At 39.6% G+C, this 251894-nt stretch overlaps 6 protein-coding genes and 1 pseudogene across 20 annotated transcripts; 6 read left to right on the top strand and 1 right to left on the bottom strand.

Annotated features, from left to right (window-relative positions):
- Positions 1–24383: 24383 nt before the first annotated feature.
- On the top strand, positions 24384–57403 carry SLC25A16 (solute carrier family 25 member 16). 3 transcript variants are annotated; one of them, XM_082855145.1, is made up of 9 exons: positions 24384–24601; positions 29370–29462; positions 34187–34320; positions 35036–35099; positions 44982–45103; positions 45351–45417; positions 49652–49814; positions 54274–54342; positions 55673–57403. In XM_082855145.1, exons 1-9 carry the CDS (start codon positions 24481–24483, stop codon positions 55776–55778), a joined length of 939 nt encoding a protein of 312 aa, XP_082711271.1. In that variant the 5' UTR covers positions 24384–24480; the 3' UTR covers positions 55779–57403. The 3 variants fall into 3 exon arrangements, with proteins under 3 accessions (XP_082711271.1, XP_082711269.1, XP_082711270.1); XM_082855143.1 differs by having other exon boundaries at positions 55701–57403; XM_082855144.1 differs by having other exon boundaries at positions 55033–55685.
- LOC309971432 (large ribosomal subunit protein eL31-like) lies at positions 41509–42615 on the top strand (annotated as a pseudogene). The gene has a single exon. The product of its transcript is annotated as a large ribosomal subunit protein eL31-like (transcript).
- A 10804-nt stretch (positions 57404–68207) lies between the features above and the next one.
- DNA2 (DNA replication helicase/nuclease 2) lies at positions 68208–115804 on the top strand (the record flags this gene model as incomplete). The annotated part of the gene is made up of 21 exons (XM_082855150.1): positions 68208–68296; positions 69744–69929; positions 71098–71281; positions 73782–73927; positions 82426–82557; positions 89542–89761; positions 93706–93823; positions 95301–95466; positions 96909–97103; positions 98639–98869; positions 101875–101991; positions 102075–102184; positions 102921–103030; positions 103694–103918; positions 109789–109982; positions 110075–110164; positions 110247–110451; positions 111964–112053; positions 112656–112838; positions 114948–115094; positions 115736–115804. Exons 1-21 carry the CDS (start codon positions 68223–68225, stop codon positions 115802–115804), a joined length of 3192 nt encoding a protein of 1063 aa, XP_082711276.1. The 5' UTR covers positions 68208–68222.
- A 32-nt stretch (positions 115805–115836) lies between these two features.
- Positions 115837–199292, top strand: RUFY2 (RUN and FYVE domain containing 2; the record flags this gene model as incomplete). 5 transcript variants are annotated; one of them, XM_082855130.1, is made up of 17 exons in its annotated part: positions 115837–115927; positions 125631–125804; positions 129662–129779; positions 134820–134921; positions 136856–136979; positions 137173–137234; positions 138291–138356; positions 141264–141333; positions 143325–143426; positions 143530–143646; positions 144492–144659; positions 146635–146732; positions 149161–149280; positions 157457–157586; positions 157893–157987; positions 162855–162903; positions 168929–169790. In XM_082855130.1, 17 exons carry the CDS (start codon positions 115837–115839, stop codon positions 169208–169210), a joined length of 1968 nt encoding a protein of 655 aa, XP_082711256.1. The 5 variants fall into 5 exon arrangements, with proteins under 5 accessions (XP_082711256.1, XP_082711254.1, XP_082711253.1 ...); XM_082855128.1 differs by lacking the exon at positions 115837–115927 and having other exon boundaries at positions 125353–125804; positions 168929–169006; positions 169096–169790; XM_082855129.1 differs by lacking the exon at positions 115837–115927 and adding an exon at positions 199205–199292 and having other exon boundaries at positions 125524–125804; positions 168929–169006.
- On the bottom strand, positions 171909–183103 carry HNRNPH3 (heterogeneous nuclear ribonucleoprotein H3). Of its 7 annotated transcripts, none has more exons than XM_082855140.1 (10): positions 182750–182967; positions 177596–177730; positions 176927–177065; positions 176230–176414; positions 175686–175772; positions 175283–175398; positions 174116–174251; positions 173285–173380; positions 173118–173210; positions 171909–172736 (listed from the first exon to the last, which is right to left on the bottom strand). In XM_082855140.1, the coding sequence occupies exons 2-10, from the start codon at positions 177705–177707 to the stop codon at positions 172660–172662; spliced, it is 1041 nt and encodes a 346-aa protein (XP_082711266.1). In that variant the 5' UTR covers positions 177708–177730; positions 182750–182967; the 3' UTR covers positions 171909–172659. The 7 variants fall into 7 exon arrangements, with proteins under 7 accessions (XP_082711266.1, XP_082711267.1, XP_082711264.1 ...); XM_082855141.1 differs by having other exon boundaries at positions 176275–176414; positions 182750–182966; XM_082855138.1 differs by having other exon boundaries at positions 171909–173210; positions 182769–182969.
- On the top strand, positions 199243–219375 carry PBLD (phenazine biosynthesis like protein domain containing). Of its 2 annotated transcripts, XR_014326764.1 has the most exons (10): positions 199243–199351; positions 206880–206979; positions 207345–207443; positions 209230–209339; positions 209554–209583; positions 212207–212295; positions 212533–212711; positions 215261–215323; positions 216973–217142; positions 219299–219375. XR_014326764.1 is itself a non-coding variant. In XM_082855146.1 (9 exons), the coding sequence occupies exons 1-9, from the start codon at positions 199268–199270 to the stop codon at positions 217083–217085; spliced, it is 867 nt and encodes a 288-aa protein (XP_082711272.1). In that variant the 5' UTR covers positions 199243–199267; the 3' UTR covers positions 217086–217251. The 2 variants fall into 2 exon arrangements, 1 of the variants encoding a protein (XP_082711272.1); XM_082855146.1 differs by lacking the exon at positions 219299–219375 and having other exon boundaries at positions 216973–217251.
- Positions 219376–240997: 21622 nt separating this feature from the next.
- Positions 240998–242671, top strand: ATOH7 (atonal bHLH transcription factor 7; the record flags this gene model as incomplete). Its single annotated transcript, XM_082853854.1, has 1 exon — positions 240998–242671. The coding sequence occupies exon 1, from the start codon at positions 242213–242215 to the stop codon at positions 242669–242671; it is 459 nt and encodes a 152-aa protein (XP_082709980.1). The 5' UTR covers positions 240998–242212.
- Positions 242672–251894: the final 9223 nt, after the last annotated feature.

Here is a 251894-nt window from a genome sequence, read left to right on the forward strand (position 1 = left end):
TGCTCTGCAACAAGAGAAGCCACCGCAAAGAGAAGCCCACGCACAGCAACAAAGAGTAGCCCCTGCTCGCCATAAGTAGAGAAAGCCCGCACGCAGCAGGGAAGACCCAATGCAACCAAAAAAAAGAGAAACCACAACTACTGCAGTTACGTGTAGTTTAAAGCTCAAATTCTAATCTTTACAAATATGGATACTTAAAAAGTTATCTCTTAAGCTCTTTCCTCAGCACATCACCATACAGACAGAGGTATCATCTGTTGGACAGTAAAGGTGGTAAAGCCAGAGGAAGAAGAGGCCTGTATTATCCAAGAAACTCTACTCTTTGGAGATCCAGTAACATTAATACCATATTCCAATTAACCATACACAAATTTTGAGTTTTATACATACACACAAAAGTAGCGTAAACTCTTGGGAGTTAGTATTTACAGATTAGGTTACAAATAAGACTCACAGGTCCAACAAATAACTGTTGAGTACCTCCTCTGTATAAGGAAAGCATTGTGGCGGGCACTGCCCACACCCAGAAATGATGTCCCTCCTTCCTCTTTCACCCAACTTAATCCAAAGACTGATGGTTCTAAACTCCCTTCTACCAAGGGTCCCAAGAGTTTCATGATCAATGCCTAGGCAAAGAAATTGGAAATAAAGAGAAAATGAGATAATTAGAACAGTAAAGCATACTAGATAAGCAACTATTATTTGAAAAGTAAGAAAAGAGGAGAAAACGAAAGGGGACTGACTAAGAGTCATCATCAGTTGCATTTTTGTCTCCTCAGATTGCCTCCCTGACCCCAAATAAGACCAAGCTATGAGGAAGAGTGAAGCTCACCATACAAAACATACCAGTAGACTTCCTAAAGATCATGGAATCAAGAGTGTGACAACAAACTGGGTGAGGATTCTTTAACAGTTGACAGGTTGCTGGATTTGTAAGAAAATCTGGTGTAGGAGAATGGTTACCAAAAACTGGTCTGCAACCAAGTGATCACCAGTCTGTGGCGAAATGAGAAAAAAAAAAGAGGCTGAGTACACCTGAAACTAACACAACACTGTAAATCAACTACACTTCTATTAAAAAAAAAATGAGGGCTTCCCTGGTGGCGCAGTGGTTGAGAGTCCGCCTGCCGATGCAGGGGACACAGGTTCGTGCCCGGATCCGGGAAGAACCCACATGCCGCGGAGCGGCTGGGCCGGTGAGCCGTGGCCGCTGAGCCTGCGCGTCCGGAGCCTGTGCTCCGCAGCGGGAGAGGCCACGGCAGTGAGAGGCCCGCGTACCGCAAAAAAAAAAAAAAAAAAAATGAGGCCATATAAAGTTTTTCATAAGGTTGAATTTATTATTATTTAATCATGCTTTCCTGTTTTCTCTCATTAAAATGTCCTTTCTAAAAAACGTGGAGAATTCCCTGGCAGTCCAGTGGTTAGGATTCCGCACTTCCACAGCAAAGGGCACAGGTTCGATCCCTGGTTGGGGGACTAAGATTCCGCAAGCTGCGAGGCTCGGCCAAATAAATAAATAAAGTAATAAAAGTCCTTTTTTTTGTGAAAGGGTGGAGATAGGCTTATTTTTTTAATGTTATTACTTGGCAAAGTAAAAATTTGACGGCCCTCTACCGATTCTCAAATTTTGGTTTTGGTTTTGTTGTACTCATCTGATCCTGGTAATCCTGGGATGCACTAGTTGGTTTAGTGGCTAGAGATGGTGTCACATCAGAAAACCCTGAATCTGAATCTGTGATCACCAGCTGTGTCCTTCAGCAAACTACTTAACAGGAGTCAAGGTTTCTGCATCTGAAATGAGGTTGTTTTGAGATATCAATGGGTTCCTCTGAGGAAAACCTAGTGGTAGTGGTTTCATCCTTGTGATATCTGAGGTAAGAAGGAGGACTTTGGAATTAGGTAGACATGGGTTCAATTTCCAGATCAGAAACATTACTAGCCATAAGCTTAATGGTAGTTATCATTATCGTAGAACAAGTTTAATCCTCAGTCTGCCGTATCCTGCAAAACAAAATCTAGTTCTTTTGTTTCTGTTCTCATCTAACACGTTGTAGGCCACACACTATAATAAAAGATCTCAGAGAACAACATTTAGAGTCAAGGCATTGAGCCTTTAAGAAAGACTTTTAAAACAGACATTAGTGATAACATTAACCACAAGAAAAATAACATTTTGATAAACCTGTGCTGAATACAAATACTAGGCCAGAGAATACTCCACTTGAGTTCTTGGCATCTAAGCTTATGGCTTTCCCCCTTTTCCTAAAAAAAAAAAAAAAAAAAGTTTGGCTGCACTACCTCTTTGGCTGTGAAAAGCTGTAGGATATTTTCTCCAAAGACCACTGCTTTTTGTAACTAGCATTTTTAGAAAACAAAAGACATTCCAATTCTAATCTCCAGAAAGTCAGCAATCTTTATAAGGATGTTTTTTCGGATAACAAAAAACAATCCATTCCATTCTCTAGAAATTCAACAATATCTGTCTAAACATGCTTTATCTCTTATATCAGGATTACCTTGCTAAAAAATTATTAAGAGCCTATAATCTAAATATTGCAATCAGCCATGAAAATTAAAATTCATATATGTTGCAAGTAATCTGAATATGCCAGAGGGTGTCATGGGATCCGCTTTTGAAAGTAGTTTATAAATTGATCTGTCTCATATATTCTTTTATATTTTTAAATGGAAGTGCTTTAGAAATCCAGACTTGTAATTAAGATAATGTTTACTATTCAAACCTTATCTCTTGAAAAAGCCTGTCAAGGAAATGGAAAAGGTATGAGCAACATGGATTGGAAAGATGTGGCCTCTTTGAATGGTAACAGCCTTTTTATGAGATTGTGAAAGAGGCCAATGACCCCTGAAAAACCCAAATGCAGGGAAGAAACCACTGGGTACCACCCAGCCAAAGAAACAATCAGAAACAAAATAAGGACTCCCACAAGATCTTAATTTTACTTGGCTCCACTGATGAAATGTAACCCCCTTTTGTAAACAAACTAAGTTATCCCCAGGGCTGGAGGGAGGGGAGGAGTCCATTCTATTATATAGATCCACATTTAAATATGGAATTATCTGCACAGATCTTCTGAAATTTATTTTCCTTATTAATTTGGAAACATTATTAAATGTTTTATTTCCTTTTTTTGTGCTTTTATTTACTACAGAGTGTTTAAGTCATAGAAAAATACATTTACAATTAAATACTAATTCCACTTCTGTTTTTCATTTTTGATGAAAACTGACATTTCAATATTTCTCAGAATCAGTTTTATTCTACTCTAGAGTATATTCAAGAGTCTGAGTGCTACTGAGGTTGCTACAGGATAACATGATTGGAGAGAAAATAAGAGAATAATGTCCCTGTTATCAAACATGTATAGCAGGCCCCGGAGGGGGAACCACATGCAGTTAATTGACACTATCCTGTGAGTTTTTGTTTTCCTAGAAGAGAAAACAAAGTGAAACAAACAAACAAACAAAATTCCCTACAACTGTGGGATGCAAAACATTACTTAACTAGTCTTTTCACCAGAGGGCACCAAGACCCCTAACCCACAATAAAAAAAATTTTTTTTTTCTTTTCCTAAGATGTCCTTGTGACATAGGGGACTGGAGTAGTGTTTGAGATCCAAATATTACTGTCCAGGAGATAAGGGCCAACTCATAATTTGAAACATGAAAAGAGATGCCAGCCCAAGGAAGAAAATATAAGATTACAGAGAAAGAGGAGAAGTGGCAAGATCAGGCCCCAGGGCTTATGTAAGGATCTGCTAATTATTCACACATAATTTAAACATACCTAACCAAATTGGTCAACAAACAGGATCAGACTTTTGCCTCAATATTATCTGAGCTTACTAAGTAGTCAGCCTTTCCCTAAAGAGTCTTAAAAAAAAAAAAAAAAGCAATTATTTGATGTGATCACCTTGCCTAGAAACTGAAAAGCTGACTTCCTAAACTACTGTATCAGTTGTCTGTAAAGGACAATATCGACAGTACCGTGTCAGAAAAATTCTCTCCCACTTACATCCCCCCTCCTCCTTCTGGATCTCCCAAAGTCCCCTGGGCAGGAAGTGGCTGTACTGATGTAACCATCCTGCCCACATGTCAATTTAAAATTATACTGCAATCCTTCCCACCACCAGCAGTGGCCAAAAAAGTGGTATTTGCATACATAGAGCTAGTTGCAAAAGAAACTCTGATTTAATAGTCACTCCATTCAGCTCCTTAGAATTTAAAGGCTACTGCACTTGACTGAGAAATACAAGACTTAAAACATTTCTTTTTAAAAGGCACCACCTGGCTTAGTTTCCTCCAGCAACTTAGTTCTAAAGGAAGAGGAGGTGGGCGGGCTGCTTGCTGTTCCTAGATAGTTTTGTACCACAGGAAGTGTGAGAGCCTTCGGCACATGGAAAGGCTGTGGAGGCAAACTCACTAGAATGCCAGCAGATTTAGTCAAAGCCTCCTTCCATATGTAAAACACCCCTGCTGCCCTGCAGAGAGCGAAGAAAAAAAGGCCAAAAAGGGCCACAGAAAAGGGAAGGGACAAGTTAAATGGAGATGGAATGACCATTCCAAAAACAAGAAAAGCATAAAACACGTTAGGAAGAAGAGGAAAAAGCAGAAGGAAGAAAATGTCTAAAATGGAAAAAAAAAAAAAAGCCAAAAAGTAGAGGAAGGGGAAGGACTATATAGTAATAAAGCTAGAATATAAAAAGACAACTGGGATCAAAATGCTGAAGACTAAAGCTAGAAAGGTGGAGGGGGTGGAAAAAGAGAAACTTAAGTGTACAGAGAAGGAAAAATACAGAGGCAAAGAAGAGGGTGGGGGAGGGGAGGGACGAACAAGATAAAGAAGATTGGAGGAGGAAGAGAAACAAAGGGCAGGGACAGAGGTGATCCAAACCTCCAACCAATCAATTCTGGAAGACCAGAGCTGGGAGCCATAGTTAACCCTCATTAAAATGGTAAGCAGTGATCCAGGAGTTCTTAATCTGAGCTACCAATCTTTGCAAAGAGATACAGACAGTGTATACTAATAACTCTCGTACTTGATTCGGTTTAATTGAAATCATAACATTGTTTTAAACACTGTCATACATTGACAACCAACCTAATTAAGATCTCTTAATTGGGGAGGCAAGGGACTTGGGCTTTAACCTGTGTAACTAATACAAACCAATAAAACCAATAAAATCAGGAGGCGCACCCAACATCACGTTACCTGAGGCTTTTAGTTCTTAGAAACAACGCTGACCAATCCCCAAACACATCCTTATCTACACACCCGCCTTGTTTAATTGTAGACAAAATTCCTAATATGCCTTAAAAAGCTCTCGCCCTAACTGGTTCACAAACACCTTTCCCATATTCATTTTGGCATCCTGAGTGAGGACTGAGGAAGCCAACGTTTTTATTTCACTCTTTAACGTTGAGATGGGGAAGAGAGCAGGATGGTCCCTTTTCGGTTCAGGGCGGACCTGGGGTTGCTACCCTGTAGCGCCGCCCTTCAACTCATGTGGGTGCAAGCGCTCAGCGCACCCTGCCGACACTAGGCTGTGCACCTAATCTTTTCCTCGCTCAGGGTCTTGAAACACTTTTCAAACATGTCTTTATAAACTGACCCTTACTATGATATATCATGCAGCTCATTTGTGTGCCCGAGAGTGTTACGGGGGAGGAGAGAAAGAGGCACTGGAGCGACCTGGTTATTTTGGGAGGAGGACGAGTTGCCGGCGGGGGAAAAGACTCCTAGTTCAAGCAATATCTGTTCTCTTGTTGATACATTAATTTTTATTGGGTCAGAAAAGCTCAATCTGTGTTCCCCATTACCGTGGAAAGCCTACTGGGGCAGGCCAGCAACTTCCCGACCACTTTCTGTAGAAATTTATGGACTGCACACAGCCCTCAGTAGCCGAATCGTTTGGGAGTGTGGGTGAGACGGAGGGAGGGAGGGAGGAAGAGGAGAGAGGGGTGAGGGGGAGACGGCGAGAGACCTAGCCCAGCCCCGGCCCCTCACTTGCCGCCCGGCCGGTCCCCGGCACCCGGCTCTGCGGACCTCTCATCCTTGGGGCCCGCTCCGGGATTCCGCCCTAGTGGGACCGATGCGACGGCAAGCCAGCGCGTTCGGCGAACGAGTGGCGCTCTTAAGAGTTTTTAGAAGGCCATTTTGACAGAACACTGTTCTATTCCTCCACTCCCTTCTTCCCAGATCAGCGTAACTCCAGGTCAGCCTCTGGCAAGACTCTCCTACTACCTCCACTCCAAAAGCTACGTCCCTGAAGCTCCCTCCCGGAAAAGCTCAAGGAGGCAAGTGCCAAATGTTTTCTCAAGGAACCGGCCCCTATATTAGCACAGGGGAGGGAGAAAAACTTGTTTGGGGGTACGCTTGAGCGTGGGACAGCCAGGGTTCCCTACCCGCAACTTGCCCTAACTCTTCCCTCTCCTCAGCCCGAGCCGCATCAATCGCCGGCCCAGTCAGGCATCCCCACCTCAGGCCGCACTTGCCCTCCCCGCCCAATCCGGTTTCCAGCGGAGCCCGGGGTCCTACCTCGAGGCGCTCCAGCTCTCCTCACCCGGCGCCGCAGCCGAGTCCTCCGGCCGGGGAGCATTGTTTATCACCCGCAACAAAAGCGCCCCAAGCAGCCCTGGGTATGGGGTCGTCGCGGGGAGCGGGCCCACCCCCGCGGCCCCGGCGGCCGCGCGGCCGCCGAGCCCCGGCCCATGTCCAGCGCCAGCGGTGCACTGCCCCCTCAACGCCTTCCGGCCTCCGCGTGTGGCTCCCCGGACCCCTGCCCTCTGCCCCAACCCCAACTCACCACTGGCCCCCTCAGGCTCCGAGGGCTGCGCGCGTCCCCCCGGCTCCAAGCCTGCACCAGCCCTCGAGCAAACTTTCCAACTTGCGCTCGTCCCCACAACTTCGGAGTCCGGGGCCCCGGGGGGCGCGAGGGGCGCGGGCGGGCCCCGGACAAACACCTACCGGCTCCTGGCAGGGTCAGGGCCCGAGCCCCCGGGGTGGGCGACTGCTTCCCAAAGGTCCACAGCGGAAAGGCAGGTAGAGTTGCATGACTGGGGCGGGGCAGGGGGGCGTCCCGGGGGGCAGACCCGGGAGCGGAGGGCCCAGCGGCTGCGCGCACAAAGCGGCGCGGGAGCGGACTGCGCTGCCACTCCCCGCCAGGTCAGCCCCCCGGAGCAGCAGTGTCTCCCCAGGACAGACCTCAGGGAGCGAAGCTGGGGCTCTGCCTTCCCTGGACCCTGCACTACTGAGCGAGAGGCAAAACGCGAGCTGGATTTCCCCAAACTGGAGCTGGACTCATCTCTCGACCCTTCCCCTTCCCCTTGGCCCTCGTCTCTCTTGACATTTTTTTTTCTTTTTTTTTTTTTGTTAAGGTCAAAGGAGAGTATTGAAGAGGGAGAGCGTTGTCAACGTTTTCTTGTCATTATCTTTTTTCCGAGGGACTCTCGGGCTGAGGGAAAAGTTTTAGGGTCTCTCAATTGAATGTTTATAGATGCATTAATGGGACGCCAGGTCAGAGATGACACCACTGAGGCATATCTGCATCGCGAGCAATGGAAAACTGGCCTCAACACCTTAGAGAGAAGCCAGAGGAGGGTTGTGTTCCCTTGACTCAGAGCTTGATGTCTGCAAAGGTCGTCATAACATTTTTTGTTAGTTATTTGCCCCCGTGCTTTGGCAGTATTCACTTTATGGATGAAGAAATGAAGGCACAGGAAGAAGTAAGTTTTTATCATTAGGAGGAATAACCAGTAGCATTATGCCAAAATTAAGACTGACTGGGGCATCTGAATTTCTCCCTAAGTGTTTGATGGCTGTTGCTTCTTCCAGCAGTCAGTTATTAAACAGACATGGAAATCCAGATCTTCAGTGGAGTCACAGTGGGAAGGAAAATGCTGTTCATGGAACAATCATTCCTCCCAGGTCAAACTTCAACGGAAGGTAAAGACTCCTTCTATCATTGCCTTCCACACCATTCTATCCCCATTCTGCACATAATTTTTATTCTTTGTTATACCTGCATTAATAAGCATAACCAGATTGTTCTTTTGAGAAAGATTCCTAAACTTTCAACCTTTCTCACTGATTGATTCATTCAAACATTATTGAGTTAGAAGCTTGGCCTACAGAGTTGAATGCAATTTGCTTCCCACCCAGGAGGAACACATTCTGGGTTTGCAAGCAGAACAAACCAATGGCTGCACTACAGTGTTTTCAGTGCTACAGTCAGATAAATACAGTGATTGGAGAAAGACATGTGGTGTTTAAAATAAATCTTATCTGAAAAATGGGACTCTTCTCAGTCAATGTTTCCAAAAGCCTAATTGTTAATATCTTGTCAGAGTTTGACTCAAAACTTGATTTTCTTAAAGAACAAAAGGAGAAAGACTATCATGTAATAGCCATATCCTGGCTTTTGTCAATTAATTGAAATGATTAACTTTAAAAAGAATTGAAATGGGAAAATCACACAAAGATGTAGAAAAATGACCATGGTGGGGCTTCCCTGGTGGTCCAGTGGTAAAGAATCCGCCTTACAATGCAGGGGACTCGGTGAGATCCCTGGTCAAGGAACTAAGATCCCACATGCCCCCGGGGCAAGTAAGCCCTTGCACCATGACTACTAAGCTCGTGGGCCTCAACTATAGAGACCGCAGGCCGCAAACTATAGAGCCCACATGCCCTGGAGCCTGTGCGCCACAACTAGAGAAGAGAAAACCTGCACACCACGACTGGAGAGAAGCCTGTGTGCCGCAATGAAAGATCCCACATGCCTCAATGAGGATCCCATGTGCCACAACTAAGACCAGGCACAGCCAAAAATAAATAAAATAAATTTTAAAAAAATGACCATGGCAATGCTTATTCTCTTCATTCCATAAATATTAGTTGAGTCTATACCATGTGCCAGGCACAGTCCCATACTTTGGGGAAACAGCAGTGAGCAAAATGAAACCTCTGCTCTTGTGGTGCTTGCATTCAATCATGGAATGGGGCCAGGAGAATAAAAAAGGCTAGAAAGCAGAATACATACAGTGTGTCAGACGGTGATGGTCAGAGGGAGGGGAAAAAAAGCAGAGAAGGGGACAGGGAGTGCTGGAGAAGGCTGCAATTTTAAATACAATGATCAGCTCATGGAATAGATCTGAAAGAGATTAAGGAGGGAAACCGGGAAGATTTTATGCTTAGGAAGGAGCAAGTGCAAAGGCCCTGAAGGTAGGTTTGTGTCTGCGGCAACACAATTTCACTGTATTACACAATGGTAAAAAAAATTGGAAACTGTAGGTGCCCATCAAAAAAAAAAATATATATATATATATATATATATAACTCCCACTGACCAAGTCTGAGACAATTTTTAGTTTGGAAAAGAAGTTTAGCTTGGAAAAACAAATTTGGAAGTCATCAGCACGTAGATGACATTGAAAGCCACCTTGGCATCTGAAACTCAAACATAGCATCTAGCAACGTCATGTCCATCTGAACCTGTTAGAAAAGGGGTCTGATAATTATAACAGAAACTAAAAGGTTGAACAAGCCATGGGAAGCTAAACAATAACATGAGGTGTCTACCCAAGGAGAAAAAAAGAAAATGTAATTATTTCCAGTCCTCAATATCAAAGAATAAACGTTTAAGCAATTTCCCACTATCCTTATCTATTCTTTCTTAATAACAAAACAAGAATTCCTGTCTTATTTCCAAATATACCTTATGTGTATTTCGAAATACACATAAGGTGAGTATTGGAATTGTGCTTATATAGCTTCCTAAATACATAACCGGACTTTCATCTTAGCTGCCCTGCTTACTAATTACCTTAGGCAGTGTCCTAGGGAAATATATATACTCCCCTCACACACACACACACACACACACACACACACACACATGCTTTCTTTCCTAAGAAATATAATCTCCATTGACAAAAAAAAAATTTTTTATTCCATTGGAAAAATTTCTTAAATTGGCAATACTAAGTGCTGATGAGGAACTCTTACACATTTCTAGTAGTATAAATGGTACAAACAAATAAGAAAGGCAAACTTATGATTCTCTATAAAGATAGCAGGGGGCTTCCCTGGTGGCGCAGTGGTGGCGCAGTGGTTGAGAGTCCGCCTGCCGATGCAGGGGACACGGGTTTGTGCCCCGGTCCGGGAAGACCGCGGAGCGGCTGGGCCCGTGAGCCGTGGCCGCTGAGCCTGCGCGTCCGGAGCCTGCGCTCCGCAACGGGAGAGGTCGCAACGGTGAGAGGCCCGCGTATCGCAAAAAAAAAAAAAAAAAAAAAAAAAAAAGACATCAGGGATAGATAGATAATATAATAGTAGGTAGGAAAAAGTTAATAGTCCCTTGGTGATCTGGGACACTACAATCTACAAGGTCCTGGAAGAGCAGGGAAGGCTGGGCAAGATTAACCTGCAATAATAGCTCCACATTGAAAAAGCTATAACGCAGTCAATTCTGCTAGGAGTCCAAGAGAGCAAGGAAAACTTAAAGTAGAAAAGACCCAAGGGAATTCTCAGAGAATTTGCATGGAGCAGGTTTGCAGGAATTGGTATTTACTGGTCAGTTTACTGGCAGACCCAGACTTAAGGTCTTTTTCTCACTCAAGCTTCTACATTGAATCCAGAGATTGTCAAGAATACATACAATACATGGTAGGTACAAACCAAAAGACACCTCAGTAGAGAAGGTGGAAGAAAGAGGAAATCAAATTGATACTGTGAGGGAGAAAAAAAAATTGGAATTGCCAGAATTGGTTTTGGAAGGAATTGGAAAAATTAGCATACCTTCATAGTAACTGCAGAGCATGAAGATATAGTCTAGTTATGATAATGAAACAGGGTCTTTTATAATATAGTCAGCTTCCAAAAGGACCGTATATCAAATCAAGAACTTGAGTGTGATCAAGTATGATTTTGGTGAAAACTCCTTCCCTACTTCCTATGACAAGATTAGGCCATTTTCTCCATTTATGCCTTGTCCAGCAACTTTAATGGTAAGCTTTCCAACCCACTAATTCATTTGTCCGCTTAGCCTCTCCCAAACTCAACTTGGAAGCACCCTGACTTGACTTCTATATCCCCATCATTCATTTTCTCTGCTGCTTGCAAGCGGCAGAATTCTGTGGGAGCCTTAGCCAACTTTGAAATCTTAAGACCTAAATCTGCCTGAGGTCTTTATTTCTCCTTAGCAATCTCTATTTTGGAAGATTTTGAGTATCCTCCTGCCATGGGACCTGTTCTAAGCCTTCCTATGCCTCACCTCCAAAGCTGCCCATAGCCCAGGCTGTCAAGAGAGGCCCTCAAGGGACTTTCCTGGCGGTCCACTGGCTAAGACTCTGCCCTTCCACTGCAGGGGTCAGGGAACTAAGAAACTAAGATCTCACATGCCAAGTGCTGTGGGCAAAAAAAAAAAAAAAAAAAAAAAGAGGCCCTCAAGCAATAGGTTTCTTTTTTTCTTCTTCAGTTTTATTGAAATATAAATGACATACAGCGCTGTGTAAGTTTAAGGTGTACAGCAGAATGATTTGATTTACATACATCATGAAATGATGACCACAGTAAGTTTAGTGAACAACCTTTATCTCATATAGATACAAAATAAGAGAAAAAATATTTTTTCCTTGTGATGAAAACTCTTAGGATATACTCTCCTAACAACTTTCATATTCGGTGTACAGCAGTGTTATATTTATCATGGTGTACATTATATCTCCAGTACTTATTTACCTTATAACTGGAAGTTTGTACCTTTTGACCACCTTCACCCAATTCCCCCTCCCCCCTCCCCCCACTCCCCACTTCTGGTAACCACAAATCGGATCTCCTTTTCTATGAGTTTCTTTGTTTGTTTGTTTTTGAAGTGTAATTGACCTACAACACTATGTTAGTTTCTGGTGCACAGTATTTCTATACATTACAAAATGATCACCATAGATTCCTTATTAATCTTTTCCTCCCTTGCTCAACAGTACAATTTCCTTCCTTACCTGAAGTTTCTTCCCTGTTATGGGGCTGTCCATTATCTTGTGCCCTTTAGCTTAGTCTCCATGCTACTTTTTTTTTTTTTTTCTTTTTAGGCTGTGCTGGGTCTTCACTGCAATGTGCGGGTCTCTCTAGTTGCAGCGCCCGGGCTCAGTAGTTGTGGCATGCAGGCTTAGTTGCGGTAGGTGGGATCTTGATTCCCCAACAAGGGATCAAACCCGGGCCCCTTGCATTGAGAGTGCAGAGTTTTAACCACTGGACTACCAGGGAGGTCTCTCCATGCTACTTTATTTAAGCAGTTTTTACTACATTAATGAGCCCTTCCTTCTAGCATCTTCAGTCTCTTCTTCATTAGCGGCTTCTTCTCTGCTGTCTAGGGGTTGTCCATGTTTATCATGCCCAGGTCATGCCTTTGCTTGATCTTGCTCTCTCATCTACCTTTAGCCCTATTTCTCTCCATGACAAATTCTGTTTCTTGCTGTTTCTTGTTCCTGTAACATCTGTTTATTTCTGAGTCCACTGACCTACTCTCCTGAAGTTACATTCACAACACAGCTTCATTCTCTTTTTTTTCCCCCTACATTTTGAAATTCCTCAGTCCTGGAATTCTGCGACACCTATAGGCCATCCTGGTTCTCCTCCTATAAGTCCAACCAAAATGCCTTCACCATCTTCTTTCTCTGGATGTTTCCTTCTTCAGACCCCTCTTGGCACTGCAAGCACTTCGAGACTCCTGGTCCAGCCAGAGACTTCCAAAGCTGACTCTCCACCATGAGTGAATACGGTATTTTTTGGCTTTGTTTTGTTTTAACTTTTTGGCCTCACCCTGTGGCATGTGGGATCTTAGTGTCCCGACCAGGGATCGAACTTGTGCCCCCTGCATTGGAAGCACGGAGTCTTAACCACTGGACCACCAGGGAAGTCCCCGGCCCTGAAGGTTTTGCTCTGTAACTGCAGCCCATTATCTCTAACCCCTGAAGAACTGTGCTGTGTTCCTGACCTCTTTCATTGCATTTTTCACCTGAGACATTCTGGGACCTGCTCCGTTCTAATTCTTCCTTCTTGTTGCCTCACACATCATGACCTCTACATAGTAAGCACATTGAAAACAACTGACTGAATTATTTCTGAATGTTTTCTTCCTCCCCTCTGAGAATTCATTTAAAGCTGTCTTGATTATTTGGTGAGTCTGTTCTAACAAACATACTTTCTCCAGCTCTGTGAATAGAGGGGACGAAAAAGTTGGGACAGATACAGGTCTGCCTGGAATGTCCTTCTCCCTCTGGTTCCGTCCTCTCCTTCCTCTACATTATTCTCATCCCTGCCAACCTGGCAAACTTATCTTCATCCCTAAAAACCCAGCTCACAAAACTCCTTGTCTGTGAAGCCTCATGTAATAACCCAGGCAGAATTGGGAGCTTCATAACTCTCTCCACACTGCTTCTGCAGCAGCCCCAGATCTCTGTCATAGCACTTCTCACACACTCCACTCCAGTTACCAAACTGTATGTCTCTCAAAGGACTTACCTTCCTTTTTTTATATTCCCAGTGCTAGCTCAGGACTAAGCACAAAGCAGATACCCAATAGCTCAAGAAACTTTGTTAAACACCTCTCAGAGGACTTCCCTGGTGGCACAGCTGTTGAGAATCCACCTGTCAATGCAGGGGACACGGGTTCGAGCCCTGGTTCTGGAAGATCCCACATGTCGCGGAGCAACGAAGCCTGTGCACCACAACTACTGAGCCTGAGCGCCACAATGAAGAATAGCCTCCGCTCGCCACAGCTAGAGAAAGCCCACGCGCAGCAACGAAGACCCAACGCAGCCAAAAATTTAAAAAATAAATAAATAAACGCCTCTCAGAGGTCCTTTTTAAACTCTGTGACTGCGATTATGTAATTCTATATATTTGCACAAATGAGGCTAATTTCTTTTTTTTTTTTTTTTTTTTTTTTGCGGTACAAGGGCCTCTCACTGTCGTGGCCTCTCCTGTTGCAGAGCACAGGCTCCGGATGCGCAGGCTCAGCGGCCATGGCTCACGGGCCTAGCCGCTCCGCGGCATGTGGGATCTTCCCGGACCGGGGCACGAACCCGTGTCCCCTGCATCGGCAGGCGGACTCTCAATCACTGCGCCACCAGGGAAGCCCGAACTTTATTAATTTGTATCACTGATTATGTAATTTTGACTCTGTTCATTAGTATTGCATGTGTCAACTTTTTTTTTTTTTGCGGTACTTGGGCCTCTCACTGTTGTGGCCCCTCCCGTTGCGGAGCACAGGCTCCGGACGCGCAGGCTCCGCGGCATGTGGGATCTTCCCGGACTGGAGCACGAACCCGTATACCCTGCATCGGCAGGCGGACTCTCAACCACTGCGCCACCAGGGAAGCCCGCATATGTCAACATTTTGTTCCCCCAACTACGTGAAAGCTTAAGGGTAAGACTCATATCTTCTATTTCTTTTGTGTCTTATCTTTTTATAGGACCTAATACTATAATACCCTCAATAAATATTGCTGACAGGTCAAATACCGAATGACAGAAGCAATTGGATAATATCTCCAAAGTGTTTTTATCTTCTCAGAGAAAAACACTAAGTAAATCCATCAGTGTTATTATTGCTCAAGTGTGTGAATAACAATTGCTACCGTTGATTGAGTAATGTCTTTACACATTATACTATGCTTTCTAAATAAACATGGCTTTAAGTTGTAATGTAAATGCCCCAAACTTCCAAATTTATCTCTCTAGACTGAATCCCATTGCTCCAGACTTTTCTTTTTTTTGGACACGCCTGTGGGATTTTAGTTCCCTGACCAGGGACTGAACCCGTGCCCCTTGCAGTGGAAGTGCGGAGTCCTAACCACTGGACAGCCAGGGAATTCCCAGAATATTTCAGCTTAGATTCTTCATAGACATCTTAAACTCAACGTTTCCAATACTACATTATTCTTAAAACACTCCATTCCATTGGCTTCTATCCTACACCCTCGCCCCCTCACCCACACACATCTCTAGCTACTCCTCTATCTCCTTTACCGCCTCATCATTCTCCAACTGGCCATTAGGTGTTGCAGCTACTCAAGGCTGAGTTCTAGGTTCTCACTCTCTCTTTAGGCTTGACTTACTAATATTATATCTTCAGCCCGGGCTGCTCCTTATATATTCTACTCTTTAATATCTCCTCTTAGATGTCTCTGAGGCCTCCGCATACTCAGTGTGTCCCAACCATGCAACTCATCTTCTCCCCTGTCCTTCCACTTTGCCCTAAAGCAACAACAAACTGACCCTCTTCCAGTGATTCCTGCCTCAGTGAGTCCGTCCAGTCATGTTTTTTGTGGGTTTCTTTTTGGCCATGCCACGTGGCTTGTGGGATCTTAGTTTCCTGACCAGGGATCGAACCCATGCCCCTTGCAGTGGAAGCACAGAGTCCTAACCACTGGACTGCCAGGGAATTCCCCATCCAGTAATGTAAACCAGGAACCTAGGAATTATCTTTATCTCCCCTTCCTCACACCCTAATTGAATCGATCACCAAGTTCTGTCCATTTCATCACTTCAGTGTGTCTCGAATCCATCTACTTCCCTCCACTCCCATGGCCTTTACTCTAGACCAATTGCCACGTCTCGCAATAGTGTACTCACGTCCACTTTTGTCCTTATTCCATTGTCCAAGCCATGAGCAGAATGATCATTTTGAAATACACACCTCACCATGTCAGCCACAGCTTAATACTGGCTTCATATTGCTTTAGGATAATGTCAAGACTCTTACACGGGCTATAAGTCTGCTAGTGGCTGTAAGACTTGACCTATTTCTCTATCTCATCTTATATCACAAACATCCTAGTTCTTCTCACTCCAGCCTCAGTGGCTTTCTTCTGTAATTACAAACCAATAATTCCACTCTTGTAAACCAGTAAGTTTCATTTGCAGAAAAGTTTCATTTTAGGCAAAGCAAGCACTTTACAGTTCTTCAGTCTAGCAGCTCCCTCTATTGTCTTACACATTTGTCAATGTGAGTGACCTGCCTGAAGCCTGGAAGGACATAGCATGGTAATGCATTCGAAGTTGTGATTGGACCCTTGAAGACACCAAACTCTTCCACCATAAGCTCTGTTTCTTTTTTCTGGAATGCTTTTTCTTTTTCCTTTCCTCAGTTAAGCCCTAGGCATTCTTCACCTTTGGGTTCAAGCATCATTTCCTTAAGGAAGGCTTCTCTAAACTGGTTTAGGTCAATCCCTGTTTTATGGTCTTTTTTTGGCCGCGCTGTGCAGCATGTGGGAACTTAGTTCCCCGAAGTACTTATTCTAGTTTAAATTTTACATAAATTTCTGTGGTTACTTGATTAAGATCTCTTTCCCACTAGAATATAAGCTCCCTGAAGTGCAGGGACCAAGTTTTTATTTACTATTGTATCTTTGATGCCTAGCACGTGTACAAGAAATACGTGATGAACAACAACAAAAATAAATTAGATCAGTTCTCTAAATAATTTCCAGTTCATTGCTATATCTAATTGTAACTACACTGAGATGATGTAGTTCCTCTTCTGAAATATTCAGAAAACTCTTACTCATTTTTCAAGGCTCAGCTCAACTCTCTAGGTTTTCTTAATTCCATCCCCCAACCCCACCCCAATAGAATTGGTCTCTTCCCTCTTTGTTCCTTGTAGTACTCTATGCATACCCCTAATACTAGATAAATACTGGCAAATTATACTTACTTTTTTGTAACTGCTTGCTCTCTTACAAAAGTCTTTGTAGAAATTTTATCTTATTTTCATAGCTTGACCATCTAACATAACACCTGGCGCACAGCAGGTGGATAGTAAATATGTATGGATTGAATGAATAATGATCTGTTCTGCAGGTCTAGGGGTGCACATACTGAGGAAGTGAAAGGAATATAGCACATATTATGTGTTGTGCACTGTGGTAGGTCCTTTGTCTAAATGATTTTATTTGATATCCATATCATATCTGGGGGATCAGCCATATTTTACAGGTTAGAAACTGTATATCAGGTATGTATTGTCTTTAAGATCACTTACGGGACTTTCCTGGTGGAGCAGTGGTTAAGAATCCGCCTGCCAATGCAGGGGACACGGGTTCGAGCCCTGGTCCGGGAAGATCCCACATACTGCGGAGCAACTAAGCCTGTGCTGCGCCACAACTGCTGAGCTCGTGCTCTAGAGCCCACGAGCCACAACTACTGAGCCTGTGTGCTGCAACCACTGAAGCCCGTGCACCTAGAGCCTGTGCTCCACAACAAGAGAAGCCACCGCAATGAGAAGCCGGTGCACCGCAATGAAGAGTAGCCCCCGCTCACTGCAACTAGAGAAAGCCCAGGCGCAGCAACGCAGGTCCAAGGCAGCCAAAAAATAAATAAAATTTAGAAAAAAAGATCACTTACCTACTAAGTAGAGAAACAGACATCAAATGTTTCTGTTCTTTTTCGCTATACTCTGTTAGAAATTTAATGTACGGCTTTGGAGGACTGTAGAAAAAGATTTGACTAAAAAATGTCACTTTTCATTTTTTGAATACCAGATTACTAATGCCGTAGTAAAAAAGAAACCTGAAGCTGTTTCCTAAAATCCCTGCTTTCCTGATTAAACTTCACCTCATGTTCACAAACTTTTTCAACTGTACACTAGTCATGGAAAGCTGATGTCACAACTTAAGCATATCTAATATTATTTCTAGAGTCAAAAATAATAAGAATCATCTTTATCTTATGCAATTTCTTAAGATCTAATTACCTAAGGTCAAAATATAACCAAAGTGTGCTTTAAAAAAAAAATCAGGGGGCTTCCCTGGTGGCTCAGTGGTTAACAATCCGCCTGCCAATGCAGGGGACACGGGTTTGAGCCCTGGTCCGGGAAGATCCCATATGCCATGGAGCAACTAAGCCCGTGTGCCACAACTACTGAGCCTGCATTCTAGAGCCTGCGAGCCACAACTACGGAAAACCGCGCACCTAGAGCCAGTGCTCTGCAACAAGAGAAGCCACCGCAATGAGAAGCTCGCGCACGCAATGAAGAGTAGCCCCCGCTCGCTGTATCTAGAGAAGGCCCACGCACAGCAATGAAGACCCAATGCAGCCAAAAAATAAATAAATAAGTAAATTAAAAGAAAAAAAAGAGTAGTTAAAAAAAAAATCAGGGAATTTCCTGGTGGCCTACGGGTTAGGATTCCAGGCTTTCACTGCCGTGGCCCAGGTTCAATCCCTGGTTGGGAAACTGAGATCCCGCAAGCTGTGCAGCTCCGCCAAAAAAAAAAAAAAAAAAAAAAAATCTAACCATATAAAAGAGTGTACAAATGCTACTAAAGGAGCAAAGATCATGTGTTATATATCAGATAAATTACATATGACTCCAAAATTATTTAAATTATAAGGCATCTGTGATATATGATGCTTATTCCTGGTAAATATAAGTAAATAAACATTAATGATCTGTGGTCTAAAAGAGACTACCTAGCCTAACTTAAAGATAGCTAAGGAAATTCCCTGATGGTCCAGTGGTTAGGACTCTGGGCTTCCATTACAGGGGGCACGGGCTAGATCCCTGGTCAGGAAACTAAGATCCTGCAAGCCTCACAGTGTGGCCAAAACTAAATAAGTAAGTAAGTAAGTAAAATAAAGATAGCTAAGGTCCATGACAATGTTTATTAAAATGGGGCCTCCCCTGGATTTTGGGAGGCCCAGGTCAGAGTGGGGGGGTTGGGGGGAAGGTGTAATGCCCCCCAGGCAGGGACAGCCCCTTGTCCCCGGCTGGCCTAGCCTACTCAACTCTGCGGTGATTCCAGAGTTGGGGGCCAGTGTGGCCACATTTGCCATCACCACTCTGTGGCTTGGGCCTTGTGATAATGTCTACCTGTGGTCATGTCTTAACTGCTTTGGCCTCACCTTTGAGCTCTGGGTACAGAAACTGGAAGAGTGGGGGTCCCTAGCGCAAACTGAGGCCTCTGTGTGGGAGCAGATATCCCGCAGGGTCTCAGCCATCTTTGGGGCCATGAACTTCTGGGCCATCATCATGTACAACCTTGTAAGCCTGAGCAGCCTTGAGTTCACAGAGCTGGTCGCCCAGTGCCTGCTACTCACAGGGTTCCCCCAGACCACACTGGCCATCCTGTTTCTCACCTACTGTGGTGTCCAGCTGGTGAAAGAGCGAGAACGAACCCTGGTGCTGGAGGAGGAGAAGCAGCAGGACAAAGAGAAGCTTGAGTAGTAGGGAGGGGGACAGGCTCTTCTCAGCTATTCCTGGGCCCAGGTCTAGGCCAGGCCAGATGGGGCCTGACTAATATAATAAAAGACTTTTCTACCTCGAAAACCAATAGTAATAATAATAATAAAAGGCACATTGATTTATCCCTGTTTCATGAAACGTCGGGGTATGTGTGGGGTTGGGTGAAGCTTTCAAAGAAGGCTTTTTACATTTATTTATTTATTTAAGCTGCGCCCTACGGCATAAGGGATCTTAGTTCCCCTACCAGGGATAGAACCTGTGCCCTCTGCATCAGGAGTGTGGAGTCTTAACCACTGGATTGCCAGGGAAGACCCCAAAGAAGGCTTTTTAGGTAGTTATTGCTATATCCAGTCTATATGGTATTCATGTATTGCCCATATTTAAAGAAAAACTGCCTGGGACATCCCTGGTGGTCCAGTGGTTAAGACTTCGCCTTCCACTGCAGGGGGTGCGGGTTCAATCCCTGGTCAGAGAGCCAAGATCCCACATGCCTCATGGCCAAAAAGCCAAAACATAAAACAGAAGCAGGGGCTTCCCTGGTGGCACAGTGGTTAAGAATCTGCTTGCCAATGCAGGAGACATGGGTTCGAGCCCTGGTCTGGCAAGATCCCACATGCCGCAGAGCAACTAAGGCGTGCGCCACAACCACTGAGCCTGCGCTCTAGAGCCTGTGAACCTGTGTCCCCTGCACTGGCAGGTGGATTTTTAACCACTGTGCCACCAGGGAAGTCCCTTCAATACGGACTTTAAAAATGATCCACAAGGGCTTCTCTGGTGGCGCAGTGGTTGAGAGTCCGCCTGCCAATGCAGGGGACATGGGTTCGTGCCCTGGTCCGGGAAGATCCCACATGCCGCAGAGCGGTTGGCCCCGTAAACCATGGTTGCTGGGCCTGCGCGTCTGGAACCTGTGCTCCGCAAGGGGAGAGGCCACAACAGTGAGAGGCCTGCATACCACAAAAAAAAAAAAAAAAAGATCCACAAAAAACAAAAACAAAAACCTTTGCCAAACCTTTGTCCTTTGGTATTCTGTATATTTTCATCTTTACAGTTTGTGCCAACATTTCCATCCCCTTTCTATGCCTTAAACCAGTCTCTCTTTCTAAATCTATCTATCTATCTATCTATCTATCTATTTATTTATTTATGGCTGTGTTGGGTCTTCGTTACTGCGCGCAGGCTTTCTCTGGTTGCGGTGAGCAGGGGCTACTCTTCGTTGTGGTGCGTGGGCTTCTCTTGTTGCAGAGCTCAGGCTCTAGGTGCACAGGCTTCAGTAATTGTGGCGCACGGGCTTAGTTGCTCCATGGCATGTGGGATCGTCCTGGACCAGGGCTCAAACCCGTGTCCCCTGCATTTGCAGGCAGATTCTCAACCACTGTGCCACCAGGGAAGTCCCAAACCAGTCCCTCTTTCTGTTTTCCCTCTTCTGTTAATGGTCCATCAAGTCTTTTAACCACCCTAGCAAAAAACTTTGCATTAGTTTTGACTTATCCTATTCCTTGCCTTCCATATTTAATTCCTTAGCAAGCCCAGAGGTGCTATCTCCTCCATCCATTTTCTTTCTGATTATATTTTCATGCTCTCATCAACTCTCTTGCCTAGATTATTGCAAAAGCTTCCTAACTGGCTTCTTTACTGTCAGATCTGTCAGTGACTGTCTTCCCAATTATTGTATTCATCTCTCCCAGATTAATTCTTCTAAAACATAGCTGTCACCAGTTTCTTATTAGCCACTAAATTAAGTCTAAACTCTTTAGCCCAAGATTGAAACTGTTCATGATATAACCTTGACCTATTTCTCTAATGCTATTGGTCAGTGGTCTGCCATACAAGTGTTGGGGAGTCAAGGAGAGGGTGTCAAGCATCTTAAGACAGGCAAACTGGACAATTCTTTGTTCTTTGACCAAGCTGAGTTTCCTTATTTGTGTGTGTGTGTGTGTGTGTGTGTGTGTGCATATGTGCATGCATGTGTATACATGTATGTGTGTTTGCCCTGGCCCATGCTTGGCTGTGTCAAAAGCCTGTTCAATTACCTCCTTCCCTGATGATCTCTGACAAACATGGTCTGTTTTCTGCATCCCTACTTTTTATTTGTGTATGTTATTTATTTAACTATTAGGTTCACATTCATTCCATGAAATAGTACATTCATTGAGGAAAGGGATTCATTTTTCTCCATTTCTTTAGCCTCTGGCCACTAGCTGCTAGATATTCTAGCAGTGAAAGACACACATAGAAAGACTTGGTCTTTAAGTAGAGGCACCATTGTATATCATCTATTCAGTGTCAAATCAAATGAACAAAACAGATAATTCCTACCTTCATGGAGCTTACATTCTAGTGGGGGAAAACTAATAATAAAAACATTTTATATATATTATAAGAACTGGTAAATTCTGTGGAAAAAATTAAAGGAGAGAAAAGAGATAGTGAGTTTTGGTAGGGGTGAGGGTGGAGTGGGTAGTAATTTTAAATATTACAGCCAGAAAAGGCCTCCTTGAGAAGCTTACATTTGTGTAAAACCTGAAGAAGGATATAGAAAGAGGAAGTTACATGGAATATCTAGGGGAAAAGTAGTACAGGTGGAAAGAAGAGCATGTGCAGAGGCCCTGAGGGAATCATGCCAGGTATTTATGAGGAACAAAGAAGCCAGTGTGACTGAAGGAAGTTCTAGGAGTTGAGGCCAGAGATATAACAGGAAACCAGTAGACCATTTTAAGAATTCCCCCAAGTGATATGGGAAGCCAGTGAAGGGTTTGGGGATAAGGTGTGACAAGATTTGTTTTAGGTTTTAAAGAATTGCTTTGGCTGCCATATTAGGAACAGCAAGTAGGAAGCAAGAGAAAGCAGGGAGATTAATTAGGAAATTACTCAATGTTTATGGACTGAGGTTGGAGTTGTGATTTAATGAAATGAGGAAAGGTTGCAGGAGTAGCATGTTTGGGAAAGAAGATGAGGAATTTAGTTTTGGATATGATAAATAGATGCCAGTTAGGTATACAGGTGGAGATGTGGGAAATATGGATCAATAGATTTGGAGAGTGGGTGGGAAGGGCTGGAGATTAGCAGTCATCCCAATGACTACATATAAATGTATTTAAAACTCTGAGGTTGGGTAAGATCTCTGAGAGTGAGTGTAATAACATCTGTAGGTTGAGTAGCTTAGTTGTAACCAGCTGAGTAGAGAAGAAATAATTGGATGTTTAAGTCACTAGACTTGTTAGTTATCATGTATATAAACTTTCCATCCTAGGTCTGGATTGAGTTTTGCAGTTGAGGGCCATTACGTGATAAATTAAATCTGTAAGGTGCATCTCATTTGAAACGGAAATGGATTAGAAGAGATACTAGTACAGCTTACAGGACGGGGAAAAATACACATGAGCACTAGATGCTGGGACAGCTTTGCTAGTTATGTAATATGAAAGCATAGACCTTTGTCTTTTTTTTGTTACATAAAAAAAAACCTGGGGACTTCACTGGTGTCACAGTGGTTAAGAATCTGCCTGCCAATGCAGGGGACACAGGTTCGAGCCCTGGTCTGGTAAGATCCCACATGCCGCGGAGCAACTAAGCCCGTGTGCCACAATTATGAGCCTGTGCTCTAGAGCCTGCGAGCCACAACTACTGAGTCCACGAGCCACAACTACTGAAGCCCGTGCGCCTAGAACCTGAGCTCTGCAACAAGAGAAGCCACCGCAACAAGAAGTCCGTGCACCACAGCAAAGAGTAGCCCCTGCTCGCCACAACTAGATAAAGCCCGTGGGCAGCAATGAAGACCCAACTCAGCCCAAAATAAACAAACAAACAAACAAACAAACAAAAACCTTAGGGAGGTTTTTCTTGTACTTTTTTGTTGTAATAAAACATACTTCAGGGATTCCCTGGCGGTCCAGTGGTTAGGACTCTGCACTTCCACTGCAGGGGGCACGGGTTCAATCCCTGGTCACTCCGTAAGCCGCACGGCCAAAAAAAAAAAAAAAAATTACTCTTTTAACCATTTTAAAGTGTACAGTTCAGTAGTATTAATTACATTCACAATGTTGTGCAACCATCCCCACTTTTGGGAGCTTTCAATTCTTCACATTAGACATGCAAATGATAAATAATGATATTATTATATGGGTCTGTATTTTCTGGTAGAAATTGAATATTGGGAGCATGGGAAAAAATAAATTTGAAATCTGGACTCACCATTAATGATAAATGTTGGCTAGAAACATCTTGCAGAGGCATATCCATAGAAAGAGAAAGTGGGGACCAGTGTCAATAATAGGGAAGATTGGAGTAAGTATTAATGAAAATTATAATAGGTAATTTCTGAAAAAGAGGATAAAAGTTCAGAACAACTTTGGTCACAAAGAATAGGTATGAATTTTGCTCAAGTTGGAGGTGATGAGGGACGCACAGTAAGAGAATAGTGCTGGGTAAGGGGTGGTTTGAAAAAAATAGTCTTGTAATACAGCGGGGTCAGGGAGAAGAAACTGGGAGGTTCCTGTGAGTTTAGGAGTTGGTGGGGAGTAGAGCTCTGGAATTTCAGAGCTAAGCACAAAGCACAGATTCAGAAAGTCCTGGCAAGGCAGAAGTATTTGTGTAATTCGTAGCACCCCAAAGAGAGAAGAACTTGCTTTAGCAATTATTTCTTTGGCAGAGGGGTTGGGGGTGGAATAGCTTAGTTGGGGGGTGGTTAGGGAGGCAGAATGTGAGGTTCAGCGAGAAGATCTGAGAAGGTATAGCTGATCAGGTGGGAGAGAGTGCAATTTCAGAAGTTCCTGGAAATAGTGAGGAACCAAAGGTTGGTTCTGGAAAGGGTTCATTTTGGGAAGGTCAGAAGGCAGCCCGATGGACGGTTACATGTCGAACAATGATCAATATGGGTTGATGGGCGGGGGAGTGCTTTCTGAGGTGGTGGGTTTTGGAAGGACCTTCGCGCTGGCCGTTCTTCCCTTCTTCCGCGTGTAACAGAAGACGCCTGCACAGCAAGGCCAGAAGTAGAGATGTGGTGCGAGGCTGGTGAGAGTGGGAGGTGTCCAGCCCCGGCGACTCCCGCTTCGGGCCTTGACCCAGGCCCCGCCCCTGGCCTACGCCATCAGCCAGCGCCGCGCTGCCCGTGGTGTTCCGTCCCGCCGTGCGGCGGTCGGTGCCCTGTCACTGCCTGCTCTGGCCATGGCTAGGGCGCTTGGGTTATAAATTAGCGACCAAAGCTCCCGACGCGGCCCTGGTCCTGATGGCGGCGGCGGCGGCCCTGGCAGCAGCCGAGCCACCTCCCGCGATGCCGCAGGCGGCAGGAGCCGGAGGGCCAGCCGCCCGCAGAGATTTCTACTGGCTGCGCTCCTTCCTGGCCGGAGGTGGGTTTCCGCCGGGAGAACCTGGCCGCGCACTGAGTGGCTGGGGCGGGATCCGGGGCAGGTCGGGTGTATGCGGCCGCGATAACATTCTTGGACTCTGGCTGCTCCAATGACCTGCCAGGTGTTTGCCCGGACCCGCTGTAACCTCTAAGAATCCCTTGACTAATGACAGCAGGATCCTGGGGAGGAAGGGTCTCGAGCTGTCGAGGAGCGGCTGGAGCCGTGGAAGGGCTGAACCAGGCACCAGTTCTTCAGGGTTGGATAGTAGGAAAAAGAGGGGAGTCCCTTAAAGGACGTCAGGGTTTCAGTGCAACATGCTGGGCACTCCTTTCTTTTATAAAGACTGTGCACGACCGAGAGTAGAATTGGATTTTGATGTTTGCTTAAAAGAAAACAAACATGGGAGGTCAGCTTTTTAAGGATGACTGGGAAATTGTGCAAAACTGTCTACAAGCAAAGCTGGTGCCGGTGATTCTAGAAAACTGTGCCACAGGTACTTGACAGGTAGCTGGTACAAACCTACTATTTTTTTTTTTTTTTTTTTTTGCGGGCCTCTCACTGTTGTGGCCTCTCCTGTTGCAGAGCACAGGCTCCGGACGCGTAGGCTCAGCGGCCACGGCTCACGGGCCCAGCCGCTCCGCGGCATGTGGGATCTTCCCGGACCGGGGCACGAACCCGTGTCCCCTGCATCGGCAGGCAGACTCTCAACCACTGCGCCACCAGGGAAGCCCCAGCCCTGCTATTGTTGTGACCGTCGGGCCAGAAGTTTCATGTTGTCTCTCAGAAATTTCTTCTGCTTTCCCATAAAGAGGTGTTTCAGTCTCTACCCTCTCGTAGTTGACTGTCTGGGTTGTCATCATTTAATTATTTGTAAAGGCTGGGAATTTTTAAAATTCCACATTATGAGGACTTGTAGAAAGATATCTGTATGCTGCAATAGTATTAAGAATTATTTTGTTCTTCTGATAAAAAGGTCATTCATTTATTTATACAAGGAATATTTCAGTGTCTGCTACATGCTCAGTGTACATAAGGGAATAAAACGAAGATCCTAGAGTTTACATTGGTTGGGGACTTGTTGTGAGAAAGGCGATAAGCAAAATGAAAAAATAAGTTATATAGTATATTAGAACATGACGAATGGAATGGGAAGAAGTAAAAAGGAGAATGGGGCAAGGAAATGTAGAGGCTACGTGGGTACAGTATTAAATAGGATAATTCGTGATAAGTCTCATTGGGAGGATGACACTTGAGCAAACTTGAAAACATGAGGGAGTTTAGCAAGTTGATGTCTAAGAAGGAGCCTTCCAGGTGGGAAGAAAAGCTAAAGCAAAGTCTTCAAAGTCAGGGAGGACCTTATCGGTTCAAAGAACAGCAGTGAGACCTGCGTGGCTGGAGCCAGGTGGTGCTGATGGGGGAAGGAGGTTAGAAAGTTAAAGGGGACAGGAAATGAAGGGTCTTGTAAACCACTGTAAAGATTCTAACTTTTACTTGGAGTGAAGTAGGGAGCCATTGCAAGTCTTTAGTAGAGAAGTGACATGATATGACATGTTTCCAAAGGATTACTTGGGCTGCTCTGTGGAGAATAACTGCAGGCATGTAAATGTGGAAGCAGGGAGACCCATTTGGTGGTTCTTGCAGTAATTCAGATGATAGATGATGGTGGCTTGGATCAGGTTAGTAGCAGGGGAGGTGGTGAAAAATTGTGATAATCTGGATATAGATAGAATAAATGATTTTCTGACAGATTAGATATGGGTAAAGAAGAGAAGTCAATGGGGACTTATTTTGGTTTGAGCAGCTGAAAGGATGAAGTTGTCATTGAAATGGGAAGGAAAAAAAAAAGTTGCTCACAGATTTTTATAACCATTATAGGCGCTCCTGGTCCAAGTGATATGAGAAAATACCATTGGGCAAGTTACTGAACCTCCCTTTGCCTCAGTTTCCCCATCCTTTAAATGGGAAAATAGAGTACCTACCTCAGAATGTAATTGTAATGATTAAATGAGAAAGGACCTGTAAAAGCCTTGGCATAGTGCCTGCAGTTGACTCTCTTAGCCTAGTACCGGGTACAAAGGAAACCATACGTGTTTTTTCTTGTTTTTTTTGTTGTTTTTTTATTAATTAATTAATTAATTTTTGCTGTGTTGGGTCTTCGTTTCTGTGCGAGGGCTCTCTCTAGTTGTGTCAAGCGGGGGCCACTCTTCATCGCAGTGCACGGGCCTCTCACTATCACGGCCTCTCTTGTTGCGGAGCACAGGCTCCAGTCGCGCAGGCTCAGTAGTTGTGGCGCACGGGCTTAGTCGCTCCGCGGCATGTGGGATCCTCCCAGACCAGGGCTCGAACCCGTGTCCCCTGCATTAGCAGGCAGACCACTGCGCCACCAGGGAAGCCACACCATATATGTTTTTAACCTGATTCTTCCCCCCCCCCCCCCCCCCCCCCCCCCCCCGCGGTACGTGGGCCTCTCACTGCCACGGCCTCTACCGTTGCGGAGCACAGGCTCTGGACGCGCAGGCTCAGTGGCCATGGCTCACGGGCCCAGCCGCTCCGCGGCATGTGGGATCTTCCCGGACCAGGACACGAACCCGTGACCCCTGCATCGGCAGGCGGACTTTAAGCCACTGTGCCACCAGGGAAGACCCATACGTGTTTTTTATTGGTGATTAGCAGTGGTCTTTGGCAAATCTTTTTTTAAAAAATAAATTAATTAATTTATTTTTGGCTGTATTGGGTCTTCATTGCCGCACGCAGGCTTTCTCTAGTTGCCGTGAGCGGGGGGCTACTCTTCGTTGTGGTACGCAGTCTTCTCATTGCCGTGGCTTCTCTTGTTGAGGAGCACTGGCTCTAGGCGTACGGGCTTCAGTAGTTGCGGCATGCAGGTTCAGTAGTTGTGGCTTGTGGGCTCCAGAGCGCAGGCTCAGTAGTTGTGGCACACGGTCTTAGCTGCTCCGCAGCATGCAGGATATTCCCGGACCAGGGCTTGAACCCGTGTCTCGTGCATTGGCAGGCGGATTCTTAACCACTGTGCCGCCAGGGACATCGTCTTTGGCAAATATCTTAAGTTCAGCTGTTCAAAATGAAGATAAAGGCTACTTGACCTTACTCAGTGGACTTTTGTGATGATTAATTGAGCTATAAAGTGGTGTGATAAGCAAGTAAAGATATTGTTAAAAGAAACTACTTATTCAACAGTTTCTAAATAATTTTTATGTGGTTATTTCATAATGAATGGGAAGATAATTATATAAAAACCTATTCTGAAACCAAATATACCGAATGAAAATTATTTTTAGCTTATTCTCAATTTTGAGTAGCCATGACTGTTATTTCCATTAGTTCAGATAAGAGAAGCTTGATATAGAAACTTATATGTGGATTTAATATTTGAGTACAAATAGGCATTTTATTTTTGGGTATTTCAGAATATGCATTTTAGCATCAGTTACATGCTGAGCTATTAAGTAAATGTGTATGGATTTTGAGTGATTTTGTCTTATATTTTTAAAAGTTTGTAAAGTAAGACTCTTCATTCATTCAGTAAACAGGTATTGAGTACCTGTTAGGTGCCAGGCCCTGAACTGGTCTCTGGGGATGCAGTAGTAAAGAGACTGACAATATCCCAGTCCTCTTGTACCTTCCTTAACAAATATGCAATGATGAAGAGCTTAACATAACCATAAAAAAGACACCAAGGACTTTTTTGTCCACCTTTTTATAATAGTAACAACTCATTTGGTTGAGTGCTTACTACATGTAAGGTACCTTACAGAAGTGTCTTAGATGGTTCAGGCTACTATAACAAAAATACTGTAATCTGGGTGACTTATAAACAACAAACTTCTTTCTCATAGTTCTGGAAACTGGGAAGTCCAAGGTCATGGTGCCAGCAAATATCTGGGGAGGACCTGCTTTCTCATAGCTGGTGTTTCTACATGGTGGAAGGGGCCAGGGATCTCTCTGGGGCCTCTTTTTTTTCTTGGCCGTACAGCCTGCGGAATCCTAGTTCCCCGACCAGGGATTGAACCTGTGCCCCCCTGCAGTGGAAGCACAGAGCCTTAACCACTGGACCTCCAGGGAAGTCCCTCTGGGGCCTCTTTTATAAGGGCATTAATTCCGTTCATGAGGGTCCTAATCACCTCCTCTAATACCACCTCCACCTCTAAATACCATCACTAGGAATTAGTTTTCAACGTATGAATTTTGGGGGGACACAAACAGTCTGTAGCAAAAAATCTTTATATACTGTCACCTTAGAAGCATGCCAAGCTATTAGGGCTCACCTGGATTCTGATTTATGCTAAAGCCCATGTATGCACTTCACCATCATCCACATGTCTGCACAGTGGCATGTGGTAGGGACCAAATACATAATTGCTGAGTGGATAAATGAATGACTGAATTTTACGGGTGAAATTTGATTATTTCAATGAGAAGTCATCCAGAAGACGAAGATGTTATTTCAAACAGAGGCTTATAGGTGGGTAAATCCCTCCAAGTGTCTGTCTGCATAACCACATTTAGCAAGATTCCAATGTTCATCAGGAATTAGGGGGCAGATTTACACTCTTCAAACTTATTAAGTCTGACATGCTCAATAATTAAATTGTAGAGAATGGGGGCCCATCATCTACATATCCCTGCTACTGGGCAGTTCTACCCATGGAGATCAAATTAGAGATTAGAGGGTATGCTAGCCTCTAAATAATGATTTCCATCTGGAAAGAAATGATATGGAATTTCTTCCTGATCTTTTCAAATTTTTTAGGTATTGCTGGATGCTGTGCCAAAACAACAGTTGCTCCTTTGGATCGAGTGAAAGTTTTATTACAAGCTCACAATCACCATTACAAACACTTGGGTGAGTTAATTGATGCTAAAGAGAAAAATGAAAATGTTATCCATCTGCTGTCTTCGTTTCTAGTTGTGAATTATAGTGGAAAGAGGACACAAAAGGGAGTTCGAGTTTGGAGGCAGATTTTACAAGGGATGTATCTCTTAGCTATTTTAATCGTTTCATTTGCAATAGTGGTTATATATGTTTATCATTTTAGGGTACTAATGTACTCTAAAATCTTTGAATCATTGAAGTAAGTACTACATATTTGTTTATTGAGATTAACAAATCACATCCTTAATGGACACACATAATAGCTCAGCTTGATTTAAAAAAAACTAGTGATAGAGATAAGGTTTATTCCTTTAAACACTTAAGCATGTGTTATAGATATCTTAGGGCAAGCAGAATCCAATGCAATTAGTATAAACTTGCATTGTTAAAAAAATATCGAGCCCTTAGTTGTTCCTTGTAAACATAAAAACCAGCTATTATAATTAACATGGACACTCTGATATATCATTGGTGGGAGTAAGGATTTTTTATAGCCTTTTTGGAGGGCATTTTGGTGATATGCATCAAAAGTCTTGAAAAGATACATATTCTTTGGCCTTGCAATTCTAGTTCTAGGAGGTTGTTTCAAGCAAGTAATCAGAAATGTGCTCAAATATGTATATACAAGAATGAAAGCATTATTTATGTTGGTTAAAAAAAAAAAGAGCCAACCAAAATGTTTAATAGGGAATTGGCTAAGTTAAATAAAAAAGTCCATATTATAGACTATTTTGCAATCATAAAAAATTGTAAAAGAATATTAATTGACTGGAAGAATGTTCATAATATATTAGTTAAATGAAAAAATGTTGCAAATGGTTTAATCATATTGCATTTTATCTAAGTAAATGTGTTTAGACAAAAGGCTAGAAGAAGAAATATGAACATTAAGTGGTTAATTTTCAGTGGTGAGATTATAGGTAATTTTTTTCCTCTAAGCTAATTTATAATACATGTTAAACATATATTAAATTTTCAATTAGAGGGAAGAAGATTTAAAAGAATAAATTTAATGTGAATAGAGACCAAGAAAGAAGTTAGGTCAAGGCAACTAACTCATACTACTCCATTGCTTTACAGTTTCATGCTTCAGTAATGGGAATGATGTGTGCTCTGCATGATCTATGCATCATTTTTAAGAAAGATATTTAACAGAGTGAATAAGAGTCAATTATTTTAACAATTGGGTTTTTAAAATGTGATTTTATATTTATCGTGTCTCATTTTCCTGTCAATATTTTTAATACAAAGTCTGTTCTGTAAATTGAAAGAAAAATTTTGCTAATATCTTTGTATCTAGAAATGAATTCTATATCTTCTCAGTGTACTGCTCATGTATAGAAAGAATCAGACCTTTGAACTTATTGAGAGATTATATAAAACTGGAAAGGAAGGAAATGATTTTCTTTTGTAGTCTAAATTGAGGGTGAAAAGGAGATGAATTATATTACCCAATATCTCGTGGTGTTTGACAGTGACCCAGCATATGAATGTCTGAGCAGTATTGTTTTATTCTTTTAAACTTCTCCCCATGCTGATGTATGTTGTTTTGTTTCCTGATTTGTAATCATTAGTTTACATATTCACATTAGATTTCACGCTCTACAGGGCTGCATGCCACGGGTTACAGTGTACCCTACAAGGCATGCAGAATTTGAAACAGAATTCCTGTAGTGCAGCAATGAACTATTGGTGTAGTGTATGGAGTTTCATGTATCTTTAAAATATACAAGCCAAAAGAAAAGTATTAGTGGCTTATTAATTTATTTTAAAAATATTGTTGGGCATTTTATTCTAGGTGCCTCCCTTTTTACATGCATAAGATAGTTTTTCAGTTTTGCTTAAATTTAAAAACATGATTTTTCACAGTCAAATTAAAGATGATAAAGGTATGCTATTGAATAAAATTTGTACTTTAGCTTCTTTTAAAAAGTGTATGGCGTTATTTCCAAGGCATCAAAAACTACTTTTTATTTTGAATCAAAATTATTGTGGCCAAATGAAAAGGAAGGGGTATAATTAGAATTTCTTCTTCCGCAATTTGCACCGAGTGTAAAGAATTTTTTCCTGTAGTATATTAAAAATCTTCGACCTCCATTTAACTTTTTACAGTCAATGTGATATAAAAATAGGTAGCTGAATCATAATAAGATTCTTTAAAAATCCTTTAAATTTTGTTATTTTTACATTTTATTTTTTGAATGTGTAATATTTTCACAAGTTCATAATTCAAAAAGTGCAAAAGCAAACGTCTTTCTCCTTGTCCCCTCGTTAGAATCAAGCATTTACAGTTTTCTTCCCTTTTCCTTCAGAGCTTATGTATATATACACAAGCATATGCTTATATTTTACCAACTGTTAATTCCTTGTAATCCTATCTTGACAAAATAAAGATACAGAAAAGGATCTAAATAACACACAAGCTTGATATAACATAGACAAGAGGACTTTGCACCCTGCAGAGAATACATATTCTTTCCAAATATGCTTGTAACACATGCAAAACTTGGTTCAGTGTTACGCCATAAAGAAAATCTCAATTTCCCAAAGTAAAAATAGTAGACTATAGGTTGAAGGAGAAAAATAACGTGATTATCTCAATGGATATTTAAATGCCATTTGAAAACATTCAACATTCAGTCTTCCTCTGTCTTTCTGTGTTATTGTTTTAGGTGAGATTTTTGTGAAAAGCATTTGGTTAGGCATTGCCTTTTAACAGAATTTGAGAGTTTGGCTTTTAATGGAAGGATTTATATCTTTTTTTAAAAAATATTTTTAAATTTTATTTATTTACTTTTCGCTGTGTCAGGTCTTAGTTGCGACATACGGGATCTTCGTTGTGGGTTCTTTTGTTGTAGCACACGGGCATAGTTGCCCCGCAGCATGTGGGATCTTAGTTCCCCAACCAGGTATCGAACCCGTGTCCCCTCACTGGAAGGCAGATTCTTTACCACTGGACCACCAAGGAAGTCCCGGATTTATATCTTTTAGTTTTTTTTTCAATCATAGATTTATGTTTTCTGTTCATTGTGCTTTTCTTGTATCCTCCCCAGCCACCCTCCCCTGCTCCTTGTTTCCTGGATTTCCTTTTTTTTAAAAAAAAATTTCATTTATTTATTGGCCCCACGGCATGTGGGATCCTAGTTCCCGCCCCCCCGCCCAGGGATTGAACCTGTGCTCCCCTGCACTGGAAGCGCAGGCTTAACCACTGGACCACCACGGAAGTCCCTGGATTTCCTTATTTTGAAATAACTTTATTTCACTTCTACTAATGATTTCTCTTTAAATATTTGTAACAATCAAAGAGTTTTAGAGAATAATATAATAAACATATGGGGAGCTGCACAGAACTTCAGAAATAAACATCATCAGTACAGTTGAAACCTCCTCTGTACTCTCTCTCATCATTAGCCTTCCTGTTCCTGCTAGGTGGCCACTGTTCTAAGTTTGATTACCCTTAAATTATTACAAACACATTTAAATAAAATTAAACTGAGCTTATCATTACTCTTCTCTTCCAGCAAGAGGATGTCTTTGATAGAATTTTTTTTAGGGAGGGGTGAATATATTTAGTTGTATTATTCATGTATTTTGGAAGAACTTTATATTATACATATAGCTGTACATGTGTGTGTGTGTGTGTGTGTATATATATATATATATATATATATAGTAGAATTCTACTTTTTTTTCCCCCTGGCCACGCTACGTGGCTTGCGACATCTCAGTTCCCTGACCAGGGATTGACCCCGGACCACAGCAGTGAAAGCCTGGAATCCTAACTACTAGGCCAGCAGGGAACAACCCAAATAGAATTCTTTTTAATACATTATTAGTCCACTTAGATATCTGCTTATTAAAAATGCTTTTAGAGTATATCTTTTCTTGGATGTTAGTAAGTACCTACAGTTTTGATTTCTGCGAAGGGATCAAAAGGTTACTTGAATTCTAAAATTCGAAATGAGCCCAGTGATTTACCTTCATATTTGATCTGATTTTTGTTTGAAAAATTTGGAAAGGAACCTGAATTTAAATAGTTTAATATTGGAATTTAAATAGTTTAATAATGGAATGTAGAAGTCTGTACTGCAAATAGGATTAGTGATTGACATTATTAGAATAATAAACATATCAGTATATCGGATCAGAACTCAGGCCTTTGTTTATCTCTATTCCTAATTAAAGTGTACTACTAATGAAAATTTGCCCCCCAATTTAAATAGTTTTTTAATTGGTAGGTTTTTTATTTGTTTCTTTTATTTAGCAGATTCTTTCGTAAACAAACCACACAGGTGTCTGGGTCAGTCTGGGAAACCTTCCTTCGTCCTACCAGATAGTCATCCACAGTGTATTATCTGGATGTTGAATATATTTCTATTAATATTCTTTTAGGTTGCTAGAGGTTAATTAATTTACAATAATTATAAATATAATTTACTATAATTTGTAGCTGTTCTTGCTATAGTATGTTTTATATTTTTACATGAGGAATATTTACATAATTTGGACATATGATGTATTTTAAGTAGCTTTAACTGTTATACAGAAATTACTATTCATGTAATTCCTCAAGCAAAATTATATCATGAATGATGGCATAGTAATCTTTATCTGTGATTGTCATGAAAATTTGAATTTAGGTAGTTTTCTCTGTTTTAATAGTATTTTTCTTCTAAAAATCTTTCTAAAAATAGGAGTATTTTCTACATTGCGTGCTGTTCCCCAAAAGGAGGGATACCTTGGATTGTATAAAGGGAATGGTGCAATGATGATTCGAATTTTTCCTTATGGTGCAATCCAGTTTATGGCATTTGAGCATTATAAAACGGTACCTGAAACTTTATCTTGTTTTCCTCTTTTGTGTCTTTGAATATCGTACTTAATTGACAAGACATTTGCTTTGACCTTTAAAGTTACTTTGGATGAATGGATAAAGTAATGCCTTTTGAAGGACTAAGGCTTGTGATAGTTTAAGTTTTTAAATATAACTTGGTTTTGGAGTTATCTGTTCCAGGATTGTTAGTCATTTTTTAGTAAATTGTTTATGTTTATACTTACGAAGAAGAGCCAAAGTATCCTTCAAGTAGCTAATAATAAATCCATAAAATATTAATAGCTTTTTGATATGCTTTTTGTTTCTCAGTTGTAGGAGAGGAACACTGGATTTTCTTATTAAATAAACTAGTGAGACCATATTGTGAAAGTCTGTTTTTGAGTAATGCTGTAAGTTAACAGCTTTTCCCATCATACTAAGTTTCTCTTTTCTGGCTGACTGAAAGTTTATTCTCTCAAATATCTTAACACAGAAAGGAGTTTAATGAATTAAATTTCATAGGGTATCCTAAGAATAATTTTTAAAAAATTATCATAGGGTATCTTAAAATGAAAAGTAAGCAGTATCAAGACTTCACTGTCTATAGTAGCATTTTATTCCTACTACTCCCATTCACACTTTGAGTATTTGTGGTCATCAATGTGTAATATAGTACATTTGGCAAGATTGCTTCTGTAAAAGTGCATAATTTGATGTTTTTGGTTTCTAGTTAATTACTACAAAACTGGGAGTTTCTGGTCATGTACACAGATTAATGGCTGGGTCCATGGCAGGTAAGAGGAGTGGGTAATTTTTTGTTTTTAATTGAAGTAGAGTTGATTCACAATGTTGTGCCATCTCTGTTGTACAGCAAAGTGCCTCAGTTATACACATAGAGACATTCTTTTTTTTTAATATTCTTTTCCATTATGGTTTATCACAGGATATTGAATATAGTTCCCTGTGCTATACAAGAGTGGGTATATTTTATTTCTGCAAATTAATTTTCTATTAAAATACTTAATTTGCTTTAGGTAATATGTGTGACATTGATTAAGTAGCACACATTTGTTATCTTCCTATGCTCAATTATGCAAGAAATCATTAATATCCCAACTCAGAGTGTTTTACAGTAGGAGATATAAGGAGTAGTCTAAACTTACAGCTATGTGAAAATCATACGTTCCCTTTGACAGTTCTCCTTCTGGAAATGTTTATTTTTTTCTTTCAAAAAATTTAAAAAATTATAATGACTACAGTAATACATATTCCTATACAATGAAAATAGTTCTGCTCCCTAGAAGCAATCACTGTTAGCAGTTTCTTATGTGTGCTTTTTTCCAATACTATTCTATAGGATTAGAACTTTTATAGTTATCTTAGGACTCTCTTCTGTATCAGTACATAGATCTTTCTTAATTTTGTGAAGAACTGTGTTATATTCTACGGTAAAAATAGCCCATTATTTATTTACTCAGTCCCCTATTGATTGACGTTTGGGATACTTAAAATTTTTGTTTTGCAAATAACACATTGTACTTGTGTGAATATATCTGTAGAATAATTTTCAGAAGGGAAATTACTTTATCAGAGGATATGTGTATTTAATTTTTTTTTTTTTTTGCGGTACGCGGGTCTCTCACTGTTGTGGCCTCTCCCATTGCGGAGCACAGGCTCCGGACGCGCAGGCTCAGCGGCCATGGCTCACAGGCCCAGCCGCTCCGCGGCATGTGGGATCTTCCCGGACCGGGGCACGAACCCGTGTCCCCTGCATCAGCAGGCGGACTCTCAACCACTGCGCCACCAGGGAAGCCCTGTATTTAATTTTTGATAGACCTTTGCAAACAACTGATCTCCTTAATGCTTTCAGTAGCCCTTTCCCCTACATACCATATCAACACTGGGCCTTATTAAATTTTTAGTATTTGGCAATTAATTATGAGTAAGCTTGGTCAGCTTTTCAAATGTTTATTGACCATTTGTATTTCTTACTTTCAGCCTTGAATTGTTTCTATTCTTTAAATATTCATTTTTATGAGTTTGGGAATTAGGACATTATTTATTTTTTCTGTCAAATATTGCTATTATTTTATTTCCCAGTTCTAGATTTGTCTTTTAACCTTATTTGTGATTTTTTTGGAAAAATCATCCAAAAGTTCCCCCCCATATAGAAATATTACATAGCCAAATGGGTTAGTCTTTTCCTCTATGGCTTCAAAATTTTTTGAATTGTGTTGAGAAATGCCTTCCCGATTCTAAGATAAAAACATTTATTCATGTTTTCCACTAAAACTTTTTTTTATATTGATTTTTTTTAAAATGTTAGATTTTCATTGTTTTTTTGTTTCTCACACCAAAAGGTAATTTAAGTATGTAGCAATAGAAGAGTGGTAAAAAAAAAAAATCCATGTCAGAATTCTATACTTCCAGTACTAGATTTTTTTGTACATTTGTAGAATTGTATTTATTGACAGAGAAGGATGTTTACATCATATGTAGAAAGAAAGGAAGTTACAGAAGAGAATGTTTAATATGCTATATCATATTTTGGTTTTTAAAAAGTAAATACATATGTAAATATTCATTAAAGAAACATCTGCAAGGTTATAAACCAACACGTTAACAGTTTTTATTTCTGCTAATGGAAATAAGACCATTGGAAGGTGGTATATCAAAATCTTAACTATGTGGTTATCACAAAGTTTGTAGGATTTCAGTTGAGTTTTTTGGACCTAGATTTATAATGTCCAACTTGACCTACCTTATCCATGGTTTTGCCTTACGCAATGTTTATTTAACTCTTTTTGACTTCTGGCAGACTGACCCAAGATCAATAAGTATTAAAAGTAACCAGGAATATTATCTAAAATATTTAGCAAACCAACCGTAGAGGTACTAACAAATAGGACAGGCTCTGAAAGCCTCCAACTAACTTTTTCATGGCTGGATCAGGACACAGTATGTGGTGGTGGTGGGAGCTCTGGTTGGGGAAGAGACTACCAGAGTCATGATGTGGGAGATCTTGGAAGCTGGAGCAACAGCTATTTGTCAACTGCTATAGAAATATTTTAGTATTTTACCCTGGCATGGCAGTGCTGGTGAGTAACGTTAGCTAGCATGTATTGTTCACTTGCTTTGTACCCTTCACAGACCTGAGCACTTGCCATGTAATCTTTGAGTACTTGACATGTAGTTCACAGAAAGATACTGTGAGGAAAGTGCTATGATTATCTCTCATTTTACTGAAGGAAAATTTTAGTAAGGTTTCCAAATCTTAAAATTTATGATTTCTTACATCACTTAAAAATTTTTTTGTCTCTTAAATTTGATTTTATAAGTGACAGGTCAAATTCTTTCTTTTAGGGTTGTAGGAAAGATGAAGTAGGATTATGAATGTGAGTAAAATCCTAAAGACTTTGTATTATTTCCTTTTCGTGGCACTTGATTATTTCTTGACTAGCGTGTTCATATTTCTGAAATGAAAGACGTGTTAACATCAAGGTTTCAATATACACTAGAAAATAATAATAAACCAAAGGAACTTCAAGTATAAATTTTAATTTTTAAAGAAAAGGTTAAAAAAATTCTAGCTATTATAGATAAGACTAGTGCTTCCATTAACCAATATTTCTCTTTTTATTACCATGTTTAAGTAATTATAATTTACATTTTGCTTTTATGATTTTAAACAGTTGAAATAAATGTTCTGGTTAATTTTATTTATATCTGGTATCTTTGCTTCTGTACTTTTGGTGGTCTTTGAACATAAGTTTGGAAATTTTATATTTGCCAAAATTAAAAATGGTATGTTTTTCATGATCATTTCAACAGAGCTTATTTTAAAGCTTTTTTGAACTTCAGCCTTTTCCCTCATCCTACAACTACAATTCAGTACATGTTGAATCTCAGTCATTCAAAAAGGAAAAACTAGAGACTGAGAATCAAGGTTTGTATATTTAAGGAAGGCCTTCTCCTTTCTTTCTGTATGTTTCACTTGTTTGAAATAAATCTTGATCTGCCAGTTCCTATGAAACTAAGAGTGACAGGATAGAGAAGAGGAAAAAGAAGGAAGTTGTCAGAAACCAGAAGCAACGAGCTGAGTTCTGCTTGTGGCCATTTCTGGTCTGCTCTAGTTTAGTGCTTGGCGTAAGGCTGGGAGGTCAAATGGACAGAACACTTACTGCCTGGGATTGTGGCTGGCCTCCATTACATACATGTCCTTTGACTATGGGCAGGTCATCTGAGCCTGCCATAATTCATTTATCCATTTGTTAAAGTAGAACTTATGATTGTTCAACTCCCTTTCTTTCTTAGTTGTTCTAAGGGTCAGAGTAAAGAATTCTGTGAAAACATTCTGAAAGATCTGAGGTCCTCCATAAGTATGGGGGAATGTTATTAAACTTTCCATGCCAGCGGCTTGTTACATTTCTTGAGCCAGCCACTTGAATTCCTTATTCCTCAGAAAATGAACAGCGCAGTCAAAAAATGGGCAGAAGACCTAAATAGACATTTCTCCAAAGAAGACATCCAGATGGCCAACAGGCAAATGAAAAGATGCTGAACATCGCTAATTATTAGAGAAGCGCAAATCAAAACCACAATGAGGTATCACCTCACACCAGTCAGAATGGCTATTATCAAAAAGTCTATAAATAATAAATTCTGGAGAGAGTGTGGAGAAAAAGGAACTTAATGGTGTGGTATTTTTAAAAAGCATTGACATAGTCATCATGAAGTGAATCAGAACTTAGTTGGAGGGACTTTACTGGTGGTCCAGTGGCTAAGACTCTGCACTCCCAATGCAGGGGGCCCAGGTTTGATTCCTGGTCAGAGAACTAGATCCCACATGCTGCAACTAAAGAACCCGCATGCCGCAACTAAAAGATCCCGCGTGCTGCAACTAAGACCCAGCGCAGCCAAATAAATAAATAAATAAATGTTTAAAAAAAGAACTTAGTTGGATATCCTCAAACTTACTTTACAGTGCATTATTGTTTTTCGTTTGAACAATATAAGATGTCACAATCTTTTCTGTATTTAGGGCTTTTAGACTTTTACAGCTTTTGAAAGTCTAAATCCAGCCTGTAGAGGGCTTCATAATTTTATACTTAGAGTGAAGGGTAAAATATGACTATCAGAAGAATAGTTCTCACCTCCCACTTATTCCAAGGATAAATAAACATTTAAAATCTTTTTTTTAAAAAAAAACATTTAAAATCTTAAGGAGTTTTCAAGATTTATCGGAGTACAAAATTATTAAAAATCTTCTTGCTAAATTCTAAATTTTAAAATTACATTTAAATCACTGAGTTGTTTTTAGAAATAGTGAACAACAGCAACAAAAAACTTTGTAAGCTGTTTTTTTTTGTTTGTTTGTTTGTTTTTTTTTTGCGGTACGCGGGCCTCTCCCTGTTGTGGCCTCTCCCGTTGCGGAGCACAGGCTCCGGACGTGCAGGCCCAGAGGCCATGGCTCACGGGCCCAGCCGCTCCGTGGCATGTGGGATCCTCCCAGACCGGGGCACGAACCCGTGTCCCCTGCATCGGCAGGCGGACTCTCAACCACTGCACCACCAGGGAAGCCCAAACTTTGAAAGTTTTAAACATCCTGGTTAAAAGGTTTTGTTTTTCTTTAGGAAGATTTGATTGCTCAAATTCAAAAGAAATATACCATATAAAAACATAGTGAAGTAAACTGGCCGAAAAATTGTAAAACTAGATCATCAGTTTAGCATTATAGTAATCATTGGCATTATTTTTACCATTCTCTGATGTACAATTAGGTTATGCCAGTTCCTCAGCCTGACTCATGGTCTTACAGCTTTTAAACTAATGCCTCCTTTACCTTTAGAAATTTCTGGATGTCCAGAAATTTCCATTTTCCATTTCCATTTTCTACCAATTTACCGTTTTGATCACTTTGTTAATTCAGTTATTTCATGTTAAGCCACCTGAAACCAGTAAGAAGACAATGAGAAGGCTTGGAGCATGTGAGAAGGAAAGAAGAAATAAATGGAGTCGGGAGAACAAATAGGAGAGGCAAGACGAAAGTGATCCAGATAGGGAGTAGAAAAAAAATATGGGAGTTGTAAAAATGTACAGAAGCATAAAAAAAAAAAATGAATAGTGATGATCTGGGCAAATCCTAGCAAAATCTGATGTTCAAATTGTGTCAGGATGATCAAGCCTTAAAATGGTCAGCCTTTTGATTCTTTTCTATATTTGTTAAACTCCTTAATATGAACCATTTTCAATAAACATGGAACTAGTTTATAGATAATCTCTCCTCATTTTATTTTGTAAAATTTTCCCTTGCAAAATATTTAGCACAAGCTGCAAAAAATTAAACCAAGCTGCGAAATATGTAGTTTTATAAATATCTGGATAATAAGGTATTTGCTGTGACTTAAATGTGATATTATTGCCAAACCTTGTCTTAGGAACATCACATTTGTACTGTATTAGTTTAGATTCAGCTTCAAAGAGGCCATTTAGAAGAGTCACTGCCTTGGCTGCCAGACATGGCTGGTTTGAATACCAATAGATAAAAAACAAGTTAAATAAAAAACAAGTTTGAAAATGAATAGCTTGAAAACAAATGGCTCAGATGTACAGCTCAAAATCAAATCGGCTGAAATGAGGGACTGACATTTCTAATCACTGAACTGATGGAATTTCTGAACTAAAAATTTAAGTTTAGAAAGTACTAAGTAAATGTTTGAGAAAAGAAAATTACAGGGAAGGCAATATATGTTGTGATATGAGTCAGAAAATTTAGTCTCAAATTCTACTCTGTGATACAGAAACTGTGAATTTGGTCAACTCACTTAACTACTTTGAGCCTCAATTTTCTACCTTGTAGGATTGTTGGTGGTACTTGGTATTTGAGGATTAGAGGTGGTATTTGTAAAGTGCCTGGTATGGTGTGCTTGGCACATAGTAGACAGTCTTTATTATTATGTGCAAACTAAAAAAAGGAAGGTTTAAAATATCACTTACAGCTAAATCACAGATAAGTGAATCATAAATCAGCCTTTCTTCTATGAGTCTAACCTGTTCGGAGTACCATTAGGCTAATCTTGATACAAAGTATTCCTTGCTTTTAAAATTAAACATATTCAAACTGACTTTCGGCTCATTGTCTAAAGTAATTGAGGTCATTCTCAAGAGAAAACTAAGCGGGGGGGGGGGGGGGGGGGGAGAGAATGAAGGGTTGCATTTGTTTGCATTAAAGTATTAACAGTATATTAACTGTGTAGATTTTTAGCTCAGAGATAATGTTATAATCACCCAGGTAGAGATGCCATGAGAGATACCTAGATAATAACATAAAGAACATTGTTTTCTAATCCATGTATAAGGAGTGGTGAACTGATTTAGATTTTTGGGAGAGTGGCCGAAGCTCTGAAAATTAGTGTAGATTTAAGTTTGGGCTAATAAAAATGGATGCAAGTTACAGCAGCATTTGCTAAGTGAGTGGGGTAAGGTATCTCAGGTCTATTTAAATAATATTAAACAAATATTAAAAATTTAACACTGGGACTTCCTTGGCAGTCCAGTGGTTAGGACTCTGTGCTTCCACTGCAGGGGGCACAGGTTCGATCCCTGGAGAGGGAACTAAGATCCCGCAAGCCATGTGGTACAGCCAAAATAATAATAATAATAATGATAGTAATAATAATAAAATGTCAAAAAAATTAAAACTAAAAAGTTAAATTAGGTTAAGAATACAGAAATCACTTAAATTGCCACTTTTATGCCTAGTATGCTATTGTAGGCCGAAGTTGTGGCAAAAAAATTATATTTTCATTTGGTAAGACTAATAAAAAGATGAAATTATCATGTTAAAAGCCTACAGAGAAAAAGAAAGTCTTGACAATACCTCAAGCTCTTCCTTTCCAACTGGGCCTGGCAGGATGGTTCCTGCAAAGAAGGGTGGTGAGACGAAGCGTCGATCTGCTCACCAACCAGGTCGTGACCAGGGAGTACACCATAACATTCACAAGCACATCCCTGGAGTGGACTTCAAGTGTGTGCCCTTCAGGTACTCAAAGAGATCCAGAAATTGGCCAGCAAGGAGATGGGAACTCCCGATGTGCTCATTGACACTATGCTTAACAAAGCTGTCTGGGCCAAAGATAGGAGGAATATCCCCTACCATATCTGTGTGCAGTTGTCCAGAAAACATAATGATGATGAAGATTCACCAAACAAGCTCTATATGTTGGTTACCTATGTACCAAGGAGGTAACCACTTTCAAAAATTTGTCACCACTCTCAGAAATCTACACAGGTGATGTGGAAGGGAACTGACCACTGATTGTCAAAGAAAGTTATAAAACTGCCCGCGCCCCCCCCCCCCCCAAAAAGAAAAAGAATGTCATATGAGAAACAAACCAAAATAACAGAGTGTTTTTTTGCCCACCCAATGTTGGAAAAATTATCTAATAATTGAATATTCTGCTTGTCTAATAATTATCTAATACTTCTGATAAGTTAGAGAAATAGGACTTATATTCTAACGGATGACATTATAAATCAGCACAATCATTCTGGAAGGCAGTTTCTGTTAAAAGCCTTATGCATTGTCCTAATAATTTTATTTTAGGAATTTAGTCCACAATGCAATATTTAGTTATAAGGATATTCATCCAAGCACTGTTTACTATTACAATATCATGTAGCAAATAATGGAGACAACCTAAATGTCTAAGAGGATTGTTTAAATAAATTATAGTACATCCAGGTAATGTTTTTCTCATGTGGAAAGATGTTCACAATATAATGTGAAGTAGGAAAAATTTACTATAAAATAGAATTACACCATTATCATGTTTTTTTTTTAATAAATTTATTTTATTTATTTTATTTTTGGCTGCGTTGTGTCTTCGTTGCTGCACGCGGGCTTTTCTCTGGTTGCGGTGAGTGGGTGCTACTCTTCATTGTGGTGTGTAGGCTTCTCTTTGTGGTGGCTTCTGTTGTTGGCAGAGCATGGACTCTAGGCATGTGGACTTCAGTAGTTGTGGCACACAGGCTCAACAGTTGCGGTTCACGGGCTCAAGAGCGCAGGCTCAGTAGTTGTCGCGCACGGGCTTAGTTGCTCTGCAGCATGTGGGATCTTACCGGACCAGGGCTCAAACCCATGACCCCTGCGTTGGCAGGTGGATTCTTAACCACAGCGCCACCAGCGAAACCCATTGTCATGTTTTAAATGTGTGTATGTGTTTAGATGTGTGTAAATGCCCCTGTATAAAAGGTTTGTAATATTATATATTTAGGTGGTTATTTCTGGAGGATGAATATGTATATTTAAAAATTATTTTCTGATTTTTTTACCTTGAGCATATATTTCTTTGGTACTTTACAAAAATAGAAGATTATTTTTAATTTTAAAAATAACTGATACATAACTATACCTCAGTAAAAAAGATGCAAATAAAAACTCAGCTGGGGGACTTCCCTGGTGGCGCAGTGGTTGAGAATCCGCCTGCCGATGCAGGGGACACGGGTTCGTGCCCCAGTCTGGAAAGATCCCACATGCTGCGGAGCGGCTAGGCCCATGAGCCATGGCCGCCGAGCCTGCGCGTCCGGAGCCTGTGCTCCGCAACGGGAGAGACCACAACAGTGAGAGGCCCGCGTACTGCAAAAAAAAAAAAAAAAAAGAAGCCAGCGCAATGAGAAGCCCGTGCACCGCCACGAAGAGTAGCCCCCGCTCACCGCAACTGGAGAAAGCCCCGCGCAGCAAGAAATACCCAACGCAGCCATAAATAAATAAATAAGTAAACAAATAAGCAAATAAATAAATACATATTAAAAAAATTCATCTGGATATTTTATGGAATTTCAAATCATATATTGATGAAAATCTAGAACTTAATACTAAATTTGTTTATCAGGAGATTTTATTCCTAAAATAAATTGTTTCTATGACCTTGGACATTTATATTTTTATTATGTTTAGTCAGTAACAAATTTATGTAAATTTTATTTATTTATTTATTTATTTATTTATTTATCGAATTCCTGTATGTTTTGTTTTTTTATTTTGGTCTAGCTGCTCTGCTGGCAGGATCTTTGTTCCCTGACCAGGGATTGAACCCAGGCCCTTGACAGTGAGAGCATGGAGTCCTAACCACTGGACCACCAGGGAATTACCCTTACCTAAATTTTAGAAAGAAAATGGTGACCATGATTTGAATTTTTAAAAAAAATGCCTTTATTTTATTTTTAAAAGAATTCCTTAGGTAGGTTAAGCATCTCTCCATTTTAGGATTAGAGAAAATAAGGAAAAAGTCAAATATCCTGCCTAGTGCTTTGGAGATAGTCAGTTTTTCTTTTCTGATGTCTTACCTGTGAATAGACAAGTAATAGAATTTAAAAAATACTAACATGATCCACTAATACTGTACTATTTTGGTGCTAACATTATAACTTCACAGTGGGAAGAACTTGAAAAGATTTTACAAACTGACCCTTTTACTTACAAGTTTTTCAGCTGATAATATCATGATATAATTCTGTCAGTAATATTACTTTGATTTCATTGGGTTTTCGTCGTTACTATATAATTTGAGAGCATTACTAATGATAGGAAAGGTGTATATATATATATATATATATATACACACACACACATAATATATGATTCTTATACATTTAAGTTTCTGCTTTCTTTTCAGGTATGACAGCAGTTATCTGTACTTACCCTCTTGATATGGTTAGAGTACGCCTAGCATTCCAGGTGAAAGGGGAACATACTTATACGGGAATTATTCATGCATTCAAAACAATTTATGCAAAGGTATTTCATTTTTACTTTTCTTGTCTATAACATGTCCTTTTATATTTAGGCAAATGTTTTGAATGTCATTGTTTTGAATAGTTATTGTTTTACTTATAATTACTGATACTAATCATAATTGTGAAAACACATGTGTTTCAGTGTGGGTCCAGAATAATTTTTCCTATATAATGTATGCTTTTGTTCTTTTGCATTTATCATAATAAGCCCAGTGTAATTTCACTTCTAATTTTTCTTCACTCAAAAGGAAGGTGGTTTCCTTGGATTTTACAGAGGCTTGATGCCTACTATATTAGGAATGGCTCCATATGCAGGTATGTTTTAAATTTGGCAAAATCTTCGTTTTTCATTTTCTTGTAGGAATAATTTTAAAGTTTAGCATGTTATATTTAAGCCCCTAATCTGTCCAGAATTACTTTTTTCCTCCCTAAGGATAGTCACTGATTAATTTCTCCTTTCCCCAGTGATCTGTAGTGCTACTTCTTAAAACAATAATAGAATGCAGTTTTATAGTAAGTCGTTTTTCTTTTTTTTTTTTTTTGCGGTACGCGGGCCTCTCACTGTTGTGGCCTCTTCCGTTGTGGAGCACGGGCTCCGGACGCGCAGGCTCAGCGGCCATGGCTCACAGGCCCAGCCGCTCCGCGGCATGTGGGATCTTCCCGGACCAGGGCACGAACCCGTGTCCCCTGCATCGGCAGGTGGACTCTCAACCACTGTGCCACCAGGGAAGCCCCCATGTGCATTTTAGAATCATTTTTTGATGTTGCACAAAAATCCTTGCTGGAATTCTGAATGAAATTGCATACAGATCTTGGACGTTTTTGTTAGATATATTCATAGACATCTTATAAGTTTTGTTGTGTCTTTTAGAAAATTACATTTTCAGTTTATTGCTTGATTTAATTTTTATATGATTTTATAGCTAGCCATTATTCTACTTGTTGATATGATAGCCAGCTACCATGCTACTTGTAAATGCTTTGGATTTTCTGTGTGGACCATCACATCCTGTGCAAATAACATCATTTTTCTTACTTCTGTTCAAATCCTTATTTCTTTGTCTATTTATGTTTATCTTATCTTAGTGTAGCAGCTAAGGACCTACAGTGCAGTAGTCAATAAAAGTGATGATACTTGGCATTTTGGCTCGTTACTGATTTTATAAATTTATTTATTTTATTTATTTATTTTTGGCTGCATTGGGTCTTCATTGCTACGTGCGGGCTTTCTCTAGTTGCGGTGAGCAGGGGCTACTCTTCGTTGCGGTGTGTGGGCTTCTCATTGCGATGGCTTCTCTTGTTACAGAGCATGGGATTTAGGCGCGCGGGCTTCAGTAGTTGTGGCACGTGGGCTTCAGTAGTTGAGGCTCGCGGGCTCTAGAGCGCAGGCTCAGTAGTTGTGGCACATGGGCTTAGTTGCTCCGCAGCATGTGGGATCTTCCCAGACCAGAGCTCGAACCTGTGTCCCCTGCATTGGCAAGTGGACCCTTAACCACTGCGCCACTAGGGAAACCCAACATTCTTTTTTTTTATATATATATTCTTTTCCATTGTGGTTTATCATAGGATATTGAATACAGTTCTCTGTGCTAGACAGTAGGACCTTGTTGTTTATCCATTCTATATATAAAAGCTTACATCTGCTCACCCCAACCTCCCATTCCATCCCTCCCCCAGCCCCCTCTTCCTTGGCAACCACGAGTCTGTTCTCTATGTTCATGATTCTGTTCCTGTTTCATAGATAGGTTCATTTGTGTCATATTTTAGATTCCACATATAAGTGATATCTTATGGTATTTGTCTTACCATTATGAAACTTCCTTAATATCATCTAGTATATTGTCATTGTTCAAATTCCCCCCATTCATAATTTTTTTTGCCCAGATCCAAGTTAATATTTGCCTGGGATATCTTTTTTCATCCTTTCATTTTCTACTTTGTCATGTTTTTGTTTTAGATATTTATTTTGTAATCATTATATATATATAGCTGGGTATTTCTTTAATCTGGTCAGTAAAATCTTTTAATTGACAGTATACTTAATGGTTATTGTGGTTATTGATATATTTGGACTTGTTTCTTTACCTTGCTATTGATTTCCACTCGTTTTTCTTTTTTTATTCTTTTTAATAAATTTATTTGTTTTATTTATTTATTTTTGGCTGCATTGGGCCTTCGTTGCTGCACACAGGCTTTCTCTAGTTGCGGCAAGCGGGGGCTACTCTTCCTTGCGGTGTGCGGGTTTCTCATTGTGGTGGCTTCTGTTGTTGCGGAGCTCGGGCTCTAGGCGCACGGGCTTCAGTAGTTGTGGCACGCACGCTCAGTAGTTGTGGTTCATGGGCTCAAGAGTGCAGGCTCAGTAGTTGTGGCGCACGGGCTTAGCTGCTCCGCAGCATGTGAGATTTTCCAGGACCAGGGCTCGAACCCGTGTCCCCTGCATTGGCAGGCGGATTCTTAACCACTGCACCATCAGGGAAGCCCTGTTTTTCTTTATACGTTTCTTTTTATTCCTTTCTTATCTTGTTTGCTTATTTTTCTGAATCCTTAGCCCCCCCCAATATTTTATGAATATATAAGTTTATTTGCTTCCTCCTATGCTTGATGGTCTTTATTTAGTTAGTTTGTTTGTTTTATTTCTTGTGACGTCTTTTGAGCGGTCTTTAATTATGAGTCCATTACTTGATCTTAACCTCTGAGTTTCTGACCCAATGATTCCATCTTCTGTAGCCCTGTGGCAGGATCTGTCTCAATGGCTTGGCTGCTATTGCCATCAAAATGTAGAGTCACTCCAACTCTCTCATGGGCCACAATTCCCAAGTGGGCCCCATATCATATTTTTGGAAGGTGGTGCTGCTAGGGATTCTTGGAAACCTTCTCTTCCTTTTTGTAAGCCCAGCAATGGATATAGTTGTTCTGCAATGACAAAGTCCCTCAGAATACCTAGACTGCCATTATGCTGGAATCAGAACTCTTTAGTTTTTTTACTATATTTTTTTCTCTTTCTAATTTTTTTTGTTTGTTTTCAGTTTTGTTTTTGAAATACATTTTTTACATAGTTATAGTATGTATATAATTTTGTTTCTTAATTTTTTCCCATTTCCCAAATGTTTTTCATATTTCTGAATAGTATTCACATTTTTATTAATTGTGTCATATTTCAGTGAATACCATTCTGCATAATTAAGGTATTTCTATTTTTTTTCTACTTGTGTTTAATTTGCTATGAATTTCCTTGTTGTGAGCTTTTCCTGTGGTTAAAATTTCTGTATTTAAGTCTATAGAATAGATTTCCCATATATAAAAGTGTATGGGGACTTCCCTGGTGGCGCAGTGGTTGGGAATCCGCCTGCGAATGCAAGGGACATGGGTTTGAGCCCTGCTCTGGGAGGATCTCACACCGTGGAGCAGCTAAGCCCGTGCACCACAACTACTGAGCCTGTGCTCTAGAGCTTGCGAGCCACAACTACTTAGCCCATGTGCCACAACTGCTGGGGCCCGCGTGCCTAGAGCCCGTGCTCTGCAACAGGAGAAGCCACTGCAATGAGAAGCCTGTGCACCGCAACAAAGAGTAGCCCCCACTCGCTGCATCTAGAGAAGGCCCATGTGCAGCAACGAAAACCCAATGCAACCAAAAATAAATAAAATTAAAATTAAAAATTAAAAACCACTTCTTTAAAAAAAAGTATATGAATATTCTAAAGTTGTATAGCATCGTTATAAAATACTATAAGATCGTAAGAATTTTATACAAAGAATAAATGCATATATTGAGGTGTTATCCTAGACTGAATTTTTGTTAGTGCTTATTTGTTCTTAAGAATCAAGTATCTTTTACAGTATGTTTTTAAAATTCAGTAGATATCAAGATATCTTGAGTAATATTTAGTTGATAAGTATACTTGAGTTCTGCTAATTTTTTTAATGTATGACTTTAATCCTTTTATTATAAAATCGTGTAAATATTCAGCCAGCACCAACTGCACATTATCAATAACTTAATTCAATATTCATTAGATTCCATGTGTCTGGTGAGTCTCTCATTGTCATAACTCTTCCTGGAAGACAACATTAGACATTGAATTGAAATAACAATGCTTTATCACTTTTGAATTTCTTGCCTCTACCTTACATTATCACCATCATTGTTATTGTAAATATGTCATGTTTACATAAGGTTATTAATCATTATTAACTTTTACTTATGTAAAACCTTGGAAAACTGTTCAATTCTATTCATGTATAAGATGGCATTATACTCAACTACTACCTTTATTCAGTGAACTGAACATTATATTAGTGTGTGAAAAACCAATGTATAATTTTTTATAGGTGGTAATTTTGTTATCTTTAGGTTATTTGTAAACATTAATTAAATCTTTTTGTCTTAGATTAAGCCTAACATTGGAAATCAGGAAATGCATAGTTAGTCCCTTGAGTTAATTGGTTGATAATAACCAATTGAGTTAATTGGTTATTATGTAAGAATGGTGTCTTCTCACAGCTCACATCTCTGTTAAGCATTGTGGTGAATTTATATTTTGTTTTTCAGGTGTTTCATTTTTTACTTTTGGTACCTTAAAGAGTGTTGGGCTTTCCCATGCTCCTACCCTTCTTGGCAGACCTTCATCAGACAATCCTAATGTCTTAGTTTTGAAAACTCACATAAACTTACTTTGTGGTGGTGTTGCTGGAGCAATAGCACAGACAATATCGTAAGTTTGTTCATCAACTTAATTAAGTTACATTACATTTATCCAATACTGATTTTTAGCGTTGGTTAGTTGTCTTATTTTTTCTAATAGATTATTAAAACACAGGATCCCTTGCAAAATATAAATATTAATTTAATACATTTTTCCAGTGTGCCTGCACTTTAAGCATATTATAAATAACTTCGTGCCAAATTGACCAAATTAGTTTGAACCTACTCAATTTCTGTGGATTTTAAAAGAAAGGAAAAAGAAAGCTAGAAAGAAACACTATAGTTTTCATCCATATTTCCTCATGAATTGCCTGTATGAGTTTTCTGAAATTTGAGCTATTTATTGTGTGTGTGTGTGTGTGTGTGTGTGTGTGTGTGTGTGTGTATGTGTGTAGGTACAACTTCTCTTGCACTAAATCTTGAAGGCCTACTTTGTGCCAGTCAGTATGCTAGGCATTGGGAGTTTCACTGAAGGAAAAACAAAAGTATTGCCTCAAGAAGCCTATACTCTTTTCTTTTTTTTTTTTTTTGGCTGCCTTGGGTCTTTGTTGCTGCATGCAGGCTTTCTCTAGTTGCAGCGAGTCGGGGCTACTCTTTGTTGCAGTGCGGGGGCTTCTCATTGTGGTGGCTTCTCTTGTTGCGGAGCACAGGCACTAGGCTCGCAGGCTTCAGTAGTTGTGGCTCACGGGCTTAGTTGCTCTGCGGCATGTGGGATCTTCCCGGACCAGGGTTTGAACCCGTGTCCCTGCATTGGCAGGAGGATTCTCAATCACTGTGCCACCAGGGAAGTCCCAAGAAACCTATACTCTTATTAAGACAGTAGCAATGCAAGGGAGTTTTATATTAATATAAGTGTATTAGGGACATAGATAAATTAGGTGGAAAGTGTAATTGGAAAGTTGGCTGTAGAGAATTTCTGTAGACCAAGAGAGATTGGATAGATGAGATTAAAAAAGGGCTGGAATACTAAGAAGCAGGAACTTTTCAGGAACAGGAAGAAGGGAAGCTCTCTGTGACTGAGGAGTATCCTGAAAAACAGGAAGACAACAGGAAATCGTAGTGTCACAAAGGCTCAAAAAAGAGTATCCAATGGAAAAAGAAAACTCAAAGTAAGATAAGTGCTGAAAAGTAAGGTATTCATCGGATTTCACAATGAAGGTTACTTTGGTGAAGGCAGATTCAGTATGCTTGTGTGTGGGAGCAGATCATACTAGACTGAAAGTAAAGGAAAAAAGGTGTAGGGACTTCCCTGGCGGTCCAGTGCGTAAGACTCCGTGCTCCCAATGCAGGGGGCCCGGGTTCAATCCCTGGTCAGGGAACTAGATCCCACATGCCGCAACTAAGAGTTTGCATGCCGCAACTAAAGATCCCGAAGGCCACATCTAAAAGATCCCGCACGTGGCAAGAGTGATCCCGCATGCCACAACTAAGACCTGACACAACCAAATAAATAACTAAATATTAAAAAAAAAAAAAAAAGGTGTGTAGTTTACTTTTAGAAACATGGCTGCGGAACCTTGTTCATTTGCGGAGACATGATCACCTCTAGCTATTCTGATTCTCTTCTTGGTTTTACTGCCCCTTTTCTTTATTATTTACTTCCAGTTTAGATCTTTAAAATCTGTCTTCTCTTTTCCACTTACTTCATAAGCTATATTCTACACCCACTGACTCTTTTTTTTAAAAATATTTATTTATTTATTTGGCTGCACTGGGTCTTAGTTGCGGCACACGGGATCTTTGGTGCTGCATGCGGGATCTTTAGTTGTGACATGCGAACTCTTAGTTGCGGCAACTTTCCCTTTTCAGGTATCTTGCTGATTCATGTCTTCCTCCTCCTACCTATCTGTGCTGATTTTTTTAAGGCCTAGCCAGACTTTGGTCCTCTGCTCTTCCCGTAAACATCCAGAATAGCTCATCTATCTTTATTGTTTCAATGGTCACCTCTGTACAGATAATTAATTCTATTTAAATCTTCATTGCTGACTCATTACTTCTCTAGCAAGCTCTTGGATGTTTATACCTGGACTTCTGTCCTCAGTTCAAGCTCTGTAATTCATATACTGCTTTCTTGTCTTCTTTTTCATGTCTGTCCTCGGCCCCCAACTTTCCTATTTGTTATCGATCACCATTAATCTTCTAGTCCTGATAATACCTTGAGATCATTTTTCACATTGTACATATCCAAATATTTTTGTCGTTTTTTTGCTTAAAAACATTACCTAGAATGTTATTTTCTTTCTTTCCCATTGTTATTTCCCTAGTTCTGATCCATGTACTTTGTCTTCTTACTTTCTCTTTATTAATCAATTCCTTCTACCCAGACACATCTTTTCCTGCTTGGAAACTGAATCCTTCAGGTTGAGGTTTTGGTCCCTTTATTCCCCATAAAGTTTTTTCCTCTCTCCACCTCCCATTAAAAGATAATTCAGGACTTAACTGGCGGTGCAGTGGTTAAGAATCCGCCTGCCAAGGCAGGGGACACGGGTTCGAGCCCTGGTCCGGAAAGATCCCACATGCCGCAGAGCAACTAAGCCCGTGTGCCACAACTACTGAGCCCACGTGCCACAATCACTGAAGCCCGCACGCCTAGAGCCCATGCTCCACAACAAGAGAAGCCACCACAATGAGAAGCACGCATACCACAATGAAGAGTAGCCCCCACTCGTTGCAACAGAGAAAGCCTGCGTGCAGCAACGAAGACCCAACACAGCCAAAAATAAATAAATATTTTAAAAATTTTAAAAAAGATAATTCATGGAGGGGAATTCCCTGGTGATCCAGTGGTTAGGACCCCGCCCTTTCACTGCGGTGGGCATGTGTTGGATCCCTGGTTGGGGAGATAAGATCCTGCAAGCCGTGAAGCAGGGCCAAAAAAAAAAAGATAATTCATGGAGATGCTGCTTAGATGCATAGAGCTCTTCATCTATTAGTAATGTTATTTCTTAAGCTGTTTGGTTGGTACATGGGTGGTTTTTTTATTACAATTATTTCATAGTAAATTTAAATGTATATAAAAGTATATAATTATTTTTGTCATATATCACTTACGTATATATTATATGTATGTATGTATGTATGTATACATATGTGTGTATATATGTGTGTGTATGAACGAGAGCTTTGAATAGGGAAGTAGAAAGCAGCTTTATGACATGGCAAATGTCTCTAAGACTCAATTTTCTTTTTTTTAAATAAATTTATTTATTTATTTATTTTAGTCTGTGTTGGGTCTTCGTTTCTATGCGAGGGCTTTCTCTAGTTGCGGCGAGCGGGGGCCACTCTTCATCGCGGTGCGCGGGCCTCTCACTATCTCGGCCTCTCTTGTTGCGGAGCACAGGCTCCAGATGCGGAGGCTCAGTAGTTGTGGCTCACAAGCCCAGTTGCTCTGCGGCATGTGGGATCTTCCCAGACCAGGGTTCGAACCCGTGTCCCTTGGCAGGCAGATTCTCAACCACTGCGTCACCAGGGAAGCCCTAAGACTCAATTTTCTTATCTTAATATTGAGATAACAGTACCTACTTAACACAGTTGTAAAGATGGAATGAGATAATGTACATAAATTGCTTAGCACAGGACCTAACATAAGCAGTCAACATTAGCCCCAAAAAAGTAATTAAAAAAAAAAAATCACCTAGGGTCCCACTCCTAAGAGATTACTTTTGTATATTTCATTTTAGGCAATCTTTAAAATTTTTTTTAAATTGAGGTATAATTAATATACAATATTAGTTTCTGGTATGTAACATAATGATTTGATATTAAGTCTGGTTAACATTCATCACCATACATAGTTGCAGAATCAGGCAATCTTTTCACATAGAATTTTCTCTATCCTCTATATGCAATTGTCTGTATTGTTAATTTTAGCCCTTAAGGAGAATTTTTTGTTGGCCTACTGTATACAGGGGCACTTGCTGAATACTCTTAGGGTAGTGGTTCTTAACTGGGGTGGTTTCGTCTCTAGTGGACATTTATTAATGTCTGGAGACATTTTTCGTTGTTACAACTGGGGTTGTGCTACTGGCATCTAGTGGGTAGAAGCCAGGGATTTACCTAAACACCCTACAATGCCCAGGACAGCTCCCACAACTAAGAATTTTCCAACCCAAAATGGCAATAGTGCCAAAGTTAAGAAACCCTGTCTTAGGGTTACAACAATGGAAAGCACCCAGTCTATTTCCTCAGGAAACGGCATTTAATTTGGTTTGGGGGAATAAATAGAACTTGATAATGGGTTATGAAATAGAAGAATCATTTAACCCAAGGGAACCACTTAGGCAAAGGCAAGGAGACCTCTGTATTGTTATTTGATTTTATTCATATGCCTATATCCTGACTCCCAGATTAGACAAAACAGTAAGAAAATAGGAACACATTATTTCCTAGCATACATAGGGCTTTGTATTCAATAATTGCTGAGTAGAAAATTAAAAATCATTTTTAAGTCCTTCTTTTTCTTCTTTTAGCTACCCATTTGATGTAACACGTCGGCGAATGCAGTTAGGAACTGTTCTTCCAGAATTTGAAAAGTGCCTGTAAGTTCTTCATTTGTCATTGTTCAATTTCTTTAGGAAATGTAATGTGTATAGTAAGTAGGGAGATAGGACTGTGATCTCACTAGTAGTCTAGAGCTTTCATTTTATATCCCATAATATTATTTGGTAAACTGAATTTAATCAGGTCCTAATCCTCCTGTTAAAATGTTCATTTTAGGTAATTCCCTGGTGGTCCAGTGGTTAGGACTCGGTGCTTTCACTGTGGGGGCCAGGGTTCGGTCCCTGATCAGGGAACTAAGATCCTACAAGCCTTGCAGCCAAAAAAAAAAACAAAAACAAATTTAATTTTAGAGCAGCTCTGTTAAATAGAAATATGATGTGAGCCACATATGTAATTTAAAATTTTCTGGTAACCTAACCACATTAAAAAAGTATAAAAAGAAACATGAAATTGTTTTAAAATATTTTATTTAAACCAATATATTTAAAATTTATCACTTCAACATTTCAGTATTTTACATCCTTTTAAAAAAAAACACTAAGTGTTTGAAATCCAGCGTGTATTTTACACTCACAGCACATCTCAGTTTAGGACTTGCCACATTTCATGTACTCAGTAGCCACATGTGGCTAGTGGCTACCACTATTGCATAGCACAGCTCTAGAGTTTTCTATAATCTGTAGAGATTTCGAATCATTCTGTTTGATTGGTGATGTGTTGTTCCTCAGGGGAAGAGCAGAATGTTTATTCAGGACCATGAATTGCCTTCATTCACCCAAAAGATTTTTTGAATATTTCAGTCTACATTGCATATTGAAAGAGAAAGACAAAGCCCAAAATGTTGGTTTGAAAGGAAAGAACACTCAGACAAGAAAGTCTTTATTGATGAAATCTGGAAGATAGTCCTTCAAGCTTTAGTAGCATAGAACTTGAGCAGAAACTTGAGAGTTTAAAGGGCAACTGCTCATATATCCTTTAAAAAGACTACATCAATATTTCAAATATTATTATGAAATAGTGTTGCTAGTAAATGTCACAGACATAATGCAAACAAAATATATTGTATTAATGAGCCCTGGAATTCTATGCATAATGCTTGTACTTGTTTGGAATGAATTGCTCTTTTATTATGAATTTTTAGCTTGGTTTTTTTAAAAAAATTAATTAATTTATTTTTGGCTGCGTTGGCTCTTTGTTACTGTGCACGGGCTTTCTCTAGTTGTGGCGAGCAGGGACTACTCTTCGTTGCAGTGCGCCGGCTTCGTTTTAACACTTGCCTTCCAAAAGCTACTCAAGATGGCATTTTTAGCTTCTTTTAAAAATGCTATTATGGATCCTGAAATTGTCTCTTCATGACTGGGCATAAAGGTGTCATCATTTAACCATTCTCTTTCAGTACCATGCGGGAGACTATGAAGTATGTCTATGGACATCATGGAATTCGAAAAGGATTATATCGTGGTTTATCTCTTAATTACATTCGCTGCGTTCCTTCTCAGGCAGTGGCTTTTACAACATATGAACTTATGAAGCAGTTTTTTCACCTCAATTAAAAAATATCGTTATTTCTTTTCCTTAATAAACTCTCAGAGGGAAAAATAAAATGTTAATTTAATTTGGGGAGAACATTACTTGAAGGGGGATATTTACCCTGTCACAGGAACCACTGGTATTTTAGTACTTGATTTTTCTATTCATCACAAATCAAAAGTGCTTACTATACTTTTATGCCAAAAGTTATATCTTAGAACATTGCAAAAAAATCCTAAGCTGATGCTGGCTAATCAGTAAGGTTATTTGAAACCATTTTAAAGTATTATTTGGATAGAACTAACTTAAAATGGGATTCAAAAGGTTGCCATTAGTTTTATCATGCTATTCCAAGCTTTTAATTGTAATCATGATTTTCAAAGACTCTAATGTTGGTTGCTGTTATTGTTATTATTAACAGTCTTGGTTATATTGCAGCAGAATGATGAGAGCTGAAATTTTAAGTTATATAAAACATAGGTTAGAAGCCAGTATTGAAGTATTATTCTTAATATTTCTCTTCTCATAATTCTGCTCCACTGGATAAAAGGACAAACACTTTTTCTCTTCATTTTTTGATAAATGTTGTATTCAAAAAGTAACCATGTAGAGACTCATCAGTAAGTCAAGAATTTTCAGGTATTGCTCAAATGTTATTCCCAGTTTCTGAGTGATTTAAATGTGTTTTTAAAAGTCAGTGTATTTCCCAAAGGCAGTAATAGTAAATACTGAATATCTTTGCTCTCAAAACAAGTTAGCATTATAGATTTGTTTTTGTTAGATGATTTGATGTATACTAGAAAATTTATTTAAGTGGACTGTGAAATATCCATTAATATAGATGTGAATGTCAAAGAATGTTTCCAAGTATTATGTTATGACACAGCAACTAGTTCTTCCACGTAAAATAATTTTAGTGCAATATAAACTTAAGTAGAAATGTAAAACATGATCTGAATTGCTATCATTTATATTAAAATGGTTTAAAATGTAAGAATTCCAGTTATTATGTTTAGAGTAGTTTTTATGTTTTATTATAAGCATGACAAAAATGGGAGGGGAACAGTTATAGTTCTGTCCTCAGAAACAGCAATTTGTAGAATTGATGTGATTTTTAAGACATTAGGAAACTAAATTGAAAGTGTTATTTCTGCTTCAATTTTTATTTTTTTTGCATAAAAGATTTCTTGTCATAACTTGGTAAAAATTTTATGAGCTGGTTTCATTTTCAAAGTCTTTATTTTAAAATAAATGTGTATCTTTGTATGATTTATAAGTGTACCCACAGGTAAAAATACATGTGTTCCTAAAACTATTTTGTATATTTTCATTTCTCGGCTACACTGTAGCTAAATACTGCTATCAAATCTCAAGATAATTTAAATTTATAAAATAAGTATCTCAGTTATGTTAACAATAAAAGAGGACTGCAAATATTTTTTTAAATAAAAATTTGCATTCTATGTCTGTTACAGAATACATAGGTTATTAAAAATAAATTTTCATATTTCAACAGTTATTCCTCTCTTTTAACTATTTACATTATTGAAGCACAAATATTAAACATAATGGAAGAATACTTAAAATAATGACTGTATTTTTATCTGATTTATTTCAGATTGATAACGCAAAGTGAATCTTGACAGATTATCTTCAATTTGAATATTGACTGTTTCTGTTTTGATCTCCATTGTAATACTTTCCTTGCCTTTTACTGGGTACAGCCCTCTGATCTATAGAATGGGGCAGTGATTTTGTTTAGGGACTGATGAGTGAGGTACCATTCCTAGCTCTTAATGGTGGTCTGTATGGAGATGAAAAGGTTAGTGGGTATATATAATAATATCTTACAACATTTTCCTCCAGATTACTCAACATCCATTTATGCAGCACCCATTGTGTGCCACGGATTATATCAGCATTATGGGGGCATACCTTGAGAGGTCTGTTAACTGTACTTGCAGTCTGATTTGGATTCCCAATAGCATCTATCACTGGGTATTTCTCTAACAGGGTATGTACCATACTTTTTGGTTACTGCATGTTTACGTGTCCTCCCATTGGTTCCTTCATGGGCAGAGTCATACCTTCATCCCCTTTAAGGAGCACAGGATATGGCATCATAATAGTTGCTCAGTGATGTTTACTGATGGGTAGAAGGAAGGTTTGGTTCCTGTTTTTGGAGAAAATGTTCTAGTAGAGAGAAATGAGGCACAAATAGTTTAGGGAAAGAGCAATTTAGAAAGAAAGTTATTTGTTTTTTCTTCACAGAAATGTCTTGTTGCTAATTTGAGCCAGGATGAATGGCAAATAATGATACCTATATTATATGAGTATGCATTGCCTTGCAGAGTTGGGCCAATGATATCTGACATACTTGTATAGCAACTGTATACTTAAACACTTACATCAATTCTTTGAATATTAGACATTGTTACAAACTAGAAATCAATGACAAATAATAAGTCATGTATATTTCCTGAGTATTTACTATGTTCCATTCCTTATTTTAAGCACTTTTGATGCCTTTACTCTATAACAGTACTATAAGATAGGCACTATTAAATATTCCTTTTTTACAGTTGGGATAATTGAGACCCAGGGATATCAAGTAACTTGCCCAGGTTCACACAATAAGTGGTGGATCTAAGATTCAGCCTACAGCGTAGTCTACTAGCCATGATGCTATACTTCAACACAGTAGTATCCTTCCTATTCACATAAAGCTCTAATATGTAATAAATACAAACCAATTAATAGAATGATTATAGATTTTGGAAAGTGCTTTAGAAAATTTTTTTGCCCCCCCCCGGCCCCCCTCCCCGCAGCAAGTGGCTTGCGGGATCTTAGTTCCCTGAATAGGGATTGAATGCAGGGCCCTCGACAGTGAAAGCACAGAGTCCTAACCCTGAGACTACCAGGAAATTACTGGAAAGTGCTTATTAAGGAAGTAAATAGATTACATGATAGAGAATAATTGATGGGTGTAAGGATCAGAGTGCTACTTTAGAATGGTCAGGGAAAAGTTTCTTTGATGTGCTAAACTTTAAGCCTACACATGAAAAGGAAGTAGTCATGCAGAGAGCTGTGGGGGAAGAATGGCCCAGATGAAGGGAACAGCACAGTACAAAAACTCTGAAACAGGAAAAAGTTTAGTTTGATACAGGAATTGTCAGAAGCCCAGTGTCAATGAAGCTCCCTGAGAGAGGGAGTAGCAATAAATAGGTTGGAGAAGTAGACAAAGGCATCAAAAGTGCTTAAAATAAGGAATGGAACAGGAAATATATATGACTTATTACTGCCAGGAAATATACATGACTTATTATTTGTCATTCATTTCTAGTTTGTAACACTGTCTGATATTCAAAGAATTGACATAAGTGTTTAAGTATACAGTTGCTATATAAGTATGTCAGATATAGTTATTGGATGCCTTAACTCTATAACAGTACTATAAGATAGGCACTATTAAATATTCCTTTTTTACAGTTGGGATAATTGAGACCCAGGGATCTCAAGTAACTTGCCCAGGTTCACACAATAAGTGGTGGATCTAAGCCCTGTGTGAATGAAGCTCCCTGAGTGAGGGAGTAGCAATAAATAGGTTGGAGAAGTAGACAAAGGGCAGATCAATGTATTTAGGGCTCTATAGGATGTAGTAATGATTTTGTGTTTTATTGTAAATGCAATGGGAAGCCTTGAAGGTTTTCAGTAGGGGAATAAAATTGCCTGATTATATTTTTACAAAGATTACTGCTTTATCAACAATTATATGCACTTAAAACAGAAATCAGGGAATTCCCTGGTGGTCCAGTGGTTGACTCTGTGCTTCCAATGCAGGGGGTGTGGGTTTGATCCCCGGTTGGGGAATTAAGATCCCACATGCTGGCACAGCCAAAACAAACAAACAAACAAAACAACAGAATAAAAAACAACAGAAATCAACAAAATTAAAAACAGATAGTAGAGAAAATAACAAACCCCAAAATTGGTTTTTTGAAGAGATCAACAAAATTGGTAAGCCCCTTAGCTAGACTGATAACTAAAAAGGAATGTAAATTACCAATATCAAGAATGGGGAATTCCCTGGTGGTTCAGTGGTTACGACTCCACGCTTTCATTGCCAAAGGCCCGGGTTCAATCCCTGGCTGGGGAGCTAAGATCCCACAAGCCATGTGGTGTGGCCAAAAAAAAAATAATGAAAAAGATGACATTACTATGGATCCTATGGATGTTAAAAAGATAATACGGGATTTCTAAATAACTCTTTGCTAAGGAATTTGATGACTTAGATGAAATGGACAGAGGCTTTGAAAATCACAACCAAAACTGATGTAGGTGAAACAAAATCTGCATAACCAATTAAAGAAACTGAATTTATCAAAAATCCTTCCACAAAGAAAACTCCAGGCTCAGATTGTGAATTCTGTTGGACATCTAAGAAAGAAATAATTTTATACAAACTTTCAGAAATTAGAAGACAGCACTTTTATGATGCCACTATAACCTTGATGCCCAAACCTGACCAAGTTGTTACAGAAAAATAAAATTACCAACCAGTATCCTTCAGGAACAAAGATGGAAAAATCTTTAACAGCATATTAGCAAATCAAATCCAGCAACAAATAAAAAGTTTATTGTATCGTGACGAAATTGGGTTTATCCTAGGAGTGCCAAGTTGTTTCACAATCTTAAGTCAATAGTGTAATTTCCTGTAATCACAGAATAAAGGAGAAAAACACATGATTCTTCAATTTCTGCACTTCAAAAGTGCAGAAAAACCACTTGGCAAAATTCAAAATTGATACATTATAAAAATTAATCACATTAGGGTAGACCTTCCTCAATCTGATAGAGCATTTTATCAGATTAATTTTCCAACCGTACATCTCATCCCACATGTTCTTCTCGTGTCATTGACACTCATCCCATCAAGAGGTAGAGACCATTCCCTCCCCTTACATCTGGTTGAGTGGGCTTGTGTCTACAGTGGAAGTGATGCTGTGTTACTTCTGAAGTTACGTCATAAAGCTGAAACAACTTCCATCTGGTCTTTTGGAATGCTTGCTCTTGGAATCCTCACGACATGCTCTGAGGAAGCCAGGCAGCCCCTGTAGAGAAACTGTCAGCCAGCCTCAACTTGCCAGCCATTTGAGTAAGCCATCTTCAAAGTGGATCCTCCAGCTTCCAGCTGATGCTTCATGGACAGAGAAAAGCTTTCCTCACAGAGCCCTGCCCAAAATGAAAATTCATAAGCTAAAAAAATGATTGTTGGGGACTTCCCTGGCAGTCCAGTGGTTAGGGCTCCTTGCTTCCACTGCAGGGGGCACAGGTTTGATCACTGGTTCGGGAACTAAGATCCCACATGCCACAAAAATAAATAAATTAATTTAAAAGAAGATTGTTGTTTAAAGACACTAAGTTTTGGAGGTTTGCTTTTTACATAGATTAGATAACCATAGGAAATATTCATGAAAAACCTACAGCTAAGCATCATATTTAATAGTGAAATATTGAATGCTTTCCCCCTGAGATCAGTAGAAGGCAAGGATGCCCAGTGTCAGAACTTCTATTTAACCAGTGAACTTAAGAAAGTGAAATAAAAAGCATAAAGATCAGAAAGGAAGAAGTAAAACTGCCTCTATTTGTAGATGACATGATTATTTACATAGAAAGTCTTAATGAATCTACAAAACAACTACTGGCAAAGTCTCAGGATATAAGGTAAATTTTATCTATCTTATTTTTTTGGCCGCACCATGCGCCATGTGGGATCTTAGTTCCCTGACTAGGGATCAAACCTGTGCCCCCTGCATTGGAAGCGTGGAATCTTAACCACTGGACCACCAGGAAAGTCCTAAGGTAAACTTTAAGGATTGTATTTTTATATACTAGCAGGAAGCAATTAAAAAACAATTTCATTTAAAATAGCATCAAAAAATATACTTAGGGCTTCCCTGGTGCTGCAGTGGTTAAGAATCCGCCTGCCAATGCAGGGGACACAGGTTCGAGCCCTAGTCCGGGAAGATCCCACATGCCGCGGAGCAACTAAGCCTGTCTGCCACAACTACTGAGCCTGTGCTCTAGAGCCTGTGAGCCACAACTACTGAAGCCCGCGTGCCTAGAGCCTGTGCTCCGCAACAAGAGAAGCCACCACGATGAGAAGCCTGTGCACCGCAACGAAGACCCAACACAGCCAAAAAAAAAGTAAATAAATAAATTTTTAAAAAACTTATAAAAAATGTATATATACTTAAATTTAACAAAATATATGCAATAGCTTTACACTGACAATTACAAAATGTTGCTGAGAGACATTAAAGAAAATCTATATAAATGGAGAGATAAACCAGGTTAATATATTAGAAGTCTCTCTATTTTAAAGAAATCAGTACTTCTCAAATTGATTTTTAGGTCTAATGTAATCTCAATCATAATTTCAACAGGCTCTTTGTAGAAATTCACAACCTGATTCTAAAATTTATATAGAAATGTGAAGGACCTAAAATACCCAAAGCAATCTTTAAAAAGAACAAATACATATAGCATCTGTCTGTATGACTTACTATAAAGCTGTAGTAATCATGACAATGTGATACTGGCATAAGGAGTCACAAACATCAAAAGAACAGAATAGGGGCTTCTCTGGTGGCTCAGTGGTTGAGAGTCCACCTGCCGATGCAGGGGACACGGGTTCGTGCACCGGTCCGGGAAGATCCCACATGCCGCGGAGCGGCTGGGCCCGTGAGCCATGGCCGCTGAGCCTGCGCGTCCGGAGCCTGTGCTCCGCAACGGGAGAGGCCACAACAGTGAGAGGCCCGCGTACCGCAAAAAAAAAAAAACCAAAAGAAACAACAACAAAAAAACAGAATAGAGAGCCGAAATGGACCTATACTTATATAGTCATTTGATTTTTTTTAACAAGGTGCCAAAGCAATACCATGGGGGAAGGGTAGTCTTTTGTACAGGTGCTACTGGAAAAACTGGATATGCACATGGTTGGGGGAACGGGGAGGGGGGAACACGACTCATTCTCTACCTCATACCACACAGAAAAATTAATTTTAGATGGATCATAAACCTAAATGAAAAATAAAACAATAAACTTCAAGAAGAAAACAAAGGAGAATATCTCTACTTCCTAGGGGTTGGCAAGGATTCCACAGGTCACAGAAAGCGAAAAGCATAGAAGAAAAATGGATAAATTAGACTTCATAAATATTACAATTTACTCATATCTAAAGATCTTGTTACCGAACCAAACTTGGGTCTGCTCACCACTGCAGTAAAGCTACTGACACTGGGTTGTGGTGAAGGAAAGTGCAGCATTTACTATAAGGCGCCAGTACAAGAAGGATGGAGGGCTCGTGCTCTAAAAACCCCAAACTCCCCAAAGGGTTTCAGCAAAGGTTTTTTTTTTTTTTTTTACATCTTTATTGAAGTATAATTGCTTTACAATTGTGTGTTAGTTTCTGCTTTATAACAAAGTGAATCAGTTATACATATGTTCCCATATTTCTTCCCTCTTGCGTCTCCCTGCCTCACCAGGTGAGGGGGTGGGGTCGCAAGGTATGTGATCAGCTTGTGAGGTAACAGGGTGTGTCACAGGGGTTAACATCATCAATCAGGCTCCCTCAGGCCTGGGGGCTATGTGTTCATGATCATCAAGTAGTTAGCACCTTCCAGGGAGTTCCCTGGTGGTCTAGTGGTTAGGATGCCCGGCTTTCCCTACTGTGGCCCAGGTTCAATCCCTGGTTCGGGGAACTGAGATCCCACAAGCTGCATGGTGTGGCCAAAAAAAAAAACAAACATCTTCCATTTGGTGGGGGGTTTTCACGTCTATAGAACTACTCAGGAAATGTGTATCAGATACTATTATCTAGGGACTTCAGAGAGGAGCTAAAGCAGAGGATTTGGGGAAGGCCCATAGGGTCCTGCTGGGTTACAATCTTGTTAAGAAAATGAATAGGCAAGCGACAGATGGGGAGAAAATACTCACAAAACCTATCTGACAAGTCTTTTATTAAGAATTATATAAAAGATTCCCGGGGAATTCCCTGTGGTCCAGTGGTTAGGACTTCGAGCCCTCACTGCCGAGGTCCTGAGTTCAATCCCTGGTCGGGGACCTAAGATCCCACGCTGTTTGGCACAGCCAAAAAAGAAAAAAAAATTTTTTTGTAACTCAATGATAAAAGGACAATGCAGTTAAGAAAAAAATGGGCAAAGGATTTTTAAAAAAGATTTATTTATTATTATTATTTTAAAATTTATTTTATTTATTTATTTTTGGCTGCGTTAGGTCTTTGTTGCTGTGCTCGGGCTTTCTGTAGTTGCTGCGAGCAGGGGCTACTGTTCATTGCGGTGCGCGGGCTTCTCACTGTGGTGGCTTCTCTTGCGGAGCATGGGCTCCAGGCGCGTGGGCTTCAGCAGTTGTGGCTCACGGGCTGTAGAGCGCAGGCTCAGTAGTTGTGGCGCACGGGCTTAGTTGCTCTGCGGCATGTGGGATCTTCCCGGACCAGGGCTCGAATCCGTGTCCCCTGCATTGGCAGGTGGATTCTCAACCACTGCGCCACCAGGGAAGCCCTATTTATTATTTATTTATTTTATTTATTTTTGGCTGTGTCGGGTCTTAGTTGGGGCACGCAGGATCTTCGTGGAGGTACGCGGGATCTTTCCTTGTGGCATGTGGACTCTTCGTTGTGGTGCTCTGGCTTCTCTTTAGTTGTGGCGTGTGGGTTTTCTCTCTCTAGTTGTGGTGCGGGCTCCAGGGCCTGTGGGCTCTGTAGTTTGCGGCACGTGGGCTCTAGTTGAGGTGTGCGAGCTCAGTAGTTGCAGCGCGTGGGCTTAGTTGCCCTGCGGCATGTGGGATCTTAGTTCCCTAACCGGGAATCAAACCCGCATCCCCTGCATTGCAAGGCGGATTCTTCACCACTGGACCACCAGGGAAGTCCCTGGGCAAAGGATCTGAACACACATTTTCAAAGGAGGGTATACAAATGACTGAGCACATGATAAAATAATTTCATTAGTGATGGGGATGTGCAAATTAAGACTGAAAAGACTGATAGCATCAAATATTGTCAAGTATATGCAGAAACTGGAATTCTGAAACATCGTCAGCTGTAGTGTAAAATGTTACAACCACTTGCATAAAGGTCTGTCAGTTTCTTATGTTAAACCTAAATATAAACCTACCCATGGCCCAGAAATATCACACCAAGGTATTTACTCAAGAGAAACAGAAGGACACATCCATGGAAAAATGTATACAAGAATATTTGTAGCCACTTTATTCAAGATAGCAAAATACTGTAAATAATCTAGGTGTTTGTCAACTGGAGACTGACGAAGTAGACTACTATTCAGCAATAAAAAGGAACAAACTGCTGGTTTATGTAACAAAATGGATGAATCTCAAAAACATTATACTGAGTAAAAGAAGCCAGATACAAAATAGTACATACCATGTGATTTTCATTATATGAACTTGTAGAATAGACAAATCAGATCTCTGGTGAAAAAAAATCAGTTTAGTGGTTGGGTTTCCAGTAGGGATGGATGTGGGAATTGCCTGGGAAGAGGTATGAGAGAACTTTCTGGGGGTGATGATAACATTCTGTATCTTAATAAGCATTGGTGTCAAATACATTTGTCAAAATTCATCAAATGGTACACAGAAGATTTGTGCATTTCATTTTATGTAAATTCTACAATTCACATATGAAATTTACATAAAACATTTAAAGTACCACAGACAAAATATTGAACTCTAGCTAATGACGTGCATGCTAAAGTGTTCAGGGGTGAAATGCACTGATGTCTGCTATTCTGAAATGCATTTAAAAAGAAACACTTGAATTCATGGATGGATAGATAGATATACATTGTGATAATGAATGATAACATTTGCTAAAGATAGCAAATGTTAATTGTAAAATTTAGGTGATAGGTATATGCTGTTCATGATATAATTCTTTTTTTTTTTTTGCGGTACGCGGCCCTCTCACTGTTGTGGCCTCTCCCGTTGCGGAGCACAGGCTCCGGACGCGCAGGCTCAGCGGCCGCGGCTCACGGGCCCAGCCGCTCCGCGGCATGTGGGATCTTCCTGGACCGGGGCATGAACCCGCATCCCCTGCATCGGCAGGCGGACTCTCAACCACTGCGCCACCAGGGAAGCCCCATGATATAATTCTTTTAACTTTTCTGTACATTTGAAAGTTTTTATGATAAAATATTAGGAAAGGGAAAAGAATAAATTGCAGGGAGAGAAGAATGGAAGCACATGTGAGAGATAATGATTAGGTAGTGACAGTGGAAATGGAAAGGAATGAAGAGATTTAAGATAGTTTTAGAGGCAGAATCTATGGGTCTGCCTATGGATTGGATGTGGGTAGTAACAGAAAGGAATCAAGGATGATTTCTGGGTTTCTGGCCTTATCTGCTGGGCGGTTAGTGCTATTACTGAGAAGAATAATGGGTTTGTTGGGGAAATATAAAGTTCTATTTTAGGGAATTCCCTGGAAGTCCAGTGTTTAGGCCTCTGCACTTCCACTGCAGGAGGCCTGGGTTTGGGGAACTAAGATCCCTGCAAGCCTCGCGGCCAAAGAAAAAAATTTATTTTTCCATTTTGGCCACGTTAAAGAAGTTTCCCCCTTCCCTCCAAGTGTAGATGTCAAGCAGGCAGTTGGACTCTTGAATTTGGAGGAGAAGCTTTGCCTGTAAATATGAATTTGAGAATTGGCAGGATAGAGATGGTATTTAAAGCGATGACAATGGGGCTTCCCTGGTGGCGCAGTGGTGGAGAATTCGCCTGCCAGTGCAGGGGACACGGGTTCGAGCTCTGGTCCGGGAAGATCCCACATGCTGCGGAGCAACTAAGCCCGTGTGCCACAACTACTGAGCCTGCGCTCTAGAGTCCGTGAGCCACAACTACTGAGCTCACACGCCTAGAGCCCGTGCTCCGCAACAGGAGAAGCCACCGCAATGAGAAGCCCGTGCACCGCAACAAAGAGTAGCCCCCGCTCACCGCAACTAGAGAAAGCCCGCGCACAGCAACGAAGACCCAACACAGCCAAAAATAAATAAGTTTATAAAAATAAATAAAGCCATGAAAATGGTTGAAATAACCTAGGGAGCTAATAGACAAAATTTTCAGAACTGAATTCTGAGGACTTTCAACATTTAGAGATTGGGCAGAAAAATGAAGAGACAGTAAAGGAGATTGAGGAGGGCCTGCGATGTTGGAGGAAAACCAGTTGATTGTGGCATCACAGGTACAAAATCTGTAACTACTACGGGCAAGGATTTTCCATTCTTGTTTTTCCAGGAAGTTGATCATAACTTCTTCATAATTTTATATGAATAAACATGAATGTGAAAGATAACTTTTGATAAAGATTATTTTAAGTTGGGTGAAACCCTTAGGAAGTGATTTTACACATTTCTGTATTTTAAAAAATATTTATTTATTTATTTATTTTGCCTGCTCCGGGTCTTAGTTGCCACATGCGGGATCTTCGTTGCTGCATGTTTAGTTGCGGCATGTTTAGTTGCGGCAGTGAATAGGAGTTGAAATTGGACATAGCCTTGAAAAAAATTCTTTAAAGTTTTCCTCAGGAGGGTGGCCAAGAGAGAAAAGGTTCCATCAAGGTAACATCATTTCAAGATGAGAGATACTGGGAAGCATTACAAACCAGGGAGTGATCCAATAATGAGGGCCAGATTGAGGAGAGTAGAGAATGAGGGAATAACAGAAGAAGTAATGCCCTTGAGAATGTAAGAGGCCTTGGGATCCCAAGTAGAAGTAGAGGGATTGCCCATTGATAGGAGGAACGCTCTGTCCACTGCTGAAAAAAAGTGGAAAGAGGTTATAAAATGGGGAGGAGATATTAGTGGTTTTGTAGATTTAGTCATGGCATGATGAGGAAGTTCTTTCCTGACAGCTTCCATTTTCTCAGTTGAGCCAGAAAAAAAGGAGGAGAGGTTGTTTGCCAAAGAGTGAAAAATTCCGTAAGCTAACAAGGGACGCCTTGGTTTGGGCAACTGCAGTTTTGTTCATACTAAGTGCGTGTGTCGAACATGGGTCGGCGTGTCGAGAGAGAGGGAGGCAGGGGAAGGGGGGAGGGAGAGACAGAGAGACACAGAGGAGCCGGAGCTTTTAGTCTGGGCCAGATTACGAAGACTCGCTGTTTTCCAAACTCTAAGGCAAAGGAGCAAAAGCGCCTCACGCGCAGGGCGCCGTAGGAATTGCCCGCGCAGGTCACTTGGGACCTCCGCTGGTCGGCGCATGCGCGCGGCTCCACGCGGTCTCGCGGTCCTTTTCCCTCCGTGTGTTGCTCCGGGTTCCCCTGAATTCACCTGGCGGCAGTTTGAGGTCTCTGCGGTCGGGATGGAACAGGTGGACGAACTGGAGCTGCTAATGGAGAAGAGTTTCGGAGATAACGCTGCGCAGCCGGCGGAGCTGTGAGCGGAGCGGGGGGAGGGTCTGGGAACAAAGCGGGAGATTTGAAAAGCAGGGAGCGGGAGAGGCCGCACCCGCGCCTCCGCGGACCGGGGCTGGGGCAGAGTAACCAGGCTCAAGTCCCGGGGCGCCCGACGAGCCTCCGGAACTGGGGTCTGTTTCCCAGGGTTCTCTTTGGGGCCAAGCCCGGGCCAGGGCTTGAATATTCTCCCTCACCCAGCAGTTCATTCTTAATCTTGATATCACCACTTTCCTGAATTCGGGGAGTCCTAGCCAACTTAAATGTCTTCATAAAACGAAATTGCAACTGCTAGACGCTTTTCTTCATGTTTAATTGGAGAAAGTTATCCCGGGGAGAAATCTGTACCCTCAGAGCGGCTTAAATGGTCGGGGAAATTGACCCGCAAGCATAGTGTAGAATTGTCAGTAGTAATGATATTGAGGCTAATTATTGTTGACGGAGCTTTGCGCTTTGAGTTGTGATCAGCAGTACCTTTTGGGAGATCCTTAAAGCGTCCCAGCTGACCTTGGGAAATTCATGGTCTGAGGCTACGTGGGTAGGTGAATGAGGAATATAACCTAGGTGGGTTACAAAGGTTGGGTGACAAAGACAGTTTTAGGGTAAAGTTTTAGGGTAATAACTGGAGAGATAATGACTTTGGACTGTCACTGATAAAGACTGCAGTCAAACTGGAAAGATTTAAGAGGGAATTAATGTTTTCTAGAGGAGAGATTAGAGTATTTTGCAGTTTTCAGGCGGCTAGGATCAGTGGATAAAAGAATTGTGAAATCGACTTGCCCATTATAAATAAGAAATTTCTGAGTTACTCTATGAAGGAATGGTTAAGATGACAGGTATTAATCTTGCTTTCTCTACAAAACATAGGCTAGTTGATCCCCAATGAGGTTTTATAGAATGATTTCCTGCATTAAATAGTAGGTTGGACTAGGTGATTTCTAAGTACTCTCCTAATTGAAAGATTAATATAATAATGAAGCTCACAGTAGGACTTCCAGCAAACCACCCACACTATATTTTTCCATAACAAACATCTTTTATTTACAAAAAGATAGTGTCCTAGACATTTCCTTTCACTTGTACTTTGGGAAGGTTTGCACCAGTGGTAGGAATTTGTGTCTAATATTTGTCAATTTACCATTCGTCCTCATAATCATAGATGTCCCAAAGAGCTCCTCATAGAGCTTATATTTGGAAAAATCCATATCGTAAGTATGTTTTAAATGGCATTGCTTCTGGGAAGTTTTTATAATAGGAATTCTGCTATGCCCTTGCTCTCTCTCTTTACCTCTTTTAGCCAATGGTCTTGTGATAAGCTTACCGGAAGAAACAAACCTAGAAAACTAGAAGGTTGGTTTGTAGATAAAAGAGATTGGATGGCTTCTTATTTAATGCTTGTGCTACAGTAGTTTTGTATGTGTATGCTTTAGATTTCAGAAGAAGAAGGTGGAGGCTTCCTTTTCTAAAGCAGTTCTGAGCCGAGGAATGGATAACCGGTACCTGGTATTAGCAGTCAATATTGTACAGAATGAAGAAGGAAACCATGAAAAGCACCTAATCATCACTGCTTCGCAGTCGCTAGAATGTAAAGAACTGTGTATCCTTAGGAATGACTGGTAATTTTTGTGTGACTTTGGGCGTTCATCTGGCAGAGTCTTAAGGGTGCCGTCTTACAAACTATCACATGGGCTTGTGTGGCTGTTGCAATAATTTAATTGTTAATAAAGAGAGTAGATATGAACCTGAATTAATTTTGCATAAGGATTGTGCCTATTACACTAGCATCTCAAGTCCCTTATTCCAAAACTTTTATTGTCATTTGAAAATCAAGTACAAGGGGATTTATTAAATCACTACTTCCTATTTCCCAGTGCTTTCTGGGACTGCAGCTTAAACCTCATTTAGTTCTCACTAAGAGGAAAACTAATCACAGCATAAGAACATCCTTAGGGCTTCCCTGGTGGCGCAGTGGTTGAGAGTCTGCCTGCCGATGCAGGGGACACAGGTTCGTGCCCCGGTCCGGGAAGATCCCACATGCCGCGGAGCGGCTGGGCCCGTGAGCCATGACCGCTGAGCCTGCGTGTCCGGAGCCTGTGCTCTGCAACAGGAGAGGCCACGACAGTGAGAGGCCTGTGTACCGCAAAGAACATCCTTAGACTCTAGCTGTTGCTTCTCAAGCAGTGTGTGGTATGTGAGGGGTGAAGGGGAGATGCAGAGAAGGTGGAGGTCTAACTCTGTCTAGGCTGCAAGTTGGATGGTTTGAACTCGATAAATATGATTTTGTTCTTGGTACATTGTGTTTGGCTTCATGCCTCAAGGCTTATAGAAGCTGTAGGTATAAGTCTTAAGAATGAGAGAACTATTATTAGAACAGCCTCATCCATAATTGAAGCTATACACTGTTAATAATTTGATAGCTTTTGCAGTAGATAATGCAAGACCCAGAAATTTAGAAATACTTATTTCTTTACATAAGATATCCAGTTGTTTATTTTTTAAAAATATTTATTTATTTGGCTGCGCTGGGTCTTAGCTGCGGCACATGGGATGTTCGTTGCTGTGTGCGGGCTCTTAGTTGCGGTATGCGGGATCTAGTTCCCTGACCAGGAATCGAACCCGGGCCCCCTGCATTGGGAGCACGGAGTCTTAACCACTGGTCCACCAGAGAGGTCCCTCCAGTTATTATTTATTTATTTTTTTCCTCCAGTTATTTTTGAAGCCTCCTTAATATGTTTAAATGTAGGAATCTAAACTATGTATACTTTAATTTTGCTTTATTTTTAGGTGCTCTGTACCAGTAGAGCCAGGGGACATCATTCATTTAGAGGGAGACTGCATATCCGATACTTGGATAATAGATGAAGATTTTGGATATTTGATTCTGTATCCAGACATGCTGATTTCTGGCACAAGCATAGCCAGTAGTATTCGATGCATGAGAAGAGCTGTCCTGAGTGAAACATTTAAGGTGAACAATATTAACAGCCAGTGTTTCCACAGGGTCTTAAGAGTTCACAGACCACTTTTACACTCTTACTTAATCCTCCCAACAATCCTGTGAAGTAGATGGTATTAATCAGCTGCATTTTACTGATTGGGAAGATCAGGAAGTTAAGTGACTTGCCCAAAGTTACTGTAGCTAGTAAGTGGCAGTGTTGGGATTCAAGGCCAGGTGCCCTAAGATCCTTTGAATCTTATTCAACATTTTGTCAAATAATTAATTCTAATAATAATATAAATTTCAGTGATAAAAATTTTAATTTAATATATCTGGGCATTTCCAAACTTGGCTTCATGTGATTCCCAGTGAACTAAAAGTAAATGTGAGAGTCTCTTTTAAAAACATTATTATGGAAAGTTTCAAACATATGCAAAGAGATGATTATAATAAACTCCCATGTACCCATTTTGCTGTTCCCAGACATTGTATTATTTTGCAACTAAATGAAAGCTGAGGATTTAAAAATATATATAAACACAGTATCTTTATCATACACAATAAAATGAACAGTAATTCCTTAAATTAATCTAATAGTTTTATCTCTAATGTCTTTTATCAAATTTTTTTTTATTCAGTTCGTTTGTTAGCATCAATATCCAAACAATATTATGTTTGGTTGATATGTCTCATAGTTTCTTTTAATCTAAATTCTGCCTTACACCCACTCCCTTTGTTTCAATGCCATTTCTTTTTTATTTTTTGGTTGCACTGCATGGCTTATGGGATCTTAGTTCTCTGACAAGGGATTGAACCCAGGCCCTCAGCAGTGAGAGCACGGAGTCCTAACCACTGGACCGCCAGGGAATTCCCAATGCCATTTATTTTTGAAGAACGTGAGTTTTATTTAAGTTTCCTCTTCCTCCCAGGGTATTCTTTTAATTATACAATTAGTCTCTGTGCCTGTAGAAAACCAAAAAACAGCTAAGGGCTTCCCTGGTGGCGCACTGATTAGGAATCTGCCTGCCAATGCAGGGGACAGGGGTCTAGAGCCCGTGCTCCACAACAAGAGAAGCCACCACAATGAGAAGCCTGCTCACCACAATGAAGAGTAGCCCCCTCTCACTGCAACTAGAGAAATCCCATGCATAGCAATGAAGACCCAATGCAGCCAAAAAAAAAAAAAAAAAACAAACAAACAAATGCAGCTAAGCAAGAAGAATAAAAGAAGGAAAAATACCCAAGTAGATTTTCTAATCGTCTGTAGTTATCACTTATTTATAGTTTTTTTAAAAAAATCAGCTTTTTTCTTCAATTGTGGGGATACTATTAACTTCTCTTTTAACCACATATTATAAAGCAGACCTGAATATTAATATTTTAAAAACCTTATTTTGAAATAATTTTAGACTCACATAGAACTTACAAAAATAGTACAGAGAGTTCCCTGTAAATTAATTTTTAAAATTCCTGATGGGTGTCTTGTGGACTTTTTCTTTTTTTTTTGAGGGGATGGTCCAGGCTAATAAAAGTTTTTTTGAGGGGATGGTCCAGGCTAATAAAAGTTAATTGAAAACTACTGTTTCTTTTTGAGTGGTGAGAGTTTGTCAAAAATCTCTGCTGGGGACTTCCCTCGTTGCACAGTGGTTAAGAGTCCACCTGCCAATGCAAGGGACACGGGTTCGAGCCCTCGTCCGAGCGGATCCCACATGCTGCGGAGCAACTAAGCCCGTGAGTCACAACTACTGAGCCTGCGCTCTAGAGCCCGCGAGCCACAGCTTCTGAAGCCTATGCACCTGGAGCCCGTGCTCTGCAACAAGAGAAGCCTCCGCAATGAGGAGCGCGTGTACCACAACGAAGAGTAGCCCCCGCTCGCCTCAACTAGGGAAAGCCCACGCGCAGCAACGAAGACCCGACACAGCCAAAAATAGATAAATAAATTAAAAAAAATAAGTTTTCAAATAAATTTGAAAAAAAAAAAAATCTCTGTAGAGAGTTCCCTGGCGGTCCAGTGGTTAGGGCTCAGTGCTTTAACTGCTGGGGCCTGGGTTCAGTCCCTGTTTGGGGAACTAAGATCCCACAGGTGTGTGGGGCAGCCAAAAAAAAAAAAATCTCTGCTTTAAGTTTGTTTCATGTTTTGAGTATTTTACTCACATGACTTTATGATCTATGCGTTTATTGACTTTTGTATGTGGGTTCATTATAAAGTGAAATTAGAGATGAATATGTTAAATATTTGAGACCACATTGAACTTTTTCATATAAGTTATTTTAATTTTTTTCAAAATGGAAATATACTGATTTGAAAATAATAACTTGTAAAATAATTCAGGTAATTCTAAATTGAAGAAAGTGAAAGTCACCTATAATTTCACTCACCAGAAAAATAAATTGTTTCATATTTTGGCATTTGTCTCACCAGTGTACTTTGGTTATGGTGGTTCAATAGGTTAGGTAATAAATGTACGATCACATCTGTTGATACGTTGTGAAATAAGATATTTGTATGATTTTTGTGTTTTTTTGGTAGAGCTCTGATCCAGCCACACGCCAAATGCTGATTGGTACCATTCTCCATGAAGTATTTCAAAAAGCAATAAGTGATAGTTTTGCCCCAGGAAAGCTACAAGAACTTGCTTTTCAAACTGTTCAAGAAATAAGGCATCTGAAGGAAATGTAAGTAGTTACGAGAGGAACTATAGATACAGTTTTGTTATATAACTTCTTTCCTAGCATCTATAAGGTTTTTGGCTATTAGACTATTAAATATAAATCAGTATAATACTAGAATGCAGATTTCAGGGCTGTAGTATCCCACTGCAATTCTGCGAAGAGCTTCTGAAATTGCAGAACAGGAATTCTTTGGCTAAAAATACCTAAATATTCTCTATATGCATAATAGACTCCACAGCTGCACTCAGAGAGTGTGAACTTTTTGTTTTACTTCTAGAAACAGTGTGACATCTTGAAAATTGTATGGGGCTGGGAGTCAGATGAACCTCCTTTCAAATTCTAGCTTTGCCAATTTTATGATTGAACTAGTTACTGAAAGATTCTGGAAAGGGTGATAATACCTGTTTTGCAGACTTTTTGTGACAATGGAGATAATGTATGTAAACCCACAAATGGCTAGTCATTGGCGTTTTATGAGTGGCTACCTGCAGAGGGATTGGCATATTCTCTATTTCTTTCTTGACTCCTACTGCAGTCCATCTTTTTTTCACAGAAATTTTTTTATTAGTGGTGATTTTGCTTTCCAGACTAGTTGATACAAACCTACTTTTCCCAGATATAATTCTACATTTCACTGTGTAAATGAGAAAAATGTGTTCCATAATTCTACACTTATTTACTAATGACGTACAATCTATTGTCTTAAAAACATTTTAGAACCCTGCCCTATGTCAGGCACTGTGTTAAGTGCTTTTTAGCTATCTTATATAATCTGATAGCAACCTGTTATAAAGGAAGAAATGGAAGCACAGAGAAGTTGTCACTTGGTTACAACCACACACAGCATGGCTTTCAGAATATGACTAGATATAATAAAGTTTTTGCTTAAGAGTTCTACTTATTGCTTTAGTTGCCACTTTGGTTTTCAAATTAAAAAAATTTTTTGTCACACCCTAACCAGGATCTGTTGTGTACTGTATGGATCATTGCCCTGAAACAAAACACATCAAAACTTAGTGCCTTAAAATGACAAACATCTGGCCTTCCCTGGTGGCCCAGTGGTTGACAGTCTGCCTGCCGATGCAGGGGACACGGGTTCGTGCCCGGGTCCGGGAAGATCCCACATGCTGCGGAGTGGCTGGGCCCGTGAGCCATGGCCATTGGGCCTGCGCGTCCGGAGCCTGTGCTCCGCAACGGGAGGGGCCACAACAGTGAGAGGCCCGCGTACCGCAAAAAAAAAAAAAAAAAAATGACAAACATCTAACTTGTTATCTCATAGTTTTTGTCAGTCAGGAATTTGGAAGTAGTTCAGCTGGGTGGCTCAGGCTCAGGGTCTCCCATGTGAGCTGCATCTGAAGGCATGACCGGGCAGGAGCATCTGCTTCCGTGATGACTCACTCACACGTCTGTTGTGGGGAGGACTCATTTCCTAGCTGGCTGTTGGCAGGAGGCCTCAGTTTCTTGCCCCATGGGCTTCTCTAGGGGGCTGGCTGATGTGTCCTGGGACCCAATCTGCTTCCTTCAGATTGAAGGGTCCAAGAAAGAGAGCAGGAAGCCACAGTGCCTTTTATAACCTAGTCTCTGATTGCTATGATGTCACTTCTGCTTTTTTTATTCATTAAGTACTCATTACTAAGTCTAGCTCTCCCTTAACGGTAGGGGAATTAGGTGCCATCTTTTGAACGGGGTGTCAAAGGATTTGTGGACATATTTTAAACCACGACAGGTATTCAGGTATCAGGTAACCTGATCAGTCCAGAACCCAACATGAATATAAGTATGAAAGAAAACAAGGATTTTGAGCAGCCTTGCTCAGAATTCATGTCCTTGTATTAAACCTTGTGCATGTTACGTAATAGAATGTCTCATGCCCTCAGCATCTGTTATTTTTCATTAATATCTAACAGTCTTATCTGGTTTCTAAGATGCAGGAGAAAGGTACCTTCATAGTCATTAGGAGAGCTGATAGCTTCATTACTGTATAGGAAAGGAGAAACTTTTTTTTTTTTTTTGTGGTACGCGGGCCTTTCATCGCTGCGGCCTCTTCCGTCGTGGAGCACAGGGCCATGGCCCACGGGCCCAGCCGCTCCGCAGCACACGGGATCCTCCCGGACCGGGGCATGAACCCGCGCCCCCTGCATTGGCAGGCGGACTCCCAACCACTGCTCCACCAGGGAAGCCCAGGAAAGGAGAAACTTTTAAAAAATATAAGAACTATGAAGATCAGAATTTTGGTTTTTTTGGTTTTGGTTTTTTTGGCCACACAGCGCGGCTTGAGGAAACTTAGTTCCCTGACCAGGGATCGAACCCATGCCCCCTGCAGTGGAAGCACAGAGTCTTAACCACTGGACCACCAGGGAAGTCCCTTTAATTAATTTTTATTGGAGTATAGTTGCTTTACAGTGTTGTGTCAGGAATGTATTCTTAGCAGATCCTTGGGTATCACTGAATTATATATATATGTTTTTTGAAGTATAGTTGATTTACAACGTTGTGTTAGTTTCTGGTGTATAGCAAAGTGATTCAGTTATTTATACATATACATACATATATACTCTTTTTTTTTTTTTTTTTCGGTATACGGGCCTCTCACTGTTGTGGCCTCTCCCGTTGCGGAGCACAGGCTCCGGACGCGCAGGCTCAGCGGCCATGGCTCACGGGCCCAGCCGCTCTGCGGCATGTGGGATCTTCCCGGACCGGGGCACGAACCTGTGTCCCCTGCATCGGCAGGCGGACTCTCAACCACTGTGCCACCAGGGAAGCCCCCATATATATTCTTTTTTAAAAAAAATTAATTAACTAATTAATTTTTATTTTTGGCTGCGTTGGGTCTTCCTTGCTGCACGTGGGCTTTCTCTAGTTGCAGCGAGCGGGGGCTCTAGGCATGCAGGCTTCAGTAGTTGTGGCACATGGGCTCAGTAGTTGTGGCTCGCGGGCTCTAGAGTACAGGCTCAGTAGTTGTGGCACACGGGCTTAGTTGCTCTGTGGCATGTGGGATCTTCCCAGACCAGGGCCGGAACCTGTGTCCCCTGCATTGGCAGGCGGATTCTTAACCACTGAGCCACCAGGGAAGTCCCTATATATTCTTTTTCATATTCTTTTCCATTATGGTTTATTACAGGATATTGAATAGAGTTCCCTGTGCTGTACAGTAGGACCTTGTTTATCTATTTTATATATAGTAGTTTGTATCTGCTAAATCCAAACTTCTAATTTATCCCTGCCCCCCCTGCCCCCCCTTCCCCTTTGGTAGTCATAAGTTTGTTTTCTATGTTTGTGAGTCTCTGTTTTCTAAATAAGTTCATTTCTATCATATTTAGATTCCACATATAAGTGATATCATATGATAGTTGTCTCTCTCTGACTTCACTTAGTATGGTAATCTCTCTCCACCCATTTTGCTGCATTATTATTTTTTTTATCATTATATCCTAAGTCATTAAGGGGAAATATGTTTCATTTCAGTTATGAAAATACTAATTCTCTCATGAATCTTGCCCAACCCTGTTCAAAAGGATACTTTTTAAAATTCCCAGAGCCTAAAAATAACAGATCCAGAGTTCTTTCCTGCCCTCTCTCGTAGGCCCTTCTACTTTATTACCAATCTTAAAACAGATTTTTACCTGTTCATGCTCTGTCCTCTCATTATATCTATAAAAGTCTAGGCTTGAAGATGCCAAACCTTAAGTATCTCTATAGTCTCAGGAAAGAACAGGTGGTTACATGTCATTTTGCGGTGATTTGGCTCGAAATTAAAAAGGTAGAATTCAAATGCAGAAGACTTTAAATAACCAGTGTGGACTGGTTTGGAAACTTAGAAGAGTCCTGGTCTGTAAAAAGTAAAACACTAGGAAGAATCTGCCAAAGGAGATGGTGACAGTGAAGAATGGTTCCAGGATGGTTTGCGAAGGTTATTTACGAAAAAGATTACCCAGTTGTGCAGGTTTTTTTTTTTTAATAGTAAATTATTATTTCTAAATAGCTTATAAATTCACATACAGCATGTGTTGTTGTAATAGTACAAGAGGGTATACAATGATAGTAAGTCCTTTCTACCCCTGCATCCCTGGTCAGTCACTACCTAGCTCCAGAGGCAACTTCTGTTATCAGTTTCTTGTATGTCCTTCCACAGAGATTTCAAATATTTACATGTGATTGTGTGTGTGATTATTTATGTTTATATATTATTTGTTATATAAATGGTAGCATACCATACACATTATTGTATATAAATATTAAATCTTGGGAGTTCCCTGGCGGTCCAGTGGTTAGGATTCAGTGCTTTCACTGCTATGGACTCGGGTTCAATCCCTGGTCAATGAATTAAGATTCTACAAGTCGGGCAGCGTGGCCAAAAAAAAAACTTGGTGATTATTCCATATTAGTACTGATTGAGCTATCTCATTTTTAATTAAGAGTGGCAAAATGTTTCATTGTATGGATGTACAGTAATTTATTTAAGAGCCCCTGGCATTTCAGTCTTTGCTTTTATTAGCAACACTATAATAAATACCTTTGTACATTTTAATTTTAATAGCTGTGCAGGCATATATCTGGGCTCAATACTTAGAAGTGGAATTGTTGGACCAGAGGATATTTACATTTAAACATTTAAAAAATCTTTTTTAAAAAAATTTTTATTGAAGCATAGTTGATTTACAGTGTTGTATTATTTTCTGCTGTACAGCAGAGTGACTCAGTTATACATATATATATATATATTTATATTTATATCCTTTTCCATTATGGTTTATCACAGGATATCGAATATACGGTTTATCACAGTTGGACCTTGTTGTTTATCCTTTTTTTTTTTTTTTTTTTTTGCGGTACGCGGGCCTCTCACTGTTGTGGCCTCTCCCGTTGTGGAGCACAGGCTCTGGATGCGCAGGCTCAGCGGCCATGGCTCGCGGGCCCAGCCGCTCGGCGGCATGTGGGATCCTCCCGGTCTGGGGCATGAATCAGTGTCCCCTGCATCGGCAGGCGGACTCTCAACCACTGCGCCACCAGGGAAGCCCTGTTTATCCATTTTATAAGAGCTTACGTCAACCTCCCACTCCATCCTTCCCCCAACCCACTCCCCTTGGCAACCACAAGTCTATTCTCTATGTCTGTGAGTTTGTTCCTGTTTCGTAGATAGGTTCATTTATGTCATGATTTAGATTCCACATATAAGCGATATCATATGGCATTTTTCTTTCTCGTTCTCATTTACCTCTCTTAGAATGATAATCTCTAGTTGCATCCATGTTGCCGCAAATGGCATTATTTCATTTTTTTATGGCTGAGTAGTATTCCATTGTATATATGTACCACGTCTTTATCCATTCATCTGTCGATGGACATTTAGGTTGTTTTCATGTCTTGGCTATTGTGAGTAGTGCTGCTATGAACATAGGGGTGTATCTTTTTGTTAACAAATCTTTTTATTTGAAAATAATTTTAAATTTAGAGAAAAGTTGCAAGAGTAGTACAAAGAACATCCATACACTGTTTACTCAGATTTACCTGCTGTGTGTGTTTTTCTAAACCACTTGAGATTAAGCTGTATATGTGTTATTTTGACCTTTAAATACTTAAATGTGTATTTCCTAAGAATAAGGATTTTCTCTTATGTAACCACAGAACAGTTATCAACTTCAGGAAATTTAACATTGTTATAATACTTGTGTCTGATCTACTGTGCACATTTCAGTTTTGTCCAGTAATGTTCTTCATAGCATTTTTTTCCCTCCAGGACAGGATCCGGTCTGGGTACATTTAAAGTTTTGATATATATTGTCAAATTGCTCTATGTAGACATTGTCCTGTTTCTTTCTTCCATTCATTGTTTTCCAGTTTTGTTGATATATCATTGACATATAACATTGTATTAGTTTAAGGTATACAACTTAATGATTTAATATGTGTGTATATTGCAGAATTCATTTTGCATTTCTATAGGCAATATATGGGTCCTTGTTTCCCCCACGTCCTCACCTATATCATCTTTCATCCACTCTTAAGTTTCCCAGATTTCAAACAGCCTTTTTCAGACAAACACCCTTTGCCTTATGTGGACTGATTGTGTTTCTGTAGGTCATTCGGGGCACTTTGGTGTCAGTAATTGCTCCCTGGTTTGAGATTCTTCAGCTTTGCCTTCAACCTGAAGTTGCTTTTGTGGTCAGGACAAGCAATCTTGGCAGAGCTAGGATTGCTAATTTTGTCTTCCCTGCTGAACTGGCTCTCCCAGAGGACTGGTAGGGCTCTGCTTTCTTAGTTCTGGTAAGCCAGAGGTAGCAGAAACCTAGGAAAGTAGGAGCTTTGGTATTTGAAATTTGGTATTAGAAATGTTACAGAGTTATTATATGGTAAATTTGTAGCGTTTTGGAGCCTCAGATTTTGATGAATATGTTATTGAATATTGTGCTGTCTTCAGAAGGAGAGAAAAATGGTAAGTTGTGTTTTTTGAAAGGAGTTTGCAGACTGTTGGAGGCTATACCAGTACTCAGGTGAACTCAGGCCTGCAGGGAGAAAATTATGGCAGTAAATTATTAAAACACAGTGTAGAAGGGAGCATAGCGGTTAAGAACTTAGGTTCCCAAGCTAGAGCTGTGTGTCCTTTGGAAGTAACTTCTGAGCTTCAGTTTCCTTAGCTCTAAAGTGGGGTGACAATAATAGTATCTCGTAGAGATATAATGAGGGTTGAAAGTGTTCATGTTAAGCACCTAGAATAGTACCTGGCCTAGAGTCAGCATTATATGAGTATTCACTGTTATTATCTTCATACCTTATTGAGTTCTTATCATAAGCCAAGTATTAATACTTTACGTAGGCTGTTTTATTTAATCATCAAACTAACTGTGTGGTAGTTATCAACTCACCTTACAGATGAGGAAACTGAGGCTCAGCTAACAGTGAATCGCCCAAAGTTACACATCTAATAAAGAGTTAGGATTCAAACCTAGGTGTGATCTGACAGAAACACGTGTGCTCTTAACACCCCAGAGTAGTTATTAAGATTGTGAGGCTTAAACATGCAGAAGGAGCTGGGAGAACTATCCTGGGAAGGAGACAGCAGGTTTCAAAATTTTTTGGTCTCAGGACCATGTTACACTAAAAAAATTATTGAGGACCCTGAGGAGCTTTTGTTTATGTGGGTTATATCTATAGATAATTACTGTACTAGAAATGAAAACTGAGACAGTTTTAAAATGTTTATTGGTTAATTTGAAAATAACAATAACAATCCATTCCATGTTAATATAAATAACAGTCTAATGAAAAATAACTGTTTCTGAAAAAAAATGTAATGATACAAGTGGCATTGTTTTACATTTTTGCAGATGTTTTAATTTTATGACTTAATACATATTGACACCTGTATATATAAAATAGATAACTAATAAGGACCTACTATACAGCACGTGGAACTCTCCTCAATACTCTGTAATGGCCTATATGGGAAAAGAATCTAGAAAGAGTGGATATATGTAAATGTGTAACTGATTCACTTTGCTGTACACCTGAAACTAACACAACATTGTAAATCAACTATACTCCAATTAAAAAAAAAAGACATCTAGTTTCTTATATCTGCTTCTTTATTCTCTATATTGCTATATTGTATGTGTGTATGTGGACTCAGAAATCTCTACTTTGTACTCATGAGAAAACAAGAGCAAAAAAGGCAAATAATGTTGTAGTATTATTATGACATAGTTTTGACCTTATGGGCACCCTGAAAAACTGAGACTAGATTCTGGTAGTCTTTGCTGACTTCTGACTTAAGAAGTTAACATTCCTATAAATTGTCCTTTGATTCGGTAAGGCTGATGTGACTTTTCTGTTCCTACAGTCTTTTTTCCTCTTTTACTTTTCTACTTTCCATTGCTGGGTTTCAGGAGCAACATCTTCTACGGTTTCTTTTTTATCCCAAAAGTGTAACTGGGACCTATTAGACCTGAGATGATAGGAGTTGGAGCAGATCTGAAATTTGATGTCATGTCACTGTTATTTGGATTTTTTGTGTGTGATAAAATACACATAGCATTAAAAATCACAATCTTAACCACTTTTAAGGGTACAGTTAAGTGACATTAAGTACATTGACATTGTTGTGCAAACATTACCATCATCCACCTCCAGAACTTTTTTTATCTTCCCAGACTGAAACTTTATATCCATTAAACAACTCCCCCCTTCCCTCGGTCCCTGGCAGTCACCATTCTTTCTGTCTCTATGAATTTGACTATTCTAGGTACCTCACGTAAGCGGTCATGCAATATTTGTCCTTTTGTTGTTGGCTTATTTAGTCTAATGTCCTCAAGGTTCATCTATGTTGTAGCAAGTATCAGAATTTCCTTCCTTTCCAAGGCTGAATAATATTCCATTGTATATACCAAATTTTATTTATCCGTTCATTAGTTGATGGGCACTTGGGTTGCTTATTTGAATGTTTTTTTCCTTGTTTACTTTTTTCATATTTAAGCTTTCATACTTAATATCTCTTACTTTGGTAGGTACCGCCTAAATCTGAATCAAGATGAAATAAAACAAGAAGTAGAGGAGTATCTTCCTTCATTTTCTAAATGGGCTGGAGATTTCATGCATAAACATACTTCAACTGACTTCCCTCAGATGCAGCTCTCTCTGTAAGAAACCCATTTTGTTTATATGGTGTTCATATCTTTAGACCAGAATCTTATTCAAGATGTTGAATTAAAGCTTTTTAGAGGTCAAGTTATGACTAGCCTTTTTGTTTGCTTACTTTATAAGTTACAGTCCTGAGTATAATTCTTGGACAAAAAAAATAATCTAGTGAATAGAAAATTCTATTTTCACTATAGTAAAATTTATAATTTTTGGATATAGGTATAGTTTTTTAATAAAATCTTCAGTTTATAAATATATGGGAGGGCTGTCCTAATTTCATATATATTTCTCTGTGTTACTATCATATATGGACTGTCTCATGTGTTGATTACCATGGATTTGTGCTGTATGTTTATTTTTATTTATTTTTAATAAATTTATTTATTTATTTATTTTTGGCTGTGTTGGGTCTTCGTTGCTGTGCGTGGGTTTTCTCACATGGGTTTTGCAGTGAGCGGGGACTACTCTTTGTTGTGGTGTGTGGGCTTCTCGTTGTTGTGGCTTCTCTTGTTGCAGAGCATGGCCTCTAGGCACACAGGCTTCAGTAGTTGTGGCACGTGGGATCAGTAGTTGTGGCGCATGGGCTTAGTTGCTCCGCAGCATATGGGATCTTCCAGGGCCAGGGCTCGAATTCGTGTCTCCTGCATTGGCAGGTGTATTCTTAACCACTGCACCACCAGGGAAGCCCTGTGCTGTATGTTTAAATAGTGTGTTTAGGCATTCAATGCTGTTTGGCATTTGGTTTGTTTTTTACCTTTTTTCCCCTTAAAGTAGCATTGATACAAATTTGTAGGTCATCCTTTTTTTTTCCCCCATTATTTGCCCATTCAGCAAATATTTATTAAGTACCTAATATGTGCCAAGTAATGTTCTAGGTGCTGGGATCACAGTAGCAAAAAATAAAAAAAAAAAGCAACTGACTTTATGGTGCTTCTGTACTACTGAACAAGTAAACAGCAGGGTGCCAGATTGTGATAAGTGCAGTGTAGAACAATGGGGAGGATAAGAAAGAGGAGTTGGAGGGACATATTATTTCCCAAGAGTGGTCATGAAAGGCTTCTGTATATAAGGTGACATTGAGCAGGAGCCTGAAGGAAGTGAAGGAGGCAGCCATGCAGCTGTTTCCAGGAAGAGCACTCAGGTAAAAGCCCTGTGGCTAACGCACTCCTACGGTGTGGCTGGAGCAGAGTGAGGTGGAACAGGAGAAGCAGCTGTCCTGGGGCCTCATAAGCCTTACAGGATATTGGCTGCCATTCTGAGTCCATGAGCACGTGTAATGTGGCTACCATGGGAAGCCATTGCAGGGTTTGTACAGAGGGTTTTGATCTGATTTCTTTCTTTCTTTTTTTTTTAAACAGGCAACATTTTCTTTTTCTTTAAGTAGTCATAACTTCCTTTTATATCAATATTCTTATCTTTTTCTCAATATTCTCAATATTTTATCTTGTGACATTTTGTGATCTGAACTTGTTTTAAGATTTGTGAATCAGAAATCTTGGGAACAGTCAGGTCTTTGCGCCAGTGTGTTTTCTCAAGTTCAAAGGACACACTGAGCCTGGATGTGAATCCCAGTTTTGCCACAATTTGTCTGTGCAACTTTAGTCAAGTTCCTTATTCTCTCTGTGCTACTTTCTATATTGATCTGATTTACTTTTGAAAGAATCAATCTTTTAAGACTATGTTATATGGTAAGGGCAGAGGTAGAGACACCAATTTGGAGGTTCTTGCAGGAATCCAGGCAAGAGTTGGTGGTGGCTTAGACCAGAGTGAGGGTTGTGGAAGTGATGAGAATCAGTTGGATTACGGTCAGATTTTCAACGTAGTGCTGATAGGTTTTGGTGCAGGGTCTGAGGGAAAAAAAAGTCAGTGGTGATTCCAGGGGAGAAATTGTGATGAGAATGGAGTCAAGAGAGAATGGTAGAGGAGGATTTGGAGGCAGGGAATGTAGACTACTATATTGACAGGTTGTTCTATGAAAGGGTATGTAGAAATGGAATGGCTTATGTGGGGTTAAGAGAGCTTTGTTGTTGTTTTGAAGATGGGAGGTATAACATGTTTATATGCCAGTGAGAAGAATTCCATAGAGACGGTAACATTAACACTTAGAAGAGATGGGAGGAGTCTTAGAGCTGTGTCACTGAGTAAAAGAGAGGGATTAGAGTACACAAGTGGAGGGGTGGACCTTACGGGGACAGTTATTTCTGTGCATTGAAACCTCATAACTGGCCTACTTCAAGGTACTTGGAAAATTTACAACCTTTTGCATATTGCTAGAATTCTTAGAGAATTTTTTAAGTCATTTTAGAAAGTTGCTAGCAATGTTTAAATGTCCTGTGTCTGCTGGTAAGATTTTATTTATTTTATTATTATAATTATTTATAATTGAGTATATTCATAGAGTTGTACAACCATCACCACAATCAGTTTGCCAATAGGACTCTGATATATCTATTTTTAAAATACTTAGTGGTTGTGCTCGTTGTGGCAGCACATACAGTAAAATTGGAACGATACAGAGAAGATTAGCATGGCCCCTGCACAAAGATGACACACAAATTCGTGAAGCGTTCCATATTTTTAAAAAGAATACATATATATCTATAAGTATATCACTTTGCTGTACACCTGAAACTTACACAACACTGTAAATCAACTATACTTCAATAAAAAAAAAACTTAGTGGTTAAAAAAAACCAAAGCTTATCTTGCTGTTAGAATTGGGTTTATTTATCATATTTTTTACTTCTGTTGTGGTCATAAATTTACCACCAGGTCCTCACCCTAAAAAAAAAGCTAGAGTAAACTGGTTAAAGTTTCTCGTAGTGTTTTTTAAATAAATTTATAAATGCTTTGTTCTTTGTTATTTCTTTGGAGCAGATTGCTATGTCTGGTATGGGGGTGGATCTTGGTGCATTAGTTGTCATTGTGATAATCTGCTAACTGTTTATTAAGTAGTCATTCTTTTCCTGGTTCCTTGCTTTGTTTTATAATATTTCTGTCATTCTGGTCTCTTGATTTTCTGTAATAATAACAAACTTAATTTTGTTTTCCATTGTTCCTAATTCTTTCTTTCTTTTTTTTAACATTTTGCTTAGCAATATTCTTTATATATATATTTTTTTTAGTTAATTAATTTATTTGTTTTTGGCTGTGTTGGGTCTTTGTTCTTGAGTGCAGGCTTTCTCTAGTTGCGGTGAGCAGGGGCTACTCTTCATTGCGGCGCGTGGACTTCTCATTGTCATGGCTTCTTTTGTTGTGGAGCACGGGCTCTAGGCGCACAGGTTACTGTAGTTGTGGCACGTGGGCTCAGTAGTTGTGGCTTGTGGGCTCTAGAGCTCAGGCTCAGTAGTTGTGGCTCACGGGCTTAGTTGCTCCGCGGCATGTGGGATCCTCCCGGACCAGGGCTCGACCGTGTCCCCTGCATTGGCAGGTGGATTCTAACCACTGCGCCACCAGGGAAGTCCCCCTAATTATTTCTTTATCCTTGTTTACCTTCCCTCCCTACCTTTCTTTCCTCCCTTATTATTTCTTTTGGTCATTTAAATTTGCTTGAGATTTAAAATTGTGGTGGATATCCATTTCTGTGGTTGTTTTATCTTTTTTTTTTTTTTTTGTCTTGCCCATGGCTTGTGGGATCTTAGTTCCCCAACCAGGGATTGAACCCGGGGCCATAGCAATGAATGCGCCAAGTCCTTACCACTGGACCGCCAGGGAATTCCTTATGGTTGTTTTAGATACTAGCTTTTCTTTCACTGTTGTTTTAGCATTTTGTTTGCATGTTTTTTTCTTTTGGCTAAAATTTACTTATTGTTTTTGCAGAGTTAATAAGCTGCCATATTCTCACAGACTTATGGACTTATCTATTCAGCAAACATGTATTACATGCTGCATCTGTGCCCAGGATTGTTCTAGGTGTTACAGGGAGACTAAAACCCTCCAGGAACTCGGTGTATTGGTGGTAGTTGAAAATGTAGAAGTGGAGGGGATTGCTGAGAGAGAACAGCAATCTGCTGAGGGCAGCAGAAGAGGCATAGAACCCTGGGAGGTTACCTTGTATAAGGACAGAGGGAGAGAGTGGAATCCGTCGAAGGAGGCTTGGAGTGGACCAGCAAGGGATTTGGTAGCTTGGAAGAAGTTATCATGGAAGCCTAGGAGAGTTTGGGATTCAGAATCATCTTTGACCTGAAGGGGATTTTTGAGATTTCAGTCTTAGATTTCCAGGAAGGAAATTGAGGTCCAGTGAGGTGGTGTGACTTGTCCAGGTTTTATGTGAAAAACCGGTGGTCGAGCAGAGTCTAGAACAAGGAATTTCTTGATTCCCAGCTTGGTGTTCTCACCTCCGTAGCTTGGTGTAAGACTCTTCTTTGTTTCAGTTATTTCTGATGGGGTTTTATGTGTCTGTCTGTGAAGGAGGTGCTTCTCTGTACTTTACTTTGCATCATTTCCCCAGCAGTCTATAGCTAGTCTTTAAAAGAAACAACAAAACTTTAGACTTTAGAGGAGAGAATGAGACCTTTAAAAGCCATTTCAAGACAGAACCTTTCTCACCCATAAGTAGTAAACGTGTATTTTCTTAATCTTCATGACCTCTTATATTCTCTATCAGGTGACTCTCAAAGGAGTTTTATAGCATTATGTTGATGAAAAGCATAGAAGTTAAATTGAAGTACCTGTCATTTGTTCTACAGATCTAAGACTAAAACCACATTACTTCTTTTTCTAGGGGAAAGAATAGTAATAGTAATAGTAAAAGTTTCATTACCTATCTTCTAAGTATACATGTGACATATTTAATAAAGTTTGCTTTATTTCATATACGTATATTTAAATACATGTCATGATCAGATAACGCCCATCAGAGAAAACAGATTAATATTTAAGAAATTTCTGATAAGTTGTGGCTTCCCTGAATTCCTCTATTGTCCTCTTCAAAGATTGCAGAAAGGGCTTCCCTGGTGGCGCAGTGGTTGAGAGTCCGCCTGCCGATGCAGGGGACACGGGTTCGTGCCCCAGTCCGGGAGGATCCCGCATGCCGCGGAGCGGCTGGGCCCGTGGGCCGTGGCCGCTGGGCCTGCGCGTCTGGAGCCTGTGCTCCGCGGCGGGAGAGGCCGCAGTGGTGAGAGACCCGCGTACCGCAAAAAAACTAAAACAAGATTGCAGAAGTATACGTATATTCCTGGAGATTATATTTGAAGCATCCTGGAAAGGTTTTTTAAAAATTACCAAAGATAGCATTCTTCCTCTTAGAAAATATTCTCATTTGTTAAGAAATAGATGCTGATCTAAATAACATGAAATTAGCAAAACAAGTCAACTAAATCATGTATTCTGACAGCCAGAATTCTTATACTTTTTGAATCTTGATTTTTAAATGATATAAAATGTTTTATTACTAGAAAATTTATCCTTTTCATTTAAGATTTACATTACATTTAGTATTTTATATGGCTTTGAGTATAAAATAGGATTAATAAATAAAAGACTGTTCCTATCTGACCTTTCTTCTGCAGAATAACTTACTGCTTTGAAAATGAGTAAATCTTAGATAAGAGAAGTGCAAGAGGCTTTAAAAGTTATTTTCATCTCTTCTAATTCCTTTGACATTCATAAATTCCTTTTTTCCTCCTTCCTGTGCTCTTGGCTTATTTGACAGGTAAGATACTAAAATCAGAACCTCTTTTGTAATATAAAACAACAATGTTGAGTACTTAGTGTCAAATATTGTTAGTGGCAGAGCTGGATTCATTTAATGATTAAGTAAAGGATATAATGAGTAAGTGCAGGAGCACCTGAGCTTCTCTGAGGGCTGTCGTGGGGTTGGGGGTAGGGATGAAGCGCTGGGTGATCAGGGCCCACACAGCATAAATAGTGGGGAGAGACAGCTCGTTCTTACTCAGGTTAATATGGTGTTACATGGAAAAACACATTCCTTGTTACCGAGGGTGCAACCACGTGCAAGCCATTATATGTTAATCTGTGTAATAATTGTACATCAGAATATTCAGACTGTCATAGTGGCTCCAGCAGTCCAAGGAGTGAGACTTTTGCATTGTAATATAGATAGACTTGAGGAAATAAAGGCCTGAGTTAGGAAGATTATTGTGGGAATGAACTGAAAGGGACAGACGATAAATATTAAGAAAATTTAAATTATATGAGTTAGCAGCCACAAAAAGGAATGAAATTGGGTCATTTGTAGAGACGTGGATGGACCTAGAAAGTGTCATACAGAGTGAAGTAAGTCAGAGAAAAACAAATGTCGTATAGTAACGCATATATGTGGAATCTAGAAAAATGGTACAGATGATCTTATATACAAAGCATAAATAGAGACACAGACGTAGAGAACAAATGTATGGACACCAAGGGGGAAAGGGGTGGGGTGGGAGGAATTGGGAGACTGGGATTAACACATATACAGTATTGTTACTATGTATAAAATAGACAACTGATGGGAACATACTGTATAGCACAGGGAACTCCACCTAATGCACTGTGGTAGCCTAAATGGGAAGGAAGTCCAAAAGGGAGGGGCTATCTCTCTGTATGTATATGGCTGATTCATTTTGTTGTACAGTGGAGGCTAACACAGAATTGTAAAGCAACGATACTCCAATAAAAATAATAAATAAATAAATGATGAGTTAGAACTGATAGGATTCAAACTTGACTGTGCATCAGAATCACTTGGAGAGTTTGTTAAACAAATTCTGGGCCTCATCTGTTGGTCTGGAATGGGGCCTGAGAATTTGCATTTATGACAGATTCCCTGGGCGGTGCTGATGCTACTCATCCAGGAAGCATACTTTGAGAATCACTGCCATAAATGTCTGTAGACTCCTTCCCATCCCCACATTCCGTGCATGCAGTAGAGAGTCAATGCCAGCATATAAGAAATGAGCTAAGTGTTCTAATTCAATTCAATTAAATATTTTAGTTAAATATTTCTAATTAATTAAATATTTTTGTGTTTTGTTTTTTAGGCCAAGTGATGGTAGTAACGGTAATTCAACATGTAATATCGAAGTTACAAACTCACTGGATATTGAAGAAAGCATTTGGTCTCCTAGGTTTGGATTGAAGGGCAAAATAGATGTTACAGTTGGCGTGAAGATACATAGAGGATGTAAAACGAAATATAAGATAATGCCACTGGAACTTAAAACTGGCAAAGAATCAAATTCTATTGAACACCGTAGTCAGGTATAAATATTAATAAGAAAATTATGAGTGTGTAATATATTTAAATTTTTTTAATATGTTTGAAAAGTAGTCGCTTTATATATTTTGATTCAATTCAGGTGATTTTTAATTTAACCCAGCATTTCCTAAACCTAATTTACCACAGAGCTACTGTTTTCATGTAACATATACATAGGATACTCTTTAGGAAACAGCAGTGTAAATTTATTCTTTTACTTCTGACCTTTAATCCAATGATGTTGATTTTTTTTTTAAAAAATGTCCCATTGTTCTTTTACAATTTTATTTTATTTTATTTTTTATTTTTTTGCGGTACGCAGGCCTCTCACTGTTTTGGCCTCTCCCGTTGCAGAGCACAGGCTCCGGACGCACAGGGTCAGTGGCCATGGCTCACGGGCCCAGCCGCTCTATGGCATGTGGGATCTTCCCCGACCGGGGCACGAATCCGTGTCCCCTGCATCAGCAGGTGGACTCTCAACCACTGTGCCACCAGGGAAGCCCCATTGTTCTTTTTTAAAAAAAAAAATTTATTTATTTATTTTGGCTGCGCCGGGTCTTAGTTGCGGCAGGTGGGATCTTCGTTACAGCATGTTTAGTTGCGGCATGAGGGCTTCCTAGTTGTGGCATATATGTGGCATCTAGTTCCCCGACCAGGGATTGAACCTGGGCCCCCTTTGTTGGGAGCGCGGAGTCTTGCCCATTGGACCACCAGGGAAGTCCCAATATATTGATTTTTATTTAAAATGAAATATAGAACTGTATCTTACCATTAAGTTAAATTCAAGTTTTCTTAATCATCTTCTCCTTGGTAAATATGTCTTCTGTTGTCCTTCAAAATGACCTGAAATTTATATTAATTATAGTGAGTTAACAAATCAAAGTAACTAACATAAAGTTCTATTTTTTCTAATTATTTCCATTCCCTCTGCCAGCCTCCACATTGGCAGTCTATGGTATGTTCTAGACACTTTTTTAAAAAAAATTTAATTTATTTTATTTTGGCTGCACTCGTGGCACATGGGATCTTAGTTCCCCCACCAGGGATCGAACCCGAGCCCCCTGCAGTGGAAGCATGGAGTCTCAACCACTGGACCACGAGGGAAGTCCCCTAGACACTTTTAAATAAGCAAAGATAAAACTAAAAGTAGTAACATTATTGTATTTTTGTGGTATAATAAGTATTAAAGGAACAAATAATATAACAAATAACATAGCATTTGTAATATGACTTAAACTTCCTTTTGCCCATGGAATTTTCACATTTTATTTCAGCAGATTTTATGTAAAATAGGTTCAGATTCAAAGTACTGAATTGTATAATCAGGGATTAACAAGATCTTCCCTTATTAAATCTTTCTTGCTATTCTTAATTGTGTACCAAGCACCAAAGGTTCTCACAAAAGCTTTTCCATTTGGGAATGAAAAATAGGGTAACCTTGTTGTTTCACCTATCATTGGGTTTTACAGATACTGGAGGTAGAGGAAAAATTAGGCTTCCCCTATCAGAAGACTTGAATTTTTCACTTTGGTAAAACAGAAATGGCTGAAATTATGAACAAAGACTTGGCTAGGTTAAAGCCTTCTTGTGAAAGGAAAATCATGTCTAGATAGAAGAAAAGCTATTTTTAAAAAATTTTTATTTATTTTTTAAATTTATTTATTTTTGGCTGCGTTGGGTCTTCGTTGCTGCACGTGGGCTTTCTCTAGTTGCGTCGACGGGCTTCTCATTGTGGTGGCTTCTCTTGTTGTGGAGCACGGGCTCTAGGCACGCAGGCTTCAGTAATTGTGGTGCATGGGCTCAATAGCTGTGGCTCGCGGGCCCTAGAGTGCAGGCTCAGTAGTTGTAGCACCCGGGCTTAGTTGCTCTGCAGCATGTGGGATCTTCCCGGACCAGGGCTCGAACCTGTGTCGCTTGCATTGGCAGGTGGATTCTTAACCTCTGCACCACCAGGGAAGCCCAAGAAAAGCTATTTTGAAGTCAAAGATTTGAAGAAATGTGTTTTGTGTACGTGAGGCTGAAAATTTTTACTTGTGTTTTTAAGGACAAGTTTGTTTGAAATCACTTCTGAATGCTAAAAGGAAGAGAAATACAAAAGCATTTCAGCATCTAAAGTGGCCTAGATTTAAAGACCTTTCTTCTAAGGCCACTGCTCTAAATTGTAGTGCCTTCAAGGCAAAGAATATTACTGTATTTAATTTTGTTCAGTTGGAACTTTTATCTTTGCAAGAATAGAAGCTGGAAGAAGAACTTTTAAGAATACAATGGTGTTTATCATATTTAAAAACAGGAAAAATGATTTGGACAAGGCTCAAACAAATATATTGGAGTGTATATTGCATATTCATTGAGTAAGAAACAAGGAGACATTGAAAGAATAATTATAGTAATTTATTGAGATATATACATAGATAGATAGGTAAATAGATAGATATTGTGGATGAGGAAAGACATAGATCTCCCCTTTTAGGAATTTTTTTTTCTTCAAATTAAAACTTTAATGAATATAATTACTAGTGCATAAGCAAAAGAATATTAAATCCAGGTATAATTTTTCATTAAAGGTTTTAAATCACTTCCTTTTTTGTTATGTATATATGTATTTTTTAACATCTTTATTGGAGTATAATTGCTTTACATTGTTGTGTTAGTTTCTGCTGTATAACAAAGTGAATCAGCTATATGTATACATATACCTTTTAGGAGATTTGACTTCTCACTTTGGTAATACAGAAAAAGTTTATGTTATAAACTAACTTTAGTTAAGGAAGATCTTTATTTTATAAATGAATTGTATTCTAAAAATTCATTTCTAAGTCAGTAATGTGACATTAGAAACATTTTCTTGTTTTTTTTTTTGGCCGTGCTGCACGGCATGTGGGATCTCTGTTCCCTGATCAGGGATCAAACCGGTGCCCCTTGCATTGGGAGTGTGGAGTCTTAACCAGTGGACCACCAGGGAAGTCTCCCTGAAACACATTTTCTAAAGGAAAAATATTATATGGAGCTGTGATCTCTAAACCAGCTCACAGAAACCTATTTCACTTGTGATATAGTTGGATTATAACAGTGTTGTAAAATTGCAGTCCGGCTTCCTTTTATCATAATATGAAGGGAATTTCATGTCAGATATTTTTTCCTTTTAATAAGTCCCAGAAGCAGAATCCTCTTCCTTCTGCCTCAGTTCCCGTGAAGGGAAAAACTTAACATAGATGGACCATTAGTTTGGGTTGACTCCCTTGGTCCACAGCCCCAAGGCTTCACCCTGTCATTTATGAGTTCATTTTAATTTTTAAAAGTTTTATTTGGTTACTTATGCTGTATCAGGCAACACAAATGGAGTGCTTATAAGAAGACATCCCAAAACATGCTACATAGGCTCAAATGTTGCTGCTAAGGTGTTTCCATGAACTAAAGGAGCTATTTCTAACTTGTCTTAGATGGTTTCTCTGAAGAGCGCCACATAAACTTAAAGCACTTAATGCTCCCTCCTGCTCTGGAAAAAAACCCAGTAAACTGTTAGTAGAGTTAGTCTCATTTAGTTGTCACAGTAACTATGACATAAATAATATGCATTTTAGTGTTTAATCCACTCATTTTAAACAGGGAAAATACTGTCTGAAGACAACTTCAAAATGGAAAACATAGCTTGATTAATTTCCCTCTTTAACTTATTGGAGATTATTTACCATCTAAGAAAAATTCTAAATATTTCTTTTTTGTCTGTGTAAAACTGAGAAGCATATACTATATTTTGTGGAAATTAAATATTTGACTTTGAATTTATTGTATTACCTTTACTAAATTTGGATCATGTTATTTTCAAAATGGAAATAGCTTGACTCACCTTTTGATTTTAAGATTACAATATGTATTGATTGCAAAACATGTATGTAAATATAGAAAGTTAAAGTTTTATTTGATGAAATATACCATGTTTTCACAGCTTGTTCTGTACACACTGCTAAGCCAAGAGAGGAGAGCTGATCCAGAGGCTGGCCTGCTCCTCTACCTGAAGACCGGCCAGATGTACCCTGTACCTGCCAACCACCTCGATAAAAGAGGTTGAGTTGTTTTCTCTCAATTTTACTTCTCTGGGTTTTATTGGTTGGTTTTTTCCTTCAATTTTTGGTGACACACATTTATACCTGACAATCACTCACTGCTATCGCTAGGCCTAAAACAGGTTGTAATTGGTAAGTTGTGGTGCTTTTTTAAAAAAAAAGAATTTTAGGGAACTCCCTGGTTATCTAGTGGTTAGAACTCCCCGCTTGCACTGCTGAGGGCCTGGATTCCATCCCTCGTCGGGGAACTGGGATCCTGCAAGCCGTGCGGCGTGGCCAAAAAAAAAAAACAAAAAAGAATTTGAACAATATACTGTATAGTTGAAAACACTATTAACCTTTTTACTATATAAGTTCATTTAGGTCATATTTTAGATTCCACAATAAGTGATATCATACGGTATTGGTCTTTCTTTGTCTGACTCACTTCACTTAGTATGATAACTTCTAGGTCCATCCATGTTGCTGCAAATGGCATTATTTCATTCTTTTTTTACGGCTGAGTAATATTCGATGGATGTGTGTGTGTGTGTGTGTGTGTGTGTGTGTCTTCTTTAATTTTATTTATTTTTGGCTGTGTTGGGTCTCCGTTGCTATGTGCGGGCTTTCTCTAGTTGCGGCGAGCGGGGGCTACTGTTTGTTGTGGTGCGCGGGCTTCTCATTGCGGTGGCTTCTCTTGTTGTGGAGCATGGGCTCTAGGCACGCGGGCTTCAGTAGTTGTGGCACACAGGCTCAGTAGTTGTTGCTTGTGGGCTCTAGAGTGCAGGCTCAGTAGTTGTGGTGCACGGGCTTAGTTGCTCCGCAGCATGTGGGATCTTCCCGGACCAGGGTGTCCCGTGTATTGGCAGGCGGATTCTTAACCACTGCGCCACCAGGGAAGCCCTGCATCTTCTTTATGTAGTCATCTGTCAATGGACGTTTAGTTTGGGATTAGCAGATGCAAAGTATTATATATAGAATGGATAAACAATAAGGTCCTACTGTATGGCACATGGAACTATATTCAGTATCCTGTGGTAAACCATAATGGAAAAGAATATGAAAAAGAATGTATATATATGTATAACTGAATCATTTTGCTGTACAGTGGAAATTAACACAACATTGTAAATCAACTATACATTAAAAAATAAATTAAAAATATTTTACTATATAAAACTTTATTTTAAACTTGCTGTCTTACATTCAAGACACTCTAGATAGCTGTATTTGTCCTTAGCATTCAGCCAATAAAACACCAGCTTCACAATATTTACTACTTATGAGATTCATGGTTATTCAAAGAACTTATCAAGTGAACAAAAATTGAAGGAAATATACCAAAATGTTATCAGTGGTTATTTTAGTATAGTGGGAAATATGAATGTTGTTCTTTCCTTTTTTATGTTTTTGAATCTGAAAGTTATATATAATGGAAAAGATGTATAATAAACTTTACTTAATTCTTAAAAAACACCCATCCTTTTTTCCCTCATAGAATTATTAAGGCTAAGAAACCAGATGGCATTCTCTTTGTTTCATCGTATTAACAAATCTGCTACTGGAGAGGAGAAGACAAAGCTTGCTCCTTTGCCACAAATAATTGAGGAACAGCAAACCTGTAAATATTGCTCACAGATGGGCAACTGTGCTCTTTATAGCAGGTAAACACACTGTCTTCCAAAAGTATTAATTCCAGTTAAGTAAGTATTCAACTCAGGATGATTTTACATTGTTGTCTGGTCTGGCATTGATGGTTTCATTTTGGTTATTTAAAACAAAGGGAATAGAAAAAAAAAAAAACCAAGCACAGCTAGTTCATATTATATAACAAGCCTCTTTCCTTGGAGAGATAGAATGCTTTTAAAACTTTTTCCAAAAGTGAATATTTTAATCTTGCTGCATATAGTTCCTGGGGAAATGAAATAATTGTAGAACTTATGGAACCTATTTAAGAAAGATGTAGTATAGGCATTGTTAATACAGCTTTTCTTAAATGATATGTCAAGAAATCTTCCCTTTCTTAGTTGATATTTTAATTTCAAACCTTTTGTAGCTCAAAATACGGAAATTTGTTCTTCCAGACACTTTGATATGATTCAGTAGACTTGTCTTACTTATATATGTCTATTTTTCTACATATGGGAAGTTTATTAGCTGTCTTGTGAGCAATCATATGTATTTACACCTTCATAGCCAGTGAGAGTTTTGGAGGAAACAAGAAGGTAGTTAGATGTAAATTCAGACTAGGAAACAAGATCAAATCAGAACCAAAGTTCTAAATCAGCCTGAAAATTCACATAAAGGAGTTTTAAAAGTACAGTTGACCCTTGAACAACACTGGGGTTGGGGGTGGCAACCCTCCCTGCAGTTGAAAATCTTAGTATAACTTATAGATGGCCCTCCATATACGAGATTCCTCCACATTCCTGTATTTAGCCAACCTCAGATCATTTAGTACTGTAGTATTTACTATTGAAAAAAGTCCACGTATAAGTGGACCCATAGAGTTCAGTCCCATGTTATTCAAGGGTCAACTGTATTGTATCAAAAGATCTCTTAATGGCAGAGACTGTGAACAATGGGAAATCTGGGCCTATAGTACAAGCACATATTTTTGAACTCTTAAGTTTTACTCTCCATGTTTTGTATGCTATCCTATAATGTATTTGTTTCTATATAAAAATTCAAAATTAATATTGAGCAAAATTGATACTCCACATGGTTCTCCATGTTTTTATGTTGACTTTCTTAATGGCACAGAGCTGGATGTACAAATACTGTGATTTTGAGAAATGCAGTCCTACAAAAAGCCGAAACTTGCTACATATAGGAATGAAGACTGGGCTATAATGAAACTTCAGCACTTGTTAGGGGAACAGTCATTCAAGGCAAAATAATGCAGTATTGAGTTTCTAGGGCATTTTGTTTTGTAAAAAGCCATTTGGCTTATGAAATGTTGAAATGACTTTAAAAGAAAATTAGGGGCTGTGGTTATAAGTTATGACGATTATCATATATGTGTATTTATTTTAGAAATGCCTCATTTCATAACCAGCCAGTGAAATGTTTCATATGCATCTCTGACTTGGAGCTTTATCTTTAGAGCGGTTGAACAACAGATGGATGACAGTTCAGTCCCGACCAGCATGCAGCCCAAAATAAAAGAAGAAACCCAGCATCTAAAACTTACACACTTAGAGTATTTCAGCCTTTGGTGTCTTATGTTAACCCTGGAGTCACAGTCAAAGCATAATAAAAAAAATTACCAAACCATATGGTTAACGCCTGCTTCAGATATGTAAGTGGTCCATTTAATACAGTAAAACTTCAGTAATTTCGATTAGCCAGTGGTATGAAATTTGTAATTCATGACAAATACAGGTTATGTAGCATGTTAAAGCCATGCAGTTTCGTATATTCATGCCAACTCCAGATGGCTGTCAGTGAATTGTTTCTAAGTAGAGCACCATTGTTATTTTCAGTAGATTAAATATACCTTGGGACTTCTCTGGCAGTCCAGTGGTTAAGACTCCTCGCTTCCACTCCTTAGGGTGTGGGGCGGGCGGACAACTAAGATCCCGCATGCCATATGGCATGGCCAAAATAGATAAATATACAAATACGTAAATAAATAAACCTCAAGAAACCTTACTTAAAAAATTACTAGTGAAATTAAATCCTTTTTCATCAGTGAGAAGCTTATAAACTTGAGTATATCATAAGGTGAATTTTAGCATATTGGTACAGTGGAAATTAATGAAGTTTTACTTAATATTTTAAATACTAGCATTTTGAAAGTCTTTATTTTTGTAAGTTTTGATAGAGATTCACATTTTCTAAAGTGGGTCAATATTGTATTTTGTGAGATCCGTTCTTTTACAAGTTACTTGTAAAGTTATAACTTTCTATGTCTTTGCATAGTATATTTCTTTATGTCATATTTAGTTGCTTTTGATCCATTTCTTTCTTTCCAGAATGAATATTGATAATAATGTGACTTTAGACCTTAGATTTTTATTTCCTTAATACTAGACTTTAACACAAGGCACCATTACAGTGGACAAAGTTTAAGTCATTTTCAACAGACTACATAAGTACAGTAAATACGTCCAGTGTACGCGCCAGCAAGCTTCTCTAGTATAATAGTAATGCCTGAGAGTTTGTAAATGCTTAATGCTTACTTCTAAGAGGCAGTGGACTTATCACTTTGCTTGCCATTGTTTTAGTAACAATAATTATAAATTCTCTTATAAACAGTAAAGAAATAACGTTACTACTTTCTTCACTTCAGGTTCAGAGTCAGGTTACTACGATTTGTCTTCTGTAGTGTTATATGTGTATCAGCACAGGAGGTGGGGTGTCAGTCAAGAATCAAAGTGCTGATATGCAAGTTGTTCAGAAATCTCAGGGACTTCCCTGGTGGTCCAGTGGTTAAGAATTCGCCTTCCAATGCAGGGGATTTGGGTTCAATCCCTGGTCTGGGAACTAAGATCCCACATGCCTCAGGAAAACTAAGCCCGAGCACTCTAGAGCCCACGTGCCACAACTAAGACCTGATGCAGCCAAATAAATAAATAAATATTTAACAAAAACAAATCCCATACTGTGGGTGCAACAAGGGAGGTGCTCCCTAGCACCTTTCTAGAGATCTGGTGATGAGGGATTTTCTTTTTTTTTTTGGCCTTGTCGCATGCATGCAGGATCTTAGTTCCCCAACCAGGGATCAAACCTGTGCCCCCTGCAGTGGAAGCATGAGTCTTAACCACTGGACTGCCAGGGAAGTCCTGAGAGATTATTTTAAAACTAATTTCTCTTTTTCTTTCTCTCTCATAGGGAGGAGAGTGGCAGCTGCATTGGGAACCTGATTAGAACAGAACATGTAAAGACAGTTTGTGATGGACAATATTTACATAATTTCCAACATAAAAATGGTGTCATGCCTGTCACAAATCTAATGGCAGGTGACAGAATTATTTTAAGTGGAGAAGAGAGAACATTGTTTGCTTTGTCTAGGGGGTACGTGAAGGAGATTAACATGACAACTGTAACCTGTTTATTAGACAGGTAATGAAATGTTCCCTTTTTGGGTGGGGGGGGATAAAGCTTTATTGATATGTAAACATATACCATATGGTTCATCCATTTAAAGTGTATAATTCAGTGATGTTTAGTATATTCACAGAGCTGTGCAGTCAGCACTAAAATCAATTTTAGACCATATTCATCACCCGCAAAAGACTCCCTGTATCCTGTAGTCACTCCCCCTGCCCTAGGCAACCACCAGTTCCCTTTCTATCTTTATAGATTTGCCTCTTCTGAACATTTCACATAAATGGGATCATACAATATGTAGTCTTTTGCGACTGGCTTTTTTCACTTAGCGTACTGTTTTTGAGGATCATCTTCATGTAGTGGCATGTACCAGTACTCCATGCCTTTTAAAAAAAATTTAGATAAAATTCACATAACATAAAATTAACCATTAACCACTTTAAATGTAGAGTTCAGTGGCATTTAGCAATTATCCAACTGCTAAACTTTTGTTTAATACATCCCATTCCATAGTGCTAATGTGGATGTAATCTTATCAGATTCTCACAACCATGTGCACAGCAGGAGGACAGATGCCCTGTGTTGACTGTAAAGCTTATTTCTCCTTCTTAGCACTCTGGGCACTCACCGTTTCATTCTCTCCTTTTTTTAAAATATTTTATTTTTATAATTTTATTATTATTATTTTTTGTCTGCGTTGGGTCTTTGTTGCTGCGTGTGGGCTTTCTCTAGTTGCGGCGTGTGGGCTTCTCATTGCGGTAGCTTCCCTTGTGGCGAAGCACGGGCTCTAGGTGCATGGGCTTCAGTAGTTGTGGCACGCGGGCTCTAGAGCGCAGGCTCAGTAATTGTGGAGCCTGGGCTTAGTTGCTTCGTGGCATGTGGGATCTTCCCAGATCAGGGATTGAACCCGTGTCGCCTGCGTTGGCAGGTGGATTCTTAACCACTGTACCACCAGGGAAGCCCTCATTTTTTTAAAGATGATGCTTTTTTCCATTTAGAGTTGTAAATACTTTATATTTATAAAGTATAAGTTAAAACAAAGTGAGTTAATTTAATCATATTAATTAAATAGAAAAGTCGGTATGAAAATTTGTGGTAGAAACTAATATCCATATTTGTTAATATCCATATTCCCGGCTTCCCTGGTGGCGCAGTGGTTGAGAGTCCGCCTGCCGATGCAGGGGACACAGGTTCGTGCCTCGGTCTGGTAAGATCCCACATGCCGCGGAATGGCTGGGCCCGTGAGCCATGGCCGCCAAGCCTGCGCGTCCGGAGCCTGTGCTCCGCAACAGGAGAGGCCACAACAGTGAGAGGCCCGCGTACCGCAAAAAAAAAAAAAAAAAAAAATCCATATTCCCTTCTTCCTGGACCCCCAGCCTTTCTTGCATTTAAGTGCCGGCATGCGTCACATTTCTTAGTGGATGGAGATCAGTAATTGGGATGCAGTGGAAATGTCCAGGCTTGCTCTCTGCTAATCAGTAATCCTAGTTAAGCCATAACCAGTCCTAGCCTAGCTTTCATGATATCAGAGTATCAGCTGTGATATTTCTGTTGTTTCTTAGGAATCCCTGCAGTCAGTCCTTTGAGGTATTTATTTGGCACCTAACATGTATTACGTGCTTTGTAAACCCTTGAGGAACTCATAGTCTTGTGGGTAACAAATAAATAAATATGTTTTTGGTCTAATATGACAAGTGTTTGGATTGATGGGAACACAGAGGAGAGGCATTTAACCCAGTTTTAGGAGGCTCAGGGAAGGCTTTGTGAAAAAGGTCATTCCAGATCTTCACCCTGTGGGTGAATAAATTAGCCTGATGAAGCAGTGTGAGAGGAGTATATCAAACAGAGGGAACAGGGTGTGGAAAGACCTGATGGTATGAAGTGGAGTGTTCAGGAAAGTACAGGTAATAATTAGTTTCTGGAATGTAAAAGATAAAGAAGAGAATGATTGGAGAGGTCAGGTCATAGAAGGTCTTATATACCATATTAAGAAGTTCTGACTTTACTTTTTCAGATGTACTGAAGAGTTTTAAACAGAAGAATGATAATAATCAGATTTGCATTTTTCTTTGGATGCACTGTGGAGAATAGAGTTAATTAACGGAGGCAAAACTGAAAGCCGAAAAGTCAGGCATCTGTTGTAGTGGCCCAGGCTTGAGGTGATTGAGGGCAGGGTAGTTTTGACAGAGAAGGTGGAATGACTTTGAGAGGTATTTAGAAAGTAAAACTGTCTGACATGGGATCCTGATCGAGTGTGCAGGGTTGGAAGAGAGTGAGGAAGAGGGAAGGATCAAGACAGCTGTGTGGATGCAAGAGCCATTAATTGAGGTCAGGACCACAGAAGAAGGATCGGGTTCAGCTGGAATAAAGAGTTGTTCAGTTTTGAAAAATTGAACTTTCATAGCCTGGGTTTTAACTAAGTGGAAATAAATATCTTGCTGTTTGCTGGATATCCAAACCTGAAGCTTGGGTGAGAAACAGGGTGGGAGAGGAATGTGAGGTCAGGCCTGAAGATGTAGAGTTGGGATTTAGACCCACATAGGGGCATGGGACCAGAGGAAAAATGACAAGAAAGAAGAGTACACAGGACCAGGGAGGGGACCTAGGGAACATCATGGTTTAGGGGCTGATAGAGGAGCGGGAGAAGCTGTCGGGAAAGAGACCTGTACTCCAGGCTGGAGGAGGGAGGAGCCGTATGCTTAGGATCCTTCTGGGGTGGTGAGCCCAGGCTGAATTGCCCAGGTCGAACTTGCCCAGGTCCAAGTGAGTTGTTAGCAAATGTTGTAGGTTCCCGATTATTAACTGCTTTGACTTTGGTGCCTTCCCCTTCTCCCTTTTCCCACCAATCCAGGGCCTCATCCTGTCTCTGGTTGGCAAGTATGTATTAGGGGCTGGTAGCCATTTTAATAGCAATTCTGGCTCATTTACTCTTTTAGCAGACAGCAGCATATTTCTTATACAGACCCACTGACTATGTTAAATGAAAAACATTCATGTACATCTGTTTTCTGTTTTAGGAACTTGTCAGGACTCCCAGAATCAACTTTGTTCAGATTGGACCAGGAAGAAAAACATTGTAATATAGATGCCCCATTAGGAAATCTTTCTAAACTGATGGAAAATACTTCTGTCAGGTTTGTAACAATTAATGAATCTGAATTTTGCTCCACTTTCCTAAGGAACGTGGAGTAAAAAAAAGCTTTTTTTCTCTTTTCAGTCAAAAACTTCGAGATTTAATCATTGACTTTCGCAAACCGCAGTTTATATCCTACCTCAGTTCTGTTCTTCCACATGATGCAAAGGACACAGTTGCCTGCATTCTAAAAGGTACGTTATAATCAGTGTGTCTGCATCCATTAATTTTTCTTGGTTCTATTTATAATTTAATCTATATTATAGTCTAGCATTTTAAAAACTTAAAAAAAATAAATTTATTTATTTATTTTTGGCTGAGTTGGGTCTATTGTTGCTGCGCACGGGCTTTCTCTAGCTGCGGCTAGCTGGGGGCTACTCTTTGTTGCGGTGCGTGGGCTTCTAATTGCTGTGTCTTCTCTTGTTGCGGAGCACGGGCTGTAGGCGCCCGGGCTTCAGTAGTTGTGGCACACGGGCTCAGTAGTTGTGGCTCGTGAGCTCTAGAGCACAGGCTCAGTAGCTGTGGCGCATGGGCTTAGTTGCTCCGTGTCATGTGGGATCTTCCCGGACCAGGGCTTGAACCTGTGTCCCCTGCATTGGCAGGCGGATTCTTAATCACTGCGCCACCAGGGAAGTCCTTTAATAATTTATAAACTTGTATAAATAATAAATAAATAAACTTGTATAAATAATAAATAAATAAATAAATAAATAAATAAATAAATAAATAATGTATAAACTTGTAAACTTTAGACAGCATCTCTTTGGAATTAGTTTACCTGTGACCTTTACTGTCACCATGATATTTCCTTACTTTGAAAAGATGTATTGAAGAACAGACTAGAATAGAGTCAGCTTTTCTTGTAAAATAGTTAAGGTGCTCAGTGAAATTCAACACTCTTTTTCCTGTTATTTTTAAATTTAAATGTAGGTTTGAATAAGCCTCAAAGGCAAGCCATGAAAAAGGTACTTCTTTCAAAAGACTACACCCTCATCGTGGGTATGCCTGGAACAGGAAAAACAACTACAATATGTACTCTTGTAAGGTTATTATTCTTTTGCTTAGAAACTGAATATTTAAATCAGCTTCTCCTTGGTTCAGAGAATGTGATATTGGATATAAAAAGGGCTGAATTTTAAGTCAAAATGCCTTTATTTCAAACTAAAAGTGACATGAGAAATAGAAAACCTAAATTACCAATAGTTGTGATCACCTTGTAGATATCTTGCATGTCAGATTGTCTAAAATCTCTTTCTGTTGTTGTTATATGTATGTTTTCCTTCCCTTTAAAAAATGATAAGTTGTACAGAGGTGGTTGAAATAGAGTTTTCTTGAATTTTTTTTTCATGTCAGTAAATTACTGAGCAGTCTTAGAATAATCATAATGACGGCAGCAAATATTTATTGACTGATACTGTGTGCCAGGCACTAGTCAAAGTGTATATTATGTGTATATTATGTGTATATTAGTCAAAGTGTATATTATGACATAATATATTATTAACATATCATTAATAACATGATAATAATGCTGTGTTTTTTTCATAAAACATTTTGGCTATATAGTTTTTTAAAAAGTTACTTGGCTTAGCTCTTAGATATGCTTCCTATTAAGTTTTCTAATTCTATTCAAAAAATATAAATGTTAAAAATTACCAGGAGTTAAAAGTAATGCTGTTTTCCTTTCTTTTATTCATTATTAGGTAAGAATTCTCTATGCCTGTGGTTTTAGTGTTTTGTTGACCAGCTATACACACTCGGCTGTTGACAATATTCTTTTGAAGTTAGCAAAGTTTAAAATTGGATTTTTGCGCTTGGGTCAGACTCAGAAGATACATCCAGATATCCGGAAATTTACAGAGGAGGATATTTGCAGATCAAAATCCATTAGATCCTTAGCTCTTCTAGAAGAACTCTACAATAGTCAAGTAAGTACAATTATTGTATAATAATACTGACAGTAATTTTTGGAGCCAGAATGAGGGGAGAAATGGTACGTTGGGAAATTTAATTGCATTGACCAAATTTGCACGTGATTAATTTATATAAACCACAGGACCAGTTTATGAGTTTATAGTTTGTTCTTTGCTTCTGAACTGAAATTCGGTTTCTGGTTTATTATTCAGGGCTCCCATCTTCTAGTTTAAAATATCCTAGTAAAAGAAAACTCTGTTTCTGTCTACTCACACTTCTGACACTGACTACGTGGAGTTAGTGCAGACTCCACAGGTTAAGGACTCAGTCCCACAAGACTGCCCCCTACTGCAGTTCTCAATTGCGAGTTCAAGCCTCCTGTGCCCAGCTTGAGGGTTCCTGTGTCCTCCTCCTTGGATTCTATAATTTGCTAGAATGGCTCACAGAACTGAAGAAAGTCAGCTCATTAGCATAAACTCAGGTATGATTAAAAGGGACTTATGAATAACGAAAGATGTTCCCCTCACCCCAGCAATCAGGGAATTCCAAGGGTTTTAGGAGCTCTGGGTCAAGAACCAGAAGGAAGACCAAATGTGTATTTCTTACTATATTATAGTGTCACACCTAGAAAACTAATAATCAGGATTTTTTAGTGAGTTTGAATTAGAAGTAATGGTATATGAATGGTCTTGTGATAGGTATTTTTAGGCTTTGATATAGAACCTAATTTTTATTTAATGTCTGTATGTATTTTTACTGGGAAGTCTTAACTGATATTTTTGTCTTAAAAATTATCTAAAATAGATTTTAATAGACTCTTCTTAACAACTCTTTTGTCTAATATCTATCCCAATTATTGAAAAATTTTGAAGTGGCTAAGATGTATGTCTGATTTACTTTTTTAAATTAAAAGTTTTTATTTTGAGATAATTATAGATTCACATACAGTAGACAGAAATAATACAGGGAGATTATGTATACCCTTTGCCCAGTAGTAACATTTTGCAAAACTAAAGTAAAATATCACAAGGATATTGACAGTGATACAGTCTACATACAGAATAGTTCCATTACCATAAGGATCACTCTCGTTGTACTTTTATAACTATGCCCACTTCTTTCCTGCCTACTCATTCCTTGACCCCTGATAACCACTTTTCTGTTTTCCATTTCTACAGTTTTGTCGTTTCAAGAATGTTATATAAGTGGAAATATATGTTATCAAACAAAAGTTCGTGTGCCGGACACACAGTGAGGCCAAACAAACTGAAACGTCAGAGTTTGGAGCAGAGAAATGTTTATTGCAGGGCCAAGCAAGGAGACCAGGCAGCTCGTGCTCAAAAACCTCAAACTCTTTTCAGGGAGAAGTTTTTATAGGCAAAATTTGGGGTGAGGGCTGCAGGGTGTGTATCTTTCTTCTGGTTGGTTGGTGGTGAGGTAACAGGGTGGTGCTCCAGGAATCTTGTGCTCAGCCTGAAGTTACTATCCTCCACCTGGGTGCCGGCCTTATTTCCTGCAGAAGACCTCAAGGGAGTGGGGGAGGGATAAATTGGGAGATGGGATTGACATATACATACTACTATATATAAAATAGGTGACTAATAAGGACCTACTGTATAGCATAGGGAACCCAATACTCTGTAATGGCCTATATGGGAAAAGAATCTAAAAAACAGTGGATATATGTATAACTGATTCACTTTGCTGTACAGCAGAAACGAACACAACATTGTAAATCAACTATACTGCAGTAAAAATTTAAAAAAAAAAAAGGAACTCAAAGATATTTGTAACCTATATTCCTTGAGGAAGAACCAGGATCCTTCTTTAATCCCTGCACTATAGTTTCTTGATTGTTCCTCCTTTGTTTCTGCATCCCCTATTTCCCTGATTAGTAACTGTTTGAATATGCCCTTTGGAACTCTGGGAAGATCGAGGAGGCTGAAGCCTTTATCCTTCAAATAAGAAATGGGGGACCCGGAAAGGCTTTTGTTCCTAGGAGGGCCCCACAAGGTCCTGCTTGGTTTCACATACAGTATGTAATCTTTGGGGATTGGTGTTTTTCACTTAGCCTAATGCTCTGTATATTCAGATTGTTACATGTATCAATCAGTAGTTTGCTCCTTTTTATTGGTGAGTATTGTTCCATAGTATGGATGCGCCACAATTTGTTTAACCATTCACCCATTGGAAAACATCTGGATTGTTTGCAGTTTTGGGCTATTACGAATAAAGCTGCTATAGACATTCATGTATAGGGTTTTGTGTGAATGTAAGTCTTCATATCTCTGGGATCAATGCTCAGGGGTCCAGTGTCTGAGTCATTTGGTAGTTGCATGTTTAGTTTTAAAAAAATCTACCAAACTGTTTTCTAAAGAAGCTATAACATTTTACATTCCCACCGGCAAAGTGTGAGTGATCCTTGTCAGCATTTGGTGGTGTTAACTATTTTTCATCTTGGCCATTCTGATAGGTGGATAGTGATATACAAAGTGAGAATGTCTCAACTTCCCCTTCATTCCTGAAGGGTAGTTTTGCTAGTTATAGGATTCTGGGTAAATATGTAATTCTTTTCTTTTATACTGGGAAAATATTCTGCCGTTTTCTTCTGGCTTCCGTGGTTTCTGATGAGAAATATGCTGACCTTTGAATTGGAATATCTTTCCTTATAGCAAGGTGGTGTTTACCTGGGCTCCTTTTCAGAATTTTTTCTTTTCTTTAGTTTTTAGAATTTTAATTATGATATGTCTTGTAGTGGATTTTTTTCTATCATGTTTGGAGTTTTCCCAGCTTATTGAATCTATAGATTTAATGTCTCTTGCCAAACTTAGGACATTTTTAGCCATGATTTCTTCTAGTGCTTTTTCAGCCTCTCCCTCTTTCTGCTAGGACTGTGAAGACATGAATGGTGGATCCTTTATGTCCTGCAGGTCCATGAGGCTCTGTGTAGTTTTTGTTTTTTCAGTCTATTTCTGTCTGTTATTCAGACTATATAATTTCTACTTTTCTCTGTCTTTGTTCACTGATTCTTTTCTCTGTCCCTTGCTGTTGAGCCTATTCCATGATTTTAAAATTCTAATTATTCTAGTTTCAGTTCTAAAATTTCCATTTGGTTCTTCTTTTTACCTTCTGTTTCTTTGCCAAGACTTTTATTTTCTTGAGATTTTATATCTTTTTCTTTTCATTCAAGTGTGTTCATAATTGTTCATTGAAACATTCTTATCATGGCTGCTTTAAAATCTTTGTCATGTAATTCTAACATCACTGTCATCTATTGATTGTCTTATATTCATTCAGTTTGAAATATTTCTGGTTCTATATATAACGAGTGATTTTTGATGAAATCTGAACATTTTTGTATTGTGTTATTTAAAACTGCTGTTTTAGCTTGCTTCTCTAACACTACCCTGGTAGGGCAAGAGTGTATGCCACCTCATTATTGCCAGCTGGGAGCTGAAGTCCAGGATCCCTACTTGGCCTCTTTTAATGCAGAAGGTGACAGGCTTCTCATTACTATTGGATAGGGGTGGAAGGAAGTCTAGGCTCCCCACGCAGTCTCCACTACATTGCCGGGTGAGGGTTACTACCAGCCAAGAGGGATGAAAATCCTGACTTGACCTCTCTGACACCACCCTGGCAAGTTATTGGGGTGCCTTATTCCAGCCTCAGGCAGGTGGAAGTCTAGGATCCCCCCTTGACCTCTGCTGGCATTGGTAGGGGGGCAAGGCCATCATTTTTTGTTTTTTTAGAGTTTCTAAAATCTTTATTAGATTGAACATGTGTTTTTTTTTTTCTTTTCCTTTATGGTTTATTACAGGATGTTGTATATAGTTCCCTGTGCATACAGTAGGACCTTGTTATTTCTCTGTTTTATATATAGTAGTGCGTATCTGTTAATCCTACGCTCCTAATTTATCCCTCCAGCCACCCTTTCCCCTTTGGTAACCGTAAGTTTGTTTTCTATGTCTGTGAGTCTGTTTCTGTTTTGTAAATAATTTCATTTGTATCTTTTTTTTAGATTCCACGTGTAAATGATATCATATGATATTTGTCTTTCTCTCTTTCTGGCTTACTTCACTTAGTATGAAATCTAGATCCATCCATGTTGCTGCAGATGGCATTATTTCATTTTTTATGGCTGAGTAATATTCCATTGTATACATATACCACATCTTTATCCATTCATCTGTCGATGGATATTTAGGTTGTTTCCATGTCTTGGTTATTGTAAATAGCGCTGTGATGAACATAGGGGTACATGTATGTTTTCAAATTAGAGTTTTCTCCAGATATATGCCCAGGAGTGGGATTGCTGGATCATATGGTGACTCTATTTTTAGTTTTTAAAGGAACCTCCATACTATTCTCCACAGTGGCTGCACCAATTTACATTCCTACCAACAGTGTGTGTGGGGGGTTCCTTTTCTCCACACCCTCGCTAGCATTTATTATTTATTATTTGTAGACTTTTTAATGATGTCTATTCTGATCTGTGTGAGGTGGTACTTCGTTGTAGTTTTGATTTGTGTTTCTCTAATAATTAGCGATGTTGAGCATCTTTTCATGTGCCTATTGGCCATCTGTATGTCTTCTTTAGAGAAATGTCTATTTAGGTCTTCTACCCACTTTTTTTTTTTTTAATAAAGGAGATGTAGTTCTTTTTTTAAAAAAATTAAATTAATTAGTTTATTTATTTATTTTTAGCTGTGTCAGGTCTTAGTTGTGACATGCAGGATCTTCGTTGCAGTGTGCGGGATCTTTCGTTGTGGCGCACAGGCTCTTCGTTGTGGTGTGCGGGCTTCTCTCTAGTTGCCGCACTCGGTCTTCTTTCTAGTTGTGGCACGCAGGCTCTCAAGTTGAGGCACGTGGGCTCAGTAGTTGTAGCATGTGGGCTTAGTTGCCCCTCAGCATGTGGGATCTTAGTTCCCTGACCCGGGATCAATGCGGTGTCCCCTGCATTGTAAGGCAGATTCTTTACCACTGGACCACCAGGGAAGTCCCTTCTGCCCAGTTTTTGATTGGGTTGTTTGTTTTTTTGTTATTGAGTTGTATAAGCTGTTTGTATATTTTGGAAATTAAGCCCTTGTTGTTTGCATCATTTGCAGATATTTTCTCCCCGTCTGTAGGTTGTCTTTTTGTTTTATTTATGGTTTTCTGTGCTGTGAAAAAGCTTATAAATTTGATTAGGTCCCATTTATTTTTGTTTTTTTATTTCTATTGAGGCCATAGTTTTTTATGTGGTGTTTGACTAGAGTTGAGTGATTATTGTATAAGTTTTCTGTCTGCTAGGCTATCCCTTTCCTGTTCTTTTGGCTTTCGTTGGAACTTCTTTTGGTCTGTATACATTGGCATTCCTGTGTTCCTAGTCTTATCACCTCCAAATCTGGGATATGTGAGGCAAAAGGAAAACTCAGGGAACTGTGGTGTTCCTCATGTCGCAAGGTTCCTAGCTGGTCTACCTTTTCTCCGCCTTTCAGTCTTTATGTTTATAGTTTTATATTTATATAATGTCTAGGGTTTTTCATTGTAGTTTGTGGGAGGAGTAGGGAAAAGTACTCCATCTTCCCAGAAGTAAAGTCCTGGTTGACGTTAAAAAAATAAATTCATTAACTTACTGCCTCTTGAATGTTTCTGATTTCCATTTTGAAATCTCGAAATTTGAGCATTGTTATAGTGTCTGGAAAATTAACTTGATTTTTAAAAATTTATAGTAAAAAATTAAAATTTTTTGTATGCTATATGTGTTTCTGCAATCATGTTGGGGGATTCCTGTTTTGGGGGACAAAGAGTTCTTTTTTGATCTTTTAATTTCAAAACTGGGAAAAACAAGGTATATTTCTTGGACATATTAAATAACTGATCTATTTTCCCTATTTTTTTTTAGCTTATAGTTGCAACAACATGTATGGGAGTAAACCATCCCATATTTTCTCGTAAAACTTTTGATTTTTGTATAGTGGATGAAGCCTCTCAAATTAGCCAACCAGTTTGCCTAGGGCCACTTTTTTTTTCACGGAGATTTGTGTTGGTGGGGGATCATCAGCAGCTTCCTCCTCTGGTACTAAACTGCGAAGCAAGGTAAGCAGACGTTGAGGTTTCAATTTTAAACTAGATTCTTTTTAAGGGACAGTTTCAGTACACTGATAAGCCTGAACTGGATTTGTTGACAGAGCTCTTGGCATGAGTGAAAGTTTATTCAAGAGGCTGGAACAGAATAAGAATGCTGTCGTACAGTTAACCGTGCAGTACAGAATGAACAGGTATTTGTAACAGTGTCAGCTACGAGTGATTTTTGTATTTGTGTTCATCACTAAAACTAAAATTATTTTGTAATTCCCTTAGTAAAATTATGTCCTTAAGTAATAAACTGACATACGAAGGAAAGCTGGAGTGTGGATCAGACAAAGTGGCCAATGCAGTGATAAACTTACCTAACTTTAAAGATGTAAAGCTGGAACTGGAGTTTTATGCTGATTATTCTGAAAATCCTTGGCTGGTTGAAGTTTTCGAGCCAAAAAGTCCTGTTTGTTTCCTTAACACAGACAAGGTAAAGAACAAACATTTTCTTTAGTTTTTCTCCTTTTGCTCTGTTATTTGTATTCCTCAGTTTTCAGTAGCGATTGCTTCCTTAGAGCTTATCAGTTAAAACTAGTGTACTTCTTGTACTTGAACACAAAAGAATCTTTTCTTTCTATAGACTCACTGTCTTTGGGAGGTTTATTCTGGTGATTGATAGATGTCAAAATTGACTTTTGAAGTCAGAAAGGTAGAAAGTGAACTCAACTGTATAATTACATTTCCGATAAAAGAAATTGGCATTGATATTGTCAAAGGTCTGGGTTTACAAATGGACAGCAGATAACAATAAATTGATGTCCTTTTGATGACCTTTTTTAAAAAAACAGACTTTATTTTCTAGAGCAGTTTTAGGTCCACAGCAAAACTGAGCTAAAAGTACAGAGATTTCCCATATATCTCCTCCCCCCACCGTATGCATCTAAAGATCTCTTTGCAAATCTGTCATTAAACAAAAAATCTGCACAAGGACTTTAAATGACTTGAGTCTTATTTCTGAGAACTAAGAACAAAGTTTTGACCCTATGTTCCTACAGTTTGTTTTATATAGTGCTTCTCATTATTGATTTGGAAGTCTATGTAAGTTCAAATAAAAATGTAATGACCAATTATATGTATGCATGTTATTCTAAAATAGGTGTATCTCTTGTTATTAAGATGGGTGGAGCCAGCTGGTTGTTAAAAATAGGGCCTTACCATGTGTGTACCATGGTGGGATTTTCATTCTCTTGGACATTGCCTTAGTGTTTCAGGATGAAGAATTAACACCTAGGGGCAGGCAGGCTCTGGGATATTTAGTCACATAAACTGATCTCACAAATGACTGCTTTTATAAACCACAACTCTAATTTATTAGTTATAATTTACCATTTTTTAACCTCACCAGTGATATTTCAGAGTCTTTTTTGCTACTCACATTTCCTCTTTCTTGGCATCAGGATTCCAAATAAGTTGTATTAAAATTAATCAAGGTTACTAAGGAATGATGTAGGAGCAAAACAATCCTTTGAAAGTTCTACTAGGTATGGTAGAAACTGGGGAACCTTATCGCTCCATTATCTGTATGAAAATCAACAAGAAAATGGAAAGGGCACAGATATTAGAGCCAGATCTAAGTTTGAATCCTAGTGCCATGATTTATTGTGAGGCTTGGGCAGGCTACTCATCTCTTCTGACCTTTGATTCCTATAAAATGGGGGATAACACAGTAAAGTTTGTGAAGCCCAGTGTATGGTCGGCTTTCATAGAGATTTTAGTCTGAACTCTATGTAGCATGTTTAAGATGGGTTGCCTCTGGGTGGCTTTCTGAAAGTGACTAATATTATTCATTTTTGTTAATTCTTTTACCTTCAACTTTAAGATGAAGATATTTTTCATCTGTTTCCACATGTGGTAGTACCGTCTCTATGGCCACCTGTGTACTGACAGTACTCTTAACTTCAGAGATTGTTTTGCAAGCAGGATGCGTATTTTTTCTATTTAGGTTCCAGCACCAGAACAAGTTGAAAAGGGAGGTGTCAGTAATATAACAGAAGCCAAACTCGTTGTTTTCCTGACCTCAATTTTTATTAAGGTAACATAGAATTTAATTTTGAGGGTTAATTAATATTAAGGTGCAGAGTAATAGAATATTAGAATGCCAGGAACTTTAGATCTAAAGTTAACTTTTGTTTATTAAGATACAGGGGAATGAAGCCTGATTGTTTTTATTTTGAGAACATTTATCTAAGACATGTAATTTTTTATACAGTAATGGCATTTTGAGTTTCCATTTCGGATAACTTTGTAACATCAGATAATTCTGATTGTTTCAATTTAGTGCTGAAGTCAGTATGATTGGCAATTGGAAACCTCTGGTGTAAGGGATAGCAGAAAGTAAAATGTATTTCTTTGTACTTTTTTTGGTATGGCAACACTGTTTTGGTGGCATACAAACCATTATACCGCCATGAACTTCTAAATAACAAGGGAACAATGTTTGAGGAAATTATTTCATTTCAGGAAATGTGGATATAGCCTTAGAGTGAACTCAATAATTGTATTTACTCCTTGTGATAGGAACATGTATTATAAACATCAATTGGACACATTATGTAAACATTTAATAAATTTAGTAAAGCTTAAATAACAAAAGTCAGGATTTTTTCACTTTAAATTGTGTTCTTTTCTGTTTAGGCTGGTTGTAATCCCTCTGATATTGGTATCATTGCACCATACCGGCAACAGTTAAAAGTCATCAATGATTTATTGACACATTCTTCTCTTGGGATGGTCGAAGTTAATACAGTAGACAAATACCAAGGAAGAGACAAAAGTATCATTCTAGTATCTTTTGTTAGAAGTAATGAAGATGGAACTGTGAGTTAATTGTATTTTCTGCTTTGTTGTCTGGTTTGTATTTTATATTTGTTTGGGACATTATTTACCTCTCTTTTTTTATTTTCCTCTCTCTTTTTTAATTGTGGTAAAAACATAACATAAAAATCACCTTAACTATCTTTTAATGTACAATTCACAAGTATTAAGTATATTTACAGTGTGTGCAACACATCTCCAGAACGTTTTCATTTTGCAAAACAAATTCTATACCCATGAGCAATTCCCTAATTCCCACTCTCTCCTTTCCCTGGCAATCACTTTCTGTCTCTGTGAATTTGACAGAATTTTATGAATTCTGTGAATTTTCCATATAAGTGGAATCATACGGTATTTGTCCTTTTGTAAGTGGCTTATTTCACTTATCATAATGTCCTCAGGGTTCATCCGTGTTGTAGCATGTGTCAGAATTTCCTTCCTTTTAAAGGCTGAATATTATTCCACTGCATGTATATACCACATTTTATTTATCCATTTATCCATCAGTGGACATTTGGGTTGCTTCTACCTCTTGGTTATCGTGTTTGGAGCATTTTTAAACATATAGGCTTCCCTAGATATACTTTCAAATTTCTAGATAATTCCAGGCTTTGTTTTGTTTTTTTGCATTTTTATCTCTCCTTGACTCATTTTTCTTGACTATGCGATAGCTTCATATGGTTTTTAAGATACATGTAGTAGAGGGACTTGCCTCGTCATCCAGTGGTTAAGACTCCACACTTCCAATGCAGGGGCTGCGGGTTTGATCCCTGGTCAGCGAACTAAGATCCCACATGCCACGCTGTGCAGCCAAAAATAAATAAATGAAATAAAAATACACATAGTAGAAAGTATCCCTTCTTCCTGGTTCCTCTACTTAGTTCTTACCCTCACAGATAATCACATGTTTGGTTTTTTGTTTTTGTTTTGTTTTTGTTTTTTTGGTAACCTTCTACGTTTCTTTAAGCATATGCTTAAAGATATGAATCAGTATTCATATTTCCCTCCTTTTTTGCACAAAAGGTAATATATACACTATTCTGGACTTTGCTTTTTCCACTTAACAGCTTGGAGATCTTTCCATGTCATTACACAGAGATTTCATTCTGTTCTTACAGATGCATAGTTTTCTACTGTATATATGGGTCACGGTATATTTAACCACTCCTCTGAGTCTTCTACTATGACAAGTTTCTACTACTGTTAAAAAACAATACTACACTGGGGCTTCCCTGGTGGCATGGTGGTTAAGAATCCGCCTGCCAATGCAGGGGACCACGGGTTCGAGCCCTGGTCTGGGAAGATCCCACATGCCATGGAGCAACTAAGCCCATGTGCCACAACTACTGAGCCTACGCTCTAGAGCCTGTGAGCCACAACTACTGAAGCCCGTGTGCCACAACTACTGAAGCCTGCACGCCTAGAGCCTGTGCTCCACAACAAGAGAAGCCACCACAATGGGAAGCCCTCACACTGCAACAAAGAGTAGCCCTGCTCGCCACAACTACAGAAAGCCTGTGCACAGCAAAGGAAGACTCAATGCAGCCAATAAATAAATGAAATCTATTAAAAAAATTTTTTTTAAAAAAGAAACAGCTTGTTTCATAGATATTTAAAAAAAACAATGCTACACTGAGATAACTTCAATTCTTTTTTTTTTTTTTTTAATTTATTTGGTGGTGCTGGGTCTTAGTTGCAACACTTGGGATCTTCATTGCTGGGTGCAGGATCTTTAGTTGCGGCATGTGGGCTCCTAGTTGTGGTATGCGGGATCTAGTTCCCCGACCAGGGATTGAAACCGGGCCCCCTGCATTGGGAGCACGGAGTCTTAACCACTGGTCCACCAGGGAAGTCCTAACTTCAATTCTGTATTATATATATTTAATATTTAAAAATTTTTAGTATATTTTTATTTTATGTATTTAATAATTTAAAATTATGGCTAGGATATCATACCCACGATAAAATACTTGAAGTTGGCACTGTGGGCAAGTTTTTCCAACTGTCTGGATTTTAAATGTGTTGATGAATCTTTTTTGCAGTATATGTTTTTGAAAACTGCTCAAGAAACTCAGATAAAACTCAAAGAATGAAAATTACAATTTCTTTCAGCTTGGTGAACTATTGAAAGATTGGCGGCGTCTTAATGTTGCTATAACCAGAGCCAAACATAAGCTGATTCTCCTGGGATGTGTGCCCTCACTAAACCGCTATCCTCCTTTGGGGAAGCTACTTTATCATCTAAACTCAGAAAAATTAATATCCTTTTTGTTTTATATATGGTCACATTTGATTGTGCTATTGTGAATACTTCATTTATGTATTTGTATAAACTAAAACTCGGTGTCTCGTGTTTTCCATGGGCATATTTCAAAAGATCTGATTCTGCAAAGGAAAGAGAGAAAACAATTCACAGGAAGTAATTTTAAGCAAAAAGTGAAATAATGAACGTGGTGGTGAAGGATAGTTTGTGAAATGAGAAGCTGGAAAAAAAGGGACTTGATTTTTTGCCTTAGGAACAGGGTGCATGTTTCCTAGAATACATCTAGGAAAACTGGTTATTCCTTCTGGTTCCTCTCCCCTCAATTTATAACCTTTTTTTAAAAAAATCTAGGACAAAGTATTATATTTAAAAATGGAGATTATTACTTGTCATATTGTATTAATAGATTATTTTAAAAATAGGTCATCTCTTTAAAAAATTATATGTAGGTCTCAGGCTAATAAGATATGTAAACCATATTGCTTAAGTATATTATTATCCATAGAATGCCATAAAAATCTTTACAATTTTTTTAGCAGCCCTGTAAACCAAATTACAGAATGTTAGATAATAATGTCATATATGTTTTTATGTAATTCCACATTGTGTTAAATATATCTTCCTTAATTTATTTTACATCATGGATCTTCCATCAGGAGAACATGAAAGTCTTTGTCATATATTGGGTGATTTTCAAAGAAGATAAAGCACTGTTTTCCTTGCTTTTTCCAAACCATCATGATCTTCTCTAACTGTTGCCTATTTATAATTCGGATATGCTGTAAAATCAGTGCCTGGTTACACTGTGAAGATAACTTTTATCCCAAGGGTAAGAAATGATGTAAATGTACTCTTTCAGAGTTCCAGTTTTTTTGTTTTATTTATTTTTTGGTATAACCTTGTTAAACATAAAGTTCTATTACCATACAAAATTTAACATAGTATTTTTTTAGTACAGGTGAACCAAAACTGAAAAGTCTAAATTTATAGGTATTATAAATGTGGTTTTGTATGATCTAGAGTTTGATAAATTTCTACCACCTTTTAAAGCTGGGATGAATTTTTCAATCTGAGGCTTAAACCTTTAAGTCTAAATTTTCAAGATTAATTTGATCTTTTAGATTTTTAATCATATTTTGTTTATTTGAAAGATTAGGTAAGAAAATTGATTGCTTTTGTCATTTAAGGACAATCTTGTGATGATGAGAACATAAGTAAGACGTTTTTCTGTATTTTGAGGTCCCTGATTCAAAGGCCATTCTGCTGGTTTTTCTCCTGACTTTTGCTTTCTCCTATCAGAGATGTTTTCACTTTAAACCTAGTCTTTTAAATTATCACTGATAAATGTATTATTTCCAGTTAATTTCTGATTCTCCTTACTCTCCCACTTGTTATTTTCACTTTTCAGTATTCTAGTGAAAGAAAATAATTCCTAATGTTCTTTTGAGAAGAAATTTTGTTTGCTGAATTGATGACAAATTAAAAAGGTGTATTCCTATTTTCACTTATTCATGTTCATATGCCCCTTAGTTTTAGGGCATTTCTCAATTTTCTCTTTTGGTATAAAAATGTTTTGTAAAACAGTTACCTCAAAGTGCTTGATTACTTATATTGTGACCAATTTTAACCTTAGTGTATCCATCTTTGGCAGGGAGATCTCTCACTTCTCTCAAATGTTTTCTTTTTAATGAATGTTAAGTATGTTAAAAATTGCTGCCTCTACCTCACATGTTTTAAAAAAATTATTACTTGAAGATTTTATTAAATAAATTGTTCTCTTACTGTTAGATCTTACAGTGTCAATTATTAATACTAAATAATAATTAAGTTCAGGGTTGTCCACAATTTTTTCCAGTGTTGAGAACTGAAATATTGATAATGCTCTAAAGCTGAAACCAAGGAGTGTTGACATTATAAAGAGATTTATGAAGGACACACAGGATGGAGTTGATCATGGAGATACTATGGATTAGACAGGAAAAACTAGGAAGTTTACAGAGATAAGGCTTAAATATTGGTTAGATATTCCTGGGAGTGAGATGAATAATGTAAATTCTTTTGGTTCAATCAGTGGTTGCTTTACAGATTTGTATGGCCTGCAAAGCCCTGTGGAAGAAGAGCCCTGGGAGAGGTTCCATGTTTCTTGTCATTTGGGATTCTGTCTTTTTTTATTTTTTTTTTGCGGTACGCGGGCCTCTCACTGTTGTGGTCTCTCCCGTTGCAGAGCACAGGCTCTGGACGCGCAGGCCCAGCGGCCATGGCTCACGGGCCCAGCCGCTTCACAGCATGTGGGATCTTCCCGGACCGGGGCACGAACCCATGTCCCCTGCATCGGCAGGCGGACTCTCAACCACTGCGCCACCAGGGAAGCCCTGGGACTCTGTCTTGATTACAAGAGTCTAGCCACTTAGTTGAAAGAGTTAGGATTCGTCTTTTATATATAAGATGCTGTGAGTTGGAGGCTTGGGGTGAGCTGTAAGTTAAACCCAGACTGGGCCATCAAATTGCTAATAGTGCAGTTTAAGTATGACATCCACGCCAAGGACTAAGACAGCAGTGGCTACCAGTCTCTAATGTTATTGGGCAGTCACTTTGTGCAGGTCCAGATCAAAAGCATCATTAGCCTAGACAAGGTCTTCCTTATAGTGTAAAGCCAGGATGTGATGACAGTGTAGCCATTCCAGTGGCCCCATTCCTGAAAATCAGTTCAGAGTTCTGCCTCCTTACCTCTCTTGCTGCCTCCTCTGATTCCTTTCTTTTCTTCCTCGTCTCTCACTCTCTAGAGACGGGTCTTTCCCAGAGCTCTATGTTTGGTCTGGTTCTGTTCTCCCTCCTTGGACAGTCACTGCCTCCAACCATGACCTATGAAGCTGTTTACCAAATCTGTATACCCCGCCATGTCTTCTGAATTCTAGTTATATATGTGTTCCAGCTCCTGCCTTCAGAGTCTTCTGTGAGCACTTCCGAGTCAGCACATACAAAATGTAAATTTCCATCTTCATCTAATGCCTTCTTCTGTAATCTCTGTTTCTGTCAAGGACACCATCTACCTCACATTTTCTGAGTTCAAAAGTCTTGGCATAATTTTCTTTCTTTAAATTTTTTTTTCTAATTATAGAGTAGTACATGATTTTAGTGAGAATTTCAAACACTACAAATTTTAGAAAATTCAGTTTCTTTGTAATCTTATCATTTAGTTATAACTACTGGTAGTTTGGTGTATGATAATCTGGACTGGTGCTTAAGAGTAAAAATTGCCAGAACCCACAACAAGAAACACATTTTGCATCATGACTCAGCATGAACATATGTATGTGCATGCACCTTAAACAGTACTTTAACAAAATATTTACCCTTTTTATATGTGATATACCCTAATATTTTCCACTATTCCATTAAAAGCAAAGCTGGTTGCAGGGCTTCCCTGGTGGCACAGTGGTTAAGAATTTGCCTGCCAGTGCAGGGGACACGGGTTTGAGCCCAGGTCCGGGAAGATCCCACATGCCACGGAGCAACTAAGCCCGTGCACCACAACTACTGAGCCTGCGCTCTAGAGCCCGCAAGCCACAACTGCTGAGCCCGTGCGCCACAACTACTGAGTCTGTGCTCTATAGAGCCCGTGTGCCACAACTACTGAATCCCGTGCACCTAGAGCCCGTGCTCCGCAGCAAGAGAAGCCACCGCAATGAAGAAGCTCGCACGCCACAACAAAGAGTAGCCCCCACTCGCCACAACTAGAGAAAGCCCGTGCGCAGCAACGAAGATCCAAAGCAGCCAAAAATAATTAATTTAAAAAAACAAAGCTGGTTGCAACCTACTAACATTCTTTCATATCCCACTAATAGGTTGGAACGTGTGGTATGTAATGGAGGTCATTCTCCATTATTTCTTTGCATATTTGTTCTAATGTACTTTTTTTTTTCTGGCCGCACTGCATAGCTTGTGGGATCCTAATTCCCTGACCAGGGATCCAGCCTGGGCCCATGGCAGTGAAAGTGCAGAGTCCTAAGCACTGGACTGCCAGAGAATTCCCTAATATACTATTTTTGCTCTTCCCTATACATGTCTTTTTTCTTGTTTGTTGTATCCTCTATCTATATTTGTCTGTTTCTCCAATACCATTTATGCAACTTCACCCAGGCTGAAAGACTAGTATGCTACCTTCTCCAGAAAGCCTTTTCTGATTTTTTTCCTTCCAGAAAGAATTACTTCCATCTTTATATGTAGCTTTATACCACTTACTGCTTTTTTAGCAGCGGTAATAATATGTAATATGCTTTATAATTTTCATAGATATTCTCTCAATTGAATTAAACCCTACAGAGTACCTAGCATAGATATTTCACGTTAGCATATGGCTCTGGGCAAGTCATTGCTAGAACCCAGATGTTCTGATCAGTAATTCAGCAATTTTCCCAGGTACTCTGTGTTTCCCATTCAGTGTTGTGTACATTTTCCAGGTGCTATACAAATGTTTAGAAGCATTACAATTGTTGGGAATTCCCTGGCAGTCCAGTGGTTAGGACTCCGCGCTTTCACTGCCAAGGGCTGGGGTTCAGTCCCTAGTCAGGGAACAAAGATCCCACAAGCCGCACAGTGCAGCCAAAAAGAAAAAAAAGCATTACAATGGTTAGTGTAAGCAAATCACATCTCAGGCCAGCTGGAAACCTTGGGGCATGATTTGACCAGCTGGTCTATGTAGATTCAGTGGACAGCTTTGCTCATTAAAAAGACTGCTTGTAGCTAAGAGGATAGGCCCATGCAACCTCACTCAAGTCACCACTGACTCTCGGCTGATTGGGACTCATGATCCTGGCAAGTATGAACCAAGATGGACCCAGGGGGTGAAGTCTGCCTTTCCTGACTCTCGGCTCTTGTATAGATACTGCTTTGGCTTATTATGAAAGATTTTTACATAAAAATTATTTTTAAGGCTTTAACTAGCTTTCTTTTCATGATGAGCTTTAGAACATTATTATAAAACCTTTAAAAACACACACAAAAGTAGTATAATGAACTTCTATATACCCATCACCCACATTCAACAGATTTTGCAGCAATTGTTTTCAACCTTTTTTTCCTTGCTGACATGTTTTAAAGCAAATTTTAGACATCATTCAATTTCATCCCTATATTTCAGTATGTGATGAGTTTTTAAAAAACAGTATTTTGTTACATGATTATATCTGTACGTTTAAAAACCTAGATTCTTAGTTTTAGTACATCAAGAGCTCAGAACAGATTCATATTCTAGTTTAAACCTATTAAGTGTAATAGGTTTTAAACATACACCCTAATTCCAATTCTGTTCAATACAAGGTGGCTAGAGTATCCAGCAAATATGTATTTTGGAGTTTAAGAACATCTTCCTCAAAGGAAGAAATATTTTTTGCTTTAAATAAAGCTGGTCTGTTACTGAACTAAATTTCTTTCCTACATGTTACCTATAAAGTCACTGGAGGGAAAGCAATCCAGCAAATAAAGCTCTTTTCCTTTGTTCTCATGGTTTTATAAAATAAATAAATATATACTTAACATTATTTGCTTTTCTAAACGCACTTGCAACACAAATCCCTCCCTTTTTGCTCATCATTTGGAGAAGAGAAAAATGAACAAGTCAGTCATTTCAATGTTTAACAGCAAGGTGGTGGAAGGGGTTAGACTTGTCATCAGTTTTAGGCTCCTTCAAACACTGTAAAAACCACAGATGTATTTTGACATTATGAAAATGGAGGCTAGTTTTGTACTGGTTCAGATTCTGGCTCTGTTCCTTAATAGTACTGTGACTTTGGGCAAGTTATTTAATCTTTGAGGTTAGTTTCATCTGTAAAAGAGGTAAATAATTTATTCCTCATGGGGTGGTTCTGAAGATCAAATGAGGTTTTGGCCTAGGAACTGACCTTCACATACATGCTCATTGACCTTCACTTCCATGCTCATGGGCATGGAAGATGAATGGTGAAAGGGTGATGGGATAGTTGAGGAAATGAAATTTGACCCTATCTCACATCATCACTGAAATTAATTCTGGGTGCACTAACAGGCCTAAATATTAAAGGCAAAACTATGTAATTCTTTTTTTTTAATATTTATTTATTTGGCTGCATCGGGTCCTCGTTGTGGCATGTGGGATCTCTCGTTGTGGCGCTCGTTTGGTCGCGTGGGCTTCTCCCTAGTTGTGGTGTGCGGGTTTTCTCTTCTCTTGTTGTGGCATGCAGGCTCCAGGGTGTGTGGGCTCCAGAGCACATGGGCTCTGTAGTTTGTGGCACGCGGGCTCTCTAGTTGAGGCGTGCAAGCTCAGTAGTTGTGGCGCATGGGCTTAGTTGCCCCGCGGCATGTGGGATCTTAGTTTCCCAACCGGGGATCGAACCTCCTGCGTCCCCTGCATTGGAAGGCGGATTCTTTACCACTGGACCACCAGGGAAGTTCCAAAACTATGTAATTCTTAAAAGAGAGTATCTTCATGACCTTGGAATAAGGAGGATTTCTTAAGACACTAAGGCATAAACTATAAATTCACTACAAGAAAATTAAGAACTTATATTTAATCAATGGTTGCCATAAGGAGAGAAAAAAAATTAGCCAGAAGATAGTGGCAACACATAACTGACATCAAATTAGTATGTAGAATATTAAGGAACTTGCACAAGCCAATAAGAAAAAGGTAAGTCAATAGAAAAACAGGCACCATTTCTTTGCAAAAGTGAAATTCCAAATAGTAAACATAGGTAAAGTGCTCAATGTCATCAGTAATGAGATAAATAAAAAACAAACCTGCCATGCAATCACCTACCCACAAGACGCAAAAAATGAAAACATCCTCAAAATTCTAAGCATTAGAATGGACACAGCAACAGAAAAACAACACTGCTGATAGGAGTGTAAATTATGAGAAATTTTGAAAAGTTTGGCATTATCTAGTAAATTTAAAGAAAGGCATACCTGATTTCTAGTAATTGTATTCTTATTTACATGCCCTAGAGGCTCTCCTGCATTTAGGGACCAGGAAGTATGTAAACCTGAAAACACCCTAACCTGGAAACTCCTCATGGACATGGACGATGTTGAACAAAAGAAACAAGTAATGTTCGTAATGTTATTCCACTTGTGAAAAGTTTGTAAACAGGCAAAAATAAACTGTATTGATTAGGGGCACATACTTACGTGGTAGTAACATGCAGAAAAGCAAGGAAACAATTGTCATAGAAGTCAGAATCGTATTTATTAATACTTCTAGGGGGATTGTGGCTAAAGGCCTTTCCCCCAGGGAAGATGACTCTCCTGTTCTATGCTCTCTTGATCTGGTGGTGTTTTCCCAGCTGTTCACTTTATGATTCTTTAAATGTATATATGCTTTATAAATTTATATCCATGTATGATTATCTCACAATAAAGAAAATTAAAAACCAAAAGAAGTAAAGAAACATAATAGAACTGTATGCTGACCAATGTGATGAAGAGATAAACATCGCTCCATTTCCTCGAAATATCAGTCTATTTCTAACTCGGACACTGTTTTAATAATTGCTGGGCTTCCCTGGTGGCGCAGTGGTTAAGAATCCGCCTGCCAATGCAGGGGACACAGGTTCAAGCCCTGGTCTGGGAAGATCCCACATGCCGCGGAGCAACTAAGCCCGTGAGCGAGCCACAACTACTGAGCCTGCACTCTAGAGCCCGCACGCCACAACTGCTGAAGCCCACGCGCCACAACTACTGAAGCCCACATGCCTAGAGCTCGTGCTCCGCAACAAGAGAAGCCACTGCAATAAGAAGCCCGTGCACCACAACGAAGAGTAGCCCCCGCTCGCCGCAACTAGAGAAAGCCCGCGTGCAGCAACGAAGACCCAACACAGCCAAAAATAAAATAAATAAATTTTAAAAATATATTCTTAAAAAAAAACAAAAAACAATTGCCGATCTAACTAGGTAATAGCTCAGTTTCCCCAAATTGATATAACTTAAACCTAGTGTCATCTGACCTGAAATGAGAAAACGCTGGCTTTATCTCTGCACCTTTCCCTCGATTACTGAGACCATTCCTCGTTGCTTTTTATAAACCAGTGGATTCACTGGTGGTCCCCTGCGAGTTAGTTGGTGAAGAAGGGAAGCGGTCAGGTGTGTTCGATTAAACCCAGCCGGACCCAGGAGATGAAAACGTTTGCACGTGACTCGCATCCCTTTGGAAATGCAGCCCTAGCGCTCCGGCGAGGCCCCCAGGGTGAGAGACCAGGGTCCGCCCCCCTGCTCCTCAACGCGACGTCCTCCTCAATGCGAGGTCCTCCCCTCAACGCGAGGTCCTCCTCTCAACGCGAGGTCCTCCTCAATGCGAGGTCCTCCTCAACGCGAGGTCCTCCTTACGCTCCTTTTCCTTCTCCTTCCGCTCCGGCTAGATCCGAAGTGGCTCAGAGAGGGTGGATTTCTCCGCTGCCGGCTTCAGGCTCCGCGGCCCCCCGCCCCACTCGGGCGCCGCGGGACCGCCCGGCCGTCCTCCCGCCGCCGGGAGCGCTGTGGGCCGCAGCGGGCCTGGTCGCAGACGCCGTGGCGGCCGCCGCTCGCCTGAAGGGAGCTGCTGGCGGGGCCCAGGGAGTCCCCGCCCGAGACCGCGTCGCCGCCGCCGCCGCCATGGGTAAGCGGGGCAGGCCGAGAGCGGACGCCCGGCCCTCCGTGCTGGGCCGAGGGCTCGGCCGGGCCAGGAGGATTGGTGGTGTGGTCATGGAGGCCTCGGGGTCGGGACTGGGGTCCGAAGCCGGGTTTGGGCCTGGGTGGAGGCAGCCGGGGGCGCGGGGGCGCAGGGGCGCCCGCGGTCGCCATGGCAACGCGCGGCCGCCCCTCGTTCCCCCTCGCCCCCTTCCCCGTTCAGGGGCCTAATGGCAGAGGTTTGGTGGTTCGTCGGCTTACAGAGAGCGAGGACAGGGCCGGCCGGGGTGCAGCTCCCGGGTCGGGGGAAATAGTCGGGGACGGGCGATGACCTTTCAGGTTTGGGGGTGGCGGAGGGAAGCGTCTCAGGTTTGGGCTTGGGTTCCAGATGCAGTGGGCGGGAGAGGGGCAGCGATGCCGCGCAGGACCCCGGGTGAGCATTCCGTGAGGGTGTTGGGGCGCCCCGAGCCCTTGGGCAGCCTTGCTGGCTGGCAGGCAGGGAGGCAGGCAAGGGGTTCTACAGGCAAGATGCAGGAACCGGCCTTTGGGCGCGTGTGGGGGCCGCAGCCCGGGCGGGGCGCGGCTGGGGTGCAAACGCTCCTCTACTCGGGAGCTGCCGGCGCCCACCAGGACCTACCTTCGAGTAGTTATAAAGGCGTCCTTTGTCTGGTTGTCGCACCGTACATTACGGATTGTGATGGGCACTGTTAAGAAAAATGAGAATTGCTGCAGATTATGAAACATCGACTGGTTTCGTCCCCGAAAAAAGAGGGAGTCATACCACGATGCATATTTGAAGCAATGATGTCTTGTGTGGAGATTCTCCACCAGCTAGCTTGGTCGTAGCAGTTGTGACTGTTTGCATTTTAAGTTGCTTAGGATTCAGTGTCACGCTTCACGCCTGGCTATCTGTGGTCAGAAGTAAAATACTAGATCATTGGGAACCCTGGACTTTTTATCCAGTGAAGGAAAAACGGACATTTGGTTTACTTGGACTAGTAAATTTGTCAGGGATTATGAGACAGTATACTAAGTGCTTTATTTTTTACACTTCATTTTGGCATCTGTGTTTGCTGAAAATATTTCTGCCAGTCACAACAGTGATGAGAGTATGGGGAAGCATCTGAATTTATAAGAAAACTGAGAATAAAATTTGTGGGAAAGAAAAATTTTTGTGAATTGAAAGTATCAGGTAAAATCAGTTTTAAAAAAATGCATCGATTACCTTGATATTCAACTGGATCAGCTGTGTGGAAGGTCAGGAAACCTTAAGGTGAAACTGGACCCTGCTTTTATTTCCTCTGAGAAAATAAAGGAGTCCTGCAATACAGAACTACAATTGCAATGAAAAGAGACAAGATAGAAAGAGGGTTAAAATGAGTGAGAGTTGAATGGCTTCTCTTGTGGCCCCCTATTTTACTTACCTGTCATGTTTGTTATGGGTGAAATTGGAATCTTAGAATTTTAACTACCTTTTATTGTATTGCCAGTTTATTCTGAACATTTTTTTGCTTTTGGATTCATCTGTGATGGTTCCTGCTGTCTGCCTTTCCATGAACCCTTAAACATGTTGTCTGTTACTCTTATCTCCAGAGAAAGATTTAAAAAAACTCATTCTCCCTGAAGAGGTACCACAAAAGTAAAATAAATACCCTAGAATAGCCAATTTGCAGGATCTTGAGAATAATTCATAAACTTTGGCTGGAGTGAGCATTGTTCTATGGTATGCATGAGAGACATAAAAAGAAGTTAACTAGGGGTGTATGTTAGGAAGACTTACTTGTCCACCAAGGGAAAACAAACCACTGTTGGTTTTACAGGGGGAGGAAAGGGTTTGTATAGTTTACAATGTCAGTTGTTGCAAGTGATGTTGGACTCCTTTCTTGTGCTTTCAGCTACAAAAGACCCTACAGCTGTAGAGAGAGCAAACTTGTTAAACATGGCTAAACTCAGTATTAAAGGACTCATTGAATCTGCTCTAAGCTTTGGCCGCACTTTGGATTCTGATTACCCCCCCTTGCAGCAGTTCTTCGTTGTTATGGAGCATTGTCTGAAACATGGTCTTAAAGGTATTGTGAGATTTTTTTTAAAAAACCAACTATAGAACCTCCCCCCTCCCATCTTAAATATCCTTGAAAATGTGATTTTTTTTGAGGCCATAATTACTGTTACTTTAAAAATACTGGGTGGGTTGGTTTTAGGAGAAAATACCCTACTACTTTATGTTTTCTAATGGGTGGTCTTCAGAAAATCCTTAGTTGTTACTGTTTTGTAAAAATGTATTTGTATACTCTTTTGTTTTAAAAAAACCAAATTATTTATTTATTTGGCTGCATCGGGTCTTAGTTGCAGCATGCCAGCTCTTTGTTGCGGCACATAGGCTTCTCTAGTTGCGGCGCGCGGGCTCCAGAACACTCAGGCTCAGTAGTCGCGGCATGCCGGCTTAGTTGCCCTGTGGCATGTGGGATCTTAGCTCCCTGACCAGGGATTGAGCCCACGTCCCCTGCATTGGAAGGTGGATTCTTAACCACTAGACAACCAGAGAAGTCCCTGTAAAAAGTGTATTTGATTTAAAAATGTTTTCAACATACTCTGAGCTGATTTCCATTTTCTAGGACAACTATAGAGTTATATAGAAAATCTTAAGCTTGGTGATTCTGGTATGAACTATAATTACTAGTTTGAGCTCTCTTGAATAAATACATTAAAATAGTTGATTGTTGAAATATGAACCTCCTTAGTGCATGGAAACATATCTAGAAAAATTGTCTTCTGGACTGGGTTATTGTAGAAATGTGAGTGCTCCCTGAAAATGATGATAACTGGATATTGTATTCATCTATACATTTCACATTGAATTATTTTTATGTGTTTGTATTATATTACTGTTCTTTTACTTATAGTAACTACTTTGATCTCTGGTTCATATGATCAGAGCTGTGTAGAGGGCTATGTAAGAGATGTGTACTAAGGTGACTATTAAAAAAGAAGAGAAGCTTGCTTTTATGTTGGTATACCAGAAGCCTGGGTAAGTTGGAAAGTTCTTTTTTTAAAAAAATTTTAATTGAAATATAGTTGATTTACAATATTGTGTTAGTTTCAGGTGTACAGCAAAGTGATTCAGTTTTATATATATATTATATATATGTATATTTTATATATCTATATTCTTCTTTAGATTCTTTTCCATTATAGGTTATTACAAGATATTGAGTCTAGTTCCCTGTGCTATACAGTAGGTCCTTATTGCTTATCTATTTTATGTATAGTACTGTGTATATTTTAATCCCAAACTCCTAATTTATCCCCCCCTCCTTTCCCCTTTGGTAACCATAAATTTGTTTTCTATGTCTCTGAGTCTATTTCCCTTTTGTAAGTAAGTTCATTTGTATAATTTTCTTAGATTCCACATAAAAGTGATATCATATGATACTTGTCTTTCTCTGACTGACTACTTCACTTATTATGATGATTTCTAGGTCCATCCGTGTTGCTGCAAATGGTATTATTCCATTCTTTTTTATGGCTAATATTCCATTGTGTATATATACCACATCTTCTTTATCCATTCATCTGCTGATGCACACTTAGGGGGAGTTTCTGACTATGGCACATGAGAGTAGGGGTAAATGTGAAAAGCAAAAGAGGAGATTTACCTAAACATGGTTTTAATAAAATGTACTTTAAACTGAGAAGGAGCCTTGGCATCGAAATTTGAGAAACCCTATATGTGATGTTATTAATGTATTCATTTTTAAATTAAAATTTGTTTATATTTATTGAGATATAATTGACATATAACGTATTAGTTTAATGGGTACAACACGATTCAGTATTTTTATATATTGTGAAATGATCACCACAATAAACCCAGTTAACATCCATTACCACACATAGTTACAAGATTTTTTTTCTTGTGATGAGAACTTTTAAGATTTACTCTTAGCAGCTTTCAGATATACAGTACAATCTACAATACAGTAACTGTAGTCATTATGTACATTACGTCCCCAGGACTTCTTTTGTAACTAGAAGTTTGTACCTTTTGACCATCTTTACCCATTTCATCTATTCCCACCCTCCAACCCTGGCAACCACCAATCTGGAACGTGTATCTATGAGTTTGGTTTTGTTGTTTTTGTTTCTTCAGATTCCACTTTTTCTTTAATTAGAGTTAAAATAATTTTAAAAATTATATATAATAGTGAAATATGTTCTTTTTGTACATGAATCAAACAACATAGAAGCACATGGAGCAAAAACATAATTTCCCTTCATTCTCTTCCATTCATCTCTCTAAAGGAATCTTTGTCACTCTTCCAGCTCTTTTCTGTTTTTCTTTCTTTCTTTTTTAAATTGAATTACAGGTGATTTTTTCTTTTACTCTAAATAAAATCATGCTGTATTATTCTGCGACTTTCTTTTTTTCCCTATTTAAAAAAAAGAAAAACTTAATGGTATGGTTTGGAGATTTTGCCATTTACATAGAGTCTTTATCACATTTTTAATGGCTGTAAAATATTTCATAGTATATGTATACCATGACTTATTTAACTACTTTCCTCTTAATGTACACTTAGGTGTTTCCAGTTTTTTATCATTAAAATTATGCTGTAAGGACATCATTGGATATATATGTTTGTACACACGTGCTAAGATTTCTTTAGGATTCTTAGGAGTAGAATTACTGGGTCAAAGGATATAGGCAACTGATGTCTGTAAAGCCTTCACTGATTAATCAAACAACAGTGAATGTGTTTGTTTCCCCACATTTTTGCCTACTCTTGATATTCTCAGTCTCTGAATACTTCTTTTAATACATCAGGAAGTCAACAGTCTTATCTCAGGCCTTGAGTTTTAATTTGCTTTTTGAAAAACTTCCTTTTTATTAAAAAAAAAATAGCAGTGACATAAGTCTTTATTTTCCCCCAGACTGCTGAAATGGAATTGCCAAATGATGGCCACGATAGTTACGTTTTAGACTCTTTTCTGAATATATTTTCCTTTACTTCCCAAAATATCATGAGGCATATCCTAACAGTCAAATGCCTATCTTGATCAACCATTATAAAGCTACTTTGTGCTGATTGATTTTTCTCCCCCAGGGAAAATTGCCTATCTTACTGGCTTTTGGGTGGTGCATATGATAGGCACACTGGATCTACAGGAGATCTGGTCAGTATTAGAAGGAAACATAGTGATTTCATGGTTTTATATTACCCGAATCTCACATTCAAATAAAAGGAAAAGTAAAGTCACAATTTTTTGTGTTTAGAAGTAAAATAACTATTTGTCCTTGGTTTATTGAATAAACTGGTAAAGATCAGCCTGCTAGGGCCACCAGTCTTATTTTTGTACTGGTAAAGAATGAGCCTATGGGACTTCCCTGGTAGTCCAGTGGTTAAGAATTGGTCTTGCAATGCAGGGGACACCGATTCAATCCGTGGTCGGGGAGCTAAGATCCCACGTGCCGCAGGGAAACTAAGCCCATACACTGCAACTGCTGAGCCTGCACACCACAACTAGAGAGCCCGTGTGCTCTGGAGCCCTCACGCCACCAACTACAGAGCCCATGCACTGCAACTACTGAGCCTGTGCGCCACAGCTATCGAGAAGCCTGCGCAAAATAAAATAAATATCTATTAAAAAAAGAAAGTTAAAAAAAAAAGAATGAGCCTAGTTGTTCTTCTACTTTAATTACCTACTTGCATATTTCTGATATGGAAAAATGACCAAGGTGCATATTTCTGATAGGGAGAATATCAGAATCAACAGGCTTCTGATCAACAGGGCTGTGTAGTGATAAGAGAGGAAAGGTCTGTGAATAATCGTATGTTAAGTTAGAAATGTTGAAACTAAGTATTTAACATGAGGTTACTACAGTTTTGTAAGTTGAAGTTACATGCATTATATTTTCTTTTTAAAGTAAGAAAATCATTTTTGAGTTATAACAAAACTATATGGGGCCCTTTGGAACTGGTGGAGAAGCTGTACCCAGAAGCAGAGGAAATAGGAGCTAGTGTCCGGGATTTACCTGGTCTTAAGTAAGTAATCTTATTACTTGTTCCTCCTTCACCGTAGAAGTATATTTACTATTCCTTAAAAGTACCTCACAGTCTAGTTTATTATCTTCTCGCAGCCTTATGTAACCTTCTTGCATTCTCTTCTAATAAAATTCTGTTTATTCTTTATGGCTCAGCTCAAATTTCATTTCCTTTATGAAATTTTTCTTAGCCCCTTCAATAAGAATTAAGTGCTCTTTCTTTTATACTGCTATCATTATAGTCACTCTTATATCACTTACTTAAATTCTGCATTGTATTGCAGGAAATAGGCAAGTTCTTTTAAGATAGGATGTATCAATTATGCATTTCCGTTTCCTGAGTATTAAGCTGGTTTGCAGTAGTAGGCAGTTGTACTATTTGAAGACTGATTTAAGCTAAATCCAGGGCAAAGGCTCAGGAGATTTGAGTTCTCTGATAAGCCATTTTTGTACCACAGGACTTGTGCAAATTACTTTTTTTTATTCTTAAAATTGGGATCTATATTGTCATCTGCCTGTTTGACTAGATGAAGGTGCAACTGGCCCTCGATATCTGTGGGTTTTGCATCTGCAGATACAACCAACTTTGGATCAAAAATATTCAAAAAAATTTTTTTCAGAAGGTTTCAAAAAGCAAAACTTGAATTTGCCACACCCTGGCAACTATTTACATAGTATTTACTTTATTTTAGGTATTATAAGTAATCTAGAGGTGATTTAAAGTATATGGGAGGATGCGCATAGGTTATATGCAAAATACTATGCCATTTTATATAAGGGGCTTGAGTATCCATGGATTTTGGTATCTGAGGGGGTCCTGGAACCAGTCCCCCACAAATACTGAGGAAAAGCTGTATATGAAATGTCCTAAAAGCTGAATGTTCTAGCTAGTGACTCATGAGTGTTGAAAATTTTTTGCAGGTGTTTTGCTGTTAAGGCTAAGGTTTTATGTTCTTCAGGGTGTGATTAAGATAGAAGAGCTTACTTTAGTTTATCTTAATTCTTGTGAATGAGATAACTTTTTTTTTTATGCTTACCATTTTTTGTCAGATTATCAGTTTGCTTTCTCTTAGCTTTACAATTTAGGGTTTTGTATGTTATAGGGAATATGGTAGTGTTTTCTGTTATCACAACATCCAAATTTGCAAGTTGTACTTAATTGAGTGATAAAAGTAAATAGCTATTCATTGAGTACTGTATCAGGGTAACAGGATAATTGTTTTACATGACTTATCTCATTTAGCGCTTAAATCAACTTTAGGGTAGAGATTATTATCATGATAATTGTATAGATGTGAAAAGTAAAGATAAAGAAGTTACAGTTAACAAGTGGCAGAGCCAGGATTTAAACCCAGTTTTTAGAATTAAATAGCAAGTGATGTTCACACTTCATATTTCTTACAATGGTATATAAGGTGTAGCAATTTTTAACAAAGAGAGGAAAAGGGAAATTTAACTCTCAAAAAGAGAAATATAAGATTTGGCTTCACTTTAATATGAAGATACATGTTCATATTGTTTTTAAAAAGCAAAACAATAAATAAAATAAAATGCTAAGCCATAAGAAAGTTGTTAGCTGTTTGAAGTGAAGATTAAGTTTCCTCCCACATTACCTGCTAAAATGTTCTCTGCATAAGAAAACATAAAAGTGTGAATGATGTATTTCTCTTTAAAAAAGTCATACATGTTCTGTAAAACTTGGTTTTATTTTTACTAAATGATAAGAATTTGGATAAGAGAGATACGAGATTAAATTTTTTTTAGCAAGAGAACAAATCCACACTTTTATTTATCTACTTTTCAATAAGTTTAAATCCTTGAGGGGTATAGCATCACACCGATTCTGTGTCCTATGACCTTAGCAGGAAGGTTGCTTCAGAATTTGGTGCAAACCATGCCACTGTTACCATGAGCACAGGTTACCTTCCCCTAGATGGCTGGTTTTGTTCAGTTTGCCACAAGGAGTTACTGTGTTGTTTTTTGCTTTGTACACATCACATCTCTTGCCTAGATAGAATTAGTTTTCATCTTGAGCACAAACGCCATCAGTTTTTTTTTTACATCTTTTTTAGAGTATAAATGCTTTACAATGTTGTGTTAGTGTCTGCTGTACAACAAAGTGAATCAGCTATATGTATACATATATCCACATATCCCCTCCCTCTTGAGCTTCCCTCCTACCCTCCTCCCTATCCCACCACTCTTGGTGATCACAAAGCATCCAGCTGATCTCCCTGTGCTATGCAGCAACTTCCCACTAGCCATCCATTTTACATTTGGGAGTGTATATATGTCAGTGGTACTCTCTCACTTTGTCCCAGCTTCCCCTTCCCCTCCGTGCCCTCAAGTCTGTTCTCTACATCTGCATCTTTATTCCTGCCCTGCCACTAGGTTCATCCATACTGCTATTTAAAATTCCATATACATGCATTAGCATTCGGTGTTTGTTTTTCTCTTTCTGACTTACTTCACTCTGTATGACAAATTCTAGGTCCATCCACCTCACTACAAAAACTCAATTTCGTTCCTTTTTATGGCTGAGTAATATTCCATTGTCTATATGTGCCACATCTTCTTTATCCATTCATCTGTCAGTGGACATTTAGGTTGCTTCCGTGTCCTGGCTGTTGTAAATAGTGCTGCAGTGAACATTGTGGTACATGACTCTTTGAATTCTGGTTTTCTCAGGGTATATGCCCAATAGTGGGATTGCTGGGTCGTATGGTAGTTCTGTTTTTAGTTTTTTAAGGAACCTTCATACTGTTCTCCATAGTGGCTGTAGCAATTTACATTCCCACCAACAGTGCAAGAGGGTTCCCTTTTCTCCACACCCTCTCCAGCATTTATTGTTTGTAGATTTTTTGATGATGACCATTCTGACCTGTGTGAGGTAGTACCTCATTATGGTTTTGATTTGCATTTTTCTCCTGATCAGTGATGTTGAGCATCTTTTCATGTATTTGCTGGCCATCTGTATATCTTCTTTGGAGAAATGTCTAGTTAGGTCTTCTGCCCATTTTTGGATTGGGTTGTTTGTTTTTTGTGATATTGAGCTGCGTGAGCTGCTTGTATATTTTGGAGATTAATCCTTTGTCAGTTACTTTGTTTGCAAATATTTTCTCCCATTCTGAGGGTTGTCTTTTCGTCTTGTTTATGGTTTCCTTTGCTGTCTAAAAGCTTTTAAGTTTCATTAGGTCCCATTTGTTTATTTTTGTTTTTATTTCCCTTACTCTAGGAGGTGGGTCAAAAAGGATCTTGCTGTGATGTATGTCACAGAGGGTTCTGCCTATGTTTTCCTCTAAGTTTGGTAGTTTCTGGCCTTACATTTAGTTCTTTAATCCATTTTGAGTTTATTTTTGCGTATGGTGTGTTCCAATTTCATTCTTTTACATGTATCTATCCGTTTTTACCAGCACCACTTATTGAAGAGGCTGTCCTTTCTCCATTGTACATTCTTCCCTCCTTTGTCAAAGATAAGGTAACCATATGTGCGTGGGTTTATCTCTGGGCTTTCTATCCTATTCCATTGATCTATATTTCTGTTTTTGTGCCAGTACCATACTGTCTTGATTACTGTAGCTTCATAGTATAGTCTGAAGTCAGAGAGCTTGATTCCTCCAGTTCCATTTTTCTTTCTCAAGATTGCTTTGGCTATTCGGGGTCTTTTGTGTTTCCATACAAGTTGTAAAATTTTTTGTTCTAGTTCTGTGAAAAATGCCATTGGTAATTTGATAGGGATTGCATTGAACCTGTAGATTGCTTTGGGTGGTATAGTCATTTTCACAATATTGATTCTTCCAATCTAGCAGAATGGTATATCTCTCCATCTGTTTATGTTATCTTTGTTTTCTTTCATCAGTGTTTTATAGTTTTCTGAGTACAGGTCTTTTGCCTCCTTAGGTAGGTTTATTCCTAGGTATTTTATTCTCTTATTGTTTTCTTAATTTCTCTTTCTGACCTTTCGTTGTTAACCATAAGATCATCTCAATAGATGCAGAAAAAGCTTCTGACAGAATTCAACACCCATTTATGATAAAAACTCTCCAGAAAGTGGGCATAGAGGGAACCTACCTCAACATAATAAAAACCATATACGACAAACCCACAGTAAACATCATTCTCAGTGGTGAAAAGCTGAAAGCATTTCCTCTAAGATCAGTAACAAGACAAGGATGTCCACTCTCACCACTATTATTCAATGTAGTATTGGAAGTCCTAGCCACAGCAATCAGAGAAGGAAAAGATATAAAAGGAATACAAATGGAAAAGAAGAAGTAAAACTGTCACTGTTTGCTGATGACATGATACTATACATAGAAAATCCTAAAGATGCCACCAGAAAACTACTAGAACTAATCAACGTATTTGGTAAGGTTGCAGGATACCTTCAGTTTTAAGAAGAGCTGTGTGCTCCCTCTGTCCCAGAGACACTGCTTATAGCCAGCAAAAATGGCCTGGTCCACAGCCTTTCAGACAAATTTGTTGTTTTAAAAGTTCTGTTCCCATCAGGCCTCCACGTTAAAGAGGAGATTTAATGTTTTAAACGACAACTGGATAAAAGAAACATTTGAAAAATAGCAAGCAGTGATTCTTTCTAATTAATTAGCATCTAGATACCTTCTTAGCTTTGTCATGATTTTTAAAATTCAGATATAATATCAGTTATTTTTTGAGAGCATTATATTGCCTTTATTGATGCATTTTGCATAATCATATTTAGAGGGCTAAGCCTATTCTGATAAAATATTTCTTGTGGAATTATCCTCACTATTTAGAGAGTCATTTTTTCCAAGACATAAAATGGTACCTAGATGTCCTGTAGGTGCAGATTTATCTTAGAGACTTAAAAAGCTCCCAGGGATTGGTTTGCATGCTCAAAGAGCTGACTTGAAACTAAGTCAGCTTGAAACTCTAGAAACTAAGATAAAACCATGATAAATTGCTTTTTTCTTTATTAATGTGTACTTCAACAAAGATAGAAGATGTAGTCTATAATCTTTGGGCTGGGGCTCTTTTCTGACTGTTGGGTTTTGCTTTTCAGGACCCCCCTGGGTCGTGCAAGAGCGTGGCTTCGATTAGCCCTCATGCAAAAAAAAATGGCTGACTACCTGCGTTGCTTAATTATTCAAAGGGATCTCTTGAGGTACTACCATTAAATCATGTTCATTTTCATTTTTTATTTCATTTATATCCTGTTTCCCAAAAATGGTTGAAGATATAGTATGAAAGGATATGTAAAATACATTACGATGGCATAAAATAAAAGGAGGAGCAAAATGAGATAGAGAAGCATAGTGGAGACATAACATGGATCAAGAACTAGCCTAAAAAATGAATACTGTAAGATTTTTATTGGCTGACAAGGTGGAAATTTATATGTCATATTTCTAAGTTTTAATTTTTTCCTAAATTAGTTAATTCTATGAATAAAAATTTGTATTGGAATTTGGGGCTTTAATTCAGGAGGTTTCTCTTTAGATCCTGAATGTCCAAACTACTGCTTTGATTGTATTGTGGGCGCTTTTTAAACTGTCAGTTTAAATTGAAGGCCAAATGTTTAAGACAGACTTTCAAAGCAAGGATATCAGTTCTCAAAGGGAGTGGGCCCATGGCAGCCCCTCTCTTCGCCCTTGTTCTCTTAGAGTGCCTCTGTGATATTTTGGAGAATCTGGTCTTTTTTTTTTTTAATGTTTTCTTCTTTTAAATTTATTTTTATTTTTGGCTCCATCGGGTCTTCGTTGTGGAATGAAGGATCTTTTTTTTTTTTTTTTTTTCCGTTTTTTTTTTTTTTGCGGTACGCGGGCCTCTCACTGTTGTGGCCTCTCCCGTTGCGGAGCACAGGCTCCAGACGCGCAGGCTCAGCGGCCATGGCTCACGGGCCCAGCCGCTCCGCGGCACGTGGGATCCTCCCAGACCGGGGCACGAACCCGCGTCCCCTGCATCGGCAGGCGGACTCTCAACCACTGCGCCACCAGGGAAGCCCAAGGATCTTTTTTATTGCAGTGCTAAGGCTATTCGTTGCAGCGTGCGGGCTTCTTTCTAGTTGTGGCGTGTGGGTTTTCTCTCTGTAGTTATGGCACGTGGGCTCTGTAGTTGTGGTGTGCAGGCTCCAGAGCGTGTGGGCTGTGTAGTTTGCAGCACGTGGGCTGTCTAGTTGAGGCACATGGGCTTAGTAGTTGTGGCTTGTGGGCTTAGTTGCCCCTCGGCACGTGGGATCTTAGTTCCCCAACCAGGGATCAAACCCTCATCCCTTGCACTGGAAGGTGGATTCTTTACCACTGGACCACCAGGGAAGTCCCTGGTCGTTTTTTATTTTACTTGTGACTCCAGTTGTACATCTTGGTTTTCCCATTTGTTAAATGAGAATGACCATGCTTTAAACGCCTTCAATTTCTCAACGATATTCTGAAGGTTAATTAAGGTGATTAAGTAATATACATGGGACTTCTTGAGGAAGGCATGAGACAGTGATAAATAGTTTTCTGAGTATTAGTTGTCAAGTCTTAGTTTTTAGGCTGTCCTATTTCTTTCACAAGTCTCTTGTTTGAACATTTTTTGGGATCTAGATATCCATAAATATCTTTAATGCTTATCTATTAAGAGCACTTGCAATAGATATACCAAATGCATTGACTAGAAAATGGACTTGAAATGTTTCTTATGTTCGTTTCCCCACATTAGTCTTTATCCTAAGCGTCTTAATAAGTCCTGGGATGAAAATTCAGCTGTACTAAAAAGTATCGTAATCAGATCAGCAGCAGTCACTGTATCTTTCGAGAGTCACAAACATTCCAGGGCTCAATGCTGCTCCCTTTTTTTTTTAAAATCTCTGTTTGCTTCTCTTTTCTCTTTCTCAAAATTCCTTTTCCTCTTTTATCTCCTTCAGTCCGTTTCTTTTACGTTTTCTTTATAGACATTTAAATCTCAAAAATTTTAAGTTATTTGCATATAGAAAGGCTAATTTCAAGTTACCTAATTTATATTGGTTCCATTCTTGTAATAAGGTATTGAGATTTTAAAATTTAGTTTTCAAAATAAATTTGTAATGTAAGATTTTTATTATTTTAATTTTCACAGTGAATTCTATGAGTATCATGCACTAATGATGGAAGAAGAAGGAGCAGTAATTGTTGGGCTGCTGGTTGGCCTGAATGTGATAGACGCTAATCTGTGTGTAAAGGGAGAGGATTTAGACTCACAAGTAAGTGAGAATGACTAGTGCCAAATGCAGAGTGTTTTCACTTTGTACTGTTCCTCTTTGATCCAGGTATTACTCTAAGTTGTAAACAGTGCTGTTAAACACTAGAAAAAAATTAGGGATGAAAGTCAGTTGTATGTTAAAGGTACTTCTAGAATTTCCACCCTCTAAATAAGAATAACTTTATTTACTTTAGGTTGGAGTGATTGATTTTTCCATGTATTTAAAGAACGAAGAAGATATTGGAAATAAAGAAAGGTATGATTTTCATAAGTTATTTCACATGTTGTATTTTATATGTAGCTCTTTACAAATCAGTATGAGGTCCATCTATTTGCAATGTGGTTTTTATTTCCTTTTTTTCTGTGTAGTTCCTGCTTTGTTTTGTTTTCACTTCCATTTACTAGGTTTACAAAGCAAAAATCACTTAGAAGGAGGTTTTAATCTGAAGTATGACTTTTGGTCATACCAGTAGTTCAGAGACCCATTTTCTTTTTTCTTTCTTTATTTTTTGGTTGTGCTGCACGGCTTATGGGATTTTAGTTCCCCGACCAGGGATCGAACCTGGGCCCTTGTTACTGAGAGCATGGAGTCCTAACCACTGGACTGCCAGGGAATTCCCCAGAGACCCATTTTAATAGTCAGCTCTGTTTCTGTGATAAAAAGAAATGAAAGCTTATTATTCATAAGCTTACAAATGCTGGTTTATTTTAAGACATAACAGTAATCATTTCACAATATTAAATGTATCATATTAACATGTTGTACACCTTAAATTTACACAATGTTATATGTCAAATATATTTCTTAAAAAAATAAATGGGACTTCCCTGGTGGCACAGTGGTTGAGAGTCCGCCTGCTGATGCAGGGGACACGGATTCGTGCCCTGGTCCGGGAAGATCCCACATGCCGCGGAGCGGCTAGGCCCGTTAGCCATGGCCGCTGAGCCTGTGCGTCCGGAGCCTGTGCTCTGCAGCGGGAGAGGCCACAACAGTGAGAGGCCCGCGTACCGCAAAAAAAATAATAGATTAATTAAATAAATAAATGCAAAAGTATTTAAAAACATACTAATGGTATTGTTTAATATTAGCAAGTAATTTATTTAACAAAAGTTGTAGTTATTTAGTACACAGCTTGCTGCTATATGATTATAAAGATTCTTGAATTTTATTTTAAAGGCAAGATAACGTTGTTTTACCATTATGGTTTAACACAATTTTAGATAATTTAGATCTTTTGTGGGGGTTTTTTTTTTTGGTCACCCAGTAAATACCTTTCCAGTTAGCACAAAGCTGCTTTTTCCCCTCCTCTAGGAATGTTCAAATTGCTGCCATATTAGACCAGAAGAATTATGTTGAAGAATTAAATAGACAACTGAAGTAAGTATTATGGACACATGGATACTTAGTACATTTTGGATGTTGTCTTAGGTTTTTTTTTTTCCCCCTTCAGGTCATCTTAACCCTATTCCTTTTTTCTAAGCATCTTTGAAAAGGGGTTGAGGGGATAGAGAGTGAATGGAAATTGAGAATACAGAGAATTATTGGAAATAACTGATTTTCAGCAGAAAATGAGAGTCATATTTTTAAATAGAATCTTCAGAGACATTTAAAAATAGAATTTCAGACTTATTCCTCTACCCTTGAGAAAAAAAGGCTAGATAGGGTGAAAGTTTATATCATTTTGGTGGTTCAAAAATTCATTTTTCCGGGCTTCCCTGGTGGCGCAGTGGTTGAGAGTCCGCCTGCCGATGCAGGGGACACAGGTTCGTGCCCCGGTCTGGGAAGATCCCACATGCCGCAGAGCAGCTGGGCCCGTGAGCCATGGCCGCTGAGCCTGTGCGTCCGGAGCCTGTGCTCTGCAATGGGAGAGGCCACAACAGTGAGAGACCCACACACCGCAAAAAAAAAAAAAAAAAAAAAATTCATTTTTCCTACTTCAAAGGACTTCACGTGTCAGTGTGACTGTCATCTTCCATGGTGGAAGTTTTCTCCTTCCAATGTCACCTGGTCATTGAAGCTGTTAGTGAATACTCTATCAGGGTAGAATTTCTGAGATCTTGTGTGTAAAATAGTGTAGTATAGTTCTGTCTAGTAGAAATATAATGTGAGTCACAAAGGTAATTTAAAATATCTAGTAACCACATTAAAAAAATTTAAAAGAAACATGAAATATGAGATATTTTATATATTTTGTTGTACTGTTTTCAAAATTCAATGTGCATTTTACACTTACAGCACATTTCAATTCAGAGAAGCCACATGTGGCTTATGGCTGCCATACCAGATAGCACAGGTATAGTGAATAATATTTACTACATTGTTAGAAACAGACTGTTCTCATTAACTAAGATGAATAATTCAAAAATGGCTATCTCTGGGTGATATTATGAATAATTGTTAAATTTCTTTATACTTTTATGTATTTTCTGAGTTTCACTCAATAAACATGCATTACAATCCGAAAATACAGTTAAACATTTTCCCATTTTAGAAAAAGAAACTAATAAGTTGTAACTCTTGCTTTCTCTCTGAAGTTGGAGAGAGAAGAAAGATCTTATATCAGTGTCTTTTCTTTTTTCATCATGGAGTTTTAATAATTGATATAGGAAATATATGCATATATATATGTATTTTGTAATTTGTATTTCTGAGATTGTATATCTGAATGCAACCTTGTACTGCTTATTTATTTACTTTTAAATTTCTACTCACTATTTAGGAATAGGTAATATATTCACATGGTTCGAACTTCAAAAGGAACATAAAATGAAAAATTTCCCTCTTCCCTGATCTCCAACCATCTGGTTTCCCTCTTTGGGAGTAATTAATACACTAGGTTCTTGTGTATGCCTCCAGAGATACATAGGGTAGCATAATTTTTACACTAGTCTGTACTTTACTATTCTTACTCAACTGTTTATCTTTAGAGTTTATTTCATTCAGTTCAGAAGAGCTTTCTCATTCCCTTTTCAATTATGTGTATTATTCAGTTACAGCAATATTGGTACCTTACTTTTGTATATTTTATGTATTAATTTTTTTATTGTTTGTCTCTTTAGAAAGTAGTTCTTGTACATTTAGAATATTTCAAAAGTATAGAAAATAGAAAAAATAGAACTCACTTATTATCCTTCACTTAAAGAAAAAAACTGTTGAGGGTTTATTGTTTTTAAAAGTGCTTTTTGATTATTATCTTACTGATTCTCACATAAAAGTAGGGCACATATCATTGTCTGATTTTATAGATAAGGAAACTGAAGCTCAGAAAGGTTTTACAACTTTGAAGGTGACACAATTACAAAGTAGAAAAGCAGGGACTATAAACTTGGTCTTCCATCTCCTAGTCCTGTACTTATTACATATCACCATCAGGATACCCTTGTGCTGTTTGTGAAAAATTCAAGTTGTTTACCTAAGAATGATTGTATTTTAAAAATGATTTAATATGAGTAGAAAAACATTTTTCTTGTTTCATCAGTTAAACTAATATGCCATTACTTATTTCTGAGGCTAGTGTAAAATTTGTTGAATCTATTATAGATTTTACTGCAACGTATACAGCATATTTCATTTTATTAGAGAAAGTTTGAGATGGTACAATCAAGCAGGCCTTGAAAAATGACTCAGTAAAATGTACAATAATGTCCAATCTTGATCGATTTAAGTAAAAATGCACAGAACAAATTTGTTCATATACTGTAACCTGACTTTTGACTCTATCCTTGAAAGACGGGTGATTGCTTAGCTGCAGGCTGATTGGATACCTGATGCTGGGTGTCTCATATTCACATTTCCCAAACCATGGGTGAGTTTGGAGGTCTTTAAGTTATTATGAAAGTGGAGAGGGTGAACAGATGGAGCTTGTGTTGAAGACCACTATTTACAAGCTTCATTAAGCCACTTAATTATAAAGTGGACATTTAAAATTCATCCTAAATTTAAAATAATTTTGAATTTAGTTTTAACAATATTTAGTAATCTTTGTGTGGAATTTTAATTCCTAAATGTTATAAGTTAAATGTAAGAAGGACCCTAAGAAGACAGCAAAATATAATGAGCAGCACCAAATGGAATTTTAATGGAAAATTTTATTCTTTTGCTACAGATTTTATTGCTCTGTTAGTCAGATCAAGTTCTCCAACTTAATGAAATTTCCCAAAATCAAAAATTCAGACAGGGCAGTTGGTGCATGTCAGTCAACATGATGAGTCCAGGATAACATACTTTTTCTTGCCTTTGTGAGTTTGTGTGATTCTGAATGAGTTTTTTCTTTATTAATTTCAGCAGCACAGTCAGCAGTCTCCATTCAAGAGTTGACTCTTTAGAAAAGTCAAATACTAAGCTGATTGAAGAGGTATTGTCACCTAGCCATGGATAATTGCCTTTCATGGACCTAGTATTGGTGATCCTTTTCCATTTTAAGTATGAATGCATTAAGCGTGCACACACACAAAAACACATTTTCATCATTATGATGGAATACTTATAGTGTAGTTGTAATTGATGATCATAAGTTCTAAAGAAACCATGTATTCTCCGGCAAATTCTTAGGTGAATCTGTGAATTGTTTGAGATACTCAGCTTCTAGAAATGAGCCCTAAAGATGAAATGCATACAACTCTTCTATAAATAAGCCATGAGTCTCATTTTTTAATCTGGATGACCTGTACCACCTATAGTTAGGAATTACCATTAAAATGATCCTGTCCCTCGTGTTCTCCTATTCAGATTACTTTTCCTTACAAGCATCAGTCCATGATCATGTACGCCCTTTCTCCACACTCCCATGTGTAAAACTCATCCCATGTGCTCTGGTTTCCTGCATTGTCGAAGTAGTTGTCTGGTGGTTGCAGAACCAGAAATTTACCCCAGCTCTCTTTTTTAAAAAAATTTTTTTAAAAACTTCAAAAAAAATATTTTGGCCATGCCGCACAGCTTGTGGGATCTCAGTTCCCCAGCCAGGGATCGAACCTGGGCCACAGCCGTGACAGTGCCAAATCCTAACCTCTAGGCCACCAGGGAACTCCCTCAGATCTCTTTTTAATACTATTTATAAAGTTGCTTTTGAGATAAGTTGTGTTTTTTTTGTTTTGTTTTTTTTTAATCTATCTAACCATAGAATTATTGCTTTCCGGACTTCCTTGGTGGCTCATTGGTTAAGAATCTGCCTGCCATGCAGGGGACACAGGGTCAAGCCCTGGTCCGGGAAAATCCCACATGCTGCGGAGCAACTAAGCCCGTGCGCCACAACTACTGAGCCTGTGCTCTAGAGCTCATGAGCCTAGAGCCCGTCCTCTGCATCAAGAGAAGCCACAGCAGTGAGAAGCCCGCGCACCGCAACAAAGAGTAGCCCCCACTCGCTGCAACTAGAGAAAGCCCGCGCAGCAATGAAGACCCAATGCAGCCAAAAATAAATAATAAAAATAAAATAAATTAATTAATTAAAAAGAATTATTGCTTTCCATTTTCAGAATTATTTAGGCTAGAGGAAGAAATCTGTTATTAGTGCTATGAACCCTACTTTACATGTTAATTAAAATTCATATTTCTTTTAGAATTGGCCTAATTTTCCCAAACCAGGAAGCACATGACTGTTTGCATGACTGCATTTTCATTTTGATAGTTTAGGACCATTTGATAGTTTGATAGATTGGGACCATTAGAGAGAGCTCCTCACTAGTTTGTGCCTCTTGACCATAATAGGCGCACTGTGAAGTTCGAGTTGCCTTTCTGACCAAGTGTTCAGAAATTTATTTGCAAGCCAACATTGGGGAGTAGTTCCTGCTTTCCTTTCCTAGGATCCCTCTTTTCATTCTAGGCTTCAGAGCCAAGTCACTTAGTCATTCATATTTAACTCTGAGGGTGAGAGCTGTCTCATATTTGTGATCGTCAGTCACTCAGCATGCCCAGATTTCACAAGGGTGTCCTATTTGATTATCATGAATGTCTGTGTTACATTTTCAATAATAGCAGAACTTCCCTTATAGATGTTTTTGCCTTTACACAAGTCTTTACAGTCTTACTGTTTACCATATAATTCTTCATAAGCTTACTCATGCACTTTGTATTCAGGACATATTATAAATCAGATAAGCAATATGTTTCTACTAACATACGATTTGACTGGTTAACAAAAGGAAATAGAAATAAGAGTATAATTCCTTTAATTGGTATCTTGGGATAATAGGAGCACATTTTTCTTATGAAAATTTCTGTAGATGTGAGAGATATTTTACAAGTTTTCGAATTTTATTTTCTATTGTTATAGTCATGAACATAACCTGTAAAGCAAGTATAAATACAGATGTTTAAAATCTTTTTTTCTTGCCCCTGTTTTATTTTTAGTTAGCAATAGCAAAGAATAATATCATTAAACTCCAAGAAGAAAATCATCAATTACGAAGTGAAAATAAATTGATTTTAATGAAAACACAGCAGCACCTAGAAGTAAGTATAGATTGATTTTGGGGACTTTTGCATAGACTGGATATATCTGTGCTGTATTAATAGTAGTGATTATAGAATTAAAAGTTTTATGTTTTCTTCCTAGGTTACCAAAGTAGATGTGGAAACTGAGCTTCAAACATATAAGCATTCTAGGCAGGGGCTAGATGAAATGTACAATGAAGCCAGAAGGCAGCTTCGAGATGAATCTCAGTTAAGACAAGTAGGTTACATTACAGTTACGTTAGAAAAAATGATAGTTTACCCTTAAGCACCACCTAAAATCTCTATCAGCCTTATCTTCCTTGGTGTAGGATAGCAATCTGATCCCCTTAGTCCCTTCAAATTCTTTAAAATCCCATTGTGTCAGTGTTTTTTAAACAGTGTTTTTAAAGTACGTTACAGTCTGTGTTTGTGAAATGAGTATCTTGTGACCAGCATTACAAAAAATAGAATAGAATGATGTATTCAGATATCAATATTCAAATAGTAAAGTCATATTTAAAATTAACTTATTTTTTAACCTTTCTAAATTATGAAATACTGACAGAAAAATACAAATATGTAGCTTGATGGATTATAACATAAATACCTGTGTAACCAACCCAGGTCAAGAAGAGAGTATTGCCAGCCTTTCCATCCCTTTTGCTTTTTGTCTTTAATGTTAGGATCCTTCTGATGTAAAATTCTTGAAGAGAAGAAATTAAAACTGTTTGTGAAATGGGATTTTTGATTTATCTTTGGCCTTTACTGATATGGACTACTTCATTTCTTTGTTTAAGGAAAATTAATACTGAGCTTATGAGGCATAAGAATACATAATTCTCTAGCCATTAAAATAGTGATAATTAATACAATGTGGAAAATGCTTTCATTTAACAAAACGTGCATTTGAAAATGTTTAGAATGTTCTTATAGGGCCTAGTTGATTCCCTATAGTGGGACTTATAACTCAAAAGGAGTAGTCTGCATAATAAATAGTAACTGTTTTTTGTTGTCATTAATTGTTGTGTATCTGACTTTGACATCCTGAAGCAGTGTGTGAATTGAGGCTGTATTGAATTGCAGGATGTGGAGAATGAGCTCGCGGTACAAGTTAGTATGAAACATGAGATTGAACTTGCCATGAAGTTGTTGGAGAAAGATATCCATGAGAAACAAGATACTCTGATAGGCCTTCGACAACAACTAGAGGAAGTTAAAGCAATTAACATAGAGATGTATCAAAAGTTGCAGGTAAGGAATGTTCTTAAATTCTTGAAACTTCTTGTTATATAAATTGAAAATGAGGGACTTCCCTGGTGGTCTAGTGGTAAAGAATCCACCTTCCAATGCAGGGGATGCGGTTCCGTCCCTGGTTGGGGACTAGGTTCCCACATGCAGTGGGGCAGCTAAGCCCTCGCGCCACAAATACTGGACTTAACGCGCCTTAACTAGAGAGGCTGCGTGCCGTAAACTACAGAGCCCATGTGCCCTGGAGCCTGCACATCACAGCTAGAGAAGAGAAAACCTGTACCCCACAACTAGAGAGAAGCCCATGCGCTGCAACGAAAGATCCCGTGTGCCGCAACGAAAGATCCCATGTGCCACAACTAAGACCTGATGCAGCCAAAAAATAAATAAATAAAAAATAAATTGAAAATGAATGTTTGTATGAAAGATTCGGTTTTTAAGAGATGAGCGTTTTTGTTTTTTTTTTTTTTTGCGGTACGCGGGCCTCCCACTGCTGTGGCCTCTCCCGTTGTGGAGCACAGGCTCTGGACGCGCAGGCTCAGCGGCCATGGCTCACGGGCCCAGCCGCTCCGTGGCATGTGGGATCCTCCCGGACCGGGGCACAAACCCACGTCCCCCGCACCGGCAGGCGGACCCCCAACCACTGCGCCACCAGGGAAGCCCTATGACCCCATTTTAATTGTGCCATGTCTGTAGTAAAAACCAGTGACTTCCTAAATGGAAGCTGCAGAAATGTAGCAATGTCAAAGAACAAACAAAAAAATTACCTGAGTTTGTTTCTTAATGCTGACAGATTAACAGATGAAGCTTAAATCTTTTGGGAAAATTCAGTCAAAATGTGCAAGACATTTTTGTAAACTTCTTTACACAGTATAGTCCTAAGAGATTTAATTTTGATTGAAATGCTTTACTGTAATTGTTACAAATTTTCTAATAAAGTGACATTGCTGTTAAGTAGACTTGTTGCCAAAAGCCCTTTACAATTTAATTTGAAAAAATAGAATATTTTACACGAGTTTATTCTGTCATCTTCTGAAAATATTGAAGGTTGAGGTTTTTTTTCCTTTATTACTTTTTTTTTTTTTTTTTGACCTTGCTGCACAGCTTGTGGGAGCTTAGTTTCCCGACCAGGACTGAACCAGCACCCTCGGCAGTGAAAGCTCAGAGTCTTAACTACTGGACCACCAGGGAATTCTCCCTTTATTACATTTTAAATGAAGACTAGTTGTAGTAGTACTGCTTTATATCTAGGAGTATTTTATTTTATTTTTAATTTATTTTTTATTGAAGTATAGTTGATTTACAATGTTGTGTTAATTTCTGCTGTATAGCAAAGTGACTCAGTTATACACACATATACATTCTTCCTTATATTTTTTTCATTATGGTTTATCCCAGGATATTGAACATAGTTCCCTGTGCTATACAGTAGGACCTTGTTGTTTATCCATTCTGTATGTTACATGTTGCATCTACTAACCCCAAACTCCCAGTCTATCCCTCCCCCACTCCCCCTCCCCCTCGGCAGCAACAGGTCTGTTCTCTGTATGTGAGTCTGTTTTTGTCTCGTAGATAGTTTCATTTGTGTCATATTTTATATGCCACATATAAGCGATATAATATGGTATTTCTCTTTCTCTTTCTGACTTACTTCACTTAGTATGATAATCTCTGGTTGCATCCATGTTGCTGCAAATGGCATTCTTTCTTTTTTATGGCTGAGTAGTATTCCATTGTATATATGTACCACATATTCCTTATCCATTCATCTGTTGATGGACATTTAGGTTGTTTCCATGTCTTGGCTATTGTGAATAGTGCTGCTGTGAACATAGGGGTGCATCTAGGAGTATTTTAATCAACAAATAAACTCTGCTCATTTCAAAGTAACAATCCCATAGCAAAATGATATACAAAGCTTATAGATATTCAGGTTTAAAAATCAAAACCACTGTAGCTTTTATGTTTTTCTAAATAGGGTTCTGAAGCTGATTTGAAAGAAAAAAATGAAATAATTGCCCGACTAGAAGAAAAAACCAATAAAATTACTGCAGCCATGAGGCAGCTGGAACAAAGGTACAGCATTTCCAGTCTTAGTTTCTTTTTTCCTTTCTTTACCCCCCTTTTCTTTATTCAACTCTGACACCTGCCACAAAGACCATTAGGAAAATTTAGATTAGGAATTTTTTTTAAAGCCCAGCAGAATTTTGCCTTTTTTGTTTTGGTTGTTGCATGGAATCAAGTTGCTTTATATTAGCCTGATTCATTTGAACTTGCCATTTTGTAGATTTTTAAGAAAGGCCTAATATCGGCAGTTTCATTTGGTTCAATGTATTACATAAAACAAATACACAAACAAAAACCTCGAAAAAGTGAAAAACGAACAAAATCCATGGTGGAATTATCCCTGATTGATTTCCATGCATATTGATTGTCATATCCCTTGTCATTCACCATCCCTTTATGTGAAATCAAGCTTTCTGAGTTGGCAGTTTAGTTGTGTTTCTTTGAGCTAGGACCCTCAGCCTAACCCAGGAAATAATTTTGTTTAAATTGAATTGTTTTATATTGGCATTTTTCACTTTTATTGTTGGAAAGTGTAATGTATTTCCATTGACCTGTCATGTTGGTGTCAACATATGTCTTATCATTGCTTTCTTTGAATCTACTTATGAAAAACATAACTATTAATGCTTTATTGACATGAATATTCTTTTATTGACATCCTCTTTCTTCTTTTTTCTTTTTTGTTTTCTTTATCCCCATTTTTACATTTTGGACATCTTTATTACCTTTTTCTGTTTTTGATTTCTGTCCATTCCATTATGAAGTGACAATGATTTGTTAACTCAAACTAGAACAATTGCAATGTCATTGGTGAAATGTGCCAGCAGTGACACTCAGGACCAGTACAAGCTGGTCAAAGATATATCTTTCTGAAAACCACTTGTATTCAAACAGACTAAAAGAGAACCAACAATTTTATAATATATTAAATTGAAAAAGAATTTATGCTATTATGTATTGTGAAAGGGTATTAGGAACCCTGTACACTTATTGATCAGCTGCTGTGGTAATACACTGCCATAAAGCAGAGTGGGTGCACTTGGATTTCCAAAAATTCCTCATACCTTGTGCACAAGGGCTTATTTGAGTATTGACCCTTTGAAGGTCAGAATTTTCGAATGCAGTTTTATCTTTTTAGCTACTTTTTGATGGAAAATATAAAAATTGTTTAATAATAAGTTAATCTTTGGTTTCACAATGTGTTGGCACAGACTTTTTTCCCCATTGGCCCACTCTTTGCCTACTAGCTCCTTTACTGATTTTTTACTATGTTTTAAAATAGTTTATAACCCAGAATGGCCATCATCTTATGCTTTAGCTCCTTGATTTTCCAGTTCCCCTTAGCCCTCTTCTGTGATAGCACAACTTCAAGGCCTACCTCACTCTGACTTTTATTTTCATTTCTGTACCCTTAGAGAAAAGCTTGGGTCTCCCATCTCTCCATCTTAATATTTTAAATTTAAATTTAGAGATAACTTGAATGTTACACTTAACTCTCTTTTTTTGGAAGTGGCCTTTATACTTTTGAAATGTGTGAGGGTTGCGCCATTGGCATGGTTTTAAGGAAGAAAAGAAGAGGTAATTTTTTTGGTTAGTTGAATAGAAATTTCTCTTTTGATCCCCTACAAGGACTTAATGTCCCTTGAATACTTGGGAGATGTTTTCTTATAAAAGTAGTGACGTTAAATCTAAGAAATCCTAGATGGCCATAGGAGGCAGGGAGTGGAGCTAAGCACAGGGAGAAGCAATGACTTACAAATAAAAGCAGAAAAAAAGAAATACACATTTTAAGCTAATTTTAAAAATTCAGTGATGAGGAACAAAAATGATCTCTAGAGAATGTTGCCAACTAGTAATAAATTCTTTTGAATCTTAAAACACATATACACACACAAAAAAAACATTGGCATAATTTAGTAAATGTATAAAGATTCTATAGGGAGGACTTGGCTGTTATTTGAAGTAATTGCAGGTCTTTGCTCTTGGCCTTGTAGCACACTTGATTCCTAGCATACACATCCTAGCATAATATATAACAATGTGGCTTCTTCACCTAGTGTAGACATAAGTACTATACTTTCATGGTTTTGTAAAAAGGCAGTAACACACGTATTATACTTTGAAAGTTAACACATTATGCTTTACATAAGTGGTAAAGGCTATATTGCTTTGCATTGTTAATTATGAACAAGAAATAAAGCACATTTGAAGATAGTATTCTGGGTATATTATGTGTTATATTGAAAAAAAAAAATCACAAAACAATTTCTAGACATTGTGTGGCTCTTTCACGTTTGAGTTTGTGAGTTTTCCCCCAAACTTTGTTTTCATTTAGAAATGTTTCTATTTCCCCATTTTTCTTTTATTTGTCTTCTTCACCCTTTTACACCCTAGTTCTAGCCTCAGTTTTACCCAAAGTTGATTTGAATTACACCAGATTGCAGCAAGCAGAGAAGGCGCAAAGGGACACTGAAGATGAGGACAAGAAATATCTACAAGAATGCCAGAGTAAATTCGACGGTCTGCAGAAACAAATCTCCCAAAAGGAGAAACAGCTGTGAGTATATTTGGAAATAAATACTTGTATTAACATAATTTCCCCCTCTTCCCCCCCATTTTTTTGCACATAATGGTAGACAACCTATATTTTTATTTATTTAATGATGCTGGCTAGGTTGTGGAGTTCTCCTTCCAAAAAAGAAAAAAGAAAAAAAAACTAGAAAGCATAATTGTGATAAAACTTATGTTTTTGCTCCCTTTATTGTTTATAGAGTACTTTCAATTGTCTTGCTGTCTTCTTGCTCAAGGAGACTTTTATTCTTTTTGCTGTTGTTCAGCATTAATCTGACGGCCATTATGTTTCTAGATACTGAGTTAATAGGCCTTTGTAACTCAAAGGAGCTTACGTTATGAAAGAAAGTGATATTTTCTGAAAACATTTTTATTAGTACTTCATATGATAGATCTATATATTACCAGCTAGGAAAGATGTCAGTATATGTCACTGAGTTGAAAAAAATAAGTTGCAGACAGTATGCTAAGTATTATCCCATTTTTTATAAAATTAAAACTGTGTATGTGTGTATTTACATATACATAGAAAAGAGTTTAAAGAATACAGATTCTGGAAAATGGTTATCTCAAGGGAGTGATGGTAAATTGACAGGGGTATTTTACTTTTTACTTTATAAACATCAGTATTTTTTCCCCAATAAATATGTACCACTTTGTTATTAAAGAAAACAGCAAAACAACAATAGAAAATAAAGAGTTATATATTGGGTTGGCCAAAAAATTCATTCGTGTTTTTCCATAAGGTGTTCCAGAAAACCCCGAACGAACTTTTTGGCCAACCCAATATTATGTTTAACAGATCATTAACAAGATCACATACCATGTATGATGTGTAACTTGCTAAGCTACCTTTAAATCCATTGAGATGTTTTTAAGTTCTTTTCTATTCTTGATGATTTTCTGTCTAGTAGTTCTATCAGTTATCAAGAGAGTATTTGTTGAACTATCCCAACTATAATTGTGGATATGTATATTTCTACTTTTAGTTCTATCAGTTTTTGCTTCTTGTATTCTGAGTTCTGTTGTTTGGTGCCTACACATTTAGGATTGCTGTGTCTTCTTGGTGAATTGACCTTTTTATCATTATATAATGTGCATTTTGTCTCTGGTAGTTTTATTTGCTCTGAAGTCTATTTTATCTCATATTAACATAGCCACTCCTGCTTTCTTCGGATTAATGTTTTCATGTAGTAAACAAAAGATTAATGTTTACACTTTCTGTCTTTTTAATTTCAGCCTATTGTGTATCATTATATTTGAAGTAAGTTTCCTATAGTGCATGTTTTTTATCCATTCTGCCAATCTCTCTTTTAAGGATGTATTTAGCCTATTTACATTTAGTATAATTGTTGATATGTTAGAGCTTAAATCTGCTGTTTTGTGTATTTTCATTCCTCTATTCGATTTTTCGTGTCTTCCTATGGGTTACTTGAACATTATTTAGAATTCCCTTTTGATTTATCTATAGTATTTTTTAGTGTATCTCTTGTATAGATTTTTTAAAGTGTTTACTCTAGACATTGTACCATATATCTGCAATTTCTCACCACTGGTATCAACATTTTACTATATCGAGGGAAGTGTGGAAGCCTTACCTCCACTTAGGTCTTTTTACGTTCTCTTTTTTACAATATAATTTGCTTAAATATTTCCTCTATGTAATATTGAGAACCACATCAGACAATGATATAGTTTCTGCTTCAACTATTAAACATAATTTAGAAAACTCTCTATTGTTCTTTCTTCATTCCTGATGCTCCAAGTTTCCTTCTTTGTGTCTGAAGAACTTCATTTAGCCATTCTTCTAAGGTAGGTCTGTTGGCAACAAATTCCCTTAGTTCTCTTTCATCTGAGAATGTCTTGATTTCACCTTATTTCTGAAGGATATTTTCAGAATATCCTTAAAATTCTGAGTTGACAGTTCTTTTCTTTCAGCATTTGAAAAGTGTTGTGCCACTTTCTTTTGGTCTTCGTAGTTTTTTTTTTTTTTTTTTTTTTTGCGGTACGCAGGCCTCTCACTGTTGTGGCCTCTCCCGTTGCGGAACACAGGCTCTGGATGCGCAGGCTCAGCGGCCATGGCTCACGGGCCCAGCCGCTCCGCGGCATGTGGGATCTTCCCAGACCGGTGCACGAACCCGTGTCCCCTGCATCGGCAGGCGGACTCTCAACCACTGTGCCACCAGGGAAGCCCTGGTCTTCGTAGTTTCTGATGAAAGGTAGACTGTCATTTGAATCATTGTTCCTGTAGTTACCCTCCAGATTCTTTCTTTGGATTTATCCTTTTTTGCCTTTGGTCAGCTTCTTGGGTCATTAGGCTTATCTTTGCCAAATTTGAAAAAATTTCAGCTATTATTTCTTCAGATATTTTTTTTTCAGTTCCACCTGCTTTCTCCTCTTCTTCTGGGACTCTGATATCATGAATGTTAGGTCTTTTTTTTTAGTAGTCCCATAGGACCCTGACACTATATATATTTTTTTCGGTCAGTTTTCTTTCTGTTGTTCAGATCGGGCAGTCTCTGTTGTTCTGTTTTGAAATTCATTCATTCTTTCCTCATCATCTTCATTCTCCTATTGAGACCATACAGTGAGATTATTTTATTTTTCAGTTCTAAGATTTCCGTTTGACTCTTCTTCCCTTCCAAAATTTCCTTTCTTCCTTTCAAAACTTCCTATTCATGAATTTGTTTCAAGCATATTCTTTTTTTTTCAGAGGAGTTAAAATATAAACTGTATTTTAAATGATACCCAAGAGTCTAAGTCACTATCTGGGCAGGAGAGGGAATTTCCAGGTAGAGGAAATGACATTTTGGGAGTTTTTTGTTTTTGTTGTTTTAGTTGAACTGTAGGTGATTTACAAAATTGTGTTAGTTTCAGGGGTTCAGCAAAGTGATTCAGTTATATGTACATCTATATATTTTTTCAGATTATTTTCCCTTATAGGTTATTATAGGTAATTACAAAATATTGAGTATACTTCCCTGTGCTAGGCAGTGGGACCTGTTGGTTATCTATTTTATATATAGTAGTGTGTATATGTTAATCCCAAACTACCCCCCTTCCCCTCTGGTAACCATAAGTTTGTTTTCTATGTCTGTGGCTCTATTTCTGTTTTGTAAATAAGTTCATTTATCTAATTTTTTTTTAGATTCTACATGTAAGTGATATCATATGATATTTGTCTTTCTCTGTGTGACTTACTTCACTTACTATGATAATCTCTAAGTCCGTCTGTGTTGCTGCAAATGGCATTTTATGGCTGATTGATATTCCATTGTATAAATATAACACATCTGTATTTACTCATCTGTCGATGAACATTTAGGTTGCTTCCATGTCTTGGCTATTGTAAATAGTGCTGCTGTAAATTGGGGTGCATGTATCTTTTCCAATTACTGTTTTCTGCAGGTATATGCCCAGGAGTGGGATTGCAGGATCATATGGTAGCTCTATTTTTAGGTTTTTTTTTTTTTTTTTGCGGTACGCGGGCCTCTCACTGTTGTGGCCTCTCCCGTTGCGGAGCACAGGCTCCGGACACGCAGGCTCAGTGGCCATGGCTCACGGGCCTAGCCACTCCGCGGCATGTGAGATCTTCCCAGACCAGGGCACGAACCCGTGTCCCCTGCATCGGCAGGCAGACTCTCAACCACTGCGCCACCAGGGAAACCTATTTTTAGTTTTTAAAGGAACCTCCATACTGTTCTCCGTAGTGGTTTTACCAATTTACATACCCACCAACAGTGTAGGAGGGTTCCTCAAGCATATTCTTAGTTGGTCATGGGAACATTTTTATGGTGGCTGCTTTAAAATTCTTATTAGTTAAATCCAACATCTTGAATTATCTGATATGTTGCCATCTGTTGATTTTTCCTGGAATCTGTTGATTTTTCCTGGGTCTTGGTATGACAGGTATTCTTCAACTGCATTCTGGACATTTTGGGAACTATGTTCTGAGACTGCATCTTACTTAAATCTTATGTTTTAGCAGTCCTCTACTGAAACCACACCAGCAGGGGAACGTGGACACTGACTCTTCATACCAAGTGGGGGTAGAAGCCCAGGACCATCCTGGATGGAATGGAGAAGGGTGCCTAACTAGTGGGCAGGGCTTGAAATCTGTGCTTTCCACTCAGTCTCCACTGTGGAGAGGGAGAGTGGTGCCTTGTTACTATCAAGTGGGAGTGGAGTCCATGCTTCCCTCTTGGTTTCTGCTGACACCACCCTGGAGGGGAGTGAGAGAGGTACTTCACTAACCCCAGGCCAGGGTAGAAATCTAGGCTCCCCACTTGGCCTTTGCTGACACTGTGGCGAGGGTGAGAAAAGCCTTGTTACTGATGCATAAGAATAAAGGTCCACGCTCTCCATGTGACTTCCACTAATACCGTAGAGGTGGATGGGGAGAGATACCTCATTACTGCTGGGTGGTGGTAAAAAAGTCCAGGCTCCGCACTTGGCTCTTTCTCTGATACTACAACAGTGGGAATTGGGAGGGATGCCTCATTATTGCCAGGTGAGGGTAGAAACTAGGCTCCCCATTTGGCTTTTGCTGACAGTGGTTGGGGTGGGCATGGTTTTTTCCTCTGGTGTTTTTTTTTTGGAATAGGGCATTTATCGTTGAAAAGGTTTCTATCACGCTAGGCTGCTTCTTCCTAGCTCTTTGGCAGGAGAGAGTAGGCTTTTCTTGGGGCTTTTTTTGTCTGTGCCCATTGCTGTTTGTGGGTTGTGGGCTTCTACATCCAGTCAGAGCTATAAGGAAGGCAAAAAGAAGCCTCAGGGAACTCATCACCGTGTTATTCCTTGAATTCTGGCTGGTCTGCTTTCTTCTCTCCCCCTTTCAAGATATTCTTATGTTTGTTAATATATAATGTCTAGGGATTTTAACTGTACTTAGTTGGAGGGATAGGTAGAAATGTGTTTACTCCACCTTGTTCAGAACCGAATTAAGTTCCTTTTAAATCTACCACAAAAATAACATTTTGAGAAATTGGTATATAGAATAAGGCTTTAGGCCAGGGGGTATTACCTTGGTTGGAAACTTACATCATTTGTAAATTGTGAAACTAAAACTCACATGCGCCCCCCGCCCCCCCCCCCCAAAAAAAACCACCATTTGGCAAACGAACATTTTCTCTTAATTTTAAGACTTTCACAAAAGCACTTTCAGGACTCCCTTGGCAACAGAAATCACAAAGAACATTTAAGTCATCAAGTTTATTAATGGTGCCAAGGGTTTTGTTGTTTAAGTCCCTGTACCCTGCCAAATGGAAAAATGTGAAAAGTAAGACTGGGACACTTTGCCAGTCAATAGAATACAATCTTGAAACTTCAGTACTCTGTGTTACTGAATGACTTTTCTAGAGTTTGACAAAAGGGCAGGTAAGACAAGTCTGATATTAATTCTACAGTGATGCCTCTATTTGATCCCTGCCCAAAGAATGACCCAAATAATGCTCCAGGGACCTGGTCCTTCCCTGTAGGGCTAACCTACTCAATAGGTCTTGGGTACAGCTGTGGAGAGAAGATGTTTGTCCCTGATGAAACTGTGAAAGTAATTTCATTTCTCATTGGGTGCCATTTTGGTAGAGCATAAACATGTTAACAATTTGGAGATCAAGGGGATCCCTCAGAAAAATTGGAACTGTTTCTGTAGAAATAGGCAGTTGGGATTTTGTCCAAGAAAAACAAATTCCATTTTTTCACCTAAAATGGAAATAACTTTTTTTGGTTTCTGATTATGAAAATATTACATGCTGTTGACCAAATGTAAGAAAATATAGAAAAAAGTGAAGAAAATAAAAATGGGATATACCTTTATTTTTCTGGCTGCGCTTGTGGCATGAGGGAACCTTAGTTCCCAACCAGGGATCAAACCCAAGCCCCCTGTAGTGGAAGTGCAGTGTCCTAACCACTGGACCGCCAGGGAATTCCCTGGATACACCTTTTTCTAACATTTTGATGAACATTCTTTTTGGGTATGCATAGATATTTTTTGCTTTTTATCAATAGAAAGAGGATCATGCTACATGCTCTTTAGTATCTTGTTTATTGTATTTACTACGTTATGGACATTGTATCATATCAGTTACTATAGGTCTACACTATCGTATCTCAGTTAACCTAAAGGAATCATTTAGCCTGAAAAATTGTGCTTTATTGTTTGAATTTGCATATCTTTGATTACTAGTAATAGCCTTTTGTATTTCTTTATTTTGTGAATTGCCAGTTCATAGCCTCTAGTTTTTCCTCTGTGGTGTTCAGCTTTTTAATATTTATTTATATAAGAGCTCTTTATGTGTTTATTGTGGGTTTTTCCCATACAGTGAAAATGTTTTCTAAGTTTATAGTTTTTTTGTGTGTGTTTTTAAAAAATTAATTTATTTTTGGCTGCATTGGGTCTTAGTTGCTGCTCACGGGCTTTCTCTAGTTGTGGCTAGTGGGGGCTACTCCTCTTTGCGGTGCGGGGTCTTCTCATTGCGGTGGCTTCTCTTGTTGCGGAGCACGGGCTATAGGCATGCAGGCTTCAGTAGTTGTGGCTCATGGGGTCTAGAGCACAGGCTCAGTAGTTGTGGCATACGGGCTTAGTTGCTCCGCAGCATGTGGGATCTTCCCGGACCAGGGCACGAACCCGTGTCCCCTGCATCGACAGGTGGACTCTCAACCACTGCGCCACCAGGGAAGCCCCTATAGTTTGTTTGTTTGTTTATTTATTTATATCTTTTTTTTGCGGTACGCGGGCCTCTCACTGTTGTGGCCTCTCCCGTTGCGGAGCACAGGCTCCAAACTCGCAGGCTCAGCGGCCATGGCTCACGGGCCCAGCCGCTCCACGGCCCATGGGATCTTCCTGGACCGGGGCATGAACCCATGTCCCCTGCATCGGCAGGCGGACTCTCAACCACTGTGCCACCAGAGAAGCCCTATTTTTAAACTTTGTTCATAGTGGTTTTTTTCATTTAGACGTTTTACATTTTTATATAGTTCTATTTTCCCTTTTTTTTTCCCTTTATGGTTTCTGCCCTTCGTGGTCAACATGTGTTTTGACAATATATTTTAAATAACTTAAAAACAAAATTTTTCCTTTGCTTTTTCTCTCAGTTTTTTCTGATTCTGGATGATGCGGCCACTCAACAATGCACTCACTCTGCACTTTGCTTACTTCTGTGTTAGTAGCATATACCTGTCCCTCTGTATCCCTTTTAAATTTGTGGTGAAATGGTATTTATCAACAATTTGTAAATTCCATTTTGAGGTATCTTGTCTCTTCAATCTTAATTATAAAATCTAAAATTGCTTCACTGAAAATAATTTGGCTGTAGATGGAAATGCTAACTTTATGAGGAAACAAAAGTAATCATATTAACACAAAAAAATAATATAATGTAATACGGTGATATTCTCAATATTATGACATAACATTATAATTAAAAATGTATAGTATTAGGAACTATGGCATTATTAGTATATACCTCACCTGTTACAACTACTTATGATCAATAATTATTGGAATTATTTTGGGGGGTTTCCTAAAATGTAAGAATTTGACTACTTTTGTTTTTCCAGCTAGCACCTGTTGTTTGAATGATGAAATAGAGCTTTCAAATGTGAACTGGCATTTTCAGACAGTGTGAATTTTCCTCTAGTGTCTCCCTTGTCTTAGCTCTGTACTGTAATGGGTCAGCTTCCAACAGTAATCTGCAAAGTAGCACTTGGCACCAGGGCTGATTTTTCTGTTTCTGATGTTGAATTGATTTTGTGGTTGCTGTAATCCTTATATCAGAATAATACTTTTCATTAGTTTGTGGTAAAAATTTTCTCATGGCCCAGAACATGGTTCCATTTCTAAGATATAACCAGTCTTTATAGTATGATGTGCCCTTCCAGGCATTTTCCATGCTTATACAGCATTTATGTATACAGAGTTAATAAACGACAAATTGTCATTTAGCAGGAGGTTTTTGTGATTGACAAATTAACTGAGACTTTGAGATCTGAAAACCCTGTGCTACTGAACTTGTTTTCTAAAAAATATTTGTGAAAGAAACTACCTGAAGAATTGCATTACAAAGGTGAAAGTAATCAACCAAAGAGATGCTGTTAATGAAGAATACATACAACCGTCATGTGAGAAACAATACTGAACTTCTCTGTATTATTTGTCATTCAAGGGTGCAACTGGAAACCGATCTGAAGATTGAGAAGGAATGGAGGCAAACTTTGCAAGAAGATCTTCAAAAGGAGAAAGACACCTTATCTCATCTTAGAAATGAGACCCAGCAAATCCTTAGTCTTAAAAAAGTAAATAATGGTGGTAAAACTTAAAAAATTCTATCTTGATGACAGTTAAGTTATTTAAAAAGAGGATCAAATAATAATTTACTTTTATACCAAGGAAACAGAGTATACTGGTCATCTTTAAAAATATCAGTAAGGAGATTAAATGAATGGAAAATAGCTGATAGTTGATAGAGCAGCTTTTTTTTTTTTTAGAGCAGCTATTTTTTATGAAAAGCTGAAGGATACATTCCTATCCTTTAATTGTATGTATGCAGTGTCTAGTTTGTTTCTTTTAAATTGCATTTTCTGTCTTTTATTGTTTTGAAGGAGTTCCTTCACCTCCAGGATGAAAATCACCAGTTGAAAAAAATATATCACGAACAGGAGCAAGCTCTTCAAGAACTTGGCAACAAACTTAGCGAGTAATTTCTCTTTTTTCCTCCAACTAAGTAGTCATTGACCCTTATTAAGTTATGAGTGTGCCAAACCAAGTAGACAGAAGAGTTTAAATATAAAATAGAAAGATATGAACTATTAAAAACAAAGCCAAACAGCAACTTTAAAGATTAACAAATAAGGGTGTGGATTGGAGAGATTTTTTTAAAAGTTCATTTTAGTAAGTGTTAGCTCTAAACATTTTCCAGTAGATGAAACCTAAGACTCTTGTTTAATTTCTTCCAATCAGAGAATTCAGAAGTTCATTTAATATATTTTTCTCAGAACAAAAGTCAAATTTTCAAAATATATGGAGAGAACTTTTTCAGACTGTTCTGAGAAGGAGCCAGCATTGTGAAAAGTGAATGGTATTTGATGTTGTCTGGAGTTGAGGCTTGACTTCATGCATTGTGGTTGGTTCTGTCACAATGAAGTGTTACTGGGTTTATATGAAGATAAGAAGGAGAAATGGCGTTCTGTCTTTCTCACATTTTCCTCCTTATTCCACATTGTCTGTGTTTTGGATTAGCTTCATCTTTGTGCCCTGATTGAACATATTGTCAGCTATCTAGGGTAAACTCTGGAGTGTTTAATTTAGTATTGAATGTACCACTGTCACATTAAAAAAAAATAGTGTCTTTTTTTTTTAATACAAAAAAGTAAAAGAAAGCCACAATGACCCATAAGCCTATCACCTATATAAATCCCTTTGATGTTTTATATGGTTAGAAAATTCAGAGAGCACCAAAAGGGGACTTCCCTGGCGGTCCAGTGGTTAAGACGCTGCACTTCCACTGCAGGGCACATGGGTTCCATCCCTGGTCAGGGAATTAAGATCCCGCATGCCATGCGCAGCACGGCCAAAAAAAGACAAAGAGCACCAAAAGGTATAAAATAAACAGTTGCCTCCCTCCTCCCAAGTATCAATCCCCAAAGTTAGCTAACCTCAGAACAAATCCATATATGAGGATTTCATTATATATATGGATATGATTAGCTATATATATATGTCATATATATCTTTTGTAATCATTAAACTGAATAGAAATCATACTGGAATGGAGACTTAATTGCTAAAGTTGGGATTCCATTAGGAAGTCTTGAGAACGATTACCAAGGGCATAGTAAAGAGTAGTCCCTGGGACTTCCCTGGTAGTCCAGTGGTTAAGACTCTGTGCTTCCAATGCAGGGGACGCCAGTACGATCCCTGGTCAGGGAACTAATATCCCACATGCTGTGAGGCTCAGCCAAGAAAAGAGTAGTTCCCTAAAACCACAAAAGGAAATACCAGCTCTCAAAAAGATAAAGATGTTTTTGTTTCTACAAAGAACAATTTGCATTATGATTTCAATAAGCAAGATTTTTATTCTAATCTGGCATCCATTCATTGATCATTTTGAGCCAGACCAGGTGCTGATTTTCCATGTATTCATCCGACACATACTATGTGCCAGGCACTATTCTAAGTGCTAGGGACTCAACAGTGAACAATCCCCACAACAAAAAATATATTTACATTTATTTAAGATCATAAAGGTTTAATATGAAAACAGGTTAGAATAGTAAAACAAGGAATGTGTATTACTTTTCACCCATCTCCCACTCAATACTAGAGACTTTATAGTTGTATTAAAGGCATGATCACTTAGATGTCCAGATAGCTGAATTCAGAATTTCGTTGTTTTCCTTTTATTCTGGTTCATTGATTCTCAAATTATAGTTTGGTTTTTTTTTTGTTTTTTTTTGTTTTTTGTTTTTTGTTTTTTCCTGTACGCGGGCCTCTCACCGCCGCAGCCCCTCCTGCTGCGGAGCACGGGCTCCGGACGCGCAGGCCCAGCGGCCACAGCCCATGGGCCCAGCCGCTCTGCAGCATGCGGGATCCCCCCGGACCGGGGCACAAACCCGCGTCCGCCGCATCGGCAGGCGGACTCCCAACCACTGCGCCACCAGGGAAGCCCCTCAAGGGCTTTTTTGACTACTAAATTTTTCCCTTGTATACTGACTTCATACCTAATCCCTGTGTAACGGCACTGTATGCATGTTCTTTTGAAGTTTGCTGGTTTGTGTGTGGGGGGGGTAGGATTTTTTTGTTTTTTGTTTTTTTTTTACTTAAGAATATGAGTTAAAAAAAAAGAATGGGGCTTCCCTGATGGCGCAGTGGTTGGGAGTCCTCCTGCCTATGCAGGCGACGCGGGTTCGTACCCCGGTCCGGGAAGATCCCATGTGCCGCGGAGCGGCTAGGCCCGTGAGCCATGGCCGCTGAGCCTGCGCGTCCGGAGCCTGTGCTCCGCGGCGGCAGGGGCCGCGGCGGTGGGAGGCCCGCGTACCGCACACACACAAAAAAGAAAGAATAAAAAAGAAATTACCAGGACTCTTCCAAATGTAGTATTCTGTAAATGCTATTCTTTCCATATAAAGAAACTTAAAGATTTTTTTTCCTCAAAGGAGGGGTTTCAGGATTATCAGAGGCTTGTACAATTTATGGATGTTTTCCTATAGTGTCATAATTGTATCACATTTATTACATTCTCATGTTTTATTTTGACCCTTCTCTATGCTGTTTTCATTCTGTGGAAATATTTTCACAAACAAATACATATTTCTAAATAGAATTTAATTAAAATTAATAATATAGACATCTGTTCCTTGTCTGGGACGAGGAAAAGTTGTTCTTGTACATTGTGTTTAGTGGAACTGTAACTGATACTCTTTTTCTTTAGGTACTTTGGCAATTCTTATCAGAAGGGGGCAAGCTTTTTAGAGTCCATATTTATGAATAGAGGCATTTAAACCAGAAATATATCAATACCAGTAAATTTTCATATAGAAAGTATTTCTGTAGTGAATGCCATTAAGTAAGCTCTTTTATTCCATACTTAGTTTTTCTATATAGCAGTTACTGTTTTGGCCAAAATTCCCACCAGCATCAATTTTCCTTGGATACATTTTGTAGATGTGAATTCAGCCAAGAAAATTTGATTAGTCTGTTAATATTTTTATACTGTGTAATTTTACATTGATTATTCCCACTGTAAGAGTCATTATGCACCAGATAAAAGACTAACACTTTGTTTTTATGTCTTGGAACAGAGCATTTGTAGGGCAAAGCAAGTTTCCTAATGTTCTGCTTCAGTAGCAGAGACTTTAGTATTTTATGTACCTTTTGATCCAGTAATTACATTTCTAAGTTGTTATCCTAAGAAAAATAATACAAATGTTTTGGTCATTTCAACTTTAATGAACAATTTTGTGGCAAAAAAACTTGAAACAAGTTGAAAGTTCAGCACTGGATAATTATATAAACTACATACTTCATATTCTTTTTCATGGTATACCATGTAACCATTTAATATAATGATGTGGCAGATAGTTAATAACAAGTCAGTAGCTCTAAGCCTTTCAGGATATATTGTTAAGTCATGTGGGAAACTGTGTAAATAATTTTTCCATTTGAAATACACATACTCATTGATATTTAGAGATTATCATCTCTGGGTAGTGGGATCACAGATAATTATTGTTATTTATAGTCTGTATGTTAATATGTATTTTCAAAAGGTGAAAAACTATCACAATTACATCTTCCTTAATATTTCCACTCTCACTTACCACTCTTTTGCATCTGCTAGAGAAATAGTGTTCATAATGGTTAACCTGTCGGCTTTGGGTTCTCAGAGGACCAGGGTTTGAATTGTGGCTTCCCCAGTTACCACCTAAACTTCAGCAGGCCTCACTTTTTTCATCTTGATAAGTGTTTTTGAAGACTAAATGACATTATGCATGCAAAGTTTATAGCATAGTGTCTGGTACATCATAAGCCTACAGTAAATAATAGCTGTCATTAGTAGTCATAACCACATGAAAACACCAATATGCTCTTTTGAGCAAGAGACTACGGAAGTAGTCTCTTGTTTTCACCCTCTTGTCCCTTATCCACCCCAGCTCCTGCCACCAGAAGGAGGCTACTTTTAATTCCTTTAGTTGTTTCTTCTGGTATTTATTCCCCTATTTCTTAAGTACGATTTAGACCTATCTATTGCCTCATTAGCATGGTGGATGAGGAGTTTTGTTCAGTCTCACCCTGGTCTGTCTTCTCTTCACTGCCCTCCCAGTATAATTAAGTAAAAGTTTTTGTGACATTTATTTACTGTGTATTCTTTATTATGACTATTTAAATATTGTTCCTTGCCGGACCAGGTAATATATTGCAATTATATTTTCTTTCTTGAACTACTTTTTATTTCCTCTGGAGTTAATATTTACTCTCCCCCTACCCGCCCCTTTAAGTTTTGTTATATTTGCGCATCAGAGTTTTCTTATACTTTCAATAATTTATAAATTTATTTATTTATTTTTGGCTGCGTTGGGTCTTCGTTGCTGTGTGCAGGCTTTCTCTAGTTGTGGTGAGCAGGGGCTACTCTTTGTTGCGGTGCCCAGGCTTCTCGTTGCGGTGGCTTCTCTTGTTGCGGAGCACAGGCTCTAGGTGCGCAGGCTCAGTAGTTGTGGCTCACGGGCTTAGTTGCTCCGCGGCATGTGGGATCTTCCCGGACCAGGGCTCAAACCCATGTCCCCTGCATTGGCAGGCGGATTCTTAACCACTACGCCACCAGGGAAGCCCAATATTGTTTCTTTAAAAAAGCAAATTTTAAATCTCAAAACTATTTTTGCTTTAGGACATTTTGGAAATATAGGAAAATATTAAATATAATCCCACTAGCCAAAGAAGGTCATTAGAATAATATAGTATATACAATTTTATATCCTATGAAAATTCAATACCTTTCTAATGAATTACTAGATCGTCTATATTTTAAAATGTGTACTGAAATTTGGACCTATTTATAATCTTTTTAGATCAAAACTTAAAATAGAAGATATAAAAGAAGCCAACAAAGCATTGCAGGTGAGTGTATTTTCTTCAAGTAGGAAGGTATGGATATATGTGAAAGTCTCCAGTAAAGGTAAGGCCCTGTGTACTATTATTGAATCCTGGGATATATAGAAGCAGAAGCAGTGAATGGGGAGCTTGTAGGATGGGGTCCATCTCTTCCCTATACCTCTAGAACACATTATTAAAATTCCTCATGTTGGAAATGACCTTGGAAATAATTTTCTCCACTTTCCTACAAAGTGTGGCAAGATAGAGTGAAATTGCATTTGAATTTGATAATCCTTAAATTCCTGTGCTAGTCTATTACTTACTAGTTTTTGACCTTCATCAAGTAAATATCCCCATGGAGTCTCAGTTTTCTCTTCTGAAATTGGCTTATGATTTTGCATAGGGTTGCTTTGAATATTGAGTAAGTTAATGTATGTGATAGTGATTTGGTACAATTTATTAGTATATGGTTCTGAATGTATCTGGATGCAAGAATCTCTTTACAACACAGGAGAAAATACAGTCCCTGTGCGAGTACTTCAGTGGCAGATGGCTTCCTACTACACAAGCTACCCATTTGGTTTATCAAAGTGTTACATGAAAGTAATTTAAAAAGTCCAATTGTACAAGGAAAACTTAAAAAAAAAAAAAACGGAAGTAGTCTCTTGTTTTTACCCTCTTGTCCCTTATCCACCTCAGCTCCTGCCACCAGAAGGAGGCTACTTTTAATTCCTTTAGTTGTTTCTTCTGGTATTTATTCCCCTATTTCTTAAGTACGATTTAGACCTATCTATTGCCTCATTAGCATGGTGGATGAGGAGTTTTGTTCAGTCTCACCCTGGTCTGTCTTCTCTTCACTGCCCTCCCAGTATAATTAAGTAAAAGTTTTTGTGACATTTATTTACTGTGTATTCTTTATTATGACTATTTAAATATTGTTCCTTGCCGGACCAGGTAATATATTGCAATTATATTTTCTTTCTTGAACTACTTTTTATTTCCTCTGGAGTTAATATTTACTCTCCCCCTACCCGCCCCTTTAAGTTTTGTTATATTTGAGCATCAGAGTTTTCTTATACTTTCAAACAATCTGTAAAGTGCTTCTTGATAAAAGGTTTTCACGTAGTAAAATGAATCGGGTAACTGGTTAGTTTTCTTTTTCCATCGGAGTCATCCCTTCTGGAGTCTTTTCTTTACTGCTCCTGTCTGGTCTGGTCACTCTTTTTCTTTTCTTTTTTTTTTAATATTTTATTTATTTATTTTTGGCTGCTTTTGGTCTTCGTTGCTACGCGTGGGCTTTCTCTAGTTGCGGCTAGTGGGGGCTACTCTGTTGCGGTGCGTAGGCTTCTTTTTGCGGTGGCTTCTCTTGTGGAGCACGGGCTCTAGGCGTGCAGGCTTCAGTAGTTGTGGCGCACAGGCTTAGTTGTTCCGCGGCATGTGGGATCTTCCCGGACCAGGGATTGAACCCGTGTCCCCTGAATTGGCAGACAAATTCTTAACCACTGCGCCACTAAGAAAGTCCCTGGTCTGGTCACTCTTGTCTTGGCATTTCCCTTTGCTGCCATTCGTTCTTTCAACTGTTTTGGGGTTTTTTTTTTTGGCCACATCACTCGGCTTGTGGGATTTTAGTTCCCTGACCAGGGATTGAACCCTGGCCCTCTGCAGTGAGAGTGTGGAGTCCTAACCACTGGACTGCCAGGGAATCCCCACTGGGCAGTGCTTCCTTTAGTAGCCTCCTAGGAAATGGTGAATGAAGATAAAGATTTTATGAATCTGTATGCCTTTATTCTGCTTTCACACTTTTTTTAGGAGATACGTAGGGATGTCTGCCCAACTGTCATTTTTTAAACTGTAAAATTTTTTCACTGTTAAATATATATCATATATGCAAAAGAGGACACATATAGTATAACTTAAAAACACTGGCACAGGGCTTCCCTGGTGGCGCAGTGGTTGAGAGTCTGCCTGCCGATGCAGGGGACACGGGTTTGTGCCCCAGTCCGGGAAGATCCCACATGCTGCGGAGCGCCTGGGCCCATGAGCCATGGCCGCTGAGCCTGCGCGTCCGGAGCCTGTGCTCTGCAACGGGAGAGGCCACAACAGTGAGAGGCCCGCGTACCGCAACAAAAAAAAACACTGGCATACTCTCTTTTAGCTTATAATAGAACATGTGTGCTCCCTGATTGGATTCCCTTCCCTGTAGTAACAGTCCTCTATGTTTTGTTAATCATTATGTTGTTTTTCTTATAGTTTTATCATTCATGTCTAGCTTTAACAAAATATTATCCAGATTTCCCTGTTTTTATATGTATGAAAATGGATTTATATGTGACTTTGTCTTTTTTTTTTTTTTGGTCCTTGCTATTGTCCAGTTGATGGGTCTGGAACAGCTGTCCTACAGTTTCTCACATTTCAGATTTTATCTGATTGCTTGTTCATAGTAGTCTTAAATTTGTTACTCTATCCCCTTATTTAAGCCTGTAAACTGGAAATTAAATCTAAAGGCTTGGTTGGATTCAGGTTCAGCCTTCTGTGAGACTTTTTTTATTTCTGCTATCATATTTTTAATATTCAGCAGGCTCTTTTTTTAAATTAATTTATTTTTGGCTCTGTTGGGTCTTTGTTGCTGTGTGCGGGTTTTCTCTAGTTGCGGCGAGCGGGGGCTACTCTTAGTTGTGGTGCGCAGGCTTATTGTGGTGGCTTGTCTTGTTGCAGAGCACGGGCTCTAGGCGCACACGGGCTTCAGTAGCTGTGGCTCGCGGGCTCTAGAGTGCAGGCTCAGTAGTTGTGGCACACAGGCTTAGTTGCTCCGCAGCATGTGGGATCTTCCCGGACCAGGGATCGAACCTGTGTCTCCTGCATTGGTAGGTGGACTCTTAACCACTGTGCCACCAGGGAAGTCCCTCAGCAGGCTTTTATTCGCTCATTTTTCCTTTTTAAAATAGCATCCTGTTATTTTATCTCTGAGGATATTCATTATAGTTTCTTTAAAGTTTTATTTTGCTACTTCCATTCTGTTTCTTCTGAATTCCATTCTTGGGTTTGTTCTTTGGTTGGAGTACCTCATGCCCCAGTCTTTCCTCAAATGTTGGATAATCTCCCAATTTCAATAAAAGGCACACAAAAAAAATCTTGAAAGCCCTGTGTGTGTTGGTTAGGTGGATGGGGGTGGGTTGTAATAGACTGGTAGGCCTCAAGCATAGAAAAATCTGTTAACTACCGAACTGATGGGTATCCTTTCTCAATGTTAGTACCTACAAGACTTCTCTCTGGGGCAGTTGACTTTCTCTAGAGAAGGATCCTCTAATATCCTGTTAGGAGGGTTTAAGCTGTGTGGCTGACATTCTGGAACTGGGCAGAGAAAAATAGCCATTTGTTTGCCGAGCAGTAGCTTTCTCCCTTCTAGTTTTGGCTCTGCTTGTAAACAGCTTTGTTTCGTTGAGGAAGCTACTTCAGCTGTCTGGGTGTCAAGTTTTCTTATTTGTAAAATGAAAGCTTGAAGGTGCTGATCTCTGAGGTCCCTTCCAGCTAATACACTAGGCTTACCGTACAGTGTACAGCTTTTCTCTTTGGGAGAGGGGCAGGGTAAGTTCAGTCAAATTAAAATAAGTCTGGAAATAAAGTTGGAAGCTCAACCCTGATGTCAGAAGGTTACTTCTGAACCAAATGATACTGCTTGGAAATCTGCTTCACATCAGGCTCTCCATCCCTTACAAATATAGCTGGGCAGGAAGCAAAGTTGCTTCCACTAGGTGGCTTTGGGACATTTGGCAAATCACTTTCCTTTTTATGGTGTTCTTCAAGTTGGATTGAATTATCTTTACGGCCCCATCTTGCTTTAAAAGAAAATTCCACGATTCAAGTCATATGACTCTGCTGGTGTGTCTGATATAAGCTGTCTAGGTTTTCCCTTTTCTTTTCTTTTTTTTAAAACCTTCACTTCTTACAATCCTGTGTTCGAAGGAGCCTTAGACTGCCTGAAGTGCAGTAACCCAACACCATTTGTCTTACCTCTGCTATATCAGATAATAGCTACTGGTTAAGGCTGTGAAATAAAAACAGCTGATATTAACCTTGTGACCTTGATCTGTGAATACTTAGTCCTTGTCTCACTTTCTTCAGAGAACTCTGTCAGGTAGAAAAGGCTTTCAAGACAACTCAGGCTTTTGAGAAATATGTCTGTGGGCTCTTCTGCTTGGAAGACTTTTCTCTCATTAGCTGGTAAAGGTCTTATGCCTTAGAGGTACACTGTTGTAGGTGGCACTTGTTCCATCTCCCAAGTGGTAATCAGATATACTTGGTTCTTTGGAAGCAGTGGCAATGTAGCTTAGCCTGGGCTGTTTCTGAAAGGGAGATGTGATGAAATTAATCAGAAGCAGAGGACTCTTCTTTCACTTAGGTCTTCTTGAAATAAAATGGGCACCACCTAACAAAGTTGCTTTCATAGGGGAAAAACAAATGCTTTTTCTAGCCAAGAGCTGGTTAGTTAAGAATGGGTCAAAATTTTCCCTCCAAATTCTTCAATAATTGTTTTCAATTTAAATCAACGACAACAAAGAAAGAATGGGTCAAGTTAGAAATTTTAGGTATCAAGTTAACTTCCACCTGTTCGACACTACTTATATTTGCCACTAAAGTTTACATAGTAACTATTAAATTTGTGAGTTACAGAAGGTGAGGGAAATTAATAGCAGTGTAGAACTGAATTTAAGGTGAAGTCTTACCTAAAATAACGAAATCAATCATCTGATTTCCAAAATCTCTTCAAATTTTGTGGATTTGCTGTATATAAGGTATATATACATAATGCCAGACTCATGCATTTCACATAATGAAAATTTATCCTTAAGTGTTTCTGGACTGGATACTCTTTAGGGTTCTTTCCTTTTTTTTTTTGTTTTTTAAGTGTAAAGGGTTTTTTTTTTTTAATTATGTGTAACACAAAGTTAAGTCAATAAATTTTTAAGGAATTTCACACGTTCTGATTCTTTCCACTGCCAATCACCTTAGTTCCTCCAAACTCATAATCTTCAAGATAAAATAGCCCTTTCAAAAATAAGTTATCATGTGAGTCAGCCCACAATTCTTTTAGTTAGGCTTCTTTGATCTCCAGTGAAATATGGACACACTTCGGGCTTCCTGGTGGCGCAGTGGTTGAGAGTCTGCCTGCCGATGCAGGAGACACGGGTTCGTGCCCCGGTCCGGAAGATCCCACATGCTGCAGAGCGGCTGGGCCCGTGAGCCATGGCTGCTGGGCCTGCGCGTCCGGAGCCTGTGATCTGCAACGGGAGAGGCCACGGCAGTGAGAGGCCCGCGTACCACAAAAAAAAAAAAAAAAAAAGACACACTTCAAAATTCCCCTCCTGTAATCTTTGGGATCCAATTTCCTCAAGCGATTTACTTTAGGACCATGTTTAGTGTCAGGAGATGGATCTTCCTGGTTCTGAATTTGACACCCTCTAAAAATGTATTAGGTTCAAATCATATTCACTCCTAAGCCATCACACCCTAGAACAGTACAGATCATTGGGATATGCCAATACCTAAGATAAAAAGTTTGACTGTTAAGTTTTTCATAGTTTACTTGGCAGCTCTGTTTTGTAGTTCTTTCCCACAGATGTAACAGGTAGTTCTATGAGTAAAGGAAACCACAGTTAATCTATGAGGCATTTCCAACGATGTAGGTTTACTAGAGTTCTTTCCTTAAAGAGAATTACTTTCCACAATAGATTTTTGTTAAAAACATTTGTCATGTTAATGTTCAAATATTCTGTTGTAAAGAGAATAAAATGAACCATGACCCAGTTTCACTATTTATCAATATATGGCCAACCTTGCTTTATTTATATTCAACCCACATCCCTTCTTCCTCACCCAGATTATTTTGAAGCAAATTCCACACTCGTTAAATCTACAACTATTTCAAAGAAAAGGACTCATTTTTGGTTAATCTACGTATCTATTCCTATAAAATGCTCTTAGTTGAAAATATTTTCACATGTAACTTTGTTACCAACTTGAGCATTAATATTTGTATTTTTCCTACTAGGGACTGGTTTGGTTGAAAGACAAAGAAGCAACACATTGTAAACTTTGTGAAAAGGAATTCTCACTCTCTAAGAGAAAGGTAAGGGAGATAGGAAGTGAGTCCAAAAGTTATGTTGCAAATATGGCTAATTTTACTCAATTTTTTTCTCTGATTTTTCCATTTAATAGCACCACTGTAGAAACTGTGGGGAAATTTTCTGTAATGCTTGCTCTGACAACGAACTGCCTTTGCCTTCTTCACCAAAGCCAGTACGGGTTTGTGATTCCTGTCACGCATTACTGATTCAAAGATGCTCATCTAACTTGCCATAATACTCCAGAACTAAATTCTTATGTATGAAAAGTACCTACGATGAATGTTATGTATGAACGTGTATACAGCGTATTCAGACAGTCCCTCTTAAGCAGCTTTCAGACAGCATTGGTACCAGTTTTACTGTACCCATATTCAACTCACGGGAATTATAAATTGTATAATTTGACATTTCCTCCCCCACTGTAATTCAGAAAGAATTTGATAGGGCATGCTTTACAGTAACTTTATCCTAATTCCTGATGTAGTAATCATGTTAACTCTTTTCTTAATGCCATTGAGAGGTCAGATAGCATAGCTAACACATTTGCCTTATTTTGTAAAGACCTTAAAAATAGGGCTGAATTCAGATTGTTTGATTCTCCAGATTGTCAAACTGATATTTGATGGTGCCTGTAATTTTCTTAATGCACTTTAAAGCTTCACAGTTCTGAAAAATTGGAAATGCACATTTTAGAAGCATTTATATTTCAACACATTTTTCATTACCTTGGTAAGATTTCACAATATTTATTTGCTCTGCCTTCCTCTGCCCATTTTGCATTAGAAAAGGCCTTCCTTCTCTAAAAAGTCAATGTGACATTTGCTGATAACTTTCAGATAACAGTGCGTTACAGAGGTATTATTTTGCCTGAAAACTTTTTATTTTGAAAGTAAGTTAAAATTCCATATGCATTTCTTAGGGAGGACTCACACCCCCTTTGAAAGTCAAAACATAAACCCTTCCCCAGAAAAAAATGTAGTAGCAGGGATTACAGGCTGATTTGATTCTCCCCTAAGCATTTAAGAAGTCTAAAGTGCAATAAAACTTTGCTTTTGATGACAGTCTTGAGTAAAAAAATTCTGTATTGTTTCCATTCCAGTAACTTTTAGGAAGCATTACACTGTAGCAGTCTACTACTACAGTATATGTACAGAATAAAATATTTACCATTTACTGAGCACCTCCCAAGCCAGGGCCTAGGGTAAAGATGTAGTTTCAGCCCTGCCATTATATTCATATTTGAACTATTTCAAGCATGAACGTCAATAAACACTAATCCTTGCCATAGCAAGAATTTAATCCAGTTACCCTTGTATAATTAACCATTTGAACAGCCTCAGCACTTGGGGTTCTACTTTTAAGCCTAATTTAAATCATGCACTTTAAGTCTGAGAACCTTTTAAACATGTCATAGGTATCTACATTACTCCTAAGAGCATTAATGAATCATGGCTACCTCCCTCCCCGCTAGGATATGGTTGCTTATTCTATAGAATTGTTTCCTCAGAGTACATTCTTCCATTGAAGTTTAAAATTATTTAACTTTCTAAATTGCCAAAGTATGAAACCATTGTTTTACTTTCAGATTTATCTTCTCCCTAATCTAGTTTTCAGTGTTCAGTTAGAACTGACATACTGATTTATAGGTGGTCCTTAATGCTCTGATAGGAATATTTGAGACATGAATTATATTCTTGGAACTATTTTGTACTGATGGGATTGGATTAACATTTTTATGATTGCTGAAAATGAGAATAAGCAAAAATGAAAAGTTTCAAATACTGCTTTTTATAACTGCTTAAATTTAAAATGTGATTTTCTTAAATTCCAAGGCTGGTTTCATTCAACAAATAAACCATGATTTTTAGTCCCCCTTTAAATTCTTTGCCACTCAAAACTCATGTCATCACCATTGATTTGGGCTTTTTGTAGGCAGGCTTTTATGACAGTAATACAAGTTGCTCCATTTTTTTTGACTTTTATCTAGAAACCATTCTACTAATTTTGGATTTTATGTTACAGAACTGTCAGTTTGTACTTTGTGAACTTCACATACCATTCCCTCATCTAGGAGTACTACCACAGTAATGCTATCATGGTGCCAAGGAATTGTGGTTGTAATTCTTCTATCCACAGTTTTAAAATGTGAATTTTATATAACAAATAAAAGATTTGAAAAATTAGCCCACTTTAGAAGGCGTATGTTTTAATAGGGTAATCCTGGGGAAATAAAAGCACGTCATCTTTTTAAAAAAAGTGGTATGATCCTAGTACTTAAATAGGTAATTAAGGGAGTACAGGCAATAAGATGAATCACTACTCCAGTTGATAGGCTCCACTTACGTTATCAAGCTGCCTTCTCTAACAAGGAGAAATCATTCCTTAGTCACTCTGTCTAATCTTCAATTAGACATAGTACCTTCTACCAATTTGATTTGTAATCAGTAACTGACACAAAGCATTCTAGGACAGACGCCATTACTCTTATCTCCCACAATGATATTTATTACATTAATAACATTTCTAGCAAAAACAAGTAACAAGTTCAATAACTGAATTCACATTGACAGGTTTCATTTTGATCCATTAGCCAATTTGGAAAAAAGCCATATTGATCAAAGGGATTAAAAGTAAAAAAGCACCTTTTCCTTGCTACATATAATTTTTTAACACAATGGCTCTAAAACTCCAAACATATCATCAGATGCAAAATCCAATCTCAAGACTCTCAAGACATGGACTTGTGTCTTACATTTTTTTTTTAAAGTAGTCATCTATACAGTTGTTATTAAAAAACCATATGCTTTAACTACTGGGCTGGAAACTGAAAATACATCTGTGAGAATTAATTATACTCCATGGTAAATATCTTTGTACTTGCATTGAATGCTCATGTCACTGAGAACCTTAACTTAGTCTAAGACATTTTGAGAACTTACAACTATCACTTTTGGGAAACATTTTTTTGGTACGTCAGTCAAGTGCTGAGGGGATTTATTCTAAAATCTAGGGCTAGAATTTAAACTTTAAACACTCCCATCTGCAGGTAACACAATTATGAATATTCATATAGCCAGATACCTCTTAGATCATTAACATTTCAGAGCTATGCCTGATAAATGACTTTTGAAAAAGAATAATATAGAATTAGCTGAATTTATACTCCTGAAGCCACCTAAATTCATCTTTAAGGTTTTATATTTACAGTATTGTCAAGGAGAAATTATTAAAGAGTTACACTAATTATTTTCCAAGCTCTATTCTAGATGTCTGCTTATTAAGACTTGTAGTTTATGCAGAGGTGAACCACTGTCCTCTAAGATTACACTAAACTACTTCTTGTACAGCTAATAGTAAAATACATCAACCCAAATCTTATGAAAGCAGCACATCCTCAGGAATAGCTAGTATATAAAAAGTATCAACATCAGTGGTTTGAATATAAAAATTTATTTTTTTAAGTCAAAGTATGCAACAAATAAAACCTACAGAAAACAGATTTTCCCATCACAATCTGTTGCTTTACCAAATAATAGTTTGAAAACACATTCCTTCAGTCATTATAAAGTTCTTAAAATACAAAAGAAATTAAATCTGTAAGAAAGTCTAGTAGACCAGATGCTGTTGTCAGGACTTTTATATCGGTGGTTATGCTTCAGTACATCCCACGCCATCCACCTCCACTCATGCCACCTTGCCCATAGTAACCGCCACTGCCTCCACCACCACGGCCTTAGGGAAAAAAAGACATTAAGAACCGTTTAGAAGATATAAATGCATAAGATATTAAAAATATATACAACATTGTAAATACTCCAATTAAAAAAGAAAACAACAAAAAAAGGGACTTCACTGGTGGCACAGTAAGACTCCACGCTCCCAATAGAGGGGGCCCAGGTTCAATCCCTGGTCAGGGAACTAGATCCCACAAGCATGCTGCAATTAAGGAGCCAGTGAACCACAACTAAGGAGCCCGCCTGCTGCAACTAATAAGGCCCAGCGCAACCAAATAAGTAAATAAATATTTTTTTAAAAAAGAACAATAAATGAACTTTAACTCTGCACCACATAAGGGGACTAACACAAACTGAACCAAAGTAATCAGACACTTACCATAACCACCCAGGCCATCCGGAGTACCATATCCTCCACTGTAATTGTTCCCCATTCCCATTCTTCCAACAGATCCATAGCCTCCCTGATTATCTTTAAAAAAAGAAAAAAAGTTTGAGACTGATTGCTCAGTGTCTAAGTCAGCTTATTTTAAAAACTTTACATACCCATTCCATCTCTGCCATAGGCTCCCATTCCAGAACCTCCCATTCCAGAGCTGCCTCCAGGAGTTGAATTCAAGAAGAGTTCAATGTATCGATGTTCTTTAGGGGAAAAAAAAGTAATATGGGAGAAAGGAATGATGGATCAAATTTATCAGCAGAAGTGTGAAAAGGTTGAATGGCTGATATTAACTTGAAAAAGTATGCTTGCAAATTCCTAGTGGAGTGACAAAGTGAAGGCCAGATAGGACTAAAATCTAAGTTTTGTTCAAACTGTTCAAGCTTGAACAAGTAACAAGTGTTTGACACCTCAGTTTCCTTATCTATAAAAGGGCTGACATTATTTTAGAACCTGCTGGTATACGTCTTAAAAATATATTCCAGGCCCATTCATAATACTGAATTAGAATATTGAGGGTAGCTTGAGGGTAGGGTCTGGAACAACTTATTAAGTATCAAGTGACTGATGTGTGGCCAGATTTGGGAATCACTAGTGGAGTTTAAAATTTAATGGCTTAAAAACGGATTTGATGACATGCAGGAATAACTTACCCAAGTTATCAACGAATACGTTAAGAAACAATTTGCAAATGGCACAGAAACTCGGGCAAGTACAAAAAACATACTTATTTTTTCTCTTTAGTAACTTAAACTCTAATAATCTGTCAAGTATTAAGAGTCTGAGTAAACTTCAATAAAAAGCCCCCTAGAAAGCCACTGAAGTCTGAACTTATTAGAGGCCACATGGTTTCAGGCCCCAGACTGCTAAGAGTTACCTACAGATCCCAGAACCTCTTACATTTGAGGAATTACAAATAAGAAAGTTATACCACTTACGCATGTTATTCTTATCTTTAGACATGGCAGCTACTGCATCTTCATGTGTCACAAACTCTACATCTGCTTCTCCTGTTGCTCTGCCATCAGCTCCAATATCAATATGCACTCGGATTGGATTTAGTGGTGAGAAGAACTAAAGAAAACACTTATTTTACTTTTCTATTTAGATTACTGAAAGCCAATTACCACACACTTTGGTTTTAAGTATATTAAAACAAATGAAAAGAAGAGATCTCTTTTAAAATAAGCCAGGGGATATTAAATTTAAAAAACATTTATAAGTTAGAGAACAGTTTACCTTAAAGAAATGAAAAAGCCATATTTTCCTTACTATACTGACAGGGAGAAGAGTAAGCTCCCCTAGCCCACTCCCAAGAAAGGTATTTCAAAATTGTTTGAAAAAAGTCACCTGAGACTGACATATGCAGAGAAATTGGGTGTTAAATGACTCAGAACAATGGAGTTTGATAAACCTACCCACTGTATATGCAGAGCTCCCAAAATACATCATTTAGTTCTAATCACAAGTTAACCAGATTTAAAGTGACCCCAAAAGGCACCTGGAACTTAGTCCAATTGGTTCTCAGTAAGATCAACAGCAAAATTTTTCTTTAAGTGCTAGCTGATAAATAAATACCCTCAGCTTTGTAGGCCACTGGGTCTTTATCACAACTACTCAGTGACTGACTTGGCCCCATGGGCCGAAATTTGCTGATTCTCTAACCAATTTGAAACAAACCAGTTTCAAATCAGTAATAGCAGCATCTACTACCAGTATTTTCAGTTCAATTTCTGATTATCACATAAGCCTAAAAAGCTAAACCACACCACTAAAACTGACTGACTTATCACATATTTACAACACTTTCAAAACCTGACACAAGGAAAATCTTCCAGTCATCACCACTCTGCTCGTCAGTCTTTCACGAAATTATTAACTGGACTTTATAAATGTAGCTTTTAACTTGCTTGAATCTTATGTAGGCTGGCACACAACGGACACACATTCATCAACTAGTGAAGGTAAGGACATATGTATTTTCCTATTAAAGGGATTTTTGACATTAAAACTAAAAAGACAAAGATGAGTACATTAAAGAATTTTCAAAATTTAGAGACTATGATTATGCATAAAGTCACTAATAAATTACTAAAATTACTCACATTAGCAATGTCATTTTCAGTTGCACGGAAAGGTAATCCCCTCATATGTACAAAATGACCACCATGAAAACCTGAGCTTGCATCACCAGCTCCACCATAGCCATGTCCTCCCATACCTAGAGAATAAGATTTCCAAAGATTATTTCTTCCCTATACACACCTTTTCCTATTTACACCCCTTTTTTTGACAATCCCAAGAAATCTTAATACTTATAGTTGTTCTAAATATCAAATGGAGAATTTTCCTGTAAGTATACATCTGTATTAAAGCCCTATGCAGGAATGCACTGAAATATGCCTGAGTTGACTCTTGTATACAAGTCACCTATATTACCACTAAGTGCATGTAAAGCAAATACTGAAATTCACCTAAAAATGACTATGTCTTGAATATATATTTTACCTCTTCCATCTCTCATTCTGTCATCGAAGCCATCATTTCCATAGCCATAATTATTATAGCCACCATAGTCATCAAAACCTCCATAACCTATGTAATTTAAGGAGAAATACACGAATAAGCTTTGAAGAGACAAATTCTATAATCCAGTTTACAAAAGCATGTTTTGTGGCAAGCAGTCTGGCAACTCCGCCCTCCCACAAAGTTTGCAACTTCCAACTTAGTGCATATGAAAAAATCAGTTAACACTTAGTGGAAATTAAAAATATGAAAAGGATCCATTTAGACATCAAAATTAATTTTCACCCTGATGCCAAACAGAAAATGTCAAAACGTAACAATCTTTAAAAAATTTTTGTGTTAAGTAAACCAGGTGCCAATATGTGCATCAATCAAGTCCCATAGCTGGCGATGGGAATCCATCTTTTCATGAACAGGTTTTAAAACCTAGTAGGTACTGAATTACTGCCATTTCTGTATTTCTTGACAAAGTGTCAGGAACATTAAGAAAATGACAACAGAACCTTTGTTCATTAGATACACATACCACCATCATATCCATCACCTCCTCGTCGCATTCTGTCATACATACTTCCACGCCCAGCTCCATAATAACCCCCTCTTCCTCCTATTGGTCTATCATATGGTCCCGGTCGCTGGCCCAGCAATCTTCTTGGTGGATCATAAAATCCTTTGATTTCACTCCTGCTACTTCTGAAGATCTCAATATACCTATTTGAAAATGGTTTAAGGTACAGGTTTCAGCATAAACGTACTAGAGTAAATAAAATATTGGGCAAAATGCAGTAAGTTTTTCTACGTCTAGATATAACCCAATTTAAATTGCCTAAATACACCAAAAGTTAACATTTTTTACACCTACAAACTTAAATAATTAATATTTAAGTTTTACATACAAATCATTTGAAAACAATTCACAAAATATAATTTTAAGCTTGTTTCCTTTAGTATGTAATAGGTGTTTAGAGAAAACAGTTGATTATACAAAAGCATTTATCAACAACATCCTACAAAAAATGGAAACAATCTAATTTTAATTTAAGCAAACTATTATAGCATTAATTCCCCACCCAAATCTGTAGTTTCCAAGTTAAATTTAGATAATTATCAATTCTTTTAAACTACCCCAGAAAAATGTTACTGTTACCCCCCCATTTAAGCAATAGTGACCCACAACCCCCAAAAATAAAAATTTAACACCATCCCAAACTCTCCATCCCCACCTGTGCCCTATTCTTTCCTTGTGTTTCCCCAGAGCATTTTCTGCTATCTCCTTTGAAGCAAACTGCACGAAGGCCTCCCCTGTGCTTCTCCCCTGGTAGTCCATCGTCAATGTTATCCCATTTGGCACGATTTCCAACCCTTTAACCCAAGGACAAATAACCCCATCAAGGGGAACAGTGTTAAAGGCTGAAACATTCCCATCTGAATCAAATATTTAAAACAAGTCTAAACAAAACAAAACAAAAAAGCTTAGTTTTCCCATCACCCCATAATATAAAAGGAAGATTTTTTTCAAATATTATTGGATTACATAAAAATTTCTCTGCGACCAATGTCTTTTAAAATTACACACACACTCTAAAAGCCCACCTAATATTACATGGAAAAAAAAAAAATCAAACTTAACTATGCTCCATATGCTAATTCATGATTCATTTCATCACACATAATTACTCTCAATTAAGTTTATTGCGTATTAGTTAGGTTTTATATATTTTTACACATTCTGTATTGAATATTAACTGGAGCACATTTCGTAACTTAATACATTAACCCAGATATACTCAAATCAAAAAGTCCCCCAAACAAATGGGTTTTACAAATTAAAAACTGAGTAATAGAAATATAAAATTAAAATACTACTAAACTTTGACTAATACTAGAGGTACCTTGAAAGAACTGAACTATTTCCTCTTTGCTGCAACCAAATGGCAGTCCACGAAGTCGTACTGTCCCATCACTAGCGTCATTTGGACCATTATGTTTCATAACCCAATCCATCTCAATACCGTTTGATTTAAATGCTATAAAAAATAAACAAGCACATAAAGCAGTCAATCAAAATACACTCTTGCCAGAGGTACTGAAGAAACACCTCTCAGTGGGTGCACAACAGGAAATGTTAACTATGGTTCAGTGACTTCAGTGACAGCATCACGATACAACGGTACAACACCTTCTATTTGGGGGTAGACAAAAAGACTGCGAAAAGGCAGTGAAACCTGAACCCCCCCCACCAAAGTACTGAATTTCTAAGTATCAAATATTATACATTAACCAATTTTAAGAAAACTTACATAATTCCACCATCAGTCTTCAAACTCTATTTCTTCACCCTGTCATCTTAATGTCAACTCTAGCCTCTTCCTCACATCTCAAATTTTCCAGGTTTTATTATTCACTTGAATAGTTATGCAAATTCTTTAAAACTTAATTACCCAAAAGTTGTACATAGTACCATCATTCATTCACAGTAAGAGCCTAAGTCGCAAGTACAATGAGTATTCTCCTTTGATGTTGGAAAAATGGTATTAAAATCTCAACTTAATAGATGCACTATAATTCTGAACACACCAAATTGTTTTCGAAGGGGGAAAACTTCCTTTCTGTGTTTAAACCTGATTTAAACACTCCCCAAAAGCAAGTTTTACAATTACTGAGTTAATTAGGCTGACCTTTAAAACTGAGATAAAAGGGCACTCAAAAGTGAATGGCTTTCAGTTTTTTGAAGCCACCTGTTTAGAAATTATTGAAGACAGTAATATTAAAAACCAGTTTACTCACTACTTTAGACAGAACTTTTTAAAAAGTAATGCAATCACATTCAAAAAGTATTAAAAACGGTACCAGACACCCTCCTTCCCCCCCAAAAAAAGAACCCATCCACCAAATTCCCTTCCCAAGAGACAATCATCCTTTCTTTTAAAATTCCCGAACATTTTAAAGAGGTTAATGCAGAAGTCCTCCAGCTGCAGAAACTTACCACATCTTATAAATTTCACTATGCAGCTGTAGGAATCCTACTCACCTGAGTATTTCAAACCTTTCCCTCACCACCTCCTCCCCTGTAAACAAAACAATTTGTTCACTTGATTCCTTTAAGCTTGAGGATTGTATTTCATATAAACAGTATTCACTAATATTTAATTTCACACAATCTAATTATCAGTGCAACTGTTAGGGGTAGCATCTCAAAAGAGTAAAATTTTTTCCCTAGAACCCACACATTTAAAACAAGCTAATGTAGAAATTATCCAAATGTGGTTATTAAGCAAATACCTCTGGCATATGAATCACATTTGGTACTTGTTTCGCTGTTTTTTTGGAACACTAAGTGCCACTCTAGACACAGATGTTCAAAATAGGAATGCAAATTTTTATCTGACATTACAACTAATTATTATGCACAAAAATAACTGGGAAGAACTTTTAAGAGAAAGGAAACCCTGGGTTTGAATCCCTAGTCTGCCACTCACTGGCTACTTAATTTAAGCAAACTACTTAACCTCTGCATTTAACTGTAAAGTGCAGCAGTGGTACTTACACCTCACTGAACTGTTAAGGAATTCGTGCTTTGTCTGCAACATGGTAATCATTCAATGGTGGCCATTGTTATTGGATTTTAAGGGGCCCTGTAAAACTAATGAAATAACCCACAAACAAAATAACTGAACCTTAAAGGATAGGAAACCATCCTGAATCTTGAAAGGAAATAAGGACTGTTACAAGTCTTTTTCAAAGTCAACAAAGGCTTAAGTTTTCAAGTGTCCTTAGGAACTGTCTAAAGCAGAGAGAAAGAGGAAAAAAAGGGGTCTCTGGAAATGTTTACTAGGATATGTGATTAGCTAGACAATTAAAAAACTAGCTCTAGAGTCACCCTGAAAGTAGGCTTTGAGGAAAAAATTGTGACATTTTGGAGATCTTTATCATTTTCTTAACAAAAACTGTCAGCAACCTAAAAACTGTTTTCTACAAAGGGGAATTTAAGAACAGAATAGGAAAAAATAGGGAGGCTCTAACCTCAAATATTAACTTCCTCATGAAAAACTTAAAAACTTTGCAAAGCCAATCTAATCTGTTGTGAAAAGACCGTAGATATGGTGGTTTTATTTCATTTAGAACATTCCTTTTTTTCAATGTAAAGGTACTGTTTCAGGAACAAATACCAAAAACAAAAACAAAAACTGACGTATCTTTACTATAAATCTTATTAGCACTTTCCAAGAAATACTAGGCAAACTACTTCTGATTTTTGGATCAGCCTATATCAATGAGACCTATATAAAAACAACAAACATAGCCTATAAAAAAATACCAAGCTGTTAACAATTCTAAATCAGGATAAATTAAGCAGATTCGGAAGACAAACTATTTTATAGGGTGACTCTCCATCCCATGTTTATGAAGAGTACACAATAAAGAAAGCCATACTCTACTATCTCTTCAAAACTCAAAATTTGAACCTAGAATTCTATTTACAAAACAAAACCAAGACGAACTCTAAACACATAAAAAAAGACAATCTGCTCTAATACCTTAATAAAGCTGTCTCGGCAACTACCTAAATGGCATTTCCTAATTATTCAGGATAATCCACCTAAACCTTTCTTCGCAACAGTGTCATGGCTAATCACAATGCTTTTTAAAGAATTCCTAGTGTTAGCACCAATTAAAATACCAGCAGTTGAAGTACTAAAATAACTTCAGTCAGTTCTATATGAGATTTTAAATATAATTTCCTAAACATTATGCTAAGTGAAAAAAGCCAGTCACAAAAGACCACATGTTGTGTGATTTTAAATGGGTGAAGTCTATGGTATGTGAACTGTATCCCAAAGCTGTTAAGAAAAAGCATCTAACAGAGACCAAGAGATAAAATTCCTTTATAACATAGAGGCATATACTATTTTCCTAAGTATAATACACACAGTAAGAGTCTGATGCATTAATAACTTTCTAAATGGTAGTCCACTGCTGCTAAAAAAATGAGAAGGAACTTCAATATTTGGTCAATAAGTGGTGATGAAATGCTTAACATGGTAATTTTACATCATTTCCCTTTCACTGTGCTTGCTCCTTAATTGAATTTTTAATTTTTTTTGGCTACACCATGAGGCATGTGGGATCTTAGTTCCCCGACCAGGGATGGAACCCGTGCCCCCTGCATTAGGAGCGCGGCGTCTTAACCACTGGACCGCCAGGGAAGTCCCATCATTACTTTTAAATAAAAACAAAATTAGAGACACCTCTAGTACCTAAAGGTGGTGAGGTCTCTAAAATGATCAAGTTCTTCTCTAGAACAATGTTACCAGCCACTGCAGTTCAGCCAAGAACACCAGAACAGTTATTAAAAATATAAAGGCAATTAGATGGATTTCCAGATTATGATGCAGATGAAAAAGAGGGCAGAAAAAAAGGTTTCTAGAGTAATCCAATCAGGGAAACTGTTACATCACATACTAGGAAACTAGTATAGAAAACTCTGGACTTTCTTTTCAAAGTCCACAAGAATCATAAAACATCTTCAACAACAGGAAGAGTTTTTTGTTTTTAAAGCTGGAAAAATAGCCTGCCTGTCCCTTTTGTATGGTCTTCAGTGAAAATTACAGAACCAGTTCTCCGACTGTTCTAAGGACCGAAAATCATCACAGCATCACATGACTGAACTTGCAGTTTGCCTTTCTGTTGAGCAGGCTTATTTTCTTGGACAAATCGTTACTACAGCCCTACACCAAATAGAAAACATGCTTAGCTACCAAAAGAAAATAAACCCTAACTGTATTTTGAAGTATCTTACTTCTACAGCCTTAATCCCCAAACAATCTCTGCAGAAAATCCAACCCTTGGAGATTTAATCATTCAATTCCTATACAGTTTTGCCATCACTGGTTGTGTTTTAACAACCGTTTCCCCAAAATAAAACTCCTACTTAAATTCTAACCCAATCAATATTTACCAAACTACACAAAACCACTGCTAAACCATCCCACCCCCGCCCACAGGTTCCAAAAGCCTAGTTCCACAGTTCACTGGATCCAGACGACCTATCTGAAATAAGTCCATTTCACATTCCTATCTGGTAAGTCACCCGCTTTTCTGCTTACAAAACAATTACCCACAAAGTCTTTCGATACGTTTAAGAGAAGCGTAGGAAAAAAAAACCCTTTGGAAAATGAGTACGTACTCTTTTCGAAGTTCCAAATCTGGACTATAAGGGCCGGCTAAGCGTCCTTTATTCCGCCCCGGAGACTTTTCGTTTATCTAGCTGCCCTAGAGACCAAAGAGCTAGGGAGAGTACGCCCCTTCCCCCCCTCCCCGCCCGGCAGCCAAGCCTGGCTTAAAAACCTTCGCCACCGGGCGGCGGAATTACAAAGGAGGCCGTCTGGCTCCTTTGTCCTGGATTTGGGAGTTGAGCGCCTTCGTCGCCATTGGCTTTCCTCCCCCAGCTCCAGCCTCTCTCATCTTGGGAATCTGCGTCAGAAGTCACTCGCAGTCCCGCCGGCCCAGGTAGCCCAGCCGAGACTGCGGAGGAAGGGAGGCCGCGGCGGGAGGCCAGGCCCATCTGGCGCCATTTCCATCGGGAGCGCGCCCGACGGCCCAGATCCTCCCGCCACCCAAGTGCCCAGCCTTTCCCTGCTCGCTTCCTTCCCCACCCTCATCCCTTCCACGGACCTTTAACCACCCCCACGGACTTATAAATCAGTTTTCGGAAGCTGATGGGCAAAAAACAGAAAGAGATGAGAAGGGCGGGAAGCTGAGCTGGCCGCGCCGCCGTACCCAAAATGGCGGAGGCCAAACCAGCAGGGAAAGGAGAAGTGCTGGATGACCCCCACTTCGGGGCTCGGTTTCGTTCACTGAATTCCACCTGAGTAAATCCTCCCCCCGGCAGGCCGCCCTCCTTGAAGTGGGAGATCGCCTGGGAGGCGCAGCCTGGCCGCCTCCGAGCGGCGACCTCCACACTTCCCCCCCGCAGCCCCACCCCCTCCCAGTCGCTCTTTCGTCCTTCTCCCGACTCCGCTCTCGAAACCACCAGCCCAACCTACCCCCTTTTACTTCAGATACCCTGTCGGGCGACAGTAGCACCGACTCCGGTGCTCAGGGGGTCCGGTCGTGAGCAGGGAGAAGTCGCCCGCCTCGTGCAGCGCTCCCACAACGGTTCTTCCAACCGTCTCCGGCGGCGGCAACCGCTAAGGGAGCTGCGCAGCAGAGCGACTGGCTTGGGGGGATGGGAGAGAGCGAGCGAGGAGGAGGGGGTGGAGCGAGAGCGAGGAAGACCGGCAGGCCCCACTCACGCGAGACAAGAGAGTCAGCCCAGCCTTGGAGCGGACGGCAGGAAGTGCGCTTGCGCGTTGGTGAGAAGCCCGGTTGTTGTGGGGAGAGGTGGAGAGGAGCCCGGAGGTAGTCCAGTTAAAGAAAGAGGTTGCGAACTCCACCTTTTTGCTTCCCATAAAACTATCAGATCCTCAGAGGTCACCTTTCTGCTCTCTCGGGGAGGATGTGAAGAGGCAATAGTGGTCCTGTGTTGCAGGAACCGTGGCGTCGGGGTGTGGAAAAGTTCTCTGCTGCTCTGCCGCACCAAGAACAAGTTCGGTAAAGGCCCCGCCCCTACCTCAGCGTCACCTGCGTGGAAAGGGAGCCACGTGGTTCGGCTGCCAAACGCGGGGAGGGCATTTCTTGTCCACCATGTTTGCATTATGCGGTAAAAATAGTAGGGCTTCTCAGCTGGGAAGATACAAGAGTGTCCACCAGGCCCTGATTTAGGTTCTTGGGCTGGGGCTCCTTCCCCCGGCTTTGACACTGCCGGCCCAGCCGCCCCAACGTGGCCCTCGTTGGGGGCGAGGGGGAGGATGTTCATGATTGAAGTTTCCCTGCAGATCACTCCTCGCTTCCTCTTCTCGCTTTCGCATTCTCTCTCACCTGTAATGTCTCCCATTTTGTAATCTCAGTGACCCATCAACCGCTTGAGGCACCCGATTTCGGGTTTTCTGAATAGTGCTTTGCATTCTTGAAAATTGCACGAACAAGTGACGCCTAATAAATAATTTTTGGTTGTGCAGACTCGCATACCACCGAGGTTCCTAGTGACAGCTTTTAGGGAAAAACAAAACCCAAAAAACAAGCAAGCCTAATTTCTGTAAGAGTGGAGGGCACTCCTGGTACCGAGATCAATGCAAGTTAAAGTGCAAGCGAAGGAACGTATGTCAAATGCGAGGGAGAGAAGGAAATGAGTTCGAGTACAGGAATGTTCCCGAAGGTTGCAAATGTGGACGAACCTAAGTTGTACACCTTCAGTATCCAAAGACTTTGTACTTTGTACTACAGGCACTAGGAAGCCCGTCGAGAGTGGGATGAGGGGGCGCAAGGGGTATTAGCAGTGGAGAAGCATGAATAATTTTTCCTTCATGAGGTTTGCAGTGTGTAGGGTGGAGACAGGAGGCCAGTTACCGTCATATAATGGAAACTTCCATTTCGTGGCTTTAATTCATTCTCAAACCTGCGTAAGACAAGTGTGCGACAGTAAGAATTGTCTGGGTCATAATGCCCTACTGTCTTTCTTGAGACCACTCCCTCAAAATAACCCTTAGAGAAAGGGAGAAGGGGCAATGTCATCATTTACAAGAGATAGAAAAACGAAACTGGATAATGTAATAAGGATAGCTCACAATTATTGAGAGCTTGCTTGAGCTAGATGCTGTGCTCAATTCACTGACTCTTTATAACCCTGAAAAATAATTATTTTTATCCCCATTTTACAGATGGTATGCCTGAGTTCTAGAGAAATGTAAAAAGTTGCCCAAGGTCATACACCTAGTGGCAGAAGCTAGGAATTAAACCCAAGTGGTTTTTACTTAGGGTCTTAAAGCACTATGTACCTACCTGGAGATGTAAATAACCTTTGAGGGAACAAACATCATTTTAGGCAAATTGAAGTTACTTCTTTTTTTTAAGAAGTGGACCTTTTTTTTTTTTCCCCGTTACGTGGCCACTGTTGTGGCCTCTCCCGTTGCGGAGCACGGGCTCCGGACGCACAGGCTCAGCGGCCATGGCTCACGGGCCTAGCCGCTCCGCAGCATGTAGGGATCTTCCTGAGCCAGGGCACGAACCCGTGTTCCCTGCATCGGCAGGCGGACTCTCAACCACTGCGCCACCAGGGAAGCCCGATGTGGACCATTTTTAAAGTATTGAATTTGTTACAATATTGCTTCTGTTTTATGTTTTGGTTTTTTGGCCCCAAGTCATGTGGGATCTTAGCTCCCTGACCAGGGATCGAACCCGCACCCCCTGTATTGGAAGGCGAAGTCTTAACCACTGGACTGCCAGGGAAGTCCCCAAATTGAAGTTATTTCTAACTAACACTGCAGTTAGCATCTCTGGAGACCTGCAGTTAACGGTTTATTGGCTGGAGACTTTTGAACAGGACTGAAACTTGGTATCTTGGTGTCTGACACTGTGAGGGTGTCGGGGGAGCTTTCTTTTCTCTCGCTAATGATTGCTTTATTAGTAAGACTCCAAGCTCCCGCTTCAGGTGGAGTTCTTCCCTGGATTCAAATTACATCACTACTTTATCCTTTCTGTCTTTCAATCTGATTTGGTAGATGGAATTCTGCAATCCCTTTTACCCCTTGCGTGAATTCAAACAATCTGTTTACTGCCTGAATGAGTTTGGCATTCTCTCCACATATTTTTATTGTTACGGGCCATAATCCTAAAATCATTCTTAAGACTTTTCAGCACCAAACTGCAATGCTTTCTTTGTTTTTTTGGCCACATTTCGTTGTATTGGGCATTCTGCTGTTTGCCAGTGTGAATGCTTGGGAAGGACTTGAAATTAGCACATGCATGCCTTTGACTTTTTTATTATTACAGCAAGTAGGAAGTTTTGAGTTTAAAAAAAAGTATGTTATATAGGGGTAAACTTAATTTTTATTTGGCTTCCTATTTTATTACTTTTCTCAAAAAAAAAAAAGTCTATCAACTGTTCTCATTTGCAAGTTGAGTCCTGTAAGGCTTGGTGAGATTGGCTCACCATTGCTCCAGTGGTCCGTACTGAATTGTTTCCAGATTGGTCTCTGTGGAATTGTTTCCATAGAGATGGTTAGAACTAAGGACTCCCAGCTGCTTTTTTTTTCTCTCTCTCTTTGTCTTCCTTTTCGTCATTTCAGTGCTTTCCTATTAGTACAGAGATCAGAGGGACCCTGCAGAGGGTCTTGTTAGAGGCCAAAATGAGAGAAGAGATGAAAAAGGAGAAGGAAATAGAAGTACCCACACGGCCCAGAGGAAAACAAGACAGCTAACACGTGATCCTGATTATACCACCAGGATGAAGGAAACAGGAAAATTCCATGCAGAGCCTGAAAAAGAAAGAGAAATTGAAAGAGACTGTACTCTTTTGGGAGAGGGAAGGCATATTAACTAAAAATTGGCTAAGATAGTTGTTCACATACCCCCACTGGCATTCTGAAATAATGTAAAAACTGGATTACAATATTTTTATCTACAGGAAAATCAAATAAGCTAAAAACGTAACAAACCCACAAATAAGTTTCTAGGAGTGTGTCTAATTAAGGTAGTTAATGCCTTTTGAACACTAAATCTGTCTTACTAAGGTTTTGTGAAATGCTTGTTCTTTGATTTATATCATATATATCTACTCTCTTTAGAAAGCAGTAGTCTTCTCCATCATAATTCAAAATTATTTCTCAAGACAAGACTTAATTACAGTTTACATTCTTGATACTTGTTTGTATCTTCAAGTCACCCTAGTGTTCATTCTGGGATTAGGGAAGCCAAAAGGTCTCATCCAATTGGAATAATTACTAAGTAAACAAATTGCAACTTAAAAGGAAAAAAGCACCCAGCACACTTTCTCTAATTTTTGAAAATAATTAAAAGTGTTGAACATTATTTCTGTCCCAGTGGATTGCTGTGAAGAACAGGGAAAGCAGCTACAAAAGATAGCTACTTAAGGAATTTAAGTCAAACTATTGTACTTCTTTTCATATTTTATAAGCACATTGATAACTTAGAAAACACTGTACCGTTAAGAGTAACACACCATTCCCCTCTCCCCCCACACATGATTTTAAGCTTCTGAGTGGTAGATAAAAATATGTTTCTTCATATATGTATCTATGCCTCTTAGTGTATAAATAACTATGGTTATATTGGGGGTGGAGGCACTTATTTAAGTAACTAATTTTCACCACAGTCTAGCAAAGAAGGCCCAGCAGAGATGATGAGCTCTTAAATTAGAACAATGGTACTGGGATAGATATAAGAGGATGTCTTTGAGATATTTAGGAGCCATTGTCAGCAGGATTTAGTGATTGATTAGAGAAGCTGTGGATGGATAGTAAAAAGTCAAGGATGAGTTATTTTTGGTTTAGGGTTTGATGGTGGGTAGTAACTGACATAGGGAATATAGGACTTGAGTATACTGATTTTGAGGTGCCATATACAATCCAAGTGGATGTGTCTAGTAGGAAATTAATATGTGCTAGGATATATAGCTGGCATTCACCAACGTATATTTTGCTTTTACATTCTGATAGTTTAGGGAGATAGGCTTAGGCTAGGTAAATTTGGTCTAGAATCTCTTGTAAAAACTGGAATGAGAACAGATTAACTTACAATGAGGAATAATGAGAAATATAATTCAAACAGATTGACTGCATCTTGTCCCTATGTTTTGCAGTGGCTGCTTCTGAATATTATATATAAAAAAATTATACTTTACAAGTAAGTACTAGGGTTGTAATATACAGCATGATGACTATAATTAACGCTACTATATGATGTATGAAAGTTGTTAAGAGAGTAAATCCTAAAAGTTCTCATTACAAGGAAACATTTTTCTTATTTTGCTTTCTCTTTTTATTGTGTTTATAAGAGGTGATGGATGCTAACTAAACCTCAGTAATCATCTCAGAATATATGTAAGTCAAACTATTATGCTATATACCTTAAACTTACACAGTAATGTGTAACAATTGTATCTCAGTAAAACTGGGGAAAAAAAGAAATCATACTGTATTACTTAGTATTGCTGTTAACAAATTACTCTAAAACTTAGCAGCTTAAAACAACAGACTTTTATTATTTCATTGTTTCTGTGGGTCTGAAACCTGAAGGCAGCTTAGATGGGTGCCTCTGGCTCAGGGTCTCTTATAAAGCTGCAATCAAAAGTGTCAACAGGGGGCTTCCCTGGTGGCGCAGTGGTTAAGAATCTGCCTGCCAATGCAGGGGATACGGGTTTGAGCCCTGGTCTGGGAAGATCCCACATGCCGCAGAACAACTAAGCCTGTGAGCCACAACTACTGAGCCCGTGTGCCACAACTACTGAAGCCTGTGTGCCTAGAGCCCATGCTCTGCAACAAGAGAAGCCACCGCAATGAGAAGCCCACGCACTGCAACGAAGAGTAGCCCCCGCTCGCCACAACTAGAGAAAGCCCATGTGCAGCAATGAAGACCCAACGTGGCCAAAGATAATAAATAAATAAATAAATAAATAAAATTAAAAAAAAAAAGTGTCAGCTGGGCCTGCAGTTACTCAAGGCTCAACTGATGGAAGATCTGCTTGCAAGCGCCCTTACATGGTTATTGGCAGGCCTCAGTTTTGTTTTGTTTTTTTTAATTATTTAAAAATTTTAGAATAGTTGTAGGTTTACAAAAAAGTTGCCAAGATAGTACAAAGAGTTCCTGTATACCTCTCACTCAGTTTCCTTTGTTGTTAACATCTTACATTCTATGGTATGTTTGTCACAAGTAATGAACCAGCATTGGTCCATTGCTATTAACTAAACGCTGCACTTTATTTGGGGTTCACTTGTTTTTCTGTAGCATCCTTTTTGTGTTCCAGTATCTGATCTGGGATGCTAAATTACATTAGTCAACATTTTCCTTAGCATCCTCTAGTCAAGCACTTTGTAGAATATCCTTCAGTTGGAATTTCTCTGATGTCTTTGGCATAATTAGACAAGAGTAATGTATTCTTGGGAAGAAGACTACAGAAGTAATGTGCCATTCCCATCATACCATATCAAAAGTATATGCTGTCAACATGACTTATCACTGATGGTGTTACCTTTAATCACCTGGGTGAGGTAGTGTTTGCCAGATTTCTCCACTGTGAAGTTGCTTTTTATCCTCTTCCTATGGTCTACTCTTTTGGAAACAAGTCACTGAGTGCACCCATACTCAAGGGGTATTTAAACTCCATCTCCTGGAAGCCACCGCAAGGAGAAGTCCGCACACGTTGACGAAGAGTAGCCCCCACTCTCTGCAACTAGAGAAAGCCCGTGCGCAGCAGCGAAGACCCAACGCAACCAAAAATATAAATAAATAAATAAATTTATATAAATAAATAAACTCCATCTCCTGGAAGAGAGAGTAGCTAGATAAATTATTTGATATTATTCTGTAAGGTTTTTCTTTCATTCTTTTATCTTTTATATATGTCAGTACAGATTCATGGATATTCATTTTGTACTTTGGGTTATAATCTACTACTACATTACTAATTTTGTTGCTCAAATTGTTCTTGCTTAGGCCACTGGGAGCACTTTCAGGTTGGCTTCTATATCCCTTTGACATGCCCCTATCCTTTTTATTTTTTGAGACTGCCTTACTTTCTGGTACTAGAAGATGCTGCAGGCTCATCTGGTATTTTCTTTACCCTGGCCCTAGAATCGGCCATTTCCCCAGGGAGCTTCACTTTTATTATTGGGGAATGGTGTTTAGTTTCCACATTCCCCAAATTTACTTTTTGTTTTGTTATTAAAATGTAATTTTATTCTATTGTGGTTGAAGGACACACTTTGTATGATTCCAGGCCTTTAAATTTATTGAGACTTGTTTTATGGGCTACCTAACATATGGTCTATTCTGAAGAATGCTTCATGTGCACTTGAGAAGGATGTGCTGTTTACTGCTATTGTGGGGTGTACTAGAGATGTCTGATAGGTCTAGTTGGTTTACAGTGTTGTTAAATCTTGTTGATCTTCTGTCTAGTTGTTCTATCCATTATTGAAACTAGGCATTGAAGTCTCCAACTCTTATTGTTGATTTGTCTATTTCTTCTATTCTGTCAGTTTTTGCTTCATGTGTTTTGGGGTTCTGTTGTTAGGTGCATATATGTTTATAACTGTCATATATTCCAGATAGATTGATACTTTTATCATTATAAAATGTCATTCTTGGGCTTCGCTGGTGGTGCAGTGGTTGAGAGTCCGCCGGCCGATGCAGGGGACACGGGTTCGTGCCCTGGTCTGGGAAGATCCCACATGCTGTGGAGCGGCTAGGCCCATGAGCCATGGCCGCTGAGCCTGTGCATCCGGAGCCTGTGCTCCGCAACGGGAGAGGCCACAACAGTGAAAGGCCTGCGTACCGCAAAAAAAAAAAAAAAAAAAAAGTCATTCTTTGTCTGTAGTAACAAATATTGTATTAAAGTCTATTTTGTTTGTTATTAGTATAGTCACTCCAGCTCTCTTTTGGTTATACTTTGCATGGCATATCTTTTCCCCATTTTTTTGCTTTCAATCTATTTGTGTCTTTGAATTTAAAGTTTGTCTCTTATAGAAAGCATATAGTTAGATCATGTCTTTTAAAAAAAATCCCTTTGATGTGAATTTAGTCCATTTACATTTAATGTAATTAAGGTGGGGTTTAAGTCTGCCATTTTGCTATTTGTTTTCTATATGTCATGTCTTTATTGTTTCTCTATTCCTCCATTACTGCTTGCTTTTGTATTAACTAGATATTATATATATGAATGTGAATATCTATAAAGAACATATGTATATGGCTATTATCAAAAAGAATACAAATAACAAATGTTGGCAAGGATGTGGAGAAAAGGGAACTCTCATACACTGTTGGTGGGAATGTAAATTGGTGCAGCCACTGTGGGAAACAGTATGGAGGTTTCTCAAAAAACTAGAAATAGAACTACCATATGACTCAGCAATTCAACTTCTGGGTATGTATCTGAAAAAAACCAAAAATACTAATTTGAAAAGATACATGCACCTCAGTGTTCATAGAAGCATTATTTACAATTGGCAAAATATGGAAGCAACCTAAGTGTCCATCAACAGATGAATGGATAAAGAAGATGTGGTATATTTATACAATGGAATACTACTCAGTCATAAAAAAGAATGAAGTTTTGCCATTTGCAACTATGTGGGTGGACTTGGAGAGTATTATGCTAAGTGAAATAAGTAAGACAAAGACAAATACTGTATGTTATCGCTTATATGTGGAATCTAAAAAATACAACAAACTAGTGAATACAACAAAAAAGAAACGGACTCACAAATATAGAGAACAAACTAGTGGTTACCAGTGGGGAGAGGAAGCGGGGGACAGTAATTTGGTTGATAAATGGTAAGTCATGACGATAAGATGAGAACTGTAAACTTTAACAGAAAAGTGAAAAATTTCCATCCAAAACAGTGGGTATTCAAACATAAATGTAGTTGAGGAAATCAGAACGAGTCTAAAAATATTTGAACAAAGGAAGTGTTTCAGAGCTTCTGTTAAGTATAGGAAATATGGGTAAAAGTAAACACAAAGTAGTTGAATGCCATATATATGTGTATGTGTGTGTGTGTGTGTGTATGTGTATGTGTGTGCGTGTGTGTGTGTGTGTATATATATATATATATATATATATATATGGTCTTAGTAGCTAAATGAAACTAATTTAAAAATAGACTTTCTTCCAAATTTTTATTTAAAAACTTATTTTACTTATAATTTGTAATTCTTTTTTATACTCATTTTCTTTTCACCAGCAAGTAGACTGTGTTCAAGTACACTTTGAATGCCAGTCAGTGCTCTATTAGTAAGTATTTACATTTTCAAAGAACTAAACTGGCATTTATTAATGAGTATCCTTGTTTTGAGGCAGTAGTCATAAGCAAAAGCTAAGTGGATTCTTTTATGCTAACAGCCACAGAATAACAGAAATCAACTTTCTGTTGTCTGTAGCCACCGGAGACTGTAAACAAGCTAAGACAGTTAGTTACAGAGGGACAAATAAGCCTCAGTGTTCCCAGGCATACCCATGGGCAGGTTTAATGACTAAGCTATTTGAACAAGGGAGGTTTATGATTTCCCTACATTTCCATGGTAAATGGAACCAAGATTAGAATTCAGGAAGGTGTCTACTGTGTTCTCAAAAACAAACCCAGTGGAACTCTGGGGAAGGTAGTGGGACAGGGAATTGTCAAATGGGATTTTAGTTTTTTCCGTACTATTTTATTGTTTATAAAAGGATTATATTCATATACTAATTTGATTATTAAAAACTAAAGAGTTATAAAAGAGAAATATGAATAGTTGAGAAGTCATATGAATTTATAAATTTATTTTATGTATTTATTTTTGGCTGCGTTGGGTCTTCGTTGCTGCGCACGGGCTTTCTCTAGTGGCGGCGACTGGGGGCTACTTTTCGTTGCGGTGCGCAGGCTTCTCATTGCGGTGGCTTCTCTGTTGTGGAGCACAGGCTCTAGGCACGCGAGCTTCAGTGGTTGTGGCTCACGGGCTCTAGAGCCCGGGCTCTAGAGCACAGGCTCAGTAATTCTGGTGCATGGGATGCTCCACAGCATGTGGGATCTTCCCCGGCCCGGGATCGACACCGTGTCCCCAGCATTGGCAAGCAGATTCTTAACCACTGCGCCACCAGGGAAGTCCTGAAATAATATGAATTTAGATTTATGAGCTTGTACCCTCTGGGGGTAATTTATTTCTTTTTAAACAGCATATTTGCTTGGCATTATTGAGGGACGTGTAAAGCCACTCTAGGTGTCCAAACGGAATGTCAGTGAAACTAGAGAAGGATAATTTAAATTATTTGGATCATTTGAAAAACACTGTGCTGGATAGTTGCTCAGAGCCCTGCCTGATAGCTGCACCTGAGGACCAGCCATTTGACTGGATGCCAAAATTTGTGCAAGCCCATTTACTGGGTAAATAAAAGCAAGTTGCTCAAACTTTACCTGCCTCAAATTTTCTCTCAGCAATTCAGGGGGATGTTAATCCTGCCTTTTCCTTATAGGAATGAAACCAAAACTAATTTTAAGGAGAGAGAGAGAGGAAAAAAAAAAGACATCTTCAAAAGTAAATTCTAGATTAGATCCTCAGGGTAGAGGTGTATGGCTCATTCATGAGATTCTCTTCTCTCCCTGGTGCCTAGTATTGGAGTCTGCCTGCCACACAGTAGCTGTTGAACTGAACTTTGGATTTCTGAACCCACAAAGATAAAGAAGAAATCCTGAACATTGGCTCCAGCAGATCTTTACAGCCTTATCTCCACCCTCTCCTATCCTCTTGCCACATCTATTTCCATATTGAATTGCTTACCCTGGGATTAATCCATGCACTCTGCCCAAGATGCCTGTTCCCCCCTTATGGAACTGCTGGACATTTTTTTGTATATGTTTTTGGACCCATTCAAATGTCACCTCATCTCTGGAGCTCCCTCTGACTGTCTCCTGGGCAGAGTTATTGCTCTCTCCTTGTGTTCATAAGCATTGTATCTTTATCTTTTTATTTTATATTTTATAATTTTTACATTGGTCTCCTCACTGACTGAGAATACCTTGACAGAGAGTTAGTGACTTGCTCATCATTTTATCCCCCAAATCTAGCATGTGCCTGGTGTTTAGTAAATACACAGTAATTTTTGAAAATTAAATTGTTAATGTGAACCCTATGTTAAGCATAATTGGTTACCATAAAGCACAAACAGGAATATTAATCAAATTAAATGAATAAAAATACTTTATCTCCCCTTTGAGAATAAAAATTAAATTTATAAAATACATTTTAGAAAGATAGTTTTAATACATTTATGGTGTTAGAAACTTCATGCTCTTTTTGTAGTGAGTCTCTAAGTACGGCATCAGCATTACTTGGGAACTTGTTAGAAATGTAAATTCTTGACTTATGAAATAAAAAATTCTGGGCATGGAGTCCAGCAATTTGTGTTTTAATACAACTTATGAAATGAAAAATTCTGGGCATGGAGTCCAGCAATTTGTGTTTTAATACATCCCCACAGGTGATTCTGATGAATGCTAAAATCTGAAAAGCACTGTTCTAGAACAAATAAAAATGCTTAAGAAACTTTCACACTTGACCAAGAGCTCTTTTTACTTAATCAGAAATCTTGTTTAGTTTTCATACATAGTACAATTATTTAGTGTTTCTTGTACCAGGGTCCTTTGTATTCTTGAGTGTCTGCAAATTCTAAGAGAATTTTTAAACTCTTGAGTTTTCATTTCAAAGATGGTCTAAAGTATTTTAACACTTAAGACAAAATTTCTCTTATGCAGTGGTAGTTTACAATTTCATGGAACTAAGATTTTAGTTCCTTAAGTAAGAGTTCCTCAAATTCTGGTCCTGGGATATATTCTAAGGCACGGTGGTTAACAACATGGACTCTGGAATTAGAGTATTTGGGTTCAAATTTAGGCATTGCCTAAATATGTGACCTTGGGCAAGTTACTTAAAATTTCTGAGTCTCTGTTTATTCACCTGTAAAATGGAAATGGAGATTATAATAAGGATCTATCTCATGAGATGCTCTGAGGATTAAATGCTCTTAGAACCATGTCTAGCACATAATAAGTGCTCAGTAAGTATTTATTATTATTGTTCTTGGAAATTTGTGCAGCAGTTAGGATTTTGCTGGGCTGCAAGTAACAGAATACTGGATTGTGTTCATTTCCTGTTGCTGCTATAACAAATTATCACAAATTTAGTAACAATAACACAAATTTATTATTTTATAGTTCTGAAGTTCACAAATCCAAAATAGGTCTCACTGGGATAAAATCAATCTTGATCTGGGACTTCCCAGCCTCAAGATTGTGAGAAAAGAAATTCTGTTGTTTAAGCCACGCAGTCTATGGTTTGTTATGGCATCCTCAACTGACTAATCCAGATTTGTTCCTTCTAGAGGTTCTAGGTGAGAATTTGTTTCCTTGCCTTGTTCAATTTTTTTTTTTTTTTTTTTTTTGGCCATGCTCCATGGCATGGGGTCGAGGAACTTCCCTGACCAGGGATCAAACCCATGCCCCCTACATTGGGAGCATGGATTCTTAACCACTGGACCACCAGGGAAGTCCCACCTTATTCAATTTCTAGAGGCTATCTATATTTCTTGGCTTGTGTCTCCTTCCTCTGTCTTTAACCCAGCAGCACAGCATGTTCAAATCACTGCCTTGAACTTTTCTGCCTCCCTCTTCCACTTTTAAAGATGCCTGTGACATTTAGTCCACTGGGATAATCCAAAATAATCTTATTTTAAGGTCAGTTGGAACTTCCCTGGTGGTGCAGTGGTTAAGAATCCACCTGCCAATGCAGGGGACACGGGTTTGATCCCTGGTCTGGGAAGATCCCACATGCTGCGGGGCAACTAAGCCCGTGCGCCACAACTACTGAGCCTGTGCTCTAGATCCCACAAACCACAACTACTGAGGCCGGGTGCCACAACTACCAAACCCGCTTGCAACCACTGAAGCCTGTGCACCTAGAGCCCATGCTCCGCAACAAGAGAAGCCACCACAATGAGAAGCCCGCGCACCGCAACGAAGAGTAGCCCCCACTCACCACAACTAGAGAAAACCCGCGTGTAGCAAGGAAGACCCAATGCAGCCAAAGATAAAAATAAAATTTAAAAAAAAAGTCCTGCCTTCAAATGTTGAAAACAAAATCAGTTGATTAGCAACCTTAATCCCATATGCAACCTTAATTCCCTGCTGCCATGCAACATAGCACATTAACAAGTTCTTGGAATTAGGATGTGGACACCTTTGGCTACTTCGGCCATTATTTTGGCTACTCCATGGACTGACAATAGTTTGAACCTTAAGGATATTTGCTGTTTACTTAAGAAGTCTGGAAGTAGGAGGATCTAACATTGATTTAGCAGGTTAACTACATTGTAAAGAACCTATACTATTTCTTCCTTACCTAGTTTGTTAGCTTTTCCTCTTCATATTTGTCACCTCATGGTCAAAAGATGATCGTTGCATTTCCAGGCATCAGCAACATATTCAAGACAGGAAAAAGAGGAGGGGGAAAAAGAGGCTGTCCATTTTCCTTTCCCATCTGCCCCTTTTATCAGAAAGCCAAAGATTGTCCCTAGAATCTCTCCAGCAATCTTGCTCTAAATGGGTCCTATGGCCATCTCTAGCTGCAAGAGGATCTGGAAGAGGGAGCATCTGGCACAGGAGAATGAAATCATACAGATTGGCTTAGACCATTTATGATACATTGATGGGGCCGGGCACATTGCCTCCCCAAACAAAATCAGAGTTCTTTTAGAAAGAGAAGTGCAAGTGTGTGTGTGGGAGGGGTGGGGTGGAGAGGAGTTGTTGTCAAACAGGCAAATGACATTGGATATTAAGAGTCTTGGAGGATCTTTCCCTTTAAAGAAATGTTCTCACTTGAGAAGCAATGCAGTATTTCTAGAAGCCTGATAAAGTACTTAGTTGTAGAATTTTATTTTTCTGTACCAAATTAGGGCAAGAAAACAAGACTATCTAAAAAACATTTTAAAAACATAAACATGTAATTTATGATCTCTATAGAAAAGTTATACAGTCTTTTCAATAAAAATTTTCTCATCCAATTGAACACATAGCTGATGGCTGTGACCAACGGGGCTGTAGTTCAATGAGGCTAAAAACTTGCTCCTTTTTGGCATACCTATGATTTCTGTAACAGTGTCAATTCTATTTATGAAAACTATGCTTCATTGTCAGAACTTTAATTTGTTTCTGGTCTCTATTCAATTTTTCTAAAATAATAAAGGCAATCTGTAATAAAATTTCCAAATAATTACATCAACAAACTGCAGTGTACTGTCAGTAATGGTGATGCTACTGAAACTGAAATGTTGGCTGGCAGATGATACCATGTTGAGAAGCCCTAAGTATTTGCCAGTCAATGTATGAAAGTTCAGTTGTGATGCATGCTCAGTATATTATTTACTTAATTCAATAAACATTTATTGTGTCAGGCACTGTTCTAGAAACTGAGATTTTAGTAGCAAAGAAAAACAAGAAGAGGTTCTGACTTTATGCTCTTTGCAGTCTGGTTAGAATAATCCAAGAAACACAAATGAAAGTTCAAGGTATTTTAAAATCTATCAGATCACCAATGGTGGGGCATTCTCATATGCTAAGTTGATACACTCTCTGAAGATAAATTTTTAAAAATTATTCATTTATTTATTTTTGGCTGCGTTGGGTCTTCATTGCTGTGCACAGGCTTTCTCTGGTTGCTGCGAGCGGGGGCTACTCTTCGTTGCGGTGCGTGGGCTTCTCATTGCGGTGGCTTCTCTTGTTGCAGAGCACGGGCTCTAGGCGCGTGGGCTTCAGTAGTTGTGGCACATGGGCTCAATAGTTGTGGCTCGCGGGCTCTAGAGCACAGGCTCAGTAGTTGTGGCGCACAGGCTAAGTTGCTCCGTGGCATGTGGGATCTTCCCGGACCAGGGCTTGAACCCGTGTCCCCTGCATTGGTAGGCGGATTCTTAACCACTGCACCACGAGGGAAGCCCTGAAGATAAATTTAACTGTATGTGTAAGTTAAGATGTCTGTACACTTTGACCCAGGGATTTGGTTTTTGGGAATCTATTATAATTAAAGAATCAGAAATGCAGACCAAGATTTACAGTCAAAAAATTTGATCACTACATTATCTTTACAAGTGAAAAATTAGAAATAAATACTCACCAAAGGGGAAATAGTTAAATAATTTATAGCATATGCATGAGCCTATTGTAAATCTATTAAAATGATATTTTTGAAGCATTTATACTCATGCTATATTGTTAAAAGGGTAAAAATTATGATTAAAAACTGTATATCTAAAATATTAATAATGTTATTGCTTGGAGGTCAGAAGGTGCAACCTTACTGAAGTTATTGAAGGGGGTCAAAAGGTACAAACTTACAGTTGTAAAATAAATAAGCCCCGGGAATGTCATGTACAGCATGGTGACTATAGTTAGCAATAATGTATTGCATATTTGAAAGCTGCTAAGAGAGTAGATCTTCAAAATTTCATCACACACAAAAAAACCCTTTTTTTGTAACTTTGTATGGTGATGGATTAACTAGGTAGTTAATGATTGTGGTAGATCATTTCCCAATATATAAAAATATCGGATCAGTATGTTGGACACCTGAAAGTAATACATCAATTATACCTAAAAAAAAAGGCAGAAAAACGTAGGCATTTGGCAAGAAAGTTAAGCAAAACACTTGTATAATAAATTACACACAAAGAAAAGAAAAAGAAACGTGTAGGCCTGGGAGCTGCCTAGTGGGCTGGTGTTATTTATCTTAATGTTGAGAACAAGAAATACATGTTAGGATAGGTTAATTTCTCTTAGATTTAAACAAAGCACCTTCTAATTTGCTGAATATTTTAAAAGTTCTATAACTTTGGGAGGGAAGAATCCCTCCATGCCTATGACAAAACCCATGCTTTCTAGTAAAGCAAAGGAAACACTGAGAATGTTTAACAGAATTTCTCTCTGTAGGGCATGAGAATACAGGAGATCCCCTCCCCACCCTGCTTTTCTATATTTTACAGGTTTTCAGTAAAGAGAAAGTGTTATTCCTATAATGAAAAGCTTTATTTTAACAAATCTATATCATGAGTTAAAAAGTCTCCATCTGCAGATTTATAAAATAACACAAAATTAAAGCATGAGGCTCCTTTGATTATGTTAAGTCCAAAAAAAAAAGTTATTGCTGATTTACATGGTTATGAGTCACTTTTTGATTTTCCAAGTTTTTTTTATAATGGGCATTGTAAAAAAATATAAATTTATTTATTTTTGGCTGCGTTGGGTCTTTGTTGCTGCGCGTGGGCTTTCTCCAGCTGCGGCGAGCGGGGGCTACTCTTCTTTGCAGTGCGTGGGTTTCTCTTCATGCAGAGCACAGGCTCCAGGTGCACGGGCTTCAGTAGTTGTGGCTCATGGGCTCCAGAGTGCAGGCTCAGTAGTTGTAGCACACGGGCTTAGTTGCTCCACGGCATGTGGGATCTTCCTGGACCACGGCTTGAACCTGTGTCCCCTGCATTGGCAGGAGGATTCTCAACCACAGCGCCACTAAGGAAGCGATAATGGGCATATTTTTTATAATTAGAAAAAATGCATTATTTTAAAAGGGCAGTAATATTCATTGGGAAACTATAAGCAACATATATGCCCCTTGAAAGTTTCATGCACTTCATTAAAAGCATAGCCTAATGTAGTTTTGGCTACTCTAGGAATATGATTATGTTGTTAAGTATATGTACACTATGAAAAAAATATTAATCCAGTAATTTAAAACAAATTCAATTTAGAGGCTTAAAATCAGAGGATCACTTTAAATGTAGGTGTGTTAGAATAATTGCTTGACTTTGTACCTGGAAAATGCTAGTTGCTTCTGTACATCAAGTAAAACATTAACTTTTTGATTTTTTGCAGCAACAAGCATGAAAGCAGGCTACCAGCAATTTTGAGAGCTTGCAGAAACAGATTGCAAGGAAAATGAAGTTCCCTATTTTCATAGCAGATGCATTCACAGCAAAAGCATTTCGTGGGAATCCTGCTGCTGTTTGCCTCCTAGAAAATGTAAGTAGTATTTTGTTTTGAAGTGCAGTGCCTCAAATCCTAGATTCCTGTAGAACCAAGTATTTCCTAAAAAAAAAAAGAAAAAGAAAAAATCAGACCCAGCTATTTGTGTACCTCTCTGGTTTGTGTTCTTTGTCAAATGATATCAGCAATGTTCATGTCTGCAAGTTGATATTGACCAAATCTTATGATGAGACTGCTTACACCTAGATGCAGGTGTAAGAGAAATGAAGATTCATGTAAAGAAGAACTAGAGCCAATTAAAAAAAAAGTGTGTGGGGGATTTCCCTGGTGGTTTGGTAGTTGAGACCCCCCGCTCCCGCCCCAAAAAAAAAGAACTCGAGCTCCTTGTAGCCTCTGTGTTTTCATTTAGTTAGCACCAAATGGGGAGGAGAATGAAATTAGATGAGTTTTATGTGACTGGACATGGCTGATACTACATTTAGCTTAAAAGATTCTAGCTGGATATTTTTAACCTTACCTATATTTCAGACAATTAGAAATTCTTTTCAGGACCAAAGATGAGACATTTTGCAAGGACTTAAGTAATGTAGTAGATAGAAGGAATTAAGCTCTAACATAGAGAGAACTCAGCTTACTGAAAGTCTCATTTTAAAAATGGCTCTTTGATTGGATAAGTTTTAACAGAATAGTCAAAGTTTCTTTGACCTTAGATGCTTTGTGTTGTTACCTGGGTGTTAGGAAACAAGCCAAGGTACGCTTCTACTCAGAGCAGTTAGTACAAGAGTAGATTTTCTGAAAATTACTTCAGGAACACAGTAAGCAGCTGATGATCTTAAAGGGCAGAAATAGAAAGGCAGAGGTAGAGAACACGGTGGGGAGTGGGGAGAAGGGGAGGGTGGGATGAATTGGGAGATTAAGTGTGACATAAATACACTACCATGAGTAAAATAGATAGCTAGTGGGAACATGCTGTATAGCACAAGGAGCTCAGCTCTGTGCTCTGTGATGACCTAGATGGGTGGGATGTGGGGTGGGGGAGGTCAAAGAGGGAGGGCATATATGTATACCTATACCTGGTTCACTTCACTGTACAGCAGAAACTAACACAACATTGTAAAGCAGTTATACTCCAATAAAAAAATAGCACATTAAAAAAAGTCTTATTAAGTTGGGGCCTTTGAGTGCAAACATCAAGCTGGCTGCAGATTAAAATCACCTGAGGTGCTTTAAAAATTCCTATGCCCAGCCAATCACAATAGAATCTCTGGGGGTGGGACCCAAGCAGCACTGTTTTTTAAAGCTCCCCGGGTGATTCTAGTGTAAATCAAGATGGAGAATGGCTGAGGTTTTACTGATACAGGTGAATATTGTTAATTGAGTCTTTGGTATACTTATTTTCTCCGTCAAATGGAGCAGCAAAATGGTGATCAAGAGTCCTCATCTTACCTTGGGCTTCCCTGGTAGCGCAGTGGTTAAGAATCTGCCTGCCAATGCGGGAACACCGGTTTGAGCCCTGCTCTGGGAATATCCCACGTGCCATGGAGCAACTAAGCCCTGCGCCACAGCTACCGAGCCTGTGCTCTGGAGCCCACCTACCACAACTACTGAGGTCACACGCCACAACTACCGAAGCCCCCGCGCCTAGAACCCATGCTCCGCAACGAGAAGACCCCACAAGAAGCCCACACACCGCAAAGAAGAGTAGCCCCCACTCACTGCAACTAGAGAAAGCCCGCCCGTAGCAACGAAGACCCAACGCAGCCAAAAATAAGTAAATAAATAAAACAAAACAAAGAGTCCTCATCTTACTTTGATGATGCATTCATCATGCAACCTTGCAGTTGGCATTTTCCAACCATAAAGTGCAGAAAGTAATAAAGTTAATAGGCTTTGTCAAGTAACACAAGAGCTTAGGAGTATTAGTGAGAGAATGACAGCCAGATTCTAAAATGTGAACTTTGTTTAGAAACAGTATGGCAAACATAGCTTCACGTCAAGGACTTGTGAAATTGACTAAATCTGCTTGTCAAGAGTTTTAATATAGGTGCTTCCCTGGTGGCTCAGTGGTTAAGAATCCGCCTGCCAATGCAGGGGACACAGGTTTGAGCCCTGGTCTGGGAAGATCCCACATGCCGCGGAGCAACTAAGCCCGTGTGCCACAACTACTGAGCCTGCACTCTGGAGCCCATGAGCCACAACTACTGAAGCCCGTGCACCTGGAGCCTGTGCTCTGCAACAAGAGAAGCCACGGCAATGAGAAGCCCGAGCACCGCAACGAAGAACAGACCCCGCTTGCCGCAACTAGAGAAAGCCCCCAGTTGAAAACCATTGTTTCAGAAGATACCTTCTCTAAAGAGAGGCTTATTCTGGAGTTTTCCTGTTTAAATTATCCATAAAAATAACTTCGTTGTGTGCCCAGTATATTTATTTATCCCGATTCAGCTGGCCTTAACTGGCTGTCTTCCATAAGCTGGACACTGTGCTAGGATCAAATGTAATATTCATATATGTGTGTTTCTATTCTTTTAAACACTACTAATCATTTCCAGTGACAGCAAGGAGGATCATCTTCACACTTTTTTTTTTTTAAGTTTTTATTGAGTCTTTTACAATATTGCTTCTGTTTTGTTTTGGTTTTTCGGGCCCTGAGGCATGTGGGAATCTTAGCTCCCCAACCAGGGATCAAACCTGCACCCCCTGCTTTGGAAAGTGACCTCTTAACCACTGGACTGCCAGGGAAGTCCCTGGCTTCACACTTTTAAAGACGAATGCTTAGTTTTAGTTCCTAAAGTACTTGCTGTTCTGGTTTTTCTGGTTAAATTTAGGGACAACCAAAAGCCCGTTTTACAGGTTGGTGGGTTATATATTTAAAGAAAAACAGGTGTATAGCAATGCTGTGTTCAATCCATGCTTTAACTCATGTGCAGTGGCCATTTCCAAACTTGCTGCCCTTCCTTAGAGAGAGGATCACTGGCTCAGTGTGACCACACTGGGTCAGAGGCTCCTGGGGTTTCTAGAGGGTTACAACCTCATATCTCATTTTTATGCCCAGAAAAATGATGTAAAGTGCAGAGAAGATTCTTCTAGGACATTGAAGTGTTTTTCTTTGCTAAGTATTTGAGGGAAGAGAGCAATGCAAAGGAAGAGGAAATGTTAATGTGGGAATTGCTGCTTCCCAAGTATCCTCACTGGCTTCTAGAACATAACTCAGCTTTGAGGGCAGTGACGTCAGGCAAGTTCAGCCAGGTACATACTGTGCTAATTTCTTTTCATATATTATTTTATTTCACCCTCACAACCACTCTATGAGTAGGTCTTATTATTATTATCCCCATTTTACAGATGAGAAAATGGAGGCAGAAGAAGGTTAAATGGCTGACTTCAGAATCCCACCCCAGGTCTGCCTGACTGCAGGGCCCATGCTTTTAACCCACTGTACTCAATACTAGACTAGATATCTTCCTCTTTTATGTGCTCCCACGGCACCCTTTCCCACTTGATAAGATGCATCACTCTTGTTGTAATTCATTCAATGCCTGTCTCTCTCACTACTGTACGTTCCATGAGATCTTAATCTATTCTGACTTGTTCCAACACACAAGGCCTAGCACATGGGAGGCACTAAATAGATATCTGTTGAGTGAAAGTGAAAATATTATAATCAGTGATATTATGGCAAAATCTCCTTCTAAGAGTTCTAGTTAGCCAACAGTTATTCATCTTTTGTTCTCATTGGTAGGGTGGGGTGGGCAGGGTATGCAAAGTGAGTATGTTCTTTGGGTTCTGTGATGGAGCTGGAGACACTAAGCATCTACAAGATCCATTAGAAGCAACTGAAGATGGCCTGAAGTTTGAGTGCTGCATTGTATGGGCATAACTTTACAATCAGAAATCCAAGTGCCTCGAAAGGAATCTCCCATTCCTAGATGATTTAGAACTTTCTACATCCAAGTGCTTTTCCGTTGCTGGAAGGAAAGCAGAGGGACAAAGGAACAGAGCAGGACTGTCCTGTTTAGGCTGTCATATTTCTAAACTGCCACAAGGTGGGAGTATTTTAAAACTTTACTCTGATTTTCTGATCATTAATCTTTTGTGGGCCGTATAGTAATGGAACCTCAGTGTCCCAACGCAGTACATTGGAAGGCAGAAAAACAAACATGGCTCTAATTTTGCTGCTGGAAGCTTGACTCATGTGAAATTGGCAAAAGGAAATGGATATTAAAGCAAGAGAACTAACAGTTATCGGTTTGGTTTGAAACTATTATGTTACGTTTGAAAATAAGCTTGTAGTGTAAAATGGAAACATTATTGGAACCAAAATTCAGTATTTTGAATGAATGTAGTCTCATTCTTTTTTTCCTAAAGCTCTCTAAGTTGAAGCAATATTAATCTTCTCATGATTCACCATTATTTTGATCTTTGGTTCCGGTGTAGAAATTCAGCCACATGTGGTGCACATTGAGGGCTGCTACTATCATACTTTCTACATTGTCTCTGGCCCCTCAGGCAAATAGCAGGTGCATTTTCAGTGTTCTGGGGCAGAAATTGCACTTATAGAAATTCAAATTGTAATTGGTGAAATATACCAAAGCAGAGAAGATTAAAGAGTTGATGGTCTGTGAAGTGTGTGTTTTAGCTGATGTGCAAAAAAAGCCCATTTGCAAAAGAATCTATTACCAATAGATGGTGAGCTTGGCTACAATGTGAAATGCTTTAATACTTTTAGAGGCTCTGGTCCTAAAGATCACGGGAAGCAATAGGCAAAGAAAGGAAGGACAAGGATAGGGAGTTTGGCCAGATCAGATACAGGAGGGACTGGCAGGCACTGCAGGTTCCTTTAGTCAAGGAGGCAAATCCAGGCTTTTCTTCATTAACCCTTCAATCACCTTTGAGGCCTGTGACTGCAGACTCAGCGCTGGGGAATTAAATGGCTCTGAGTTTCTCTCAGGTGTTACATGCACGGGCAGGTGGGCCAGTTTCCATGGAGAACATTCAACAGGCCACTGCGAAGCGCTTGAGTTCACTTCTGAACATTGTTGCCTTGTTGGCCTCAGCAGCACCCAACCCCCTCCTCTACTCAGGTGGGACTTCTCACTCCCCAGGCCCACAGGTGCCCAGAGGTGTGACATGTGCTCATTCCACTTCATTCCTACCATCCTAATTCTCCTTACCTTAGCTTACAGAATCCTAGAGTGTCAAAGATTTAACAGAAGGAGAAAGAAGTGAGGTCAAGTGATTTGCCCAAGAAGCGTCCCCAATACAAAGCTTTTTGCCCACATTTTCCTGTTCAACTCAACAAAATCTTCCCTTTTTCTAGGTCCACATCAAGTCCTCACCTTTAAAGTCCTAGAGTACTTAATGTCAAAATCCATTGCTGATGTCTGTATCTATCTTGACTTCTCAACTGAGAGGCTCAGGCCCTTGACCAGAGGACCATACCTTACACACCAGGGCTCCCCAGACTTTAATGTGCTCACAGATCACCTGGTTTCTGGTTAAGATGGAGATTCTGATCCAGAAGGTCTGGGGCAGGGCCTGAGACTCTCCATTTCTAACACATTCCCTTGGGAATGGTGCTGATGCTGGTGGCCTAGCGTGGCACTCAGTGATTGATTCTGCTTGCAGGAGTCTGTTTTATCTGATAGACATCGGTTTTCTTGCCTGCAGCCTGTTAAAGGGATAATAATAATTTCCTTGTTATGGGGAGGCAGTGCGGCGTGGCAGGTTAAAGCACTGGCTTTGAACCACTCAAAAAGGTAACGTTTATCAAGTACTTACTATGCATCAGGCACTGTGATGAGCACTTTATATGCATTATTGGATTAAATCTTTTGAAAGAAAAACATTAAGTAAAAAACAAACAGAAAAACCCGTTGTGTTATTTTTTTCAGAAAATAAGTATCTATTTCTTAAGTGATTTCTCTTTCTGTAGGACTACAGAGCCTCTACAGATTTTTAATACAGAGCTCCTTTAAGAAAAGCTTCATAAGTCCCCTGTTAGGATTTTTACATCAGCTGATATTTTTAAAATCATGACTGATTTTTCACAACTGTTGTTTTATGCCTTTTTTTTCAATACAGAAACTTTAATAGGTAAACATATCTTTAATGTTATATGAGTATACGGAAAGTGTTTCAAAAGAATTTGAATCAACTAAAAGACAAGGGTGTTTAACTTGCATAACTCAGATAAGTGAATTATGAATTTATTAGAATAAAGTATAATTCTTATTTCTGGGTTTCAGGAGCTCAAGAATAGTAAGTTTTGCCAAAGCAAAAATGCATTTGTCTTGAGATTTCTTTTTTTTAAATAAATTTTTATTGGAGTATAGTTAATGTCATGAGATTTCTTTAGAATTCAAAATCTAAGTAGTGATCATTTTGTTGATTAAAAAATTGCTTTTCATTCTCAAAAAGAAAATTCATGCTTCAGCCCATTTTTTCCCTTGAGTTAAGAGGAATGTGTGTATGTGTGTGTATGCATGTATATGTATGTATGTGTCTTCACAATAACCCTTCGACCTAAGTACTATTATTCCCACTTTAAAGGCATAGAAGCTGAGGCTCCAGGAGGTGAAATGACTTGCCCACTCCTGCACTGTTTCTAGGAGCTGACCCAGGATACAAATCCAATTATGTCTGTTTCCAAAGCCTACTTTAAAAAAATTGTTTTATTTTGAAAAATTAAGAAAAATTTCAAGAATGAACATCTACATACTTTTCCTCTAGATTCACTGGTTCTTACCATTTGCAAAGCCCACATTCTTAATCACTCTACCATTTATTAGACGTATTGTGTTTTTAGGATTTACATAAACTTTCTGTGTTTAATTTGCTTATCTGTAAGTGGATAAAAATATCTATATTGAGGGTTTTTAAAATGAAGGTTAACTGGATAATTATTCTCTTAGCAAATATTTATTGACCTCCTTCCATCCCAGGATGAATAAAAGCATTGTTCTAAATCAGGACAAAGCAAAGTAGCACAGTTGGTGCTCTCATAGAGCCAGAGTCAGAGGTGGGGGGAACAGACATTAAAAGGACATAGCAAGTAATTTCAGGTGGTCTATGCACTGGGGAAGAGACAGAGCAGTCTGGAAGGCTTTCTGGAGGAGGTGACCTCTGGCCTGAGGCCTGACTCATGAAAGGGAGTGAACTGTGCATAAATGGGGGCAGAGTGGTCCAGCCTGCTCAGAGTGGGCACCTGACATCTCTTCATCCAACAGGAAAGAGAGATTGTGGAGTTTCCATTTGCAGAAATTATTTTTAGAAGAGAACACATGCTCTCAGATAGACTAGATAATAATCTGACAAAGGATAGCCCAGGCCGGTAGGTTTTCAGAATCTGTTCTAGCTTTTAACCTCCACAGCTCTTCACATGGTTGCATGCATGGATTTCTGAAAAACCATCTTTATAAAAGTGCCTTGAATTCCTTGGTGATTATTTCCTTTTAGGCATATAACTTTTAATATTAATAAACTGTTATTTACTAGTGGCAGTTGCTGTCCAAGGAAGTCAGATTTTTGTTTCTGGAGTCTCAATAACCTTTTGTTTCTAATTTAGAAATTGGATGAAGACATGCATCAAAAAATTGCAAAGGAAATGAATCTCTCTGAAACTGCTTTTATCCAAAAACTACACCCAACTGACAACTTTACACAAAGTAAATACGCTTTTTTTTTAACCATTCCTGAATGGCACAAGAAACTGCTTTTCCAGTGGGGGAATGATAGTTAAGGGAAATGTCCATTTACTATTTGCATGCAGATAGGAGAGAGAGGGGGAGCTTCTAATCTGGTTTTCATTTCATCTGGGGGAGCAGGTATTGGTGAATTTGAGTGTTTCAGCTCCAGATCTAGCACTGGGGGGCCCTAGGAGGCTTGCCCAGACGTTGCTCCTCCTTTCACAACATGTTTCAGTGATGAATCATGCTAATGAAATATTTAGAAAAGAATAAGAAAATGAAAAGTTTACGACCCCCTTGTATGGGAATGATCTCATCTCTCTTTGGTTTTTTCTCCTCTGAAGGTTCTTGCTTTGGATTAAGGTGGTTTACACCAGTGAGTGAGGTTCCTCTCTGTGGCCACGCTACCCTGGCTTCTGCAGCTGTGCTGTTTCACAAAATAAGTAACGTGATTTTCTTTTATGAACTTACCATTTAGCAAATAGCAAATATTTTTAAAAACTCTCACACATTCTTTCCTGTGAACCAAAGTGACTGGTATAAAGACACTGCAAAGTTTATTTCATGCGATTTATTATGCAGAAACAAAAACAGCAAGCTTCTATAACACTTTGATCTTTCAGAGTATGTACCATGCATGTTGGAAAGCCATGGTCATTGTTTCCTGGAATGCCATTTTCTTCTAAATAGGAGCTCTCTGGTCTCTTTGACAAACACAGGAGCAGAGCTTGCAAGGCAGAATAGTTGTCTAACATGATATGATACTGGGGAACCAAAAGACATAACTTTGCCCCGAATATGTCCCCACCCACATTGAAATTCATTTCACAATAAGAGCTTTTTTACTCTGAATTTTAAATATTAATGAGCCCCCGCTGTATACATTTACCCTGTGAAGAGAGGATGCAGCACCTTAATCCTACCTGTTTCCATCTCAGCTACACTTAGTATAATAGATAAAGATCAGGGCTTTGTGGGAATGGGGCAGAGAGATGCCTGGAAATGTCCTAAAAGTGGAGATGGAAGCAGCCATGAATAAGTGTAGACCACAAACAGAAAGTTAAACAAGGAAATAAACAGGATGATACGACAGAGGGGTAACTGTGGGGAGGAGGGTGTTGGAAAAAGAAGTTCTCTGGGGGAGCAACTTAGGTGGGGATGATAAGGGAAGGTGTTAATAGGTCAGGTTTGCCCAGAAAGCAGACTCTGAGACACACTGGCATGCCAGAAGAATTGGGGGCAGTGTTCTTGAGATCAGTATTGTTAAGGGAGTAAAAGAAAGCAGAACTGAACACAGGGAGAAGTTGAACTGCAAAGTGGTAGCACCAAAGAAAGACCTGATAGTCCTCCACAGGGTGGGCCTAAGGTTCCATGAGAAAATGCTTGGTAAATAATGATGTCTTACACCAATTATAATGAGAAGAATTAAACTTTGGGTTTCAGAATGTAAATTTTATTCTGTGAAAGTTAATCAGTGGTGCTGAATTTTCTCACCTTTGAGATATGGTTAAGTATTACAGAAATATTAGGGAAGAGAAAAGAATTAAGTCACAAATCCTTGTTTTCACTAAAAATGTTACCCACACTGAGATAAGTGGCCCAAGGTGTATCAGTAACATGAAGGGATATTATATCAGGTTTGGTGATCTAATCTTTAAATCAAGATTTTATGTATAGTTTGGTTTGTTTATGGTAAGCTTGATTTGTTCATCTCAGACTGTTGTACATGACCTGTAGGTTCTATTTGTCATCCCTTTGGCTTATCTTAAACTAGTAGAGTTTATAACTCTATAGTATTATAGGGGGATAGTTAAAAATCTGCATTAGAAAACATTATAGCATCCCTATGAGCTATGTTTAATTATTACCCCCAATTTATTGGTAAAATGAAATTAGTATAGTTTTAATTATTACCCCATTTTATTAATGAGGAAATTGAGGTTTAAGGAGATTAAGTAATTTTTTCAAGGGCACAGCATGATGTCAAGTCCAATCAGTTATGTTCTTGGTTCTCAAGCTAGAATCCAGTGAGAGTTTTCTCCACTTAGGACCCAAGTAACCCAAACCTGGGACCCCTTTACTGGAAAGAACAACACTGCCAGAGAATCTAAGACTACATAACAGTGATCAAAACAGACACGCAACTATATAACAATGTTTATTTTCCTATTTCTTGATTCCTTTCAAAAAGTTTTCTAGTTGACAAAATAGAATTCTTTTTTTGACCAGAAAACACGAATAGCACCCTAACGTTTGTCACTCTGAGTGGGGAACTAAAGGCCAGAAGAGAAGAGGATGGTATCGTCCTGGACCTGCCTCTTTATCCAGCCCATCCCCAGGTCAGCTCTTTTTAATTTTTTTTTTTTCTTTTGGCTGCCCTGCACGGCTTATGGGATCTTAGGTCCCTGACCAGGGATTGAACCAGGCCCTCAGCAGTGAGAGCATGGAGTCCTAACCACTGGACCGCCAGGGAATTCCCAGCTCTTTTTAATTATTGCCGTAAACTGACAGCTTTCCTGTTTTATAGTAGTTTTGTCTTTTTTCCCAATCTAGGACTTCCATGAAGTGGAGGATTTGATAAAGGTTGGTGAAAAGAATCAAACCTGAGCCGTGTGATATGATCATCTGTTATCATTTGAACAAAGATTCGGTACTATTTGATCTCAACAGATAGGCCTTCTACCAGTACAAGTGTTCCATTCTAAGCTTGGTTGAATACTGCACCGTGCATTTGAGATTTGAATTTTAATACTGAATCTAGGGACTTCCCTGGTGGTCCAATGGTAAAGAATCCACCTTACAATGCAGGGGATGGGTGTTTGATCCCTGGTTAGGGAACAAAGACCCCACATGCCTCGGGGCAACTAAGCCCGTGCGCCTCAACGATAGAGCCGTCGTGCGCAAACTACAGACCCCGAGAGCCACAACTAGAGAGAAGCTCGTGAGCCACAACTAGAGAGAAGCCCTTGCGCTGCAACGAAGACCCGACACAGCCAGAAAAAAAAAAAGAAAAATAATATTGAATCTATTTAGTGAGAAGGTTGACCAGTTTTCCCTGACTCTTCATTATCCGATTAGCCTCCATGGAAAGGTGGGGGAGGGGAGACTGTTGTGTGGCAGGCTGAGAGTGAAAGGAAAGAGTGGAAACTGCCTGGCAGCTGTCGAGTCCTGATGTCTTTAGTGGAGAATACGCCTGAGATGACAGGTCTGTGCTTTGATGGAAGAGAGCAGGAAAGCATGGGAACCTCGATAGAGAAGACAAGATACATAGACTGGCCTCCTCAAGGAGTCTGTGTGGGAATGGGGCTTGATGATGATGGTTATGATGACGATGATGACAATGAACATTTTTGAGAGTCTCCCCTGTGCAGTGCCACGCACTAAGTGTTTTTTTTTGTTTTTTTTTTTTTGCGGTACGCGGGCCTCTCACTGCCGTGGCCTCTCCCGTTGCGGAGCACAGGCTCCGGACGCGCAGGATCAGCGGCCATGGCTCACGGGCCCAGCCGCTCTGCGGCATGTGGGATCTTTCTGGACCGGGGCACGCACCCGTGTCCCCTGCATCGGCAGGCGGACTCTCAACCACTGCGCCACCAGGGAAGCCCTAAGTGTTTTAATGTATTATCTCATTTAATTCTCACTGCCACCCAGTGCAGCAGGCACTACAGTTGTCTCCCAGAGATTCCAGAAGGCCAGAGCAGCCCTGTATGGCCAGGTGCTTAGTTTGTAGAGCAGGAAGGGCCCAGGTCAGGACCAGGTCAAGGGCAGCCATGAGAAAAAATGATTCTGTAAAATGGCGTATTGTGGTATTTCTCAGTGAATTTTCAACTCAGGATTTATAATCTCTTTAGTGTTTTGCTTTAAGTTTTCAGAGTATAAGAAAGTATCATGGATTCTGATTTTACACTCAGCTCTACCTATGGCTTGAGTTTTGGGAGACAAGCCGAATTCATAAATGAACTACTTTAAACATATTGGCAAGAAAATGGAAAATATTCACAGTGCTAGACCTTGTTCATGGTAGAAAGAGCTTAACCTGATCTCTCTAAGCCGCAGGGTCGGCATTTGTAAAATGAGGATGATGAAGGGTTATTTATTGTGAGTATTGTCATTTTGTGTTCCTAGAAACTGGCAATAAGATTCTCAGCTGAGAATTAAACTTTCAAATTGACATAAGAATCCATGCAGAGAATGACCCTTCAGAGAGACTGAGAGGCCCCCGGAGAGCAGATGGGATCGGGCTGTAGGCGTTCCCATTTCTGGGGCGGGGTCGGGAATGTTGGTCAGCAGTGGTCACAGAGGCAGACATTCCAGGCATCACCCACGGCAGAGGGAGTCTTGGCGATAGGACCTAGAACACCTCAGTCCCTAAAGAAGATTAGAGAACCTGAAGCCACCTAGTGACAACCAGACAACTACTGTGTAACTCTTGTCTGTTCTGAAGGCAGCTGGTGGTGGTGCCACAGGATGACTCGGAGGGGCACAAGACACATACAGTGTCTTGGATATGAGCGAGGCTATGTGCAGCCCAGTAAAGGGTGAATCAGGGTATCTCTAGAAAATGTTGCTACGTTCTTGATCTGTAGCATACAGTCTACGTGAGAACAGCGAGCTTGCCAAGCAGAGCAGCCTTGAGACAAGTGCCCTAGTCCCCACTTCCAATCAGACTGCTGGCCCTGAGTCCTTCCCATGTGGAAGCTTCTAGTTACTGCTGCAGGAACTCCACATATTATTTCACTTACTCCTCACAACAACTCCAAGAGGCAGGCATGAAGCCCGCACCTCTACAGATAGTAGACAGTAGTAATTCAGAGCTTTGACTCCAGGGCCCCTCAGACCTGGGTCAAGGTGTGTGTTTGTGTTTGTGTGTGTGTGTGTGTGTGTGTGTGTGACCTTGGGCCTCTCTGAATCTTCTTATCTGTGGGGAAAATACCCACCTGAAGGAGTTGTGTGTTGAGGGACATAGTAACGTGTGAACAATGCCTATCTCTGGCTAAACTCAGAGGGTAAACTCAACCCTCATCAAGGTCTCTGGCTGCCAGGACACTGGCCTTCTTGAGCAATACCTTGAGTCCTGAAACTGACCTGAAACTCCTGGGATTGGAGATGTTGGGTGTGCCTGGCACAGAGCAGACGCTCGTGAGAGGTTGCTCTCCAAACATGGGTCAAATTCATAAACTCCTGAGGAGGTTTTGGTCTGTCTCCATAGACTGCCATAGGTGACACACTGGTTCAGGACATCCGCTATTCCCCAGATACCCGAAAGCTCCTGGTCCGGCTCAGTGATACTTACAACAGGTAAACAAGATTTTTGGCTTCGTCAGCACCCTGGGGATGGCCGAGCACCCAGATTTATGGCTCTGGCTTGGTCTGGCTGTGCCATGTTCTGTCAAACCATGATGTACACAGCCAGAGAGTTTTGTTCCCCTCCTGGTGAGCCATTTGGCAAGCTGCATCCTGGCCTGCTTTACAGAGTGTGGGCAGTGGGTAGTCTATTGAATGGCTTTGTCCTGATCCACCCCATTTCTGAACAAGGTCATTTCTGGAGAGCCTGAAAGTGAACACACAGAATCTGCCGCAAGTGGAAAACACGGGGAAGGTGAAAGGACTCATTCTCACCATCAAGGGAGAGCCTGATGGGCAGACTCAAGCGTTTGACTTTTACTCCAGATATTTCACTCCATGGTTTGGTGTGGCCGAAGACCCCGTAACAGGTACTTTTTGACTTGAGTCCTGAAGAGGGCTAAACAGTGGAGAGGGGGGAGGATAACAAGTAGCTGTTGCTGTGCCCTCCACGTGACCTTTCAGGTTGTTTGGTTTTTGAGCTGCCTTTGTTTCCCTACCTCCCCCTCCCCCACCCCTTCGCTGAAGTCTCATGTGAAAAACAGTAAGGAGGCAGTATAGCAGGGTTAAACTAGGGTCAGACAGGCTGGGTTTGCATCTTAGCTTCCTAGCTGTTGACCTTGGGCAAATGACTTAACATTTTTTTTTTAGATTTTTTTTTGATGTGGACCATTTTTTAAAAAGTCTTTATTGAATTTGTTACAATATTGCTTCGATTTTTATGTTTTGGAGTTTGTTTGTTTTTTTTTTTTGGCCGTGAGGCCTGTGGGATCTTAGCTCCTCGACCAGGGATTGAACCCACACCCCCTGCACTGGAAGGCGAAGTCTGAACCACTGGACCACCAGGGAAGTCCCTGACTTAACTTTTTAAAGCTTTTGTTCCCTGGCTATAAAATATGGTTAATACCTCATAGGTTATGTAAACACAACGCATGTTAAGTGGTCAACACAGTGCCTGGCACATGGTAAGTGCCCAATAGCTATTAGGTATTTTAATAATAACAACAGGGCTTCCCTGGTGGCGCAGTTGTTGAGAGTCCGCCTGTCGATGCAGGGGACACGGGTTCGTGCCCCGGTCTGGGAAGATTCCACATGCCGTGGAGCGGCTGGGCCCATGAGCCATGGCCGCTGAGCCTGTGTGTCCAGAGCCTATGCTCCGCAATGGGAGAGGCCACAACAGTGAGAGGCCTGCATACTGCAAAAAAAAAAAACAGAAAACAAAAAAAAACTGGCTCCCTGAGCCAACACTTCTAGAGCTGCCATTTGCAAAATCTAGTGGCCAATGTCCACTACATTCCCAAAGCCTTTTTTCCTTTTCAGTGACCAGCCTGCACGATCATTGATCTAGATAAGATTTGGTTTTTGAAGGAACAAGCCCTGGACTGCTGGTGGGAAATTGGGACAGGCATAGTGGTTTTGTTTTTTCCTCCCTTCCGCATTTCCCTGACCTGCCCACAAAGTGGGTGGGATGGGTTCAGGAACGTGGGTATTCAGGATCTTCTACCAGACAGAAGCAGAGGGATGAAATCAAAGATGGGCAAAAATGTGAAGCCTCGTACTTTCATCCTTCTTGAGAAGAATGGGCTGAGCCACAAAACGGGGGATGCTGGATGGAGGAGACTGGTGGATGGGATAGTGGCCAGGGTAAAAGGAGGCTGAGCAGAGACTGTGCGCCTCCTGTTCTGGTCAGATGGCAGGGGCTGGGATGGTTTCAGGGCCTTGACTTAGTTACTCTGAGGAACAAAATATGTGAAATTCAAAGCTCAGCAAGCAAGCACTTTTAAAGACTCAGGAAAATGCCCAGCGACTGTTGGTCCAACTCAACCCTCCCCAATAGAAAAGAAGTTCTGAGTGGACTTACACTTGCACAGCTGCTTCCCAAAGATGTTAATTACCACAGAGGGCAAGTTTTTCCCCCTGTAATAATGCTTTTCTAGAGTGGGAAGGGCAGCGATGACCAACCATTTCAGTTTGCTTGAGACTGAGGGACTTCTCAGCATACAGGATCTTCAGTTCTAAAACCAGGACAGTCTCAGGCATACTGGGATGCTTGGGCACCCTATGTGGACCTCCCATAACATTAGTAAGTTTTCCTGAAGGAGAGACCTTTTCCACACCATCCTTTTTTCTCCCAAAGACTTTTCTGTCAGTTATTACTTTACATTTTGTTTCTTCATTTTATTTTATTTTATTTATTTTTTTGCGGTACGCGGGCCTCTCACTGTTGTGGCCTCTCCCGTTGTGGAGCACAGGCTCCGGATGCGCAGGCTCAGCAGCCATGGCTCAAGGGCCCAGCCGCTCCGCGGCATGTGGGATCTTCCCGGACCGGGGCACGAACCCGTGTCCCCTGCATTGGCAGGCAGACTCTCAACCACTGTGCCACCAGGGAAACCCTGTTTCTTCATTTTAATATCTATTCTCTGATCTAAACCTAGGGCACAATCATATGAAAAAATACCTCACTAAAAGAAAGTTCTTCTGGCACCGAAAACCTGTGAATGCTGACTTGGTGGGAAATATAGCCTTTTGTCAGAGTTCCCACCTTTTCTTTCATGTGTGTCCTAAGAAGAAGGAGATATTTTTCCCTTGAAAGATGTAGACAGATTTATGTGAAGACCTTGATTCTACCATGGACTGACAATGAACTGGTAGACAAGACAAGAATTAAAACCTACAGTTTAATTCAGCCTTCAGAAAGTATAAGACACAGCAGATACATCGTTTGGAGGAGTTATCTGTAAATTCTATGTCTTCCTTTCTATTTCCATCCTTAATTCCACACTTGGCTGTGGCCACGGCCAACATAATGACTACGTCATCTAAGGTTTAGTCAAACTGGATAGTTGATTGTTTATGAACTTAGCACAGAGTTGCCCCTGTTTTCTTTGGGATTGTACCATGACTTTTCACTTCTTTTAAGGGTCTGCACATACTGTTCTCAGCAGCTACTGGTCCCAGCAACTGGGGAAGAAAGCCATGCACGGTAGGACAGCTTGTTTTCAAATTTTAAAAAATTTGCTTAACTTGAAGCTAGTATTTCTTCTCATATGTACTATCCACTTGAAGATGTAATAAAATGTTAACTATCACCCACGTGAAAACGAGAGGTTTCGAATTCCTTCCCCCTGAACCTTCTACTCAAAACATCCTCCACCCCAAACATCTTCCACCTCTGTCTCTCCCAACACAAGGACACACTTCTAATACAGTAAGTACCCAATAAATGTTTGTTGAATAAAGTTAACTAGCTGTATAACTTTGACCCAGAAAGGTTATTTATAATGTGACAAGTTGAGACTGGATGATTACCAAGGTTCCTTACTGCCATTGCTAGTTATGAGATTAAATCAAACAAACTGCTTTGGAACCAAGTCTCCTGGTGATTTACATATTGCCTGAGGCAGAGAAAATAAATGGCAGCCAGTGGAATTTACACAGCTAGTACTGTGCAGCTAGTAGTCTGTATGTGGTACAGGCTACACAATCAAAGTAGGAGTTTGACTTTAAAGGATGGAGGTTCTTACTTAGTGGGATGGTTAAGCCTCTGTGACCCTGACTTGGGAACAGCACGGTGACTGTTCTCTTTCTCTGGTGAGCCTAATTACTCCTCTGACCTTAGGAAGCCTGAGGCTGTGCCTCATGGTTGCCTGACAAGTGTGGTTGCTTGCTAATCACAATGAGTAAAGAACTCCCTTTATCCTATTCAGACCGCGGAAGGTGGGGCCTTTTCAGAAGGGCCAAGAGCACCCCTCATTATCTTCTTAGACTTTTAGTCCTAGCCTCTGTCTTTTCACATGTGCTTGCCTTCTAGACAGAGCCAGGGAGGATGCTATATGGGCGGGGTATGTCTGGGGCATTACAGGAAGTAATAGAGGAAGTGGCTCAGGAAGCGAAGCTGTAGAGCTGTGTATTTTGTGGATCAAATTGCGTCTGTGGTCTCAGTCCTCAGGAGAATGGGGTGGGCTGGGCAATACCATGCACAGATGAAGGAATGCATTCTATTTAAAAATTTTTTTAAGATTAATTGATTTTTATTAAGGTCACATTGATTTATAACATCATATAAGTTTCACATGTACATTGTATTCCTGCTTCTATATACCCTACAACGTGCTTACCACCAAAAATTTATTTTCCATCTTTCACCATACAGTTGATCCCCTTTACCCATTTTGATCTCCCCACCCCTCCCTGACCCTTCGCCTCTGGCAACCACCCTCTGTTCTCTGTGTCTATGTATTTGTGTTTCATTTGTTCATTTATTTTGTTTTTGTTTGTTTGAAGGAATGTGTTTTTTTTTTTTTTTTTTTTTGTGGTACGCGGGCCCCTCACTGCTGTGGCCTCTCCCGTCGCGGAGCACAGGCTCCGGACGCGCAGGCCCAGCGGCCATGGCTCACAGGCCCAGCCGCTCCGCGGCATGTGGGATCCTCCCGGACCGGGGCACGAACCTGTGTCCCCCGCATCGGCAGGCGGACCCCCAACCACTGCGCCACCAGGGAAGCCCAGGAATGTGTTCTTTAAACTGACCTGGGAGGATTCTAGAGCTTGTAATACGTGGTCTGTCACTATACCCTGTTAATTAAAAAGGGTGAAAATGATCTTAATTTGTGACTCGTTTTATGTTTTCTTTAGCCTTTCAGTGTTCCAGCCGGGGAGGAGAATTGAAGATTTCCCTGCGTCCTGATGGACGAGTTGACATCAAGGGACGTGCTGCTCTTGTTTTAGAGGGCACGCTGACGGCCTAGACGCGCTTGTGCGCGATGCTGCAATCTTGACTTACTATTTTCCACGTAGAAAGAAATGTAAGGGGCTGCTTTGAATAAAGTTTGCATAGTAGTCTACTTAATCCTCACCTTAGACATAGAACAACAAAGACATATTAATGGAAATTTAATAATGCTTCCTGACTAATTACCTGTGAGTATATTTGAAATGTAAGTAACTAATAACGAAGAATAATGTTGTCACCTTTGATTATGAGCACCAATCACAAAATGAGGAACAAATTTATGAGGAGTAAGATCAAACCATTTAAACTTAGGTGTGAGTACCAGATAGACTATTTTGTAGCCATTGAAAAGACCCAATAACTATGAGGAAATATTTTAAAAAATTTCATGATACAATACCAAGAAAGAAAATCACAGTAGAGTATAGCGACGTTAGCGACGTTATGCTGTGTCTGTGGAGAATACGAATTTATATGGACAGAGATGGATCATGAAGATAGAAAAGTGAAAAGAGTTCACATGTGGAGGGTAAGATTGGAGTAATTTTAATGTACCTAAAAAGTTATTTTCTTCATTGGAACACACTCATGTTTAATAACTAAAAATCAGGACATGTAGCTAAATAACTAAAAAGCCCAGAATTTTTTTAAATGTATGTGTGATAGAGTGGTAGTAAAATTAAACATGAAAAGTAATATCTTGCCTCTTTCCAAGTGCTTTTTGGGGTGGGAATTCCCCTTGCTGTGGCTCCCATGTATTCTGCAAGTTAGGTGCCCAGCTGGGATCTGAATTCCCAGCCCATGTGTCAGATCTACTGCTCAGCAATCTGATGTGGTTGGTAAAAAGCAATTTGCTGTCCCCTGTGTATAAGACACTGGGCTAGAAGCTGGTGGGGTGGAGAGCTGGGGGCCAGGCTGCAAAGGAGATTAGAGGGGAAGCTTATAGAGCTCTCAAGGGAATCTAACTGGGAAAACCAGGCTCATCCTTTCATGAAAAGATAATGAGCACTTGCACTGGTCTGTGATTAGGGTCTACATATGGCAGACACTGAATGCTATGGCGTAGTCTGGGGAGTGTTGAAGGACAGGGCTTCGAAAGACTGGGGCATGAGCAAGGCTTCAGAGATGAATGCACATGGCATGTCTGGGTTTTGTCTAGAGTTTCTACATCTTGAAAGTAGTTAGGTTCTATGGGGGCTGAGAGAAATAGAAGAAAGTAATTATTAAACTTACAATCCAGTTGAAGAGATAGCATGTAAACACAAGGATAGATAAATAATATTGTAAGCTATTTTTATTGTTGTTTTTTAAACTATTAAAACCTATAGAAAGGACATAGGAATCATGGCGATTGTGAGTCATCCCCAGGGTATGAGAAAGGGAGAACTATGGTTCTCCAGGTGTGGTCCCTAGACAAGCAGCATCTGCACCACCTGGGAGCTTGTTAGAAAAGCAAATTCTCAGGCCCCATCCCAGACCCACTGAATCAGAAGCTGTGGAGATAGAAACCAGAAATCTGGTTTTTAACAAGCCCTCCAGGTGATCCTGGTGTATACTTAGGTTTGAGAATCTCTAGTATTCAGCCACGTTTTCTTCCCTCCCAAGTGACAATTGCCTATGTAGCTCAATAACTTTAAATGTGCATTATCTCAAAATCTCCTTGACCATACCAATATACTTGCTGCTTAGTGCAGTTTTGGAGGAGCTGGGTTTTTTTTTTTTTTCCTCTTAGTTTCCAGTTCTGTTCAGCATAGAAAAACTAGCTGTGCTCAGGTGGGAGCTGTTCAGTAAAATGTTGGTAATATACAGATTAATCAGCCATGATTTATTAATGATGAATTAATTACACCTGATTGTGCAGTTCTGCTAGCTAAATGGAGCTTTAAAGGAGTTATTTTATTAATCATCATGGTGCTAATTGCAGACACTTACAGAAGGATCACTAATTAAACATGCAACCATATGCAAAACAAGTTGGGCTGCTGAGACCTGCAAGAATAAGAAACCCTGATTTTTAGGGGAGCCAAAACATTTTATTTTATGCAATATTAGGGAGTTGGCTTGGCAATGTTAATCATTCACTGCAAGTTAATATTGTAATCTTTCCCAGCAGGGATTGATCCCTATATCAAAAAGTGTATAGCACTCTAGTGAGATTCTAGTAAAGGGGAAGATCATTCAAGCCTATTTTCTCTTTTATACACATGCAAAATGGCTTTTGCTGAACAGAGACCATTGATTGATGGGATGGGACATACAGCAGAGACAGTCAAAACCACAAACCAGTCCTTCGTGTCAGAGAGCATCAGGTGAGTGCGAGACTGAACTCTTGGAGACCATGAACACCCTGTGTATTGAATCACAATAAGAGGAGTCACAGCCTTGTACTATTGGAGCAGAGAAAGAAATGAGACTGTCCAGGTGAAGGGGCAACAGGTAAACTCAAGGATAGCTAAAGAATGGGAAAATTGTTTTCAATTTTTAGCTCAAGATAGATTAAAGCTGTTTCCTGACTTTTTGTTGTTATGATTATTTGTTTGGAGTTATGCAGCATCATTGTGAATAGTCAAGTAGGTACTGGCCAGCTTCCTCCAAGGAAGCCAAGGTGGCAAGGTGCTACCTCTCTCTGCACTTCAGGGGGCAGGCATGCTACTCGGGCTCCGCCAAATCAGAAACCATCTCCTGGGAATGTGGATTCTGAACAAGGGAAGCAGTACTGTAGAGGTGGCTAGAGACCTATACTATAGAGATCCATACTATAGCTCATTCTAGCTTGTTCTAACATTATTAGCTGTTCCACCACTTAATCAATCCCCTCAGTCTCCTATTTTATTTTTATTTTTGGCTATGCCTCGCGGCATGCAACATCTTATTTCCCCGACCAGGGATCAAACCCGTGCCCCCTGCAGTGGAATCAAGGAGTCTTAACCACTGGACCGCCAGGGAATTCCCCCCTCAGTCTCCTATTGAAGACCTTTGATTTTATTTCCTGATGCTTTACCATTAGAAGCTGTACTGCAGAGAGCAACTTTATTTTATTTTCTATGTCCTGGTACTTTCATTTCTTTAGGATAGACTTGAGAGAGAGAGATTTCTGGTTTGAATAATGTGTGTATTTTGGGGGACTTCCCTGGTAGTCCAGTGGTTAAGACTCCATGCTTCCAATGCAGGCGGCATGGGTTCGATCCCTGGTGGGGGAAATAAGATCTCACATGCAAAAAAAAGAGGAATGTGTGTGTTTTTCATTTTAGTAGCTATTGTCAGATACCCTTCCAAAAGAGACTGTAGCTGTTCATGTTGCCAGAGCACTGTATCCTTTTCACCACAACCCACCAGCAGAATTTTGCTAATCTGATAAGTGATAGCTTAGTATTACTTACTTTGCATTTACCTGATTAGGAAAGTTAAACATCTTTTGTTACAGTAACTTGCTACTTACATTTTATCTTCTCTGAACTCTCTATTCATGTATTTTGCTTATTTTCGATTGCATTTTGTTACCAGTTTCTTTATTATGAACTTTTATCTGTCATAGGTGTGGAAATTTTCTCCCCAATGTTTTGATGTATATTAAGGCAGTCATTATTATCCTTGTTTTATAGATGAGGAAAGTAATGCTCAGAAAGGAAATTGACTTGCTTAAGTTTACTCTGCTAGTGAGATGGTTAGATCTGGATTCAAAACCAGGCTATGTGATGACAAATCTAGTGCCCTTGCTATACTTCAAGGAATATCCCTAGAGGGTTGCTTTGGTTACTGTCCTGTATAATGTTACCCCCAAATTTACAGGTATGCTCGGAGATTCTGTGGGTCCCCAGGAATTTGCATGGGACATATTGGGAAGGCTTGTTTCTACTCCACCTGGTGTCAGCCAGGGTGGTTCAAAGGCAGGGCTGGGATCATCAAAGGCTTGTTTACACACGTTTGGAGCCTGAGTTGGGGGGACACTGAAACAGCTGAGAGTTGAAACAGCTGAGAGCTGGAACAGGAAGGCCTCCTTTTTTTAATTTAATTTAATTTATTTATTTGGTTGTGCCGCGTCTTGGTTGCGGCTGGCAGGCTCCTTAGTTGTGGCTCACTGGCTCCTTAGCTGCGGCACATATGCTCCTTAGTTGTGGCATGCAAACTCTTAGTTGCAGCAGGCATGTGGGATCTAGTTCCTTGATTAGGCCCCCTGCATGGGGAGTTCAGAATCTTTTTTTTTTTTTTTTTTCGGTACGCGGGCCTCTCACTGCTGTGGCTTCTCCCGTTGCGGAGCACAAGCTCCGGACGCGCAGGCTCAGCGGCCATGGCTCACGGGCCCAGCCGCTCCGCGGCACGTGGGATCCTCCCAGACCAGGGCACGAACCCGCATCCCTTGCATCAGCAGGCGGACCCTCAACCAGTGCACCACCAGGGAAGCCCGGAGTGTGGAATCTTAACCACTGCGCCACCAGGGAAGTCCCCAGTTGGGCCTCCTTGAACACCTTTATCTCTACATAATCTCTCCACGTGATGTTTCCAGCATGGCGGGTTTAGGAGAGCTGGACTTCCTCCATGTAGGCTTGGCTCCCAAGGCCCCAAAAACCAAGTGGAAGCTGTCTCACCTTTTATGACTATACCAGGAAGTCACATGATTTTACTTCTGCCGCATTCTATTGGTTGAGGCATTTATGAAGGTCTGTCCAGGCTCATGGGGCAGGGACACAAAGCCCACCTCTTAATGGAGGGTTGTTAATGTCACATTGTAATAAGAGCATATGAGATGGGGTATATTTGACTGCAGCAATCTTTGGAAAAATACGATCTACCACAAGAGTGTTTTGGGGAATTTCCCATATTCTCGGGAAATTGGAGACATAAATGGTTAGCAAGGACAAGAAATACCTCCATTTAAAAGAAGAAAACTTGGTGTTAACACTGAATCATTTTTTTTTTAATAGAGGAACAACAACTATAGTCATTGAGCCATCATCAACAAACATATGGATGTGTTTATAGATCATCATCAAAAACTTATGAAAATGTTCTTAGCCTACTGGAGATACTTTGAAGGAACCAGAAACATTTAAGTGTCAGGTTTTATGGACTTTGTGGGCTCTCAAGCCTACTCTGCAAAGGAGATGGACCAGACTGGATCTGTTCCACACTCAGAGTGAAACAGTGTTCCTTGGCTTAGTCTTTACCTTCATCTGTTTGGGCTGCTATAACAAAAATACCATAGACTAGGTGGCTTATAAACAATAAACATTTATTTCTCATGGTTCTGGAAGGTAGCAGTCCAAGATCAAGGCAGTGGCAGATTTGATGTCTGGTGAGAGCCTGCTTCCTGATTCATAGATGGCAATCTTCTTCTTGTGTCTTTTTTTTATAAGGGCACTAATCTGATTCATGAGGGCTCCACCCTCTTGACCTAAGCACTTTCCAAAGGCCCCACCTCCACGTACCATCACACTGGGGATTCAGTTTCAACATATGAATTTTGGGGACACACAAACTTTCAGTCTATGGCAGCCATTCTGGGTCAATGGCGGCCGTTCTGGGGCAATGCCTTGTAGTTACTGTTTTCTGATGCTGCCAAATTCTTCCAGAGAGGCCAGAGTGGCCATTGTCGGGGATGAGTGTTTTGGTTCTTTTTTAATATTTATATATGTGTCTGCACCGGGTCTTAGTGGCCACACGCGGGATCTTCATTTTGGCGTGCGGGATCTTTTTAGTTGCGGTATGCAGGCTCTTAGTTGCGGCATGTGGGATCTAGTTCCCTGACCAGGGATCAAGCCCAGGCCCCCTGTATTGGGAGCACGGAGTCTTAACCACTGGACCACCAGGGAAGTCCCGGGATGAGTGGTTTATGACTTTGTGCAAGAACGGTTGAGGTTATCACAATACCTTTGGGCCAGGTTATTTTAAGTTACAATAGACCGTTTGTGAATTTCATCAACCAACTGGAGGCTCTTCGTAGCTAAAGTCATGATTTCAGCAATAAAGAAAAGAAGAGGTAAGTTAAAAGTGAACACCTGTTCTTCTAAAATTGCTCTACTGCAGGTACCAGCCCTAGAGAATTGGCAGATGGTTTTGTGTTTCTAAGCCTGACCTTAGCAGCCCTTCATCAATCTTAAGCTGATTGATTCTCAAGAAAGAGGAGATTCTGGTTTCCCAGGGTACCCAAGACACCTTTGATTTAGTTACTACCTGAAGACCAATTAATTAGTCCACACTGGTTCTCTCAAGTTTTCCTAACAAAGCTAGGAAATCCTGGGCACAGCCTGACTGGGGAGGCTTTTTACTAGCTCATTAATTACTGTCACCCTAGACATGGATAATTCTAAAAGAAAGAAAAAACATCATTCTGCACTGGGGAAGATAGGTGATTTCCAAGGCCTGCAGCTATCTTGCATTGTGATTCCTGTAGCCAAGGGGCTCCCGTCTTTAAAATACCTCCACCCATAGGACTGAAACTACCAACTTCTTTTCCCATTGCATCTTAACTCATGGCTGCCAGGGGAGCTTGTCAAACATGAGAGAATCTGCCCCTTGACTATCAGGTACTTTTTAGTTTTTAAATTCAGCAGTGTTTACTTAAGTTATTTTTTATTTTTTTGCGGTACGTGGGCCTCTCACTGTCTTGGCCTCTCCTGTTGCGGAGCACAGGCTCTGGACGCGCAGACTCAGCGGCCATGGCTCACGGGCCCAGGCGCTCCGCGACATGTGGGATCCTCCCGGACCGGGGCACGAACCCATGTCCCCTGCATCGGCAGGCGGACTCTCAACCACTGCGCCACCAGGGAAGCCCTACTTAAGTTATTTTTAAGTCAAATGGGATTGTACTGGGTTTTTATGACTGTATGCTTAGGCCACCTAGGCCACTCAAGGTGTCTGTTCTCTTGCTCTCTGTTCATCCCCTCGACCAGTGCCTGCTTCATCTATACCTACTCCCATGACTGACCTTCCTATGTATGTACTTGCCCCAGACCCCAGCTAGTAATTGTTCTAATCTTTAGATCTAAACATCTTTACCTGATAGCTTCTCAAAAGGGCGGTGAGGGGCGTGCCCTTCTGCTAGTTTCCCCGGTAACCAATGAACCAACCTGATCTCTCTTCCTGCCCCCCCGCCCCGCCCCCCAGAAGCCAAGACTGCTGCCATTTTGCCCGCCAGCCACCGCACACTGTGCGGTCTTGCTCCAGGACCTTGCTTCAGACATGTAAGCTCTGCCATCCATCAACCCATAGATGTCTCTGCTGCTGACTCCAGGCTTTCTTGAAGCTGGGCAAGTACAGGGCTTGCAAGCCTGCAGGGTGCAGCCCAACAACGACATAGAATTAATTCATAATCAACTCTCAGTTATCCTCTGGATGGATACCTGGGGATCTCACTCTTCTCACCCTCTCAGCTGGTTTCCCCTCTTCTGTCTCTTACCTGGACCCATTTCTCTCCTGGTCTCTCCTCAGTCTTTGCTCTTCATTCCAAGCTGGGGCCTTACTGGGAAGAGTCAGGGTGGGATGTGGGGGGGTGTTGTTAATGTGATAAGAAGTAATAGAACAGAATACTCATATGTTAACCAGTAGATGCTCTATGACTCTCCTTCTTTAAGAGGATAACCATAAGTTGACTTTTGCTACTAAGAACTTCCTCCTCATGGTCAATGTTATTTCTTGGTAGTGTTAAAAGATAAACTGGGGGCTCCCCTGGTGGCGCAGTGGCTAAGAATCCGCCTGCCAATGCAGGGGAAATGGGTTCGAGCCCTGGTCCGGGAAGATCCCACATGCCACGGAGCAACTAAGCCCGTGCACCACAACTACTAAGCCTCGGCTCTAGAGCCCGCGAGCCACAACTACTGAGCCCGTGTGCCACAACTACTGAAGCCTGTGCGCCTAGAGCCCATGCTCCGCAACAAGAGAAGCCACGGCAATGAGGAGCCCGCGCACTGCAATGAAGAGTAGCCCCCACTCGCCACAACTAGAGAAAACCCACGTTCAGAAACGAAGACCCAGTGCAGCCAAAAATAAATATATAAATTTATTTAAAAAAAAAAAAGATAAACTGGGGCATATTTTAAAAATTTAAGAGTTTATTTGAGCAAACATCTATTCCAATCAGGCAGTGCCAAACCAGAAGTGGTTAGGAGCACTTCACTGACAGGGCCTGGGACAAGACTTTATTATCGAGAAGACTTTGAAGCAGAGCAAGGAAATTATTTGATTGGCTAAGCTCAAACATCATTTGGGAAAGCCTAGTTGGCTGTCTGTGATTGGTTGTCCTTAGGTTTTGACTTTTTACCCTTGAGGCATTTATGGGCTTAGGTTTTGGTTTGCTTATGTAGCTAAGTATGAGAACCACCTGAGTCTGACGACCTCCTTGTTTATTTTTTTCTTTATTTTGAAAGGCCTCCTTGTTTAATTAACAGTATTGTACACATTAAAAAAATTGTTTTTATTGTGGACAATTTCAAGCATGCACAAAAACAAAGCAAATATTGATACTATAGTTACTACTCCTGGCTTTCTTCCCTGCTGCTCCCCACCCCTTGCACCCATCATGCAGCTTCAACGTTTATCAACTCATAATCAATTAATTCTGTTTCATAGTTGACCCCCAAACCCAGGTGTTCTGTGCTCCGTGTTTGGGGTCACCTGAAACCCCATTTTCTCAGCTGAACATACCCAGGAGGCAACCCTGGGTACAGCAGACTCCTGCTGGTCTGTGTCTTCCACTCCATCCTGTGGACTGAGGCTTGAGAACACCTCGAGTGTCACATTCTATTATATTGATGGGGAAACTCGAGGAGTCCTGGTGGCAGACTGGACAAAAGGACAGCTGTGCTGGGCTGCCCACAAATTAGGGCATCTTTGGAGGCTGTCCTCCAATTCCCAGTTAATTTTTAGGAGAGCTTTAATTATGCCATCAACAGCCCTCACTTAAACAATCACACGCGCTCTGGCTGGGGGAGAAATGAGTGACTGACTAGATTTACATAACCATTTACCCTAATTAGAATGTCAAAAGTTGGTGGCAAAGAGGCCAAGTTGTGCTGTGACTTAGTATCATTTTAATTTAGTCCAATTTCCTATTATTGCAACTGTCTTCCTCTTTGCATCTCAGATCCTCTTCTAAACCATTTGTAGCAAAAACAGAATGGAAAGCAGAACAACTAATAATAACTCACTTGAGGGCTGAACTCCTGAAAAACTCTAAAGGTTTCTTTCCTTAATCCAAACCATGATTTTAGTTTTCATCTAAACTTATAATTAAAAAAAAATTATAATTAAAAAAAATTATAATTAAAAAAAATTAAAAATAATTAAAAAAAATTGCATGAACATTTAGATTTAGGTAATTTAGGCAGACACTTAGCTTTGAATCCAGAAGCCTCCGCTTTACGTGTTTGTGTGTGTGTGTGTTGTATAAAGTATTAGAATCATCTGCAGGTTGTCCCATGAGAAAAAATATTGTCTTTGAATAGTTACTTTTATTTCAATGTTTTAACACAAGGATTGGTGTGTAATAATAATAATTGAAAGATACACTCATTAATAGGTAATATTATTTTAAGTAATGTGTAAAGCTTCTATGACACACGTTTTGAACTATAAGATTTGAAAACTAGAAACTATACAGAACGCCAGGTCTCAGGCATAGAACCACCCTGACCCATTAGAGACTGTTTAGGCACGCATCGGTGGTTTCTGGGTCTGGCTGTTTTTCCGCCCTCATTCCCTTTAGCATCAGGAGGCCACCTATTTAATTAGTTGGGGGTGGGAGCGCCTGTAATCTCTTGGGGCTGGCTTTAGCCCCAGAGTTGGATAAGAGGGTGAATCCATCCTGGGGCGTGGCTGGCCTCTCCCCTGCAACATATGGGGAGCCCGCCACGCCTACAGCCCAAGTTCCAGCAGCAAGCAGGAGTGCAGTGGCCTTCCCTGCTGGGAACACTCCCTCCAAAGCCAAGGGCAGGTGGCGTCACTAGTAGAGGTCAAGCAATTCTTAGACCAAACAGCATCTGCTGAACTATGCCAATTGGAAATCAATGTCCCCTCCCTGGGTGGGTTTAATTTTCTGGTTGTTTGCACAAACTTACAGCTCCTAATGGGCAGGGCAGAGCTCAGAGCATCCTCCCAGGATTGCTCCAATGGAGTCTGACGTCTTCACTGCCCATCGATAAGCTAAATTAAAGAGTCTGTTTACTAGAGGCTAGTGTTGGAGCCTGGCTGTCAGGCCACTATTTATCCAAGACCTGGAGGTCTTGTGACAGGAAAGGGGAACCCTTCCAGGGCCCGAGAGTGGACTACTGTCTAACACTCCGAAATGAATTGTCCAAGGAGACACGTGTGCTAACAACGAGAGACTTTATTGGGAAGGGGCGCCTGGGCAGAGAGCAGCAGGGTAAGGGAACCCAGGAGAACTGCTCTGCCACATGGCTCACAGTCTCAGGGTTTATGGTAATGGGGTTAGTTTCCAGGTTGTCTCTGGCCAATCATCTTGCTTGGCCCATAGTCTTGACTCAGGGTCCTTCCTGGTGGCACAAGCATCTCTCAGCCAAGATGGGCTCCAGAGCAAAGGACTCTGGGAGGTTGGTCTTCTCCTCCCTCTTTTGGCTCCTCCTGAATTCTCCCGGTTAGCTTTCGAGGCAGAACCATGTTCCTTATCAGGACTTCCTGATGTGAGACAACTCAGGCAAGTGGGCCTGGCCAAGGCAGGTGGTTTCGGTCAACAGTTCCCTAAAGGTCTGACCACAAATGCAGTACATGTAAGCCCCCAAACCTTTACCACAGCCTGAGGGAGACATGTGGGTTCCTCTGCCTGTGGCAATATTGAATCATTATCAATGTTCCGACTCCGATTTTATGGTGGTTAAGAGGTCATGTTCTGCAGTCAGACAAATCCAGTTTCCACCACTCACCAGCAGAAGGACCTTGGGGCAAGTTTCTTAACCTCTCTGGGCCTCACATTCCTCATCTGTAAAATGGGGATAATAATTGTACCCACCTCACTGGGCTGCTGAGAGGATGGAATAAGATAATGTGGTGAAAGTGTTTAGTATAGTGTCTGGTACATGGATGTACTTTTAATACATCTTGGGTATTAAAAATGACAATAAGGATAATGATAATCCCGGCCAAATATGAACAAGATAGGCATGTTAAAATAGGCAGGAACAGAAGACTTGAGTGAGCAGTGCTGGTTTTAAAATCTTAAATTTTAACATTTTACCGTCAAACTCCACAGTCTTAAAGTTTTATGTGAATTATTTAACTTGCTCATTTCTCCCTTGTTCTCATTCATGAGTCTTTCTTATTTTTCAACAAAGAGATAAAGATCCAGGCATAACACCGGATTTTGATTCACCCTGCGATGAATGGGTTGTTGCTTTAGAAGCGCTTCATGCCAGTCCCCAGTCCTGTTAGAACCAGAACTCCAGGGAACCCAGCAACAGCCATGGCAAGGACTTCTGTTGTGTTTCTCAGGTGGATCATTCCCAGGTGACAGTTAGATAAGATTCCCAGGAGAGATGTGGAGAGATCAAGATCAAGTGCTTACTCACATGGGAGAACAACTTTTGTGTAGCTGAGGATGGGGTTGCATTCTTCAGGGCCAGACACTCTGATGGTGCATGGGCCTGCCTGGCCACATGTACTCCAAGCTCTCCTCTCCTCTGTCAGAGGCAATTTTATTGCACTAGACAACAAGGGAACAGGGGTGAAGAGCCCTGCTTTTGAGTGGAGCTGGATGAGGAGAACAGAGGAGAGGAAGGGCCGTTTCTCCCAGATGAAGAGACAGCAGTGGTTGGCTGAGAACTGTGTTATAGCCAGAATCTCAGTTTCCATGAGATGCCTGATTACTTTTTTTCTTTATCTACAGTTTCTGCTGGATCCCCATCATTGGGGCAGGATGAAAGGGTCCCCCTTTCTCTAACAGACACAAACTGCAGTGGCTTCTAGCTCACAACCAGTCCCCAGTGACCATGTTACTGTTTCCTAGCCATAGCTAGAGATGCCTGACAAGCTGGCCAGTCCATTTCTCTCTCCCTGGTATTTGAAAACTTGACTGGAATAGACAAGCAAGTTGGAGCAGAGTCATCTCATGATAATGCTCCAGGGCCAAGAGCAATGGCTGCTAAGGTCCCAGGTCACCTCCATTCACGTCCTGCCAGAGAATGGGTCGTTTGTTTCCTTTGATTTAGTGAGCTACTCCTCATATCGTTCCATATCTCCTTTTTGCTTAAAGACTGGTTCCATTTTCTTTTTTTCTTCTGCAAGAACCTTAAGTGATGTTACCTACTGAAAACTTAAAAAAAAAAAAGCAGAGAAGGATAAGTTTTGTACAGTAAGTTTGTGACGTTTGCAAGTGGTTTAATCCAAAATCTTTGGGTTCTCCAACCTTGAGAATATCATCATAACATAAAATTTCCCCCACAAAAGGCATCTTCAGCCACAAGAGCTATAAGGCTGCATGGAGATGCATGTGCCAGATGGTTAGCCAGCTGGATCTGTTCTTTGGCTAAGCGATTTACATCTATGTCTGGTAACCTGGGATTTAAATTTGTGCCTACACAAAATAACCAAGTGCACTTCCTCAAGTATATAGGTGACACTGTAGCGTTAATTTTGCAAGTGCTAAAATCTGTGAAAAAAGGCCCCGGGCTCATCTAAGCTGCACAAACTTGTACAGCTAAGTACATTTTTAAAAAATGAATTATAACATTACCTTCAGTGATTAATTGAAACAGCCTCGGCTGTCCCAGTCATCCAGTGAAGCAAGCCATGGGTTTCTTACAGTTATTACTGGAAATGGCTTCCTCCATAGGATCCACGCTTCTAATCCACATTCGGGCACTGATTCAGACTAGGAAGGCTCTGGTCTCATCTTCTGCAAAGGGCTTCCTCTGAGGATCCAAATGTGAGGTTGGGTCCATTTATCAGTGACATCTTTGAAGCTGGGCAAAATCCCTGAGGAAGAGAACAAAGTCTCCCTCCTAGCTCCCTCAAATAGGGAGATTTTCATACGATGTCACCAAGTGGTGGGTAACTTTGTAACAGAGCTAAAGACACGAATCCCTGTTAGGGCCAGTTCAATTCCTGCTCTTTTCTAGCCATGGAGTGCATCCTCCCCCTATGGACATGACCAGCCTCCACCCAGATAGCTGCCCTCGACACAACCCATCCTCACTTCTGCAAGAGCCACTTGGAGTATCAGTGGTCTTGCTTTAGCTTATTAGACTTCACATAATTCACCAAAACTTCTGCCAGCTTCCCAGTATTTTCATGTTTCCACGTCATAAGTTAGCAGTTAGAGCCTTCTCTTACTGAGCTTCCTGCTTGAGGACTCTAGTGCTTTCCATTTGTTTCTCTAAGTCTCCCACTCTTCCTCCCCTCCCCACATGGTAAATGGACTGGGATCAGATCAGGGGGAAGCAGTTAGGTGTATCTCCAGGCAGGTCTTGGATAAAACCAGAAAAGAGTTGGATCAGCTTCAGAAGCAGACTTGGTGGTTTGATTGAACTGGGTCACCTCCTTGACCCCAAGGCACTGATGCTGTCCACCAGCACCTGAAACCTGAAGACACACACTGCTACTGTTATGAGTTATGTCCCCATTTCTTTTTTTTTTTTTTTTTGGCCCCCAGGGTGGCATGCGGGATTTTAGTTCCCAGACCAGGTATCAAACCTGTGCCCCATGCAGTGGAAGTGCTGATTCCTAACCACTGGACCTCCAGGGAATTCCTGAATCATGTCCCCATTTCCAGGCCAGTTATAATGAACACAATATCTCTGTCACTCAGCTTCAACAACTATTAACTCATAGGCAGTTTTGTTTTACCTATACGTCCACCCATTTCCCTTTGCCCTAGATTATTTTGAAGCAAATCCCACACATTATATAATTTCATTTGTGACTATTTCAGTATGTATCTCTAAAATATAAGGACTTGCGTCTTCCCTGGTGGTCCAGCAGTTAAGACTCCATGCTCCCAATGCAGGGGGCCCAGGTTCCATCCCTGGTCAGGGAACTAAGATCCTGCATGCCGCAGCTAAGACCCGGCGCAGCCAAATAAATAAATATTAAAGAAAAAAAAATATATAAGGACTTAATGTAACCATGATAGTTTTATTACACTGAAAATAATTAACAATAATTCCTTATCAAATGTGCAATCAGTGTCCAAATTTCCCTCATTGTCTCATAAATATTTTTAGAGTTGGTTTGAGTCAGGATTCAAACAGGATCTACACATTGTACTTGGTTGATATGGTTCTAGCCTCTTGTTCTAATTTCCTAGGTTCCCTCTTCACTTTCTTCATGCAGGATACTTGTTATCAATGTGTCAGTTGTCCTACTGAGATTCTCAGTTCTGGATTTTGCTGATTGTGCCCGCCCCACCCCCCTCCACGTGGTATCTCTTAACATGTTTCTCTGTGCCCTGGAGGTCATGAAAATTGCTTTTTGGAGGTGGAGGCCTAATAAGATTCAGGTTCAACTTTTTAGTTGATACACCAGGTGCTGTGTTTTTCCATCAGGAGGCATACAATGTCTGATTCTGTTTCTATCTCTTTTTAGTTGATTAACTGGACAATAGTTAGAAACATTCAAATAACAGTGGTAGTTATTCACAGGCATGTGTTACCACCAGGCCTTGGCAATAAACTGTGGGTTAGGCTGGAATTTGAATCTTACCCTGCCACCGATGCCCTTCTCTCTGTTGGCACTTCCTTTCCTGGGTCCCTTTATGTACAGTCACATTCTGGGCTGGCTGCCAGCTGAGCAGTGACCTCTGACCATCCTGTTCACCAGCCAGTTTTTTGCCCTGAAAGTTTTCTCAGCCCCAACAGTCTTCTCCCAGCACAGCCACCTCACCCTCAGCACTACCTGGAGCGTTTGCATGCTCCCAAGTCACTTTATAAGAGAAATCTTCAGGACTCAAAAGAATGACTAGAATGTCAAAGAGAAGAGGTTGGTTCCTTCATTTCAAAATAGCAAGTTAAACTTTTGAGTGTAAAGATATACAGATTAAAAAAAAAAACACAGATATTTTTAAGATGGCCTTTTCCTTAATGTAGGAGTGTGGACTCAGGTTGCATTTTCCAAAAATGTTTCTGTGGGTACTGCTCTCTGGATATCCTCTGAGATGAAGAGTTTCCATGGCCACATAATTTAGGAAACTCTGCATTTCCCATTCTGAGAAGGACCATGATCATAGTAAAGCCTGTACACCTTTGTTTAAGCCAGAATTTCCTTTTCTTTATTGAAGGGTAAGAGTTTCAGGGCACACTTTGGGAAACATACTTTGGGGGAACAAATAAAGCTGATCTTCTGGGTGAAGTGAGGCATGGGAGAAAGGGGGCACTGAAGGTTGGAAACAGCACTCTGGAATTTCTCTGACCTGTTTGAGGATGGAGACACTTGGGAGATCGAATTGGTAAAAGGTTCTTATAGTGGGCTTCTGCAGAAAACTTGTGCTCCAGGGTGTTTCTTGGCCTAAAGTCATCAAGTAGTTAAGTAAACTTTTGGCTTCCATCCGAGATCACTTACCTGCATCCTGCATGACACCGGGGAGCATGGAGGCCTGAACCAGTGTAACCTGGGTCCCAATTCCCTGTTCATCAGTTAGTAGCAAAGCAAACTTGCTAGGGTGAATCAAGTTACCTAGATGACCTAGAGTGACAGATTATATGGCAACCGGGCATTAGCCACTGGCGAACAGGACAAGTGAGCTGAAAGGAAGGGGTTGCGGGCATTACTTGTATTCTGAGCACTGCAGTCAGCAGTGGTTTTACGACTGGCAAAGCGTCAGGTGCTCAGTTGTCTGGTCCACTGAAGCCTCAAGAGCAGGCAGTGGCGGGGAGGTGAACATGCAAGCAGTGGAAGGCTGGAGTTGGAAGAGCCGGCTCAGTGGTGAAACTGGCCCAGGAGGAGGATGGTCAGGAGCCCAGTGTCAGAGGGGTGTTGCAAACTTAGGCTCCCTCTCCTTTGGTACTGACTTCTGAGGATCTGAGACTGTGTGAAGAGATGCAGAAGCAGGAGGCTTTATGTCTGGCGAAATGTGGAAATGATCAAGTGGTGGGTCCTGGGGCTCCAGAAGAATGTGTAGGATGAAGCAGGCCCCTTGTCCTCTTCTGAGAGAAGAGCAAGTGACCAGTTCTTGGGAGAAGAGAGCTCATGGTAAATGAGGGACCCCAGTAACCAGACTGAGGGTCGTACAGGCTCCAGGAACCTAAGGAGGAGGGCATACAGTGACACAGTGGGAGACAGGAAGTGGAGGGTGAGGGTGTTGCAGAAGGGTCCAAAGAGGAAGGCTGAGGTCAATGAGTCCTTAGAAGCTTCTGATCCACCCCCAGGCACATCAGACTCCAAGCTCAGCACTAGGTACTAATTCTATACCAGTAGTGGGAGATGGTGCTCCAAGGAAACCTCAGACTTGGTTCGCAGAAATAGTCTAATCGTGCCTGCCAATAACCCACCCCACTGCCTACTGTTTAGCAGGGCTGAGACTTGCTGGGACTGACACAGTGCTGTGAACATGTCACAGCACTTTAATGAGGATCAACTATGTGCCAGGCATCATTCTAGGCACTGGGGGCCCAGTGATGAATAAGTCTCTTTCTCTGACATCAAAGCTCTTCTAGACAAGACTCAGTGCAGCATGGCGCATGGACTCTAGGAAGAAAGAGAACTGGGTTTCCCATCTAGTCGCTGGCTGTGTAGCTTAGTTTAACCAGAGCCCTCAATTTTCTTGGCCACAAGATGAAGATTGTAACAGTCCCTACTCAAAAGATATGATGAGGCTAGGAGCTAAGACCTGGTAAGTTTGGTGTTTCCTGTAGGTGTTAATTTATTTATGGTGATGATATTGGTTTCCTTTGCTTAAGATCAGCCTGAGTAAGACGTTCAGTCAACAACAACAGCAAATATGTATTCACTGAACACTCTAGACCCAGATATCTAAAATTTGCCCCTTCCCTCAAAAAAACTTACAACCTATCTGGAGAAACAGAAAATAAATTCATCAGAATATAGCAACAATACCAAGTTTTAAATATCCATGAGGGTGGAGATTTTTGCAGTGTAGTCAACAGTATTTCTAGGGCTTCCAACAGTACCCAGCACATAGTATGTGCAATACATATTTGTTGAATAAACGAATGAAAATTAGTTTGAAACAAATTGGTATATGGTTGTCAAATGAATAGAAAAGAGTATATACTCCTATGACTACCAATGTCGGACTCCACTTAGACAGAGCCTAGGAATCTGATGGGTACAGATATCTGGTCAGCTAGGCATGATTTCTTTTTGCTCCCCACTCAGGAGAAGTCAGTAGGAGGCAGGAAAGTAAGACTCAAACACTATGGTGAGGAGGGACAGGGACACAACCTCAGAATTAAAAGACCTGGGTGTTTGGACATTTAGAATAACTTGTGCAGCCAAGCTGCTGAAACTGCACAAGGAAACAAAAAAGCAACACCAGCTCAAATCAACAGAAAACTGCTTCCCCTTGGGGCAGGGAGCTGGCATCAGTGACTGGCCTGGGCCGACGAGGCCTCTGGGCTTTTACTCTGCGCTGACTCAGGTACTGCCTGAAACCTGGATTGTAATGAGAGCCACCCTTTGGGGGAGTAAGCCACCTGCTCACTGTGAAGCAGCAGATATCACAATTTCAGAGCAGAAACAAAAGTAGCAGGCCTGTGGTCCCTGCCTTTGCAGGGCGCAGTTTTCCCCCAAAGAATCCTATTAGCAGGAGGAAAAAGAGCTGTGTTGCTAAGGGGGACAGTTTCTACTCTCCCTTTGTGTGTGGGGTCCCTTCATCTCCCTTTTCCTCCTCCCTTCTTTTCCTTCGTTCCTTCAACCAGTATTTCTTGAGCATCTATTATGTACTAGACACAATTCTAGATACTGGAGATATAGCTAGGAACAGTACAGAGGAAGCCCCTGACTTCCTGGAGTTTCTAAACAAACAACTAAGGACATAAGCATCGGATAGAGCAGGAGCTGAATGATACAACGGAGCCAGCCAGGGAAGATCTGGGGAAATGGCATTTGAGGCTGGGGGAGCAACCAGTGAAGAAGCCCAAAGGTGTGGGTGAGTGTGGGCAGTGGGGGAGGAGTAGCCTTTTGAGCGGGCAGCAGTAAGAGAGGTAGCCGAAATCCTTCTTCCTCCAGAGCACAGTGAAATCTCCTTACTCTGAGCTCCTAACTGTACTAACCACACACTGCCTCATGCCTGGGACAGTGGTCCCAACTTTTCTGCTCATGTGCTCCTATCAGTTAAAAAAAACAAAAAGCACTGGTATATACTCACATATAAATATATGTATTTATATTTTGTACACTATAAAACATACCCTGAGACAGAAATTAAAAGAATGAGATAAAATAAATCAGCAAAATTTCTAATCATTTCGCATACTCTAATGGACTATCTAGTGCACCTCTTGGGGGCCATGACCCTGGTTTACCACTCAGGCTAGTCTTTTTTTTTTTCTTTTCTTTTTTTTAAAGCTTCTCTTTATTATTATTATTATTTTATTTATTTATTTTTTTGGCTGCACTGCAAGGCTTGCTGGATCCAGAGCCGCCAGGAATTTCCCTCAGGCAACTTTTTTGATGTGTCTTGGATCTTATCTCCACAACTAGATGGTGATTCCATTAGGCTAAATGCTGTCTTATCCCTGCTGTTGCCTGGCACAGGGCTGAACAGATGGAAATAGTAATTACTGTCCAAGAGACAAAGGCTCTAATTCTGGCGGGCACATAGACCATGGGGCACCAGTGTGGAGGGTCTCTGTGCAGGGATAGGTCCTGTGGCCTTTCTGTGGCCAGGTGAAAGATTCCTTGTATCAGTCAGGGTTCAGCCAGGGAAGCAGAGCCACTGTGAGTCTTATAGAAGAAGGAATTTATTATAAGGATGAGTCCTTACACAATTGGGGAAGGAGCTAGGGACATAAAGTTCCAAAAAGGGTTATTGAAGGATGAGAGAACAGTCGCTAAGCAGCCCTGGCTGGGCTGAACGAGTCAGAGCTTGCAGGGGAGTCTGGAAGCCAAGCATGTCCAGCTGCAGGAGTAAGACTGGGAGGGGGCACTGGTGCAGAAGTCCACTTCTTTGAGGCCACCACCTCTGTGAGTTCACGTGAAGCATCTGATGGTGGGCCTGGGGCCGCTGTTGGTCAGCAGGGCTGGCGGTTGGGAGGGAGCACTGGATGCAGCATGGGGAGGAGCAAGGACAAACTGGGATCTACCAGCACCTCTGCATCTGTCTCTCACGGCCTCTAATCTACACTGATCTTCAGACCATAGTGGCTTCACTTCTGCCTCCCAAGCTCATGCAGCTTCACTTTTGCCTAACTCAAACCCAGAAGCACACAGGGAAGGGCATTCTAAAAAACATAGCTCCCAGCCCAAATTTACCATAGAACAGTCCAGCACACCCCTGAGACTGATTCCCTTTGTTATGCATCTATCTATGTTCATGAAAAGACGTCATGATTATTACTTTTTTTAAAAAAGTGTATTTATTTAGGCTGTACCGGGCCTTAGTTGCAGCATGGACTTCTTAGTTGCAGCATGCATGCAGGATCTAGTTCCCCATCCAGGGATCAAACCCAGGCCCCCTGCATTGGGAGTGCAGAGTCTTACCCACCCTGTACCGCCAGGGACGTCTGAGAAACATCATGATTATTGATTCATCTTCTCAGATACCTACCTCAGTTCTAGGAAGGGAAGGACCCTGGATGGTGAGTGCAAACATTTCAGTCACTGGAAAAGTGGAGCATCTCCTGAAAATTAATGCTTTAAAATATGTGTCTGTCATTATGAGATTGAACCTCTAACTACAATGAAAACACCGAATCTGCTACCCAGTAAGGCCCTGAGCTGCGTTTTTTTAGCCTCTGATATTTCAAACTTAGATTGCTCCAGTATCAAAGGCAGAAGGAACTCCTTTGAATTTAACCTCATCTCCCTGTCCCTGTTCACTCTGTGGGTCAAGCACTGAAGAGAAAGGAAATAAAAATGATCTGGATAATTGCAACAGGTCATTTTGTTTATCTAAACCTGTATTGCATTTAATTGTATGCCAGGCATAGGTCTAAGTGCTTTACAAAGAGTAACTAACTCAATCCTCATATCAGTTCTATAAGATCTATTATTAACCCTCCTTACAGATAAGGTAAGAGGCTTAGAGAGGTTAGGTAGATTGCTCAAGGTCACACAACTGGAATTCACATCATGCTTAACTGTAGCTTTTTTTTTTTAATTGGAATATCGTTGATTACAATGTCGTTAGTTTCAGGTGTACAGCAAAGTGAATCAATTATACATGTACATATATCTACTCTTTTTTAGACTCTTTTCCCATATAGGCCATTACAGAGTATTGAGTCGAGTTCCCTGTGCTATACAGTAGGTTCTTATTAGTTATCTATTTTATATATAGTAGCATGTATATTGTCAGTCCTAATCTCCCAGTTTATCCCTTCCCCCTTAACTGTAGCTTTATGTGTAAAAGGTTCAAAAATTATTCATTAAAGTCAAAAGCTGCAGAAACTGATGATGAAATATCATTTTCATTATCACTTGTAAAGTATTAGATGTCATTTAAAGAGTGACTTTCTTAGGGACCTGGCAGAGGTCTTTATTTAATAAAACCTCATTTAATGCTCACTACTGCCCTGTGAGGTATGTATTATGATTCCGCTTTGCAGATGGAGAAATCAGAGAAGTGATTTGTGCAAGAGTACACAGCTAGTTGAAAAGAGATCCAGGATTCAAAACTGACTTCAAAGATGCTGCTCAGCCCAGACACTAAGAGGAGGCTAAGATCTACCACCCAGAGTCCAAACCCTACAAGTCATTCTGGCTCTTGGCACTAGAAGCTAAATCAGACTCCCAAGCCGGAATTCTCAAGCAGCATGTGCTGGGGGTTGGAGAATCAGCTGGGGCCCTTTAGTGAGCCCGTATTTTCTGGAGGTGAGAGATCATTTCTGGGGCCTAGGACAGGGCCTCCCATCTTTTTCATCTCTCTCTTGGCCCCATTGTTAGTCTCTGTCGCTTCTTAGTTTCTTCCCTCCACTGGGTTTTCTCTTCCCTGGATCATTGAGGGGCAGGCAACAGAGATGCCAGACTTTGCCTCTCCCTTCCTTTCTCTAAACACTTAAATCCTTTTGTAGTTTTTTCTCCACTTGGTAACTACGTAGCACGTTATAAAATCACAAGAATGTTTAAGACCTTGCACTTCTGGTCTTTAATGAAATATAAGTGGAACTCAGCTTCATTGTTCCTTTGTCTTTTGCTGGCTCACCTCTGATGTCTTTCAGGTACTCAGAGTCCCCCAATTGCCATGCTCTCCAGAAGCAAACCCCATTCCTCATATTCCATATTTTTTTGCAAATTCAGAATGAACAAGTGTTCTCCTCTCTTTTAATTGTGTGTTTCTTTGGAGAGTTTTTATTTAGAAAATTATAGTTTTGGATAATTAAGATGTTTACCCTTTAACCTAGTCTATCCATTTAATGTAGTAATTTCCAGCCATTGATCTTTTACCGCTAAAATAATGTTTCTCCTACTTTTCTGCTCCTACAGGTGTAAGCTCTTTCTATCTTCCACTCTCTCCCATCTCCATCTGCCAGTTTTGATTTCTGGCCAACCCTAGACATATAGTAACTGCCAATTCACCTGGTAGGATCATGCCCTCAGTATAGAAACATGGTAGAAATTAGTCTGACATGCAAATTCTTATGGCTCAAATGGCTATAGATGTGTTTCTTGATAAGAAAGTATCAATTCTGCATTCAAAATGTGGATCTAATGTGTGTTCTTTACAAAGTGAGGGAATGTAAATTATTTGTAAAGGTTATTCACTGGCAATACACGCATTCTGATTGGCATTTATCTATCATTTACATAACATTTTTTTCAGCCACTCAGGCTGGGTTGTTTGTTACTTGTTATTTTCTATGCACTGTGCTAGACACTAGGGTTATGAAATAAATGACACTGTCCTTTAAGCACAAAATTTCTGATTCTATTCCTGAAACTTTTACTAGTGATTCTGCTGACTTTGGGAAGTCATTAGTGGATCTCAGCTGCCCCAGTATAAACTGAGGGGCTTGTATTAAGTGATCTCAATTTTAAAACTTCTAAAATTAGAGGCTACAGGACATTTGACTTCTTAATTCAGTCACTAAGTTGCTCAGTGCCTTTGAATCTAATGTTTAGTCTCTGGATCTCAGTCTCCTCCTCTATAAAATAAATGGAAGGTATTAGAGCAGGTTTGGAAACATGTATTCCAAGGAACTTTGTTAAAAGACCTTTCTAGGAAGAAAGGGTTCTGTGTTCGAGAAGGTCTAGGAAACTCTGGAGTCAGAAGGTTTCTTTACTCCAGGACTTCTCAGAAACTTTACTATACCAATTTTGCTTCATGACTCTAAGCAGGAGATAGCAGATGTGCTTCCCAAATTTACTTGACAGTGGAATCCTTTTCCCCCAGAAGCATCTTTGTAGTACTAATAAATTGTCCTTCAGAATACATTTGGGCAATGAATTACTATATACCTTCTAAGGCCCTTTATTGCAGCAATACTGTCTATCCTTGGATCAATTTCATGTCACAGATATCTGCTAGTTTGTTCTAATATAGCTGTGTGGTGTGCACACTGCTGGGCTTCCTTTTTCTCTTCAAGTTGTGTTTACAATTCTCTTGGTGCACAGGCTATAATCTCACCAACCCTGAATACATGGCCTGCAAAATCATGCATCTCATTAGCACTTTGGTCAATAGTGTCCAGAACAGTATGTTTTTTAGGGAAACATTCCAAAGGGTAGCACAGAGGAGGCTCCTTGGGGGAAACAGATGAGATAAATGAACATGAGAAATAATAGCATTAGTAGGGCTGATTTCCATGAAAACTCACAAAAATGTATTTGACATTTTGATGACTAAACATAGTCTCTCCTGTCATAGGACTGCTGTTCCTGACCAAGGCTGTTAAGAATCAGAGTACTAGAGCTGAGTGTCTCCATGCAAAATTCTGTGTTCAACATCTGTCATGCTGGAGATCATTAACGTCCAATTACATTCTATTGTCTTCATGTTACTCAACTTCATTTCATTGTCATTGCTTCAGCTGGGGAGTAATCAACTATTTATGGGAAGACAGGACTTGGAGTCAGGGCAGTCACAATGGGGTTTTAGTCTCAAGCAATGGTAAGGGAAGTAAGACACAGTTAAAAGCCTCCTGATTTGTGGGAGCTTGTTGATAATTTAATTAAACAAAAATATCCGAGAATAATGCCTACATAATCCATATTTCAAAAGGAGAAAGAACAAACTTGGTCTTAGTAAAGAATCCAGAAATGATTCTGGCTTGAATCTATTTGGAACTGGTTTCTTTGCCACCTTACTCTTCCTTAAGAGCTAGAAAGAAGCTGAGATAAGAGAATCAAGTTAATGGTTTCTCTATAAATCAGCACATCACTATCAATAGTAGAAATCATGCTTCATTATTGTTCCTGAGGACAGCTGACACAACTGAAACATCCAAGTAGTATGACAAATTTATAGCTTTATGAGGTGGGGGAAAAAGTCTTCCATTAGGAATTATTTTTTAAAACCTCACATATCACTTAGAAATTTCCATTTTGCAATGTATGCACATTATGATTAGTTTTATTAGATTTAAAAGTCAAATTAAATAATTAAGTGATTATCATCTCAATATATGTCCCGAAAACATTTATAAACTGGTGTCAGGGGGAATTTGGTATAAATTCTAAATTTGCCTGAGTATCCAAGCTCATGCAATCCAATTATATAGTAGGATAATATACATCTTTTACATCCACATTAATATCTTTTTCAAACCATTTTTAAAATTGAACTATAGTTAATTTACAATGTTGTGTTAGTTTCAGGTGTACAGCAAAGTGATTCAGTTTATATATACATTCTTTTTCAGATTTTTTTCCATTATAGGTTACTACAAAATATTGAATATAGTTCCCTGTGCTATACAGTAGGTCCTTGTTTATCTATTTTATATTATAGGAGGGTGTATATGTTAATCCAAAACTCCTAATTTATCCCCCACCCGATCCCCTTTGGTAACCATAAGTTTGTTTTCTGTATCTGTGAGCATATCAATATCTTTTAATATGCTGTAATAAATTATTCTGCAGAAAACAGCCAAATTATTTGCACAGTAAAATTTCAGGTCTGAAATAATATTAGGACCTGCTAGTTTGTCCCAACTTGCTTAATAGCTAAAATAAAATGAATATACTCAGTTGAATACATTCAATCAGCATTGTGCAAAATTGCCACACATCTTGACAAAGCGAAATTTTCTGACACTAAACGTCTAAATATCTTAAATTTTCAAGACCAACATATTCACACAAGTGATTTCTAGTAATTTAAAAACCTTGGTTCAGTTTTTGGTAATGTAAGCTGCTCGCTGATATGGGAAAGGATGAACCAAGCCATCCGCCCACCCCCACCTTGCTATTGTTTTGGGGACAGCCCGGCCACTCCAGATGGTGTGTTAGTGTTGGACATAGCTTTGGAGAAACTTCCAACAGACGAAGGCTGTAATGTCAGGATTTTGCCGTGCGTCGTCCCCCTTCCCCCCTGCAGTTCCCAGGGTAGGAAGGTGCTGAGATGGAAGCCGAGGGACGCCCGCCCACCTGCCACCACCTGTTTGCCTCCTTCAGCCCTCTGCTATAAATTCTCCTCCTTCAAAGATTCATCCAGCACTCCCCGACAGCTACTGCAGAAGAAGCGCTCCTTTCTTCTCTGAGCTTGGGGAAAGATTTTGTCTTCCAGAAAAGAAGTCTCGGGCTTTCCCAGAGGACTTGAAAGACATTTCCCGAACCAGCGACACCAATTCTGCTGCAGGAAAGTTCCCTTCTCTTTTTCAACTTCACGTTGGGAAAATGACTTTCGCTTCCACATCTCAATTTCCCCTAAACTTTGGCAAGTGAAGAGACATCAATCTGGTTATCCAATAGGACAGAGGGCGGGGCCCCGCACTCCCACTACAAACTTCGATTCCACACGGTTGCTTTGTGCATGACTTATTTGCTACGAAGAGCCAAGTTGCAGAGCGTCTCCATACACCAGCCCACGCACAGGTCCTGAGCAGACCAGAGAGCTCGGCGCCTCCCTCTGTCCAGCGGGGGATGAAGTCCTGCAAGCCCAGCAACCCGGCGGCGGGAGCGCGTGCCGCGCCCCCGTGCGTGGGCGGCGCCGAGTGCGCGGGCACGTGCGCCGGGGAGGGGCGGCTGGAGAGCGCGGCGCGCAGGCGCCTAGCGGCCAACGCGCGCGAGCGTCGCCGCATGCAGGGGCTCAACACGGCTTTCGACCGTCTGCGCAGGGTGGTACCCCAATGGGGCCAGGATAAAAAACTGTCCAAGTACGAGACCCTGCAGATGGCGCTGAGCTACATCATGGCTCTGACCCGCATCCTGGCCGAGGCAGAGCGATTCGGCTCCGAGCGGGACTGGGTCAATCTCCACTGTGAGCACTTCGGCCGAGACCACTACCTTCCGTTCGCGGGCGCGAAGCTGCCGGGCGAGAGCGAGCCCTACGGCCAAAGGCTCTTCGGCTTCCAGCCCGAGCCCTTCCAGATGGCCAGTTAGGACGCGCGACCCTGCCGGAATGAGACGCCCAGTGATCCGCGCTCTGGAGCCGTAACCTTCCCCCAAGTAGCTGGTCGGGTTATCGGTGGCGTAGGATGCATTCTTAGAATAAAATTAGCAAATTTCCAGGTTACTTTTATTCGCATTCCCAGTCCTAGGGACGCAATGACTTTATTGCTTTTCTTTTATTCCTCCTTAGTATGTTGTAGATTTCATTAATGGATCTTGGAATGGTTTTGATTGCTGAAAGTAATGCCCCCTCCCCCTTTTCTGGACTACCTTGAGAGAAAACAATCTTAAGAAAAATAGGATTAGGTTATACTGCAGGTTTAGCCCTCACTTTCTTAAACTTTGTAAGTTTGTCCTGTTAGGGTGAAGTTACAGTATCTATTACTTGTGTATACTTAATAGAGAGCTGCCTTCCTGTCTTGTAAATGCAGTTATGCTTAGTGCATTGTGTGTGCATGCATGAAGTAGTAGAAAGTTTTCTTCTTTTTTTTGGTAGAGTACATGGGCGTGAGTGCTCTGTATTTTTAAAACTGTGTATACATTATTAAAATATAGATTTTGTAAAATATAATTAAAAACGTGGGTTTGTTTTTCATGCCAAGTGCCCTGCTAGTTTCCTGATGGCACTAAAGGCCTGTTTGTTTGGGGGGGTGATGATATTGAGTGCTTATCTGAGTAAAGATGTGGAGTGTTTAAATCTAATCCCACCAGTTGGCAAAGTGCTGTTTTGTAATACTTCATCAAAAAAAAAAGACAAGCTGATGAGAGTACAAGTAATTAATTTGAAAGTTTTCTCTATCAACTTGGAAGTATAGATATATTTTTCATGGTTTTTAAAAAGATTAAATTAATTGAAATAATGTTTAGCTTTTAAGAAACTAGATTTACAGTTCCTTAATATTTTATTTTCCTTATTAAACCAATTACTAACTACTAATTCCTTACAAGTACCCAAATATATTTGCATATATACATTTGTGTGTATATATATATATATATGGCTTTTGGAAGTGATTTTCTTTTAATCAGTACCAGTTGAGCAATAAGGGCTTCACTACCATCAAGGCTAATCAAAAAAGGAGCAATATAATACACATGGTATTGGTTTGAATTACTTTTATAAATTTGCTTAACCATTGGATGAATAAACCAAGTCCTTAATATAAAGAACGACTTGGTCAACAGCACTGCACGCTTTTGGGAGAATGTCTTGCTAATAATTGGAAAAAGCAAGGCTCTATGCATTTGGAACTTGTCACAAGTCAACAAAAACAGCATTTCCCAAACCCTTTTATTATGTGTTCCAACACCTAACATCAAGGCACAGCCACCTATTTGCAGTTTATCTACAAAGTCTTCATCAAAATTTTTACTTTCTTAGTTATCCCTGATTATCAAAATCCTTTTGGTTTGTAATGAGCAGAAGTATCTTCCCCATAAACTAAAACTTACAAAATCACAAGTGTATCACTAGAAATCCATTGAGAGACTAATGATGAATTTCCCTTTCCTTCTGATATCTGTTAATAAGAAACTGAGGTGTCCTCAGGACTTTCCTTCCTCGGTGCAAATTAGAAAATAAAATGTTTAACCTCTTGACTTCAGCAGCTCTTAGAAGACATTATAGTTCCAGCAGACAACACGGCTCTAGAAGTGATGATGCCCAGACCACTTTCTGGTCCTACTCCACTCTGCAGTGGGTACTGGGGCTATGGCAACCCTAAGGGCACCTGCCTTCCTCACTATTTGGGCACAATACTCTACTTATTTATACTTAAAATGCTTCATTAGTAGCCCCAGTAAGTTTCTGGAGTTTGTAGAATGAAATAAAATCAGTGTTAAAATAGAATGTGTTAATCGGAGAGGATCTCACAGATGTATTCAGATGGTTAGTCCTTTTTTTAGGTAGGGTGCACATTCCTCTCTCTGGACTGTAAATACCCTGCAAAAGAGAACCATACAGGGATAAACATGCAATATATATATTTGCTTATCACCTTAACAGCAGTTTCTTTTTTTTAAGTTAATCTTTATTGGGGTATTGTTATTTTACAATGTTGTGTTAGTTTTTACTGTACAGCAAAACGAATCAGCTATACATATACATATACCCCCTCTTTTTTGGATTTCCTTCCCATTTAGGTCACCACAGTGCATTAAGTAGAGTTCCCTGTAAGTAGAGGGAACTAAGAGGGAACATTAAGTAGAGAACATGCTATACAGAATGTTCTCATTAGTTATCTATTTTATACCTAGTATCAATAGTATATATGTGTCAATCCCAATCTCCTAATTCCTCCCACTGCCCCCTTTCCCCCTTGGTATCCATACATTTGTTCTCTACATCTGTGTCTACTTCTTAATGAAATCAAACAATTTAATTAAAATGATGCTATTCTAATCCTATGCCTCTTCTCCCCCATCCCCATTTCCCCCAAAGAGTGGGAATCTGCTAACTGTTATGCTTTTAGTTGCCCATTTCTGTGGTTTGGAAATCTCTGGAAGCAACTTAACTCTTAGCAAATTCCTAAGCTTTCCACCCCACTTGATGTACTATTTTTTTCCTGAAAGATATTTGAGGGAAAAGTAAATGGGTCTCAGTGATCAAACCCAATCTATGATAAAACTCCTCAAACTGTATGTTGGGGAATCCATCATGGTTTATGGATTAGGAGCTTGGATAAAACAAATGTAAAATATTTGTGGGGTTAAGGTTCATTTATTACTGTACATAACAGAATTTAGATTACCAAGCAACCTAAAAGTTGCCACAATATACTATATTGTCTCGCCTTTGAAAATCTGTTCTTTCTAGTTTCATAACACATTGAACACATTGAAATTCAAAAATATTCTTTTATTCGGGCTTCCTTTTCTTAAGAAATCAACAAATGTTATCAAGCATCTACCCATACACTGCCTTCTTCAACATCATCCTTGTCCTTGTGTAGGCAGCCCAGAAGAATACACATGTACTAATCAGTAAGCCGCCCTGAACAGTGCCGCTGAATGCTTCAACTGTAGAGTATCGGGAATATGTGCCATAAGAGCTCCTAAGAGAGATATTAAGTAACAAAAGAAGACCCACTCCCAGGCAGGGTTTGAGTCCCATTAGTTATTATATGTGGGCTCTCCCTAGGTGCCAGCTGCAGGTAGAGGCCAAACCCCAGGGTCAGAAGTCTTGAAGAACCCTATACAAGTGAATGGGGCTATCAAGATGGGAAAGGCCATCTAAGCTAGTGGTTCTCAACCCAGACTGCTCATTAGAATCTCAGGTAGGGAGTCTTGAAAAACATACCAAATCTGGGGCCCCCCGTTCAAGAATTGATTTACCGGCTCTGAGGTGAGGCCTAGGCATGGATATTTTTTCGGTACTCTCCCGGTGATGCTAACTGGCTGATGGGGTTGAGAACTGCTTAATTAAACAATATCTACTATGACACCATTAACCTCATTACCAAAAACTGGCTATATTGTTGTCACAGTCTTTGTATTTGCAGATCTTAAGAAGGATTAGGCTATCTTTCTTAACATCCAGTTACACCCAATTTCTTAGTTAATGAGGTGACCATTATATTAATGAAGATCTAACATTTCTGCTGGATATGAGCCAGATGGAATGTATTTGGGTTGTGGGTAACAGCGCTACAGGATTCAACAGTTAAGGCTCAGTTCACTACTTAAATTTTGCCATCTTAGAGTAAAAGCAAAGTGTTATTTTGGACTGAATTTTGCTCTGCTCTCTGCTTAGGTTTCACTAAAGATATCTCTTTTTGCTGCCTGTGGGTGAAAGAGATTTCAAAGCACATATAAGACCATAAATATATAACCAACCTTTTCACATGTATACCCATTCCTTGCTCTGATCATGAATATACTAGAGGGTGCAAGCTTTAACGAGTGTTTTATTGAATTAACACAGGACTTTTGGATGGCTGTTTCAAACTGGTAGTGTACCCCCAAAATACCCAAGCCGAAAAAAAACTACTGAGAGCAAGAACTTACCCATCTCACATAACAAAGTCTGGGACCAAAATACAAAACAAACCCAGTAACTAACTGAGAATAAATAAAATTTTATTTAATGAATAAAGAAACAGTCCATCACATCCTCTAAACTGCTTTTTAAAACATCCAGGTTGAATTAAATACTGGTTCTTAATTTTTCTTTTTCTAATTGCAAAGTTTCCAAACAAAACACAACCTCCAATAAATCTTTAAGAAAACACAACTAGGAAACAACAATGGGTGTCATGGAGATGATGTGGGCTACTGGAATACAATGCCATATACTTCCTGGAGAAAGACACAGTAAATGCTAACAAACATTTTGGCTTAAGCGATCATTGGTTTTCATTTCCAAAGAATATCTAACATGCACAATGCAGAGGAAAGGAATAAAAGCCAAGATCCATTCATTGCTTTCTAGTAATAGACACGAAATATACAGTTTATATAGTTCACACATTTCAAAATGGTTACTAAAACAGTTTTTCCATTAGGATTTCAATAACCAAAAAGGTACTTTAGAAAATAAGTTGACTCTAGCTTCCTGAGATGGAAGCATATCATGTTTGTAAGCCTTCTGGGCCCTGGTGTGTTTTCAAGTGGAAAGAACTCATGCAGGAAGAGAAAGGAAAAGCATAAGATGTGTCCCTTGACCATGATTGAACTGTTAGCTATGGGTGTGTGTGTGTGTTGGTGTGTGTGTGTGTGTTGGTGTGTGTGTGCACATGCCTTCGGACACAAGAACTTTGTCAGTTCTCATGGCTGAAATGAATCATGGAGTTTAAATTCAGACTTGATGTAGCTAAGAATTTGAAAACAGAGACCAAAGGATATGTTCATTTTTGAGGGTCCGTATCCATCTGTTATCCTAAGGTTGATTCATTTCAGCATAAGGCTAATGACATGCTAGTATGGAATATTTCTTCATTAGAGCCTAGAGAAGTACAATGGAGTTGTCCTGAACTGCGTAATCCAGAAAGGAATACAGGGACTCTCTTGCTATTTCTCTGTGCATTGCGGAGTCATTATTTCCACTAGCTTCGATCATAGACGCAGGACTCTGAGTTCCCTTAGGCTATTCTGCCTATGTTGAAATAAATTTCCCTGGAATCTGCCTGTAGAAAGCAGATAGGATATTTCTTGAATTTATTTAATTTTTCTCCAGATTTTTTTCAACCACATAGCATCTTTTTTTTTTTTACATCTTTATTGCAATATAATTGCTTTACAATGGTGGGTTAGTTTCTGCTTTATAACAGAGTGAATCAGTTATACGTATACATATGTTCCCATATGTCTTCCCTCTTGCGTCTCCCTCCCTCCCACCCTCCCCATCCCACTCCTCTAGGTGGTCACAAAGCACCGAGCTGATCTCCCTGTGCTATGCGGCTGCTTCCCACTAGCTATCTATTTTACGTTTGGTAGTGTATATATGTCCGTGCCACTCTCTCACCCCGTCACAGCTCCCCCCTCCCCCTCCCCATATCCTCAAGTCCATTCTCTAGTAGGTCTGTGTCTTTATTCCCGTCTTACCCCTAGGTTCTTCACACATAGCATCTTGGAAGAAGAAATTCCCCCACTGTGTACTACCCTTCTCAGGAAATACAAAGTAGTGGGACTGGGAAGAAATGTGAACTTGTTAAACAAATTACTTACTTTGGAGAAAAATATTTTTACCATTTTCTTTGGATTGAAAAAACCCCTGCTATCACTTTTTTAAAGGGTCTCTACAGTAAACTTCATAAGTATTTATTTATCCTACCCTCCATCCTGGGAAAGTCTCAGATATTTTGTTTATTTCACAGATAAAGAAACAGACTCCAGAGTTATAACAAAATTAGAGAACGCATCTGAAATTCATCTGAATGATTAAAATCCCTATTGGAATTCACCTGAGAATTCCTAGACATAAGGAGCTCTCCGAATGCTATTAAATGTTTTATAGATTTTTATCTTGACAGGAAGATAATGAGAGAGAAGAGTAGGTCATGAAACTTAATGCTAAAGCTTGGAAAAAATAAGTGAAATTTAATCAGAAAAGAGGATATGGTACCTCTGAAATCAAAATACTGAGAAAGTAAAAGTTAATTAACCAGTGTGCATTAAAAAATACAGTTGCACTCAAATTATCTCATTTGAATTATTTCAGGGTTTTACCTCTCCTTAAAATACACAGTAAAACGGGACTTCCCTGGTGGCGCAGTGGTTAAGAATCCGCCTGATGATTCAGGGGACACGGGTTCAAGCCGTGGTCTGGGAAGATCCCACATGCTGCAGAGCAACTAAGCCCGTGCGCCACAACTACTGAGCTTGCGCTCTAGAGCCCGCGAGCCACAAGTACTGAGCCTGCATGCTGTAACTACTGAAGCCTGTGCTTCTAGAGCCCGTGCTCTGCAACCACAATGAGAAGCCCGCGCACCACAATGAAGAGTAGCTCCCGCTCGCCACAACTAGAGAAAGCCCGCGCGCAGCAACGAAGACCCAACGCAGCCAAAAAAAACTCCCAAAACGGTAAAACTGTTTATACTATGTGCACATACATTTAGTAATCTTTTGGTAATGACTGCTGTGGTCAATACTAGAATGTAGTTAGTTCACTGGATTCTTGCCCCACTAATTGTGGGGAAATTATAGGAATCTGTCTCCAGTTTGCAGATAACTCACTGAATATGTGTAGAAACATCAGGTTCTTTGGAATTTTGGAACATTGAGCAATTCATTCTTACCACATTATATGAAAATCATTCATGTTTCTTAGTGTGTATTAAAGTACTTCTTATTGTAAGAAAACTATACTTGTAACTCCATTCATTTCCAATCGAAACTGGTCAAGCATCCCCCACCCTGCCACCCCCATCTTTCCCATCTTTAAGTTTCATTTTAATGTGTCCCTGTTTTCAGTTAGGAGGTAGAACGAATTTTTATCTTAGAAAGTAAAAAACATTCTATGAGAAGTTTACTGGACTTGCTGGATATTTTAGGAAGACTAAAACCCAGTTATCTTTCTGTTCCTCTAGAGATATCTGACCAGGTTATAACGTATGTGGTAATTTTTACAATTTGAATAATTTAAAAAATCTCTTTTAAGTATCGAATATATGTATTTGTACATTAAAAAATCAGTTCAATCATCATCAAAAAAAAAAAACAATCTTTAAACCTGGAAACTAGCACTGTTTTCTGCATTTTAAAGAAAAATGCCCATTTATGTCAACTGTCAAATATTTATTGTCAAATAATGTTGAAATATTTTAGTTTTTACTATTAGGGAAACATTTTCTACTCACTTGTATGTTAAATCTTTTAGCAAACTAGTATATATGCCTCTACAGTACAGCAATTTCCTTTATTGCTTACACTCAGCATTTACGGCACAATTCTCAGAGGACTGAAAAGTGTGTTCCTTCTCTATTTCTTGCAATTTCAAGGCTATTGCTCTTCGGAGTTTGAAGTGGCCATTACTTAAATACGAACAAAAAACAGCCTCTTTATGGTTCTATAGCACCAAGTATGCTAACTAATATAATTAGGCAGAAAAAGGAGGCAAACATATTTTTAACAAATATGCATTTTTTTTTGCATCGCACAGATTTTTTAAAAAACATGGTAGTAGCAACTTTTTTTTAGCATACTGATGACCACTGCATTGTCAAAGTTTAGAAGATGCTTGGCATTCTTCAAGCAATGCTTCAGTAATTAACTTTCTGAAATATTGATCCACTTAAAACAAGAAAAGGCAATCAGTGGTGAAAAGGACTTCAACAAGCTCTATTGCAATCTAAGTATCTGTTCATCTTCCTGGTGAGGCCCAGTGATTTTCAACTCGACCATAAGTGGAAATACTTTGAGTCCAGGTTACCCTGAAGGGACCTTGAATAAAGGTCATTATGAGTAAATTTGCCTTTGAGTTTACAACCAACTTATAAATAGCCCATATACAAACAGACTCAGGCCAGGATCTCAGCTTGGAAGGTTCTTTGGGAGTGTGTAGGGAGGAAGAGGACAGGAGGAGGCTGTGATCAACCAGAATAACTTGGATGTCTGACTCAGTTTTCTAGACCTCCCCTCCCGGCCTGATTTTTTTTTTTTTTTTCCTTTTGCCAGCAGTTCCATCTATTAGAAGTTGATGGAAGTAAGGAAGCAACTGCTTTTAAAAGCTCAGCTCCTCTGTGAAGTTAGACTCTCAGGCATTCAGGATTTGTTCAATTGGACTGCTTTCTTCTGACCCCTAAGCCGAGATGCATGGAACAGGAGTTAGGTCATTTTGGAGCATGAGGCATGTTGGCAGGTTGTGGGGAAGCGGTGAGGGGATGGGTTACAGCATGGGGGGTTACAGAACATGCGGCACAGGGCATCTCAGAGAAAAACACGGAATGGGGATAGAAGCAGAAAGGACCTCAGACACTGTAGCTTGGACATGTAGACACAAAAGAGGAGGAAGTAGTCTTTCTTCTATTAGCTGCTTGGCGGTTTGGTTTTTTTTTTTAAAATTGATTAATTAATTTATCTTTGGCTGCATTGGGTCTTCGTTCTGGTGTGCAGGCTTCTCATTGCGGTGGCTTCTCTTGTGGCGGAGCATGGGCTCTAGGCACACCAGCTTCAGTAGTTGTGGCGCACGGGCTTAGTCGCTCCATGGCATGTGGGATCTTCCTGGACCAGGGCTCGAACCCGTGTGCCTGCATTGGCAGGCATATTCTTAAGCACTGTGCCACCAGGGAAGTCCGGTGGTTTGGTTTTAATGCTGCATTTTCTTTCCCCATTTTCCCTCTGATCCCCATTTCCATGATTAACCAAGTTATGAAAAGCCCTTCACTTGTTTGGAAAGAAGGGTGCTTATGAGATCTGCATAGCTTTTTGAAAAAAGGGCCAGAAGGATTGTACCAACTTTCCCTCTTTCCCCAGGCCATTTTTGCAGTTTTGGAGATTTCTCCGAGGGCTTCGTGAATGCTGCATGTGCAACAAGTGTAGTGCAAAATAGTAGTGTCTAATAAGGCCAAAGTGCATGTTTATTTCTACTTTCCAGACATGCACTGCACGTGCAACAAGGAGGAAGTACATTCTTCACTGACGCCGACGCTACAGCCTATGCTATCTGCAGCCCTTCGGACCTTTTAGGGTAAGTTCTGTGATCAAATCATGGTAATAAAATTATTCTTCTCAATCTCACTTGCTCGTTGGAATCACCTGGGAAGCTTTAAAAATACTG

This window comes from Leucopleurus acutus (assembly GCF_964270905.1).
Source record: "Leucopleurus acutus genome assembly, chromosome: 14".
Taxonomy (NCBI): Eukaryota; Metazoa; Chordata; class Mammalia; order Artiodactyla; family Delphinidae; genus Leucopleurus; species Leucopleurus acutus.

What these genes read in the sequence shown, in the direction of transcription:
- SLC25A16 (XM_082855144.1), top strand. Translation starts at nt 24,481, where the DNA reads ATGGCGGCGGCGGCGGCCCTGGCAGCAGCCGAGCCACCTCCCGCGATG. An exon ending in GCGCTCCTTCCTGGCCGGAG is followed by an intron (nt 24,602 to 29,369) that starts GTGGGTTTCCGC and finishes CAAATTTTTTAG; the next exon opens with GTATTGCTGGATGCTGTGCC. An exon ending in AATGGCTGGGTCCATGGCAG is followed by an intron (nt 35,100 to 44,981) that starts GTAAGAGGAGTG and finishes CTTTCTTTTCAG; the next exon opens with GTATGACAGCAGTTATCTGT.
- HNRNPH3 (XM_082855138.1), bottom strand. Translation starts at nt 177,707, where the DNA reads ATGGATTGGGTTATGAAACATAATGGTCCAAATGACGCTAGTGATGGG. An exon ending in AAGGAAAGAATAGGGCACAG is followed by an intron (nt 176,415 to 176,926) that starts GTGGGGATGGAG and finishes ATTTTCAAATAG; the next exon opens with GTATATTGAGATCTTCAGAA. An exon ending in CAGAATGAGAGATGGAAGAG is followed by an intron (nt 175,399 to 175,685) that starts GTAAAATATATA and finishes CTTATTCTCTAG; the next exon opens with GTATGGGAGGACATGGCTAT.
- PBLD (XM_082855146.1), top strand. Translation starts at nt 199,268, where the DNA reads ATGAAGTTCCCTATTTTCATAGCAGATGCATTCACAGCAAAAGCATTT. An exon ending in CTGTTTGCCTCCTAGAAAAT is followed by an intron (nt 199,352 to 206,879) that starts GTAAGTAGTATT and finishes TTTCTAATTTAG; the next exon opens with AAATTGGATGAAGACATGCA. An exon ending in GGCCGAAGACCCCGTAACAG is followed by an intron (nt 212,712 to 215,260) that starts GTACTTTTTGAC and finishes ACTTCTTTTAAG; the next exon opens with GGTCTGCACATACTGTTCTC.